General features: G+C 34.2%; 1 long non-coding RNA gene across 1 annotated transcript; it reads right to left on the reverse strand.

Moving 5' to 3' along the window:
• Positions 1–75,803: 75,803 nt before the first annotated feature.
• LINC00376 (long intergenic non-protein coding RNA 376) lies at positions 75,804–220,797 on the reverse strand. The gene is made up of 7 exons (NR_126409.1): positions 220,757–220,797; positions 219,951–220,058; positions 156,914–156,978; positions 124,716–124,834; positions 119,682–119,771; positions 87,193–87,234; positions 75,804–76,031 (listed from the first exon to the last, which is right to left on the reverse strand). It is a non-coding gene; the product is annotated as a long intergenic non-protein coding RNA 376 (long non-coding RNA).
• Between the last annotated feature and the right edge of the window lie 67,561 nt (positions 220,798–288,358).

A 288,358-nucleotide genomic window follows, 5' to 3' on the forward strand; every position in this document is an offset into this window, starting at 1 on the left:
AAGCTGTAATGCTCCCTGAAGTTGGCAAATCTGCTGGGACTTGACTTTCTGCTCAAAGTAAATTCTGAGGCTCCGGTTGTCTGTGGCGTGTTATTCATCGGCTGATGGATGACTCAATGTTTAAATGCTAAGGCCACTGTACACACACATACATGCACACATGCACATACACACTGTAGAGCCACAATTATTTTGTTTTACAGACTTGGGGTATTTTGCAGAATTTTTTTAATAATGAAGCTGTGGTATTAAAACTGAAAAGTTAAAGGTAAAATGTAACAGTTTGTCACAATTACGTGTCATATTGGCAGGTGTTCTGAACTTTCTGTTTGAAAACTAGACATATAAATTTCAGTTCTTAAAGCTTTGCAGCCAATTTAAGGGCTCATTTATTTCACTGACAGCAAGATGTATGTGCAGCCTCACATACTGGATGTCTGGGCCAAAATCGGCACTTTGTGGCTTGCTTGTCTCACAGGGAGTAAATAGTAGCAATTTTTCAGCATAGGCATGCTAGCACAAGGTGTTTAGCAAATAAATGAGCATAAGATGACCTGTGGTGTCCTGAAATTACTAAAATTCATGAATAATAAAATGATCTATAGATTGTTAGCAGAGGGCTACAGCACAGGCTAATTTGCAGCCAGTGAAGCTTTACAGGATAATTTATAACTTTTGAAAATTTAATGACTTCATCAACTTTTACCTATTTTTTACCAATATAATCTCCTGAATACCACTTTCAGCTATGATTTCCTTATAAGAAAATATCTAAGTCACCTACATGTTTAGGTTATTAAAATTAAGGTTGCTTTATTTAGATTTCTTGATTGTTTTATATAATTCAGACAATAATAGGGAAAAAAAACTTTAGTGGGTTCTGTGTGTTTTAATAACAAAATTTGTACAGAAAAAATAATGATTCTATGAAAAGAACTTTGCTATGACATACTACTTAGGTAGTTTGTTACTATTATTTTGGAGCATATTATTTCACTTTTGACAATTAAATTTTTTACGATAAATTCGAGTTCCAACACCAATTCGTTTTTTCTTTGCAAACTTCATAGAAAAAAATATTCCTTAAAAAACAGAAATATATATGCACTCTTATACTAAACACTACTTGGAAAATATTTTTAGTTCTTTTAAAACAATTAATAAATAATACTTGAGTTTTAGCTTTATGTTCACCTACTAAAGACATATGATTTCTTTAAATTCCAGAATGTGCCAGTATGTGTGTTTTGTTTCACAATATATTTACATTTTATAGCTAAGTGTCTTAGATCAGTTATTAGATTGCATTTAGATTATGGCTTTATGAGTCTATTCATTTTTTTATTTTCTGAATTTTCTGGTGGCTAAAACTTTTATATTTATATCACTGTCACATACATGAATAATACAGTTTTTATAGACAGAATTTTGTATAGACTTTTCTCAGTAATGTAGAATTTGTTGACTGAAGATAAATCTGGTTATGATGTGGAACAAAGAGTATTTTTCTACACTGTCTAAACAGGTTAGACAACACATAAGGTGATATAGGCATTGTCAAAATGGAATATGTATGTAAAGCAATGAAACTATTCTAATCTGTAATACATAAAAAAGTTGAATGTAATTCAAAATGTTTGCAGTTGTATTTAGAATAGTGATACTACATAACTGTGGTATATTGGTGTGTGGACCTACATTTTATACTGTACATATTTTTAATGACAAGCATTTGTTTTTCTGAATTGCTCCCACCTTTTCTACTAGCATTTAATATAATGGAAGGAACACAAGAAATAAAGTAGTCCAGGCCGGGCGCGGTGGCTCACGCCTGTAATCCCAGCACTTTGGAAGGCCGAGGCGGGCGGATCACGAGGTCAGGAGATCGAGACCATCCTGGCTAATACGGTGAAACCCCGTCTCTACTAAAAATACAAAAAATTAGCTGCACGTGGTGGCGGGCGCCTGTAGTCCCAGCTACTCGGGAGGCTGAGGCAGGAGAATGGCGTGAACCCGCGAGGCGGAGCTTGCAGTGAGCCGAGATCGCCCCACTGGGCGACAGAGTGATATTTTGTCAAAGGAAGGGAGGAAGGGAGGAAGGGAGGAAGGGAGGGAGGGAGGGAGGGAGTCCAAATGTCTTGTTTATTTTCTTGCCATTGAATTCCCTGGACCTCAGTTTTATTATCCATAAACATGACATACTAATAAAAGTCATCATGACAATCTTGGCTTCTGTGAGTACCATATATGCATGTGATAGCCCTAAAGTACTCCAATTATAATTCCCATAAAAGGAAGAGACTACTGGCTAAGTGAAGAATTCAAAAATAATTATGTTGCAAATATGTCAACAAATTGTGAAAAAGGAGAGGAAGAGGGAGAAATGTTTAACCTGTTTAGGGATAGAGCAATCTATTTTAAAGTGAATTATCCTAGATTATGTTTAATAACTTATTTTTTCATTTGCCAAAAATTATTCAGTATAAATATGACTTGTCAGAAAGAGAGTTTAGAGCCAAGAGGATCAGAGTGAATTATTGACAGTCAAAAACTGAGTGTGGATATTTACTTGCCTTTAGCTTATTTTTTCATAGACAAACTGAGCTATTTTAAGGTTGTGAGTTGAGATGGACAAATAAATTAGATATGTAATTGAACAAGTAATACATATTGAGAAATGTATTCTACAGGAGAAATGAACTTGCCAGTATAATAAAATAAAAAATGTTTGGTGAAAAAGAAATACTATCACCATCAATTTGACCAGTTTAACATAAATTAAACATAGTTTGGTATGTGGGAACCCTTACTTAAATCCTCACCTGTTTTTCCTATGGGCAATTTTTCATTTTCTTTCTTTTATTGTCTCATTAATTTCCATTATTATTTTAAATATTGCTGTGAATAGTGAAAAATAGATATTAAAAATGTCTCAAATTGAGAGTCAAAAAGGGAAGAGCAACTAGAAACAGAGAATTGAGTCAATCAGCTCTCATTCCATTTATTGCCTCAGTTTTTTTATCTTGTCTTTATTAATTATTTTTTATGGCTAATTGTACCTTCCCATTATCAACCCTTAGCTTCACTACCAAAAAGAGGACTGTGTTTATTTCTTTTATTTCAAATCTTAGGGGAAATTTTGGTTTGTTTGGCTTGGATGATATATTTGCCCTGTGGCTAGTGGTCAGGGTACTGTAGTTGTAGGATACTAGTCCTTAATTAGCAGCAAATGATACAGAGTCAAAGGGAAGACTGACACAGGTTTCATTGTTTACCCAATCTGTCCAACTCATCTGCTTTCTATCAGGAGGAATAATTATCTAGGATCTTTCAGGCCTTCTCCTGGAATGTAAAATGTATTTATTTTAGAAATTATCGTGTATTTCACAGTCCAAATCTCCTTGAACTAGAGGTTTTCTAGAATGTTGAAGATTAGACATCCTTTTGACATAGTTGAGGTTTTTCTGTAATCACACTACAAGAGATTTTTACCTCATGAAATTTTTTGGTAGAAGGCCTGTGCTAAATAGCCTGTTTAGTCATTATCTATAAAACTAAAATCTCTGCATGTAAAGGCTCTCACATCTGAACCACTAGGTAGAATAGATCTATTTAGCTATCCCAAGGCAGAGGCTAGTCCTGTAGACCTTGGCAATGACTTCCAAGAAGTAACTAAAGGCCAGAGTGCTGGCATGGCTCACCTGCCTGGGAAGTTGCCGTTTTCTTCCATGTTGTGTCTCATTTGAGGACAAATTCTTATTGGGCAAGTATGCAGAGTAATTGGAGATGGGAAAGCCTGTCTATAGTTCTTAAATGTTACAATATTTTCATTCTGATTTGTATAACATATTTAATTTTTAACATATACCCTGAATTTCAACTGGGGGTAATTTAGTAAAAAAAAAATTATATATTATATATATAATTATATATATATATTATATATAATTTTTTACTTAGTTCTTAGTAGGAAATATATATCATATATAAATATATATCATCTTTATATATATAATATATATTTATATATAAGTGGAAATCATATATATAAATATATATCATATATATATTTCTTACTAAGTTTAGTGTGTGTGTGTGTATATATATATATATATATATATAATATAAACATAAATGCTTGGCCATCTAGAATAGGTGAATATAGACATGTTTATAAAACTGCATGTCTTTGTTGATATTGTAAACTCTCTTGTTTTTCTTACAGTAAGTTTAAAAAGTGAGAATATTAATGTTCTCATATTTTGAATTCCCTAAATATCCAATGTTGATGGGCATGAGGTCAAAATAACAAGGGATCAAAACATGGTCAAAGTCCCAAAAGATAATACTAATATTGTAATTTTCCAAAACCTGAAGTTTGCTGATTCTTAGTGCCCTTATCTTATGCTGGCCCAAAATTCCACATTTTAGGTTTAGTAATTATTACTAAATAACATTTAGTAATTTACCATGACATTTTCAGTTATTAACTTCTGTTTTAATTATGCTTAGTTTATCTTAAAAGTGGAAATCATAATACAAAATCTATGTGCAAATCCAGTAGAAAAGGGAAAAATTGTAGTCAGGCGTTGTTGAAAACAGGGAACAGGAATTCTACATGCCCCAGAGCCTCACTATCTTTCTGTGAAAGATTTAAAGTTTACCTTCACCTTTGCCACTGGAGAAAAAAGTGCCATTATTTTCTTGGTTTCAATTTGAGGACTATCTAAAATAGGATGCTTCTTTAGTATCCATTTAACTTCTGACATAATTGTGTCCTTGTAGACTCTTGGTGTTGTTATATTTATTTTTATACAAAATTGCTTTTTAGAGTCTCAAAATGTCATGCCTCAGAAATAATGTGTTTATTAATTGCTAATTATTAATTCTAGTATTAGATTTGCACTAAATTACCACTGTAAACAGAAGATGAGGATGTGATATGTTAACATGGAAATTGGGGTAATTCATTAAGAATTTACTACTTAAAAACAAAAGAAACTTGTTGGTTATATGTTTTATGCTTTCATATACATTGCTTTTTAAGTTAAGGTATGTGTCTTTCCTCTCATGATCTCTGAGTTCCCACCGTCCTGATCTCTTTTATTTTAAAAAGTATTTTTATTAGCTAGTTGACGAACACAGAATTTTTAAAGAGTTCACATTCTAATTTATGAATATTCAATAAAATATATTATATTTCCAAATGCTACTAATCGTTTTAGCAAATTACTTTAAGCTTATTTATACATTTTTAACTGAGAGCAATTTAATAAGCTACTGTTCACATAAACATAAGTTAATGTGCATATGTAAAATTATAAAAGTTGCAACATAACTTTGTTATTTTAAAAAAATAGTTATCTATGTATTTTACAACTCATGTATTTTCATCACCTGATAAAGGCTTATATTATAACAACATCTGAAGATATATAAAAAATAGTGCTAAAATAAAGAACAATTTTGGGGTCCCATTTTGAGGCATTCAAGTTAACATCTCTTTGGAAACCATCAATTATAAGTCATGTAAAGATAGTCATGAATTACCTTGAGTTTCCCTATCTGCAGGATTAGCTATTTTTGGCCTCCCCTCAAAATAATTATTTAATTTAAAACTCCAGAGATTGCCAACTTCTGTTACTCTTTAAATAGGTTACTTATGTGCCAAGGTACTAATCTCCTTAGCTTTCCCATCTCTGCAGGCCCTGGGCTGGTTCCTTGATGTGCGTAAGAAAGTATTTCAGTTTCCCACAGCCCGGTATATAAACATTATTATTTTCTATGTATAATCTGCTTCTTACCTCACTCCCTGCTCAGAAAAAAAGATGTTGAGGATTACCTCCTTAAGCTATGTCTGAAATGAATGACACTGAAGAACAATTTTGCTAAGCTGACAAAAATGGTGTCACAGGATTGACAAGAAGGGAGAATTCATCAATCTGTCTGAAGATTATGGTGCCTTTTTCTATATCTATGTGTTTATTTCTAAGAGAAGGTATTTATAATCAGCTGCAGAGTTAAAGCAGGTTAAATTTAATGGCTTTTACATTTTGACTGACACTTATTTTGTACACAACAAATATTCTTATCCTTACCCTGCCATTTTAAGTAAAATATGTTGTACTTGCTTCGGAAGGTTTGTTGGTTTCTTTGAGGATGGGCAGTATCTTGGTGCACTTAGTGGTGGAAGAAAGGCCAGTAAAAATTACCCTACGTAAGTGCCATTTAAATTCTCTCTCCTCTGAAAGTTGAGCGGAGATAATGAATTATTTATTCACCAGGTTAAATCTAAGATTTGCAACATGGTACTTTCTCTAAATGAGGCTGAATCCCATTTTTTTGCCCTTTAAAGACATCTTGGATATATTTACAGGGCTTTTATTTCTAATCTAGGAAAATTTGAAATTTAAAACTTTCACCAATTTTCTGGCTGATTGATGAATTTTTGGGTTAATTATTTCCCTTTGACAAGCTGCATTGATTACTTCACCTGTGAAAAGAATATTCATAAATGCTGGATAACCATGATAATTGAAGTAAACTAATGAATTACACTCAGAAAATTTAGCAATGTTCTTAGAATTCTTCTTAGGAACATTCAGTTGTTTTCATGCTGGTCAGCCATACGAGCGACATGTAAATACCAAAAAGTACTTTTTAACAGTTTTTATCTTGTTTGAAAGTAAGTAAATTATAAAGATACAAAGTGAGTATGCGTGATCAATTTTTTCAGTCACAGGATTCAGTGATTTGCCCCACAAAAAATATGGTGTTTAGATTCCTTTGTCCCCCAGTTAATCCTCTTGAGTGAAATTAATTTATGCATGTCTCTAAACTGACTCCTTGCATTTGAATTATACCTGGTGTTTGGAAAACAGAAGTTTGTCCTACCTTTTTGTTTTTCTTGTTGAGACAGTCTTGCCCTGTCAACCAGGATGGAGGGCAGTGGTGCAATCTCAGCTTATTGCAACCTCCACCTTCTAGGCTCAAGGGATCCTCCCACCTCAGCCTCCCCAGCATCTAGGACTACAGGGGTGCACCACCAACCCCAGACAATTTTTGGTATTTTTTTTTTGTAGAGATGGAATTTCACCATGTTGTCCAGGCTGGTCTCAAATTTCTGGACTCATGGGATCTGCCCGCTTCAGCCTCCCAAAGTGCTGGGATTACAGGCATGAGCCACCACACTCAGCCTTGTCCTAACTTTGACAACTTGTCATTTGCTATCTATTCAACTACCTTCCTTTGCTCTGGCATAGGGCCAAAAGCTCCAAGCATAAACGTTCCTCTTTGTTCATCCTAACAGAGGAGTTATCCTTATATTTGTAAATCCTGATATTCTCATACCTGAAGTCTCCATGTGTTTTTTCTCACCAGGCTGGGAATGAAGCAGTGGCATCATCTCACACTTCTCTTGAAGGGGAGTGAACACTATAGTCATGACTCTTTAACTTAAGTGCACTTTTTTCAAATCATCAACCACCATCTTTCTATAGCCAAGAGAAAGATGATGACGTAGGTGAACATGTCAGTTTCCTACTATACCCTGAAGCTTATAGCACCTTCCTTTTGAATTAGTTACCTTGGTACTTTGTACCTGTTTATTTTTTTCAGTGCTTTGGCCTTAGTGAAAGTTAGAATGAAATTGTTACACATGTAAAATGATAAATTTTACCACATGCCTTAATATGCTATTAATATCTTAAAGGTCATTGTAATTAATTACATGTAGTTTTATAAAACTCACAGTTCCCTCCTTTCTTAAATTTCTCATTTCTCAAGCATCAAATAAAAGATTTTGACCTTGAGATTACTGCATTATATGTTAAAGAAATAAAAGGAGCTTTTACAGCGTAGCTGTAGCTTGTTCCTGGAGAAACCTATGTCCAATGACTCCTTAACACAGGGGTAAAAGAGCCTGGCCTCCATGTTTCAATTCAAAATAGCTGTAAAAAACCATTCCAGCTGCAGAACATAGAGGCAAGTTGAGGGATTTTCTGAGACCTTTTCACAGTTCACATCCAATCTCTGGCCAATCCTGATTCTTTCTTTTGCTGTCCTCAGAGAGAGAAATCCTAAGTTGACTCTCTAATAAACCTCCTGTATGTTACCCCTCTCACTTGCTTCTTGGAGAGCCCAAACAGTGACATACAGTCAGTGATCACAAAATACAAACCTTACAATACTAGCAGGTGAGGTCAAAGAAAATCTTTAAATGATTTGAGAAGGACTCTTTGAGAGTATTAATCAGAATGGGTACTAAGGGAAAGCAAATCACTGTACCATCTATGTTAAAAGTTTAAAATGTATCATTTTCTTTAAAAAGTATACTGAAAACAAGCATGAACACTTAATATGTGAAATGTTACAATAGACTATACGGTCCTAAATTTCACCAGTTATTTAAATGCAATATAAGTGAGAATATATTCTCTGTCATGAAGATATTTAAAGTAGTAACACTTACAGCTTTGGAAGTCAAAATTGACTGTATTTACATAAAAAGTACTCAAAAACTTAACATGTTACAAGTGAATACATGATGGTTTTAATGTATAAAAACACAAAATAACATCCCTAACTTGGATCATCCAAAGTGAAAGGATTTCAGAAAAAAAAACACTGTTGTCTATAAATTTTTTCCTTGCTTCTTTTCTTGAAATATGTTTACAGTTTTAGGTTTATATATTTCATGAATAGATCAATAGAGGTACATCCTTTAAAAAAAATAGCTCTTGGGCCAGGTGCGGTGGCTCATGCCCATAATCCTAGCAGTTCAGGAGGCCGAGACGTGTGGACAACTTGAGGTCAGGAGTTTGAGACCAGTCTTGCCAACATGGTCTACTAAAAATAGAAAAATTAGCAGGTCGTGGTGGCACAGGCCTGTAATCCCAGCTACTCAGGAGGCTGAGGCAGGAGAATAACTTGAATCTGGGAGGCAGAGGTCTCAGTGAACTGAGTGCACCACTGCACTCCAGCCTAGGTGAAGAGCAAGACTCTATCTCAAAAAAATAAAAATAAAAATAAAACAGCTTCTACTTTTGCTCATTAATGTTATGAGCCCAATTTTTAAGAGATAAATATATAAAAATTAAAATTAATACAATTGTTTAAACTTCACCTGTTTACCAAGCTTAAGTTACCTGTGGTGCCCTTTTTAGAACTGACAAAATGTGCTGACAATAGAGGAGGCAAATTTTTGCCTATTTCACTCCCCGCCCCTAGTCCTTCTCATTGATACCTTCAACAAAGCAACTCCAATGAAAGCCAATCTACCAAGAGAGCTTGCAAAAATGATATAAATGAAACAGACTGTACATACATATACACATTTAAATGCATCTAATTTATAAAATAGAATGAACAAACTTAGCTAATAGAAGTTTCTCAGAATAAATAAAATAACATGTAAATGGTATAGCATAAAGTAACTTATTTAAATTGGTGCCTTCTATTACTGTATTACTCTACGGTAGTACAGTAATACTCCACCCCTCCTGGTAGATAGCTTAAGCACTACTACCCACCAGGTGACCAACACGAACAAATATCTGCTTCACTCTCATCTTGCTTTTTCTGTACTTTTCGTATTTCAGTTAATTTCCAAAAGACTTAGTCCTTATTATCTTAGAAAAATTGATAATTATTTCAGCTGGCCTTGAATATTCCAGCCTCTATGTTTAAAGTCCTTGACTCATCCAAATTGTGAGCTAACACTTTTCAGTTAGTTCCTACTCTGTGGACCTAAATGAAATGTTAAGGTGTTGAAATACAAACCCACATGATAGGAATTATTATAAGTTTACTTTAGACACAATGCAATGAAAAGATCATTAGAAATAAATGGGATTTCCTGGGAGGCAACTTCATTTTTAAAGTGACCGTAGAAAAACTTTTCCACCTTTCTGACTTAAAAAATCCTTTTTGCATGAGATAATACACTAACAGTTATCTGTACTTCATAGGAATACTGTAATAATTGAATGAAACATTGGAAGCTCCATTAGTCAAGTTTCTCTAGAGAGACAGAACCAACAAGATAAATAAATAGATTAAGGATAGAAAGATAGATAGATGTAGATATAGATGATATAGATATAGATATATGAGAGATAATTAATTATGAAAATTTTCTCATGCAATTATGGAAGCTGAGAAGTCTCATGGCAGGCTGTCTGCAAGCTTGAAACCCTGAAATGCCAGTAGTGTGGTACAGTCCAAATCCAAAAGCCTTAGGACCAGGGAAGCCCACGGTGTAACTCTCAATACATTGCTCAAGGTCTGAGAACCAACCAAGAGTTGGAGGAGGAGGCACTGGTGTGAGTTCCAGGGTCCAAAGGCCAGAAAGCCTGGAGTTCTGATGTTCAAGGGTAAGAGAAGAAGGGTTTCCCAGCTCCAAAAGAGACAGAGATAAAAATTCCCCTTTCCTCTTCTTTTTTGTTCTATCTGGGCCCCTAGGAATTAGCTGGTGCCTACCCGCATTCAGGGTGAATCTCCCCAACTCAGTCCACCAATTCACATATGAATTTCCTCTGTGAACACCCTCACAGCTGTGTGGCCACGGGACTCAGCACACCCCGCTCGTACCGTAACGGCCGCTCGCGCTCCCAGACCCCAACCCCCGCGTTCGGGGCGCCCACTGGCTCGCAGACACCTGGAAATAATGCTCTACTAGTTTTCTAGGTATTCCTTAATCCAGTCAAGTTGACACTTAAAATTAACCATCAGAGAGACCAAGGGGCTTAAGTACTATACATTATTTGCCAATTCAGTATATGGTCATGACTACCGATGCTCAGAATTATTTAAATATATCTGACAGGAAACTCTGGGAAACTTTTTATTAACATTAGCAAGGCTTGATTAATTCTATAGGAGTCAAGAGGCTTTACAACCTTCCTTTCAACCTGCTCTCCTCCCACCAAAGATAAATAAATACACAGGATAGCATAGCTCTAGCAATATGGGTTTCTGTTTGCTATGTTTGAAATTTTTAATTAATTTAAGCTTGCTGAAATTTAATTTACAGAAATAATACATCTCTTTTCCATTACATGTTCTCCTCTTAAAAATGTTTGTTGGCCATGTGTGGTGGCTCAAGCTTGCAATCCCAGCACTTTAGGAGGTCGAGGTGAGAGGACTGCTTGAGTCCAGGAGTTTGAGATCAGCCTGGGCAACATAGTGAGACCCCGTCTCAAAAAAAAAAAAAAAATTAGCTGGGCATGGTGCACAGGTGCATATTCTGGTCCCAGCTACTTGGGAAGCTACAGTGCCAGGATTGCTTGAGCCTGGGAGGTTGAGGCTGCCATGAGCCATGATTGCACCACTGCACTCCAGCCTGGGTAACAGAATGAAATGAGACTCTGTCTCAAACAATAGCAACAGCAATAGCATAACCAACAATATTTGTCAAAAAAGAGAAAAATTACTTGTAGAATCAATGATTTAACATCATAGAAATTTGTATCTAAGAGAATGATGCATTTTATGAGCTCAGTTGATCAATTTATTTTTTTCTTTCAATTTTTAAATCAATAAAATTAGAGTGTATTATAAATAGAAGTAAAATTTGATAGTATTCTTGTATTTTGTGATATGTAAGAATTCACAAATGTAAATTACAAATAATTTTGGAAATAAAGTTAAATAGCAAACACCTGCACACTAAATTTTGCTTTGAGGTAACATACACAATATAAAAAGAAAAAAGAAATATACAGATAAGAAAAAATATGAAGAAAAAGCATTATTTCTAACAACTACTGTAATACATTGAGATCTGAAAAGTGCATGAGAAACATTTTAAAAAGAAAGAGTTTATGGTAAAACAGAAAACAGAGAGGCAAAACTTGTTCTGGTCCTGCCAAGTATATACATGTTCATACTATTCTTAATTTATTATTTTTCAGTAGGAACTTTGACTTTGCCTGATATTTCCTCATACTCAGATTCAGGTTTTTCATTTTAGGTAAGTATATTAGGTTGTGGTGGTGTCTTCAGGTTTCTTTCTCCATTGTAAAGTTAGTTTTTCCTTTGTAATTAGTAAGTAGTAGAAAATACTAGAGAATATGTAACTATCTTGGTATTCTTTTTTTATTTAATCAATGGTTTTAGTATCCATTGATGGGAATCAATCAATAAGTCATTTTATGAAAGTTGCAAAATAGTGATTTTCTAACACCAGTATTGCCTTAAGTTTTGTTGGCATGTTACTCTAAAGAAGTACTAATGTCATTATTTTAATTAAAGAGTCTTTGTATTATGTGTTAAGATTTCAGAGGCTAGTCAGCCCTCGTAGCTTTTCTGTTTAGTGTATGCCAGTTTAAGTTCATCTGGAGCTCAAAAGAGTTCTGCTGGAATTTTATCGCAATTTTCTACTTACAAGTGATTTGAGGTCTGTGATATTTATGTTCTTTTATTTATGAATGATCATGTAGCTTTTATATGGATTTAATAGTTCTTTTTTTTAATGTAGCTATTTTGGAAAATGCATGGAATGATTTTGGTTTGTGACCACTACTTTCCACAGGTTATAAAAAATTAAAATATTTTAAAATACTATTAAAATCATGGTTTGCAAATGACTCTATCTTATTTCTGATAAATTTATATGAATATATGGAGTAAACGTTGAAAGCAACCTACAAAATAAATTACATAGACAGTGTTGTTTAAAATTTAAAAAAGCAGGAAGTGAAATTGAATTTTATCAAATATTCTGAGCAATCATCAAAATAATTATATATTTAATATGCTAATGTAATGGATTATATTGCAATGTTTTTTAAAATTGAATCTTACTTGGATTACTCAGCAAAATTTTATTTGAGATTTTTATTGTTTTTCTCTAAGTGCCTGGAATTTCTCCTTATTCACATTGTATTTGCCAGAATTTAGTATGGCAGTTTACTTTTATATTTTAAAACTAATTGCAATTTTAAGTCTTTTCCTTGCCCTTGAAAAAAACAGATAATATCTATATGGTTCTTCCTAATTGTTGGAAAAAAAAGCAGCAGTTCACTTCTGAAACTGCACTCACCCATTTAGCTTTGTGTTTATTTGTTTCCTTTGCTTAATTGTCTAACTTTCTTTCATCAATATTTCATGTGCAAATTACCATTTCTTATTGATTAAAATTTGGCTGTTTTTACTTTTTTAACATATGTTCAATTTCATTAAAGTTATCAAATGTATTAGCTGAGGATATTCACAGAATTTGACTTTTTGTCAATCTTCATTTTATTTTATTCTATTTCTAATTAATTATGCTATAAAGTGGTTGTTTTCCCCTTTCTTTTGTCAGCATCCTTGTTAATATCAAATGCGGGAGAAAGAAAGAAAAAAAATCTTAAAGGTATTCATGTTTTGTACTTTTAAAATATTTTTTTTTCATAATTTCATTTTTATGTTATACTTTTTTCTAGTTTATTAAGGGATATCCTAAATCAATATATTAATGGTAAATTATCAAATAATATAATTTTTTGTGTTCAAGCTTGCTGCATCAGAAACCCTTCCACAACTTTTCTCTCAAATTTTGAATTATTATATTTACATTTTTATTTCTTTATTAGAGAGTAAGTTCAAGTTTTTCCCAACACTTTATAGGAATCAAATACTCTTTGATTTTCAACATAAAATTTTTAGTCAATGAATACATAGAAAAGTCAAATGGCTTTTTTATTCTCTAAGATCCCAGAGCCAATAGCATGAATGATAGTGAAGACAGAGGCAGCCTCAATAAAGATATATCTCTATGTGAGTGTTTTCTTTTGAGGCGATTGCCTATAACTTTTATGGCTGTAAGCTGCTTTTTAAAATAATATAGCTAGATTTACAAGCAAGATATTGTAGTGCCAATAGCCTTTTTGACAAATGACACTGGTACAACTGGATATCCCTATGCAAAAGAATAAATTTGAAACCTACCTCATGCCATCGGTGACTTAAATATACAAGCTGAAACTATGAAACTTTTAGAATACAAAATAATTATAAATCTTTGTGATCTTTGATTAAGAAATAGTTTTTCAGATATGGCTCCAAAGCACAAGTAACAAAAGAAAAAAGATAAATTGGATTCAAAATTAAAACCCTTCTGTGTTTCAAAGGACACTATCAAAAAAGTGTGAAGATGATCCACATAATGGGTCAAATCATATCTGACAAGCTTCTAGTATCCAGAATATATAATATTATCTTACAACTCAATCATAAAAACAAATTGCAGAATTTTTTAGGTTAGGCAAAATATTTGAATAGACATATTGGCACGGATGATATACCCAATAACATTGAAAGCATCTGAAAATATAGTTCATATTAACATTTGTATATGGCTCTTCATAGCAGCATTATTCCTAATAGCTAATATTAGCCAAGGGCTGAGAGAAGGGAGAATGGAGAACAAATGCTAATAGGTAAAACACTTCTTTTCGGTGTGAAAATATTCTAAAATAGACAATGGTGATGGTTGCACAATCTGTGAATAAACCAAAAGTTCTAAAAATGCTGAAATTCACTAAAATGTGTACTTTAAAGGGTAAATTTCTTTTCTTTTCTTTTTTTCTTTTTTTTTTTTTTTTTTTTTTTTTTTTTTTTTTTTTTTTTTTTGAGATGGAGTCTCGCTTTGTCACCCAGGCTGGATTGTAGTGGCGCGATCATGGCTCACTACAACCTCCACCTCCCAAGTTCAAGTGATTCTCCTGCCTCAGCCTCCCGAGTAGCTGGGACTACAGGAGTGTGCCACCACGCCCGGCTAATTTTTTGTACTTTTTAGTAGAGACAGGGTTTCACCGTGTTAGCCAGGATGGTCTTGACCTCCTGACTTCTTGATCCGCCCATCTCGGCCCCCCAAAGTCCTGGGATTACAGGCGTGATTATATATGAATTTAAAATGTGGGAAAATATATAATAGTGTGTGTGTGTGCACGCGTGCGCGCGCACACGCATGCACATGTATGTGTATGACTGTTAAAACATCTGCAGCCTAGAAATCTGATAACTAACATTTGGAATCACTTTACCTGCAGATGTTTGTTGAAGTTGTGGAAACTGAGATTTCAAAGTGACGTATAAAGAAAATATGTAGAGATTCTAGGTACAGACTTTGGAAAACATCCACACTTAATAGGGAAAAGAAGGAAAAAAGAAGCAAGAAAACTTTCTGTGAGAAACCCTACATGACGTTTCACCATAGACACATATGTGTGTAACCCTCACTGAGCACTAGTCAGTATGAAAGGTGCCCTTCTTTGTAATCCAAATGGTCATCTCTAGCTCCTCAATGTGACCTTCTAAACAGTACATATTTGGGTTAATCATTTATTCATCTTATGATTCTCTTAATTTGTCAAAATAAATCTGCAGTCCATTTTCTATGTGTGTTCTAAGTAGTGTTCTATGCACTAAAAATCCAGGATACGAAGAAAAAAAATCTCTCCCTTTCATGGAGGTTACATAGCAGTGAGGGTGGCAAGCCATATATTAAGTGTATATAAAAACATCTACAGTGTTTCAGATGGTCATAAATGTTATGAAGAAAAATAAAGAAGCGAAATGGATAAGGATACTGGGGTCATGATGGGAGACTAAGGTTTTCATTCACTTTTGAATTTACCTTCAAAAAAAGAGTGTAATTTTAAATACAGAAGTCAAAGGAGGTCTAACTGGAGTGATACATTTGAGTAAAGACCTGAAGGTCATCATGGTGCAAGACCAATGAGTTTCTTGGGGAAAGACTTTTTTTTTCAGGCACAGGAACAGAGAGGTATAAATGCCTTGAGGCAGAAACATGCATCTAACAAATTACAACTTGGAATAAAAACACATTCTACTTTGTGTAATCTAATGTCAATATGCTCAATTAATTAATCTTCAAAGTACTATGTTATCATACTTTATTTGTACTTGGGTGAATCTATGGTTTGTGGTTCATGTATCATCAGATAATAGCTTTTTCAGGGGCAGTTTTCAGATTACCAAATGAAAGTATACATGGATTCTGTGTGTTGTATACTGCTGTATACTCACATATTCAATTTCTCTAAGACTTAATGATTATTGAAAGTCTAGGTACTTTTCGTAGGTTCTCTCACAAGTTTAATTTTTTTCTCCCTCCGGAGGAGTAATAGGTATTTGTGATATGAGCCTTGCTGCATAATCCTTACTTACAACAATGGTTTTAAGATTTTGGGGCATTCTTTGTCATCAATAAGATTACACAATATGATTTAAAAATGAATTTCATTTATACATTTAGATTGAAATATAAGCAATTGATAATATATGAATTAAGCATATTGGATTAGTATTTTTATTAGTCTGAACAACATATTACCTGTCTTTGTTTGCATTCTTCATGACTTAATGTAATTCAATATAACATTATCAAGAATGTAAGGATAATGCTCTTTTCACAAATTATTTCTCCTCTAGTGTTCAGTAATAGCCACACTAACTTTTCACAGTGGTGACAGCTATGTAAGGAAGTGGGAAACTTATCCATAGCAAACTGCAAAGGTAAAAATAGTAATTTGCTGCCACTGAATGGTTTTTAAGTCATTTTCTTTTGTATGTAAAATTAATTAAACAAGCAAGATTGAAAGTTGACACACTGTGGATTTTATTTCTTTTGCCTAATATAGCATATTATTTCCATCTAAAAATAATACTCTGTTGTAATTTCCTTTTATTTTCTCCTTTTAAAATATCTGAAAGTTTAGTTAACTATATCTGGCATTAAGTGATTTTCCCCCAGCAATACGTTTTGTATACAGATCAGATACTTTCATATATTATATAAAACTCAATTTGTCATAACTAAACCAGAAATATTTTTCTATAATAAAAATGCTATGTACAGTTTGAATTTTTGCAGACATTAAAAAGAATAAAAATGAAGCTACTTGTAAGACATAAATGGCTTGCATAAGAAACTTGAAGGTGCTATTGATGCAGAGAAAGAAAAATAATTTTCTATGGCAGGTGTTCCACCGATATTTGCATTGGTTAAACATAATTTATTCATATATCATTCTTTCATCATACTTCATGATAATAAACACAATTAGGATAGAATGCCATAAACAATTATACATTTTAAAGGAAACTGAATTTAGTGCTTTGTATTATGGCAGCAACATTTCATCTGCTTAAATATTGTTTTGTAAAAAGTACAAGGCTTTTGCTAATAAAAGCCCTAATGATTAGTTGTTGAAATCACTGAAGATTGTCGAGGTTGTGGTAGATATCCTAAAAATGTTTTGTTAGCTCATATGAAAGATGAATGCGTCTATAAGAACTATCGTGTTACCTTCTAAATTTATATGGTTTTGTTTCTGATGCTTTATAAATATCCTTAGGACTATTAAAGTTCCAGCCACTGAATAAATGGTATTTAATAGCGGTGTGGAGAAAAACATATGCTTAATTAGTAGAAAAATAAGCAAAAAAGTTTACTATTAGGAGATAATAACTCAGTTAGTTCTGTATTGCTTGGACAGCTCTTCAAAAATAAGAAAATAACTTATTTTACCAGAAAACAAAATGCTGTAGAAATCCAAAATTTATTTTTTTGAGTTATTAACATAGTGGGTTATTCCCATAGTGAGTAAGTACATTTAGTTGGATAGCATTGAATATCTACTTTTACTCAAAGGTTTTCCAAGTAAACTTTTAAAAAGCCTTTATGTAAATCATTTAATATCATTTTAGTAATGCTAATAATTTTACTTTTAAACTTGCTTTACATTGCCACTAGGTGGAACCAGTAAGCCTTATTATTTCTACTAATACATTTTTGTCCTATATGTATATACTGATAAACTCTTCAACTAAAAATTCTAGAAATCTTTCAATACTCAAATCCCTGAACTCTGTGATAGGCGTCAAAGATTAATTATTAATCTAACAATACTGAGAGCAAATACTAGAGCAAAAACAAACAACAAATATCACCAACACAAAAAAATTGAGTAATTTAAAGATATCAAGAAAGAATATGCAGTTTTTGAACAATGAAGAGAAAAAATAAATCAAAATTAGAAACTGTACTGACATATTTATTTATCAATATTAAATTATGTCTGGGTAGAAATATGTTAAATGTACCAAAATAGGTATATACCAATTTTTGAGTTACTAATATTTATTGGGAATCATTAAATCTTAGATCAAACATATTTTGAATGTTTCCATATAAACATTATTGCTGGTGACCAACATAATCAGCTAGTTTATAATTTCCATTTGTGTTGGCACTTTATTTCTCATATTAATCTTTTTATCTGGACCTTTATAAAAGACTAAATGAAGAAGGGATCAGCAAATAGAGAATGCATGGTGGTCACATAAAAAACTTTCTCTGCCTTCATTTAGAGACTTAATTTTTTTCAATACATCTAACCCCCAGAATTAGAAAACACTAGTTGATAGTATGTTCTATAAAAGAAAGAAACAAGTAAGAGAAGTGACAGCATAGTTAGAAAGTAGCATTCTTGAATGTTTCTATAACTTCAGCTTGGAAGGTCTGGAAATTGAGGCTTAAAAAGTTTGGTAGTTTTCACCAAAACAACTACCTTTTAGAGCTGGTTTCTTACATAAGATACCATGGTCTTAATCCCTATGCAAAAGAAAAGCATGACTGGAATGTAGCATATAAGGGACAAGTGAAAAGCAATGAACCATAAAATAAAAACTTAGATCATTAAAGGCCTTGAATGGCATGTAAAATTTTTTCCGGTATTGATGATAATTGTAACCACTGTAATTGATAAGGTAATGTGGGGAATATGAAGACTAAGAATAGAAGAAAGAAAAGGGCAAATAACAAAAAAGCAGCATCTATATTAATTTGCTAAAGCTGCCTTAACAGAGGACCACAAACTGGGTATCTTAAAACAACAGAAAATTGCGTCTTACATGCCTGGAAACTGTAAGTTTCAAATCAGGGTTGGCAGGACCATAGTCCTATCGAGACTTTGAATAGATCCTTCCTTATGTTTTCCTACCTTTTGGTGGTGGCCAGAAATCCTTGCCATTTTCCTTTCCTTGCAATATTGATAGTGGCAGGAGGCAGACGAATGCCTAGGCAGATAGGGGTGGGTCCTTGGTGAAACCCACCTCCAAGCCGAAGACAGTTTAAAGCCTGAAAGCCAAGCTACAGATCTGTGGACTGGATTGAAAACCTGTCTTTTCATTTGGTGTGCTTTCCTCTGATTGATCTCCACCCTTCACTTATTTTACATATACCTACCCTTTCCTATTTGGTTTTCTACACTGCCATGCCCACTTTTGAGTGGTGCCTTTGCTTTAGCCTTTCTTTGCATATTCACAAACCAATCAGCACACATTCCCCAATTCTGAGCCCATAAAAGCACTACCCCCACATCCTCTCTCCAGTGAGAGCTGTTCCATTGCTCAGTAAAATTATTCTCTGCTTTCCTCACTCTTAGATTTTCAGCATATTCTCATTCTTCTTGGAGGTGGGGAGGGCAGCTGCCTCATGTGACAGAAAGGGCGGTGTGATCCGAGCCAGTCCCAGGGCCACAGGCCGAGGCAGGGCAAGGGCATTGCCAGCCAGGTGTCTCCAGCTGGCAAAAGTAACAGAGAAATATCCTGCATCAACATAACCTTCTTCCCATTGTCTTACCTCTGTGTTTGTCTGTGTCTGTGTCTAAATCACCCCCCTTTTATTAGGGCGCTTGTCTTATTTGATTGGGACCCATTCTAACAACCTCAAGTTGATTAATTGCAAAGATCTTATTTTAAAATAAATTATGTTCACAGTTTCTAGGTGTTAAGAATTCTACATATTTTGGGGGAGATATAATTCAAATTATAAAACCATTGTCATTGTGCTTCTACAACAAAATACCTGAGACTGGGTAATTTATAAGGAGTAGAAATTTATTTTCTCACAGTTCTGTACATTGGGAAGACCAAGATCAAGGCACCAGGCTGTTCAGTGTCTGGTAAAAGCCTGTTCCTTATAGACGACAATGTCTAGATGTCCTCACATGGTGGAAATGATAAAAGTACAAAAAGGAGAAAGATGTTATGTCCTCTCATGGTGAAAGAGTGAGCAGAAGGGACAAAGAAAGAGAGAGACAGCTCCCAGGAATTTCCATTATAAATGCTAATCCCATTCATGAAGTCTCTGTACTCATGACTTAATCACCTTCTAAAGGTTCCCACCTGTTTCACATTGATGATTAAGTTTAAACGTATGAGTTTTGGAGAACATATTCAGATCACAGAAACCATCTTTAAACAAAGTACTCAGGAAATATTACGTATATATCTAATGGAAGAGTCTACTAAAAATGCAGATTTGATCAAGTTGGTTAATGGTTAATGCCAGATTTTTAAGTAAGAGTAGGACTGAAGAAATTCTGTTAAACCTAGCAGCAAATAACGTTGGTAATGTTAGCAAAAGTTGTTTTAAGAAACATAGTAGATCTAGTAGAACAAATTTTAGTGAGATGATTATGAATTATTAAAATATGGATATTTTATCAGGAATCTTAATTTTGAAAGGAAGATAATATTGTTTTTGCTTAAGATGGGAAAGTCATGTGCAAATTTAAACTGTTACAGGAAAACAAAACAAGTAAAGATGGAATGTATATGTATATGCTATATTTAAAGGGGGAAAAACAACTTACTGAGGATGGTGAGGTGGCATTAAGAAATTTGAATGAAACAGAATTGGATTGATTGGTCTTTCATAGAGTCTTTAAAGAACATGAGAATAATGTTGGCTCATTCCAGTGTTTTGAAGCTATGGTGAACTTCAGTAAAATATCTAATAATTTTTTAGAAATAAATGGTGAAATCAACTTTGAATATAATTTGATTTTGGTAAGAACATGATTGACGAAAATTTTGAAGGTTTGAATTATCACTATGCAGAATGAATGAGATAGCTGAGTAAAAATATAAACATCCAGCAGTAGGTGCCCATTTATTTACAAAGATTGCAGTTGTACACAGTAACCCAAGTACGGAAAGGGAAAGTCACAAAATTAGAATGATGGAGCTTTGGGCTGAAGTGTAGTTATGTAGCTGGTAAGCTTAATGTAGGATGGAAACTCTGTGGTGACAGGTATAAATAAGAAGTGAAAATAGAAGGAAAAAACACGTACTCTCTAATTTAATAATATTAGCCCATTTTACCCTCCGAACATTTCAAAAATTACCTTGAACATATATATGATTTTAATATTTTTTATATAAAAAATGTAGATCTATCCATGTGAACTTTTGATTTTGTCTTAAAGTACCCAAATAATTGAATCAATTATTGACTTACAGATTTAGGTCCGCAAAAATTTATTTAATTTTGAGTTAAATAAAGAAAATAAACAAATTGAGGTTCAGGACTTGTACCTATATTAAACATATTGATAAATATAGAAAATGTGTCTTTCTTTATAAAATGTTAACATATCAGGAAAATATCCAAAAAATTATTGAATAACTCTGTTTCAATCAGTATTTACAGTCACATGGCCACATACAGATATGTATCATTTTTCTAGGACTCTCAGAGTATGTAAAATATACATCATAGTCATAATAGCAAATGGGTCCCGTGGGCAAAAACCAAAAATGTTAATGGGCTCTTGATGTAGAATATTGTTGATGAGTCACTGTGTCTCCATTTAAGCTGAGAGGGTTTCTTTGTTGTTGTTCATTTCTTTTTAATGAAAATGTCAGCAAGCTAGAAGTTCTTAGCTCACAAAAGCTTTTCGCTGAAGGTGAAACTACAAATATCCCAGTTAAATTTGTAATTATGTTTAAGTGTCCAGAGACAAGAACACATGTAGAATAAGGGGCAAACTCATCATTATTGCTTGTGACCTACCCTCACAATAAATACTTGTAGAATTAATTGTGAAATCAAGATATCATTCTCACACCAGGTTGTTCACAGGTCAAGGAAAAAATACAGAGCAGTTGGCTGTAAATGATGAAAAAAATAAAAATTAAATAAATGGAAATGTAAGAAAGAGATAGCTAAATAGGTTTCATTAACTTCAAATAGCAGGAAAGCTGAAGGTGGCTGGGTGTGGTGGCTTATGCCTGCAGTCCCATCACTTTGGGAGGCTGAGGCAGGAGGATCACTTGAGGCCAGGAGTTCGAGAACAGCCTGGCCAACACTGCGAAAACCTGTTTCTACTAAAAATACAAAAATAAGCTGGGCGTGATGGTGGGCACCTGTAATCCCTGATACTCAGGGGGCTGAGGCAGGAGAATCGCTTGAACCCAGGAGGCAGAGGTTGCAGTGAGACAAGATTGTACCACTGCACTCCAGCCTGGGCTGCAGAGCAAGACTCTGTCTCAAAAACATAAATTAATTAATTAAAATAAAAAAGAAAAGAAAAGAAAGAAAGAAAAGCTAAAGCTAATGTTTTTTGGTATGGTGTTTTTCAGAACCAGACACAAAATTTAAAACACATGACCTTTCCACAAGGTAGTATTTCAGTAAGGTGTGCAGAACTCAAAGGAAAATAAAATTTATCTTTTAAAAATACTCAGTTCATGAAATATAAATCCTCCTAGGTTAAATCAATTCATTTTAAAGTATATTCTATAAAACTGTTGGAAATATACAGTTAAGGCAGAGTTACTTCTCTTTGTAGCAGTTATGACTCCTAGTTTAGTAAATTACAAGAAATATAACATAACCCAGATGAAATAAAAAGAGTTATTACAACCTACTTTGAAGCTGTAGAAGTATGGCTGGCTATAATCACAAATGGGACTAGGGTCTGAGTCAATGTTTCTTTGGTTCTCTTGATGAATGGTAACAAAAGGCTGAGGAGTTCTGGGTCTCATTTCTGTAGGCCACTCTACCCTAAACAGATAGAGGCTACTCTTTACAACACAAATCTTATTCTTTGTTCTGATTGAATCATTCTGGGCCTGTCACTATGGTAATGGCTGCTGCAATCACTCCAGTTTTCCTAAACAAGAATAGTTCTCACTCCTAGAGGTAGGGGTAAATTTCATTTCACTTTGGCTCTATTGTGTCCCAAAATAGTAACAAGAGGCAAATTGTTGTGGGGCTATGAGACCAGAGATGAGAAATATTGTGAAGTTTTTATTGACTATTCAAAGAAGTGGGGAGTTGGCAGTGGTGTATCCAGAAGTGTGGAGAGGGGAAGATCTACCTGAGGAGCAGGTTTAAAAAAAGTACATTGACTAGAATTTTGAAACAAAACAAAACAAAAAATAAAGTCAAGTAAAAGTTGCTCTACTCCTTATTATAACCATGTGCTCACAATTCTAAACAATGTCTCTGATAAATTACCCACCCCTAAAACTTCTTCTTTGGTTTATCTAAATTTTATTTTAATATATGTATAATTTCTTTGCAATAAAATGCATATATTCAGGTGTACCGCATGATTAATTTCGACATATACTTTGACATATACACCTACATAATCACTAACTCTCTCATCAACCTATGGACTATTTCCATCAACTCTGAGAGTACTCTTGGACTTCTTTTCTGCTAATTCCCTACCAAACTCCCAGAAACAAATACAGATAGGAGTCAGTTAGCACAGAGAAGTGTTGCCTGTTATTCAAATTCATGTTAATGGGATCACACAGTGTGTCTTCTTTTGTGTCTGGTTTCTTGTGCTGCATATAATAATGTTCAGTATTAGTATTTATTCTCTTGATTGCTGAGTAATACCCCACTGCATGAATACAGCATAATATGTTCACCCGTCTTCTCTTCATGGAAATTTGCTTTCAACCCCAGTTTTTTTTTCTATTATGAATAAAGCTGTTATGAGCCTTTTTGTAGATATTCTTTCAGTTTTTTTGAGCAAGAAAAAATAGATAGTATAATTGCTTGGCCATAAGGTAGGTTTATTTTCAATGTATAAAAAAATTGTCCAGAGTTTTTCAAAGTAATTTTATAGTCAACTTCCTTGAACATTATATGAGAGTTCCAGTTGATCCACATCTTTGTTGGTACTTGTTATTCTCAATCTGTTAAATGGAGTCATTCTCCTGGTGTGTATAGCTATTTTATTTTAGTATAAATGTGCATTTTTTAAATGATAAATGATGCTGAGGACAATTTGGATCAATCATTTGGATATCCTCACTTATGTAGAGAGCCTGTTCTCATGTAATAATTCCTCAATTCTATAACTAAGATTTGCATACATTTATCATATTTAAAAAATAATATGATATGTTTACTTGTTAATCTTAGTTTGTCAGGGATGGTAGTAAGGCTGGCGAGAATTTTTCTGCTGTGTTCTTCCTTTCCTGAGGTGTTTTCTCATTCTCATTCACTAATGGTTATATCTAAAAGTATTTTTAACTACAGAATTTTGTGTTTGTTACTTGGATCTCCTTTATTTGAACCATCTTTATATGTGTGTGTCCCTTCCACCAGTTCTATTTGACTACATATGCTCACTCTCTATTTACTTCTGTTCCAATATCACTTTATTAGATAGGATTTCTTAAGTATTCTGTTAAAAATAGCAAAATAGTATAATTTTAGACCCCATATACTATAGTTTTTTAAATCTGAACACTTCTTATTCCCAGATAGAATATGTTTATATTTCTCTTTTTTTCTGTCATTCTTGATCCTCTGCTCTTCCCTCCGCTAAATTGCAAGGCTCCTGAAATCTGAGATTCCATCCTATTTCTTCTATGCTGTGTCCCATCCCAGCCCATAGTATAGAAGCTCAATACATATTTTTGGAATGTAAAAAATGAATTCATAATGTAATACATTCTTGTTCAGTCAGTTTTTCTTTCCAAAATGACAGTAGCCTCTACACTTCATGGCGCTGCACTGTGATATCTTGGAGGCCTTCAGTCCTTTGCCATGAGATTATCTAAGAGGCAAGAAGATCCAGATATTCCTTACAGCTTTGTATACATATCAGGTAGGGATGGTGATAAAGGCCTGGCACATTTGCATTTGGGTCAGTGAAGATATCCTAATGAGCAAGACCTTCCCAGGTTCTGTGGCTTTCCAGTTGTATAGACTGAATTTGTCTCCCCGAAATTCATATGTTGAAGCCCTAAACCCCAAGGTGACTCTATTTGTAGACAGAGCCTTTAAGGAGGTAATTAAAAGTAAATGAGATCATAAACACAGGGCCCTAATCTGATAGCACCGTTATCCTTGTAAGAAGAGGAAGAGACACAGCGACCTTTCTCTCTTCAGGAGCACATAGAGGAAAGACATGTGAGGACACAGCAAGAAGGGAGCCATAGAAGACAGGAAGAGAAGCCTCACCGGAAAATGTGATTGCACATTGATCTTGGACTTCCAGCCTCCAGAACCATAAGAAAATAAATTTCTGTTGTTAAATCCACCTAATATATAATATCTTGTTCTGGCATCCCTGGTAGATGAATACACCAGTCCTTTCTTGCTATCTCTGGGGCAGTTTTCTAGAGAGATCTCTCTAACTCAATCATTAGAGACTCTCACACCATTCTTCCATTCATTGAATAAATCCCCACACAGTCCCAGGCCTCACACTTAGGTTCCATAAGCCTAAGCATTCTTTCCGCTCAGAAAAGGCCAAATACTTGGTATTTTAAGTAAAGGAGAAGTGAACCATGCTCATTTGGATTGTTTCCAGAATCTGCTGTTAGCTTTCAATTTTTTATTAAAATCTCCATGCTTACCTAAAATAGCATATTCTGTGACAAAGTCTGATGTCCTTATCTGCAACTATCGCATAGATAGGACAATCCTACCAAGTGATATTTATGATATTTTAATCAGAACATTTCAAACACTGTAAATCCTAACAAAGACAATTCTATACATAGAACAATACTTTTTGTTGTTGTTGAGACAGGGTCTTGCTCTGTCGCCCAGGCTGTAGAGCAGTGGTGCGCCATTTTAACTCACTGCAATCTCCATCTCCTGGACTCAAGCAATCCTCCCACCGCAGCCTTCCAAGTAGCTGAGACCACTGGCATGCACCACTACACACAGCTAATTTTTTGTATTTTTTGGTAGAGATGGGGTTTTGCCATGTTGTCCAGGCTGGTCTCAAACTCCTGAGCTCAAGCAATCCACCCACCTCTGCCTCCTAATGTGCTTGGATTACAGGCATGAGCCACCATGGCCTGCCTCTTTACTTAAAGCAATACTTGATGTTCTGAGACTGAGCTGCTTATCCACTACCATATATTCCTATCTGAATTATAAAAATTCTAATTTTATACGCTTTGCACTTATCTATCTAGAGAATACATTTATTGCATTTAGTGACTATATATGATTCATCTTTAAATTTACTAGATAATGTTTATTAAATTGGCATTCAATAAATAATTAAATGTAATACAGGAGAAAAGGCTCACAGTGTTCCTGTTATCAAATTATTATCAAATACCCCTAATTTCAAAGTCCTGGTTAGCAAGACAAGAACAACCAAAGTCTAGCTTGTTGGATATAATTTAATTACAAAAATTTAATTAGCAAGCTTGTCATTTATTTCCATTTTATATGCCCAGCATTCAGCACAGTGGTTAATAATATATTATTTTGATAAAAGAGTGAATTATCATATAGAGGGTAACTTCAACAATGTGTAGGACTCAAGACCCCAATTACTAATGCCTTTTAGGTATCCAGTTAGGGATTTCAAAATTTTAAAAATTGAGTCTCTTTCTATATAGCTTAACAAAGTTATCACTATAAAGACCTACAAATATGAGACATCAGGTATACATTTGCTAGTGATATTTTAACAACCTTTCAAACTGTCATTATGTGGAAGATGCATTAATTAAAAAAATAAAAGGAAAAAAACAGAATCTCTGGAACCCACACCTAATAAAGCAAGCTAATTCTGATCCTATTACAAATTATTTCATCTTTATTGCAGTTTACCATGAAAAGATCTGAACAGATTTATTAGCACATTAAAAAAACAATATAAGAGAGAAGACACAAAATATTTTCTTTAACAAAGTCAGAAGACTTTTAAATTTTACAGTAAATGTGTTACATAAATTTAAATTATTGTTATATTTTATTGTTCTACTTCAACTCCATCCTACTTCCAGAGTAAAGTAATAAAAGTTAAAAAGAATAATATAGATTTTAATAAATTGTTATTTTAATTAGTTGAACAGTCATTTTCATTATTTTGTAATTTAAGTTTTTATAGTCCATTTGCTTGATATCATAGTGCTACATATGTTTGCTTGTTTATTTGATGTTTTAACTTGGGATTAATTTTAAAATTATATTGTCCAAAAAAAGTAATAATATTGATATCAACTAATTATCATCAGTAATTGATGAATTCATTTAATACTACTTTTAACTCTTAGGTGTTCATAAAACTCATATTTCTACTAATAAAACAAGGAGTTGTTTTGAAATTCTGATGACTTGGAAAGCAATATGTGGATAATTATATAAAGACTAAATCATCATTTATAACAATTTTATGATAATGAGATATAAGAATATATTTCCCAAATAAGATCATTTCAATTTGAACCATATTATACGTTCTTATTTTCAATATCAATGCACCCAAAATCTATCATTTTATCTATATAAAGAACTAAACAGGAACAATCTCATATACATCTCATTAGTATTTCTTTATAGTGCTCTTATAAGATCATATTTAATGCTGAAAACACAGAATAAGTATCATTTGCATTTTCAAGCTGATTTCTATCATTTTGTATTGAAATATATATTGCTGATACCTTTGAAATCTAGAAAATATTTTCCTCAAAAGCAAATTTATTGCTCTGTAATTGCACTTACAATATAATTTTCTAAAATGTTTTGAATATTATATTTTTAAAAAATTATAAATTGATCACCATTATGAATGCATTACCTTAGAAATAATTTTGACTTTGTTGTTGAACTTAATGATATACCCTGAACAAAGATGTATCTTTAAAAATTTTTAGTTATAATTTCACATTTAAATGTAATAAAACACAACTGTGAATCTATAATTAACCATTATCACAAACAATTTCACTAGAAAAAAAATACAAGCAAGTACACACTGCAGTCAAAATTGAAATGAAGGATTCAAGAAAGGTGAGATCTAAGTTTAACTACATATTTTTATTTATCTAAACTTAGGTTTGGGCTTCCTTAAAAATCAATGATGTTAACATGTCTGAATTAAGCCAATGCATATAGTAAAACACAAGATGTGTAAAACAATGGCTGAAGACCTTAGCTAATCAAGTGTGTCTCCATATCGTTGGAAATGTTTATTATTACTCTAAGCCCAAGTTATTTTAAAAGCCATACCTTTATCACAGAAGTGAACTATAGTTAATTTTACCCTTTTCAAACCTGTGACACAACTCTTTATAATACAAACAGCACTATTAAACTTCATTTATTTACCAAAAATCATGATATAGAATATCATTTTCAAAATGTATAATTCTGATTACAATTGAGCATTCAAAAACATTTTAACAAAGCATGAGTTAAGATCCATTATAAAATTTTTCCCAGGAAAAATTTAAGTGTATTATATACATAAAGCTTTTATATCTATTATAAATGTTAAACCGTTAAGAAAAAATAGTGAATTTTACAAAAACAGAACATGTTATTTCAAAAGTACTTTATGCCACATTCCAGAAATAAGTTCTATTTATGTACGTAGTCTATTTTTAAAATATATGATAGGGTAAAATTATTCATGAAATTAAGTTGAAAATGTAGAAGAAAAAGAAATATAACAGCAAGTGAGTCAAAATTTTAAAAACATAACCATCTTTAAAATTTTATCATTTCATATTAGACAAATATTTATAAATAACCTTGAATTGAATCATTATTTGCTGTCATTTATGTAAGTATCTCTGCATAGCAATTTGCTGATATTTATTAGGCAACATCCTTATCCATACTAATTAACTATAAAAGTGAAACTATTTGAATTATTTTAGAATTTAATTATAATTAAAATGCTCTATATTGGATGTTTTCCAATTCTCCTTTTATCATAATAATATTGAGAGACAGGTATTGCTAGTCTACTCTGTAAAATCACGCTTAGCATTTATAAAAATATTACCTAAATGATAAAATAAGAGCTAAGATTTAAATCCATGGCTTTGAATAACAAAATGTATGCTCCTCCCAATAGATTATGTTGGTTTTCACTAAAATTATATTCAAGAAAATCTTCTTTGAAAATAAAACATAAAATGAACCAGACATACACATAAAAATTTTTTAAATATAACAATTCAGAATATATTAGAAACTCCTATAAATCAATGTTTAAAAAAACATGAAACCCAATTTAAAGTTAGGTGAATGACTTGAGCAGTCATCTTGTTGGAGAAAACTATGCCTGGCAAATCTATATATTTTGTATCAGCTTTTGTTCTGGATTATCATTTCTAGTGTATTTGGTTAGTAAATGTTTGGGATTTTTGCCTATTTTAATTTAAATTAGTATAATAGAATAGGTAATAAACCAATAATCCCTTGTGACATGCTCCTTTACTCAACATAATATATGTGAGTCATTATATTTTGCTCATAGCTATAGTTTACTCATTTGCATACATGTATAACATTCTGTATATATTCTATCCTAGTTTATGCATTATACTTTTGAAGGACAATTGAAATACTGTCTCTGTATAGGTAAAGAAGGCAGGTTTGTTTTGTGGACAAAATAGTAAAGACAATGCTCTTTTTTTCTTTCAAATAAAATTATGGCAGCTGGCTGGCAGCACCCTATAAAAGTTTTGAGTTCCTCTGCTGTGATATAAAACCACTTTGTACTTGGCATCTATCTAGGTCCTGCTCTACATACCTTGGAAGGGACTTGAGGGGCAAAAGCAACCAAAGCAAACATGGAGCTCATGCTGTCAAATGTGTTGTGAATAATAAAGTCATTTTTACCTTACCCAGGAGTTCTGTGTCTTCTTCCAGCATCTACAAAACTGTATGAGGCTAACTTGTTAACTTATATATAGAGGAAAATTTCAAATGCTTCACAGTCCTAGGAACACTTCACTTAAAAAATAAATAAATAAAAAATAAAATAGTCTACATACCTATGGAATGGTGGACAAAATTACCATTCAGTGTCAGTAAAATTTATTTTAAAATCATAATGCAATCCCAGTACACATATATCAAATTAGCACGTTTAAAAGTTTGATAACATCAATTTTGCACAAGTTTGTGGAACAATAGGAATTCAAATACATCACTGACGATTGTGCAATTTAGTACAATCATCTTGAATAAAAATTTGGGCATTACCTAGCCAAGTTGGAGATATATAAAAATAATTCTACTCCTAATTACATAACGTAGAAAATTCCTACAGGTATACCCTAGGAAAAATGCACTATGCTTTTTATAAGAGCACCGTTTTGAGTATAGAAAATCTGTAAAAATTAATTGTTCTTCAAAAATAAAATGCATTAAAGGGTAGCATGATCGTTCAATAGCATATTATACATGTATTCAAATGAAAAAAAACTACAGCTATACATACAATGTGATGAACCACACAGAATTTTGAGTAAAGAATGCAAGAATATTCGTTGATTATTCTACTAATTTTAAGTTAAAACACACAAAAAACTAAAACATCCCATGATACATGCGTATGTTTTAACCAATTAAGAAAAAAAAAAGACTTATCTGAAGAATGTAATTACCATCATGTGACATTTGAAAAAATGCAGGTAGAATAGTTTGTGAAGACCAGTGGTCAGTTTTATAATATTAAGTTGTACATATCTTATATATCCAAGTAGTGATGTTTACTATTCACTCAAATATGGTTTTGTTCTTTAGTGTGAAGGAAAAATCAAGGTTTGATGTATAATTTTGTCATCAGTACATAATTTTGTACTGACATCAGAGGTTGTCAGTACAGATGTAGCATTTAAAGCCATGAGTCAGAATGGACATTTCAAAGAAAGAATATACATACTGATGACCGAAGATTGAGATTGCAGGTTTTTCAACAATAATTATCAGAGGTAAAAAGGAGAACCATCAAATAATACTGATAAGCAGTGACCAGTGAGGTATAACAAAAACAACAAAAAAAATGTAGTGTTCTAGAGGACAAGTAAAACATTTTATCAAGAGTGACAGTCTGCATCAAATATTGCTGAGTAGTCAAGTAAGATAGGAACTAAGTATATAATATGCCTGTGTATCTAAAATATGTAAACTATAAATATTGTAAATAGTAATATTGTATTGAAATGACCAGAAAAATGCTTTTTTGGTGGTGTATTGAGAGTCAATGTCTGATTTAGAGAAGATAAGAGGTGAATGATTGACAAGATCAAGGAAGGAAAGTAATTTTGAGAAGCTTTAACAAAGACTTTGGAGAATAGGATTCAAGAAAATCACTTGAAAGGAATTTATCTCATAGAATGGGAGAATATCTGCATGTATTTACACTGAAGAAAGTGATGGAGTAGAGAGCAAAGAAACGAAATGTAGTGATCGTAGTAAAATCATAAAACATTTGGAATAAGAACCTTTAAAAAACTTTCCCATAAAAGAAAAATATAGACTTATGAAAATCATTAGAATCAAATTTTTCAGGACACTAAAAACTGACCCATAGCATGTAACCATCCAGGAATCATTTACTTAAGAAAACTGGCTGAATTGTAATAAAAATACTGAGGATTATAGCCTTTTGATTTGTCTTCTCTCATTTCCCCTTTCTATTTCTATGGTAGCCAGGAAAGAAACAGCACTTACTGTTTTTTTCCAGAACTAGTACTGGAGGTTAAAGAATGAGGTTGAAATTCTTTTAAAGTCATTTATAGAGAATTATTATTTTACCTATCTGATAATTCCTCATTTACAAAGTTGTCTGTATTTGATATGACTTGAAGTTTGCTGAGTACAAAAAGCTCATGCCTCAGGGAATTTGTCAAAAACAACTACAGGTGCTTATCTAACATTGCAGCTGCCTAGATGGTGGATAACAGTTGGAGCAAACAATAGATGAACCAAAAAGATTATAAAAGGAAATACTGGAAATCACATGTCTATAGGGAATTTGAAAAGCTACAACATTGAAGGCCATGTGCATGTAGGCCATATGTGTGTGTGTATAGCCAAGGATGTGCTCTCACTTCTGGTTGGCCTTGAAGTTTTGAGAAAGCAAAACCTGTAGGATAAGGCAAGGGTGTTAGCTGTCTGGCTGAGTGTCAAAATTTATGTTCCAACATTGATACAGGGCACCTTGGCAAAATGTAAGAGACTTATTGGCTCTATTTAGTAAAAGAGCTTTCCTTACACCATTAGCTGAACACCAAATTAATTGAGTGCAGAAGACACTTCAGTGGTCATGTAAGATTAAAAAAAAAAAAAAGCAGATCAAACACATTTTACTAAAGCAGCCCAAAAATATAACAGGACAAAGAAACAAAACAAATAAGGCAAACAGCAACCAATAACCCTGGAAAGAAAAACAGGTATGATTTCTAAAGATACCACATCATACTATGTAAATTGTCTAGGTTTTCACCAAAAATAAAAGGCATTCAAAGAAATAAGAAGGCATCATTCATACACAGAAAACAAAGCAATCAAGAAAACTAGCTCTGAGAAACCCCAAATTTGGACTTACTAGAGAAAAACTTTAAATCAGCAACTTTAAATATTTTCAATCAACTAAAATAAGTCACACATAAAAAATAAGAAGTACGAGAATGACACCTTATGATATATAGAATATCAATTCAAATAAAGAATAAAATATTTTAAGGATAAATTTTGAAGATCATGAGTACAACGATTGAAATGAAAAATTCAAGAGGGGCTTCATAGTATATTTAAACAGGTGGAAGAAAAAATTATCAAACTCAAATATAGGCAAATTTTGATTATTGATATGGTTAGACTTTGTGTCCCCACCCAAATCTTGTCTTGAATTGTAATCCCCAGGTGTTGAGGGAGAGACTTGGTGTGAGGTGATTGGATCATGGAGGAGGTTTCCCCTATGCTGTTCTCACGATAGTGAGTGAGTACTCGTGAGATCTAATGGTTTTATAAGTGTTTGGCAACTTTCTCCTTCACTCACCCTTCTCTTGCGTGCCACCATGTAAAATATGCCTTCTTCCACTTCCACCATGATTGTAAGTTTCCTGAGGTCTCCCCAGTCATGCAGAACTGTGAGTCAATTAAACTCATTCCTTTATAAATTAGCCAGTCTCAATTATGTCTTTATAACAGTGTGAAAATGGACTAATACAATTATCTAGTCTGAAGAACAGAAAGCAAAAGAATAAATGGAGATGAAGAAAGCCTCAAAGACCTGGATGACATCATCAAGCCTACCAAAAAACACATGATGAGAGAGCAAGGTGGAGAAGAGAGATAGAAAGGAGTAAGCACAATTTGAAGAAATAAAGGCCAAAAATTTAACAAATTTGATTTACAAGGTTAATCTATACAAAAAAAAAAAAAAAAGAAGCTTGGCAAATTCCAAACATGATAAACTTAGAATTTAGTGCCTAGACTAATAGCCAAAAGTCAAAGAAAAAGAGAAAATCTTATAAGCAGCAAGAGAGAAGTGACTCATTATATATAAATAATCTCCAATAAGATTAAGAGATAATTTCTCACCAGAAACCATACTGCCAGAAGGCAGTAGGATGACCTACTCAAAGCTCTGGGGGAAGAGAAAAATAACAGAACAAACAACCCATGTTAACCAATAATTCTATATCCAGCAAAATGGTACTTTGTAAACAAAGAAGAAATTAAGACATTCCAAGACAAACACATCCAGAGACAATATTTTACTAGGAGACCTACCCTTTAAAAATTAACATAATAATACTTGAAACTAAAATTAAAGGACACTAAAGTGGCCTAAACCCACATAAAGAAATAAAAAGGAACCAGTATAGACAACTCCACAGGTAAATATAAAAGACAATATAAATGTATTTTCATTTAAAATTATTTTTTCTCCTATATGACAAAAATAGCCACAACTTAAACGAAAATATGAAGTAAATGTTATAAATGTATTGATGGGTACACTTCATCAATATTTAATCTTTATGATAATAACAGCAAAAACGAGGGAGGAAGAAACAGCTACATAAGTACAAAGATTACTGTCAACACTTGAAATAAGTTGTTATTAATTTGAACCAGTTATTATAAGTTACAATGTTATTTTTTATCCTCAGGAAAACCACTAAGAAAAAAATAGTAAATTAAAGAACTGGAGAATGTAAATGGTAAACTAGTACATATATGTATGTATATATATTTGTGTGTGTGTGTGTGTGTGTGTGTAATGCAAAAGAAGTCCACACAGGAATATAGAAAAAAAATAAGACATATAGAAACCAAATAGCAAAATGCCAAATATACAAATAATTGTATCAAATTTAAATTGGCTAAACACACCAATTAAATGTAGAAAATTGGAAAAATTGATAAGAAAACACACTCCATACATATGCAACAAACCTGTACATTGTGCACATGTAACCTAGAACTTAAAGTAAAATAATAATTTTTAAAAAAGAAAAAAAAAGAAAACACACTCCAACTATATGCTGTGTACAGGATACACACTTGAGATTTAAAGACAAAAATAGGTTGAAAGTAAAAGAAGAATACAGATCTATTACACAAAAATAATGAAAAAAACTACAGTGACCATATAAATATGATACCAATAGCCTTAAATATATCTGTTTTAACTAGAGACAAAAAGGACATTTTACAATGACAAAAGTACCAATCCATCAATAAGATACAATAATTATAAACATATATGAATATGTATTAGTCTGTTCTTGCACTGATATAAAGAAACACCTGAGACTGGGTAATTTATAAAGAAAAAATATTTAATTGGCTAATAGTTCTGCAGGTTGCACAGGATGCATGATGCTGGCATCTGTGCAGCTTCTGGGGAATCCTCAGGAAACTTAGAATCATGGCAGAAGGCAAAAAGGAAGCAGGCACAAATTATGTGGCCAGAGCTGGAGGAACAGAGAGCAAGGGTAGGTGTCACACACTTTTAAACAATCAGATCTCATGAGAACACTATCAAGCAGAGCACTAAGAGGATAGAGCTAAACCATTAGAAACTGCCCCCATGATCCAATCACCTCCTGCCAGGCCTCATTCCAGCACTGGGGATTACATTTTGAAGTGTGATTTGGGCATGGATGCAGATGCAAACTATATAAGTATCTAACAAGAGAACCCCAAAATATATGAAGCAAGAGCTAACAGAAATGAAAAGAATACAACTCAACAATAACAGTTGGTGAGTTCAATACCACACTTTGAATAACACGAATAACTAGGCAAAAGAACAACAAAGAACAAAAGCCACGAACAGCATTATAAAACAACTGGACTTAATAGACATCTAAATATTACTCTAGCTAATGAACGCAGAGTACCTATTCCTTCTCAAATGTGGATAAAAGATTTTAAATATTGGACTGCATTTTATAACATAAAATGACCCTCAAAAATTTAAAAATCATTAAAATAATAGATATTGTATTCCTCAACCAGAATGGAATAAAATTAAAAATCAATAACAAATGGATATTGGTGAAATATACAAATATCTAGATTTTTAAAAAAATTCACAATAACCAATGAATTAATGAAGAAATTAGAATTGAAATTATATAATACTTTAAATTGCATTAAGGAATGAAAATGAAAATATAACATGCTAAAACTTACAGAATGAAATAAAAGCAGGCTTAGAGGGAAAATCAAAGTTGTAAACAACTATACATAAAAAAGAAAGGAAGGAGTGAAGGAAGGAAGGAAGGAAGGAAGGAAGGGAGGGTGGGAGGGAGGAGGGAGGAAGGAAGGAAGATTTGTCTCAAATTAACAACCTAACGTTTCATCTTAACACATGTGAGAAAGAAAAGCAAACTAAACCTAAAGCAAAAAGAGGGAAGAGAATAATAAAGACTAGAGTAGAAATCAATAAAATACAGAATAAAAATACGACAGATAAAATTAACGAGTCCAAAAATTGTTTTTTTGAAAAAAAAATCAACAAATTTTAACAAATTTACGATACGAAGAAAAAAAAAGACTGAAATGAGTAAAATCAAGACTGGAGAGCGGAAATAATGAATTTACAGAAAAAAAAAAGGATTATAAGGAAATACTACAAAAATTGTATACCAGAAACAGATATCTTAGATAAAATGGACAAATTTCTTAAAAGAAACAAGTTATCAAAACTGACTGGAGAAGAAAATCTCAATAAACTTACAACAAGTGTAAGATTTAATTAGTAAGAAAACATTCCCATATAGAAAAGCCCAAGTCCAACTGGTTACACCGGTGAATTCTAACAAATGTTTTAAAAAGAACAAATGTTATAAATAGCAGCAACCCTTCACAAAATCTTTCAAAACACTGAAGAGTAGAGAACACTTCCTAATTCATTCTATGATGTCAGTATTCACAGATACCAAACCAGTGGAACACACCACAAGAAAAAAAAAAAAACTACAGAAAATTATCCTTTATACACATAGTTGCAAAATGGCAAAATTCTAGCAAACAGATTCTAGTAACACATGAAAAGCATTATATATCTTCACCATATGGGATGTATCTTGAGAATGTGAAGCTGGTTTAATATCTGAACATCAATAAATGTAATAGATCATATTAATAGAAATAAGTAACAAAATCTAAATAATTATTTCAATTTATGTAGAAAGGGAACTTGACAAAATCCAACAACCTTTCATGATAAATATTAAGCAAACTAAAAGTGAAATGGCACTTTTAAAAACCAATAAATGTAATATCTGAAACATCATAGCTAATATCGTATTTAATGTTGGAACATTGAAAGTACTTCCCCTAAGATCAGGAGCAAGACAAGCATGTCCACTCTAGCAATTCCATTGAACATTGTGCTAGAAGTTCTAATCAGGGCAATTAAGCAAGAAAAAAATTAAAAGAAAATATAGATAGGAAAGGAGGAAGTAAAACCATTGATATATTTAGATGACATTATCTTATATGTACAAAATCCTGAAGAATCCACAAATAATTGAATTTCATAAACAATTTCACAAAGATTGCAGTATACAAGATCAATATATGAAAATGTGTTGTATTTTTATGTACTACCAATGAACAATCTCAAAATGAAATGCAGAAAATTATTCACGTATAATACCATAAAACAGTAACAAATAATTAAGAATAATTTAACAAAGAAGTATGAGACTTACGCACCGAAAACAACAAAGTATTGCTAAAATAAATTACAATAAGATCTCAACTGAAAAACATTCTTTATTCATTGGATTTGTAATATTAATAGGATAGCTCTACATGCCAGATTGAACTACAGATTTATGTAATTCCTGCCAAAATTCCAGCCTCTTTTTGGCAAAAAATTGACAATCCCAAATTTTATCCAAATATGTATTCCAAAATTTATTCCAAAAGTTATCAAAAAATCATATGGAAATGCACGTTAAAGAGGATAGTTGAAATCTATGTAAAAAGAAAGATAAATCTGGGGGACTCCCACTTCCCAATTTCAACACTTCCTATAAAGTTATGATAAAGAAAAATATGTAATACTGGAATACAAGTAGATATATAGATCAATGAAATAGAATTGAAAGTACAGATATAAACTCAGACATCTATGGTAAATTGATTTTCAGCAGGAATGACAAGACCAGTTAATGAGGTAAGAAGAATCTTTTCACCTAATGGTGTTGGCACAACTAGATAGATTCAAGAAAATAAAAGGCTTTGGAGCTCTACTTCATGCCATTTACAAAAATTAACTCTAAATGGATCAAAAATCTAAATGTAAAAGCTACAAAAATCTAAATGTAAAAACTACAAAACTTTTAGTTGAAGTCACAGGCTTAACTCTTTCTCTCTCTCTTTCTTAATCTTGGATTGGGAATTTGTTTTGTAGATACACAGCTAAAGCACAAGCAACAGAAGAAAAATGAGAAATTAGCGTTTGTCATAATTAAAATATTTTGTGCTCCATAGGTCACTATTCAAAAGTAAAACACAATGAAAGATTTTCAAAACATGTACTTGATAAGGGTTTATAATCAAGAATATATAAAGAGTTCTTACAACTCAAAAATTTGAAAAACAACAAGCTGAATTAAAAAGTAAGCAAAATACTTGATTAGATATTTTCCCAAATAAGTATATATGAAAGCAATAAACAAATTAAAATATGCTCGATATCATTAGCCATTAGTGAAGAGCTAACTCAAACCACAATGATATACCCTTTCATATCTCTAGGATAGTTATCATCAAAATTATGGACAACTATTGAAAAGAATGTGCAGAACCCAGAAACTTTATTAATTGTTGGTGAGATTGTAAAATGTAGCTACTTTGGAAAATAGCCTGGGAGTCCAACAAAATAATTGTAGGGTTTCCATATGACCCAACAATTTATATCCTAGATATACGTCTACTCAATTAAAATTATTTTTACACAAAAATGTGTACATGACTATTAATAGAAGCATTGTTTATAATAGTCAAAGATAGAAGCCACCTGTATTAGTCAGTTCTCATAGTGCTATAAGAAATACACAACACAGGGTAATTTATAAAATAAAGAGGCTTAATTGACTCACATTTCCACATGGCTGTGGAGGCCTCAGGAAGCTTACAATCAAGGTGGAAGGTGAAGGAGAAGCAAGCACCTTCTTTACAAGACAGCTGGAGAGAGAAGTATGAAGGAGGAACTTCCAAACACTTATAAAACCATCATATCTGATGAGAACTCACTCGCTATCACGAGAACAGCATAAAGGAAACCAACCCCATGATCCAATTACCTCCCTCCCAGGACACATGGAGATTATAGGTCCCTCCCTCAACATGTAGGGATTACAATTTGACAAGTGATGTTGGGGGGGGACACACAGCCAAACTGTATGATTCTGACCCTGGCTCCTCCCAAATCTCATGTCCTCACATTTCAAAACCAATCATGCCTTCCCAGCAGTCCCTCAAAGTCTTAACTCATTTCAGCACAACTCAAAAGTCCACAGTCCAAAGTCTCATGTGAGACAAGGCAAGTCTCTTCTGCCTGTAAGCCTGTAAAATCAAAAGCAAGTAAGTTATGTCCTAGATACAATTGGGGCACAGACATTGGGTAAATGCTGACATTCCAAATGGGAGAAATTGGCCAAAACGAAAGGGCTGTGGGCCCCATGCAAGTCCAAAGTCCAGCAGGGCTGTCTTTAAATCTTAAAGCTCCAAAATAATCTCCGTTGACTTCATGTCTCACATCCAGGTCACTCTGATACAAGAGGTGGGCTCCTATGGTCTTGGGAAGCTCCACCCTAATGGCCTTGCATAGTACAGCCCCTTTCCTTGCTGTTTTTATGGGCTGGCATTGACTGTCCGCAGCTTTTCCAGGTTTATGGTACAGGCTGTCAGTGGTTCTACCATTCTGGGGTCTGGAGGATGGTGGCCCTCTTCTCACAGCTCCACTAGGCAGTGCTCCAGTGGTGACTCTATGTGGGGACTCCAACCCCACATTTCCCTTCTGTACTGGCCTAGCAGAGGCTCTCCATGAGGTCTCTGCCCCTGCAGCAGACTTCTGCCTGGACATCCGGGCATTTCCATACATCCCCTGAAATCCAGGCAGAGGTTCCCAAACTTCAAATCTTGACCTCTGTGCACCCACAGGCCCAAAATAAAATGGAAGCCACCAAGGCTTGAGGCTTGCACCCTCTGCAGCCATAGTCTGAGCTATACTTTGGCGTCTTTTAGTGCCAGCTGGAGCTGGAGCAGCTGGGACACAGGGTACCTAGTCTTGAGGCTGCACAAAGCATTGAGGCTCTGGATCCAGCCTAGACAATCATTTTTCCCTTTTAGACCTCTGGGTCTTTGATAAGAAGGGCTGCCATGAAGTTCTCTGACATGCCCTGGAGACATTTTCCCCATTGTCTTGGCAATTAACATTTGACTCCTCATTACTTATGCAAACTTCTGCAGCTGGCTTGAATTCCTCCCCAGAAAATAAATTTTTCTTTTCTACAATATCATTAGCGTGTAAATTTTCCAAACTTTTATGGTTTCCTTCCCTTTCAAACATAAATTCCAGTAACAGATCATTTCTCTCAGGTTAAAAGTTTCACAGATCTCTAGGGCAGGGGCAAAATGCTACCAGTCTCTTTGCTAAAGCATAGCAAGGGTGACCTTTGCTCTGGTTCCCAACAAGTTCCTCATCTTCACCTGAGACCACTTCAGCCTGAACTTCATTGTCCACATCATTATCAGTATTTTGGTCAAAACTACTCAACATGTCTCTAGGAAGTTCAAACTTCCCCACATTTTCCTATCTTCTTCTGAGCCCTCCAAACTGTTCCAACCTCTGCCTGTTACTCAGTTCCAAAGTCATTTCCACATTTTCAGGTTATCTTTATAGCAGTACCCTACTCTCTGTGGTATCAATTATTGCATTAGTCCATTCTCACACTGCTATAAAGAAATACCCAAAACTTAGTAATTTATAAAGCAAAGAGGTTTAATTGACTCACAGTTCCACATGGCTGGGGAGGCCTCAGGAAATTTACAATCATGGCAGAAGATAAAGGGGAAGCAGGCACCTCACAAGGTGGCAGAAGAGAGAAGTGTGATGGAGGAACGTCCAAACACATAAAACTATCAGATCTCATGAGAACTCACTCACTATCATGAGAACAGCATGGAGCAAACAGCCCTCATGATCCAATTACCTCCATCCCTGGACACTTGGGGATTGTGGGTCCCTCCCTTGACACTTAGGAATTACAATTCAAGATGAGATTTGCATGGGGACACAGAGCCAAACCATATCCCTGTCTAAATATGTATCAATCAGTGAAAGTATGAACCAAATATGGTACATCCATATAATGGAATATTATTGAGTCACGAACAGATTGAAGTACAGGTACATGATGCAACATTGATGAAACTGGAAAGCATTATGCTAGGGAAAGAAAAGGGGAAGAGAAAAGAGCAAGTGACTGCTAATGGCTGCAGGCTTTCCTTTTGGAGTAATAAAAGTATACTGTATTTAGATAGTGGTGATGGTCGCACAACTTGTGAATATACTAAGAAACATTGAATTCTACATTTAAAAAATGTGAATTTAGTGTTATGTAATTTATATTATGTTATGTAATTTACATGTGAGTTTAACAAAAACTAGTGGTGCAAGGGAGAATGGAACTAATTTTTTGTGGAGTATTCATAGTCATAAAGATACGAGGCCTGAAGATATTTGCTTTATGTAGTTTAGCCAAGTGTAAGATGCAAATGCAAAATATGTGGGTGTAGGTGCAGGCCAAGTGGTCGATGTAGTAGTATAAGTCAATAAGTATTCTTTTTTGATTGCTTCAATTTGTTCAGTCAATTAGAAATGAGGTTATTAGTTACAGTGAAGATAGGAAAGAGGGGTTGGAGTTCAGGTAAAAGGAAGGTGTAAAAGCTGGGTGTGGTGGCCCATACATGTAATCCTAGCATTTTGGGAGGCTGAAAAGGGAGGATTGCTAGAGGCTAGGATTTCGAGACCAGCCTGGGTAATATAGCAAGACCCTATCTCTAAAAATAAAATAAGGTTAAAATATTTCTCTAAGAGAGCAAGAGAATCAGTGTGATAGGAAAATAATATGATTGCCAACAAGAATTCAGGGCTCATTTGAGCATCATGGATGAAAATTAAATGCCAGAATTGTCAGCTTTTGTTGCTGTGCTTTCCCCAGAGATACTCATTAGAAACAACGTGGGTGTATAAGAGTTGTGAGATGTATTTCGATAGGGTTGCTCTGTTTCCAAGTGGATCTTGTGGAAAAAAAAAAAGTCAAGGTAAAAGAGGCTACATGAAAGGGAATAATTTTAATGATTGTTTATACAATCAAAACTGCATGAGGAAAGACATAAAAACATTAAATGTAGGTGGGTACAATACATCGAAGGTCTCCTTGGGATGCAAGCACTGTTGTAGTTTAGATACTGGAAGGAATAAGTTGAAAATGCTGGAAGTAATAATCAGGAATGAGATTCCTATTATTTCAACTATGGAATGATAGTCATTAGGGTTAATGACTGGTTATATGGTAAGATGATGAAAATGAATAGGTTAGGGTGGAGGACAAGGACATGCACAAATAAAGGAAATGAGATATCAGTAAATGAATCATCTTGTGTATGAGAGCATCGCAAATTAAGGCAGTAATAATGTTGGAGACTGGGACATTGAGTCAGTCGTTGTAATGATTGCTGCATGAAACAGAATGTCCCAGTAGAAGGAATGACCCAGGATTGTTAGATAATAAAAGCAATAAATTTTATCACACATGATTTAGAATGCTTAATCCCAACTTGTCAGTTATAAACTAATTGACCGACTTCTGGCTTTTGCTCTTCCTCTAGTGGCATTAATTGTCATTTGTAGATAGAGTGAAAGTGTCCACAACAGACCTGGAGTAACAATTCATAGGTCCTGTTTATCACCTGATGGTATATTCACTATGTCATACTTCTCTTATTGCAGAATAGTCTGTGTAAATATTTTGTGTGTAAGTTTTCTTTAATAAATACTATCTTCAATTACCACCTATAATCATATATAAAATGTCATTAAGGTAAATATTCTTAAATAGCCTTAGGTGCTAGTCTATAATCAACTTTGGAGAAAATTCTCAGGTGAGAAATATCTGCTTTAAATTTCCATCCTCTTTTTCCTGATATATCCATTTTACTTTTTCCACAAATTAGCAATATTAGAGTGTCCAATGATTTCATAAAACATTCTCTACTTACCTTTCCACTAACAACACATACACTCATAAGTTTGAATTTTAACCAAAGCTTTGTACTTAATTATATGTATACAGTTGATTATTGATAAGATAATAATGTTTTAATCATAGAAGCAAAATAATGTTGACCAAAGTGATTTTCTCTTATCCTAGATGATTTCCTGCTGCCTAGAATTGTGCCCTATATACACTATGCATTAAAAATGTTACCTTTCTAAGATTATAGTTTTTAATATAGGTAAATGCATTGTGATAGATTACAAAAATGGCCCAAATATTTTATTCCTTCTTTTTTTCATCATATAATTTTTGCGGCGTATTTTTAATCTGAATCTGGTTCAGCCATGTACCCTTTTTTAGCCAGTGAAATATTAGATGACATGACATAAACAGAGGACTAAAAGACATATACCTGATCAGGCTTACTCCCACTCCTCCTTGTCTAGCACTGTATGTGAATATCACCAGGCTAGCCTGATGGAGTAGAAAAAGTATCCAGAGAATAGCTATGTGGACCAGGGTTTTCCAACCAAAGCCACCATGATATGAGCACAGTAGTTGCTACTTTTTTGTGATACTGGACTTTGTAACTGTATTATTGAATTATTATATGTATATATGTGTGTGCATATGTGTTTTATACATAATATATACATATATGTGTGTTTTATATATAAATGTATATAATATGTATATTTATATATATATATCCTATATCACAGATAAACTAAATTAATACTTGTTGAAACACACAATGTTCTCTATGGAAAAATATTACTGTACAATGACTACTATAGAAAAGTATCTATCTATCTATCTGTCTAGTAGACACCACCCCACCCCAAAGATATTTTTTATCTAAGCCTTGGAATTCGTGAATATGTTAGGCTACATGGAAAAGGGGAATTAAGATTGGATTGAATTAAGGTTGCTAATTCATTGACCTTAAAATAGGGAGATAGACCAGGTTATCCAGGTGGGCCCAGTGAAATCACAAGAGTCTGTATAAATAGAGAGACAGTGTCAGAGTGACGTGATGTTAAGAAAAACTCGACCTTCCATTGCTGGCTGAGAAGATGTAAGGGGGCCAAAACCCAAGAAATATAGGTGGACTCTAAAAGTTAGAAAAGGTGAGAAATTGAATCACTTTCCAAAGCTTCCAGAAAGGAATACCACTCTGCCAACCCAGTGATTATAGCTCAATGAAACCTATTTTGAACTTCTAACCAAGAGAATTGTAAAATAATAAAACATGGTATTTTAAGCCACTAAGGTTGTAGTAATTTGTATAGCAGCAATAGGAAATAAATACATATATGAATATTATTTATGGAGTGTATGATGTAATAATATGTGTGTTACTATTGTAACAATTCAGTTATGGGACAATTATCCTCACTTAATTAATGAAGAGATGTAGATATAAACTTTAAAAATAATACAGCCATACTTTAAATTAAGATTGTTTGAATCCAATCCCAGGATTTCAACAACACATTAAAATTCTTATATTATTTATTCATATATTGGTTATTTTCTTTATTGTAATACTAAGCTATTTAATGTTTCATATTTTAAAATGTTATTTCAAATATGCCATTAAAATTATCTAATATCTTTCAAAAGAAATAATTTCTAAATTTAAAGATGTAGCTTTCAAGCAACTAATGGCCACCTGAAATTATATTAACTTAGTATTATTTATCCAGGAACTATTTTTTTAATAGTTCATGTGTAACATGACATGATTATCACAATTGTTTGATTTTGGCTGATATAGTGTAATTGATATGTGCTGAAACAAAATTATGTTTTCTTGATTCTATAGTAAAAATAATCTCCAGATCATATTTTCATTATCTCAATGAAATTTTCAAAAATTGATGGGATTTTGTCCATAACATTTTGAGAATGTCAAAGAAAATACATAAGAAAAATAAAAATATACAGAAGCATTTTAATAAAAGATTGTTTTAATATGATTTTATTTTACATAATAAACATGTTAAATCCAAAGTATGCTATAATTGAGAACTGACAATGTTTATTCTGCTTCATCATCAATTTAAGAACATATAGATATACCCACTTTAGGCATTATTATAAAATTATATATCATGTTCTTCATAGAAAAAGTTTCACATATATAATGCTGATTTTGTTGTCAGATGTACAAAGCACTTGGGTACAATGCAGGTGACTAATAAGCTAAAATTTTTAGAGAGTCCTACTTATTTTAACATAGATCAACATTAACATATTTGCAGATTTTTGGGGGACATTACATTTGTTTAGATAGCAGTAGACTACTCAGGGTTGAGTTCAAAATGAAAGCTTAACAAATGAGACTATTTTTGGGAAACTGAACGTTGGGTCCTAAGTTGGAAAGAAAGTGACTGATGTAACTAATTGTTTCAAGTAAGGTCCATTTCCAGTGATGGCTCTGTCTCAAGCACTTAATAATACCTATCAGTTAAACTATGCTTTATTGATTGAGTGATTGATTCATTTTTGTTATCATTCTCACCAGATTCCATGTTATATTTATAATAAAAAACTATTTTTACCTTCTGCAAAAACTATGAGTTTAAAAACAATAAATTAGAAGATAATTATTCTGGGACAAGCCAATCCTTTGAAGAAAAATAAACAAATATACTAACGTTAAGTATTAAGTTGTAAACCACTGAATTAAGACACTTCCTTGCTAATCAAATGCACTATTGAACCCCCTTGAAAGATAATCAGAAACGATTTATATACCATATCCATTTTAGCCTTTTTGTTATCTTTGCACACTTTGAATTTTAAAATTTTTGCAGAATATTTTAAGATAACAAAACATTTGTAAATAGAGTAGAACAGTGAAGAACAATATTAAAAACAAACTTTACATGTATAATCACTATGCTAGTATGATTTTCATGGATTTTATTAAAGCATTCATGGTTATAACACTCTTTGTTTAAATCCACTTTAGCCTTGTGCAATTACGTTTCAGAGTTTTGTACTGCTTAGTCTGTACTGTCTGATAAATGCCCAGATAAAATTTTTTATGTCATAAATAATAAATATTACTCAATTGATCCCATCCATGAGCTTTATAGTTTTATTATATTTTTATAACCTTATACAATTTGATCAGTTAAATACTATACCTGATGTACTTATGACAGTATGTATTCTTAGTTGTAGTCAAAACAAACAGAAAACAAAGATATATCTGTAAACACACAATCACACAAACTCACACTCACACATATTTGCATCTGAGTTTCTTAATATATAATGTATGCATTAAAATAAATTCCTTGTAAGGGTACACTAAGTATTAGGCCAGGCGCGGTGGCTCATACCTGTAATCCCAAGTCTTTTAAAGGTTGAGGCGGGCGGATCACTTGAGGTCAGGAGTTCAAGAGCATCCTGGACAACATGGTGAAACCCCATCTCTACCAAAAAATACAAAAATTAACCAGGCGTGGTAGCACACACCTGTAGTCCCAGCTACATGGAAGGCTGAGGTGGGAGAATTGCTTGAACCCAGGAGGCGGAGGTTGCAGTTACCTGAGATCGCACCACTGCACTCCAGACTGGGCAACAGAATGAGACCATGTCTCAAAAAAAAATAAAAGAAAGTATATTAAATATCAGTAGGAACACATATATTAGGCATATAGAATCATTGATTAATGCATAGGAGATAATACATTCTAAATACGTGTAACAACATTTATTAAGATTGCTGTTATTGCTGTTATTTACATATGAAAAGAAAATGATAAACTTATCCAGGTTTGCATTTATTGAGTAGTCTTGCTTAGTGTTTGATAATTTGAATTTCTTTTAATGGAACTATCTTCACCCTGTACATTGTTTTCTACTCCAACAGAAAAAGAGGTGTTCAAATTAAAAATAAGATTTGACATATCTATACTGAAGCAATTGTCACTCGTGGAAAAAAATGACTAATTATATGGACCAGCTTAGTAGATAAAACTGGGTAAGTAAAAGTAAATTAAAATATGGACTCAGTTCAGATAGAGCTGGATTCGCAATATGACACCACAGGTTACAACAATATTACTTTGTGCCTATTTGTATTTCATGATTCTAATTATTCTCTTTCATAACATAAAGATAATAAGAAAACCCACTGCACATAATTATGATAAGAATTTAATGAGAAAATACATGTGAAGTTCATATTACAAAGCTTATAATTTAATTAAGAACAAGTACATATTAGCTGTAATAAGTATTATAATCATTTCTATTTTATCCATGGCCACTATTTTAAACGCTGACCTATTATATTCTGTATATATAGTAATAATTTTTTTCTCCTATTATACAAAAGTTTTACACTCTTTTTCAATTTTAAATATTGTCATATTGCCAAGTTGACAAAACTGACAAGAACACAATAAAGAAATTCCAAATTTATGATTTATCACACTAAAAAGAAACCTCAGTTTTAGATCCTGGATAGAATCTCACCAAAATTATTGAATTTAAAAATTCACAGCTTGGAGACTAGTATACATCATAGAACAGTTCTTAAAAGTTAAATTAAGGATACATAAACATTTTGTAAATGTGTTTCTTGAATTTACAGCAATTAACAGCTTCACTGCAATCTCTGTGACTTTTAAACGATATTGCTGATGCACTAATGGTGATTTCTAACGAGAGCATTCTTGTGAGATAAAGAAAAAAAAAATTTGTTGACAATTAATTATGGTTGCCTCTAAACTACAGAACATAAACACAAAGATTGTAGTAATAGCAGTATTGATTCCTTTTCTTCAGGTCTCATTTTACCACTTGAATTTACTTTTAATCCCACTTTTATTCATATTTTTAATTTTAGTCATGAAGACATTGCAATAAAAACATAAGGATATATCAATCAATAGCTTGAGATATGAAAAGAGTTTCTATAGATGAAAATATGCACAAATATGAAAATGTGTTTGAGTCAATCAACAACAAATTGGAGAGTACCAGATTAATGAGAAAGACCAGGTGAAGCTGGTCTCTCCTAAAACACACACATACACACATAATATATTTTAAATGACAGTAAAGTTAAACACAAAGAATAAAAATAGGAGATCCTACAATTCTATAATAAGAATTCTAACAGGTGTGAAGAGAGGAAGTATTCTGTGCATCCATCATTCATTCATTCATATCCCCATTTGTTTATCAATTCATTTACCATCCAACAATATTTATGTACCTCCAGAAACTTCTTTCATATTTAGAGATAAGAGGGATAAATTTGAGAAAAATAAATAAGTCTATTCTTTAAAAGTTCATACAGTGTCTAAAATGTGGGGAGTGATTTGAAAGTAAATACACAACACAATATAAAACAAAATACATAATATGGTAGTAAGTGATAAGTAAGAGTGACCTTGTGAATATCGAATAGGGAGTGTTCCAGAAAAATAGCAAAAGTAAATGTGAAAACCCTAAGGCAAGAATGTGTTTGCAGTCTCTGTGGAACAAGTCAAAGGTGATAGAGGGTGAGACATAGGGAAGTTATTAGAAGAGGCAACCAAACATTAATAGTAGAAATAAAGGAATATGGACAATATATTTTTAAAGTCATCTATCTGAAGAAATATCTTAGTGCAGAAGTCAAATGAGTTAATGATAACAAATAACACCGATGAAAATAAATTTGTAAGTAGATACATGTTGGTCCTTTAAAAAATCAAGAATGAAGAAGAAACTCTACAGTCCAGTAGACAGAAATGAAGAAATAATGAGGTTGACGTTAAGCTGTTCTGCAATGCCAAATGTCAGAAAACAAGGGCTCATTATCTGCATTATATTAAAAAAAGGTTGTGCCCTCTGTGACAAAATCTGTCAGGCTGTCTTTCACATGGGAGGTGAGAGATGGACATTCACTGACTGCAAGGAGTCAGAAAGTGGGCAATTGTCATAATCTCTTTAGGAAAAATAGTAGAGATAACAAGGTATTAATTGACAGCAATGGAGAAAATATCTGTAAAATAAACAGAATACCAAATACTTTAGTAACAATTACAGAAACTCTAAATAAAGTAGTGCTAACATGATTATGAAACAATACAATGTTGAAAATTGTTAAAATATGAAGTATTATAAAATTGCAATAAAATCTGGGGAAAATACCCTTTTGTGAAAATTAATAAATGATAAACGTTGGATAAGCATAAATACATATGGAAGAGTTGGGGAAATGATATTAGTGCACAACAACAATAATAACAGGAATTGAATACTTAATGGCAAGGTCTGCTTTAAAAACATTTCATTTAGGGACATATTTAAACCTCTTAAGCCTGTAACATATTTTCTAGTATTACCTACAATCAAAATTATATTTTTAAGCAAAACTGACTTGTAAGGAAGGCAAATGATTTTCAAAGGAGTTAAAAAAAAAAATCCCTCAGTTTCAGAGCAGTCCATTTATTCACCTGAATAGCAATGGTTTTTCATATACAGAAGTTGTCCTGGGCATAGTTAGAGAGAAAAGATAATTTGAAGTCTGAGGGGGAGATGGAAAGATGGGAAGGAATGAAAAACAAAGGTCTAGAATTCCAGTGAGTGGGTGAAGCTCTGGAGAGGGTAACATGATCAGGGAGTAATTAGTATAATCAATATCAGGGTGTCCAAAAAGTACTTCCAGTGTTAAGGAAAACACATATGCATTTCAACTTTGACTGTGACAGGCAGTAGAATGCAACTTTTCATGTCATAATCACTCAAAAATTACAGTTCTTTTGTACATAGCAGGCCTCAATTCCTGACGTCTTTGGAATCTGTGTGTAAATATGATAGAGGAATAGTTGATAAGAGCAGTGAAGTGAATTCACAGGCAGCAGAAACTTCGGACCAGAAATGACTGACACCTTGGCTGGAGTACTGGACTTTCAGCAATATAGGAAGTGAAAGCTTAGGTCAAATATATTTGGATATTAAACTGATAGGGAAAAAAGCATCATGTTGTAGATAACTATTATTATAAGTGTAATATTTAAAATTATTTCCAACAAACAACTGCCTATGAAGATGATCACCATGGCACTATTTATAATAGGAAACTTTTCTAAATATAACTTTTATTCCTAAATAAGGGATTAGATAAGCAATATATATGTTAAAATACACACATAAAATACATATATATGTACATATCATCCATTCACTTTACATTACAAAACATTATGATAATGCTGATTTTTTCAGGACAGTTTAAAGAAAAAAAATAAAGATAAGTGCTAGAAGCTGTAGTGTGATACCGACCACCTCTTCTGAACCTATGTGGTTTAGGTGTGTTTCTTTTGTTTGTTTTTTAACTTTCACTTTAGGTTCAGGAGGTTGTGTGCAGGTTTGTTTTATAGATAAATTGCATGTCACAAGGTTTGATATACAGATTATTTCATCAGCCAGGTGATATGGTTTGGATTTGTGTCCCCACCAAATCCCATGTTCATTTTTTTTTTTTTTTTGACAGTCTCACTCTGTTGCCCTGGCTGGAGTGCAGTGGCACAATCTGGCTCACTGAAGCCTCCGCCTCCCAGGTTCAAGGAATTCTCCCGCCTCAGCTTGCCAAGTAGCTGGGGACACAGGCATGTGTCACCACGCCCAGCTGATTTTTCTATTTATAGTAGCGACGGGGTTTCACCATGTTGCCCAGGTTGGTCTCGAACTCCTGACCTCAAGTGATCCACCCGCCTCGGCCTCCCAAAGGGCTGGGATTACAGACATGAGCCAACTGCGCCTGGCCTCGTGTTCAATTTTAATCCCCAGTATTGGAAGTGGGGCCTGGTGAGACGCGTTTGGATCATGGGGTGGATCCTTTATGAATGGTTTAGCACCATCTCTTTGTTGCTGTTCTCCTGATAACGTTCTCATAAGATGTGGTTGTTTAAAAATATGTAGCACCTCCCCGACTCTTTCTTCTGCAGGCTCCAGCCACATAATTCATGTCCACTTCACCATTGCCTTCCACCATGATTGTAAATTTCCTGAAGCCTCTCCAGAAGCAGAAGTCACCGTGTTTCCTGTACAACCTGAAGAACTATGAGCCAATTAAACCTCTTTTCTTTATAAATTACCCAGTCTTGGGTATTTCTTTACAGTAGCACAGGAATGGACAATACACCAGGTAATAAGTATAGTACCCTATAGGTAGTTTTTCGATGCTCACCTTTCTCCCACCATCCACCCTCATGTAGGCTCCCATGTCTGTTGTTCCTTCTTTGTGTCTGTGTGTACTCAATGTTTAGCTCTCACTTATAAGTGAGAATGTGTGGTATTTGATTTTCGGTTCTTGCCTTAGTTCCCTTAGAATAATGGCCTCCAGCTCCATCCATGTTGGTGCAAAGGACATGATCCCTTTCTTTTTATGACTGCATAGTATTCCATGGTGTATATGGACCACATTTTCTTTATCCAGTCTACTGTTGATTGGCATTTAGATGATTCCAGGTCTTTGCTACTGTGAATAGTGCTGCAGCAAACATATGCAGGCATGTGTCCTTATGGTAGAATGATTTATATTCCTCTGGTTATATACCCAGTAATGGAATTGCTGGGGCTAATGGTCATTCTGTTTTAAGTTATTCGAGAAAACACCAAACTGCTTTTCACAATGGCTGAACTAATTTACATTCCCACAAGCAGTACAGTATAAGCATTCCCTTTTCTCTGCAACCTTGCCAGAATTTGTTATATTTTTGAGTTTTTAATAGTATCCATGTTGACTGGTGTGAAATTGTATCTCACTGTGGTTTTTACTTTCATTTAATAATTACAGGTATTGAGCAATTTTTCATATGCATCTTGGCTGCAGGTATGTCTTCTTTTGAGAAGTGTCTGTTCATGTTCTTTGCCCAATGTGGTTGTTCATTTTTGCTTATTAGTTTGTTTAAATTCCTTACAGTTTCTGGCTATTAGATCTTTGTCAGATGCAAATTTTGAAAATATTTTCTCCCATACTATAGGTTATCTGTTTATCTTGTTGATAGTTTCTTTTGTGGTGAAGAAGCTCTTTAGTTTAATTAGTTCCTATTTGTCAATTTTGCTTTTTGTTGCATTTACTTTTGGTGACTTCATCATAAAATCTTTGCTAGGGCTTATGTCCAGAGTGGTATTTCCTAGGTTATCTTCTAAGGTTGTTATAATTTTAGGTCCTACATTAAGTCTTTAATCCATCTTGAGTTGTTTTTTGTATATGGGGTATACAAAACTGGAACTGGAACTGGAAGGGGTCTAGTTTGAATCTTGGTTTAGGTGTATTTCTATCAAGTTTAATATTAGGAATTCAATTATTCACAATGTCTGGTACTCCTTGCCTTGTGGATACATAAGAAAGTGTATTTCTCAGCCCCTTTTCAGTTAGGTGGGCTGCACGAAAATTTTTGGCCAATTGGTTATGATTATAAACAACTTTCAGGCAAAACAGCTAATTTCATATGTGAGACTTTCTAGGGTTTTATTTTTCTCCTGGAATAATCATGTAAAATTCCCCTTAACAAGAGGATAGACCTATAGGCCTGTATGCTTGAAATGCATTCAAATGTTGCTTGAAGTTACGAACAACTTTGCATGGTTAAAAATAAAGCTTTCTTATAATAAGTAATTGCTATGTAGATTTTTGTTGTTTTGTTTTGGTTTGGTTTGGGTTTAAACTTAAGCATAACCTTATAGCTATTCAGAATAATAAATAGTGGGCACCAACAACAGTTTGCATGTCCTTCTTAAAATTGTAGAAATTAATTTAAAAAAAATTTATGATATTTACACCTTTAAGATCAATTTTAAAGATAAAACATATTATATTCCTCCTAGATTCACTTGTTCTTTATTTATGTTATTTATTTTTTTCTTTCCCCAACATGAACACCTATTATTCAGTGGTTGTTATGTAGGCTTAAAGAGATTATTATCACAATATTTCCTATCCAAATTGCTTTAATTTTAATACTTTGGTGATTATCTTTTTCCATTGCATTATTTCATTTAGACACAAACTTACCAAAGAGTAACAAAACTGGTTTTATTATAAAATAGAATAAAATTGATCCAAAGTAAAATAAAATTTCTACATACTTTGAAGAAATCAGTATCATTCCCTTTGGAAACATCCCCAAATTTCTATGAACACTTTCTGTATAAATTTTGTGTGTTTTGGCTTACCCAGATACAAATAGAAGTAAACAAATAAGAAAAGTATTATTTCTTAAAGTTTCAGCATTATGCATATCTATTTAGATCCAAGGACTAAATTAAAATAAAAAATTTAAAAAACTCTTGGTGATGCAAAGGTACATAGTGAATTACAATAAATCATTTTGTAATGCTTACTAATCTTTCATAAATTCTATTTATCTACATTGTTTGATACTGTCTCTGGAATGTTAAAATGCATCTCTTTTTGTAAATTCTGGAATATGTTTAACAGTCCCTACAGCATTTTTTATTGAATCTAATTATTCCAACAATTTTTTTAATAGTAAAACACTTTGTTTCTCAGTATTTAGAAAACAGGCCTTTTGACAGCAAATTATTATAATTATTATTGGAAAATATTAGACAACTTGACATGTGTAGATTTTACTTTCAAACTACTAAGTTTTTCTGTCCTTTGAAAGGCAAATGTGTTTCAGACCAAATATATATATCATATATATATATATATCATATATATATATATAAATTTTGCCATGACTATGAACCTTGTATTCTAATCAGGATTTTATTTAATAGAATTTATTATATTACATATTACAAACTATAACATAAGGCACATGACATATGAATTAATAAAAACTAATAAACAAAACCTTTTATTCTTCATTATGTTCCGTGATATCCCAGTTCAACACTAATTGCAGCTCTTAAAATCCCAAATTATTTGCAATTCTCTTCAACCTCATTATTTTTAGTTACACTCTAGTTTCCATCAAGGACAATTCTTGAAACATTCTTCAGTAATTGAGACTCTTTTTCTAGCCCTGGGGAAGGAATGGTTTATTTCTTGTTCTAATTTTCCCTAAATCATCTTTCAATGTCACTCTGACACAATGCCTTAATCTCTCATTCTCTCTACCTTACATATTCAAAATTTTCCTATTCTAGTGTAATATTCTCACAAACATATAAATATGACATAGTATAGCCTTTCTAGCTAGCACACCAAAAATTTGTTTGACTACACCCCACTATTCCCTCAGCTCACTTTACTTTTAAACTGACTCAGGCTTGGACTAGTTCCTGTCATTTGACTCATGATGTTATTATTATGCTTCCATTTAACCAAATAATTTCCTTGATACCATCTTATTTTTGTTTTATGTCTCTCTAGCTGCTATTTTCTCTTTTAGTTTTTTAGTTTCTTCTCCTCTAATTCCTTTGAAACAACTTCGGAGGTGAAACTTTTCACCTCAGTTTTCTAAGCATTTTCTAGATCATTCTCAAGCTTTTAATTTGTATTATTACTCTAGTTATTCATTGATTGAAATCCAATCTAGAAATCTTTTCTGAGCCCAGACACTCGTATAATACTGCCTATTTGAAATCTGAACTTAATCAAATTTAGGTATTGTAAATGCGACATTTTCAAAATTGTACTTTTGTCCTTCCCATTAACTTTCGTCCTCACTTCACCTCTTTCATTTAGCCCACCTACTGCTCAAGATAGAACTCTTCAAGTCATTTTAATATCATCTTGTCATACATTCCATATCCTAGGTAATAAATTGTGATAACTGTATTTCCAAACATATCTTGAGCCTAGATACATCTGTTCTATACCACCGTTATCATCACCTCAGTCCAAGTCACCATCTCCTACTAGAGAAGAGGTTAATGCAACAACTTCCTCACTTGTCTTCTTGCTTCAACCTGTGTTTTCTATTTTCTCCACATGGCAACCAAAAGTATCTCTCTAAACTTTCAAATACCAAATATGCACTTACTGATTACAGTCCTGAGTTATTTCTTCTTTATCTTTGCCCTGCTTAAATATTACATTAAAAAAAAGTTATCCTACTCCCCTCATATGAAAATGTCCTTTCCTTTTAATACCTCACCTACACTATCCTTGTTTATTACTATATGTGTATGTATTTATTGCTTTACTCAGTTTCCCTTTCATAAAGCAGAACTCATATGTATTTTATTCACTTGAAAACCTAGTTCAATGTGTGTTGTGTCCAAATTATGTATTTTGAATGAATGATAAAACATTATCTTTTCTTCTGCAGGTCACATCATGTTCTTATAGCATTCATTCATTATATACATTTTATTTGACTGAACTTCGTAATTTATTTTCAAATAATTAGTCGATTGATATCAGTACTTGACTCTTAGCTATGTGCATTCTCTATCATCTTAATTATTTTTATTCAATATGGTTTAACTTCACTTCCTACTTTATATCTTTCTGCTATTTCTCTCTTTTCTTTGTGTTTGTACCCTATGATGTACTAACTCAACATTGCTATATTTTCAAAATCATCTGAACACTGATTTTGAGCATTTATGTACTTTGAATGAGTGATAAAACATGATTTCTTCTTCTGCAGGTTGCAGCATGTTCCTGTGGCATTCATTTATCATGCACATATTCTTTGACTGAACTCCATAATTTATTTTCAAATAATTAGTTGATTGATGACAGTACTTGACTCTTATCTGTGTGCATTCTCTATCATCTTAATTCTTTATTTTTATTCAATATGCTTTAACTTCGTATCCTATTTTATATCTTTCTGACATTGCTGTCTGTGCCCTATTATGTACTAATTCAACACTGCTATTTTTTCAAAATCACCTGAACAGATTTTGAGCATTCATTAATTTTTACCATGTAATGAGCCTACTCCAGTTCCCACAATTTTCTAAAGATGCTAAATTAAGTCCTAGAAGTATACTGGTTATAATTTCAGTGAGTTCATGACATTGTAGCCTCAATTACACTCCCAATAGTGGTTTATGACCAAGACTAACTTATGTTAACTCTTCAAAATTTATTTAATTTTAAATACTTCATTATGATGTCCAGTTTAATAAGGCATCTAGAGAGTAAATTGTGACAAGACCTCCCATAAACCTTTAATTTGAGTTGTTAAGTAATCACAGTGAAAAGTTAAAGTGGTCAACATTAAACACTACACTGCAATAATTAGGTCCCAAGAATAATTTGCGATAGCTACTTTGCATTGTTTATCCCAGTATCTTAATATCTGAAAAAATAAATCAAAGCACACAAGAATGATTATTGTCACATTTTTGCAAAGTTTAAAAACAAGAAAAACAGTATTTGGGTGATAAAACTGTATGTAGATTTTGTATGTTTGTGTGTGTGCGTGTTTGTGTGTGTGCCTGTAAAGAAATAACTAATACACAATTTTCCTTTATGGCCAATTAAGATGAAGCACAAGGATGAAAACACGGCCATTCATGGAAAAATGATGATTAGATACTATAAAACAAAGATTAGGTATAGTCAACTTCTTTAATTTAGATAACTAAATAAGAGGGGGAGAAGAATGACAACTGTGATAGAGCATCATGCTACCTTTTTTTAGAAACCAGGAAGATAGGATTTTTTTCAGATGGAAAAATGTGGATTTATAAAAATTAGTTGGACTTATGTGTTGAAAATATATTCTCCCACAAGTACTATTTCATTTGCTTTTATGTGCCTTTTAATACTGAGTTCTTGATTCTAAAATATTCATATTTATCAACACACTCTTTAGTACCTTTTAAATATATAAAGATTTAGGCAGGGCACTGTGGCTCACAGTTGTAATCCCAGCACTTTGGGAGGCTGAGGTGGGCGGATCCCTTGAGCTCAGAAGTTTAAGACAAGTGGGGCAACCTGACAAAACCATGCCTCTACAAAACAATACAAACAACAAACAAACAAAAATTAGCCAGGCATGGTGGCACAGGCCTGTAGTCCCAGCTACTCAGGGCCTGAGGCAGGAGGATCCCTTGAGCCCGGGAGGCTGAGATTGCAGTGAGCTGAGATCACACCACTGCACTCTAGCCTGGGCAACAAACTGAGACCCTGTCTCATAAAACAAACAAACAAAAAATATATAATAAATATATATATATATTTATGGATTTGATATATATATTATGGATTTGATATATACATGTATGAAATTGATTTTCTAAAAGATATAAACATCTGCTTTTGTCATTTAAGATTTTAATCCATATTCATTTCAGGCACAAACTAGGCAAATATCCTTATAAGGTAGGGAACCAAAATTATCTTTTAAATTTTTTGAAGGTAGTGTATCTTATTACTTCATTGAACTGACATGCCAGCTTTTTAAAATATCAAAGTTACATATATACATGGTCATTTTTGAACTCTTGATCTTGTTCTGTTATTTAATTTTTCTTTTCCTGTTGCAATAACTTATTGTCTAACTTCTTATTGCTTTACATCTTCGTATTGGGCAAAGCAAATATTCTTCATTAGCACAATAAAGGTCTGCCAAAAAATCATAACACAGCATTAAAAAACATGTGGAATTGGAGCTGCATTGAATTGACCAATCAATATGTTGAGAAATGACGTATTTCTCAAATGTCATGTTTGTATGCCTTTAATATGTCTACATTTAGTCTTATAATTTCCTTTGTATAAGTATTCCACATCTTTTTTAAAAAAATTTACTAGGTACTATATGGCATCTTTTGTATTGTAATATGAATTTTAAATTATGTTTACTAATTTTTTTCTGTGTCCTTAGAAAAATTCTTTGCTATTTGCCTAGATTTTTGTGTAGTAATCTATTTCCAGCACTTTAACATTTTATCATTTATAATAATTTTTATAGATGATTGGCTTTTCTCTGTAATCATTTATTTTCTCCTAATAATGGCCATTTTAGTACCCCGTATCATTTCATGTAATTTAATTATTATATATGTCGGATTGTCATAGTGAGGACTTTCAGCACAATGATAATTAGGGGTGGTGATGGCAGGCATCTCTGTTTTATTATTGCTCAAAAGAGAGACAAACACAAGAGATTATTTGAAGTCATGCCCAATGGCTGCAAAGTTTATGGATATAAATTTCCCAAATATATGGTAGCTAGTTAGCCATGGTGAACAAAGGACATGAGCTTACCTCTCATATAAAGCTATAGAAGATGAAAAGATTGAACAAGTGGTCAGAATGTGCTCAGTCAACCTCTGGTGAAGGATTATGAAGGATATATCTGTTGACATTGTTTTTGGCTCAGGATTGGTAAACAGAATTTTTGTTAACATCAAACATTAGTTCCATATAATGTTCTTCCAATGAGGGATAGAGAGAAAAATTATTTTTTAAAAGCCCTAAAAAAAGTTAGGGACAATCTGGGGCTATGTTTGCGGTCCTGAAATTGTAGCTTGACTATGAGTTGAAAAATGAGACTTGAGAAAATATTCTGTGGTTGACATCCCTTACCAGATTTTTCAGTTGATGTGCATATATATAAAAAAGAAGGCTTTGCCCCTTTTGTTCTCAAATTAGGTGTTGGTCAAATATTTCCCTCACCCAGTTTTGATAAAGCATGCTAGATGGGAATCTTTGGAACTGTTCAATCCCTCTTCTGTAGTGCTATAGAGAAACGTAAATAATACAGAATTCCAGGAAAGCAACAACAGATTGCTTTCTATAACAGAAAGGGTTAACTCAGAGAAGTCCAAGCTGACACATTAGACACTTCACTTCTAAAATTATGAGAATAGTTAAAAGATGGATAATGATATTCACTAATTCAATTTTAAATATTCCCATATGGCAAATATATAAAACAGGTGGTTTAGTGGACTGACTGTAGACTGTTAGGATTTTGACAAGGTAGTTCTCCTGATATCCTCAATGGTACAAGATATAATTAAAATATTTAAAAGAAGTAGAAAATATCAAAGGTGATGGTATGTTGTAATATATTTACAAACACTTTCTTTACCTATATTGGAGAACAGTCAAGGTAAGCACACCTGGTTTAGGCGAAATGGCCTTCAGAACGTACAAAGGATATTTAAATTGACCAGAAAACTATTAAAATACAGGAGAGCAACACTAATCCATTAAGAGTGAGCATTCTCATTAGGAATAATTTGTTGCACAACATTAATGATATAATCATTGCCTGTTCAGAAGACAACTTATGTGATGGCAAAATAAACACTGGCCTGATAAACAAATAAAACCTTTGGAGTTTTAAAAACTGGACTTGAACGGCGGGCATTAAGTCCAAATGTCCTTCCTAGAGACTCCTCATCAAGATGAAAAACACTTGCTGTCTCAAGAAAAAAAAATGCTTTTCCAGAAAATTGGCAACAGTTAGCAGTAGTCCATTTAGAAAGATAATGAAGTGACTTGTTAGTAGAAGAGGCACATTTCTGATTAGATGAAACTTTTTTTATATCAAACAACAGTAGAAAGAAAATTACATTAGCTGAGAAAAAAATAACAACTATAGATATGGGATAAAATACTACGTATTGGCCACAGAATTCACCATATATAATTCATCCATGTAAGCAAGAACCGCTTGTACCCACAAAGCTATTACAATTTTTAAATATTTTATATATATATATCATGAGATATATATATGATATATATTTATATATATGATAAGGCATACTAAATGGAAATCTTTGGAATTGTTCAATCCCTATTCTGCAGAACTACAGAGAAACATAAATAATATAGAATTCCAGGAAAGCAATAGCAGATTGTTTTTTATAATAGTAAGGATTAATTTAGAGAAGTCCAAGCTGACACATTAGGACACCTCACTTCTAAAATTATGAGAATAGTTGAAGGAGTGATAATGTGTAATGTCTGTGTGTGTATACATATAAATGTGTGTGTGTATATATACACACACACATACACATATACACACATATTTATGTGTATATGTATGTATCTATATGTGTGTATATACATACATGCACACATATACATGTATATACATACACTCACACATATATATATGAACAAATGAATAATTGAACAGCAGGGAAGCCCCAGCTAGGGACAGGGTACTTATAAAATCATTATGATATTAATAAATCTAAATGATGAAAGCTCATCTATGGATAGTGTGGTCTTCATTTGGATAATTTTATAAATTGAGTATTTTAGCTTTAAAATTGTAATTTCTCAGTAAATTAATTTTTGGGAAAATAATTATAAAAGTTATGTAATCTCAATCAGAGATAGTGTTAATGGTATGTAAAGAAGCCTGTAAGCACATGTTAAGAAATTATACTATGATAATAACATATGGTGTGCCACAAACAACTTGGAATATGTAATTTATTAAGCAATGGTCTTCAGTAACTAACCCAGGATATGCAAATATAGGAAACAATTATTTCTTTTGAGAAAAAATGGAAAGTGAAACTATAATTTTTAAACAGCTAAACAAACCCAACAAGAATAGTACTGGACAAAGCTAAGAGAAAGACCTTGATTTCTGCCTGTGGAGTACGGTGATCGCCTCTGCTTTCAGTTCTACATAGATATCCCTGATATTAAAAGTGAACAGCAGCCTTATGTACTATTGAGAATGGTTTAGTTGAGATTTCATCAGTGACCAAAGCCTAGTTATTCAGAGGAATCTCAGTAAAATGAGCCAATGTATTTTCTTTGAGAGCTCGAGCAGGGGGTCACGTTTTGTCCTAAGGAAGGGCTGCCACTTTTTCACATAAAGTCAAGATACTAGTGGGACCAGATTCCCTGCATTCTTTTACATTTGGCATTTCCATTTGAAAGTGAAGCTGGCTTGGCTCTTCTCATCTTTTTCATAATGAAATCTGATTTGACACCACCTTAACTTAGGAATATGAGGCCCAAGAGTCAAAAGGCATACGTAGTTTGTATGTTTAGTTTAGACATGAATACAATATAAAGCTTGTCACTTCTTTTCCAAAACAGTGTAGCTGGCAGCAGCAGCAGCAGCAGCATCAGGGAAGCAATTAACCCTGAATTCTAAGGAGCGATCCAAGTACATAAATCCCCTTTGCCAAACTTCAGTTGGCAAAATATTCAGTCGCAGGAACTTGTAGTTTAAAGGTGTCATTTGGGTAGTTAGGCCGAAAAGGACACTTTTACAACATGGCCTGTTGGCTTAGTCCCCACTCAAAAAATACTGATTTGTGGACTAAGGGGAATGCTCAAGTGAAACATTTAACAATGCAAAGCTATGCTTTTACACCTCCAGTTGATGTCATGCAAACATATTATTCTTCAAGAACACTGAAAAAATGTTAAATGGTACGTAATCTATGTTAAATATTCCCTTGTTTAAACAAAAAGAGAAGTACTAGTATAAAATGACAATAGTAAAAATATTAAAATATCTCATTATTCTATGTCCACTTAATTGCCAACTGTTGCATTGTTAACACATAATATTCAATACATAGTTTTATGTAGTTGTCTTGGGCTATAGTAGATTCTATCATTGTTTTCCACCCATACTTGCAACTTTTCCACTTCCATACTGGAGAAAGAAGGCAAATGCCCCTTTACAATGTTTTAAACTTTTATTTTCTTGAAATGTGAATAATTTGCCATGTATTCTGTGCCTTAACTATCTCTTCTTCCCTGGCATGATATCTTAGTCAGTTCAGGCTACTATACAAAAAACCCATAAACTGAATGGCTTATAAAAACTAAAGATATATTTCTTGTAGTTTTGGAAGCTGAAAGTCTGGTATCAGGGTGCCAGCATGGTCGGGGGGTGGTGATGGCTCCCTTCTAGGTTGCAGACTGCCAACTTGTTATCGTAGCCTCTCATGGTAGAAAGAGGGTGAGAAAGCTCCTGGGGTTCCTTTAATAAAAGCTCTAATCCCTTTCAGGAGCACTATACTCTCATGACCTAATTATTCCCAAAAGTCTCGTCTTCTAATACCATCATAGTGGGTGTTAGGATTTCAACACAGAAATTTGGAAGGTTCATAAACATTCAAGTTCATTTCACATGCCCAGTATTTTTACCTTGCATATAATAGGCTCTCCAAAATGTTTACTGAATTCAATCATCACAAGAGGGATAATAGAAATTAACTTTTATTTATTCACAATATTTGTGTCCTTTTATATTTTTGACACTTTTCTTAACAAATGTCAACAGCAAAGTATCTCTTTTCATCCATCTAATAAAGACATCAGAAGTAGAAATAATTAGCAAATGGGACTCCCAGTTTTGACATGAAAACTGAGGAGCTGTGTAAAGTTTGCAAGACACTAGTTTCTTTTCGTGTTTCTTTACAGCAAAGTGAACCAGTTGAGGCAATAACACATTTAATTAATCTCCAGAATAAGGAAATTTTACACAAAGATAGATTTTACGCAAAATAGCTTAGAATCAGTAATAACTACCCAATAGTCAAAGCCTGCTCTACCATATCAGTCATGGGGCCACTAAGATTTAAAAAAGGAGCAATTTCACTGGGCTATGGAGATATGCTGCAAAATATTTTAAAACATGTATTTATTTGTGCATTTTAAATACAGAAATGATCATTTCTGAGGTTTGGATCAATAAATGTTTCCTATTCTCTAACTTGCACTACTATATTGAGTTTGCAAATGATCTTCCACCAGTAGTGTCCCACATGCATTTATGCTTTTGGCAATCTATATAAAAGGAGCCTTGATAGAGGGTATGCTTCTGCACTGCACATCCCTGAGTGACAGTATGCCTAAGTGGGTTGCCATGAATATCAAACTGAGGATTGTTGCCACTTAGAAAAGCAAGAAGGGAAGTGGCTCGTAATTAGATACAGGTGGGAAGAGAAGAGTGGGTAAGGGCCAAAGAGAAAGTTTATTCCAATTGCTCTATTTACTTTACATTTCTTTAAAGTCAAAACCTTGCATGGCATTGAAACCAACTTTATTTCTCTATCTTTCATATATTTAAATTGAAAGTGTCTAAAACAGGATGTAAATTTTAAACAAAATCTTTGACCGGGTGTGATGGCTTACACTTGTAAACCCAGAACTTTGGGAGGCTAACGCGAGAGAATTGCTTGAGGTGTGGAGCTCAAGACCAGCCTGTACAACGTAGTGAGATTGTCTGTACAGGTTTTTTTTTTTTTATACTAACCTTGCGTGGTGGCATGCCTGTAGTCCTAGCTACTCGGGAAGCTGAGGTGGGAGGATCCCTTGAGCACAGGAGTTCAAGGCTACAGTGATCTATGATCACACTACTGCCCTCCAGCCTGGGCAAGAGAGAGAGACCCTTTCTCAAAAGAAAAAAATTTTTGGAGCAACGTTAACTGCCATTTTGAGTAAATTAAAAATCATATCATCTAGATACTTTACATAACTTATTAAGGTCCTTATTTTTTTTAAGACATGTGCGTCTCACTTTGTCACCCAGGCTTGAGTGCGGTGGCAAAATCATAGCTCAGTGCTGCCTTGAACTCCAGAGCTCAAGGGATCCTCCTGTCTCAGCCCACCAAGGAGCTAGGACTACAGTCACACCAACACACTGGGCTAATGTTTTTTTAATTTTGTAGAGGTGGAGTCTCACCATTTTGCCCAGGCTGGTCTCTAACTCCTGGGCTCAAGCAATCTTCCCCACTTGGCCTTCCAAAGCACTGGCATTACAGGCATGAGCCACCTCACCTGGTCTACATATTTTATTTCTATTTATCACAGCCATCTTGTAAGGATAATGAATTGAAGGTTAAATAATTAAAATAATTTTATAGTAAACCATAGTTCTGGGTATCAAACCTAGTTCTACCTTTTATTAAAGTTTATGCTATTTCAGTTATATGACATTAATTTCCAAACAACCTACATATACTTTATCCAAAATAGGTATATTAGTATAAATATTCTGGATAATATTTTCTTTTATTATATTGCTATGGTATAACAAAATCTATCAAAAGTTATTTATAGGCATGCCCCTTAATAATACTATTAATTAATCATCTAATAACCACATCTTATTCATTCCTATTTACCTTTTCCTGCCTTGTTTCTTTTGTTTGCTTTTTATCAAATATGAAGGCCTATACTCACCCTTAATTGTCCAGCACCACTGATATCCTTTTCGTCTTAAAAATGGGAAAGCTTAGTCTAGCTTATAAAGCTGCTTAGCCCAGCCTTGTTGAGTATTACATTCAAAATGCTGCATAAACACAGTTGTGGGAAGAAAAAATACCTCATTGTCAAATAGAAAATTACCCTGATCCTTCATGATTTCTCCATGCTCAATACTTTTTGTCTATACTCACACATATAGCCTTCAGGGCTTTGTTCATTCATAAATTTAACAAGTAAACTTTGAGCAATTCTCATGCGTCAGATCTGTTCTAGACAGTGATATTTAGCACTTAAAAAAAAAGAAAAAGAAAATACCACCTCCGTGAAGCAATCATTCTAGTGGGGAAAAAAGAAGATATACAAATATAGAATATACCATATATACAGGGTGTATAGAAAAATTAAGTAACAAAGGAAGAAATGGGATAGGATAATGATCATAGCACTCACTACACTATATCAAAATTTTAAGTCAAGTATCTCTTTAGTTTTCAAACTGAAATTTCCTAAAAAGCATCTACTATGTCTTTTTTTCTCTCTGATTAGCTGTGATTGCATTTCTTCCTTATTACTGTTTTAAGAAATTACCACAAATATAGTGACTTAATGCACCGCTGTTATTGTAGTATGATTCTGAAGATCAGAGTTTCAAATTGATTGGCTGGCCATGTTCCTTCTGCAGGTTTAAGGGTAGAAACTATCTCCTTGTTTTTCCAGCTTCTAGATGCTGATAGCATTCCTTAGTTTTCAACCTCCTCATCCGTCTTCAAAGCCAAAAGTGTAGCATCTTTGACTCTTTTCCTCTCTCTCTGTCTCTCTCTCTCCTATTCCCCCTCCCTTTCGACTTTCTATCCCTCTCTGATTCTGGCCTTCTTGTCTGTGTTTTATAAAGACCCTCTGATTACATTGGAACCACCTGGGTAATCTAAGATGATAGCCAGGTTTCAAATTCCTTTCAAATTCCTTTCAAAATTAAAAGGCAGTTTTGCCATGTAAGGTTACATATTCACAGGTTCTGGGTATTAGGACATGAACATCTTTGAGGTGCAATTGTTTTGCCTATCACAGACTTACAATTTAAGTATCAATAGGACATGTGTGGTGTGTTTATGTGTAGCATATGTAAAATTTACAAATGAGTCTTTTATAAATATTTATATGACACATAGTGCAAGAACATAATGTGTGCACACATACAATATAATATGATAAAATATATAAGGTACATATGTGAATGTGTGGGTGACTCCTTTTTAAAAATAGAGAGTAAGCTTTAAGAAGATAGGGATGTTTTTTCTGAAAGAATAAAGAGATGCTACATGGGTTCAAAAGGCCTGAACCTAAACCCTTGAAGTGTGTGACTTTGTCAAACTTTTATCTTTTCTGTAAATGCCTACTTCAAAAACTTGTTATGAATCTCAACAAAATAGCATATACAAAAGGCATTTTATGTGCTTAAGTATGCTTTCCCTTCCATCCACTGACCTCTATAATTACAGCTACACTAAAAAAGTGACATAGCAAGTTAATAACAGAACATCATTCAGAGGCAAAATTGACATTAGAGTAGTTGAAAGAATATTAGCTGTGGAGACAGAAGAGGAGTTTCTCTGTGGAACCATACAGATCTGTATATGCATTACAGACCCATCAATTTTACTGTGAGAACCTGAGCAAGCTGTTTCAATATATTGTACCATAGATTTCTTACCTCTCTCTCTCTCTTTCTCCCTCTCCTCTCTTCCTTCCTTCTTTCCTTCCTCCCTCCCTCCTTCTCTTTCTTACTTCCTCTCTTTCTTCCTCTCTCTGTCACTCCCTCCCTCCTTTCCTTTTCTTTCTCTATGCTTTGCTATTTACCTATCTTTACTGGGGAGAATAATAAAGCCTAAAATTTTTGCAATAATTAATTAGCATAATTCTAGAATTTCTGATGCATTATGATGATCAATGCCAATAGCTAATGCTTACTTTATGTATAGTAATTTGAGCATTTTACATATTAGCTTATTTAGTTATCCAAACAACTCTATCAAGTAAGAAACATTTATTCAATATAAATAAGGGTAACTGAGGCACAAATAAGGGATCTTGGCTAAGATCAAACAGTTAATAAGTGACAAGATAGGGTATGAGCATATGAAATCAGACTCCCAAACCTGTGTTCTAACCACCATACTATACATCTTAGATCTCTTTTTCTTTCCCTCTCAACTAACAAGTAATTTGACATTCAACTAGTAGTTCTCATTTGTAAATCTAAAACATTTTTTCGCTTTGCTTAACAAATTTATTGTTAAAATAAATGTGGGGTAAAAGTAAAACTAATGAGCCCCACCATGTACTGGGAACCATATGTGTGTGTGTGTGTGTGTGTGTGTGTGTGTGTATGTATTTTTTTTTTACAAATTAGGAAGTAAAATTTGGAGGACTGATGAGTTATCCAAGTCACACATTTATTAAGAGACATATCTGATTTTAATGTCCAAACCATTTCCACCTAAGTACCTGTCACCCAAGGAAATAAGGCAACACATTCTATAACATGAACTATAAGCATGGCACATTTTTAAAGACATAATGAGGAAAAGTAAACCCAAAGGTCTTAGAAAGTGATAAATATCAGTTGTTAGCATTGTGTTGTGATCCCTGTAGAAATGAAACTTTGGAGCAGTTTGAACAACGAGATTGTTTGCATTTCACGTATTATACAGCAGCAAGATTCTCCTGAATGACTATTCTCTGAGATTATTTGTTTATGTCAGGGCTTAGCACACTATACTTCTAAAGGGGCAAATAGTAAATATTTTAGGCTCTGTGTGCTAAATAGTCTCTGTTGCACCTTTTTAGTTCTATTTTAGTATAAAGGCAAAGGCAGTCATAGACAATACACAAATGAATGGGTTCAGGCTGCCTTCCAATAAAACTTCACTTCCCAAGACAGGCAGTGGGCCAGATTTTGCCCACAGTTGTCTGGCTTAGTAACTAGTTAAAATTTCAAATGTGTTCAAAAAGATAATATTATATGTTTAAAAAAATCAAAGAAAAAAATGTTCTCTACCTCTAAAAGGAATACTTATTAAATATAGTTGATAGCTAAATTTTGCATTGCACATATGATGGTGCTAGGGACTCATAGAAGTCATATAAACATTTTATTTAGGTAAATTTTACAAGCAAAACGTTAAGATTTTCAGGGACACACATCTAATCAGTAATACAGCCGAGGTCTGAACCCAGTTCACCTGTCACATGATTCCTTTGTTTTCACCACCACACTTCATCCTCTCTTTATCTAGATCCACTGACTGTTTACTTCTACAGGTAAGATTGGCTAAACTTTAACCTCAGCACCACAGACATTGTTGAGGTTAAACAACTAGATTTCAATCTCGAAACCAGTTCCTCATTTTAATAAAAAAATAATTTACCATGAATATTTAAATATTGCTTTCCATATGGGAGAATCACCGTAAGTCAATAAAACATCATAGAATACTGATCACTTTATCTGGAACCATATTTGAGAATATTTAAAAAAGTAAAACCAATCTTAATTGATATTATGAAATTATAGATGTGCTAAACATTTATAACCTTAAATTATTAACTTTAAATTACTAAGTTCAAGTCTGTAAGATTTTGGATGTTGTTCAGATTTTGTAGGGCCAATACTGTACAGTGTTCATACAGTACTGTTCTGTGCAATGGTCTTATCACTGATCAAATTTACCTATAGAATAGAATTTAACTAATCATTAAAATTTTGCAAATAATTTTTTCATCTTTAAGGAAAGATTGATTTGTAGCAGTTAATATTTAAAATAAGGCATGTTAATATTACTAGTTATTAAGGTTAGTAAGAACAATAAAGTGTTATATGTTAATAAAATATTTTGTGTGAAAATAGATGCTTGAAATGTATTGAATTTAGTATGCTTTTTAATATTATAAGCTATATATCAACATATGTCATAATTTTTCTTTGCTAGAAACTAGAACATTTCAGCTTATGTAAAATTTTTAATAAGCCATATCCACATTTTTAAGCTGTCTTAAGAAAACTAAATACAAATATTTTAAAATAAAAACATTAACTAAATAAATTAAAAATTGAATTTAATTGGGAGCTCCTTTAAAAGTACAACTATATTGAGTATATATATTGTGAAACAATATTTTAAGTCTGATTACAAAATAACAGTAACTATACATAAAATGATATTGAATTATCATTTAATATCAACAAATTCTGTGATATATAATTTAAAAAACATTTGTTTTCTCACATTACCCAGTATTTTTTAAATATATGTTAATTATACTGTTATGCTAAGATGCTCAACACATTATGCTGGCATGGCTTTGGGGGAAAAAAATCCAATAAACTCACTTCAGTCTAAATCACCATCAAGGGAACTGAAGCAAGTGTGTGTCAGTATGTTCAGTATTATAGCCCAGGGGGACATAACACTTGCTAGGTTTGGGGGGAAAACAGCAGGACTTTTCAGTAGAAAGGAGACAGAAGGAAAACTTGTGATCACAAAACAGAAAAGCATATTGCTGATAAGACATAAGTGTTAGAGGTTTTCTACAACCTCAAGCTGTGCTTCTCCCAACAAAAATCTCATACTAATTTACACAAGGCAATTTTAGTTGCACAGCTAGAAAGAACTGTGAAAAATGAAATTAGTTGTTCTTTTACTAGAGATGATTCATTGCAAACTTCTGAAATGCTTTTCTTTTTTGAACTCTATTGAAATAGCAGACTTTGGAATTAAAGAAAACAGGGGAATAGTCATTTTAATACACTTGGACATAGTCTTACTCCTTTCCATAATAAATGATCTTCACAAAACTTGTATGCCTGCACAAAAGGAAGATCTAACCAGACTTCTGACTGTTGCCTAGAGCCTATAGCTTTGCCCTAAGTAAAAATGCACCGCCAACCATAGATAAAGAATTCTCCATTGTTTATTGTGTAAATGGAGTGTAAATTAAAAGTAAATATTTCCCTTCAAAATTATCTTATACCTTGGCTTCTTGTATTTGTGTTGTGTTGTTTCATGGCCCAAAATATATAGATTTGTTGCACTAACATCTAAACAGAAGGGTGTAGCTCTCCTTATCAAAGTGTATGATGATTATAATATCATGAATTTAAAATACAAGGAAAAGTAATTAAATCAATCCCATTGAGGTAACTATACAATGTAAATGATCTATATATGTACTATTTTCTATAAGTGATTTGTGTTTGGCTTATGGAGGCCTGACATGGGGTTCCTTGTGAGTCATGAATAATTCCAGCTGGGCTCATACTTTCCCAGGGCCAGAGAAACCTAACAGAACTCCAGTTTCAGGTGGAAATTAAAAAAAATAAGTTTCCCAGGAATGAGTTCACAAAAGAAATGAAGAGATTCTGACTTTCACTTACTTATTAATTTTACTCACGTAAAGTTATATTTGTTATATTTCTATAATTAAAGAGATATAATCACACAGGATTTTAGAAGTAAAGTTCTTGTTTTTGAAACGAATGTATCCTTTATTTCTGTTAACCAACCAGTCATTACCCATGTTGGGAATACTATGAATGTCTGATATTGTTTGGCTTTGTGTCTACACCCAAATCTCGAATTGTACTCCCATCATTCCTATGCGTTGTGGGGGGGATACGGTGGGAGATAATTGAATCATGGGGGCAGTTTCCCCCATACTGTTCTTGTGGTAATGAGTAAGTCTCATGAAATCTGATGTTTTTTTCAGGGGTTTCCACTTTTGCGTCTTCCTCATTCTCTCTTATCCTGCTTCATTCCATGTAAGGTGTGATTTGTTCTTCCTTGGCTTCCACCATGATTGTGAGTCTTCTGTAAGTCAAATTAAACCTCTTTCTCTTGTAAATTTCCCAGTCTCAGGTATGTCTTTATCAGCAGCATGAAAATAGACTAATACAGAAAAGTGGTACTAGTGGGGTGCTGCTGAAAAGATACCTGAAAATGTGGAAGTGACTATGGAACTGGGTAACAGGCAGAGGTTGGAACAGTTTGGAGGGTTCAGAAGAAGACGGGAAAATGTGGGAAAGTTTGGAACTTCCTAGAGACTTGTTGAATGGCTTTGCCCAAAATGCTGATAGCAATATGGACAATAAGGTCCAGGCTGAGGTGATCTCAGATGGAGATGAGGAACTTGTTGGGAACCGGAGCAAAAGTGACTCTTGTTATGTTTTAGCAAAGAGACAGGCAGCATTTTTCCCCTGCCCTAAAGATTTGTGGAACTTTGAACTTGAGAGATGACTTAGGGAATGTGGCCAAAGAAATTTCTAAGCAGCAAAGCATTCAAGAGGTGACTTGAGTGCTGTGACAAGTATTCAGTTTTAAAAGGGAAACAAAGAATAAAAGTTTGAAAAATTTGCAGTTTGACAATGCGATAGAAAAAAAAAATCCCATTTTCTGAGGAGAAATTCAAGCTGGGTGAAAAAAAATTGCATAAGGAACAAGGAGCCAAATGTTAATCCCCAAGACAATGGGGAAAATGTCTCCAGGGTATGTCAGAAGTCTTCATGGCAGCCCCTCTCATCAGAGGCCTGGAGGCCTAAGAGGAAAAAGTGGTTTTGTGGACCCAGCCCAGGGTCCCCGAGCTGTGTGCAGCCTAGGAAACTGGTGCCCTGTGTCCCAGCCGCTCCAGCAATGGCCGAAAGGGGCCAACATAAAGCTCTGGCTGTGGCTTCAGATGGTGCAAGCCCCAAGCTTTGGCACCTTTCATGTGGTGTTGAGCCTGCAGGTGCACAGAAGTCAAGAATTGAGGTTTGGGAACCTCTACTTAAATTTCAGAAGTTTGCTGCATTGGCGGTGCTCTCATAGAGAACCTCCGCTAGGGCAGTGCGGAAGGGAAATGTGGGGTTGGAGACCCCACAGAGAGTCCCTAATGGGGCACCACCTAGTGGAGCTGTGAGAAAAGGGCCACTGTCCTCCAGACCCCAGAATGGTAGATCCACCAACAGCTTTCACCGTGCACCTGGAAAAGCTGCAGACACCAAACACCAGCCCATGAAAGCAGTCAGGAGGGAGGCTGTAGTCTGCAAAGTCATAAGGGCAGAGCTGCTCAAGACCATGGGAGCCCACCTTTTGCATCAGTGCAACCTGGATATGAGACATGGAGCCAAAGGAGATCATTTTGGAACTTTAAGTTTTAACTGCCTCACTGGATTTCAGACTTGCATGGGCCCCATAACCCCTTTGTTTTGGCCAATGTATCTCATTTGGAACAGTTGTATTTACCCAGTGTCTGTAGCCCTATTGTATCTAGGAAATAAATAGCTTGCTTTTGATTTTCCAGGCTCATAGGCCAAAGGGACTTGCCTTGTCTCAGATGAGACTTTGGACTGTGGACTTCTGAGGTAATGCTGAAATGAGTTAAGACTTTGGTGGACTGTTGGGAAGGCATGATTAGTTTTGTGATGTGAGGACATGAGATTTGGCAGGGGCCAGAATTGGAATGATGCGATTTGGCTCTGTTTCCCCACCCAAATCTCATCTTGAATGGTACTCCCATCATTCTCATGTGTTGTGGTGGGGAGTTGGTGGGAGACAATTGAATCATGGGGGCGGTTCCCCCATACTGTTCTCGTGGTAGTGAATAAGTCTCAAGAGATCTGATGGTTTTCTCAGGTGTTTTCACTTTTGCGCCTTCCTCATTCTCTCTTTGCCTGCTGTCACCCATGTAAGACGTGACTTGTTCTTCCTTGGCTTCCTCCATGATTGTGAGGCTTCCCCAGCCACTTGGAACTGGAAGTCAAATTAAACCTCTTTCTTTTGTAAATTTCCCAGTCTTGGTATGTTTTTATCAGCAGTGTGAAAATGGACTAATACAAGGTCCCTTCAACTAATAATAGTCATATCTAACTTTCATTGTATATTATATGCCAGGCATTTAGCTCTGCCTCTGTACATTTTATCATATTCTATTTTATTATTTAAAACTTTTATGCCTTAGCTTCAACTGTGGCCCATTTACAGATGAAGTCATTGAGGGTTAGGCATGTTACCAAAACTGTTTGAATATCTCAGAGACAGCAGTTATTCCAGAACTCAAATCCTATTCTTATTGAACTTTAAATTCATTTCTTAAAACTGAATTTGTGCACATACTGTCTGTCATCTCCATAGCTGCTAGCTGATTTTGCTCCCATTTATGTATTTATTTCTATATATTTTTATTAACTGCTGGTCAACAGGCTAAGTGCACTGTTCACAAATGTAGCCATCAACTAAATATTCAATGCTCAAACATGCAGACATGTTAAATCATCACCTTATTTTTCTTCTGGAGACACAATAAAGTGACTCTAGTGAACCTAGCTCTCAGGAACTGCATGAAACTTATGGTCACTTACACAACATGCAAATGGGGTAATAAAAATGTTTTCTTATTTCTTTGAACATGTACTAGTAAGGCAACAATAATTTGGATATATTTATTCAAGTCTAGGATCTTTCCTTGCTGCCTGAAGTGTTTTCATTGATGACAATATATTTTGAAAGGATGAAGGAAAGATGAAAAGTAGGACAGTAGCAAGGAAAGAAGGAGAAATATTTCTAAAGATTAAAAAATTATTTGAACATTATTAGATGAGAATCAACACTTTATATTGCTCAGTAAGCAATGTAATAATGATATTATGTATAATACATACTCATAAATGTATAGTTTCTTAGGGAAAAATATTTATATTGTTAAATCTATAAAGCCTATTATTTTTAAATACTTTCTATACTGCTTGCTCAATATCTCTAAAAGGTCCTTGTTAACTCTACTACCTCTGCTAGTTTTTTGATTATTCTTATTATCTCTGTATCATAATTTGGTAGGATCTCTTTGTTACCATTGGTGATTTTGATATCTTAGCTCTTGATCTGACAGGGTGACATATCTATGTATAGGTCTGAGAGGCACCTACTAGTCAATAGTCCAAATGGAGAACAGATTTTCTCTTTCTTTTCCTTCCTCCCTCCCTTTCTTCCTTCCTTCCTTCCTTCCACCTTGCCTTTCTATTTCTTTCTCTCTTTCTCTTTCTTTCTTTCTTTCTCTCCCTCCCTCCCTCTCTTTCTTTTTCTCTTTTTTCATGTTTTTATTTCTGAAGCCCATGTCACACTTGTTTTAGTTGAAGTGATCTACTAGGATTTGTTCATTCTAAGCAGATTGTTTTAGGCTGAAGAAGTCCATAAGTAAAAAAGCTACCTGTACAACATTGTGCATATAGTTAACTGTGCTGTATTGCATATGTAAAAATGTGATAAGGGGGTGGATCTCAATTTGTGTTCTTATCACAATGAGAGAGAGAGAGAGAGAGTGAGAGAGAGAGAGAGACTGAGAAGTTAGCCACTTGCCTGTTGGAGGTAACAGGGAAGGTGAGGTGGGGAAGCTGCAGCACATGTCCAGATCAGTTCTTTTTTTTTTTTTTTTTTTTTACTATACTTTAAGTTTTAGGGTACGTGTGCACAACGTACAGGTTAGCTACATGTGTATACATGTGCCATGTTGGTGTGCTGCACCCATTAAATCGTCATTTAACATTAGGTATATCTCCAAATGCTATCCCTCCCCCCTCCCACAACCCCACAACAGGCCCCGGTGTGTGATATCCCCCTTCCTGTGTCCATGTGTTCTCATTGTTCAATTCCCACCTATGAGTGAGAACATCGGTGCTTGGTTTTCTGTCCTTGCGATAGTTTGCTGAGAATGATGGTTTCCAGCTTCATCCATGTCCCTACAAAGGACAGGAACTCATCATTTTTTATGGCTGCATAGTATTCCGTGGTGTATATGTGCCACATTTTCTTAATCCAGTCTATCCTTGCTGGATATTTGGGTTGGTTCCAAGTCTTTGCTATTCTGAATAGTGCCTCAATAAACATACGTGTGCATGTGTCTTTATAGCAGCATGATTTATAATCCTTTGGGTATATAACCAGTAATGGGATTGCTGGGTCAAATGGTATTTCTCAAACCACTGCTCAATGAAATAAAAGAGGATACAAACCAATGGAAGAACATTCCATGCTCATGGGTAGGAAGAATCAATATCATGAAAATGGCCATACTGCCCAAGGTAATTTACAGATTCAACGCCATTCCCATGAAGCTACCAATGACTTTCTTCACAGAATTGGGAAAAAACTACTTTAAAGTTCATATGGAACCAAAAAGGAGCCCGCATTGCCAAATCAATCCTAAGCCAATAGAACAAAGCTGGAGGAATCATGCTGACTTCAAACTATACTACAAGACTACACTAACCAAAACAGCACAGTACTGGTACCAAAACAGAGATATAGACCAATGGAACAGAACAGAGCCCTCAGAAATAATGCCACATATCTACAACTATCTGATCTTTGACAAACCTGACAAAAAGAAGAAATGGGGAAGGATTCCCTATTTAAAAAATGGTGCTGGGAAAACTGGCTACCCATATGTAGAAAGCTGAAACTGGATCCCTTCCTTACACCTTATACAAAAATTAATTCAAGATGGATTAAAGACTTACATGTCAGACCTAAAACCATAAAAACCCTAGAAGAAAACCTAGGCAATGCCATTCAGGACATAGGCATGAGCAAGGACTTCATGTCTAAAACACCAAAAGCAATGGCAACAAAAGCCAACATTGACAAATAAGATCTAATTAAACTAAAGAGCTTCTGCACAGCAAAAGAAACTACCATCAGAGTGAACAGGCAACCCACAAAATGGGAGAAAATTTTCGCAACCTACTCATCTGACAAAGGGCTCATATCCAGAATCTACAATGAACTCAAACAAATTTACAAGGAAAAAACCAACAACCCCATGAAAAATGGGCGAAGGATATGAACAGACACTTCTCAAAAGAAGACATTTATGCAGCCAAAAGACACATGAAAAAATGCTCATCATCACTGGCCATCAGAGAAATGCAAGTCAAAACCACAATGAGATACCATCTCAGACCAGTTAGAATGGCGATCATTAAAAAGTCAGGAAACAACAGGTGCTGGAGAGGATGTGGAGAAATAGGAACACTTTTACACTGTTGGTTGGACTGTAAACTAGTTCAACCATTGTGGAAGTCAGTGTGGCAATTCCTCAGGGATCCAGATCAGTTCTAAGCTTATGGTTTAAACTGGGAGGAAGGTAATTAAATCATGGAGGTGGTTTCACCTATGCTGTTCTCATGATAGTGAATTAATTCTCATGAGATATGATAGTTTTGTAAGTGTTTGCAAGTTCTTTCTTTGTTTTCTCTCTCCTGCCACCTTCTGAAGAAGGTGCCTGCTTCCCCTTTTGCCATGATTGTAAGTTTCCTGAGGCCTTCTAGCCATGTGGAACTGTGAGTCAATTAAACCTCTTTTCATTATAAATTACCCAGTCTCATGCAGTTGTTTATAGCATTGTGAAAATGGACTAATACAAACTCCTAACGCAGTGTCTTGCACATAGCAGACACTCAATAAATTTCTGCCAAATAAAAATATAGAATATAAGTTGTAAAGTTTTCCATTAAAATGTCTGTACTCAATCCTTACAAAGCTAAATGCAAAATTCTAGGCCCACAGCAACAATAGGGGCAAACTTTGAAAATCAATGCTAAAACTTGTAACTTACTCTTCTGCTTTAACATTTAAGTTGATTTGCTTTGCAGCCCTCTTTATGAATATCTAATGATGTTTCATATCTATGAGTTAATTGAATTGTGATCTCCAGTAGTAACTAAATGATGGTGATAAGATTAGTTATGCCTTTATTAAAATGGCCTTATACCATAGTCCTTGACCAATAAAATTGAGTTTAATTTATATCCCTAAAAAGGAAAGATATTCTTTTTATTTCCATAAATGTTTTTTAACAAGACACTTCAGTTAAATTCCAAATGTCAGCAAGGAGTAGCAAAGGCTCATAGCTATATACTTTACAAAATAAGGCACTGCCATTGTCTGTAGTTTTGTATATTTTACTGAAGAGCATTAGTACTTTCTTTGATTCTGCCTCAGTCGTCAAGTGGTATAATACTCACGAACAGCTAGAAAATAACAGGGTTTTGGTTAGTAAATAAAGAAGGTGAGTCTGCATAGAAGAAAGACCTAATACAGATTGTGTTTGAGTTGTGCTTGTGCATATTATAGACCTGTTTCAACTCATGTGCCAAAAATGCATGTTATATTTAACTTTCGACCATATAAACACATAGACACACACACTCAATCTCTCTCTCCTTTCCTCAGTGTTTAAAACAATGCCTACCACATTTAAGTACCCCAAAATATTAACTGAATGTATAAATATTTGTTTACATATACAATGATTTGTTTAGAAGCAACTTTATGAAAAATCTTTTCTCATGCATTTTTAAGTGGGACAGAAATCTATGTATTTTTAAGTTATGACACTAAAAAACTCCTGTATGGTACAGAAATCAAATTACTATTTACTTAAATATTTATTTTGATTTATTTCAATAATTAAATTATGTCACCTTCTTCATAGAGTATAATTGCCTTTGTGCCAAACTTTTACAAATTAAAAATAAAAGAAATGCATAAATAAAAATATAACATTAATTTTACTTACATCTGATAAATAATTCTGGTTGCTATTCACAAAATAAACACACGTGGTTTGTTATTAACCTATTTTTTTAACAATCAGTTTTTAAAGTCTGAATTTATTGGTATTAATTTTACTAGGTTTTTTACAAAGGTCATTATCTCTTTTCCAAGCATTATCCTCTCTCTCTCTCTCTCCATATATGTGTGTGTGTGTGTGTGTATATGTCTCTCTATATATGTATATAAATCTGTGCTAATTTTGTCTTTGCTAGCTAAGCAGCATATGTGATATTTAAAAGAAGGAAAGATAATTAAATAAAAGAAGCTCTCACTATTTAGTAATTTACATTTTAATTATTTTTAAAAAAATTAGATCTTGCTCTTTGTTTTGATTATAAATAGATTACCAGGGTGCCTACACTGTACATTTTTAGTCACAGTTCACCAAATAGAAACTCATTATCTCTGCCCATATGATGTTTATGAGGTTAGCAAAATAATACATGGTTTAACAATAGTTCATGATTCTCTTCAAAAGTTGATCTAATATTAAATGTTATCATCTTTAATAAGTATAGTATATCTACAAATCATATATGATATAAACAAATTCCAAACATTAATTTTTGGTATCACATTATGAACTTATTTTTATAGGTATGCTATATTAAAATAAATATAAACAAACCTTTGATTATATTTACTTTGATTATAAATTTACAAAAGATGATATAAGTAATGGAAGTTAGAATTGTGTGGATTAAAAAAGGTTACAAATTCTTTTTTGATTCTTCCATCGTTTGGTAGATTTACTTCCCTTGAATCTGAACTGTCCCTGTGAATAACAGTAATCAATAAAACAAAGTGAAATAATGGTGGGTGATTTCTGAGTCTCAGTGTCAAGAGAACTTTCCAGTTTTAACTCTTGTTCTTTTGGTAATCTGAGACCATTATGCTATTATGAAGCACATAATGAAGACCCACATGGAGAATAAGGCCCAGTCATCCCCGCCCCACCCCCAAGATTCCAAACACATGAGTAAAACCATCTCAGGCATCTAGCTCCAGCCAACCAGCAAGCTGGCCACAGCCATAGGAATGAGCACAGACTAGGTCACCAGAGCATCATGCAGCCAATTCACAAAATGATGGGGAATACTCAATCGTTATCATTTAAGTCACTAGATTTTGAGGCTGTTTGTAAAACAGCAGTAGGCACTATTTATATATGTATGCATGCACGTATATAAACATATATGTATGATTTATATGTATCATATATAATTTTATATTATTTTGGAAGAAACAAAAAGGAAAAAGTGATTGGTTTCATAATCACTATTTTACACACATTTCTTTATTTGGAAAAAAAAGTATTTTTTCCATAATATGGTAATTTGTCCTGTATCTGGCACATAAAGATATATTATCTCTTTTATTAAGAAGTTAAGTCTCTTTAACCATTTTAACAGAGTACAGGATGCTGTTAAAATTCACTGTATAATAAGAATATGAGTAACATAATTTATATGATTATAAATTGAGATTATAAGGTAATGAGAAAAATCTAAAAGGAAGTAATAAAGAGAAAAAAACAACATTTGATAAACTGGAAGTGGAAAATGTTTCTATTATTACTCAATTAATATATTTTAGTTAGAAAATTTAATTCTTAAATTTTTTAAAGAATGTCAAATAGGCTGGACGTGGTGGCTCATGCCTGTAATCCCAGCGATTTGAGAGGCCAATAACGAAGGATTGCATAAAGTTAGGAGTTCCAGACCAGGCTGGGCAACATAGCAAGACCCTATCTCTACAATTTTTTTAAAAAACAACTGGGCATGGTGGTGTGCACCTGTAATCCTCACTACATGAGAGGCTGTGGTGGGAGGATTCCTTGATCCCTGGAGTAGAAGGCTGCAGTGAACTATGATCAAGCCATTGCACTCCAGCCTGGGTGACAAAGCAAGACCCTGTCTCTTGAAAAAAAAAGGAAGAATGTCAAATAATAATTAGGAAAAGATAATAACAGCACAGTTTCTTAATATGAGCATAATCAGTGTACAAGAAGTTTAAAGAATTAAAGTAGAGGGTAAAGAGTCAGTAATGTGAATCAATTTATAATTAAATGTTTCATCTATTTAAAGCTTCTCTGCTTAACTATGTATTCTTTAAAAGTTCTTTTTGAAATGTTTCTTCTTCTCAATATATTTTGCTTAGTTAAGTTTTCTGCTGTCAGGTTTTTTCACTTTATCACACCACTCTATGAACATAAAGATGTCTTTGATGTCAAGAAAAGCAATACTCATGTATTCATGTATGTTGAAACTGGCAGGTGACCCAGTAGTTTTTTAGATTTCTTTGTATTTCTAGGTGTTTAGTAATTATCTTGAAATTCCTTCTAATAAGATTAAGTATTCTCCTTATTGAGTTCTTATACAGAGCATAAAACTGAATCTATTCATAAGTCTAACAAAGGGATAAACCTTTTGACAGACTATATTATTTCTGAAACACACATTCAATTATATATGTTGGAAGATATTGGTTACTTAAAAATTAAACTTTGAAACAAAAATATTTTTATTTGGAGAATGTAATAAATGTTTGCTATAATGTATTTAAATGTATTCACATACTATTTATACAGAACAATATACATTATACTAGTTATAATAACTTTAAATAATTTTTTGAAGATTTTCACATTTTTGGTCACAAGTAATAGCATCCAATAGAGTTTGATTAACTAACACAAGAGAGAAATAATGTTCTGGTTATTTTGGTATTTTTTTCCATAGAAGTCCTAAAGAAGTGTTCTAACAAAAAATGTCAAATTTGGGAGCCAAGTATAGATCTTTAGGAATTTTGTATTTCATTTACTTTCAACAATAATATCAATAGAAATTATGACAACACTATGGCAAATGGAAAAGACGGTGATGAGTCTATCTGAATTCTCTCTTTCCATATCCTTAGGAAATCATATAAATTATCTGTTACTTATATTCTTATTATACAATGAAATGTTAACAGCATCCTGTACTCTGTTAAAATGGTTAAAGAGACTTTAACTTCTTATTCTTACAAAAAATAGAAATATTATCTTTTCAAATCTAAAAAAGTAATTATAAAATATTATTTCTGTGTAAATTATTAGTTGTAGTGAAAAGAAAAAGCAGGATTTTTGAGACAAGAAAATGGACAGAACAAGAAACAAACAAAAATCTGTTACAGGTCACATGATCTGACTTGTAACATGATCATAATATTACCAGAAAGGAGTCGTGATTCAGACCCCAAGAGAGGGTTCTTGGATATCGCAAAAAAAAAAAAAAAAATTCAGGGTGAATCCATAGAGTAAATTGAAAGCAAGTTTATTAAGAAAGCAAAGGAATAAAGAATAGCTACTCCATAGTTAGAGCAGCAGCATGGGCTGCTCCACTGATTATACTTACAGTTATTTCTTGATTATACACTAAAGAAGTGGTGGATTATTCATCAGTTTCCCAGGAAGGTGGTGGGCAATTTCCGGAACTGAGAGTTCCTCCCTTTTTTTTAGACATATAAAGTAACTTCCTGAGGTTGCCATGACATTTGTAAATAGTCATGGTGCTGATGGGAGTGTCTTTTAGCATGCTAATGCATTATAGTTAGTGCATAATGAGCAATGGGGCAACTAGTAGTCACTTTCATCTCCATCTTGGTTTTGGTGAGTTTTGGCTGGCTTCTTTGCTGCAAGCTGCTTTATCAGCAAGGTCTTTGTGACCTCTTTCTTGTGCTGACCTCCTGTCTCATTCTGTTACAAAGAATGCCTCAACTATTGGGAATGCAGTCCAGCAAGTCTCAGCCTTATTTTACCCAGTCCCTATTCAAGATGGAGTTGCTCTGGTTCAAACACCTCTGACAATGATATTACATATAACATCAGGGTAAAATGAAAGACATTAAACAACTTCCAGGCATACAAATAAACGATTGAAATAAAGATCTTTTCTGACTTTTATAAGGTCAATATATTCTAGAAAACAATGCAACAATACTGCAAATTTCTACGTGAGTTAATTTTTCAACCAAGAATACTACACTTCTAAAAACAACAACAAAAAAAGTAATAAAATTATTCCCATGTATTAATTCAATATATATTTAGGTAATTTTCAGAGCATATGATTTAGTAAAACAAAAATATTAACCACAAACAAGAAGGGATTGGAAGTCATGGGATCTGGGAGTCAACAGGCCCAGTAAGAATTAAGGATGATAGCACAGGGAAGTATTTGAATGTCTCGTGTGCACTTATTTTTTTAAAAATCAGCTCAGATAGCAGCAGAAAGAAGGATAGTGTGTTTCGATCTCCGGGGGTGAAAGGCAGAAACGTGAAGCATTTCTGATCAATTTGAGCTTTGAGGAATACATTAGGAAAAATGAACATGAAAAAATTCCCCTAGAGGGTTTTTTAAGAATGTAAAATGGAATGTAGGCCCCATTCTATTTCTGACTATCTTAATCAGCTCTGGCAGCTATAACAAAGTTTCATAAATTAGGTGTCTTACACAAAATAGAAATGCATTTCTCACAGTTCTGGAGGCTAACAGTCTGAGATCACTGTGCTAGCACTGTTAGGTTCTGCCCTGTTCCAGGTTCCCTACTGTTGACTAGGGTCCCTTTTATAGAGGCACTGGTGCCATTTATGAGGGGAGGGCCTTCATTACCAAATTACCTCCTGTAGATCCTACCTTCTAATATCATTACATTTGGAGTTAATATTTCAACATATAAATTTGGGGGTAAACAAAGATTCACCCCTTATCAATGACCCAATAAATCTTAGTGAAGGCCAGATAATTTGTATATTAAACAAATTCTAAGGCTATGCTGATGCTGCTTGTTGGTCTAGAGACCCCACGTTGAAACACCATATTAGATTTTTGGAACAACTGGAAATAAAAGAACTATAACTTTTACACTTATGCAAATAAAAAATAAGCATTAACTATAAATAGTAAAATAATGCATAATAAAGTAATCATAGTAATGAATAATATTTATATAACCCATAGTGATCTTAAAATTCTATTAATTTAATTAAAATTTAGTATTTGGAGTTACGTGGTATAGAAAGTAAGGGAATTGCAATGTAACAGAACTAATTATTAGCAACTAAAAGACAAACTAGCTATATAAACTACTTAGCAAATAAAAAATAAAAATTTGCCAAAATTTTTATCCTGATAATAGGATAATGTTTGGGATTGGGAAAGTGTACAGGTCTATCTTTTGTCATAAAAAGGAAGTTAAATCTTAAATGTTTAGTTCTGTACATTTATTACTATGGTTAAGTTTTTTAAAATATAGTCACTGAAATTTAAATAATATAATAATTTAAAGAAAAACTCTCTAAGCGAGCTAAGGGAGTAGTGTAGACACAACACAAAAGATAGGAATTGGAAGGTATAACTGAAAAATATACTAAAATGTATTATAAATTATAAATAGACCAACAGTATGAAATAAAAAACATGATGGAGGAAAAATGACAATGCCAGTTGATATTTAAGACATTTCAGATGGATAAAATTGACAAAATATGGAAAAGGAAACATTGAAAGATTTCACTGGGAATCTTAAAACACAAGTTTCCTTTGAACCTTCGTCTCACAGAAGTAGCCCCAATCTTAATTTTGTGTGTGTGTGTGTGTGTGTGTGTGTGTGTGTGTGTGTGTGTGTGTGTGACATGGAGTCTCACTCTGCCTCCACGGCTGGAGTGCAGTGGCGTGATCTTGGCTCACTGCAACCTCTCCCTCCCGGGTTCAAGCGATTCTCCTGCCTCAGCCTGCCCAGTAGCTGGGACTACAGGAATGCACCACCGCACCCGGCTAATTTTTTTTGTGTATTTTTAGTAGAGACGGGTTTTTTCCATGTTGGCCAGGCTGGTCTTGAATGCCTAACCTCAGGTGATCCGCCTGCCTCGGCCTCCCAGAGTGCTGGGATAAAGGCATGAACCACCACTCCCGGCCCCAATATTACTTTTAATGGCAAAAACCGCAATTACTTTTGCACCAACCTAACAGAAGAGCGCAATCTTCCCTCACTTGAGTTCCTGCAAGGTTCTTACCAGAGGTAGGTGTCTCTCAGAATTTTACTTGTCCTTTTAAAGATGATGCCCCGCCATGACTCAAGCTTATAATTCAGGGCTGAGAAGAGACCAAGCAAGGATGTACAGTCTCTGCTCAAAGAAGAAAGTCCTAGATACTAACTGAATTGTAAATTGTGCATAACACATACCAGTAGGAATCTAGGAAGAACTTTTGAGAGTGGATCTTATAATCTTAAGGCTGTCTGACTAGACAGAAGAGTGCAGAATAGAAGGCTAGAGAAGCGAGAACTTCTTGACAGGGGAAAATGATCAATGAGTCAGCATTCAATATTCTGGCAAGAAAATCTGAGGCTGAAAGTTATTTATGCTGGAGTGGCTCTTTGATGCTTGGCCATGAGGACAGCATTTAGTAAAAGGAGAAGATGCTAGAACTTTCTTAAAATAGTATTAAGGAAGGGATCAAAGGCTCAGGGAGGTACTAATGTTAGAAAGAATTTATTTTGTACTGAAAGTTACCACTTGGCTCTGTTATCCGATCCTCATTAAGATAATAGAGAAGCCCTACAGGGGCTGTTTTGTAGGAAATGCTAAAATGGAAATTGGCTCTGAAATATCAGTGAGGATAATGGTTTTCAGAATGGCAGACCAGGTGACAGCACTTAACCATAAGAGGCTAAATGGATGTAATTACTGAAATTGTGGAAAAACTGAAGTGGCCATCAGAGTGGCTTGACCCAAAAGAATGTGTAACGATGGCCAATACTTTACAAAATTCATGGGATAAAGATTAATAACCGACAGGATATTACTGACACAATTTTTGAGGCTGGCTATCCGAAGACTGATGTCTGCTCCCGCAGTGGAAAATCACTGCCTCTCTCACGACTGTCTAACATTTATTAATTTACAGACACAGAATGCACACAGAGCATGAGCTTTATCTCACCAAAGCTGGTCTAATTTTTGCCAGTGTGGAATTTTCCAGCTTGCCTGCCGCAAATGCCATCAAAATGACTCAGTTCCCCAAGATCTACTGGATGCCAGGTTGATTACATCAAACCTATCCCTTCCTTGAGGAGCAAGGATAAATTGCTGTCAAATTTCTAATCTTTTGCTGCTCTTTTGTTATAAAGTATTGGTTTATTGGAATCTTAATTATTACTTTATAAATTACTACTAAAAAGCATCTTCCTATGTAAATAATTCCCATTTATATTACTCTTTTCTGAGATTTCTGTTCATGTCTTTTCTTCATTTCTCTACTGTGTTTTCGTGACTATCTCATTTACTTGTATGCATTATTATACATTTTGATAAAATTGTCATTTTTCAGTTATATATTTTGCAAATATCTTTTTCAGTTGATAGTTTCTCTCTTTTTTTTTTCCTTTATGGTGTCCTTTGATAAATGGCTATGTAATTTCAATGTAGACACATGTATCTCTTTTCTTTTGGAGGATAGTATATTTAGGCTTTAAAAAATAAATTATTCTCGGCCGGGAGCATTGGCTCACGCCTGTAATCCCAGCACTTTGGGAGGCCGAGGCGTGCGGATCACCTGAGGTCAGGAGTTCGAGACCAGCCTAGACAACATGGTGCAACCCCGTCTCTACTAAAAATACAAAAATTAGCCGGACATGGTGGCAGGCACCTGTAATCCAAGCTACTGGGGAGGCTGAGGAAGGAGAATCCCTTGAACCCGGGAGGCAGAGTTTGCAGTGAGCCAAAATCATGGCCATTGCACTCCAGCCTGGAGAACAAGAGCAAGACTTGGTCTTAAAAAAAAAAAAAAATTCCATTCTCATCTTTTATTTTACTAATATCATCTCCAGTACTGTTTTATAACACTTTGCAAGCTTTGTTTTCCATACTAAGTATGGACTTTCTTTTGAATGTGGTGTGGTAGAGATGTGGTTCATTTCACCCTAGTGAGCTCAACACTATTTGTTAAACAATGCACACTTCCCAATCTGATTTGTTCTTCTATGTTCAGGTAATGAATTTTTGTATGTTCATGAGACCCTTCCTGTCCTTTCTGAATGGTTTTATTGGTTAATATAATGAGTTCTCTCTCAAATGAACTGTCTTAATTACAATTTTTGTGTGTTTGTTTGTTTGTTTGTTTTTGCTATACCAATTGTACTAGCTTTATAATAGTTCTTGGTCTCAGGTAAAGCAGTTCATTCCAATATCAATATTTCTCTTCAGGAGAGACTTGGAAATCCTTGGCCCTTTGTACTTCTACAAATATGTAGAATCGTCTTATCAATTTGTACAAAAAAATGAAAAATGTGATTGGCATAGCAATAAAACTATGGATATAATTGGGTAAATTAAAATTTTTAATTATTGATTCTTTATTTTAATTTGGCATATTCTTCTATTTAATTTGTTTTGAAATGTCTTTCAATAAGTTATATTTTTGCTTCATCAAAGAACTGTGCATTTTTATGAGATTTAATTATCCAATTTTAAAAACTATAATTTTACCTTTTAAATTTAATTTTTGCAAATTTATTTTTATTCACCATTTATCCCATCACCCTTGATAATTTTTTTCTAAACTTTAATATTTTCTCAGTAGATTGCTTTGGCTTTTACTATGTAGATAGTCACACCATCTTTAAGGAATGACAGATTTGCCCCTTCATTTCCAAAATCTCACATTTAAAATCTTGTTTTATTTTATTTGCTAGGGCTTTCCATGAAAATTGAGTAAATCCATTATCAGTAGGCATTCTAACATTGTCCATAAATATAAACAGATTTTGCTTGTGACATATTATAAATGTTAAAATTTTAAAATATACTTGTTCATTAGGTTAAGGAATTTCTTTTATTTCTAGTTTGCTAAGGACCTTTAAAAAATTGAGTCAGTGGTTTTCTACATGTGTAAAGATGATTTTATATATTATTCCTTTGAACAGTTAGTATGATAAATTATATTTCTATGTTTGCAGATGTTAAAGCTGACACAATTAAAACAGTGCATGACCTGACAGTTATGCTTCTCATTTTAATTTTTAGCTTGTTTTATTGTTTTTATTTTTATTCTTGAAGTGTTCACTCATTTTCTCAACAGAAAATCAATTCTTTAAAAAGTATGTTTTTTTTCCTATGGTAATATGTTCATAATTATGTTGCAGTTGAGCAGAAAGTTTTTTAGAATATTTTGTCAACCATACTGCCAAAATTAGAAGTGTATCTGTATTAGAATTTGTTGAATTATCTTTGGAATTTTAACTTATTACTATCAATCTACTCCCCAAGCAATAACCAGACTATATTTGAAAGATAATTAAAGAAATCTGCTTATTAAAACATGTTTGCCATGTTAAAGGAAAGAAATAAGTGAGAACCTAGTTTTCATAAAAAGAAAACTGAAAGTGACTCTCCTAGAAAGTAAAAAATGCAATATCTAAAAACCCACTGGACATATTTTGAAACTCAGAAGATAGAATTAGTTTACCAGAAGATAGATCAGGAATTATCCAGAATGAAGCATATATAGATTAAGATAAAAGAAAATTTGAAAGAGAGTAATAATGTAAAAAAAATTGAAAGCATCAAAAGCATAGCTGGTCTCAGGAGAAAAACAGGAGTTGGGGCAAATCCAGTCTATCAACATTGAAGATACTTCTTTATTTTCTATAATTAGAAAAACCTAGCAATTCATAGGTTTAGGAATCCAATAAATTCAAATAGAACAAATTTTTAAAAATCTACACCAAAAAGAGAAACTTCACTGCAGAAAAGCAAGAGAAAATCCTACAGTCAAGGATGAGGTGAGGGTGGAGGCGTAGATTACATTTAAATGAACGGTAGTGAGATTGGTAAACCAGAAGGAAATGGAATGTTGCACTATCTTAACTCATATATATATATGAGTATGTATATATATGAGAGTATATATATGAATATGTATATGAGTATATATGAGTATATATATATGAGTATATATGTGATTGTGTATACCATATACAATATGAGAGTGTATGTGATATATATATATATATATATATATACACAATACAATCACATGTGGTTTATATATATGGTAACCTTAAAACTTCATTGGGTTTACAAAGTGTAAAATAGAATATATATAAACTGAATTAAATAAAAATTTATGTTTTGTGATTTAAAAAATTAAATTTCAAATAAAATAATGTATATGCAATACTTAAATTCTTCCAGAGAATACACATATAGAAAAAATTTGCAAAAAAGACATTTTACATCATGGGTTAGTAAACACAAGAATATAAATGTGCCATTTTTCCTGCAATTTATTTATAGTTTCACTTCAGTCTCAGTTAAAATCCCAAAGTTTTGAGTAGAAATTGATAAACTGATGCAAACCATGAAAATGCAGGATGTCAGAGAATACCTCCCCAAATAAACCTATGCATATATGGACACTTCATTTATGGCAGCGATGGTACAGGATATCAATAATCATTTGTTGGTCATTTCAATAAAATTTACTGGCAATATCAGATTTCTATATGGAAACAATGAAATTTGACTCCTACCTTGAACCATAAACACAAGGAAATTCCAGGTGGATTCAATACCTAAATGAAAAGTAAATTTATGAAGCATTTAGAATGTAGAAGAATATGTGTTTACTTAATATTTATGAAATTATATGTTTTTATGCACTCCTCTGTAATATAATACAATAAAAGTTTTAGTAATCTGTTTTTTGCAATGTAATTTCACTTTGTTAAGAAAAATAGATACACATACATAAAAATGACTTACAATTAAAATGTTATTTAGACATGCTTTTTTAAATCTTAATCTTGTTTCCCATGTGTATTTTGTAGATCTACTTTCAGATATTTGAATATTCCTCTCACTACAGATGATAGCAAATAGGTAAACATTTGATTATATTTTTGCTAAGCATTTTTTACACAATTAAATTACTTTTAGTTACATTCCTTATGTAAGAACTGCAATAATTAGGTATTTTCAGTCTAAAGGGTCACCTGATTCTCTGAAGAGTCAGTTCATTCTTAATCTAGATTGTAATTTTTTTCTAAGTACACTTATTTTACTGTGCTTGGAAATTACCATTAAAATTGGATAATTCAGGTCTCACAATAATATAGAAATAAAAATAAGTTCAAATACTTAATAATTTTAATATCAGATCAAAAATAAATAATTTCTGGAATATGAATTTATTTCACATATGAGAAATATTACCCACTATAATTTCTGTAGTGTTCTGCATCTGACTGTCCGGCAGCATGTGTCCACAAAAAGAAAAGGGTCTATCTTTGTTTTTTCTGCTGATGCTAGTAAGTTATATCTTTCGAATCACATGTGTTTTGATTTTGCCTTTTGTTTCCCCATCCCTCAGAATTGTGGAGAAAAGATCTTAAGTGTTGCAAAAATGGTTCCTTTTAAAATGATATAAAGAAAAGCAATCACTAGTGTCCTCTGATGACTACGTAATCCTACTGCCAGATTGCAAAGGGAAGACAAATTTTACTGCAGACAATCCAAGTTATGAAGATATATTTCCTCCAGATTACATAATTTTTAAAAATAAGAGACCTACTGGGAAAGGTAAGTAAGCATGTGGGATAAGAAGGACTTGCATTATATAAAGGCACTACTTAAATGGTAAATTATCCATCTGGGAATGTACAATAAAATACTTCCTTCCCTAGCCATAAAGACTTAAAAGATATGTAAGATTCTGAACAACTTTAAAATGAAATGGAATTCGGACAACATATCATAATGGATCTTGTAACAATAAATCTAAAAGGTTTTTATTACAATAAACCCCCTTGAAGAAAAATTTTCCCCCTGAATATGACACATAAAAAGAGTAGACTTCACACAATTGTGTGTTAGAAAATAAAAAAGTGAACTTCTCTAGACTAGAAGAGTAAAAAGCAATTGCGATATTTTAGTACTTCCAAAGAAAATTGCTGGCTGAAATAGACTTTGTACATTGACTCTGCCTGTATACACTGCAATTTCACCAGGTGTTGGATAGATAACTTTAATATGACTTGCCCCACATCCAGTCACTCACAGTCAGTTCAAGGAGAAAGTGTTTGGAATATTCCCAAGTGCTTATCTCTTATATTGTTCAATGTTTCATGGTATAGTTAATACTATAAAACAATAGACTAGATTTTGGGCTGAGACGATGGGATTTTCTAGATATATAATCATGTCATCTGCAAACAGGGACAATTTGACTTCCTCTTTTCCTAATTGTCTCCTTAAGCTGATAAGCAACTTCAGCAAAGTTTCAGGATATAAAATCAATGTGCAAAAATCACAGGCATTCTTATACACCAATAACAGACAAACAGAGAGACAAATCATGAGTGAACTCCCATTCACAATTGCTTCAAAGAGAATAAAATACCTAGGAATCCAACTTACAAGGGATGTGAAGGACCTCTTCAAGGAGAACTACAAACCACTGCTCAATGAAATAAAAGAGGATACAAACAAATGGAAGAACATTCCCTGCTCATGGGTAGGAAGAATCAATATGGTGAAAATGGCCATATTGCCCAAGGTAATTTATAGATTCAATGCCATCCCCATCAAGCTACCAATGACTTTCTTCACAGAATTGGAAAAAACTACTTTGAAGTTCATATGGAACCAAAAAAGAGCCTGCATTGCCAAGTCAATCCTAAGCCAAAAGAACAAAGCTGGAGGCATCACGCTACCTGACTTCAAACTATACTACAAGGCTACAGTAACCAAAACAGCATGGTACTGGTACCAAAACAGAGATATAGACCAATGGAACAGAACAGAGCCCTCAGAAATAATGCCACATATCTACAACTATCTGATCTTTGACAAACCTGACAAAAAGAAGAAATGGGGAAAGGATTCCCTATTTAATAAATGGTGCTGGGAAAACTGGCTACCCATATGTAGAAAGCTGAAACTGGATCCCTTCCTTACAACTTATACAAAAATTAATTCAAGATGGATTAAAGACTTACATGTCAGACCTAAAACCATAAAAACCCTAGAAGAAAACCTAGGCAATACCATTCAGGGCATAGGCATGGGCATGGACTTCATGTCTAAAACACCAAAAGCAATGGCAACAAAAGCCAAAACTGACAAATGGGATCTAATTAAACTAAAGAGCTTCTGCACAGCAAAAGAAATTACCATCAGAGTGAACAGGCAACCTGCAGAATGGGAGAAAATTTTTGCAACCTACTCATCTGACAAAGGGCTCATATCCAGAATCTACAATGAACTCAAACACATTTACAAGAAAAAGGCAAACAACCCCATCAAAAAGTGGGTGAAGGATATGAACAGACACTTCTCAAAAGAAGACATTTATGCAGCCAAAAAACACATGAAAAAATGCTCATCATCACTGGCCATCAGAGAAATGCAAATCAAAACCACAATGAGATACCATCTCACACCAGTTAGAATGGCGATCATTAAAAAGTCAGGAAACAACAGGTGCTGGAGAGGATGTGGAGAAATAGGAACACTTTTACATTGTTGGTTGGACTGTAAACTAGTTCAGTCATTGTGGAAGTCAGTGTGGCAATTCCTCAGGGATCTAGAACTAGAAATACTATTTGACCCAGCCATCCCATTACTGGGTATATACCCAAAGGATTATAAATCATGCTGCTATAAAGACACATGCACATGTATGTTTATTGCGGCACTATTCACAATAGCAAAGACTTGGAACCAACCCAAATGTCCATCAATGATAGACTGGATTAAGAAAATGTGGCACATATACACCATGGAATACTATGCAGCCATAAAAAATGACGAGTTCATGTCCTTTGTAGGCACATGGATGAAACTGGAAACCATCATTCTCAGCAAACTATCGCAAGGACAAAAAACCAAACACCGCATGTTCTCACTCATAGGTGGGAATTGAACAATGAGAACACATGGACACAGGAAGGGGAACATCACACACCGGGGCCTGTTGTGGGGTCGGGGGGAAGGGGGAGGGATAGCATTAGGAGATACACCTAATGCTAAATGACAAGTTAATGGGTGCAGCACACCAACATGGCACATGTATACATATGTAACAAACCTGCATGTTGTGCACATGTACCCTAAAACTTAAAGTATGATAATAAAAATATATATATTATGATTTTCTACAAACTTCATTGTAACTGGCAATCTTCATGATATAGCACTGCAGGATGCACTATTCCCTCCTCTTTTCACAGGAAACGCTCCAAAAGCATGATGAGGTACTACAGCAGGTGGCTCTGTGCCAACTCAGCAGAAGTGCTGCTTGAGACTCTCCAATAGTGAATTCTAATTGGGTGGATTATTTGTTCTGCATATTTGGTTTCCCTGAGACCATGATGGGAGAACTGTTGAGCAATTTTTAAAAGTGGAATTGGCTGCTGCTGCTACAGAGCCTTTTTGAGTTTCTTACATGCCAGGAAAGTCGCACAAAAAGCATGAATGTTTAATAGACTCAGTTAAAGTCTTGAAGTTAGAGGAAGAGCCCATGTTTTCTATTTGATAAGCCATTATTATCACATAAGGGGAGTAGAATCACAGTCAGCAATAATTTTAATCTCAAAAATACTTAATTCTTCTCTCAGTGCCAGGAATATAAGTATTTTCTCATAAGCTATGCACTCAAAATTTGAATTCTCAGCAGCATTCCCTTTTATTTTGGAGTGCACATACCTCTAGAATAGTTTTCACATTAGGAATGCAAATTTCTGGCAATACTCCTACTTAAATTATTTAATTTCAAAATTTAGTCTACTATGGAATTCTGCTAGTAGAAATCACAGTGCATATGACATGCAGGGTTATCTTTAATCAACAGATAGTAGAATTTCATAAGTTCTTTAGAATTTCAATATTAAACCATGTTACCTCTGTACTAACTTTTTAAAATGTTATCACTCATCTTTATATTAGAGATTGAAAAGCTATGGTGCAGAGATAATATGAAATTTTTTCAAAGTTACAAACATTAAAAAATACGTTCAGTATTGAAATATAGAGGGTCTGGTGCCAGAATCCATGCATTTAATCATTATGTTACAGTGCTTCACCACTGTGGCTCTTAGTTTTGTGTTTTTATTAATATTAATGTAGTTGATGATTAAGTTACCTATGACACAACTATTCTTATATGTTAGATGGAAGCATATTAGTAAAAGCATCGTGGAAGATAGTTGCTATTAAAATAAAATCTGATGTCAAAGAAAAAGGTCACCTGTTAAAATGATGTTTATCAGGGATGTTCCTGTTTGAGTGGGTCTCTTTTTATTTGAACATACTAAAAGAATAGATTGTATAATTAAAATAGCCTGAGCCTAAGTTAAAATCATAAACACATTGATTTTCTATTAAATCAAAGAAAATTGAAGAAAATGGTAAAGTAAAACAAAATGTAAAGATATTAAGTAAATTGAAAATAAAGATTTAAATATTTATATAAAACAAAATTATTATTTTTTTCTTCGTCAGGTGATTGCATCACAATAAAATGTAATTTTTTTAACTTTCTCATGAAGAAATGCTATTTTTTCCAGCTTTCAATTCATGAAAAACCTTATTGGGAGGAGGAAAATGTATAAAATATTTGAACAGATACCTCATCAAAGATGATATATGGATGGCAAATAAACATATGAAAAGATACTCTCTATCACATGCCATTAGGGAACTGCACATTAAAAGAACCAAAAGACAACATGACAAACCTATTAGAATTGCTAAAATGCTGGTGAGGATATGAAGCAACAGAAATTCTTATTTATTGCTGGTGGAAATGCAAATATACAGCTACTTTGCAAAGTAATTTGGCAGTTTCTTACAAAACTAAGCATACATTTACCATATTATGCAGCATTCATGCTCTTTTGTATTTGTCTAAATAAGTTGAAAATTTATGCTCACACAAAAACCTGCAGATGAAATTTTATAGCAGATTTATACAACTGTCAAAACATGGAAGCAAACAAGATATCCTTCAATAGGTAAATAGATAAACAAACGGTGGTAGATTCAGGAAACTAAATCTTAGTTCCAAAAAAAAGTCTATCGAGCCATGAAAAGATAAGGAATAAATTTAAATGCATATTGCATATATATAATATATATATTACATGCACACATATATGAGATATACATATAAATACAAATATATACATATATAAAAATATAAATATATACATATATATACATATATATATATATATATATATATATATAAAACTTTGTCTCCAGTTCCTTGTACAGAAGGCCTAAAATTCTTGCAATTACCTGTGGAAATAGGGTTGCTAAGAGAATCTTTTGTTCTAATATTTGGTCTTTGATCCTGGTTCCTGACACAGAACTTCTAATCACTTGGATTTTCTTGAGTAATAGGAATGTCTTTTGTTCTCATGAGGTGACCTTGGTAGGCCCCTGGATGGGAATTGGTAACCAAAAAGACCAAGTTATGATTAGAAGCTTAAAATGTTTAGCCTCACTTTTCATCCTCCAGGAAGGGAAAGAGTAGCTGGCTATGGAGTTAATCACCTATCATGTCTACACAATGAAGCCTCTGTAAAAATCCCTGAACTACAGGGTTTAGGGACCTCTGCATATGTGCAGAGTACATGTAAGGTGTCATGCCACAGAGGGCATGAAACTTTCATAAAATAAAATATTAAACATAAACTCAACTATATCAATAACAATATTAATATTTAATGTGAATGGATTAAATAATCCAACAAAATGCAGAAAACTTTAGCTAAAAAATTTTAAAAAGCCAAAAACCATGATTTGCCTATGTGTACATATAGAAGGCACACTTTAGTTTCAAGATAGAAACACATTCAATGCAAATAGATGGAAAAAATGTATATTATGTAAACAGCAACTACAAGAAAGCTGGAGTGGTTATATTAACATATAAATAAACTTTTTTTTTTTTTTTTGAGACAGAGTCTCGCTCTTTTGCCAGGCTGGAGTGCAGTGGCACACAATCTCAGCTCACTGCAACCTCCACGTCCCGGGTTCAAATGATTATTTTGCCTCAGTCTCCTGAGTAGCTGGGACTACAGGTGCGTGCCACCACGCCCAGCTAATTTTTGTATTTTTAGTAGAGCAGGGTTTCATCACATTGGCCAGGATGGTCTGGATCTCGTGGCCTCGTGATCTGCCCACTTTGGCCTCCCAGAGTGCTGGGATTACAGGCGTGAGCCACCACGCCCAGTCCAAATTAACTTTAAAACAGACAAAAATATTGTGAGAAATAAATATGAACATTTCCTAATGACCAAAAGGCTAATCCACAAAGAAGATATATCAATTATAGACATGTATACATCTAATAAGAGAACACCAGAATATATAACATAAACTAACACAAATGAAGAAATAGAAAATTCAAAAATAATAGTTGGAGATTTCAATAATCTACTCAATAATGGAAACAACAACAAGACAAAAGATCAACAGATAAATAGGACACTTAAAACGAAAAGCCAACTAAATCTAATAGTACAGAATACTAAGGCTAACAATGACAGAATATACATTCTTCTCAAGCATACATAGATCATTCTCCGGCCCATAAGCTAGATTATAAAACAAACTTCAATATGTTAAAAAACAGTGCTCTGACAACAATGGAATAAAATAAAATAAAATAAAATAAAATAAAATAAAACAAAATAAAATAAATTAAAATAAAATAAAATAAAATAAAACAAAATAAAATAAAACAAAATAAAAACAGTAACAGAAGTAAGTTTTTGGAAACTTACCAATATGTGAAAATTAAGTGAAACACTTTTAAACAATTGGTCAAATAAAAAATCAAAAATAATTTAAAAATATTTTCAGAAGAATGAAAAGGAAGACACACATATCAATACATTTGGGAATCAGCTAAGGTAGCACTTAAAAGGAAATTTGCTCTTATCATAACTACATTATGAAAGAGGAAAAATCTCAAACTATTAATCTAGTCATCTACCTTAAGACACTAGAAAAGAAAAGCAAACTAAACCTAAATTAATGAAATTAAAAATAGAAAAGTTGTAGCAAAAAAATCAATAAAATGAAAGGCTGGTTCATTTAAAAGATCAGCAAAATTGATAAACCGTAACTAGAATAACCAAGAAAAAATTGTAAAGTTAGAAATGAAAGAGGGGATATTACTATTGCCCTTACAGAAATAAAAGGATTATAAAGGAATGATAGAAATAATTTTACTACAACAAATTGGAAAGGTTAAATAGACAGGTTCTGAAAAAAAAAATGCAAGCTACAAGAGACTGAAGAAGAAACAGCTATCTGAATATACCTGTAAAAAATGAAGAGTTAGAATGAATAATCAAAACCTATCCAAATAGGAGCCCTGGCCCAGTGGTTTCACACTAAATTCTACTACACATTTAACAAATAATTAATTCAAATTCCTCACAACGTCTTTCGAAGATACAGAGAAAATGCATGCCAACTTATTTTATTAGCTTAGTATTACCCTGATAAAAAAGATCCCCAAGGAAGAAAATTATAAACCAAATCTCTTATGTATATAGATGCATTCATCCTCAACAAAATCATCAAACCAAATCTGACAACATAAAAAGAAAATGATGCTCCCTGATGAAGTGGAATGTACCTCAGGACTACAAAGATGGATCAAGATGAGGAAATCAATCAGTATGATGCATCATATTAATAGAATAAAATACAAGAATTACATCATCATATCAACAAGTGCAGAAAAACAATTTGACAGCATCTAAATCCCTTTGATGATTAAAAAACACTCACAGAGTAGAATATTAATGAATACACTCAATGTGATGAAGGTCATCTATGAAAAACACACAGCTGATATTGTAACATTGCATTTAGTGGTGAAAGACTGACACTTTTCCTTTTAAGGTCAGACAAAGTGGTCTGCTCTCACTACTGATATTCAACATTGTATTAGGGGTTGTAGCCAGAGTAAAGAGTCAGTAAATATTTATCTAGATTGAAAAAGAGGAAGTAAAACAATTCGTATTTGGAGATAATATGATCTTATGCAGTTGACCCTTCAAAACAACCTAAGTTTGAACTGTGGGGTCCACTTATATCACTTGTATATGAATTTTTTTGCAATAAAAATACACAAAATGTGTCTGCCACTCCTGCCTCCCCTTCCACATCCTCTTCAAACTCTCTTCAACCTCTATCACCCCAAGACAGCAAGAACAACTGCTCCTCTTCATCCTCCTCCTCAGCCTACTCAGCGTAACACAATGATGAGTTACATCCACGTAATGAATAATAATTATATTTTCTCTGTTATGATTTTCTTGATGACATTTCCTTTTTTATAGGTTACTTTATTGCAAAAATACAGTATATAGTATATAAAACATACAGAATATGTGTTAATTGTTTATGTTATCAGAAAGGCTTCCAGTTAACAGTAGGCTATTAGTAGTTTAGTTTTGGGGGAGCTAAAAATTATACATGAATTTTCAACTGCATAGAGCTCAGCACCCCTAACATTGTTCAAGAGTAAACTGTATATAGAAAATCATAAGAAATCCACTAAAGTAAATTAAAATTAATAAATTAAGAAAGTTTTCAGGACACACAATCAATATATGAAATCACATATATGTTTATATATTAGCAATGAACATTCTGGAAATAAAATTAATAAAATAAAATAGCATAAAAAAGAATCTAATACTTGGGAATAAATTTAACTAAGATAATATAAAACATATACCCTGAAAATTAGAAAACATTATGGAAAAGTAAGTAACACCTAAATAAATGGAAATATATCCCATGTTTATGGGTCAGAAGACTTAAAGTTGTTAATCTGACTGCATGATGATCCTTGAGTAGGTTTGGCTGACCCAGTTTCTCTCCTCTCTTCTTAATTGTGGTTCTCAGAATAACCATAGAGTACACAGGGAATGCATCCTGAGATGGGGAGAAACTGCCTGAAATAGCCCGGACTTTGTTCCTGTCACTCCTCAGGAACCTCACATCATGAGTTAGGGAAGACTGCTGGGGACAACCTGGCCTCTGTTTCTGTTTCCCTAGAAACAGGATGTCATTCAGTACTTTAGCCAAACATGTTTCCTGCAGGGTATAAAACCAAGGGCAGGCTACTTTTTGAGGTAACTCAGCTGTGCGGCAAGTGGGGCATATGCAGATGAAACTCTATCTACCCTTGGCAATTTTCCTGAGCATTGGGGTACTGGATCATCACGAATTTTAGGTTTCCATTGTCCTCGGCTACCTTTCTATCTGTAAACAATAAATCTGCTTCATATAACTTGGTTTGTGTGTGATCTGTGTCATCAGATTTGAGCAAGTAAGAAAAGTGTAACTCAAGAGTTAGTGGACTGAAATTTAGACTACTGTTCCTGAAGGTTGGCATGGTGGTGATTTTTGCTAGCTTGCATGCAATGGGAGTCTTCCTTTAGGATTCATAATCAGTGAACCTACTTCACAGCGGCAATACTCCCCAAATTTGATGTACAGATTGAATGCGATCTCTACTAGAACCCCTGCTGACTTCTTTCTTAAAAAATGACAAGTTGATTTTTCAAATTAACGTACAATTGAAAGGGATTCAGAAACTCAAAATAATCTTGAAAAAGAACAAAGTAGGAGACCACTCACATTCCAATTTCAAAACTTACTTAAAGTAACAGTAATCAAGACATTGTGTTAGTCACACAAAGAAAATTTTATAGATCAATGGAATAGAATTGAAAATGCAAAAATTAACTGTTACATCTATGGTTAACTGATTTTTCTATAGGTGTAACAAGACCATGTAAAAAGGAAAGAATAGCCTTTTCAACAAATGCTGTGAGACAGGATAGCCAAAGGATGAAATTGGGTCCTTACCTCACATCATATACAAAAATTAATTCAAAATGAATCAAAGACCTAAATGTAAGAGCTAAAACTATAAAATTCTTATGAGAAAACACGGAGTGAATCTTAATGACCATTAATTTGGCAAATGATTCTTAGATTTGACACTAAATGCATGAGTCACACAACTTTAAAATACAGATACATAGGACTTCAAAATTTTAAAACTTCTGTATATCAAAGGACTGTCACTAAACTTAGAAAACCCACTGGATGGAAGTAAAGATTTCAAAGTCATTTATAAGATAAGCAACTTATATTTAGAATATACAAGGAACCTTTATAATACAATTATAAAAAGACTAATAATCTATTTTTTAAAATAGGCAAAGGACTTGAATAAACATTTTTTTTCCAGAGCAGATATACAAATGACCTATAAGAACATAAAAAGATGTTCAACATCTTTAGTTTTCAGAAAATTATAGATCAAAATCACAATGAGTATATAGTAGTTATTAAATAAATAAATGTTGAATTAATGAAAGGTTAACGATAAATGGCTATAGTGGATAAGAAGAAGATATAAGAATCAGAATAAGATACTAATGAAGTTGAAAACTGTGTGAGCAAACAAGTTGGAAGTATTGAAGGAAGTTACCAGAGTGGAATTTTGAATTTGAGTTTTTTTTTAAATTTATGGCAAATAGCAAAAATTAATCTACACATCCTTATAAGGAAAGCCATGGTCTTGGAGTAAAGTATCGACAGACAGTAAGATTTCCATTGAGATAAAGAAGTCAATATTATCAAAACAGTTGATACTAGAGAATAATTTTCTCAATGTGAGATGACACTTTGGTGAGTCCAGGGAAATATTATATTAAAGAGAAGTGCAAATTCAAATAGAAAATTTACAAAAGATTATGAGAGTAGCAGTTGAACAATTAAAAAAAAAGAGTATGCAGGTACTGGAGGCAAGAGAATATTTTTGTGAGGCATCATGAATTTAGTCCCAATTGTCTATTGAAGAAACTGGAGGAATGGAGGCCATCAAGAAAAGCAGGATTCAGCTGCTCTTTGGTGATCATGCCTAACTTATACTTTAAACATATTTAGCCTGAAGTTTGTAGTTTCGAGAAGCATGTTAATTGTCATCACATGATATAAGTAGTCTTTTCAGCTTCCATTAGTGAACTTGCTAATTACCAACTCTATAAAAAGTCAACATTGGAGGGGGATCATCAATAAAGTTAAGTAAAGAAGAAGAAATAATAACTTTATGGTGTGAAAATTTATTGTATTAGTCAAGGTTCTCCAGAGAAATTGAATCAGTAGGAGATTAACTGTAGTACAATTAACGGTGGTGGAATTCTAGGAATCTGTTAGGGTGTTTCCCTGGCTCATTTTCCCATAAACTACATAGGATATGACAAGACCAATACTAAATAAAGTCAATGTAGAAGAATATGGATTGAATATCCAAACTCATAAACAGTCTCATCATTTTGATTGAATTAATTCATCTATATTACATGAGATATCAATGTAATCAAATGTGAAATTTGCTTTAAAATGTATTGTTACATTATGTTAAACATAATGCTGTGTGAAAACACATAATTGAAAAATGAGAAGATTTTAATAATGGCATCAAGCATGTGATTATTTTCTGTAGTTATTAATTTTAAAACTGGCTGCAACATTGTGTTGAAGATACAGTAACAGATGGGGATTTCCCTACAGAGAAATTTTAGCTTCACTATGCAACAAGATTTATTGGCCTCATCAAGAAAATGTATGGTAGGTCAGAAAATACAGTCCTTTGGGGCTTCTTAGTCATTAAAAAAACAGATGAAGTTTTCTGATGGTTAAAATTCCAAATAATTTTTCTTTCTAAATTTTCTCGGAAAGAGTGAAGTCTGAGGCTTGGAGGGTAGAAAACAAGAAAATTCCTTAGAACATTAAGGAAGTATCTATGGCATTTCTATGGTTTTTTAAAAAATGAAATAGAATTAAGTATCACCAGGAGTGGTGTCTAGTTACTTCATTTTTTCTCTTAAAGAGTATAAGAACACTATTAAAAACTCTAAGTAGAAAATATTGCTCTTACAGGCTTTATTTCTATGAGTGTACTTATAACAAATCATATCACAAATGCTCTAGGATATGAATCTAGTTTGCATTCCAGTTTCATTTATCATAAAAAAAAATCAAAACTGCCCATTTCAGTTAAAACCTTACTTTTGAAATAGCATGAAGAATACAATTTTATTTTTTTATTTTAAAATTTACATGGAGAAAATGCCAAATGCACATAATAAGTTGGTTTGATACTAAAGGTCAAATTTGCAATGCATATAATGACAGAATGAGCTTAATTAAAATATCATAAAAAATCTCATTTATTGATGATTTTAGTTCACGTTAGTGGCTTTGACCTTAGGCTAGCCTCAGGCGTCTTTCAAGCTGCTTGCCTTAACAGATTGTGAATACCCAAACCAGTTCAGCATTGCATATGATTTATTTCAGAAATGTGGTGTTGAAAGACAGAAGTCACCAAACTGCCTAAATGTTGATCATATTTTCCTCCCCTCTAATCATATACTGATCACAGCATTGATGTTTCATTTTAAAGTTTGTAGAGTTCAATTATCTGAAGAGAGATGAGTTCATGAATTTAGCTAAGAATATAGGGCTGTTGTTTGGTCACCTGGTTTTATAACCTAAAAATGATTAGGAGAACAACAGAGAATTATATAGATGTTTAAAAAATCTCTCATTCTCCATTACGTACATGTAAACATACATCAGCAGTCAACAAATATTCACTTAAAAAGCCAAATAGGGCCAAGAATAGTGGCTCACTCCTGTAATCTCAGCACATTGGGAGGCCGAGGTGGGCAGATCACTCGAGGCCAGAGTTTGAGACCAGCCTGGCCAACATAGTGAAACCCCGTCTCTTCTGAAAATACAAAAAATTAGCTGGCTGTTGCGGCACATGCCTGCAAACACAGCTACTCAGGAGGCTGAGGCAAGAGAATAGCTTGAGCCTGGAAGGCAGAGGTTGCACTGAGCCAAGATTGTGCCAGCCCGAGCAACAGAGCAAGACTCTGTCTCAAAAAAAGAAAAAAGAAACAAAAAGCCAAATAGCATACAGTTTAAATCTGTAGGCTTCACTATCACTGTTACAACATCACTATTTTTTCCTCTCAAGAAAAATAAAGCAAACAAAAATCAGCCATAGATAATAAGTACATGAATGTGCATGGCCACATTCTGTGAAATCTGTGTTTATGGAAACAGGCAACTGATTTGGGGGCCAAGTTCACTGACTTCTGATATACATTATTCATCTTTACCATTTCAATGGCCCTGGACTCTCTAGTTCTTCTGTTAAATCTGAAGGTGAATGAGGTGAATGCTTTTATGCTTCTGTGTGTTAAAATAATGACCCAAGACTTCTACTCAATTTATGAGTATTTAATGTTATTTTTCTTTTTCTAGATTTAATTGGCCAACGCAGACCAATTAGATTCCTTTTGTCATCATGTCATAGATTTCTTTAGCATATCTCTTTTTTGAGATGGGAAAACTGCTAGAAACCTTGCATGCCCTTGCACCTTCTTGCTGTGACAGCCAAATGTGCAAGGTCCTGTGTACTTTTCACTCAGACCATTTGTCCTGTGTTTACAGCAAGCCATCTTGAGGGTTGAGGTTATGTCTATGCCCAGGTGAAGATCAGACTAACTTCAGCCTTCTATAAATGTGATGATTCCAGAAGCTCAGTGCTTCTCTCCTACGAAAAATTCTACCATGTGCGCAGGCATCACAACAGGCATTCTGCATCCATGAAACATCAATAAGAGAGCTTCTTAGCTTTTTAAAAAGATAAAATCTCAGACCCTGCACTGTTCTGGACAATTTTGGTGACAAGCATGTGATACCTCACAGAGACATGGCTTCTTAGAAGAGAAGAGATGGAGAGAATGGGAATAAAAAGACTCTCCAGGACGAGTGAATGTTCACGAGTATGGGAAGGCTGGCTCTCAGAATGAGTGTTTTCCACTGTCTTATCTGTTAATGAATGTTTAAAGGCTAAAGAGGGAGAGTTAGAACTGAAACCAGCCTCCTGATCGACTGTTATTCACTCTGCTTGGTTGTTCACCACCCTTAGTTGTTACTCACCCTCCTTTGGAAAAGAGGAGGAAAGAATGTGAACACCACAAAGGTCTGAGGCCTCAAAGTAAAGGCAATATGGTTGTGGCTGCTGAGTCAAAGATCCCCAAAGTTAAAATCAATGGTGTCAGTAATAATGATAGAGAGCTTTGAATGAACCAAACCCAGATGTTCATTTGTTGAAAATGTATAGCCACTTGAACCTGTAAGTGAATGAGAAGTTTTACTTAATAGAGCTAAGCCTCTATCTCCCTCTACGCCATCTGATGATGCCCTCCTTGTCTCCCACTATTTTGGGTACTTTAAAGAAAACACTGAGAATCCTGGAAAATTTGGGAGGAGGGGAAGGACTCAAACTGTTATAGCTCTATTGCATATAGGCACCAAAGTCATCAGTATACCCCCTCCCATGGGGGAAAGAGATGCTGGACTCAGGAGGCTGAAAGTGCTAAGAACTATGAGGAAGAGCTTTGGTGAATGACAGGACGAATATGTTTCTTGACTCCGGAGCTGTTGCCAATGACTTAGGCCTCTGGAATTCACTTGAAAAACTATAGTATGGCAGATTAGAAGCATCCCTTTCTGGGGCCGCAAACTCAAAATAAATTGCTGCTGCTAATTGAATCATCTGAGTCAATTCTGTAGATACTAACATCAAGGTCCTGCTCTTTAAATGAGATAAACTGGAACCAAGTTTCTGATCAATCCTATTCTGTAAAGAATGACACCCAACGAAGCATATCTATCATCAGATATATCTTTGTTTGTAGACCGGGTACAATTGCGTCAGACCTGTGTAAATCAGAATTTGTGTAAATCAGACTTGTGGTTGTGCTCATTAAGATAAAACATAACCCTGGTTAATCCAACTCTCTGCCCATCTCATGCCTGGGCTGACAAAGTTATTCATGACTGGCAAACACACACACACACACACACACACACACAAACACACTTCTCATTTCAAATTGATGTTCAATAATCTTAAGTGAACCTTTACTCCTGCCTGACACTATTTTCTTAGCCCATTAACTTTCTCATTTTTTTCATATTTTCTCCTCTTTCATCAAACTTTGAATCCTCCTCCTCTTATTTTAAATTGCAGCTGACAATCTTGCTAATAGACAGAAAAATTAATTTCATCGAGCCATCTACCTGCACCTGTGGTTATATATCTGTCCTTCCTTTCTTCTTGCCACCATGAATTGTAGCACTAAGAGCCTAGATAATATCAGCCTCTGCAAAAGTATCCTAGATTCCATCCCCTCTTGCTTTCTTACCCCAGAATTTTCCCATTTATCCTCTGTTATTTATTTCTTTCTAGACTGAATTATTCCCATTAGTGCATTAAGATGAAAATTTGTTTTGTATCTGCCTCTTCTTCTAACTACCCCCTCATTTCTGTCATTTTTACTTGAAAGGATTGTCTAAACTTGTCTTCATTAAAATTACATTTCATCCTCAACATCCTACCCAAACTGCTGTGATCAAGGTCATCAATTACCTCCACTTTACTAAATGCAATTGTAATTGCTCTGTTGTTATCCTTCTTGAACTATCTGTAAGCACTCAGATTTGCTAATTGCTTTTCCTTTGTGAATAATGCATTTCCTTGACTTCATGGAGAGCTCATCTTCTAACTATGATTTCTTTTTTTGGTGACTTTTCTGTTTCCTCTTTGTTTCTCCCAACTGTGAATGTTTACGTTGGCCCAGGGATCAACTATATGATTATTTTTCTATCTATACTCCCATTTTAGTTTATCTTATATAGTCTCCTGGCTTTATACACCATCCGTATGCTGAAGAATTCAATCCAGTGTTCTCTAAATTTCTGATATGTATGTCTAACTACCTATATGACATTTCTCTTTGGATTCATCATAGGAATCTCAAGCATAGCATGCCCAAATCTGAGCTTCTTTTATTTCTCTCCAACCCTGCTCCTCTTCCTGTAGTCTTCATCATCACAGCTAGTGATAACATTATTCTTCTAATTGCACACACCTACACCTGGTACACCTGAGTTTTACCCTTGACTTTCCTTCCTCCTTTTTGTTTTATCTTCATGCATCTGGTCCAGCAGGAAATCTCAATATTTATTTTTAAAATATATTCAAGATGAGACTACTTCTCACCAAACCCACTGGTACTATCCTGACTAAAACCACTGCATTTTTCTATAAAGACTTTTAAAATCACCTAATTACTGTTCTTCCTGTTTCTACCCTTACTGCCTTAAATTTATTCTCAATATAACCACCAGATTGATCTTCTCAAAACATATATATTGTTATTCCTCTGCTCAAAGCACTCATCCCGTTTTATTCATATTGAAAATACATATGGAAAATGGCATCCCGTTTTATTCATATTGAAAATACTACACGATCACCATCCCCATTAGTTCTTAGAACACATTATACTTCTGCTCACTCTATTCTAGCCACATGGATTTTCTCGATGTTCCTCAAACCTTCCAGTAATGGTGTAGCCCTATACTTGCTCTTTTTTTCTGCTTAGAATAGTGTCCCTTTGATACCCAGATGGCTACCTCTCACGTTTAATCAGTTTGTTTCTCTAAACTTCTTCTCAGTCAAGCATTTCCAGGCCATCCTAGGCAAAACTGCAACCCTCAAACATGTTTATCAGGACCAAATGTTGCTTGAGTGAAGAATTTATATCTGCTTTGTTTCTTGGCTTATCCCTAGTGCCCAGAATGATGCCAGAAACATAAATAAATATCTATTGACTAAATAAATAAATATCTATTGACTAAATAAATGAATTACCTAATACAAAACATAGCAGAAAATATACAGTGAACAATGCCATTTAATACAAACAATATGAATAAGTGCCCAAAAGAAATATTGATGTGTATGAAAAATCTCGGCCAGGCACCGTGGCTCATGCCTGTAATCCCAGCACTTTGGGAGGCCGAGGCAGGCGGATCACGAGGTCAGGAGATTGAGACCATCCTGGCTAACATGGTGAAACCCCGTCTCTACTAAAAAAACAAAAACAACAACAACAACAACAACAAAATTAGCCAGGTGTGGTGGCAGGCGCCTGTAGTCCCAGCTACTAGGTAGGCTGAGGCAGGAGAATGGCGTGAACCTGGGATGCGGAGCTTGCAGTGAGCCGAGATTGCACCACTGCACTCCAGCCTGGGCAACAGAGTGAGACTCAGTCTCAAAAAAAAAAAAAAAAAAAAAAAAGAGAAAAGAAAAATCTCTATAAATCTCATGGAAAAACGTTTAATGAAATTTAAAAACATACTATGTTCTGATATTTCAATATCAAAAAATGTACATTTTTTCTAATATGTTACAAAAAGTCTCATATGATCTCAATAAAAAATATAAGGAGATCTTATATTTGGAACTACAGAGAATCATTCTAAGATGAATTAGAAAAAATATAAAGGAATGGCCAGTGAATATTTTAAAAAATGTAATCAAGGTGTACAAACCCTGATTGAATTTAAAACTTGTTTTAATATTTGGCATAGTCTGGTAATGGAACATGAAGAAAAAGACAAATCAGTAGAACAAGGTAAAGTTTGAAGTGGGATCATACATATGATTATACACATGCACATATATCCACAAAAACAAATACATTTTTAGTGTATGATAAAGATGGCATCTTAATTCTATGGAAAGTTTATTTAGTCTGTGAACTGTGTGCAGTAGGTCTGCAGCAAGATAAGTAGCATGTGACTAAGCTGACTGTTTAGTTCTGTTTATATATTTTTCTCACAGAAAGACTTTCTCAATGAAAGGTACAAGGCAATGCGCTACATTCTGGTATAAGCTTCTTAATCTGTTGCAGACCTATAAGAAAAATTATATGGTTTAATGCTTTGAATAACAAGGCCCTGGAGAACTTATTTTATTCTCCTTTGTGCCAGAATATGTTTTTATATATTTTAACAGCCTTTTTAAGGAATAATTGACATAAAAACTGCATGCATTTAAAGCATACAATTTGATAAGATTTGACACACGTGTAAAGTCATCATCACAATCAAGCTTTTGAACATAATCACCCCCAAATTTTCCTCATGCCCCTTTGTTTTATTATACCCAACTCCTGCATTCCCAGCCAACTATTAATCTGCTTTCTGATTAGTTTACATTTCATAGAAATGTATATCAGTGGAATTATAGAGTATGCATGTCAGGCCTCTGAGCCCAAACTAAGCCATCATATCTCCTGTGACCTGCATGTACATATCCAGATGGCCGGTTCCTGCCTTAACTGATGACATTGTCTTGTGAAACTCCTTCTCCTGGCTCATCCTGGCTCAAAAGTTCCCCTACTGAGCACCTTGTGACCCCCACTCTGCCCACCAGAGAACAACCCCCCTTTGACTGTAATTTTCCTTCACCTACCCAAATCCTATTGGCCCCACCCCTATCTCCCTTTGCTGACTCTCTTTTCGGACTCAGCCCACCTGCACCCAGGTGAAATAAACAGCTTCGTTGCTCACACAAAGCCTGTTTGGTGGTCTCTTCCCACGGACGTGCATGAAATTTGGTGCTGTAACTCGGATTGGGGGACCTCCCTTGGGAGATCAATCCCCTGTCCTCCTGCTCTTTGCTCCCTGAGAAAGATCCACCTAGGACCTCAGGTCCTCAGACCAACCAGGCCAAGAAACATCTCACCAATTTCAAAACCGGTAAGCGGCCTCTTTTTACTCTCTTCTCCAGCCTCCCTCACTATCCCTCAACCTCTTTCTCCTTTCAATCTTGGCACCACACTTCAATCTCTCCCTTCTCTTAATTTCAATTCCTTTCATTTTCTGGTAGAGACAAAGGAGACACGTTTTATCCGTGGACCCAAAACTCCGGCGCCGGTGTTTAATCATTGCAGGGACGCCTCTCTGATTATTTACCCAGGTTTCAGAGGTGTCAGACCATGCAAGGACGCCTGCCTTGGTCCTTCACCCTTAGCAGCAAGTCCCACTTTTCTGGGGAAGGGGCAAGTACCCCAATCCCTTCTCTCCATGTCTCTACCCCTTCTCCACCTTCTAGGGGGCAAGAAACCCCCAACCCCTTCTCCTTCACCCTTAGCGGCAAGTCCCGCTTTTCTGGGGGAGGGGAAAGTACCCCAAACCCTTATATCTCTGTGCCCCGATCCCTTATTTCCGCTCCCCAACCTCTTATATCTCTGCACCCCGATCCCTTATTTCTGTGCCCCAGCCTCTTATATCTCTGCACTCCAATCCCTTATTTCTGCACCCCGACCTCGTATCTCTGTGCCCCGACCCCCTTCCCGCTTTTCTGGAGGGTAAGAACCCCCGAACCCCTTCCCTCCGTGTCTCTACTCTCTCTTTTCTCTGGGCTTGCCTCCTTCACTATGGGCAACCGTACACCCTCCATTCCTCCTTCTTCTCCCTTAGCCTGTGTTCTTAAGAACTTAAAACCTCTTCAACTCTCACCTGACCTAAAATCTAAGCATCTTATTTTCTTCTGCAATGTTGCTTGACCCCAATACAAACTCAACAGTAGTTCCAAATAGCCAGAAAATGGCATTTCAATTTTTCCATCCTGCAAGATCTAAATAATTCTTGTCGTAAAATTGGCAAACGGTCTGAGGTGCCTGATGTCCAGGCATTCTTTTACACATTGGTCCCTCCCTAGTCTCTGTGCCCAGTGCAACTCGTCCCAAATATTCCTTCTTTCCCTCCCACCTGTCCCCTCGGTCCCAACCCCAAGCGTTGCTGAGTCTTTCTACTCTTCCTTTTCTACAGACCCATCTGACCTCTCCCCTCCTCCCCAGGCTGCTCCTCGCCAGGCCGACCTAGGTCCCAATTCTTCCTCAGCCTCAGCTCCTCCACCCTATAATCCTTTTATCACCTCCCCTCCTCACACCTGGTCTGGCTTACAGTTTCATTCCATGACTAGCCCTCCCCCACCTGCCCAGCAATTTACTCTTAAAAAGGTGGCTGGAGCTAAAGCCACAGTCAAAGTTAACGCTCCTTTTTCTTTATCCCAAATCAGATAGTGTTTAGGCTCTTTTTCATCAAATATAAAAATCCAGCCCAGTTCATGGCTCGTTTGGCAGCAACCCTGAGACACTTTACAGCCCTAGACCCTAAAAGATCAAAAGGCTGTCTTATTCTCAAAATACATTTTATTACCCAATCTGCTCCCGACATTAAATAAAACTCCAAAAATTAAATTCCGGCCCTCAAACCCCACAAAAGGATTTAATTAACCTCGCCTTCAAGGTATACAATAATATAAAAAAGTTGCAATTACTTGCCTCCACTGTGAGACAAACTCCAGCCACATCTCCAGCACACAAGAACTTCCAAACGCCTGAACCGCAGCAGCCAGGCGTTCCTCCAGAACCTCCTCCCCTAGGAGCTTGCTATAAGTGCCAGAAATCTGACCACCAGGCCAAGGAATGCCTGCAGCCCAGGTTTCCTCCTAAGCCGTGTCCCATCTGTGCAGGACCCCACTGGAAATCGGACTGTTCAACTCACCTGGCAGCCACTCCCAGAGCCCCTGGAACTCTGGCCCGAGGCTCTCTGACTGACTCCTTCTCAGCTTAGCAGCTGAAGACTGATGCTGCCCCATTGCCTCAGAAGCCCCGTAGACCATCATGGATGCCGAGCTTCAGGTAACTCTCACAGTGGAAGATAAGTCTGTCCCGTTAGTCAATACGGAGGCTACCCACTCCACGTTACCTTATTTTCAAGGGCCTGTTTCCCTTGCCTCCATAACTGTTGTGGGTATTGACAGCCAGGCTTCTAAACCCCTGAAAACTCCCCCACTCTGGTGCCAACTTGGACAACACTCTTTTATGCACTCTTTTTTAATTATCCCCACCTGCCCAGTTCCCTTATTAGGCCGAGATATTTTAACCAAATTAACTGCTTCCCTGACTATTCCTGGACTACAGCCGCATCTCATTGCTGCCCTTCTCCCCAACCCAAAGCCTCCTTCGTGTCTTCCTCTCGTATCCCCCTACCTTAACCCACAAGTATGGGACATCTCTACTCCTTCCCTGGCAACCGATCACATGCCCATTACCATCCCATTAAAACCTAATCACCCTTACCCCGCTCAATGCCAATATCCCATCCCACAGCACGCTTTAAAAGGATTAAAGCCTGTTATCACTCGCCTGCTACAGCATGGGCTTCTAAAACCTATAAACTCTCCTTACAATTCCCCCATTTTACCTGTCCTAAAACCAGACAAGCCTTACAAGTTAGTTCAGGATCTGCGCCTTATCAACCAAATTGTTTTGGCTATCCACCCTGTGGTGCCCAACCCGTACACTCTTTTGTCCTCAATACCTTCCTCCACAACTCACTATTCCATTCTGGATCTTAAAGATGCTTTTTTCACTATTCCCCTGCACCCCTCATCCCAGCCTCTCTTTGCTTTCACTTAGACTGACCCTGACACCCGTTAGGCTCGCAAATTACCTGGGCTATATTGCCGCAAGGCTTCACAGACAGCCCCCATTACTTCAGTCAAGCCCAAATTTCATCCTCATCTGTTACCTATCAGCATAATGCTCAAAAACACACGTGCTTTCCCTGCTGATTGTGTCTGATTAATCTCCCAAACCTCAATCCCTTACAAAACAACAACTCCCTTCCTTCCTAGGCATGGTTAGTGTGGTCAGAATTCTTACACAAGAGCCAGGACTGCACCCTGTAGCCTTTCTGTCCAAACAACTTGACCTTACTGTTTTAGCCTAGCCATCATGTCTCCGTGCAGTGGCTGCTGCCGCCCTAATACTTTTAGAGGCCCTCAAAATCACAAACTATGCTCAACTTACTCTCTACATTTCTCATAACTTCCAAAATCTATTTTCTTCCTCATACCTGACACATATACTTTCTGCTCCCCAGCCACTTCAGCTGTACTCACTCTTTGTTAAGTCCCACAATTACCATTGTTACTGGCCGGGACCTCAATCTGGCCTCCCACATTATTCTGGATACCACACCTGACCCTCATGACTGTATCTCTCTGATCCACCTGACATTCACCCCATTTCCCCATATTTCCTTCTTTCCTGTTCCTCACCCTGATCACACTTGATTTATTAATGGTGGTTCCACCAGGCCTAATCGCCACACACCAGCAAAGGCAGGCTATGCTATAGTACAAGTCACTAGCCCACCTCTTAAAACCTCTCATTTCCTTTCCATCGTGGAAATCTATCCTCAAGGAAATAACTTCTCAGTGTTCCATCTGCTATGCTACTACTCCTCAAGGATTATTCAGGCCCCCCCTCCCTTCCCTACACATCAAGCTCGAGGATTTGCCCCCACCCAGGACTGGAAAATTAGCTTTACTCAACATGCCCCAAGTCAGATAACTAAAATACCTCTTAGTCTAGGTAGACACTTTCACTGGATAGGTAGAGTCCTTTCCTACAGGGTCTGAGAAGGCCACCTCAGTCATTTCTTCCCTTCTGTCAGACATAATTCCTCAGTTTAGCCTTCCCACCTCTATACAGTCTGATAATGGACCAGCCTTTATTAGTCAAATCAGCCAAGCAGTTTTCCAGGCACTTAGTATTGAGTGAAACCTTTATATCCCTTACAGTCCTCAGTCTTCAGGAAAAGTAGAACAGACTAACGGTCTTTTAAAAACATACCTCACTACCGGGCGTGGTGGCTCATGCCTGTAATCCCAGCACTTTGGGAGGCTGAGGCGGGTGGATCACGAGGTCAGGAAATCGAGACCATTCTGGCTAACATGGTGAAACCCCGTCTCTACTAAAAATACGAAAAAATTAGCCGGGTGTGATGGCGGGCGCCTGTAGTCCCAGCTACTTGGGAGGCTGAGGCAGGAGAATGGCATGAACCCGGGAGGCGGAGCTTGCAGTGAGCCAAGATCGCGCCACTGCACTCCAGCCTGGGTGAAAGAGCAAGACTCCGTCTCAAAAAAAAAAAAAAAAAAAAAAAAACACCTCACGAAGCTCCAGCTTAAAAAGGACTAGACAATACTTTTACTACTTTCCGTTCTCAGAAGTCAGACCTGTCCTCAGAATGCTACAGGGTACAGCCCATTTGAGCTCCTGTATAGATGCTCCTATTTATTAGGCCCCAGTCTCATTACAGACACCAGACTAACTTAGACTGTGCCCCAAAAGAACTTGTCATCCCTACTATCTTCTGTCTAGTCATACTCCTATTCACCGGTCTCAACTACTCATACATGCCCTGCTCTTGTTTACACTGCCGGTTTACACTGTTTCTCCAAGCCATCACAGCTGATATCTCCTGGTTCTATCCCCAAACTGCCACTCTTAACTCTTGAAGTAAATAAATAATCTTTGCTGACAGGACTATGCTGAATTTCCTTAGGCACTCTCTAATTAAATGTCCTAGGTCCTCCCAATTCTTAGACCATTAATACCTGTTTTTCTCCTTCTCTTAATCCGTTTAGTTTTTCAATTCATACAAAACCTTATCCAGGCCATCACCAATAATTCTAAATGACAAATGTTTCTTCTAACAGTCCCACAATATCACCCCTTACCACAAAATCTTCCTTCAGCTTAATCTCTCCCACTCTAGGTTCCCACGCCGCCCCTAATCCTGCTCAAAGCAGCCCTGAGAAACATCACCCATTATCTCTCCATACCACCCCCAAAAATTCTCACCGTCCCAACACTTTACCACTATTTCATTTTATTTTTCTTATTAATATAAGAGGATAGGAATGACAGGCCTCTGAGCCCAAGCTAAGCCATCCCTGTGACCTGCACGTACACATCCAGATCACATCCAGATGGCCGGTTCCTGCCTTAACTGATGATATTCCACCACAAAAGAAGTGAAAATGTCCTGTTCATGCCTTAACTGATGACATTGTCTTGTGAAATTCCTTCTCCTGGCTCATCCTGGCTCAAAAGTTCCCCTACTGAGCACCTTGTGACCTCCACTCTGCCTGCCAGAGAACAACCCCCCTTTGACTGTAATTTTCCTTTACCTACCCAAATCCTATAAAACGGCCCCACCCCATCTCCCTTCACTGACTCTCTTTTCAGACTCAGCCCACCTGCACCCAGGTGAAATAAACAGCTTTATTGCTCACACAAAGCCTGTTTGGTGGTGTCTTCACACGGACACACATGAAAATGCACACTTTTTTCTTTTTTTGTGTGGTTTCCTTCACTTAGCATAATTACTTTCAGATATATCAATGCTGTTCGTATGTATCTAATAGTTTGTTCTCTTTTATTGCTGAATAGCATTCCATTTTATGGGTATATAGAGGTTCTTTATCCACTCATCTGTTGGAGAACATCTGGGCAGTTTCCAGTTTTCAGTTATTATAAATAAGGCTGCTATGAATGCTCATGTTTACATCTTTATATGCACTTCTAGTGTCAATGTAACATAATACAACATTATGACATAGTTCTGGCCATTTATTTAAAAAGTTAAATATATGCTTAAATATTATCCAATTATTTCACTCTTAGGTAATTATATCCATAAAAACTAAATCCTTTTGATGTAGCTATATTAATTCCAGTTACTTTATCCCTGTAAATGTACTCACAAATGTAATAATGATATAGGTACAACTATATACATTGCAGCACCATAATTAATGATAGATTATAAACTACATACGTGCCTGTTGGTAGGGAATACACTAATTTGAGGTACACTCATATACGGAAACATGATCTATCTAAATTGATAATTTAGAAACAGTTTTAGAGACTGACATGAGAGAATCTCCAAAATATGTGAAAGGTACAGTGCAAGGTGTTAAAGAAGAGTGAATAATGTAATGAAATAATTTGGGTGGGACAAAAAGTTTTCTAAAAATAGTAAAATTATTTTTATTACTTTGATAAACCATATTTACCTAGAATGTTAACTTTTATGGCTTTACTGTGTAACTTCTTAACTCATAAGTTTCATTATAAAGGAATCATTTTGGCACTTCAACAGCAAAACTGTAAGAAAGAAGACAACAGACTGTATATATGTATCATTATTATGTATATATATGTATATGCACATGACGTTAGATGGACCAATAGTAAAATGTCTACTCATTTATTCGTGTTACAATACCACAATACCATTCCAGTAGAAAATCAATGATGGATGTTCACTAGCATTGCTATTTGTTTTGTGGTTAAAAGGAACATTAACCAAGAATCATGATCTTAATCATTTTAGAAAGGATCTGAGAAAAAATATTTATCATTCTAATGATTTCAAGAAAAAAGTTTTTACAGTATAGAATTTTAAAAATTGAAAGTAAAACTGCTTATGGTATTGTTGAAGATTGATGCATTTTTAATTTCAAAATACTATATCACACATCTGTGACATTTTCTAAATAGTTCATATTTTAAGGCAATTTTAGAAAAAAAATCACTGAATGCAATATACTAACAGCTATAAGATTTTGGAGTATAATCTTCAATTCTACTTTATTTGTGTTAGAAATAATTGACAGAAGAAATCCATCAATTTTGCCATTTTTAAGAAACACTTTTTTGAATGCTATATTCTTATTAAAAAGGAAAGCAATGTGCCTTATTATTTGCTTAAGAAATTGAAAATAGCATGTCTCTAAATAGAGTTTGTAGAAGACATGTGGTAGCCTCACACTACCAAGATTTCATGTGAAATTATAGCTTCATGAAGACCTCTAAAAATCAGCAATTCAATGTTATGCTGATATAGTGAGATGGAATTAACAGGAATCTGCTAAATTACAGCACCATTAACCATAGCACCTGTTTTATTTCTTGCAGGATTCCTTTTTAACAAATGACCCTCCACATTTTTCTAACATTTAGAAAAATGAAATAAATAACTGAGTTTTATAACTCTGGGGCAACTTGGGGGTTACTTTTTAGTACTTTATACTTCCAAAAAACATCTATTGATTAGCTATTTCTTGCTAGGCCATTACACAGCAGGTCAGTGTCATTAGTTCCAATTTATTAATAATGTCCTTTGGGTCTAAAATGGCAAAATGTGTTGGCTGAATCTATCAGGGAATTAGCCAAGCTCTCAGGTTTAGGACTCAGATAACCAAGTCACATCCTTAGCTTGGCTAAGTCCATTAAACACTCACACTTGCTAGGTCAAGCAAATAATACTTTCACATCAGCAGAAATTAGTTCTAATAGTAGGAAAAATAATCTCTGAAAATAGATTTGCTGGACTCATCCATTTTTACACATTTTAGACTTGCCAACTCAGACAAAAGCTAACGTTTGAAAATGCGTGTACATGAGAATATAAACTACAATCCATCCTCAATATTTATCAGACTCTTTCATTGAGTATGGTTTACTAATATTTTAATATGCCAAATGTGGACTTTTAAATCATGTTTAACATCGAGTGTAACCTACCTTCAATAGTCGATAGAGATTTTAAAAATGAACGTGCTGAAATAGCATTTGGCTGATCTCTTATAGTCCTTTGAAGAAAGACTGTTTATAGGCTGGGGGTAGGGGGGTGGCAGACTTAACTGAAGAAAAAAAAAACACTGCATAAAAAGGAAAATCTTATTTCACAGAGGTATCATATCTCCAGCAGCACACAATCTGAGAAATGTCCCTTTTAAATCTCTTTATCTATTGGGAACACTTACTGACCGTCAATAAGCAACATTTAACTTGAAATGCAAAGGAAATGCAGAAATCAACATAACAAGAGAGTTATGATAGAAAAACTTTAAGCAGAGTAGAATGCAAACAAGCAGTGCATGGAGAATGCACTGTGTTCTTGTAAAGAAGAGGAAGTATCAAATAAATTATGTGTAAAGGAGTAAGAATGCATAAGAAAGACATAAAGAAGAAGAAAAATGTAACCCAAAAAGTACTGCAGATAATGTAACACAAGCCTAGAGATGATAATTACAGAAAACAGAGCAACTTTCTAACATATCTGCAATAGTCTTGTAAAATGCATTAATAAATGTTACAAGAAGATAGCAAAGATAAGGAACTTTGATATGTCTTTGGTAGCCATTATGTTTGCAAACTATGAAAAGTAACAACATGAAGGGCTTAGTGTTTAAAACTAATAAGCTTTTTAAAATTTTGTTTTTAATTCGCAAGTAATAATTACATATTTATAGGGTTCACTGAGATGTTTCAATACATATACATATGGTGTAACGATCAAATCAGAGTATTTATTCAGTCACCTCATACATTTATTATTTATTTGTGGTGAGAACATCCAAAATCTTTTCTTCGAGGTACATGATAAAGAATGAAATCCTGTAATTTGCAGCAACACAGATGTACCTGGAAGACATTATGTTAAGTGACATACGCAAGGTACAGAAAGACAAATGTGTGATCTCATTTACATATATAGAGTCTAAAGAAGCTGATCTGAAAGCAGTAGAGAGTAGAACAGTGGTTACCATAGCCTGGGGAAGGTAGGAAGGAGAGGGGAACCGGGAGAGATTTATCAAGAGGTATAAAATTATATTTACATGGGAGGAACAAGTTCTGGTGTTCTATTGCACAGTAGGGTGACTGTGGTTAACACTGTACATTTAAAAGGAATTACCTTTAATATGTTATTTCTTATATAGACTATAATTAATCAAGTAATATCTATTTTAAGTGTTTAAAAATCTGGTTATAATCCTATGCACCTATTTATATTAATATATTAAAAAGGCAATACTAATTCTGAAAACACAAAGATGAATTGATTATATCACCAATAACTGAAATTAAGTGAACTGGTATCTTCTTGGTTACCCTACTTAGGTTTAGATAAAATAGCATAATATAAACTTTCTGGGCAGAGAATGAGTTTTTTTTTTTTTAATAGAATGAGTATCTAAATTTCAACATATAGATAGACACATAAGTGTGAGAAAACCTTAAAAGTTCAACATCTATATATTTTGTTATTGTATTATGAAAGTCAATAAGAGACATTCTGAGATGATTTCAGTGTCATCCACCCAAATTTTTGTATTTAATGGACATTCAAATGTATGATCATGTTTTGCATTCAATCAAATACTTGTATCTGATACAATGTTATTCAGACTATACCTTTAGTCATATAAGTGACTTACCCATGGTTATATGTAATATTTTATAAATTCTGAGATAAAAATTTCTCAACCTTTAAATGTGTGAAGTAATGAAGTTCAAAGTTAGTGGCATTTTAGTATTGTATCATGCATAGCCTACATTTTAGCTTTAAATTTAAAGTAAATTTCTTTTGGCATATAAAATAAAGATGTGTTTTAAAATGCTGTACTTGTATTTAAAGAAATGTTTTATCTCAAAAATGTTTTGTAGAGCAATTATCAATAAAATAAAACAATTTTAATTTTAGATAAATTTGAATAAAATGAAATAAAATACAGATGAATTTAGCTGAATTTAATTTAAATATAAATAAGCTTAAATTTAGATGAATTTAACTTAAATATATATATAAACATCTATTACTTATTCATAATAGCAAAGCAAAACACAAAACATAAATGATGGAATTTTGTTTCTGTTCTTGTTTATCATTACTTCTGAGGTTTCATGTTATTTTTTTAAACTTCATCTTTTATTTTAGACACAGGGGGTGCATGTGCAGGTTTGTTTCATGGGTATATTGCACTCAGGTAGTCAGCATAGTGCCCAACAGGTAGTTTTTCAACCCATGTCTTCCCCCTTCCCTTCCCCCTCTAGTAGTCCACAGTGTTTGTTGTTCTTGTGTTTATGTCTATGTGTGTTTAATGTTTAGCTCCCACTTATAAGTGAAAACATGCAGTATTTGGTTTTCTGTTCTTGCATTAATTATCTTAAGATTATGGCCTCTAGTCCAACTATGTTGCTTCAAAGAACATAATTTTATTCTTTTTAATGGCTCCATAGTATTCCATAGTGAACTTTTTCTTTATTCAGTCCACCATTGATAGACACCTAGGTTGATTATGTGTCTTTGCTATTCTGAATAGCTTTTTGACGAACATACAAGTACATGTGTCTTTTTGGTTGACTGATCTATTTTCCTTTGTGTATATATCCAGTAATGAGATTTCTGGGTCAAATGGTAGCTCTGTTTTAAGTAATTTGGGAAATTTCCAAACTGCTTTCCACAGTGGTTGAACTAATTTACATTCCCATCAACAATGCATAATAGTTCCCTTTTCTCTGCAGCCTTGCCAGTATCTGTTGTTTTTGACTTTTTAATAATAGCCATTCTGACTGATGTGAGCTGCTATCTCACTGTGGTTTTGATTTGTTTTTTACTATGATGAGCATTTGTTCATATGTTTGTTGGCCTTGTGTATGTCTTCTTTTTAGAAGTGTCTGTTCATGTCCTCTGTCCTTTTTAAATATGGTTGTTTTTTGCTTGGTGATTTATGTTCCTGATATGTTCTGGACATTAGACCTTTGTCGGATGCATAGTTTCTGAATATTTTATCATATTCTGTAGGTTTGCAACTCTATGGATGATTGATTTTACTGTACAGAAGTTCTTTAGTTTAATTGGGTCCCACTTGCTAATTTTTGTTTTTGTTGCAATTGCTTTGAGAAGTTAGCCAAAAATTACTTGCTAAGGCTGATGTCAAGAAGGATGTTTCCTAGGTTTTCTTCTAGGATTTCTATAGTTGAGATCTTACATTTAAATCTTTAATCCATTTGGAGTTAATTTTTGCATACAGTGAAAGGCAAGGGTCTAGTTTCATTCTTCTGCCTTTGACTAGCCAGTTATTCCAGTACCATTTATTGAATAACGGGTCCTTACCCCATTACTGAAACAGATCTATTGATGCTTCAAAATGCAATGGAATTATAGGATGGAAAGATAAATGGAATTGAGTATAAGAAATGGCTTATGTTCTAAATATCAGATTCCTGAAAAAAATCATTTTATTTAAAAAAATCATTCGTTTTAAAAATAACATTGTTTATACAGTATTTTTATTTTTAATTGAAAAATAACAGGCTTAGATTAACACACATATAGCTAACATATATAAATTATATCTACAAAGCATTAATTGAAAATATACTTTAAATATAATTTTAAAACCAGAAATAATGTTAGTATTGTATCACATGTGTAGCCTGATTTTTAGCTTTAAAGTAATTTCTTTTGGCATGTAAAATAAAGATGTGTCTCAAAAAGATGTACTTTTATTTAAAGAAATATGTTATCCCAGAAAAGTTTGGTGGAGCAATTTCAAAAATGTGTATAGGGGGTGAGTATATAAAGATTTTCTCTTATTTTTTACAATAAAACATTTCTTAAATGGAATTTGATTCCCACTAGTGTTTATACCATGGTAGTATTATATGTATCATAACTTTTAGTTTCCTCTTAATTTAGACCATATATCAGTTCATATTCATAAATAATAATGCTATTTCTAAACTTGTTTGGGAAAGTTTTATGTAAAGATGTAAACCATGTCAAGCAACATATTTGAGAATTTCACACATATTTCTTATCAATTCTCCTTCAGTGATTCTTTGGGAGAATTGAACTCTTTTCTATATAGGAAAATTAATATTAACATTTATTTATTATAATTTATCATTTATAAGTTAATGTGTTTCCAAATTGAATATTGTATTTCATTAAAAGTTCTTTATCCATTAATCCGTGGAGATTCTTTAAATCAATTTTGTCTAAGAATATATGCAAATGACTACTTGCCAAACAATCTATACTTTTTCATTTGTTCTGTTTCTATTCATTCCATCTTTTGGGGATTTGTTAATATCAGGGCTTTGAATAAAGAATAACCATCAATTTTCACAACCCACGTGTAATAGAAACGATTTATCTTGTATTATAAAGCTTAAAAGACATAACACCCTTCATTTTTTTCCCTCTGAAATATTTTTTATCTACTACCTTGGAGTACTAATTCTGTGCAATTGCAGAACAGCATAGAATTGTGCTTATAATATGGCTGCAATGAAAAGCACATTAGGGATAAATCATAACACTATGACAGCATATAGTAAAATTTTTATAGATGTAAGAACTTAGAGTCAAGTTATATTTCTGCAAGACAAATTAAAAATTAATTATTACCAAGCAAAATAATATGTGTAAAATACTGTTTTATTTAATATAGAAAACACTGGTAATCACCTGTCCAACAAACATTTTTTTTTCCTTTCCTGTCTTGCTAGTGGGACCTTGCTTTCTCTCAGGTCTCCTGCCCCACTCAATGTGATTCTCAGGAAGGTCACTCCATCCTCTGCTTCAGGGTTAAATCTGTTGCTCAAGATTGTCTTTTGATCTCCATGAACCCAGACTCTGTTCACTGAAAGGATTTCTTTATCTAAAGTCCCCCATGGTCATATATGATTAGTTCACTCCCCCTTGAAATATATGTCAAAATTTTATTATGCCTTTGCAATTTTAGGTATCATTATTCGAAATTCCAAACATGCTTACGCTTTGAGAATACACGTTATTGGGTTGATGTATTTCTAAAATTAAAGCAGCCTATGTAATATTAGCCTTTTAAACTTTTGAACACTTATAGACATTCTTTTCTGATTTATATATCACATAAGGGGCTACTATAATGCAGTAAGGAAAATTGGAGAAATATAAAACTTGGATTTGGGAATTTGAATAAATCTGGGCCAAACTGAGTAATATAAAAGAAATCTAGTCAGAAAGTAGAGGACAGAACCCAACTTGAAACAATATAATAAAACAATATATACAACTTATAGCATGAACAATCAAAAGTCAATAAGTTGAATATAACAATGGGATAATTGTCTAATGTTATAAAGGAAATAGAAGTCAGAATCAGGATTTCAGTCATAGTAATACAGTCTTAATGTTGGACTTCCATTCTGGAAGAAGTGTCTGCAAGTGTAATAACGAATTACATGTGGAAGGAGTATTGGACATTACATCAAGGAAAAGGATCTGACATGGCAAAGAATGGCAGAAGTAAAGTTTTTTTCACAAATAATGTACAAACCTTTTCAAGAGCAGCCATTAACTCAGAGCAGTGTTAAAATGAAGATTATCAATTTCTAGCTGAATCACTTCAATACGGATCCGAAGAATTCTAAAAAAAAAAAAAAAAAAAAAAAAAAAAATCAGGTTTGGAATCAAAGACATGGATGGGACTGGAACTACCCAGTTGATGGTAATGAGAGTTTTTTAACACAAAATGTTCATTTGGCATTAGATTTTATCTAGCAATTAGTTTTGTATTACAGTTTCCTGCCCATTACATTGCATAGGGTGGGCCCCACAGAAGAAAAAAGATTTCCCTAATAAGGGCCACAAAGATTGGAACATTTGAAACACAGAATGGACTTAGAACGTTTAGACATGTCCAGTACTTGAGGTTTTTGTATTGCAAAACCGTATCATTTTCCATGATAGTGGTAGTAGCATGTATGTCACCAAAAAAGCCCTTTCATTTTCAAAATGTATTTATAAACAATGCACCATTTTCTGGTCCAATGATTTCCTGAAAATAAATATTATTTTGCACATCTGTCTTTCTTATCCTTAGCCAATATAACTTCTTGCAGTGGACTCTGCTTTTATTATCTACTGTTTTCCAAAGCCTCAAGCCCATGATTCTTTAAGAAACAGAATATTTTGATTTTGTACTTTGTTCTAAGCTCTTTTCTAAGCTAGTCTAAGACTTTTTAATAATGCCCAAACATATGCACACTATTTCTAAATTGTTACAATCCTATTGTAATTTATTTTTTTCTAGGTTCTCTGTTTCAGATACGAGTTCAATTAAAACAAAACAAAACAACAAAAACAAGGAGCTCTTTGTTTTTGCTACTGGCCATAGCCATAAAATTGTTTAAAGTATTCCTAAAATATATTCTTAGAGTCTCAAATTTTTGTTGAAAATTTTAAATGGTTGCTGTTTCTGCCACTAAGAGAAGGGCTTCTAAAAAGGAACTCAATGCCATTTTTCACTTATGCACATTTTGGGTTATTGACATTTTTCCCAATTTTTTCCATCTTACTACTTTTAACTATATTTTCCTTTCAAGAAGTTAACCTAACCACTTTATTAAACTAGTCAGTGTGAGTATAGGACCACAGTTAGTCATAAGTCTGCGTTTATGAACAGAGACTAGGAAAAGCTCTAAGCATTGTCCTCAGAATTTGGACTAAACCAAGTGACTTCCTTTCAGAGTTTGATGAGACATGCATCTCGGCACAATTTGTTCTCCTGTCTAATGGATTTAAAACCATTGGTCCTCCAAGCTAGTCTGCATCAGAGGTGTCTCGGGCCTATTCTTCTTAACTTCTTTATGGGGTACTCTATTATAATATCCAATGTACAGAAAAAAAGTAAACTGCTCTTACTGTGAGAAGTGTTCATTTATAGGTATCAATTAGACTAACTGGTTGATAGAGTTTTTCTGGTCTTTTAATCTTTGATGATTTTCTGCCTACTCCTTCTATTGGTTACTAAGAGAAGATTATCTTATAAATAGGTCCATTTCTCCTTTCAAAGTTTTATCAGGTTTTATTACATATACATTGAGACTCTGTTGTTAGGTGCATATATATTTAAAATTGTTATGTCTTCTTAGTAAATTAACCCTTCTAATTATTTTTAGATGTTCTTGTTATTCATTGCAATTTCCTTGTTTAATGACTACATTGTTGACATTGATAGAGCCACTCTAGCTTTCTTTGGATTATATATGCATGATATATTATTTTTGCAATAGAAGTTTCACTCTTAAAATATTTTTCTTATTCACAACCCATTGCTGGGCCATATTTTCTTAATCCAACTCAAAAATCTCAGTCTTTTAACTTGTGTTTTTAGGTTATTTTTATTAATATATTTATTGGTGTGGTTGGACTTATGTATACTATTTTGTTTGGGTTTCGTGTTTGTCTTTTTGTTTTTGATTTTCTGTTTCCTCTCTTCTGCTTTTTTGGGGGGATTATGTAAATATTTTAAATGTTCCACTTCAATTTTAATATTGGTTTATTTGGCTATGTCTTTTTGAATTATTTCTATAGTAGTTTCCTAGGGATATGTACACATATATGAAATCTAGAGATATAGATTATATATGCATTTATACATATATAGCATACATAAACATAAGTATATATAATTACTTAAATTTTTAAAATTACATACAAAAAAGTGCTCAGTGTATAGTTCTATGAGTATTGGCAAATGTAACAACTATCACTATCAAGATAGAAAACAGTTCAATAATCACAACAATGACACCCCTTTGCTACTGCCTTTTGAGTTCAAGCCTCTTCCACCCCTTTGCTGTCAGTAGCCACTGATCTTTTATCAATCATTATACTTTTATGTCTTCCAGTATGTCATATAATTGAAATCATAGCTTATGCAGCCTTTAGTTCTTCTGGTATTCAGCAAAACTTATCTGAACTCATTGACCTTATTGTGTTTATCAATAGTTTATGCCTGTTTATTGCTAAGGAGAATTTAATTGGTATACTATTGTTAACATCTATTTACCAATTGATGTACTTTTCAATTGTTTACAGTGTTTGGTAATTTTGAATGAAGTAACTCTGAACACTCAATACTTGAGTGTGTGTGTGTGTGTGTGTGTGTGTGTGTGTGTATTCATAGGCTTTTATTTCACTTGGGTAAAAACCTAGAAGTGTAATTGTGGGCATACATGGTAATATAGTAATGCATGTTTATAAGAAACTTCTCAACTGTGTTCTAGATTTGCTGTACCATTTCCCATTTTCACTAACAATGTATAAGATTCCCTGTTACCCTGTATCCTCACCAGTAATTGGCATTACCTGTTTTTCTTCTCCTTTCTAATAGCTGTGTAGTGATATTGCATTGTGGTGTTACTTTGTTTTTTCTGAATAACTAATGATGTGAAGAATATTTTAATGGATATATTTGTTATCACTATGTCTCCTTTGGAGTAGTGTCTAATATTTTCCCCATTTGTATATGTCTAGTTGTTTACTTACTATTGCATTTTAAGTTTCCTTCTTATAGTCTAGATATAAATCCTTTGTCAGTAGGATATTTAAAATCTTTTTTTTTTATTTTTTACCTTGTCGCTTCATTCTCTTAGCATTATACTTTTCAGAGCAAGAACTTTAAATGTTGATGAAGTGTAGTTTATCTTTTTTTTTTTATATAAGATGATTTCGGTAACACATATAAAATTCTTTGCTAAATCCAAGCCCTGGCTGGGCACAGTGGCTCATATCTGTAGTTCCAACACTTTGGAAGGCTAAGGTGGGAGGATTGCTTTAGGGAGGAGTTTGAGGCCAGTATGGTCAACATAGAGAGAACCTGTCTCTGCAAAAGAGTCAACTGGGCCTAGTGGTATGAACCTGTGGTCTCAGCTACTAGGGAGGCTGAAGCAAAAGAATTGCTTGCACCCAGAGTTTGAGGCTGCAGTGAACTACGATGGTTCCACTGTACTCCAGCCTAGGTGATCAAGGGAGACCCTGTCTCAAAAACAAATAACAAATCTATGTCCTGAAGTACATTTTCCTAAGTTTTCTTCTAAAACTTCCATATTTTCATTTATTACATTTAGTGTTATGATCCAATATCTGTACAAGACTGAGGTATAAATTTAGATATATATTTCATGTATGGATATCTAATTGAAAATACTATCTTTGCTGTTGTACCTTTTTAAAATATAATGTGCTCAGATTTGTGCAGTGTCATGCTTTATACCTGGTGGTTTTCCTGCTTCTGAAGTCTATTTTGTATGATGATATATTCATTCCAGCTTTCTGGAATAGTATTTGCATGGTATATCTTTGATAGTATTTGCATGGAACATCTCTGTATATTATTTGCATGGTACATCTTTTGTCAGCTTTGCATGTATTTGCATGGTACATCTTTTGATAATGTTTGCATGGTACATCTTTTGCCAGCTTTTACTTTTAATCTAAGATACTTTCATAATTAAATTTAGTTTCCTGTAGGCAACATATAATTGGGTATTATATTTTTATTCCATTTGGTAACTTGTGTTTTGTGATTGATATGTTTTGGCAATTCACAGTATTTTTAAAATTTTAACTTACTACATTTGGATTGGTTTTGGTATTTTAAAAAAAAACAATTAAATTTTATTTTTTAATTTCAATATATTTATTTATTTTGCGACCATGTTTTGAGACTGGCTAATTTTTGTATTTTCTGTGGAGATAAGGTTTCACTATGCTACCAAGGCTGGTCTCAAACTCCTGTCCTCAAGTGATCTGCTGCCTCAGCCTCCCAAAGTTTTGGGATTACAGGCACGAGCTACTGCTGTATTTTTTATTTATTATAATTTTTGCTTAGAGATTACAACCTCAAAATCTATTTTTCTCAGACTATTTAGAGGTAATATATTTTACCAGTTCAACTAAAACTTAGAGTTTTTAAAATCATATAAATCCTTTTATTCTACTGTATATTGCTGTCCCATATACTATATCTGCATGCATTACAGTTTTAAGAAAATGATATAATGTTTGCTTCCTAATGTAGTATCCTCCATTTATCCAGCTATTTATAAATTTGATTGCTCTCCCTTTATTCAGAAATTCCAGGTTTCCATCTTACATAATTTGTCTTCAACCTGAAAACCTTCCTATTGCATTTCTTATAGAGTAAATCTGCTGGTCCCAAACTTTCATAGTTTTCCTTAAACTGCAAAGTATTTATTTATTTAACCTTTATTCCTCATAAATATGATCACTATTCATAAAATTCTGAGTTATTAGTTATTTGTTTTAGCAGTTGGATTATGATGCTATTGACATTGTTTTCCTTGTGTTTATCTCTCTACTGCAGATATTCCTTCACACTCTCCAGTCTGATAGGCCCTCTGCTTGGTCCACAAAGCAGGAAGCTGGAGTTCTGTCAGAATTGTATCCACTCAAGCCCTCTCCCCCTGTTGTGCAGTTATATGCAACCAGGAGAGAGCTGTGGTAAGGTAGTCAGAGAAAAGAGAGGAGAAAAATAATAATAACAACAGGAATCTCCACCTACCCCCAACTCTTTGGATCACAGGGTCCTTCTTTTCAGCCCCTTTGCCCAGAAGGATAGGCTGTCTCTGAGTCTTAAATGATACTGCAGCTGTGAGATTTTGCCCCTGGTTCTGGTCCTTTCTGGTTAGGGAGAAAGAGAGGAAAAAGAGTTCTCTCCCACACTCTCCTCTACACATAGGCCCTTTTTCCTATTTCTTTGGCTAGAAAGTGTGGTTTCCCCTCTGACTTTTTTTTGCTGTCCACAGTCACTGGCCATTTTCACGATTTGGCCAATTCATAAGTGAAACCAGTAAATAAAGAAGGAAATAAAAAAATGTAAATTTACTTTTATGTAGATTCTTCAATTTTGATTTCTCTATCTACCTGATATTCTTTATAGGCAAAACCAGTAAATAAAGAAGGAAAGAAAAAAATGTAAACCTACTTTTATGTAGATTCTTCAATTTTGATTTCTCTATCTACCTGATATTCTTTATACATGAAACCAGTAAATAAAGGAAAGAAAATAATGTAAATTTACTTTTATGTAGATTCTTCAATTTTGATTTCTCTCTCAATCTACCTGATATTCTTTAGTTTTAAAGAGTCCTCAGAGAGTTGTTTTTGCTCTTTCCAGACTTTTAGACGTAATGAGTGGGAGAGATGAGCTGATGTGGACACATTCAATCTAGATTAGCCCAGAAGTCAAATCAGTGTTTTCTACTATTAAATTTGTTGAAAAGGAAAAAAAAAGGCTGAAAATAGTGTTGAGTTAACTAAGATTTGAAAATGTCAAGTGAGTATATGTATTTCTATTACCTTTCTTAATATGAAATGAATAACAAATGTTTCTGTTACCAGCTGGCCATTCTCGCAACCTCATAATGAATTTACATATAAAATACATTTTACCAGTTTTAGTGCTCTAAATGTGAGACTTTTACTGGGAAAAAAGGCATACCTAGAAATAGTTATCAGAGGGGACAACATAAGGAGCTACATTCTTAGGAACAAAAGCAAAACAATCTATAGGTAATATTTTCAAAATCTACAACAATAAATAATTTTTAGGAACTCCAATTTTAAAAATGAAGGCATGTTTTACTAAAATTATTTTAAAAGGTTTAGTATAAAAATTAGCAATAGTTTGATGATAAAATGCAGTTCTCTGGAGCACAGAATAACTAAGTCATTTTATAGAAAGAAACAAACCTTTCATTTGTCTCATTTTGTATACAATTAATCTAAATATATGCAGGTTTTTCTTGTTTTTTTAACTAAATATATTTCTAAATGTATCTTGTTAGACATATGCAAATGCATAATTATAGAAACATAATTTTAATTTAGTTTCATCATAATGTCAATAATATACGTATTATATTTTATCTCAATCAATTGAAATAATTTTATTATGAAACAGAAAAAATATATCATTTTTATCTTCTATGTATCTGCACATCAAATAACTATTTTATATCTAGTAGAATCTCAACTTTTATCTTAAATACCACCTTAACCATAGTGACTAACTTTTGTTTTTAACAAACTTAGGTTCATGAAATGGAGATGGAAAACTTGAAACTCTCATGAAGTGTTTCCCCCATAGAGAGGTGAAGCTGGCTGGGCTTCTGGGTCGGGTGGGGAACTGGAGAACTTTTCTGTCTAGCTAAAGAATTTTAAATGCACCAATCAGTGCTCCGTGTCTAGCTAAAGGATTGTAATGCATCAATCAGCACTCTGTAAAAATGCACCAATCAGCACTCTGTGTCTAGCTAAAGGATTGTAAACACACCAATCAGCACTCTGTAAAATGGACCAATCAGCACTCTATAAAATGGACCAATTAGCGCTCTGTAAAATGGATCAATCAGCAGGATGTGGGCAGGGCCAAATAAGGGAATAAAAGCTGGCCATCTGAGCCAGCAGCAGCAACCCGCTCAGGTCCCCTTCCACACTGTGGAAGCTTTATTCTTTTGCTCTTCACAATAAATCTTGCTTCTGCTCACTCTTTGGGTCCGGACTACCTTTATGGACTGTAACACTCACTGCGAACGTGCAGCTTCACTCCTGAAGTCAGTGAGACCACGAACCCACTGGGAGGAACAAACAACTCTGGATGTGCCAGCTTTAAGAGCTGTAACACTCACTGTGAAGGTCTGCGGCTTCATTCCTGAAGTCAAGCGAGACCATGAATCCACCAGAAGGAAGAAACTCTGGACACATGTGAACATCTGAAGGAACAAACTCTGGACACACCATTTTTAAGAACTGTAACACTCACCGCGAGGATCTGAGGCTTCATTCTTGAAGTCAGTGAGACCAAGAACCCACCAGAAGGAACCAATTCCGGACACATTTTGGCAACCACGAAGGGACTATCACCAAGCGGTGAGTACCATCAGACCCGTTTCGCTTGCTATTCTGTCCTATTTTTCCTGAGAATTCGGGGGCTAAATACCAGGCACTTGTCGGCCAGTTAAAAGTGACTAGTGTGGCTGCCAGACTAAAGACACGGGTGTCAGGCTTTCTGGGAAAGTGCTCTCTAACAACCCCTGACTCTTCAGAGTTGGGAGGGTTGGTTTTGCCTGGAACCAGCTTCTGCTTCTCCTGTACTTCTGGGCTGAGCCGAGGGTCAACAGAGAGGAAAGCCATTCAGCTCCGGGGTCCCGCCAAAAAGTTGGTTGACCCTGTGGCCATGAACGCAACTCTCAAAGTCATCTTGCCCAAGTGACACTCGCCCATCTATCCTATCTGTCCTGACCCTTGCCTCCTGCATCCTAATGCCTATCAGACAAACTTCCTCTTGCCTCTCTTCTTCGAGGCTAGTCCCACTTCTAAATACCACTCCCTGTCTCTGGTGTTTTTCTAGTTTCTCCTAGAAGAATGATTTCTAGTATAAACTCCAGGACTCTGTTACCTTCTTTAGGCACCCGGGCTCACCAATCAGAAAGACATAATTTTTGCCCAAAGCCCCATCGTAGGGGGGACTATCTGGAATTTTAGGATCCCTCCTCAGACTAGCAGGGGGCTAACAAAAGCTATTCCTGAAGCTAGGATATGGGGATCCTCAGAAACTGTATCCTTTCTATTCATATAAGTGAGGACAAAAGGCATCACTCTTCCAACTCTGGAGATCCCTCCCCTCACTGAGGGTATGGCCCTCCCCTTCATTTTTGTGGCATAACATCTTTAAAGGACAGGGGTAAAGTCACAATACTAACAGGAGAATGCTTAGGACTCTAACGGGTTTTTGAGAATGCATTGGTAAGGACCACTAAATCTGATTTTTCTCAGTCCTCCTTGTGGTCTAGGAGGACAGGCAATGGTGCAGGTTTTCAAGAATGCATTGGTAAGGGCCACTAAATCCGACATTCTACCATCCTCCTTGTGGTCTAGGGGAAAAGTAGTGTTTCTGTTGCTGTGTTGGTGAGCACAACTATTCTGATCAGCAGAGTCGAGGAACCACTGAGGCTTCTTGGTTAAGAGGTGTTTCTGCTGCTGCATCAGTGAGCGCAACTATTCCAATCAGCAGGGTCCAGGGACTGTTGCAGGTTCTTGGGCAAGGGGAGAAACAAACAAACAAACCAAAACCATGGGCAGTTTTGTCTTTCAGATGGGAAACACTCAGGCATCAACAGGCTCACCTTTGAAATGCATCCTAATCCATTTGGACAATTTTGACCTACAAACCCTGAAAAAGAGGCAGCTCATTTTTTTCTGCACTATGGATGGGCCCCAATATTCTCTCTCTCTGATGGGGAAAAATGGCCACCTGAGGGAAGTATAAATTACAATACTATCCTGCTGCTTGACCTTTTCTGTAAGAGGGAAGGCAAATGGAGTGAAATACCTTATGTCCAAGCTTTCTTTTCATTGAAGGAGAATCCACAACTATGAAAACTTGCAATTTACATTCCACAGGAGGACCTCTCAGTTTACCCCCATGTCCTAGCCTCCCTATAGCTCCCCTTCCTATTAATGATAAGCCTCCTCTAATCTCCCCACCCAGAAGGAAACAAACAAAGAAATCCTCAAAGGACCACAAAAACGCTCGAGCTATCCTTTATGTCCCCTTCAAGCTGTAGGGGGAGGAGAATTTGGCCCAACCTGGGTACATGTCCCTTTCTCCCTCTCTGATTTAAAGCAGATCAATGCAGACCTGGTGAAGTTTTCAGATGATCCTGTTAGGTACATAGATGTCCTACAGGGTCTAGGGCAAACCTCCAATCTCACTTGGAGAGAAGTCATGCTATTGTTAGATCAAACCCTGGCCTTTAATGAAAAGAATACAGCTTTAGCTGCAGCCTGAGACTTTGGAGATACCTGGTACCTTAGTCAAGTAAATGATGGAATGACAGCTGAAGAAAGGGACAAATTCCCTACCAACCAGCAAACCATCAGCAGTATGGATCCCCACTGGGACCTCAACTCAGATCATAGGGACTGGAGTCGTAAACATCTGCTGACCTGTGTTCTAGAAGGACTAAGGAGAAGTAGGAAAAAGCCCATGAATTATTCAATGATGTCCACCATAACTCAGGGAAAGGAAGAAAATCCTTCTGCCTTCCTCAAGTGGCCACAGGGAGCCTGAAGAAAATACACTCCCCTGCCACCAGAGTCACTTGAGGGTCAATTGATTCTAAAGATAAGTTTATTACCCAGTCAGCCACAGATATCAGGAGAAAGCTCCAAAAGCAAGCTCTGGGCCCTGAACAAAATCTGGAGGCATTATTAAACCTGGCAACCTCAGTATTCTATAATAGGGACCAAGAAGAGCAGGCCCAAAAGGGAAAGTGAGATCAGAGAAAGACCGCAGCCTTAGTCATGGCCCTCAGGCAAACAAACCTGGGTGGTTCAGAGAGGACAGAAAATGGAGCAGGCCAATCACCCGGTAGGGCTTGCTATCAGTGTGGTTTACAAAGACACTTTAAAAAAGATTGGCCACCCCAGCCAGCAGTGGCAACCTATTCCAGTCCCCTTCCATGCTGTGGAAGCTTTGTTCTTTTGCTCTTCACAATAAATCTTGCTGCTGCTCACTCTTTGGGTCCACACTACCTTTATGAGCTGTAACACTCACTGGAAACATCTGCGGCTTCACTCCTGAAGTCAGCGAGACCACGAACCGACCGGGAGGAACAAACAATTCTGGACGCACCACCTTTAAGAGCTGTAACACTCACTGCGAAGGTCTATGGCTTCACTGCTGAAGTCAAGCGAGACCACAAACCTACCAGAAGGAACAAACTTTGGACACATCTGAACATCTGAAGAAACAAACTCCGGAAACACCATTTTTAAGAACTGTAACACTCACCGCGAGGGTCTGTGGCTTCATTCTTGAAGTCAGCGAGACCAAGAACCCAACGGAAAGAACCAATTCTGGACACATCATGAGAACACATTTTATATTGGCTTTACAAAATGTAAAGAGTCAAAAATAAACAAAAATATTAACATCATGTAAAGACATTTTCATTTTCTGTTACTCTACAGAAGTTCTAAAATGTATAAGAATAAGAAGTGAAGGTAAATTTTTAAATTGTAAAATAAAGAGCATTTTGTGTTTTTTCTTTCTCAGATCTTTAAATGAGGATCTTTTAATGAGCCTTTAAATGAGGATCTTGTAATGAGGCCAGGTGTAATCAGTGTTTCTTGTGAGTGGGAGACAGAAGAGTCAAAGCCTGACAAGGAGACGTGATGGCTGACGCAAAGTTTGGAGAGATGCTATTGCTGAGTTTGAAGATAGAGGGATCACAACTCAGGGAATGAAGTTGGCCACTAGAAGCTAAGAAAGACAAGAGCCTCCTAATGTAGTACAGCCCTACCAACACCATGATTTTATCCCCATGAGGCATATTTCAGACGTCTAACCTCCAGAACTATATATTTTTTAAGTGTTGTTTTAAGCCCTGAAGTTGGTGGTAATTTGTTAGAACAGCAATAGAAAATGAGTACAACTCTAAACTAAACAGTCATTTATTTCTAAAGTTCTGTCCTAAGTTAGAAGCCATGAGAAATTCACTTGATAATAGTTCAGCAGAGAAAGTGTAATGCACGTATCTGAAGTCATCAACCCTAAAACAAAGAAACTTTTGAGTGTAGACTTTAGAAAACATGATTCTCGTGGCAGATGGAATGCGAGAATAGAAATTGTCTTTGTACTCATCTTACAGTTTGAGAAATATGTTTCGTAGTATGGTTATTTTTCAGAGATCTTGAGAAAGATACTATCTTTATATCTGTCAGAATGGAAGATACTGGAGAGGCAAGTGTCTACATTCTGTATGTCTGCGAAGCATGATGAGACTTCGCTGTGACAGCTCCCTGAGTAGAGCTCAAATCACGCTGTTGCCACCTGAGCAGTAGGGCAGAGCCTACTCTGCTCTTCTGAATATGAAACAGGTCCAGTTGTTCCACACAACCGATGTTCGTGGTTTCTTTGAATAAACATAGAAATTGATCCTCCCAGTCTTAAAACTTGAAAAAGTTATATTCGTTTCATGTAAGTTTCTTTGTCAGGAAACCAACTATAAGTCCTCCCAGATAGCATCAAGCAGCTGAAACTTACTGGATCACTACATTTAGACAATGAGATGCCAGACCGCTCACTTGTCATAACTGCCTATCTAACTCCTGCTTCCTGTTGACCAATTCCTTTTCCTTTCTTTTCCCTAATTCCTGTTTTCCCACACATGATTACATTTCTTCTCTGCTATATAAACCCCTAATTTTAGTTAGACAAGGAGACAGGTTTGAGGCTGATCTCCCAGCTCCTTGGCTGTAGCACTCAAATAAAGCCTTCTTCCCTGGCAAAACTCATTGTCTTAGTCATTGCTTTTTGTACATCAAGCAGCAGGTCCTAGATCAAACCCTTGGAGTTTTGGTAACAAATACGATAAAAGCAAATGTGAACAGCAGAAATTTAGAGAAAGAAGAACTCGGATGGCATGAAGAGAGTGGTGCTATTTTGGTGGCATTTTGCTTGTAATGGTCCTTGTTTCTTCCAAAGGGCCACTGTAAGAAGCCTTCTGACATTCCCAGATGCAAATTATTAGAAATAATATATAGCCAACTGACAGCCACTTGTGGAACCACATGCTTCATATTTCAGGGAGTTTATTGCTTACTCAAACTACACACCTGCATGGGCATCTGATGGCAACAACATATGTAGAAAATTGGACATCCCTAGTCTTTACTGACACACAAATAATGAGAACCTTATGGATTGGACTTGGAGTACATAGTCCAGGCATTTTCTAATGGAAATAGGGGTATTATAAGGGGAGCTCTTCAAGGAGGCTTGCCAAGGCTGGCAGTTTGATAAGAAAATAAAAGAATTCATGTGTGGACTGAATGCACTACTTCACTGAAGAAACATCTCTGTCAACAACACAACTTTTCAACAAACCAAAGAAAGGGTTTGTACCCTCAAATTCTATTAGAGATATCTATATCACTATAGAATCTGAAGTTTTAAAGGTCAGTGACTAGACATTATAGCAACTGAGCCAGAGTGTAGTGAAATAAGAATAATTTGTAGAAATATTACTGGTAAAATTACACTATGGTAGTGTGGCTTTTATTATTGTTTTCAATGGCTGGAACATAATGGTTTAAAAGATAATTTTAACCAGTTAATTTCAACCAGTTAAAAGTGGGCCAACAGAGTTGTATTCCCAGGTGAGATGGATGGGCAGTATTTCAAAATAATATCTGAAAGTTTGTATTGGTGAGAATCTGGATTATAATATCTAGAATATAGTTATATCCATCACCCAGATTCAAACTACAATGTACTAAACAATACCTTTCTGTTACTATCCCAGACACTGTAAATGTGTAGTTAATGGTTAAAAGTATTTCTATTAGATATGAATAAAAATTGTACTCTAATTTTAACCATTTGGTATGTTAGATATTAATCTATTTATCTAAACTTCCTTCTATAGCTATGCAGTATAAAAAGTTTTATAGTATTATTAGCAAAATTAAATGGAGATGATAAACCACAGGATACGAAAGTATTTGGAAAAACTGAATTGAAGCCTCTAATTGATACCATACCTGGGTAACTGGATTAGTCAGAAAAAGAGGTCAGTGTGACCTGACCTTAGTAAAATTAGGATGCAATACAATGCCTCCATCAATACACGTAAAAATGTACTTGTTAACACACGAGGAAAAATAATATTCCAAATGGTAAAATATGATCAATGGACTTGTAAAGTGAGAAGTTCATAGTTCATTTATTTTTGTTTTTTAGAATAAGTTTTTGCTTTTCCTCACGTGATACAAATCCTCGTGATCATCAACATGGTAAAAAGTGTCCTGCATTCTATAAAATAAAGCAGTAATTGTCTTAATACAGGAATGGTAAACAGTGTCCTGCATAGTATGAAATGATGCAGTTATTGTCTTAAGATGATTAAGGTACATGAGGCAAAGTGATACTGCTCCGGGTCAGAGTGTACACTGGGATGGGATGGAGAAGTGGTAGGCAGGTAAGGTATTTGATGACTTGGCTACAGCTGAGGTGGTTTTTATCTTAACTAGAATTCCTTGTAAATATTGACCAATGAAACTTAGTAATTGAAAGATAATTGAGTGCCTCATGGGCACTTTACTGATTACTGATCTAGGAATGATTTTAAATGATATGCCTGGTCCCTTGAAGTTGTTTATTGTAAATAAACTTGTAACTTATGCACTACATACACCTGACTAGTGAAGTGTATAAGCTGAGAGACACTAAAACCTAGTAGCATCCCTGGGTTAACTCATCCTGCAGAAGTCCTTGTCTTTCAGCATCTGAAAATACTTCCAGGGGTGAGAAAGGGATAACAGAAATATGCATCTGCTGCCACTGGGGTCATCCCCATATTGATGTGAGAGGTTTGCCCATTTTGATTCTCTATTGTTTCCTTTATTATTTTCTATTCCAGTTGGGTGTTGAATGAGACTAAAAGAACAAAGCTACTCATAATTAACCTGATCCTTTCTCACTACTGAATTTTTAAGTCTCTGATATCTGTACCTACATGCTATGTCTTCTGCTTCCTTACTTCATTCATTGTTTCTTTTTTCCTCTCACCTGCCCAAGAGCTTTACTTCTTCCTATTATCAGTATTTCATTTTAATTCCATAATAATCAGTTTAATAATACATTTCAATATCCTCAAGCTAAAATAAATAAAATTTTAACAGTTGTAATTAAAACAACCTACCACCTTCTCTCAACAGGGAAATTTTGGTAGGCTTATGATAACTCAACAATGGGAAAATAAACAACCTTATTAAAAAATGGGCCAAAGACCTCAATAGACACTTTACAAAGAAGATATAAAGATGACAAATAAGCCTGTAAAAGATGCTCATTATCATATGCCATCAGGGAAATGCAAATTAAAACAAGATACTACTACATCCCTATTGGAATAGTTAAAATCCAGAACAATGACAACATAAAATAGTGGCAAGGATGTGGAGCAAGAGAGTCTCTCTCTTAGACAACTATGGAGACAGTAAAAACATCAGAGGTTACAGGGGGTTATGGGGGAGAAAGAGATGAGTATGCGGAGCACAGAAGATTTCTTTTATAGATTTACAGAATACAAGTGCGTTATGGTTACATGCATATTTTGTGTAGTGGTGAAGTCTGAGCTTTTAGTGTAACCATCACCTGAATAGTGTTTAGTATACCAAACAGGCAATTTCTCATTCTTCACCCCACTCATCACTCCACCCTTTGGAGTGTCCCATGTCTATTATTCCACACAGAGAGGAGATTTTAGGGCAGTGAAACTATTTCATACTATAATGGTAGATGCATGTCATTATACATTCATTAAAACACACAATGTACAACACCAAGAGTGAACCTTAATATAAACTACAGACTCTGGGTTATAATGATGTGTCAATGCAGGCTTATCCATTATAACAAATATACTACTCTGGTGGGGGATGTTGATAATGGGGAGGCTGTGCATTTGAGGATACAGGGAGTGTATGAAAATTCTCTGCACTTTCTGTTCAATTTAGCTGTTAACCTAAAACTACTTTAAAAAAATAAAGTTTACCTAAAAGAAAACATCATGGGATATAATTAAACACCCAAATAGGGTGGCTATTATCTATTTTTTAAAAAGCATTTGTATTGCTAGTAGCAATGTAAAATGATGCAGCCTCTATGGAAAATACTATGGTGGTTTTTCAAAAAAATTAAATATAGAATTACCATATTACCCAGTAATTTTACCTCTGGGTGTAAAAAACAAGGATTAAAAAAATAAATAAAATGTAAAATAAATAAAAAGAATGTAGTTTTCTCCATTATTCATATCTATTTCATTTGATGCCATGATACTTTTGAAATAAAATGTCATTCCTTAAAAAAAGATATGCATATGAATGAATATGAATTTGTATAATGGTTTATTGTCTCCATGACAGCACAAGATTTGTCTGTTTTGTTTATAGCTCAAGTTTCAGAATCCAGAAGAGACAGTTTTATATAATCAGGTTTTAATACTTATTCCTCACACACAAAAAATTCTATTTATAAAGACTGGAATAAAAGCACACCCTTTTTCAATTTCTAAATTTGTTGCTTTTTACAAATATTATTATAATATCTATACATAATTTGAAAAAACCAACAAATTTAGAATTCATAACATAAAATATATTATATCTAAAACTAAATGTATGCCATATTGATAGATGTAAATGTGCCAAAATAATTTATATTTAAAGGCTCTTTTAAAAATAAAACGTATGTACTTTTAAAAAGTTAAGTTAAAACAAACCAGTCAAAAGGCTAAAAACAATCACAAAACATCATAGGCATTGTGAACTTATTTTCAAACAAGTATTAACGCAGGTCAATTAATTAAAATTAATTAAAACAAATATAGCCACAATATAAAAAAAGATATAATCTATAATTAAGAACTACAAGCTGAGTCTTGTTAAACTTTATATATTTGTTAGAACTTAAATATATTTCTAAGTTATAATTTGTGATTGCCAATATAGAAAATATTAACACAGCTTTAAAATATAACCCATGTCAAAATGAGGTGCCTAATAAATTCTTATACTGTGGTTCAATGCAGAATCCATTCATTTTTAATATCTTACGGGTAATACGCCATAAAATTACACATGTAAAGTGATAATCCTAAAATACTAAACTTCGGGTTACTAAATGCAACCATTGCTGTGTTGATTAATTATTAAGAGATACACCTTTTATTAATATTGTGGGCATAGATAAAGACAGAAATCATAGAATATTCTTCAATTCTGTTACCTCCATAAAAATTTTATGGCACCTTGCTGTTTTTGTTTGTTTTTTGAGACCGAGTCTCGCTCTGTCGCCCAGGCTGGAGTGCAGTGGCTTGATCCTGGCCCACTGCAACCTCCGCCTCACATGTTCAAGCGATTCTCCTGCCTCAACCTCCTGAGTAGCTGGGATTATAGGCATGTGTCACCACACCCAGCTAATTTTTTATATTTAGTAGAGAAGGGGTTTCACCATGTTAGCCAGGCTGATCTCGAACTTCCGACCTCTGGTGATCCACCCGCCTCAACCTCCCAAAGTGTTGGGATTACAGGCATGAGCCACCATGCCCGGCCGGTACCTTGCTGTTAAAACACTTCTATAAATAATCTTTTACACGTTGAAAATAATATAGCAGGGAACCAATTTTTTTTAAATTAAAGTGATTATATTGAATCTTGTGTAGATGAATATTTAACACATAATTCAGTTGAAAACAATATCTGCCAATTTTGTGTTAAATGGAATACATTACATTTGAAAAAACAGTCTCATTTAGATTTTACTTGTAACAAATATGTGTAATGAATTTGGGACTTCTCAAATACTTGCAAACAAATTTATATTTATAGGAAATAAATGTATACTTCAGAAAATAAAATATAAAATTTGAACGGAGCAATAATTTTTATAACTAATGTTTAGCAAATCAAATATAATACGCAATGTGAGCTCATGAAAGTGTTATGCCAGGAGATACCACAGACATTGTCATCTGTAAGAGTGTCTGTTTATTCCACAATTCCAGCAGAAACATTGTTGGTCCACTATATAAATGGCATCCACTGTATTGTTCAACAAGGTGTTCTTATTTCACAATTCTACCACAATTACATTTCTAATTTTAACATTTTGTTATGTAGGCATGCCCATTTTTGTAACATAATTGATCTTCCTAATTCCAATCATATTTTTTAAAAATTGGATTTTATTGAGGCAAAAATTATTTGGATTTAATTTCATGTCAAGAATAAGCATAATGAGAAAGTAATTAAATTATTCAATCTCATTTAAAGTAGTTACCTCAAATGGACAAAGCCTTCTGGGCAAAAAATTTATCATCAGTGTAAGGGAAATTAATGAGAAAAAAAGACAAAAAATAATAGAAAAATGGTAAAATATATAATTGTTCTATTCCTAGAAAATAAAAAAAAAAACATGTAACCAACAAACTTTGAATGGTGATTAAAGAAATTAGCAAGGAGAAAAATAAAAAATAAAGTAATTACAACTTTTCCAAACAAAGATATGGCAATATTTTAAAATTTTGAGATTATCATTTATTGTTAAGCCTTACAAATACCATTCTACATTGTGATTTATGTTTTGCTCTTATTTCAATGAACTTTTTGATCATTACATTGATGATTGGTTATTACTGTCCTGGAAATATTTTGATATTTTTATGTTGACCTTGTTTAAAGCAAACCAACTAATTTACTAACTTACTCTATCAATACAATAATATATTATCTTGCTTTTCCCAAATTATTTATGCAATTGGTATCTTTATTTTTTTTTAACAACTCTTATACTTCTTTTTTGGTTTGACTTTAATGAAAATGCCTTGGTGTTTCACTAATAATTTAGGTGCTTTTCATGATTTTCTGATAAAAGTAGTTTGATTTTTATTGCGATAACCCTTAAAGAAGATCTTCTGTTTTCTTTTTAATATTATCATTGCCAACTGCATTTGGGGTTTAGACCATCATAGCCTGTTTTGTTATTTTCAGAACATGTTATGTTTTGTTTTACCTGGTGTATGGAAATATTAAGAGAGAAAAGGAACCTCTCTATTCAATCTGTATTCTTAGTTATTCTTCCTTTGGCCTTCAGCTCTGCTTTCTTTCCATTGACAATTTTCTTTGTGTGGTTTGGATTCTTTCTTTACTTAGAAAATGTTAAATATACTCACATTGCATTACGGTCTGCATCAGACCTTCCTGAAGCAATGGGAAGATTTCCAGTTTACTCTGTTTGAAATAATTGTTTTATAGGATTTAAAAATAAATTTGTATATATCATAAAGCATATTGTTTTAGATTCTTTCCTATTTGTCTAGGATTTATTAAATTATATAAACAGATTTGTAGCCAAATGACACTTATATGAAAGAAACAATATATTGTATCTACCTTCAGTATAACAGACACTTGACTAGTCACTTGATATTTAAAGCTTATACCTCATTTCTACATTTTGAGATAATATTATTTTATTAATTAGGCAATAAGTTTGTACAGCTAAGGGCCAGGCTAGGTTTCAGAACTATATCTAACTAGCATCGACAATTTAGCTATATAACACAAGATTTTGTTGAAGAAGGATGTCATAGACTGAAGATCTCTCTTTATCCTGCATACATGCACTTGAACCTGTGTGTGTGCATGTTAACAGAGACTTTTATGAGAACAAATTGTTGGATTGAGAGGGAAATAATTTGCATTTTAGCAAACAATATTAAATCTGTGTTATTTATGGTAACTGAAAATCAGCAAACTTCAATATAATGTTATCAGCACAAATACAAGAATGGGGCAAATTGTAGAAATCATAACTAGTAAGAGCTAATGCATAGAGGGGTCTATTGTATTGTTAAAATGTGTGGCATAGTGAATAACTGACAGATGAACTTTTGGAGACATGATATGGTTTATCATAATATTATTTATTTTATTGTTTTATTTTAAATTATATAACTTTGTACTAATTCCCAGTTGAAATTTTTTTGAAAAACTACATTGAAAAGAAATACAAAATTAATAATTCTGAAGTCTGTTTATTTACACCTTCTTTCTCCTATTCTAGAATATTATCCACTTACAGAGTCAGAAGTTTATTTACTTATTTTTTTGTCCATTGTACCTGACAGGATATCTGTCATAAAATTGGCTGCTTAAACATTTAACAAAATGTAATATTAATTCAATAGAAAGAACAGCCACATAAACAGTTTAGCTTAATTTAATTATGTTTCCATATAGTTGTTAAAATTACATTTTTAATGTGGGCTCCATGTGTCCCCCTACCCTAGGGTTTCATCAATAAAATAACAAAGTAGTGACATAAGACAAAAGCAGGGGTGTGCTCTTACCTAACATTTAAAGTAGTAACTTTTTTAAAAAGTAAAATTTGTTATCAAGACAATTTTCCCTTCTCTTTTGAACCTTTAACATTATACGAATAAAAAGCCTGGTATAGTGTTGAGCTGAACCTCACGAAGTGATAACATCTATCCACTAAATGTGCTACACTGTTCTAATTGAAAACAATATTCAGCAATACCATTAAGGTAATTAGAATCTGTATTGTAAATTAACAACTTTAAGAAAACTAATTTTCCAGATAAGATTGCATGGATAATGCAAGCAAATATGTAGCTAATAATTGGCATTTCAAAAGTATGCTCACCCTCTAAAGGAACATTTTAAGACAACATTTTCTAATTGTTACTAACTTTCATTTAACTTTTCAATAGTTGGATTTTTTTTCTCTTAAAATATCATTGACTTTGGACCACCTGGTTTATACCTAGCTGCCTTTTTTCTTCTTGATTAAAACAACTTTGGAGTACTTTCCTGTTATGTATGCTTTTCTCTGCACTAGAGACATTTTAAAAACAGGCAAGAAAAAAGTAATATACCTACAAAGTTAAAGTAACTATGAAAGAAAACCATCCATATAAAAACAAAGTCTAGAAGCAGTGTTTAATATACCTTATCAGTCATAAGTCAGAAAAAATAATATAGACAAACTGACAATGCTTTATTTATAATATTAGGTATACAGATTTTTTGGTAAATTTGATTAATAATCAAGAACATTTCTTTTTGATTATTTACCACTATTGTAAAATTCAGAGATTAGCAAAGCTACTACCATGGAGAAGCCTAGTAACATTCCTCTATTGTGCCTTCTTATAAAGTCACCTGTAAAATCAATGCTGTGTAACAGTTTTCTATAAGAATGACAATTTCCAGCACCTGCCTGTTGAAGTAGAAGCCCCACTGAAGTAATTGGTAGAGAATGAGTAACATGATAAACACCTGGAGTTGTTCCAGTCTTTCATCTGGGAGATCTTTCATGAATTCCCAAACTAAAGTAGGCATCCTTACTATCGTTGTCATTGCATCAAGTAACTCCCTAAATCTAGCTCTCAGTAGACATCATTATAATAAAGTTACCACTTTCTGTTCTAGTCTGTATGCTCTTTATTTACACAAATAATTTCTGCCTTATCCACCACTGTATCTGCAGCACCTAACATAGTACCTGGCATAAAGTATATACAAGATAAATACACAAAGAAAATAATGGATAACCAATTATTCTTTCAGAAATTTATCTAATTTCTTCAAGCCTTAAATATTGTATACAGATATTTAAAATGTGCTTATCAAAAACCTTCAAAATACAACATTCTTATAATTTAGTCCAAGTGCATGCTTATGTATATTTCTTCTGGCCTATGAACTCTTCCAAGGAAAGGAAATCTTATCTACCTTTATATCTCTAAGGCCTACTTCAGTAGCTATCTAATAGTAAGTCTAGATAAACTTTTAATGAACTATGTGTGAACAAAAACACGAAGTAGGTCAGGAAGAATTCGTCAGAACATTTTTCAATTCACCTTATTTAAATAAGACCTTATAAGTCTTTGAAAAGCTGAGAAACTTAAGTACATATTCAATCTGTCTCTTTATGAATTATATATACACACGCACACTAAAACACACATGCACATAAATTCTGCTAAATCCTGAAATACGTGAAGGGGAAGGTTTGTCTAGTTGTATAAAACTGTGCATTGCATAAACCAAAGTTAGAGAACATTACCTCTTTTAACCCACTAATTGGATGCTAGCATAGTTCTGCATGTTTGTGAACTATTATGGAGAATGAAAATTCTTTTACTTTGGCTACAACTGGGAGACGGCCTTAATTTAAATTGTGAGCCAACATAGGAAGCTATTTTATCCACTTAAATAGCAGAATTGATATGCTATCAGGTCACCAAGGAAATTTTCAAAAATTTCTCTGAGTGGCAAAAGAAAGACCCAATGATATTTTCAGAAAAATATAAATGAGATACTTCAATCAAAATATCTTTTAGTGGTAATTTAAAACTCATTTGTGTTTTCTACTATCTTTGGCAAAGAAAGGCTTTTAATTGTGTTTCTTCAAGAATGTAGGTAAAGTAAAAATACAAATAATTGTATATACTGCACCATGGGTAATATACAGTATTTAAAAAATCACAATTCCTTGTAAAGTCTTCTAAGCTTAATTTACACTTAAAAATTATCAAAAAATCATCATTGGTTTTCTTAAAAATAGATTTGAATAACAGAAATAATCAATGCCTATAGCTTTATTCCCAACTGTCCTATTGACTCAAGTATACTTATCAACCTTAGTGTGACCTTGGAAGATTACAGATCAAGCCCATTTTTTCAGTGGTTTATAAATGTCGACTGATGTCAGGACCCAGCTATGCCCTCTGTTGGTCTACTTATATTTTTTAACGTCTTTTCATTGGTCACACTAGATTAATTGGTACCAGGAACCAAGTTTTACAAAAAACACATGTTAGAAACAAAAAATATTTCAAAAAAATAATTTGAAGAGAAAACATGTTTTTTGCCAGCTAGAAGTCATACACGCAACTCTGATCTATTCTTAAAAGTAAAACACAAACAGCACACACGCGCGCGTGTGGACACACACACACATCTTAAACCTAGAGGAGTTCCTTAAACTGGTTTAAGGCCATATATTTCTATAATAAACAATGTCCCAAAGGCTTTGCCCATCACTTTTCAGTCCAGGTCCCCTGAAAAGCAAATGCCAAGATGTGGTGAGATGCACACACACACACACACACACACACACACACAATGTATGAGGTGAACTGCCTTTAAGAAAAAGTAAAGAGAGACGCAGGAGTGGCTAGGAGAGCTGAAAGCCATGAAGATGGGAGCTTGAGTGAAGGTGAAAGGAATGGAAGGAGGATTTAATGGAAGCATAGTAGACTGTGGTGTACTTCTGAGGAAAGTTCCAGCACAGCCAATGAAAAGTCGTTGAACCAATGTCTCATTAGAAGAGTCCAGCATCTTCTCGGAAAGAGACTACTTCACTATCCCTGCCACATCATTCGTGGTTGGGAGAAACCTGTGAGAAATGAAGCCTCAGCAGAAACATAGAGATGGACCCAAGAGACAGCTGATATTGTATGTCAGTTTCACTCTCTCTACTCAGAGATCTCAGAGGCTCCTGCTTATGGCTGCCTCCCTCACCCTCTGTCAAGATTTGCTCTAGACTCATTTCAGGACTCATACATTCATCTTTGTCTTTTCTGAAACAGGACCTGCAAAAATCTGTCTTCAACTGGTACATCACAGTAGGATGTGAAATGCATTTTTTGACTCAAATATAAACACACAAGTTTATATTTATCTTATTGATAAATGCAGGAGGCAGACAAATGCCTAGGCAGATAAGGAAGGGTCCCTGGAGAATCTCCACCTTACCCCACAAGTGTTTATGCCAGATGATTTTGTGCAGATAAGGGAAACTGCCGAGGGTCTTGCCTGGGCATGGTCAGAACGGGCTGAAGGCCCACAGGCACTGGGGAAATGGGATAGAGCCACAAGGAGTTCACGCGTTATGCTGGGAAGGATCCTGGCCTCTTCAACTGGCCTGTGGTGGCCTGGTATTCAATTCATGAGGTGGAAACCTCCGTGCAGGACGCCTGCATTCCTAATTTTTCCTGATTGTGAGATAAGAAGCCTGATTTAGCTGAATTCTGCATCATTATTAAATGTAAGCCTTTAGGGCCAAGTGTCAGGCCCCTCTCAGCTACATAATTATGCACATCCAAGAATATGTTCACTTTTCTGCAACAGATTAAAAATCCATGGTCTGTCACAGATTTATAAAACTTCATGTCCTCAATTTTCTCCAAATTACCAATGACCCTGAACATTTTCAGGAGGAGTTACAAACCATTGTGTACTGTTATGTTCTTCACTGACTAGATTATAATTAATTACTAAAAGTTTTCTCCCAGCAGACAAATTCTTCAAAGTATATACAAAAGTGGACTGACCAATAAACTAATCCTGTGGAATTATGGGGATTTCTAGAAGGAGAGAAAGATAAATGGGTGAATATATTATTTACATTCTATTCTTAAAATATTAACAAGTTTTTTTAAATGGACAAAATTAATAGGTGGATGAAAGTCCTAAAACACTTTTTTTTAAGCCTCTTTGGGTTTTAGATATTTTATCTAAAATTTTATCTAAAATTTAAATCCACAGTCGTTCATTTAAATTTCAAGAGCAATTTAAGATCACTGCAACCGTCTGAAAAGCTGATCATCACAACTCATGGACAAATAGGCAAAACTAGCAGAACACTGTGAAGGATGTAACTAAATCAGAAGAGATATCGGGGCTAAGTTAATCGCATGTGAAATTTCACATTTCAATCTAAATAACTGATGAAGGTGATACAGGGCTTTCAAGAACAAGGGAAGTTCGATGAAAAGAGAGGAAAATCGAAGAGTTAATAGGTTTTTAATTGCACCTGGAGTGTATCATTCCATTGAGCAAGAAGGACAACAAAGTCAAGTGTGCCAATAATTCTATTAAAAAAAACTTCTCCAAAATATGCTGAAAAAACTGACAATCACCCTGTTGGGCAGCCTATTGAAATCACTTCGATTTAACTATTCTTGTATTTCTAAAGAAGGAAGGTTTTTTTCCATTATGAAATTGCAGCTCATCAAATCTATTTTCTCAGACAATGACAATAACAATATTATATGGCATAAAGAAAAAATTTTGAATTACTTTCCCCTCTAAATTGTCCATACTCATAGATTTTCTAACCACATAGTAAATTTTTTCATGAGAAAATTTTCTATGCCTTTTGATCTCTTTTATCATGAATTTTTTCTTACTCACAGGTTAATCACATTAGCGAGACCATTTAAACCATTTGAGACATGTGATTTTAGATTGACAGATGATATCAATCTAAATGTTTTCCTTTTCTCTGAAGAGGTAGCTCGGGTTCTACTCACATACATTCTCATCAGAATGCCAGATGTATTCTCTCTTTTAGAATCAGAAAAATAACCAGTCTAGTTTCTTGTAAATTTAATCATTCTAATTTATGTGACATGTTACTCATAGAATGAGTTCAATAACATCTCTCTTTGTCTTCCTCAATACCCTGCCTGACAGAAGATAGTATTCAACCCATCAATGGCTCTCATCTGTGGAAAGATATTGTAGTCTTTAAAACAGTCCTTACAAAACCATAATTTTCCTAATTTAAAAAAAACCTGAGAGACAGGTGTACCTATTTTTCTGGGATCTTTTAGGTATAATTAAAACAGTGTTCCTCTCTTTTCTTGAAGTCACTAACTGAACCCCCATCCTTACTGATACTTTATGTGTAGGGTTTTGTTTGCTTGGTTTTTAGTGCTCACCTGTATGTTGTGTGTGCATGACTATTCACATTGACAACTAGTACCTCTTTGCTTTTAGCTAAGAGATACATTGTTTAAACTGTATAACAGTAGGGATTTTGTGAATCCCTATCCTTTTTCTTTCCTCTCTCCCTCTTTGGAAATAATTTCAACTTGATGTTTTTATCCCTGAGTTTATATGAGTTCTGTATATTGATAATCTCATATTTTGTTATATTTCTATTATGTATACCAGAGATTATTATCTATTTATGGCTACTTTATTATAGCAAGTCCACAAACCAGCTATGCAAATTCAACTGTTTCCAACCTAGGCACAAGATCTGGGATATGATCTCTTTGTTAGCACCTTCTGTGGGGCTGATATTATCCAGTCATGACTGGACCCAGACTTAATACCTTATCATACTGGATTCCTGGGTGTATTTTGACCATGCCTCACTTGTTAAGCCCTTACAAACTTCAGCCATATTAGCTTTTCTTGAATCTCCCCACAGAGGATAGGAAGAGGGAAATGTCACTTATTTTATTGTAAAGTTAATTTGAGAGTTCTTAAAATTCTTCCAAACATAAATTGGGTGTCACTGTCATCCTTATTGACAAGAGCAGTAGAAAAAAAGTGAAATTCTTAGAAAAAAGTAAGCTATAATCTTTGGAGCAAGGTGAAACCTTAACACATAGGAGAACCAAAATCTGCTTTTGACCTCCAGTGAAATATTTAAGGAGAAACCCACATGTCATCTCAAAAGCAGCAACAGCATTCTACTAATAATATTCCTCCAAATTATTGCAAGACACTAATTAATTGGGAAAGATCCTACTTTTTATAGATCTGGAGATCACTGTGAGTCTCCTCTAAAAACTCTGGACATCAGTTACTTTTTAATGATTCAAACCATGTAGTAAACTTTACCAAGTTGTTCTAATCAAGCCCACTATTAAAAGGGACTTGGATTAAGGTCCAGGATGTGCCTCTTACTTCAAGAAGGTATATGTAACAGTCAGTGGATGGCCTGATATTTCCTCTTCATAATGGTATCTGTGCATTTATTCTGTTTTCTTGAATACATGTTTCTATGATTATTTTTGGTTATTTTGCTTCTTGTAGAAGATACAATGCTACTATACCAAGAACCTTAGTTGAACAAGTTCCCAGCCAGCTGGATTTTTCCATACTAATTGGCTTCCAAGGATGTGAATAGGCCACTGACTGATCCAGATTTGCTGTAGACACATCATGTGTTACATACATCACATTTCCAGAGTTGATTACCACTCAAAATCCTGACCTGCTCACTTTATCATTAACAGCTATATTCTGTTTTAGGAGACACTAGCTGACTAGGCATCCCAAAACCAAATTCAGGGGCTCTTTAGAAAATCAAGCTACCAATAATCTCAGTCATCTTTCCTTGGGGATAGAACTAATTTAAATAATTTAAGTTTAGTGCCAGACCACAGACCACAAATTAAATACAGTAAAACAAATAATTCATCCACAATTTTCACACTATAAAATCGTGTTCATTACTGAATGGATTTAGAAAGTAACAACTGACTCTGTAAGAAATTAATCTATTTGCTAAATATGTGTACATGAACTAATCAATGTGCATCAAGGTCTGAGCTCCATCAATATTTCCACCAGACAGACTACTGTATAGCAAGCATGAAACTTATAGTAAAACAAAAAATATTATCTTGGGGAGTAGATTTTGCTAATAAGCAGTAAAATATAAATGTTGACAAGTAGACAATGAGTTTTATAGTTGTGGAAACCACTGTGTGTATGCAATAATTTCACCCATAAGACAAGTTTCTGTGAAGGCAATCCCACCTACATAACTGCTTTTAGATTACTCAAATAACAAACCACCAACACATTTTTACAGGGATATTTTTTCCTTAACTTCTAATCAATCTTTGAAACATAAGAATAGATAGTTTTAAATCTGGAAATGGCTTTTTACTACTATATTCCTTGTATACAGCTACTATGCTAAATAGCATCTTTTCATTGTCAATAAAATTTCATTCAAAATAGTTTTCCCTTAAAATTGTAAAAATACTGTAATCCCTGCTTTTGCTTATTCAGTCCCATATAATCAGGCTTTGTTATTAGCTGGAAAATAGGCTTATAACATTCTACCTTTTAATTGAAAACTAAAACTGTAATGAGATTTTGTATTATATGAGAAGTCATTGAACACAATCACATATACAATAATAATTCCAGACAAAGATCTAGAAGAAATAACAAAAACTTAAAGTTTCATTAGGCTATGTGATTACTTATATTATGATTAGAGATAAACAAATTGGAAAAAATAAAGCTTCCCAGGGCTTTTTGAACAATTAGCATTTTACCCAAAAATTGTATTAGAAAATTTTAAAATGAAACTTTGACATGACTGGTATAACCAAACAAAATTGAATGTCATGCATTCTCCACTGAAGCCAATATAGAAACATTTCAGCTTGCTAACAAATTTGTCCAGCTTTGGACATTTTTCTGAAGACAGTTACCCTAGTCAGTACTACACTTGTAATTCACAAAGTATCTTATGAAAAGCCATCTTAAAAGATTTACAATGGTTGTCCTTTTGATTTTACATTCACTATTTCCTCTTTTTTGATAATAAATATTGCCTTAAAGCTCCTATAGAAAGGATTTGAGAATATCTTCAAATGCCTTCACAAATAAGGAAAAGTAAATAGAATAGGAATACTTTTATGCAAATCTAGTTTTAACATAGAAATCAGGTTGGAATGAAGAAATCCTTTTTAGCAGAAAATCACAATTTGTACATTTGTATTACTCTATTCTTGTATTATTATAAAGTATACTTCAGACTGGGTAATTTATAAAGAAAAGAGGTTTAATTGGCTTATGGCTCCACAGGCTGTACAGAAAGCATCTGTTTGGCTTCTCGGGAGGCTTCAGGAAGCTTCCAATCATGGCAGAAGGGGAAGGGGAAGTAGGCACATCACATGGCCAGAGAAGTAGCAAGAGACAGGGCGGAGGGGATGAACATTTTTAAGCAATGAAGTCTCACAAGAACTCACACATTATCATGAGGACAGTAGCAAGTGGGATGGGGCTAAACCATTCATGAGAAACCCACCCTTATGGTCCAAACACCTCCCACCAAGCCCCACTTCCAACAACGGGGATTATAATTTGACATGATATTTGATGGGGACATAGATCAAACCATATCATTCTACCTGTGGCCCCTCCCATATCTCATGTCCTTCTCACATTGCAAAATACAATCATCTCCTCTCAATAGTCCCCCAAAATCTTAACTCATTTCAGCATTAACTCAAAATTCCAAGGTCCCACATCTCATCTGCAGATAAGTTCCTTCTGCCTATGAGCCTATAAAAATCAAAACAAGTTACTTACTTCCAAGATTCAATGGGGGTACAAGCATCAGGTAAAGACTCTCATTACACAATGGACTAATTTGCCACAAGAAAGGGGCTACAGGCCCTATGCAGAACCCCCAAAGTCCAGAATGGCAATTATTAAATCTGAAAGCTCCAAAATAATCTTTCTTGACTCCATGTCCAACATTCAGGGTACACTGGTCTGAGGGGTGGGCTTCCAAAGCCATGAGTAGCTCCACTCCTGTGGCTTTGCAGGCTTCAGCCTCTGAGGCTGTTCTCACAGGCTGGCATTGAGTGACTGTGACTTTTCGAGGCACATGGTATAATCTGTTGGTGGATCTACCATTCTGGAATCTGGAGAATGGTGGTCCTCTTCTAACAGCTCCACTAGGCAGCGACCCAGTGGGGACTCTGTGTGGAGGATCCAATCCCACATTTCCTCTCCACTGTGCCCTAGTGGTGGTTCTCCATGAGGGCTCTACCCCGTAGCAGGCTTCTGTCTGGACACCCAGGCTTTCCATACATCTTGTAAAATCTAGTTGAAGGCTCCCTAGCCTCGACTCATGAATTCTGCACACCTGCAGGCTTAATACCACATGGAAGACCCCAAGCCTTAAGGCTTTCTCCTTCTGAAGCAGCAGCTTGAGATATATGTGGGCCCCTTTGAGCCACTTCTGGAGCTAGAGTGTCTGGGAAGCAGGAAATCATGTTCCAAGTCTGCACAGAGCAAAGGGGCCCTGGGTCTGGCCCATAAAACCATTCAGTCCTCCTAAGCCTCAGGATCTGTAATAGGGGGAGGTGTGAGGGTCTCTACCTTTAAATCCTTTTCCTCATTGTCTTGGCTATTAGCACTTGGCTCCACTTTACTTAAATTAATTTCTACAGTATGCTTGAATTCCTGTCCTGAAAATGAGCTTTTCTTTTCTACAACATGAGCAGGCTACCAATTTTTCAAACTTTTAGGCTCTGCTTCCCTTTTAAATATAATTTTCAAATTCAGGTCATTTCTTTGCTCATGCATATGAGCATACACTCTTATAAGCAGTCAGGCTACTTCTTGAACATTTTTGCTGCTCAGAAATTTCTTGAAGCAGATACCCTAAATTATCATTCTCAAGTTCAAAGTTCCACATATCCCTAGACCATGGGCACAATGCAGCCAAGTCCTTTGCTAAGGCATAATAAAAGTTACCTTTGTTCCAGTTGCCAAAGAATTCCTCATTCCCATCTAAGAACTCATCAGTCTGGACTTCACTGTCCACAGCACTATCACAATTTTGGTCACAATCATTTGACCAACCTCGAAAGTTTCAAACTTTCCTTAATCTTCTTGTCTTCTGAAACTTCCAAACTCTTCAAACCTCTGCCTGTTATCCCATTCCAAAGCTACTTCTACATTTCCAGCATTATAGCAATGCTCCACTCTTTGGTATCAATTTTCTGTATTAGTCTATGTTGCATTGCTATAAAGAAATGCCTGAGACTAGGTAATTTATAAGAGAAGAGATTTAATTGGCTCATTGTTCTGCACACTGTACAGGAAGCATAATGCTGGCACCTGCTCAGCTTCTGGAGAGGCCTCAGGAAGCTTCTAATTATGGCAGAAGACAAAGGCCAGGCTACTCACTTGGCTCAGGAAGATCCACGAAAGAGAAAGGGGTAGGTGATACACACTTTTACAACAACCAGATCTCATAAGAACTCACTCACCATTGCAAGGACAATACCAAGTAGGATAGTGCCAAACCATTCAGGAGAAACCTGGCCCCATGATCCATTCACCTCCCACCAGGCCCTATCTCCAACATTTGGGATTAAAACATGACATGATATTTGGTGGAGACACAGATCCAAACCATATCAACATTCAATGCATTTATTTACCTTAAAATAATTGTCCTAATCAGCTTGAGCTGCTATAACAATTCGCCATAGACTGGGTGGCTGAAACAACAGACAGTTTTTGGTGAAGGCCTCTTGCTGGCTGGCAAATTGGTTCTTTTTCACTGTGTCCCCACATGTTGGAAAAAGAACTCTGATCTCCTCCTGTTCTTAAAAGGATACTAATTCCCTCATGGGAGACATGTCCTCATGACCTCATATTAACTTAATTACATCCCAACAGCCCCATCTTCAAATACCATCACATTATTTCTTAAGGCTTTAACATACAAATTTGAGGAGACAAAAAGGTTAGTCTATAACAATAATATATATCACAAATATACCACCCAAGTTAATAGCAAAAGCTAACTCTCTCATTGTGATTTATGCTTTTACACAGCTAGGAAAAGAAGCAAGTGTTTTATTCTTAATTTAACTAAAATACTGGTAATATGACTAAAATTCATTTGATAACTGATATTTTGAAATCTGAAAAGTGTTCTTCATTCCTCTGATAGTATAAGGCTATGTAATACATATGCCTAAGGCAGAGCCTGAACTCAGCTTTCACTAGATAATTGTGGCTTCTGCCACATGGCTGCAATAAAAACCATGTATTCCAACTGCTTCATACACTGAACAATGATTTATTTTATTTATACCCTAGCTCATAGTATCAAATGATTCTGATGATTGGGACAGCTGACTTTGTACATTTGAGTTTATTTCCTCATGTATTTTGTATTTAGGAGTGAACTCATCTTCAGGAGAAGTATATTGTAACACATGCTTTGTTTGTGTCCCTTTGGGGAAGTATTTTTTTTTAATTTGCTTCTGCCAGTTTTCTACATACACCATCAATCTAAGACACCATCATCCAATCAAGTTTCACATGAACATCTCAGTTAGGGGGCTCAACCTACTGAGATAGTGGAATTTAAACTCTATTCTCCCATGTACACTATTCAGATTTAGTCTTCAAGTGAGTGACTCCTTTATTCACTCAGAAATAAGCAAGACCAAGTCTTATGCTGAGCTTCTATGCAGTTGTGCAAGGTATGCCTAATCCTAATTTGATAAATGAGGCAGGGCTTCCTCTTAGCTTTACATAAAAAGCTCATTTCTATAAGCACCTTGAGTTTCTGTAGGTTTATAGATGATCCCAAATCTCCAAGAGCCATACTTTTGCTCCTGATTACTCTTCTGGCTTTGAGGTTCTTATTTATTTCTGCATGTCTTTTCTAAAACTATGTCTGTTATAAATGTCAAGAATGTGTAATCACAAATAACTGTAGCAAATTTGTATATAATGGGCAGCATGGATAACTTTCAACCTGCATGTGATTCCATCTGGAATAAGTTTTTGCTTGTTTGTTTTTAACATCTTGGGTTTCCTTTTTACAGTAGAATACCATTTTAACACTACTTTCTGTGTGTGTTGTAGGATTGAGAAAATAAGCAAATATATTGATGATTAGAGCCACAATTCTCAATATAAAAGAACAGAGAGATACAAAGGCAAGGATTGGCATAAGACTGGAATTTGATTATAAGTATGTGATTATAGTTATATAATTCATAACAGGCAAACTGATGTCATGCTGTCTCTTGACATGAAGACACAGTATCTATAAATACAGTATTATTGCCAAAAATGAGAAATATTAACATAATCACAAGAAGACGCTAGATAAATATAAACTAAACAGCAATTTACAAAACAAGTGGTTTGTACTCTGGAGAAATTAAATTTGAAAATAAATGTCATGAATGATATAGAGAAATTAAAAACAATTCCAGATTAAAGAAAATTTAAAAGTTAAAAAAAAGAATGTGAAGGCAATGCGTGTTTCTAGATCAAAACTTCGTTAGGGGAATTAAATAAACATATGCATAACTAATTACAGTACCCTGAAACTACTGAACTTCAAATATAAATGGAAGCAAAGCAGGCAAAAAAGAATAGCTGAATAAATGACCAACAGACAAAAATTTTCATTAGAAAAAATAACACAAAATAAAATTTCTAAGTGAAAGGTTTGAAAAAAATCCTAATATCTTGCCTTACCATGAATTCTGTATCCAGATACTCTGTCATTTAATAAAGTGGTGAGTTTTCAAACATCATATAAGAGGAAAATAATTCACCAATGCTGTCTGAAAGAACACTGTATTAGTCTGTTTTACTCTGCTATAAAGAACTGCCCTGGACTGGGTAATTTATAAAGGAAAGAGGTTTAATTGATTCACAGTTCAGCATGGCTGGGGAGGCCTCAGGAAAGTCACAATCATGGTGGAAGTTGAAGGGAGAGCAACACACCTTATTCACAAGGTGGCAGGTAGGAGAATGAACATAGGAGGGACAAACAAACACTTATAAAACCATCAGATCTCTTGAAAACTCACTCACTATCATGAGAACGGCATGGGAGAAACCTCCCCCATGATCCAATACCTCCACCTGGTCTCTCCCTTGACACATGGTGATTATGGGGTTTTTGGGGATTATAATTTAAGATGAGATTTGGGTGGGGACACAAAGCCTAACCATATGAAATATGTAAACTGTGTAATTTAACAAAAAGGCAATTTATTTTTATGTAAAGGAAAGTAAAATTAGCAATAATGATGAAGATATCAATACAAGTATTGTACTTAATACTCCATATAAAATAAATGATAACTTCTGGGAGAGTCAAACATAAGTTGGAAACAAAAGACAACCTAACAAGTAGGAAATAAATTATATGAAATGGCAAAATTTGAAAATAAGTGTGATCAAATAAGAAGATGCATATTAGTAAAGGCAATGAAATTACCACAAAACAAATGTTAAAAATAATAATCTGACAAACATTAAAGATGACTAAACATTTTAAAAGGTGGTTGTTGAAAAGCCGATTAAGATGCAAAAATTTGCTCTAATACTGGGTTAATTTTTTTTTTTTTTTTTTTTTTTGAAATGGAGTCTTGCTCTGTCGCCCAGGCTGGAGGGCAGTGGCAGGATCTCGGCTCACTGCAAGCTCCGCCTCCTGGGTTCACGCCATTCTTTTGCCTCAGCCTCCCGAGTAGCTGGGACTACAGGCACCTGCTACCACGCCCAGCTAATTTTTTTTGTATTTTTAGTACAGACGGGGTTTCATCGTGTTAGCCAGGATGGTCTCGATCTCCTGACCTCGTGATCCACCCGCCTCAGCCTCCCAAAGTGCTGGGATTACAGGCGCGAGCCACCGCACCCAGGCTCTGGGTTAATTTTTAAAGTAAAAAAATTTAGTGACTTAAAATAATCACTTATTATAATCTCGTATTTCTGGATATTCATGAACTCAGTTGGGCTGGTCTTGCTTTTTTCTGATATGACTGCTGCATATGGTAGTTGAGACTCGAATCTCCCAAAGGCTTCTGTATATATGTGTATCTCTCAGTGTGACCTTTCATGTAGCTAGCTTGGATTCCTCACAGTATGGTGGCCACAGGATAAATATACATTCTTTTTCTGTTGATTGGTTTTCCCAAGAAAAGTATTCTATGAGATAGAAAGAGGAAACTTCCAGGCTCCTAACACTCAGGCCCAGACACTGGAAGGGTGTCAATTTTGCCATATCATACTTGTCAAGTGCTCACATAGCACATTTTGTTTCAAGAGGAAGGACATCAACCCACTTCACAAGGGAACAAGAATCTAACAGCCTAGGACTGTCATTAATTCAGCAAAGACACTTTCTAATAATATATTACTTAATTTTTCAAAGTTTTGACAGTTTTTTTGGATTCTTTGACACCATATCTCTCTAATTTTCCTCATATTCTGATTTTTTTTTCTGAATGCTTCTTTTCAGTGTCCAATTGTTGACTGCTCTACCTTACTAAATATTTAGATTTTAGAATGTTCCAGAGTTTATCTTGAATCTCCTTTATTTTTCTTTCTACGTGCTGTAATGTGATCTTAAACAGGCTCATATTTTAAAATACATATGTAAATAAATATATTTATTTATCTCAAATAACTATCCTCAGTCTGAATCCTTCCATTCAACTTGAGCTTTAATAGGGGATTTTCATGTCTCACTGTGCACTTGTATCCTCCACTGGTATCTCAAATTTAGCATGTCCAAAATGAAACTGTTGAAATGTTCTTCCCCTCTTTCAAATACCACTCCTCACTTACCCTCTGGGGGAAGAAATAATAAAATGAAATAAAAATTTTCATTTATTGTTTTTCAATAAATGAAAAACAAACAAAACAAACCAACATCAATACTTTCATCACCTCTCACTTTTCCCTCTGAATAAATTACCTCAACATTTACTGGTTTTCAAGTCTAGTCTTAAATTCATTCTTCATCTCACGCTTTCCCTTGGACCCAAAAATAATTCAACTGTAAACTCTGTCACTTCCACCTCTGAGAAGAGGTGGCCGCTTTACTCTTTTCTAACTCATAATGTTGCTAGCCTGGACTACTGAAATGATTTTCTAATGCATTGCCATGAATATATTTTTATCCCTACATACACCTTTACTATGTAGGAAGCAAAGTGACATTTCAAAAGTAAATAAAACAATATATACTTTGACCATTTCTAAATTTGCGATTTTGGGTTTATTTGAGAAAAACCTATATTTGATTCTGGTACAGGTATTGATCATGTTGACAGAAATCTGCTATATCACCACCAGTGTTCTTAATAGTTTTTTTTCTATTAATGCACCAATAGTTTTGGTGCATTATTACCTTGTAATTTTATGGCAAAATATTTTACTAAGATTAGCAGAGATAATTTTAGTAATGAATATTTTATTATAATACATAGTTTAATTTAAATTGCATGTTGTCATAGTTTCTGTCAATTCCTCACCCCACTTCATACTCCTGAAAGTACTCTGGAAACCTCTGATTTGTAGTCTGTCTTTATATAATTTTTTTTTCCAGACTTCTTTCCCTCACCATAATTAATGTGAAATTCTTTTATGTTGTTACAGGCAACATTAATCCATTCCATTTTATTGCTAAATAAAATTAACTATATTGAAAAATCATAGACTAGTTATTCTTTCGTCAGTTGATAGATATTTCCAATTTTTGGCAATGATGAGTAAAAGTGATGTAAACATGTATGTGCAGATCTTTGATTATTTGTTTTCATTAATCTTGAGTAAATATCTAGTAGCAAAAATTATCATTTGTGCATTGTGTATTTTTAGATATTTTTAAAAAGACTCAAATATTTTGCAAAGTTGCTCTAATATTTTGCACTCCAACCAAGAAGGTTTCAGAGTTCCAGAAGCCCTGTATCTTTGCCAAAAATAGATATTGCCACTTATTTAAATAACGTGTTGACTGAGGTGGATGTTTACTGGTATTCTCTATAGTTTCAATCTATATTTTTCTCGTGGTTAATAATGTTGCACAATTTTTCATGTTTTTATTTGCAACACATAAAATTCTTTTAGCATCGAAATCATTTTCCCCTTTAAAAATTGGATTGTTTTGCTCTTACATTTTTTGTTATGAAAGTTATTTATAAATTTTAGATACTAGTCCTATGTCAAATATGTATTTTGCAGATATTTTTCCCAAACTGTGGCTTATCCTTTCATTTTTTAGAGACTTTTGAAAAGCAGTAGTGTTAATTTTAATGAAGTCCAATTTCTGAATATTTTCTTTATGCTTCATGCTTTTCTTGTCCTACATAAAATATAATGGACAAATTAAGAATAGCAATAATTTTTTCTTTGTATGAAGCTGTATGCATTTAGGATTTACATTTTTGTGTGATTTATTTCTACCTAATTTTTTATATGTGGTTCAAGATATGGTTTGGGTTTCTTTTTCTTTCTTATTTTTTGTGCATGTTGATTATTCCACTACCATTTGTTTGAAAGACTACCCTTTCTCCACCAAGCTGTCTCTACCACTTTTTGGAAAAACAGTTAACTATGTATTATATAAGTGGATCCATTTCTGGGTTATATGTTATTTTATTGATCTTTATGTTTACTCTGTCATCTGTACCACACTATACTGTAATAGCTTTATAATATTATGTAAAATAAGGTAGAATGAGCCTTCTAAGGTTGGTCTACGTTTTTTAAAATTAATTTAAGTAGTTTTCTTTTCCATTTAAATTTTACCATCAGCTTGTTATTTGGAAGAATTTGTATTAATAGTATTGAGATTTCCAATCCAAGAACGTATTATTTTGATTTTCCATTTATTTAGATCTTCTTTAATTTCTGTCATGATTGGTTTTTGGTTTTCTATATACAAAGATTGCATGTATTTTATTTGATTTATACGTACATATATATTAAGGTTTTGTATCAATATATGATACTTTTTTCTAATTTCAGTTTTCAATTGCTCATTGCTAATATATTTAAATGTAACTGGTTTCTTATATACAACTTTGTGCTTTGAAATGTTACTAAATTAACTTTTTAGTTATGGTGGGTTTTTGCAGGTGGTATAGCATTTTCTATGAAGAAAATCTTGTACTTAGCAAATCATTGATTTTTTTTTTCTTTCTGATGTATGTTATTATTTCTTTTTGTTGCATTATTGCACTAGCTAGGGTCTCTGCATGATATTAGTTGAAATTGAGAGGTGAAGCCAGCTGGACTTCTGGGTCAGGTGGGGACTTGAAGAACTTTTCTGCCTTACGAGAGGTTTGTAAAATGCACCAATCAGTGCTCTGTGGCTAGCTACAGGTTTGTAAAATGTGCCAATCAGCACTCTGTAAAAATGCACCAATCAGCACTCTGTGACTAGCTAGAGGTTTGTAAAATGGACCAATCAGCACCCTGTAAAATGGATCATTCAGCACACTGTAAAATGGACCACTCAGCACACTGTAAAATGGACCACTCAGTGCTCTGTAAAAGGGACCAATCAGCACTCTGTAAAATGGACCAATCAGCAGGACATGGGTGGGGACAAATAAGGGAATAAAAGCTGGCCACCCCAGCCAGCAGCGGCTTCCTGCTCCAGTCCCCTTTCATGCTGTGGAAACTTTGTTCTTTCATTCTTCACAATAAATCTGGCTGCTGCTTACTCTTTGGGTCTGCACCATCTTTAAGAGCTGTAACACTCACCGCGAGGGTCCGTGGCTTCATTCTTGAAGTCAGTGAGACCACGAACCCACTGGAAGGAACAAACTCTGGACACAGAAATGATAAAATCAAAAATATTTTCTTAATGCCAATGTTGGGAGGAAATCATTCATATTCATTGAATATGATATTATCTACAGTTTTTTTATAAATTTCCTTTATCATATTTAGGAAAGCCACATTGATTTCTAGATTTCTAAGAAATTTTATTATAAATGTATGTGTAATTATGTAAAATACCATTTTTCTGCATCAAGTAGGATTTTTATATGTGTTTCTCTTCTCAGACTCTACCCTTATAAGGAATATTTATGTGGGATAATTCTTTAACAATGAGGAAAAAGCCTCTCGTCTGCAGTCAATATAATATTTCTTTGTTGCAAATAGTAAGATCCATTGAATTTCGAATACATATTATTTCTATACCACAATTGAAATATAAGCACTTTAAAAGAAAGTCAACTTCAACTATACTTAGTATATATCTTTACTATCCTTACTATGGTATCGACATCAGGTACAATGTTTTATTCCAAAATTATTTTACATATCTGGTCATGAGGATGTTTACATAAGTTCTTAATACTCTGAGATACTACATTATAGACAAGTATTCATCTTTCCTTCAATATTCCAAAAGTATGCTTTTTTCCTCCTTAGAAACATCTGAGAGCATACCCTCAATAAATTTAATTTTTCCAAGTGTTAGAGTTTAAGACTTTTGCAGGTCCATGCAACTTTTCATTGTGCAAGAATACTTCAGCCAAACATGTACTAATAATTCATGGAAAATATTCTCAGCAGACTAGGAATAAAAGAAAACGTCCTCAACTTTATTAAGGACAAACCCAGGTGGTATAGTATGTTCTTGTAAAAAAATAAAATTGTCTTTTCTCACCAATATATACTTAATTTTCCAAATACTTTAGTCTATGAAAGGAAACAAGAAAAAGATAAACTAAATGTTGAGTATAAAAAAGAAAATATAATAATTAAAGATTATTGTCTATGTAAAAAATGTTAATGAAAGTACAGAGAAGCTCTGAGACATAATAAATAACATTTGGAATACTCCAAAATAAAAAGGCAACTTATAAAATTATATTTTTACATACTAGCAAGAAACAATTGGAAAAGTAAATAAAATATATTTTCACATTCTCAGTAAATAAGAAATCTTGAGAAATAAACGTATTAAAACTTACACAAACCTAATATACTGAAGACATTGTTGAATAAATTAAGGAAGGCATGAATTAATGAAGAGACAAACCATGTTTTTGAATGAGAAGACTTAACATTGTTGTTAAAAGAAAAACTTTAGACAAATTTTATTTAGCAGTGTTCATTTGAGCAAAGAATGATTTATGAATGGGGCAGTACTCAAAACTAGGAAAAGTTCAGAAAGCTCCAGACAGTTTCACAGGCAGCATTCATAGACAGAAAAAGCAAGTGAGATATAGGAACAGCTGGATTGGTTACAGCTGAATTTTTTACCTTTATGGGTATCATGTAATGAGGTATTTGTGTTATATAGACATAGTCTGATCAGTTGGGAGCCTGAGTTTGGCTGAAGCTCAACTGCTGTGATTGACTGAGACTCAGTTATTTGTTATAAGAGTATACACTCAAGTTAGGTTGCAGTTTGTTTGCACAATAGTTAGGTTTCATTTCACTATGAAGAAATGCAAAATGCAGAGGCAGCTTTAGGCCTAATTCAATTTAATTTAGTATTGTTACGTGCCAACTTTTTTGAAAGTCATCCATAAATCAACCACAGTTCCAATCCAAATCCCAGCATACTTTTTTCATATAGGAATTGTTAAGCTGATTATAAAATTACATAAAAATGCAAAGAACTTAGAATAGTCAACATTATTTGGAAAATAAAATTGAGGAATTTTGTTGCTTGATATTAGAACTTACTTAAAAACTAATGCAATATATACAAGGTAGAATTTACATAAGGATATATATTAGTCCATTCTTGTGTTGCTATAAAGAAAGGCCTGATACTGAATAAGTTATAAAGAAAATAGTTTTAATTGGCTCAGAGTTCTTCAGACTATACAGGAAGCACAGCAGAATCTGCTTCTGGGGAGGTCTCAGGAAGCTTACAATCATGGCAGAAGGTGAAGCAAGAGCTGGCATATCACATGGTGAAAGCAGGAGCAAGAGATTAAGGGGAGAGGTGCTACACACTATTAAATAATCAGATCTCATGAGAAATAACTCACTCTCATGAGGACAATAAAGAGGGAAATGGTGCTAACCCATTTATAAGAAGTCTCTGCCAGGCACAGTGTCTCACACTTGTAATCTCAGCACTTTGAGAGGCCAAGACGGGCAGATCACTTGAGGTCAAGAGTTTCAGACCAGGCTGGGCAACATGGCGAAACTCCGACTCCACTAAAAATACAAAAATTAGCCAGGCATGGTGGCACACACCTGTAGCCCCAGCTACTCAGGAGACTGAGGCACGAGAATCTCTGGAACCCCATAGGTGGAGGTTGCAGTGAGTCAAGATAAGAAGTCTTCCCCCATGGTCCAAATACTTCCCAGCAAGCCCCACCTCCAACATTGGGGATTACACTTCAATATGAGATTTGGGTAGGGGCACACATCCAAACTATATCATTCCAGTCCTGGCCCCTCATAAATCTTATGTTCTCACATTTCAAAACACAATCATGCCTTCCAAATAATCCCCTAAAGTCTTAACTCATTCAAACATTTACTCAAAAGTCCAAAGTCAGAAGTATCACCTGAGACAAAGCAAGTCACTTCCACATATGAGCCCATAAAATAAAAAAACAAGTTAGTTACTTCCAAGATACAATGAGGCACCAGCATTGGGTAAACCTTCCCATTCCAAAAGGGAGAAATTAGGCAAAAGGAATTGGCTAAAAGTCCTGGAAAGTCCAAAACCCAGTAGGGCAGTCATTAAATCTTAAAGCTCTATAATAATCTCCTTTGACTCTATGTTCAACACCCAGGGCACACTGATGCAATGGGTGGGCTCCCAAGGCCCACCTTACATTAAGGACATACCTTAATGTAATAAAAGTCATGTATGACAAACCCACAGCCAACATAATACTGAATGGGGAAAAGTTGAAAGCATTCCCTGAGAGTACTGGACCAAGACAAGGATGCCCACTCTCACCACTCCTCTTCAACATAGTGCTGGAAGTCCTAGCCACAGCTATCAGATGAGAAAGAAATAAAGGGAATCCAAAGAGTACCTCTGCCCCTGTGGCTTTGCAGTGTTCATCCCCGGAGGCTGCTCTCACAGGTTGTTGAGCACATGCAGCTTTTCCAAACTCAGGGTACCAGCTGCTGGTAGATTTACTATGTGGGGGTCTGGAGGATGGTGGCCCTTTTATTGAAGCTTAACTAGGAGGTGCCCCAGTGGAGACTTGGGGGAGCTCTTAACCCACATTTTCCTTCCACACTGCTCTAGTAGAGGTTCTCTGTGAGAGCTCCAACCCTGAAGCAGACTTCTGCCTGGACACCGAAGATATTCCATATATCCTCTGAAATCCAGGCAGAGGCTCTTAAGCTTCATTCTTTATTTTCCATACTTTATTGGGGTACAAGTGGTGTTTGGTTACATGAGTAAGTTGTTCTTTAGTGGTGATTTGTGAAGTTTTGCTGCACCCATCACCAGAGCAGTATACACTGCAACCTATTTGTAGTCTTTTATTTCTTGCCCCACTTCTACCCTTCCCCCCAAGTCCCCAAAGTCCATTGTTTTATCCTTATACTTTTGCATCCTCATAGCTTAGCTTGCACACATCAGCTAGAACATACGATGTTTGGCTTTTCATTTCTGAGTTACTTCACTTAAAATGATAGTCTCCAATCTCATCCATGTCACAGCAATGCCACTGACTCATTTATTTTTATGACTGAGTAGTATTCCATTATATATATATATGTATATATACACATCATAATTTCTTTTTTCCACTCCATTGATGGGCATTTGGGTTGGTTCCATGATTTTGCAATTGTGCAAGTATCTTTTCCTTATAATGACTTATTTTCCTCTGGGTAGATATCCAGTAGTGGGATTGCTGGATCAAATGATAGTTCTAATTTTAGTTCTTTAAGGAATCTCCACACTGTATTTCATAGTGGTTGTGTGAGTTTACATTCCCACCAGCAGTGTAGAAGTTTCCATGTTAACTGCATCCACGCCAACATCTACTGTTTTTTTAAATTTTTTTGACTGAATCAAACAACCTATCAGAAATATAATCCACCATGATCAAGTGGATTTCATACCAGGGATGCAGGGATGGTTTAACATACACAAGTCAATAAATGTGATACACCACATAAACAGACTTAAAAACAAAAATCACATGATCATCTCAATAGATGCAGAAAAATCATTAGACAAAATCCAGCATCCCTTTATGATTAAAATGCTCAGCAAAATTGGCATACAAGGGACATACCTTAATGTAATAAAAGTCATGTATGACAAACCCACAGCCAACATAATACTGAATGGGGAAAAGTTGAAAGCATTCCCTGTGAGTACCGGAACAAGACAAGGATGCCCACTCTAACCACTCCTCTTCAACATAGTACTGGAAGTCCTAGCCACAGCTATCAGACAAAAGAAAGAAATAAAGGAATCCAAATTGTTAAAGAGAAAGTCAGGCTGTCACTGTTTTGCTGATGATATGATCATTTACCCAAAAAACCCTAAAGACTCCTCCATAAAGCTCCTAGAACTGATTTAAAAAATTCGGCAGTTTTCAGATACAAGATTAATATACAGAAATCAGTAGCTCTTCTATACACCAACAGCAACCAAGCAGAGAATCAATTCAAGAATTCAACCCCTTTTACAATAGCTGCAAAAAATTAAATCCTTAGCCTCTACGAGGAGAACTATGTATTACTGCTGAAAGAAATCACAGGAAACACAAACAAATGGAAACATCCTATGCTCATGGATGAGTGGAATCAATATTGTGAAAATGACCATACTGCCCAAAGCAATCTACAAAGTCAATGCAGTCTCCATCAAAATATCACCATCAATTTTCACAGAATTAGAAAAAAAATTCTAAAATTCATATGAAACCAAGAAAGAACCCACATAGCAAAGGCAAGACTAAACAAAAGAGCAAATGTGGAGACATCATACTACCTGATTTCAAACTATACTGTAAGGCCATAGTCACCAAAACAGCATGGTACTTGTATAAAAATAAGCACATAGACCAATTAAACAGAATAGAGAACCCAGAAATAAACCCAAACACTTACAGGCCAACTGATCTGCGACAAAGGAAACAAAAACATAAAGTGGGGAAAGGACACCCTTTTCAACAAATGGTGAGGGAATAATTGACTAGTCACATGTAGGAGAATAAAACTGGATCCTCATCTCTCACTTTATACAAAAATTAGCTCAAGATGGAATAAGGACTTAAATATAAGACCTGAAACTCTAAAAATTCTAGAAGATAACATTGGAAAAACCCTTCTAGACATTAGCTTAGGCTAGGATTTCATGACCAAGAACCCAAAAGCAAATGCAATAAAAACAAAGATAAATAGCTGGGACTTAATTAAGCTAGAGCACTTTTGCACAGCAAAAAGAACAGTCAGCAGAGTAAACAGACAACCCCCAAAGTGGGTCTTCACACCCTTTACATCTGACAAAGGACTAATATCCAGAATCTACAACAAACTCAAACAAATCAGTAAGAAAAACACAAACAATCCCATGAAAAAGTGGGCTAAGGACATGAATAGAAAATTCTCAAGATAATATACACAAATGGCCAACAAACATATGAAAAAATGCTCAACATCACTAATGATCATGGAAATGCAAATCAAAACCACAGTGCAATACCACCTTACTCCTTCAAGAAGAGCCATAATCAAAAAGCTTCATTCATTCTTTCACTGTGCACACACTTGAAAGCTTAACATTAGGTGGAAGCCATTGAGGCTTACGTCTTGCACCCTCTGGAACTGTGGCCCAAGCTGTACCTGGGCCTCTTTAAACCACAGTTGGAGCTAGATCAGCCAGGATGCTGGAAGCCATGTCTCAAGGCTGTGCAGGACAGCAGAACCCTGTGCCTGGCCCATAAAACCATTCTGTTCTCCTAAGCCTCAGAGCCTGTGATAGGAAGGACTGCTTCTTAGATCTCTGAAAAGATTTTGAGGCTTTTTTCTCATTGTCTTTGTTCTCACCACTTGCCTCCATTTTAATTATACAAATTTCTCTATCAAGTGATTGCTCAGAAGCCCATTTGAATTCTTCTCCTGAAAATGGGCTAATCTTTTCTATCACATGGCCAAGCTGCAAATTTACCAAACTTGTATTCCCTGCTTCCCTTTTAAATATAAGTTCCAGTTTTAAGTCATTCCTTTGCTTCTGCATATGAGCTTGGGTATTAGGAGCAGCAGGCTATATCTTGAATGCTTTGCTGCTTAGAAATATCTTTTTCCAGATACCATAACTCATCACTCCCAAGTTCAAAGTTCCACAGATCCCTAGGGTAGGGGCACAGTGCAGTCAAGTTCTTTGCTAAGGCATAACAAAAGTGACCTTTGCTCCACTTGCTGGTAAGTTTCTTATTTCAACTTGAGAACTCATCAGCCTGGACTTCATTGTTCATATCGCTAACAGCATTTTGGTCACAACCACTTAACTAGTCTCTAGGAAGTTCCAAACTTCCCCTCATCTTCCTGTCTTATTCTGAGCCCTCCAAGCTCTTCTTACCTGTGTCTGTTACCCAGTTACAAAGTTACTTCCACATTGTCAGGTATCTTTATAGTAATGCCCCGCTCCTTGGTACCAATTTCCTATGTTAATCCATTCTTGAATTACTATAAAGAAATTCCTGAGCCTGGGTAAATTATAAGAAAATAGATTTAATTGGCTCATGTTTCTGCAGGCTGTACAGGAAGAATAGCAGCATCTGCTACTGGGAAGGCCTCAGGAAGCTTACCATCATGGTGAAGGCAAAGCATGAACAGGCACATCACATGGTGAAAGCAGGAGCTAAATGATCAGAACTCATGATAACTCACTATTGCAAGGACAGTACCAAGTGTGATAGTGCTAAATCATTCATAAGAAATCTGTATCTATAATCTAATTACCTCCCACCAGGCTGCATCTCCAAAATGAGGAATTAAATTTCAACATGAGATTTGGGCAGGGACACACATCCAAACCATATCACAATAACTTAAAGATTAATGGAACAGAGAAGAGAATTCATAGCTATGGATATACACACATATGTTCAATGCTCAAGTGATTTTAAACAAATATACCAATGCAATTCATGGAGAAATAGATTTTCAAGCAAACTATACTGAAACAATTGGTTATCTACATGGAAAATAATGAACCTCAAATCTGTCTTCAAATATGTCATTAACATTATCTCAAAATGGCTATGGGCTTTATTGTTAAAGCTAAATCTAAGATATGTTTACCAGAAAAACAGAAGTTAGGCAATATGAATTAGATCTCAAGTTAGGCAATATGAATTAGAAAAGTCACAAAAAGCATAATAATGTAAGAAAAAATAATAAATTGCATTTTATCAAAATTAAAAACTTCACAGACTTCACTAAATAAAGACATAATCTTGGTGTGGAAAAATATATACACACTACATATATCAAATAACTTTATCAAGAATATATGAAGAACTATATTTCTATAAGAGAAACAACATATACTGCTCTCAGAAGTAAGAAGGTCAGTAAAGTTAGTCTTAGCAAAGTGTCATTATTTTAATGACTTTATTATGTACTCTCATTTCTCATTATTGTCAAAATATTTGCTAGTTCATAAATAATATAATGATGTTTCAAAGTAATTTTCATATACATTTTTCTGATTAGAAATCAAGGGGACATTTTTCCCTTTTGTTATTACTACTTATAATACCTTTTAGATAAATTCATTTTTAATAAGTATACTTAGGTTTTAATCTTCTGGAGTATGTACTTTAATATATCTAATACAATTTCATAAATATGTCTTTCTGAAAAGTAAATTATTGAAGCAAGTAATAAAATCAATGTGATTTTTAATCACTTGAAAGGGAAATGTATGACAGTTGTATACAGCATATTTTTCAGTCAATGTTTAATTTAATGAGAGAGATAAAAAGATCCAGACTATTATTTTGTTTACCTTATCATATGAACATAGTGAAAAGATTAATAAATTTTTAGAATGCCTCGCCAAGTAATTGTTTTAACCTGAATCACAACTACACCAGTAAGTATGATGTGTGAAGTGTCCATGTGTTAAGAAAGGTTATGTGTTAGTAAAGTTCAGATCTTTTCTGGATCCGAATGGCTGATCCTTCATACCTGAAAAGCTGAATTCAGCTGGGTAGGGCCAAGAAATACAGTGACATTTGTTTGGGATTATATATGACATTTTATTTATTTGCTACTAGGTCATAGGCATCTCTAGAAATACATTACCTAAATATTTTCACGAGGTCATAATGAAAGCATTATTTTTAGTGATGTTTTCCTTTCTTGTCTCAAGCCTTTGAGATAGATTTCTTTATTTTTATTGTTTTTTTGAGCTGGAGTCTCGCTCTGTCGCCCAGGCTGGAGCGCAGTGGCGCAATCTCGGCTCACTGAAAGCTCCGTCTCCCGGGTTCACGCCATTCTCCTGCCTCAGCCTCCGGAGTAGCTGGGACTACAGGCGCCCGCCACCGCGCCCGGCTAATTTTTTGTATTTTTAGTAGAGACGCAGTTTCACCATGGTCTCAATCTCTGGACCTCGTGATCCGCCTGCCTCGGCCTCCCAAAGTGCTGGGATTACAGGCGTGAGCCACCGCGCCCGGCTGAGATAGATTTCTTATAGTTAAAATAGTTAATTATATGCTTTAGGTTTAATGGGGGTAGAGGACAGGTTTGTAATCATATTACCTGTCCTAACATGGACTTCCATGTGAGTATTTATCTCCCTACGTAATATGACATGTTTGTCAATGTAAACATGATTATACTCTTCCTTTGTTATTCTTTCAACTCTTTTTACATAATTTAGCCTAATTCAGATGCAATAGTATCACCCAGGGCTACATTTCTTCCATCATCTTCAACCCAAAACTTGCTTCATTGAATATAACAAAAAAGTCTATATAAAAAAATCAATGTCTATGTTAGGGTTCCTATAGATAATAGAAAGAAATCTTGGATAATTATCCAGCAATTTTCCTTGTGGTTTCATAATAGTCAGAAAAGTACACAGTTATGTGTCACTTAACAATGTAGATACATTCTGAAAAATGTGTTGTTTATGATTTTATTATTGTGTGAATGTCATAAAGCGTACTTACACAAACCTAGATGGGATAGCCTACTATACACCTAGGATTATGATATAACCAATTGCTCCTAGGTTACAAACCCATACAGCATGTTACTGTACCAAATACTATAGGCATTTGTAACACAGTGATAATTATTTGTGTATTTGCTCATTCCATGGACCCAAGTGACCATGTCAAAAGAATACACAGGGATATATGTTTGTAAAAATTCCAGTCACTTTTTGGTCCTACAGGGGAACTCTTTCCATGGGCATTGACTTGTGCTATGCTAAGAGACCCCCCAAATTTCCACAGGACCATGCTCTATATGGCCATCTTTTTAATTCTCCAGTTCCCTCTATAATCCACCATTCCACTGGAAAACCATGCAGCCCAAGCCATGGAAGAATACCTTGCAATTTCCAAGCCCTAGAGTTATCCTGGGGAGAGTGTGGGAGACTGTGTGAAGGAAAGGCCCTGAGAACAGCTTCAGACACTTTACCAGACCCAGGAATAACAGGAGGACACAATTTTTAATCTTTGCTCATAGCAAGCTAGTAGTATTTGTGATCTAGAAGTGGCAGCTTCTGCAGGCATTAGACTATTACAGGAAGAAGATTGGAGTACTAAGTGGAGCATGAGAAGGGCCTGAGCAGCCAGAACTGAGTGATGAGTGTGAAGTGCATTTTAGTTGTAAGTTCTGGATTTGGGCTCTTCTACTTCATGGAACCAGAGCAATAAAAGATTCACTGCAGCTTCAGTTTTGCCTGGGAGGCAAGATTTGGAGAAAGAGATCACTTTGCAATTTAAGGCAAGTCTGCATGTGCTCCAGCTTGCTTTCTTGTCAGATTGAGAAGGAAATTCCATAAATTATGAGGAGTAACAGGGAGGCAGGTCCTATATCTACTTGCCTGAACTAGGAGCCTAGGCCACTTCTCCTTTTCCATACAAGAAACTTGGTGCAGCAGCAGTTTCTTCAGTCTTCACCAGGCTTTTGGCAACTGCCCTCCAGATTCCGGCAGAGGTGGTGCTTGCATTCACTACTGGGGGGCCCAATTGTGGAATTGCCCAGCCCAGCTGAACCCAGCTTTGCCTCCACTTTGAGACTGAGTGTGAAACTCAAGTGTATTCCACAGCCTAGCTCACTGTCTGTGACACAGAAGAACTCCTCTTCTACCCTTACCTGTGTCACCTACTTGCCTGGTGGTTGATCTGCACACCCTATAAAAATTACATTGACACAAGTGCATAGCACTTGGGAATAATATGTCTCTTGTGACCACTGCCACACTGGCTTCACAGGAGACTGGCCTGCTGACACTCCAAGTACATTTCAACTAAAACTGGCATTTGAGAAAGTCAGCACACTCAAGCTTTCTATAACCAAATAATTGAACACGTGCAGAAACCATTGAACACATGCAGAAACAAACCCAAATGTCCCTGCTCAAGACACATTATAGTCACATCCTCAAGAAAAAAGTCCCATCCTAATGAATGTAAATTAAAAAACAAGAAATGACAGTTTCTCCAGATGAGAAAAAATTCAGCATAATAATTATTTATGAAAAAGCAGGGGGTAGCAAAATTCACAATGGATTCTAAGAAAAATGAAAAATTTTAATGCCAGATAAATTCAAAATCATGTTTTAAAGAAGATCAATTAGATCCAAGAGAAATCAGAAAACCAATTCAAAGACATTAGAAAATTAAACTCAGAATATGAATAAGAAATTAACCAAGGACACAGATATAAAAAAATAGCACTTCTGGAAATAAAAAATATTGAAGAAAATATACAATACAGTAGAAATCTCCAACAAAGACTGACCAAGCAGAACAATCTCGGAACTTGAAGAAAGGTCTTTTGAATTAATCCAGTAAGACGAAAATTTTAAGAAGAATAAGAAGGAATGAACAAAGTGTTCAATAAAAATGAGACCTACTAAAGTCTTAAAATTTATGAATGATTGGTTTTATTGAGGAGAAATAAACAAAATGTTTGAAAAATCTATTTAAGGAAATAATTGGTAAAACCTCCCAAGTCTTGCAAGACATATAGACATCCATATACAAGAGACCCAACAAACACCAGTAACGTTGGTATCACCATAATACATAGTCATCAGACTGTCTAAAATAATGTGAAGAAAGAAAATACTACAATCAGCAAGAGAAAATTGTCTATCCACCTAAAAGGAAACTCCATCAGACTCATAATGGATTTCTCAGAAGAAACCTTCCAAATGATTGTGAACCTATTTTTAGGGTGCTTAAATTAAAAAATGTCAACCATAAAATATATATCCTGCTAAAATAATTTTTACAAATGAAGGCACAACAAAGTGTTTCCTAGACAAACTCTGAAGGAATTTGTCATCACTAGATCAGCTGTACCAGAAATGCTTCAATTTTGGAATTCTAAACATAGAAACAAAAGATAAATACTCACTATTATAAAAATACGTGAAAGTGCAAAACTCACAGATCTTATAAAATAATAACATAAGGAGAAAGAGAGAAAGAAATTAAATGGCAACACAACAGTACTCCACCAAACCACAAAGACAGACAGACAGGAGATATAAAAGAAAAAAGATAACCCACAAAATGACAGATAAAAATGAACATTATGAAAAGAACAACTCTTACATGTTGATATTAACTTTTACTATAAATAGATTAAATGCTACACATAAAAACATGTAGTGTGCAAACTGGGTTTAAAAAAATAATAACAATCCAACCATTTGCTGCTTACAAGAAATTCACCTTACTGGTAAACACACTTATAGACGGAAGGTAAAGAGGTGAGAAAATATTCTACACAAACGCAAACCAAAAGCAAGCAGGAGTAGCTCAACGTACATCAGATAAAACAAACTTTAAACCAAAAACAGTGAAAGAAATACAAAGAAAGTCCTTATAGACTGAAAGAAGGATCAACTTAGGAAGAGGATATAATAATTTTAAATATATATTCACCAAACACCAGAGCACTCAGATTAATCAAACAAATATTACTAGACCTAAAGGAAGATATATACAACAATTAAATAATAGTGAGGTTTTGACATCCCACTCACAGCACTAGAGAGATTATTGAGACAGAAAAAGTTCAAGGAAACATGGGAATTAAATTGGATTTTAGAACAAATAGACCTAATAGATATTTACAAACTGCTCTAAACAACTTCAGAATATATATTCTTCTCATTAGCACAAGAAACATTCTCTAAGATGGATCATATGTTAGGCCATAAAACTAACATGTCAATACATTTTTTAATTCAAAATTATATCTTCACAGACCACAGTGGAAGAAAAGTATAAATTAATACCAAGAGAAATACTCAAAGCCATGCAAAAACATAAAAATTAAACATCACACTCCTAACTCTTTGAAATGAATAAAAATGGGAATACAACATACAGAAACCTCCAGGTTACAAAAAAAAGCAACCCCAAGTAAAAAGTATATAGCATTAAATGAACTTTAAGAAGATTGAAAGGTCTTAAATTAACTGAACATCACACATCAAATTATAAAACAAACTCAAAGCTGGAAAAATTAAAGAACAACAAGCATCAGAGAAAAACTAAATAAAATTGCAACAAAAAATGCAAATAATTTAAAAATTAATTTTTAAATTGGTAGCTAGACTAACCAAGAAAGGAAAAGCTCAAAATAAACATAGTAAAAAATAAAAGGGAAACCGTTATAATTAATATCACAAAAATGCAAAAGATCACTAGAGAATGCTATGAACAACTCTGCATTCACAAACTTGAAAACCCAGAGAAAAGTAGTAAGTTCCTGGAAACATACACCTTCCCATAATTGAAACAGGAAGAAATCAAAAGGGACCAATAATGAGTAGTGGGATTGAATCAGCAATAAGAAAACTTCCAAATTAAAATAAGCCTACAGCCAAACAGATTCAGAGCCAAATTCTACCAAATGTACAAAGGATAACTTGCATGAATCCTATAGAAAGCATTCCAAAAAATTACAGAGGAAGGAATCCTCCATAATACATTCTACAAAGCCAGTATCATTTTGATACCAAAGCCATACAAGGACACAACAAAAGAGAAAATTACAGACCAACATATTTAATAAACAGATGTAAAAATTCTCAACTAGAAAACTGGATCCAACAGCACATCAAAACAATAATACACCACAATCAAGTGGGCTTTTTTCCAGGTATGCAAGGATGGTTCAACATATGCAAATCAATATCATTCATCACCTAAACAGAATTAAAGACAAAAACCATAATTATCTCAACAGTTAGAGATAAGCATTCAACAAAAGTCAGCATCCCTTAATAATAAAAATCCTCAATAACCTAGGTATAGAGAGAAGAAAACTGAAAACAATAAGGCTCATATACAACAAACTCATCGCCAACACCATACTGAAGAGGAAAGTGTTGAAAGCAATCACCGTAAGAACTGGAATAGAACAAGGATACCCACTTTCACCACTAGTATTGGAAGTCCTAGCCAGAGAAATCAGGCAAGAAATTAAAGGCATCTGAATGAAAAAGGGAAGGTCAAATTATTTCTGTTCACTGACTGTATGATCTTATACCTAGAAATCCCTAAAGACTCTTTCAAAAAAACTCTTAGAATTGATAAAAAAAAAAAAAAAATTCGGGAAAGTTTCAGCATACAAAATCAACATACAAAACTTAGTGGCATTTCTACACACCATAGCAATCAAGCTTAGAAAAAAATCAGGAATACATTCCCACTTACAATAGTTACAAAAAAAGCCTAAGAGAATATTTAACCAAGGAGGTAAAAGACCTCTAAAAAGAAAAGTATAAAACACTAATAAAAAAATTGTGGATGACACAAAGAAATGGAAAAGCATCCTGTGATCAGGGATTGGAAGAACCAATATCATTAAGATAACCTAAGTATCCATCAACAGATCAATGGATGAAGTAAATGTATTATGTGTAAATACACAATATACACACATATATAGACACAATCTACACACACACATATATATCCAATGGATTATACACTATATATATCTATATTAACCTACATATATACACACACACAATGGGAATATTATTCAGCCATATAAAGGAATGAAATCATATCTTTTGCATCAACATGGAAACCGTTATATTGAGTGAAACAACTCAGAATCAGAAAATCAAATATCACATGTTCTCAGTTATAAATGAGAGCAAAATAAATTATATACATGGACATAGGGTGTGGGATAATAATCACTGGATATTCTAAAGTGTGGGAGGGTCAGAGTGGGAGTGAGCTATGAGAAATTACTTAATAAATACGAAGTACACCATTCAGGTGATGGTTACATTAAAACCCAGACTTTATCACCATGTAATATATCCATACACAAAATTGCACTTGTGCCTCCTTAATTTATACAAATGAAAAATGCAAAAAGACTATATTGCTTAATCAGAGTGGATGAACTAGATAGATTTTCCCCTAAGTATAAAATAAATTCACCATTAGCATTAAACTTTTTTGTCATTCATAGATAATATATTGTTGTCTTCTAACAATAAAGAGTTTATGGGCAATATCATGATCATTATTATTTAGAAGATTCCAAAGTAAAATAAAAATAACTTATTTCATAACTAAATGTGTGTGTGTGTGTGTGTGTGTGTGTATAGAAGTCCCCTTAATTTGCAGTTTCACTTTCGACAGGCTAAGTAACACATGATCAACTTCAGTCTTAAAATATTAAATAGATAGTTTTCAGAAATGTTGTAAGTTCTTAACTGCCCTTTGTTCTGTGTAGCATGATCCTACGTCATAGGAACTGGATGTGAATAATCCCTTTGTCCAGCATATCCACACTATATATGCTACCTGCCCCTTAGTCACTGAGTAGCCATGTCAGTTAATAGATTGAAAAATCATGGTCTACCTAGGATGCAGTACTATTCACAGTTTTAGGCACCCACTGTGGGTCTTCGAGTGTATCCTTCACAGACAAGGGGGTTGACTGTAGTCTCTTTTTGTGTGTAACTGAGCTGTAAAGGAGTAATTAAAATAACCTCAATATTTCCTTGGAAAATTATTTGAGTTGGTGTCCAGCTTCCCTCATTTTAAGAAAAGAGGTTCAGCCCAGGATCAGGGCATTAACAATAATGATGAGATACTGGGGTCACAGAAGTGCATTACACCTTCTTTGGAATAATTTTTTCACTACAGGCCTATACTTAAAATATATAAAACTGAACCCCTCATGAAATATTCAGCAGACTGGATCTACATGTTTCCTTAAAAGTTATATATGATTTATATAATAAAATAATAAAGACTAATACTCAGTATTGTATTAGTCTGTTTTCACATTGCTATAAAGAGTATCCAAGACTGGGTAATTGATAAAGGAAACAGGTTTAATTGACTCACAGTTCCTCATCATTTGGGAGGCCTCAGGAAACTTACAATTATGGCTGAAGGCGAAGAGGAAGCAAACACCTTCTTCAAAAGGCAAGAGGAGAGAGAAAAGTGAGGGAGGAACTTCCAAACACTTATAAAACCAGCCAATCTCATGAGAACTCACTCACTATCATGAGAACAGCATGGGGGAAACCACCCCCCATTATCCAATGACCTCCCTCCCTGGAAATGTGGAGATTACAGGTCCCTCCCTCAACACATGGGAATTACAATTTGAGATGGGATTTGGGTGGGGAAACAGAGCCAAACCACATCAGTAAAACCATATTAGTAAATGTGCTGAAAAATTTCAAATGCAAACATTATATATATTCTTACATAAATACTCTGATTTCTGTTTGGCAGTTAGTCCTGAATGACAGGATTTAACTTCACAAATTATTTGAATAATATGACATTAATAGAATCAATTCCTTACACGTGTTTTATAATATATGTTTGTGTCTTGAGGCAATTGACTGAATTTACAAAATCTCAAATGTATCTGTGTCTGTAATTATTCATAAATTACTAACCCTGAACCACTGTATGATTTATGTTTTCAAGGCATAATTATATACTTATTATTTAATATATTAATTAACTAACATCTATTGAATAGCCCTATGAGATATGACCCACATATTCAGGATTTCTTAGAGAATCTCATTGAAGACTTAGGGTGCAAGAGAATCTTAAGTCATCAAAGAAATTTCAAGTTAATATAAAATAAAATGAAAAAAGAAGGGGAAGTTAAATAAATCAATACTTATTGAATGCATGCTGTATGTAAGTTATTTGCATATATAATCTGATATATCCTTTACAAGCTACAAATTTGATATTTTATAAGTAAGGAGATTGATTTTGATGAGATTATGTGATTTTCGGAAAATAAAGCAACTAGTAAGTGTAGAAGTAGGAATCTGAGCTCCGATCTATTTGATTCTAATACACTTGTGCTTGCCACTGAATTGTGCTACCCATCAGTTAGATACTCTGAAGTTTTTGAGTTTCAAGAATTCCACAACTAATGATGAATGGTAGCAATATTTCAACCAACTAGTACTACTATGATTTCAGTTTATTTCTTTCTTATTCTTTTACTTTGGAAAAAATGTTTAAAGACAAATTATGATACCAATAATAGAACTTTCATTTAAATAGAAAATTTTCGAGTAAACCAACTTTATGTTCATACATGGGACTTTATTAAAATTTTCCCCATGTATTTTCTGATTACACAGAGCAATAGAGTGAAACAACTTCCGTAAAATTGTACTATATGAAATTATTATTTTGAAGATCAAAACTAAAATACAGACAATTTTATATTGTTCAAAGTAACATAATTTTCTTTATATAAAAAGCAAAGGAGACTCATAATCATCAGTGAGTTTATCAAGTTCACACATGTAGGGAACAGTAGATCTGGAATCCAAGACTTTTGAATGTCAAGTTGAATGCAATTTTCAGTGAATTAAGGATGTCTTTAGTGATGATAGGTGTTTCTGAAGATGAAACAGGAAAGGCAACCAAACAATATTTTCAGTGCAATTCATGCCTACTGTTTCATCTTTGATCGACTATAAAATTGTTCTTCTCATGGATCTGCTAGACACTTGGTTTGAGTTGTTGGAAACAGTTAAGAATGTAGAAATAACAGTAAAAATTGAAGCAGACAGGTTACTGGCTGAAATAGAATTTGTGGTATTGTTCAGTTTTATTTTAATATATCAGCAGTATATTTACCACATAAAGTCTATGCCTTGAAAATATAGTTTTTAAACTTGCCATACACAGGTATGATATTAGAAGCCATTTAATGTTGTCTTTGAATTCTCCCATATTTCACCAAAAATATTTGGCACATGAAATCTATGCTTTAAAAATAATTTTTAAACTTGACATACAAAGGAATGATATTAAAAGCCATTCAATGTTGTATTTGAATTCTTTCAAACATTACAACTAAAGCACCCTCTTTCAAGTTACAACTTTTGTAGTGGTATACTCCATATATTCCCTTGAAATGAATGTCTAATTATAATTAAGAAGTAATAAACATTTATCCACAGTGTATTTTCACATGCTCTAAATTATGAACAGAATTATTTGTCCTTGCATGTATTCTGTATATGTATTCTGTTAATATTGAGTTGAATGACTGAATTAAATATAACCTCTATATACTTATGTTAGAATTACATATAAGGCAATAATTATTTTTATTTCAATAGGTTTTGGGGTGCAGTTGCTTTTGGTTACATGGATAAATTCTTTAGTGGTGATTTCTAAGGTTTTAGTGTACCTGTCACCCAAGAAGTGTACACTGTACCTAATATGTAGTCTTTTATCCCTCACCTCCCTCTCAACATCCCCCAGCAGGTCTCCAAAGTCCATTATATCATTCTTATGCTTTTGCATCCTCAGAACTTAACTCCCACTTATAAGTGAGAACATATGACACTTTGTTTTCCATTCCTGAGTTACTTCACTTAGAATGATAGCCTCCAGCTCCATCCAAATTGCTGCAAAAGACATTATTCTGTTCCTTTTATGACTGAGTAGTATTCCATGGTATATATAAATACCAAATTTTCCTTATCCACTCTTTGGTTGATGGGCACTTAAATTGGTTCAATATCTTTGCAATTCCTAATTTTGCTGCTGTAAACATGCCTGTGTAAGTGTCTTTTCTCATATAATGATTTCATTTCTTTTAGGTAGATACCCAGTAGAGGGATTGCTAGATTGAATGGTATTTCCAGTTTTAGTTACTTAAGGGATCTCCATAATGTTTTCCATAGTGGTTGTGCTAATTTACATTTTCATCAGCCGTGTAAAAGTGTTCCCTTTTCACCACATCTATGCCAATATCTATTGTTTTTTGACTTTTTAATTATGGCTGTTCTTGCAGGAGTAAGGTGGAATCTCATTTTGGTTTTGATTTTCATTTCCCTGATCAGTGATGTTAAGCAGTTTTTACATGTTTGTTAGCTGTTTGTATATATTCTTTGCAAAAATGTCTGTTCATGTCCCTTACCCATTTTTTGATGGAATTGTTTTTCTTGCTGATTTGTTTCAGTTCCTTGTCAATTCTGGATATTAGACCTTCGTTGGATGCATAGTTTGCAAATATTATCTCCCACTCTGTGAGTTGTCTCTCTACCCTGCTGATTATTTATTTTGCTGTGCAGAATATTTTAGTTTAATTAGGTCCCAGTTATTTATTTTTGTTTTGTTGCATTTGCATTCGGGGTCTTAGTCATGAATGCGTTGCCTAAGCCAATGTCCAGAAGAGTTTTTCCAATGTTATCTTCTACAATTTTTATGGTGTTAGGTTTTAGATTTAAGCCTTTGATCCATCTTTAGTTGACTTTTGTGTAAGGTGAAACATGGGGATTCAATTACATTCTTCTACATGTGGCTTGCCGGTTTTCCCAATACCATTTAATAAATAGGGTATCCTTTCCCCAATTTATGTTTTTGTATGCTTCATCAAAGATCAGTTGGCTGTTAAGTGTTTGGCTTTATTTCTGGTTTGTCTATGCTGTTCCATTGGTCTATGTGCTTATTTTTATATAAAAACCATGCTGTTTTGGTAACTATAGCCTTGTAGTATAACTTGAAATCAGATAATGTGATGTCTCCAGATTTGTTCTCTTTGCTTAGTATTGCTTTGGCTATGCAGGCTCTTTTTTGGTTCTATGAATTTTAGGATTTTTTTTCTAGCTCTGTGAAGAGCGATGATGGTATTTTAATGCAAATTGCATTAAATCTGTAGATTGCTTTTGGCAGTATGGTCGTTTTCACAATATTGATTCTTCCCATCCCTGAGCATGGGATCTTTTCATTTGTTGTGTTATCTATAATTTCTTTCAGCAGTGTTGTGTAGTTTTTCTTGTAGAGATCTTTTACCTCCTTAGTTAAGGTTAAGTATATTTCTAACTATGTTATTTTATTGCAGCTGTTGTAAAAGGAATTGAGTTCTTAATTTGATTCTCATCTTGGTTGTCATTGATGTACAGCAGAGCTACTGATTTGTGTCCATTGATTTTTTTATCGTTAGACTTTACTAAATTCATGTATCAGATCTAGAAATGTTTTGGCTGAGTTTTCAGGGTTTCTAGGTGTATGATCACGTCCTTGATGAACAGCAAGAATTTGACTTCCTATTTTCCAATTTGGATGTCCTTTATCTATTTTCCTTGTCTGATTGCTCTGGCTAGGACTTCCAGTATTATATTGAATGGAAGTGGTGAAAGTAGGTATCCCAATCTTGTTCCAGTTCTCAGAGGAAATGCTTTCAACTTTTCCCCATTTAGTATGATGTTGGCTGTGGGTTTGTCATATACGGGTTTTATTACAAAAAGTTTTATTACAAAATAAGTCCCTCGTATGCCTACTTTGTTGAGGGTTGTTATCATGAAGGACTACTGAATTTTACCAAATGCTTTTTCTACATCTATTGACATAATCATATGGTTTTTGTTTTTAATTCTGTTTATTGACTTGTGTATGTTACACCATCCCTGCATCCTTGGGATGAAATCCAGTTGTTCATCATGTATTATCTTTTTGATATGCTGTTGAATTTCATTACCTAGTATTTCGTTGAGGACTTTTGCATTGAAGTTCATCAGGAATATTGGTCTGTAGTTTCCTTTTTTTATTATGTCCTTTCCTGGTTTTGGTGTTAGGGTGATACTGGCTTCATAGAATGAGGTAGGGAGAATTCTCTTTCTCTGTCTTTTTAAATAGTTTCAGTAAGATTGGTACCAATTTTTCTTTGAATGTCTTACAGAATTCAGCTGTGAATCCATCTGGTCCAAGAATTTTTTTGTTGACAATTTTTATTTTATTTTATTTCATTTTGAGATAGAATCTCACTCTCTCACCTAGACTGGAGTGCAATAGCACAATCTCAGCTCACTGCAACCTCTACCTCCCAGGTTCAAGCCATTCTCCTGCCTAAGCCTCCTGAGTAGCTGGGATTACAGGAGCACACCACCACAATCAGCTAATTTTTGTATTTTTAGTAGACAGGGGGTTTCACCATGTTGGTCAGGCTGGTCTGGAGCTCCTGACCTTGTGATCTGCCTGCCTCAGCCTCCCAAAGTGCTGGGATTACAGGCGTAAGCCACCGCACCCGGCCAATAATTTTTCTATAGCTAATTCAATCCCACTGTTATTGGTCTGTTCAGGGTATCTATTTCTTCCCTATTTAATGTAGGAGGATTATATATTGCCAGGAATTTATCTGTTTACTCTAGATTTTCTAGTTTGTGAATGTAAAGGTATTCATAGTTGCCTTGAACAATCCTTTGTATTTCTGTGACTTGTAATATCCCCAGTTTCAAGTCTAATTAGCTTATTTGGAACCTCTCTCTCACTCTCTTGGTTAATCTCACTAATGGCCTGTCAATTTTGTTTATCTTTTCAAAGAATCACCTTTCTGTTTTATCTTTTGTAATTTTTTTTGTTTCAATTTCATTTAGCTCTGCACTGATCTTTGTTATTTCTTTTCTTCTGCTCAGTTTGGGTTTAGTTTATTCTTGTTTCCCTAGTTCCTTCCAGCTTGTATGGTTTTGCCTGAGAAATCTGCTGTTAGTCTTATAGGTTTTCCTTTAAAGGTTACCTAATGCTTTTGTCTCACAGCTTTAAAATTATTTCCTTTGTTTAGCCTTTAGATAGCCTGATGACTATGAACCTTGGTGATGATCTTTTTGCAATGAATTTTCCAGTTCTTCGAGCTTCTTGTATTTGAATATCTAGATCTTTAGCAAGACCAGGGAGATTTTCTTCAATTATTTCATCATATAAGTTTTCCAAACTTTTAGACTTCTCTTCTCCCCCAGAAACACCAATTATTCTTATGTATGGCCATTTTACATAATTCCATAATTTTTGGAGACTTTGTTCATTTCTTTTGGTTCTTTTTCTTTATCTCTTTCTGATTGTGTTAGTTCAAAAGTCTTGTTTTGAGCTCTGAAATTGTTTCCTCTACTCGTTATAGTCTATTTTAACTTTCCACTGCATTTTCTATTTCCCTATGTGTGTATTTAATTTCCAGATGTTCTGATTGGTTTTTCTTTATAATATCTATCTCCCAGGAAAAATTTTCATTCATATCCTAGATTTTTTTCTCTGGTATCTCCTTGAGTAACTTAATAATCAACCTTCTGAGCCCAGCCATGGTGGCTAGCACCTGTAATCCCAGCACTTTGGAAGGCTGAGGTGGGTGAATTGCATGAGGTCAGGAGTTTGAGACCAGCCTGGCCAATATGGCAAAACCCCATCTCTACTAAAAATACAAAAATTAGCCAGGCGTGCTGGCAGGTGCCTGTAATCCCAGCTACTCACGAGGCTGAGGCAGGAGAATCACTTGAACCTGGGAGGCAGAGGACACAGTGAGCCAAGGTTGCATCACTGCACTCCGGCGTGGGCACCAGAGTAAGACATTGTCTCCAAAAAAGAAGAAAATCAACCTTCTGAATTATTTGTTTTTCATTTTAAAGATTTCATCTTGGCTTGGATCCATTGCTGGGTAGCTAGTGTGATCTTTTTTTGGTGTTATGGAACCTTGTTTTTCATATTACTAGAATTACTTTTCTGATTTCTTGTCATTTGGGTAGACTATCTCTTCAAATTGTTCTGGAAGTTATTTTTGATTGAACTGTGTTTCTTTTTAATTTCTTTTCTTTTCCCCTCTTAAGGACCAGACTTTAATGTTTATAGTTTATTATAGTTTAACTTGATTCTTGATGATTTTAGAGGTATAGATTCTGTATGAGTTTCTTAGTTATAGTAAGTCTTTGTGCACCGGTTTCCCAAATGCTGGTTGTAGTAGTCATGTACTTGGAGTATGGGCAAGTTCACTGTCCCCTATGGGGTTGGAATGGCAGTGATCTCTTAAATCTTATTGCATTTTTTCATAGTGTATACTATTTATTTATTTGTTTGTTTGTTTATTTATTTTTCCCCAGTTATTTCATTTACTGAGTTGGTGATTCAGGCTTCAGGCCAATAGAGGAGGCACCCCTATGTAAAAACTGGTTGTAGCTAAAGCAGGTGGATAGGTATAATATCCAATTGTGGGCAGCGGTCTCAGCCTTGATCAAGGTGGATGGGGGAGCTCTCAATTATAGGTGCTGAGGTTTTATAAGAGTGAAGAGAGGGAGCCACATCAGCTTCCTTTCCAGGCTAGCAGGAAAGCTATCTACCTCACAGCCTCACTCCTGTCCCAGTGTTCAGGCTATTACGGTCAGACAGGCACTTTTTTTTTTTTTTTTTTAAACTGTAAGAATGTTGACATTCCAAGTAAGGAGGAATTGTGACTCTGCCTCTCGTGTGAGCCTGAATCTGGAGAGCACCCCTCCTGTGGGTCTGCAATCACCCTGAATTGTTCCAGGAAGGCTGTCTATATGTGTATCCATGCTGTGTTCCTGTGGGAGAAGCCCCAGCTGTGCTGCAGTGGTTTGCAAGGGGAAAACTAGGGCCCCTTATCTAAGACCCTTTATGATTACAGAGACTGCCTGCCTGTTGGGGTAGGTGTGCAGATTGTCCCTACTGTGCCTAGCACTGCAATTATGTGTCTGTGGTGAGAAAATTCCCACAAGTGGAAAGATCTTGGACTCACAGCCTGCTGTTCAGATTCTTTTGTCCTTTAAGGGGTTCCCTTAATGTGGCATTCTCTTCTACCCTAGAAATGGGACATCTTCAGAACTGGACTACAGTGATTATTATTGCTCTTCTAGGTATAGCCACCCAGTGGGGCTACCAGACTCTGGGTTGATGCTAGGTAATGTCTGCAAGCAATAACTATGATTAACATAATTAAACTTATTAACTAAATTAAAACATGTCTGATTTATTTAGAAAAATAAAAGTTGGCTGGGTGTGGAGGCTCATGCCTGTAATCCCAGTATTTTGTGAAGCTGAAGTGGGAAGATAACAGCTTGAGGCCAAGAGTTCAATACTAGTCTAGGCAACATAGCAAGACCTTGTATCTATCTTTGAAAAAGAAAATTTGCTGGGCAAGGTGGTGCCTGAAGTCCTGACTACTTAGAGGCTGAGTTGGGAGGGTCAGTGGAGCCCAGGATTTTGCGGCTACAGTGAGTCATGATTGTGCCACTGCATTTCATCCTGGGGGATGGAGACCTTGGCTCAAACAGAGAGAGAGAGAGAGAGAGAGAGAGAGAGAAAGAAAGAAAGAGAAAGAAAGAAGAAAAAGAAAGAAAGAAGAAAGAAAAGAAAAGAAAGAAAAAAGAAAGAAGAAAGGATAGAAAGAAGGAAAAGAAGAAAGGAAGAGGGAGGAAAGGAAGGAAGGATGGGAGGAAGGGAGGAAGGAAGGGAGGGAAAGAAATAAGAAAGAAAGAAAGAAAGAAAGAAAGAAAGAAAGAAAGAAAGAAAGAAAGAAAGAAAGAAAGAAAGAGAAGAAAGAAAGAGAAAGAAAAAGAAGAAAGAAAGAAAGAGAAATTAAATGACAGGGTACAGTACACTACCTGCTATCCACCACAACATCACTTTTTTTTTTTTTTACATATTTTATAAATGCTTGAACATCTCAATCTTCCTTCTTTCCACAAACAACAACTACAAAACGACAGAACATGCAAATGTACACACAGAACATAGAAGTCTTCCTTCAGCTCACAAGACCCCTGTCTTGTGATTCCTCTATTTCTGTCTAGTTTTACAGCCAGAGTCTTAAGTTTCCTGCTAACATTCATCAGTTATACTCAGATATTTAGACACATTTTTCCATTTTTCTTATTCTGCAATGACTCACGCCATTCCTTCTCAATGTTTCTTCATATAATCTCTCATCAACATCTCTTTTTTTGGTGTGTCTCCCATTTCCTCTCTAAAAGTTTTAAAGATAGTTTATTTATTTTATAGTCTCTAAAAGCACACAGTAATGTGTCTCAGTCTGGATGTTGCCACATTAGCAGGTCTGCACACTCAGAGGACATTTATCTGCAGATTCACATCCATCAGCACCTATGATTTTAATCATTTATTACTTATGATTTTCTCTGTTCTCTCATTTTGGGAAACGATCAGTGAAATGTAGAACCCCTGAATTGATAGGTATTTCAAATAATTATTCTTTTTAAATTTTTCTTATATTTTTTGAGATTTTCTAAAAAACATTATCTACTCTCATTGATTTCCATTGGTACAAAGACTTGCTTAGTATTTCCTATAATTCTGATTTGTTCTTTTAACTGATTTTTATATAGTATTCTATTCTTACATGACAGATTCTGTGTCTTTTCTTATATATCTGATTAAATTTCCCATTTTATAAAGATAATCTATTTTATGAAGTTGTTTTTCTCTTACTTCCTGTTTTCTTAGCATGCTCTCTGTTTTATTTCATTTATGTTTTCTTTTTTTCTGTTGTTCTATTAATTTTGTTTCTCATATGATAAAAACCCTTGAAAACATAATTTACTTGCACTTCTGTGTGCATTGGTTTAAACTCTCTATCAAGAGCTCTTTATAGACAAACTGGATAGTCAGCCACTTTTTGAAAAATAGACCAAAAATATTATTTTCAATAAGTCATCTACCTAGGTTGCTTTATTTTCCAAAGAGAAATATCTTGCAATCTCTTATCACAGTGTTTTAGGCAGTTACTTGCATTATGAGGCAAGGAGGGGAAATGGCTTTAATTCTCTTCATCATTAAACCACAGAGACAGGAATCAGAATAGATATTTCTGTGAGATGGGGATACAGTGGAAGCATTGATTGGAATAGGGAATATAGGAACTATCTGAGGTTATGAAAATGTTCTATATCTTGAACTGAGTGGATTTTTGAGATCTATAAATATATGTAAAAAAGAACTAAGTTGTATACTTAAAATGTGTGCACATCACTCTATATAAATTAAACTTGTATAAAAGTAAAATAAATAATATTAAAAATTAAGAATTATTTTAAGGATACTCAAAATAATTTAGGTGATGGAATTTTTATCCTCAGTTTAGAAATTCATCACAGTAGAGTGTCCAGGCAGGTTGTAAGAGAGAGACACTTGGGGACACACATGGAGTCTGCATACATGGCCTCCCGCCCTCAATTCCACAGGTAGGTAACAAAAGATTGAGGCATTAAAGGAGATAGAAGAGGCTAAAGAAACTCTGCAAGGAAAAGCAGAAAAAGTAAGGACTTTAAGGTGTTCTGCTAGAATTCCACATTCTATTACTCAATCCTCTCTTTTCCCAACTCCCTGAACCTAGTTATCTTACAGGTACAATAAATACTATTAACTAATGTCATGCTGAGGGAGAAATAAAGGAAAACGGCCTGAAACTAGAATCTTAATCCTCAGTTTGAGCAAAAGGAGAAGAATACCCTCCAAATATCCCCAATTATTTAAGATTTTGGAAGAGAAAACTAGAAAAGGAAGTGTTTGATAAGCAAATCATATCCAACAATGGCCTGCCTTGTCTCTTTCCTAGAGCTATAAGAATAAAACCCTCTGGAAAAATACAGCATACAGACAGGAAAGAAAAAAAAAGATGCACATCATAAAATGCTACCTTAGTTACAAATGTATATCTTATGCCTAAGGAATTCCAAAGCAGAAGCTGATCTGTGCTATTTTAGTCATATCTCCAGGCAAATATAGACAGCTTCATCTTCAAATAAAAGAAATAAACATATTACAAAATAATATTAATTAAAACATTTGTTTTCAAGTTAATTAAGCTATATAAACCAGATGCACAGCTTGATGCATATTATATATGTAATTTTTTTATTATTTTGAGGTTCAAAACCTCAATAATATTCTTTATATCTTTCTAAACTTTCCCTTTGGTCTCTGCAGGGTATGAGAAGTTAAGAATAAAAATGAAAATAATTTAAACTTATAACTAATTGAATGTCTTTTGTAAAGTTTAAAATGCTATGTTAAATTTTTATGATTGCTATTAAAAAATAACTTACACAAATGCATTTTGAAAATGTTATTGCAATTCCATATTTGTTTCAATAACAATTATTATCCATATATTTTACACTGTTGCTAAACATTTCTGTAGACTTACTAAAAATAAAATAACCTAGTCATACATAGATATTTACTCATAGAATAAGCACAAATCATATTCATAAAACTTTGTTTTTAGTATCTATATTTATTAACATTATTCTCAATATACACAATGTTTATGGAGCAGAACAGTTTATTTTTCCTTCCTTAGAGGAAATAATATCTTCATAACCCGTGTCCCAGTTCTTACCTCTGGAGTGACATGATGAAATCCAGATAACACCCTATACTTTTAGGTTCTATATCATAGTCAAGAGACATCCACAAAATAATTTTTCTATGTATACATAGTAGAAAGAGACAGCTGTACCTTCTTATCTGAGAAAATTTCTTTGAAACATAATGGGAAAAATCCTTGGTTTCCTATTCTGTTTAGTACATAAATAAATCTCCCCAGGGAAAAGATAAAACCAGAGTTGCCAACTTTGTCACCCAAGAACGTATCCACAGGATCTCATCACTCCTTGCAATAGAAATGCAAAACTCAGGAGAGTTAAATATCTCTGGGGTTCTCTCTTTATATACTCAGTCTTAAATGAACTTTCAAGGCTTGTTTTTCTGTGCAGTTTTCAAGTTTCAGTAAGAATTACTCAGAAACCCCTAACTGCAGAAATATATAAATATTTTCTCATTTCCAAAGTTAAAGTATTGCAAAAACAAACAAACAAAAATACTCAAACTATATAGCTAAGCAGCTATAGCCCATTTCGTACACGTCCTTAAGATAAACAATAATTACTCCTCAAGTAAGAGGACTTGACAGCACCATTTGTCAATCGTAGTTTATTCTAACATTACCTGGTAATTGAGGTGACCTCCTGTGTTAGCTAATTGGCTTTACCTAGATGAAAAACAAACTTCTCGTATCTTTATGAGAGAAGACAGTTTTCAAACTTAGAGTAAAAGGCTACAAAAGTTAGACTCCAATCATACCGGAGAAAGTGAAATGTAGTGGAGTTATCTCCCTTCATGATTACAATTCAAAGATCTCTCCTAGGTCCCTAGAAAAGATATTCCTGAGTTATACAATTTACAAACGGCCAATCTAGTTTTTAGAAACATTTACATGTATTTCAAAGAGGGGAAGAAGTACTTAGAATTTTAAGTTTTCTACCGTAAATGTTCTACAGAATAGGTGGGGGAGAGAGATTTTATTTTCAACAAGGATAATTTAGCCTCTTAATTTAATATTAGTCCCTACAATAAATAGTAAGGTCTTAAATTTAAATCAACTGCAACAATTAAATATTCTGTACTCATTCAATTTAAAAAATTGTTGTTGCATCAGTAGAAATGATGAGGTTCTACAATATCTGTATAAATATTCCAAACTGATTAAATTTTTGATTGTTCCAAAATATCTAGGCATTATCTCTAGTAAATGAGGAAAGACATAGCTGATGAATTTTGGAAACTATTTCTTCCAGTAACTTTCTTAATATACATATTGAAAAATCTCTGAAAATTAGTCTTGATAATTAATGAAATGAAAAGTATTATTTGTCCTGTTTCATAGTTAATATTATTGAACATTAGACAAATAGAAGCACTCAGACATTGCATAAATAATCTCACTTTACTCATACCCAGAACTCTTTATCACTATCATTTAATACTTGTTCATGTATATATATATTTGTTTTGTTTTGTTTTGTTTTGTTTGAGATGGAGTTTCGCTGCCCAGGCTGGAGTGCAATGGTGCAATCTCGGCTCACTGCAACCTCTGCCTCCCAGGTTCCAGCTATTCTCCTTCCTCAGCCTCCTGGGTAGCTGGGACTACAGGCGCACACCAACACACCCAGCTAGTTTTTATATTTTTAGTAGAGATGGGGTTTCACCATGTTGGCCAGGCTGGTCTCAACTCCTGACCTCAGGTGATCCACCCATCTTGGCCTTCCAAAGTTCTGAGATTACAGACATGAGCCATCGTGCCCGACCACTTGTTCATATTTTCATATGCAATACTATATTACAATGCTGCTTACTCCTTTGGATATTTGATATTGATGTCCCCTAAGCATTTTCAGTGAAGTGATAAGCAAAATATTATCTCATGGGTGTTTCACAAAAAGTCCTGAAAATATTACAAATTGTAGTTAAAAAAAGTCAAACATTTTTTAAACTAATAGATAAAATGTGTTATCAATAGGAAATGTTTCTGAAGCTAGTTTCTATTTTGTGAATATAGATACTGTTTTTAAAAAGTACAAATTAAATATCAAAAAATTATCCCAATTAAAAATAAGGAAAGATACTTCTTTATCCATGTTTTTAGAGAATTTACAGTTATGTGTTTCGTAAAGACAGAAATGTATCATTCCTGTCTGAGAAATGCATCATTAAATGATTTTTATGATTGTACAAACATCATAGAATGTACTTACACAAACTTAGGTGGTATAGTCTACTACACATGTAGGCTGTATGGTATAACCTATTGCTCCTAGGCTACAAACCTGTACAGCATGTTACTGTACTAAATACTGTAGGCAACTGTAACATAATGATAATTATTTATATATCTAAACATAGGAAAGGTTTAGTAAAAATTAGGTATAAAAGATAAAAAATGGTACCTGTATAGGACATGTACCGTAAGTGGAGCTTGCAGGTCTGGAAGTTGCTGTGGGTGAGTCAGTGAGTTAAGTGATAAGTAAATGTGAATGCCTAAGTCATTACTGTATGCTATTACTGCAGATTTTATAAATGCTGTAAACTTAGGCTAAACTAAATTTATAAAATAATATTTTTTGACTGGGTGTGGTGGCTCACGCCTGTAAACCCAGCACTTTGGGAGGCCGAGGGGGGCCGATCACAAGGTCAGGATTTCGAAACCATCCTGGCTAACATGGTGAAAGCCCGTCTCTACTAAAAACACAAAAAATTAGCCAGGCATGGTGGCACGTGCCTGTAGTCTCAGCTACTCGGGAGGCTGAGGATGGAAATCGCTTGAACCCAGGAGGCGGAGGTTGCAGTGAGCTGAGATTGTGCCACTGCACTCCAGCCTGGGCAACAGAGTGAGACTCCATCTCAAAAAAAAAAATAAATGAATAAGATTTTTTTTTCTATCATGATAAGTTATCATTAGCATACTGTAACTTTTTTCACTTTATAAACTATTTTTTAACATTTTAACTCTTTGGTAATAACACTACGTTTAAAAAAACAATACAATGTACAGCTGTGTAAAAATATATTCCCCTATTTATATCTTTATTCTGTAAGCTTTCTATTTTTATGTTTTTAAATTTTCTTTTTCTGCTTTATAAATGTTTTGTTAAAGACTAATACACAAACACACATTTTGGCCTAGGCATATACCGGGTCAGTATTAACAATATCACTGTCTTCCACCTCCATATCTTGTCCCACTGGTAGGTCTTCAGGGGCAGTAACATTCATAGAGCTGTCATCTCCTATGATAAAAATGACTTCCTCTGGAATATCTCCTGAGTACCTGGAATACCTGCCTGAGGCTGTTTTACAGTTAACTTTTAAAAATAAGTACAAGACATACATACTAAAATAATGATAAAATGTATAGTATAGTAAATATATGTACTAGCAACATAGTTATTTATTATAATTATCAAGTATTATGTAATGTACATAATTCTACCTGCCACACTTTTTTAAAAGTGGCATCACAATAGGCTTGTTTACACCAACATCACCACATACATGTGAGTAATGCACTGTGTTATGACTTTATGATGCCTATGACATTAGGTAATAGACATTTTTTCAGCTCTATTATAATCTTATGAGATTTCATTGTATATATGGGCCATCATTGACCAGAATGTTGTTATGCAGTGCATGACTGTAATTTAACCTAATCTAAAACAATCTGAAAAGTTTAAGTAACCAAAAACGCTACTTCAAATAGTATCTGACAGTTGTATTAAAGGTATTTTCAAAAGTAAATATTAAGATTGTCACTACGTCTTTTCAGTGCAATTTTTTGTGTTTATTTATGAAAGACCACACAATCTTCTCTTTTTTATCTTCTTTCTGTCTTCTTCTCCTTGTTCATAATGTGACAAGCTAGTTACAAATGTATTAACTCCATAAGTATTTTATCCTGGGTTTTTAGTAAATGTCACATCCTGGGGCTCAGCTAAATTAGCTAAAAAATGTTTACAAGCACATCTCTGTAAAAAGAGGAGCATAATGGACTAAACATCTTTTACATATATGTTGTTTTTTATAAATATAATCATATCAAACAATAATCAGCAGGCGCAAACCCTGATGTAGCTCGGTTGGAAAGTGCACTTCGTTGATTTTTTTTGTCACTATGACCAAAAAAGAAATGCAAATGAATAAGTAAGTAAATCTTAACAAATTCAGGTAAGATTTTAACAACTTACCCTTCATAATCAGCCCAAATTTTTCATCACCCTGAATGCAGGTAATTTTATATACTTTACATACGACTTTTGTAGAATATAAGATAGTAGAAGACACAGAAAAGCAAAAATTAATATTTTCATGTAGATAGATTTGTTTCAGTATTCATCACAGAATTTTAAATAAATCAAAGCAACCACATTTACCTAGTGAAGAATAAATCTTTCTAAATACTTCCCTCTAACCTTCTCACTATAACACTACATAATATATGCCTATTGCTACCATTTACTATTACTTTCAGTATGTTTATTTGCAAATTTTGTGATTTCACAATATTCTATATTTTGCAAGTAATGTAAGGTACTTGAAAATGTAATCTACACATACTATAAAACATAATTTGGCATTAAATTATTTATACACATAAATTACATTAATAATGTAAGCCATCACTTTCATAAAAGCAAATTAGTTATTTGAAAATTAATTATTTGGTACTATATCTGTTAAACAAGCTTTATATTTGAATAGAATGCTTAGAAGTAGTTGACTTTAAAAGTTATTAATTTCAATAAAGATAAAAGTCAATAACACTCCTATTTGATAGGCTACAATGTTTTTATTAAAATGTAAACATGAGGAAATAAAGCATAGGAAAGAAAGAAAACTGCTCATACTATAGTTTTCTCTAATTTTTACATTTTACATTAAACAAGACACAGTTTGATATCCTTTAAATGTGTCTCAATCTGGAGGTAGTCAGTTGTGAGTTGAATGCTTGCTCTCAAGACTTACTTGCTATTTTAACATATGAATGAGATCGTGTATACATAATTATGAATTGCCTTATAAATTTATGAAATTTATAAAATTAATAAATTTTATAAATACACTTATTAATAAAATACTTCATATATTAACAAATGTAACATTATATATTTGCTTATATAAGTTATATGTCATAAAAGTATATAAACAAATTTAAATGCTTTATTAAACTTAGAAATAATCAATTTTCTCATTTTTAAGAACAATTAAAGCTCAGATGGCCTAAACAATTACTTTGTAACCTCCTATCATGTAAGTATCAAATCTGGAATTCAAACTTTGTCTTTTTAGTAGAATTACATTTGTCATTCCATTACTCTGGGCTGAGTTTATCCTAAATCTATATATCCTTCATTCTACAGCTGTAAATGCCAGGCTTTGATTCATTCCTGCAAGAGATAATCACATTCTTATAATATTCATATACTTTTCATCTTCTTGACTCCCAAGCATCTAGACAAGAATATGCTGCGAATTTTGTCTAAAGATTCTCAGAAACTACATTGATAAATGGAAAAAGATAATTTTTGTTGTCCATAAGAAACAGTTTAAGTGTTGCTTATTAGCTTGCCTTTATAAATTAAGCAGTAGTAAATAATGTTAATTCATTTTTAATGCTTCCTCATGTTAAGAAAAATATAAATGCATATTTGCTTAGCAAATCAGAAAATTATTTTTTTTTAATCTTCCCCTCTCCTCTTCCTTTATTCCCTTCCAATCCAAGCAAGGACATGAAAGAAATATCATAAAGGCATATACTGAAATAGAGAAAACAGTGTGTAGTTTAATGTTATTGAGATGCATAATATATATCAGGGAGGGAGAACAGAAGTCCCCAATATAATCCTTGGAAATAAATTTGATATTTTATCCACAAAATAGTTGCATTTTTATATCTCTATGAAACATAGTAATAAGTTGAAAAGAGTGACACTCAAAGATATATGGTCTAATTTATACACAATAAAGTATAAGAGTTAAAATGGAATTAATTTCAGGCATTCTCATTATTGGAGCTATTACTTTGAAGACAATTTATTTTACTACTCTTCACAATCTGTGCTTATAAACTGACAGGCTATGTAGTGACATAATGCCTCCTGTGTCATAAATATTTCATGTGTAACTTTGAAGAGGAATTGAAAATACCATTCAAGAGGCTTGCAGGGAGCAGATATTTCTTCAAGATTAAACAAGATTGTCTCTCTGCCTAGCCTGTTCTTTAATTTTAACTTTCACATCACGAGAAGGAGTCTATTGACGGACAATGTAGCACAAGAGTTTTTAAAGATGTGATCATTTTTTCTAAGTAAATTTGGTCTTACAGCTAGTTCTTTCTAGAAGCTCTTATGGAAGCAATAAATATGTGCATGAATACTCGTAATGATTTAATCTCATTTTATGTTTTTCTGAAGTTTGTTAATGATGGACCTAGAGTCCCAGGGTAAAAGCAAACACATTTGATCAAGGAGAATTGGAAGAAGATGAGGGAAAGAAACTTCTAAAAATCTAGTCGAAAATGACTAGAAATGAACCAAAAGATTATTTGGTAACAAAAGTAAGAACATGTGCATGTTTGTGGTCAGTTAAAAATAAAATGGTGGTTTGAACAATCTGGGTATTTTTAAAGATGAGTGAGTAGTATACATTTAGGGGCTCTACTCTCTAGAAATGTTTTAAATTTGTTTTTGTGGCATCCATGTAAAAGCATATTGTAGAAATGAATAAAGAATGCATATCTAAGATTTGTAAAATGGTAGAATAATTATGCAGAAAAATGGAATTAGACCTATTTTGAGGAACGCCCTCTAAATACATGTATGGAATTAGATGCTAAAGTAGAAAAAGTATAGAAAGATAACTCAGTGAAAAATCTTGGCTGCTTCTTTGCAGTATTAGAAAAGCAAACAAGAAACAAAGGATCTCATAGGAAGTTATAAAAACTTCACAGAAAATTTCTTATACAAAAGGATTTCATAGGAAGATGATCTATGAAGACAGTTTCTTCTTTTTTCATTTCAAAATAAAATTGTTTTCAATAATAGTATTTATTGCAAAGCTCAAGGGTCATTCTGCGGGCTATAACTTAATTTTTTAAAACATTTTATTTTATTTTATTATAATGTTTTTTATTTATTTATTTTTGGAGACAGAGTCTCTCTCTGTCTCCCAAGCTGGAGTACAGTGATACGATCTCAGCTCACTGCAATCTCCACCTCTCACGTTCAAGAAATTCTTGTACCTCAGCCTCCTGAGCAGCTGGGATTACAGGTGTGCACCACCACACCCAGCTAATTTTTGTATTTTTAGTAGAGACAGGGTTTTGCTACGTTGGCCAGGCTCGTCTCAAACTCCTGGCCTCATGTGATCCACCTGTCTCAGGCTCCCAAAGTGCTGAAATTACAGGCGTGAGCCACCATGCCCAGACTTATTTTATTTTTAATCGACAAATATTTGTATATATGTATGTGGGTACACTGTTAGGATGTATGCATACATTCTGGAATTGTTACATCAGGCTAATTAGCATATCTGTCACCTCACATACTTAGCATTTCTTTGTGATGAGAACATTATGATTAACTTTTTTAGTGATTTTGAAATATAAAAAAAGTTTGAATCATTGGTCTTGGAGAAGCCAGGAAAATCTCTTAGTAAATTATAAAATTATTTGTTAAAATGCTACCTATATTAAATCTGGAACATGCATGAAGAGCCCTGGAAAAGAAGCACAATAATAGACTCAGCCAACTATTGTAGAGAGGTACTGAAACCTCAGCATTTGATTGGCAGTAATTTATGGTCATAACAGGACAATATTTTAACTATGAATTTAATAAACTATAGAAATAGTCTATGAATGGAATATACTAGAGACAAACTTTATGTTTATATTACAAATTTAAGGATGTGGTCTTCAAGGTGGTGAAAAAAGTAGAAACTGTTGATTCTAATAGACTTTACCACTGTAAACAATGCATTGGAATCATAAACTAAATCTTTGACCATCCAAAAGAAAAGAAAATGGAAAGGATAAATCCTTTCTTTCAGAAAAAAGAACAAAAAATTAGTTACTCCAGGCAGTGGAAAAGGTTTTAGGTAATCTTTCTCATCGAGAATAAAAAAATAAAATGACTAGAATACTGCAATGTCAGAATTAAAGACACTTACATCTCTCCTTTATGGAAGAAATGAATGGGACCCCAAACAAACTCAAACTTCTGTCCCTTAAAGAAAGATAGAAGAACAGGGGTACTGAAGGTATGTGTATCTCAAACATTTTTATGTTGAAGCCTAAAACCTCAACGTAATGACATTTTAAAGATTGTGCCTTGGGAGGTAAGTAGGTGATGAGGGTGGAAGAGTCATGAGTGGAATCATGCTCTTATGAGAAAATACAGGAGAGAGATGATCTTTCTCTCTGCTCTACACCATGTGAGAATACAATGAGAAGATGGTCATTTCAACAAAAGAGAGTCTTCAACAAGGAGGAAAGCCCTTCAGCAAGAACCTGACCATGCTGGCACTCTAAACTTGGACTTCCAGCCTGCAGAACTATAAAAAATGTTTTGTGTTTTAAGCTACCTAGTAAATAATAATTTTTTGTAGCAGCCCAGGCAAACTAAGACAAGGGTTTACAAATTTATCTATAACGCTAGAAACCTGGAATCATGCCAAAGATGGTTAAGAAAAGGCTTTCAACAGCAGCCTGTAGTGCTATAAGGAAATTTGGGAAAAGCAGTCAGCCTGTGGACCAATTGACTGAGACTAATTAGTGCACCCTTCATTGAATTTGGAATGCCTTAGCCTCAATTGCAGACAGCAGGTGTTTCCCAGCAGAACCGAAGAAGTGTGTGCTATTTAATTGTTTACTGGTAAAGATAGGGAGAACATTCCTATAGCGCTCTGCTACAAAGTGGGTGATGATTAAGAGATTGCCTCATAGCTTTTCTGAAACCCTAGTCTCTTTAAATAGCCAAAACAGTTAATTATTTGAAGTATTTCTATCTCTATACAATATAACTATGTCTTTGAGGACTTTGAAAAAAATAAAAAGTGACCATTAAAATTGCAAAAGCACCTTGAGGTACACTGGTTAAAATCAACACTTAATAAGTGTTAAACCTGCCATAATTTATTAAGTGTAAGAAATGTTTCCATTTTCAAAAAAAATGTATAAATATAAATCCAAGAATTATTTCTGCCCCCATTAAACTGACCCCGGCATGGAAACTTAGAAAACTCTACCTAATTTAGCTTGAGATCCTCTGGCAGGCGCCAAGACTCTCTTGAGCAGTGAAGCAGAAGACATTGGTCCAAGGGGAGAAAAGCAACTTGTGTCCTATTAAACTGAGCAATATGGGAAGAAAGGAGTGGAAGCAATATTAGCAGGCTTCAGAAATGCTAGCCCATACTATTTTGGAAACTTGTGGAAAGAAGCAGATGTAAAAGCTAATACAGTGTCTCACCTAGTATGTAACTAAATTGGTGATTAATCTCTAAGTATCGCATCTACTGGTGAATATGGCTGCTAATTATAATAGCAAATGACAAAAAGACACTCTGCCCTACAGAAAGGCTAACAAGAATAAAGCTCATGTGGCATTTTGTTACAACATTTGTGATTTCAAAATGAGCATTGGTAGTGGTCTACTGAGAGCAAACTCTTATCTCTGATGTACACTGGTGAGGATCCATGTTTACTTCTAAGGATAATAATGGTTGCAATGACAGCCTGAGTTATTAAGATAATGTAGGGCAACAACATGTTAGCCTTTGGAGATCAGTGGTATAGAGAGATATCCTCGGTACAAGGGTAAAACTGTGTCATATAGGCTACAAATGCTTCAAGCTGGTTAAGAAAGCAGACACAAATTCTCCATCTACAATCGCATATTGTGCAAAAGGTGGCGGAGAGGGCCCAGGACTCCTTGAGGGAAACAGAAGTAAAATATTCCTGGAGCAATGGAGATGGAATGTCAAACCCTCCAGATGAATGTGCAATGACTCTCCTAGTGCATAATGAAATAGGAAATTTGTATTCTTTGCTTAGAGACCAGAGAGGGATAATAATAGAAGAGACATTGAAAGGAGAACAAATGGAAACTAAAGCCAGAAAATGGACTCTCATTAGTTAACTAATTCTACACTGTGCCTGTTGGAACTCAATGGAATTTGGTAGTAACAAACAAGATTGCATGTGTCTTTATATTAATCTATTACTAATATTGTATCCTCATTAGTAATAGACTGTACCTATAAGCTCTGCCACACATTGCAAGGTAGAGCAAAGGCATTACAGATAATGCTAACTTAGTTATACACTACTCACTTTTCTGAATGATTATGTACATACTCATTATATTCTTCTAAGTTTTATGAGATAAATGTTATTTTCAATCTTCCTTCTTACAAATAAAGGAATTGAGGCACATATTTTTAAGTAACCTCCCCAAAATTACACAGGTAGTTAATGGCAGAACTTATAATGAACTCTTGGGCTTTTCTCATTAGCAACCTCAACCTCAGTGCAAGAATACTTAACATCAATACACGGAGTTAAACTCTTCTTCCTATTCTGTCCTAAGGGGAACAGAAGCTAAACTTACTAGGTGTGTGGAATCCTCATGTGTATTTAAAAATCAAGTGTTATGGGACATACATTTCTAATGGGTTTTATTTGACCTTTAGCTTCACAGCCAGCTGCTGAAGTTAGTGCTGAAAATAGTCCTACCAATATCGTACTCCAAACATGGAAGAGTGAATTAGGATATTTTTCAAGTGATGATTTCATTCTGTTCTTCAAGTTAAAAATAAAATCTTTTAAGTAGAACCAGCCAGTCTTTGAGGTGTTCACTAGTAATTTTGCCATTCAAAATTAATTGATGAGAAATGTCCTTTCCATTACTGTTCTTTTATCTTGATGAATTTAATATTTAGGTCTTCTCTTTTACAGAAATGGGGTTAGTATTAATAGTCATAGAAAAAGATTTTATAATTTCAGTAACATGACACCAATTACTAGCATGTTACTGCATTAAGATAAAATTATGACGATGCAGTATTATCCACTTAAATTCTAATTTGAAATGAAAGCCAGGACTTAAGCTGAAAGTAAAGATTGGCTATTTTGAAATAAAATTGAACTTATTATACGAGAAACATCAATATATTTGGCAAAATTTTTATGATGTTAAAAGGCAAATTATGCCCTAGATAGCTGTAAATATTTCAAACACTCCAACATCTTTCAAAGGTGTTACAGGCTGAATTAATTTCACATGCATTTATACTCATGTACTCTATCACAGTTGAGGAAAATAGAATAAATATAGAAATTTGTTTTCTATAATGGATTTCCAAATTGTACAATGGTGTCCTATTTAAAATGAGATAGAGTTGTTCCTAATTCATGAAAGTGAAGCTCAAGGAGCAGTTTTTCAGAATTATCACATTTTGTAAGGCAATGTGTTTAATTTTTCTATATGAAATGTAGCAGTGAACTGATAACTCCTTAAAAAAAGAAGAGCTGTCTGTAAAATGATCGCTATTTCATCATATTTAATGGTAGCATATATTATCAATTTATTTAATTTTAGGTAATTTTTGTTAATAAAACATCATACAATGTTCTCTTCAATTTTACAAATTTCAGAAATACCTTTTATTATGTTAGAATGATGAGAAGATGGCAGACATTTAAAATTTTCCATCCTCTCATACTTTTGAGTATATCTCTGTAGATTTTAGTTCAACAATATTTTGTATCCACATTGTGCAATGAATTCTTACCATGAAAACTGAAAATATCACCAAGATCTTTGGGAAAATTGAGTCATTAGGGAACACAAAACTTGCCTAATTGTGAAAACCACATAAACCTAAATTTATAACTAGACAAAGGGAAGGTAGTATATACAAATTACACAGACACACACACACACACACACACACACGAGTTATATGCAGCATAACAATGTCCAGTGAACAGCAGACCACATATACAATGGTGGTTCCACAAGGTTATAATGGAGCAAAAAAATTCCTATTGCCTAAGGAAGGTGCAGCTGTCACAGCACAACACATTACTCACTTTTTTTGGGTGATGTTGGTGTAAAGAAACCTATTGCACTACCTATTGTATAAAAGTACAGCACATACAATCACATACAGTACATAATACTTGATAACAATTATAAACAACTACATTACAGGTTTTGATATACACAATACTATATTTTATTATTATTTTGGAGTGTACTGACTCCTTCTACTTATAAAAAAAAGTAATTGTGAAACAGCCTCATGCAGGTCTTTCAGGAGCTATTCCAGCAGAAGGCATTGTTATCATAGGGGATGACAGCTCCATGCGTGTTCTTGCTCCTGAAGACCTTCCAGTGGGACAAGATGTGGAGATGGAAGACAGTGACATTAATAATCCTGGACCTGCGTAAGCTTAGGCTAGGGCGTGTGTTTGTTAGTTTTCAACACAACAGTTCAAAAAGAAAAAACAGAAAAAAATTTTAATTTAAAAATAACCACTTATAGAATAAGAATTTAAAGAGGGCTATATATTTTTGTACAACTTTATGTTATTACATAACAAAAAAGTTAAAAAATTAAAAGTTAACAAAGTAAAAATGTTACAAGTAAGCTAAGATTGTTTGTTTATTTATTTATTTATTTTGAGACAGAGTCTTGCTCTGTCGCCCAGGCTGGAGTGCAGTGGCACAATCTCAGCTCACCGCAACCTCCGCCTCCCGAGTTCAAGAGATTCTCCTGTCTCAGCCTCCCTAGTAGCTAGTATTACAAGCACCCGCCACCAAACCTGGCTAATTTTTGTATTTTTAGTGGAGAGACGGTTTCACCATGTTGGCCAGGCTGGCTTCAAACTCCTGATCTCAGGTGATCCACCCCGCCTCTGCCTCCCAGAGTGCTGGGACTACAGGCTTGAGCCACCGCACCTGGCCAGATTAATTTATCATTGAAAAAAATAAATTTTAAAAATAAATTTATGTACCCTAAGATTAAAGCATTTATAAAGTCTACAGCAGTGTAAAACAATATCCTGGGCCTTCACGTTCATTCACTCACCACTCACTCACAGACTAACCCAGAACAACTTCCAGTCCTACAAGATTCATTCATGGTACATGTCCTATACAGGTTTAAATTTTTTATCTTTTATAGTGTATTTTTCCTGTACCTTTTCTATGCGTAGGTATATCTAGATATACAAATACTTACCATGTGTTATAATTGCCTACAGTGTTCAGTAAAACAAAATGCTGTACAGGTTTATAGCCTAGGAACAATAGGCTGTGCCATGCAACCTAGACATGTAGTAGGCTACATTGTGTTAGTCTGTGTACGTACACTCTATGATGTTTGCGCAATGAAGAAATTGCCTAATGACGCATTTCTCAGAACAGATCTCGTCATTGACACTTGTGTGACACACACTGTGTGTGTGTGATTTAAGCAAAAATTATTTATCCATGTCTCATCTTATATAATTCATGCCCAAGAGTCATCTTTTAAATCTATTTTTCATTCTTTTGTCTGTCTCTTTAGTACTCAGAGATGTCAGACTGTTATAATGTCAAATTGAAAAGTATGTGATTTGTTAAAATGCATGTAATTTGTCTTTTTCTCTATTGCTATGTCTTGATAACAGAATATTTTTATGAATTACTTTCTGATTAGGAGTCTTCTTCTGTGCAGTACTTTTTAAAACTCTGATGCAGATTTGCATTCTTCTGTCCGCGATCTAAAACCTTTAACTTGTTTTCCATTTTCTTAATTTATAATTGCCCTAACCAAATAGGCATTTGAAAAACTCCATAGAGGAGACAGCCTTTGAGTGGAAAAAGTAAGAATTTGGCTTCACTCACTTTCCCCCAGATCAATGAAAATACAATATACATCAGCAATTTAGAACTCTGGGCAACAAAGTGAGACTCTGTCAAAAAAAAAAAAAATTTAAAAACAGTCCTTTCACACAGAGTATGAAAACCTGTAGTAAGAAAAGCTATAGTACTTCCGCACAAGGGGATATTACACAGCAATAAATCGTAGCTATGGTTTTCACAAATTGAAAAGTATCTCTTCAAGAAAGTAAAAAAAAAGTCTACTGACCAGCAGAGACAGTGGTTTTTAACATGGGTTATTCCCATTTCTCCTCCCTCCCACCTCATTGATATGGTAGTCATCAAAACTTAACAACCTTACATCCAACAATGAGTATTTACCTATTTTGAGTCTCCATTATAAGTACCATTGAGAGGTGACAGCGTGCTGTGCTGGCAGCCGTTGCAGCCCTCACTCGCTCTCTGCGTCTCTTCCGCCTCAGCGCCCATTCTGGCCGCGCCTGAGGAGCCCTTCAGCCCGCCGCTGCACCATGGGAGCCCTTCTCTAGACTGGCCGAGGCCGGAGCCAGCTCCCTCAGCTTGCTGGGAGGTATGGAGGGAGAGGCACGGGCGGGAACCGGGGCTGCGCGCAGCGCTTGCGGGCCAGCTGGAGTTCTGGGTGGGCGTGGGCTTGGCGGCCCGGCACTCGGAGCGGCGGGCCCCGGGGAAGTGAGGGGCTTAGCACCCGGGCCAGCAGCTGCGGAGGGTGCGCCGGTTTCCCCAGCAGTGTTGGCCCACCGGCGCTGCGTTTGATTTCTCGCTGGACCTTAGCTGCCTCCCTGCAGGGCAGAGCTCGGGACCTGCAGCCCGCCATGCCTGAGTCTCCCTGCACTGCCCTGGGCTCCTGCGCCTGAGCCTCCCCAGCGAGTGCCGCCCCCTGCTCCACCGCGCCCGGTCCCATCGACCGCCCAAGGGCTGAGGAGTGCGGGCGCACTGGGTGGGACTCGCAGGCAGCTCCACCTGCGGCCCCTGTGCCAGATCCACAAGGTGAAGCCAGCTGGGCCCCTGAGTCTAGCGGGGACTTGGAGAACGTTTATGTCTCGCTAAGGGATTGTAAATACACCAATCAGCACTCTGTATCTAGCTCAAGGTTTGTAAACACACCAATCAGCACCCTGTGTCTAGCTCAGTGTTTGTGGATGCACCAATCTGCACTCTGTATCTAGTTAATCTGGTGGGGACTTGGAGAATCTTTATGTCTAGCTAAGGGACTGTGAATGCACCAGTTGGCACTGTGTATCTAACTCAAGTTTTGTAAATGCACCAATCAGCGCTCTGTGTCTAGCTCAGGGTTTGTAAGTACACCAATGGACACTCTGTATCTAGCTAATCTAGTGAGGAGGTGGAGAACTTTTTTGTCTAGCTCAGGGATTGTAAAGGCACCAATCAGCACCCTGTCAAAATCAGCTCTCTGTAAAACAGACCAATTGGCTCTGTGTAAAATGGACCAATCAGCAGGATGTGGGAGGGGCCAGATAAGGGAATAAAAGCAGGCTGCCCTAGCCAGCAGTGGCAACCTAGTCAGGTCCCCTTCTATGCTGTGGAAGGTTTGTTTTTTCGCTCTTTGCAATAAATCTTGCTGCTGCTCACTCTTTGGGTCCACACTGCCTTTATGAGCTGTAACACTCACCGGGAAGGTCTGAGCTTCACTCCTGAAGCCAGCCAGACCACGAACCCACCGAGAGGAAAGAACAACTTCAGATGCGCCACCTTAAGAGCTGTAACACTCACAGCGAAGGTCTGCAGCTTCACTCCTGAAGCCAGCGAGACCAGGAACCCACCAGAAGGAAGAAACTCTGAACACATCTCAACAACAGAAGGAATAAACTCCAGACATGCCGTCTTTAAGAACTGTAACACTCACTGCGAGGGTCTGTGGGTTCATTCTTGAAGTCAGTGAGACCAGCAACCCACCAGTTCTGGACACACCATCACAAGAGTGCATTTAGAAATTTGATCAAGCTAGAAAATCTCCATTCAAAGGTGTTCTTACTGTTTAATAATTTGGAGTTTAGTTCTGGGATGGGGGATGAGAATGCTATCCTCACGTTTTACTAAAAGCATTAATAGTCTGCTGGTTCAGTTAGGGCAAATAAGAGTCTGACCAAACAGTTAAAAGGAATATCTGGAGAACCACGTTACCATGGGGAACTTTGAAAAGCTCTGACAAATTCACGGGGATCTGGAAGTTGACTTGTATGTACACAGCTGTGTGTGCACACAGGAAAGACCTAAGAAAAAGGAAGGCCCCAGTTACTCACCTCCAGGTGAACTGGAGGCCTTGAACAAGCAGGAAGTGAAAGTTGAGGCTGATTTAACTGCCTGTTTTTCAAAAGTGTACATATTCCAATAGAATTGATCCCTTGGCTAAAGGTGGAGGACTTTTACATTCTGAAAGATTTTAAGAAAAATGTCTTACCAAAAGACATTTGGCTGAACATTAAATTATACTGATCTAATAAACACCATTAGGAAGCCAGTTTTAAAAGAAAAGATACACTTAAGAGAAAATTGGTAGCACAGAACTCAGTGGCTGCAGATTGCAGACAATATGGACTGTACAGAATTAGTTTAGAAAGTGACCAAAAAAAAAGAAAAAAGAAAAACAACAACAATTACAATCACAGCTAAAACAACAAACTGTTATGGGGAAAGAGATCTGATACCATAATTATTCTATTATTTATCCAAAAGTCCACTTTTTAAGAAAAGATAACATAATATGCAAATATTGAAAATTATTCTTCACACACAGAAAAAAAAAGTCGCTGAAGGAGATCAGATGATAGATTTAGAGATAAATATTTTAATCACCTCTGATTAACGTGTTCATAAAACTAAAGAAAACTATGTAAAAATAATTAAAACAAAGTATGAAACTCTGTTTTACCAAATAGAGCCTATCAACCAATGGATAGAAAATATTTTTAAAAACCAAATAGAAATTCTGAAGGGCAAAATTAAAATAACTGTAAATAATATTAACTCCAGGAGATTACCAATGTATTTTAACTGGCAGAAGTAAGAACCAGTAAATACAGATTATCCACTTTGGGGAGCCACAGAAAAGGAAGAAAAATAAGCAAAATCTCAGAGACCTGTGGGAAATCATGAAACATACCTAAGTATGGATAGTTGAAGTCCCAGAATAAGAGGCAATAGTAAAACAATGTTATCATTTATAAGTGATCCTTAATAAGATAAATGGCTGACTTCTTATCAGAAATCATTGGAGTCAGAAGACAGTGAGATGACATATTAAAATGTGTGGAAGAAAAAGGCTAAGAAATCAAGAATTCCATGTCTAGCAAAACTACCCTTCAAAAATGAAAGGGAACAATATCAACTGCTGGCAAGAACGTAGAACTGGAGCTGTCATTCATTGCTGGTATGAATGCAAAATGATACAGCCACTCTGGAATATAGTTTGACAATTTCTTAAAAAGCTAAACATAGCTTTATCCTATGATCCGGCAATCATGCTCCTAGGTATTTACTCAAATGAGATTAACACTGATGTCAAAACAAAACCTGCACACGAATGTTTATAGCAGCTATTTATAGTTTCCGTAACTGGAGGCAACCAATATGTAAATGGATTTAAGAATCCCTGTAGTACTTCCGCACAAGGGGATATTACATAGCAATAAATCGTAGCTATGAAGCCACAAAAAGGCATAGAGGAAACTTAAATGAATGTTGCTAAATGAAAGAAGCCAGTTTGAAAGGCTACATTTTACTTCAATCATATAAAGCTCTGGAAAAGACACTGTAGGGACAGTAAAATGATCAGTCATTGTCAGAGGTTTGGTGGCAAAGGGAGAGGTGCACAGAGGATAAAGAAGCACAGAGGGGAGTTCTAGGGTGATGAAACTATTCTGTATATTTTGATGGTGCATATTTAACATTATCCATTTTTCAAAACAGAAGAGTATACTTCAGCAAATAAAATTGTATCAATATAGGCTCATCAATTGTTAAAAATTTACAACCCTACAGTAAAATGTTAATAGTATGAAGAACTCTGTGTGAAAGGACTATTTTTAATTTTTTTTTTTTTTTTTTTTTTTAGACAGAGTCTCACTTTGCTGCCCAGGCTGGAGCGCAGTGGTGTGATCTCTGCTGGCTGGAATCTCCACCTCCCAGGTTCAGGTGATTGTCCTGCCTTAGCCTCCCGAGTAGCTGGGACTACAGGCACCCACCACCATGCCCAGTTAATTTTGTATTTTTAGTAGAGACGTGGTTACACCATGTTGACCAGACTGGTCTCAAACTCCTGACCTCCAGTTATCCTCCAATCTCAGCCTCCCAAAGTGCTGGAACTACAGGCATAAGCCACCGTGTCTGGCCTATTTTTAATTTTTTTAATGAAGGAGAAATAAAGACATTCTCACATAAACTAAAATAAAGAAAATCTGTCACCAGAAGTGGTCTTTAAGAAATTCTAAAGGGAGTCCTTCAGGCTGAAAGAGCCGAATAAATAGCACTGGCAAGGTTAATTACATAGGTAGATATAACTGTAACTGATGTTTTACACAATTAGTTACAAAACAGTCTAATGGACTTACAAGGTATAAATCTGCATGTCTAAAGTAGCACAAAGGAGGGGGAAAAACATATATCAGAAAAACATTTATATGTACTATTGTAATTGTTATTATTAATCTGAATTAGACTTTTTAAAAAGTTAAGATGTGCTTAATATCCTGAGAAATGGCCAAGCACGGTGTCTCATGCCTGTAATCTCAGCACTTTGGGAGGCCAAGGTGGGTGGATCACCTGAGTGAGGTCAGGAGTTTGAGACCAGCCTGGCCAACATGGTGAAGCCCTGTCTCTACTAAAAATACAAAAAAAAAAAGCTGGGTGTGTTGGTGGGCACCCTGTAATCTCTGCTACTTGGGAGTCTGAGGCAGGAGAATCGCTTGAACTCAGTAGGTGCAGGTTGCAGTGAGCCAAGATCGCACCATTGCACTCCAGCCTGGGCAACGAGAGCAAAACTCCGTCTCAAAAAAAAAAAAAAATTCCTGAGAAATGACTTAGAATATGATTAAAACATATAGTTAATAAAAGCAACTTAAAATATACACCAAAAAAAAAAAAAACACATAACACAAAATAAGGCAGCAATGGAGGAAGGAAAGGAAAAAAGCATGCCATAGTGAAAAACATAGCATGTAAATAACAAGTAGTTGTAATCAATAACCTATCAATAATTATATTTAATGTAAACTTTTTTGAGTAAATGCTAAGATTATCAATCTAGATTAAAAGAAAAAAGACAGGCTCCAATTATATGTTGTCTACAAGAGATGCACTTTAGGTTCAGAGACCAATAAGTTGAAAAGTCTGAATCAACTTAAAAGAATTGAGATATTCAAAGTATTTTCTCTGATTACAATGAAATAAAATTGGAAACTGATAGAAAGAAATTTGGGATCTCTGAAAATATTTGGAAAATAACACAGTTCTAAATAACCCTTTTGTTAAAGAAATTACAAGACAAATGAGAACACACCACAGCCAAATTTATGCTATATAAATAAGCTGTGTTTGGAGCAAAATTTTTAGCTTTAAATGCTATAAAAAATCTCAATTTAACACACAAATCTGAATTTTCAAATTTAGGTGGGCTGGAGCAAGATGGCAGAATTAAGAGGCTCTATCAATTGTCCTCCCTGCAGGAAGACCAAACTTGACATCTATCTACACAAAAAAAGGAAACTTCATAAGTACCAAAAATTAGGTGAGTAGTCACTCACAGTACCTGATTATAACTTCATGTTACTGAAAGATACACTGAAGAGAGCAAGAGAGACAGTCTTGAATTGTTGACACCATCTCTTCCTCATCCCCTGGCAGTGGCCGCGTGGAAAGAGAGTCTGTATGCTTCAGGAGGCAGAATACAGTGATGGTGAGACTTTGCAGTAAATTCAGTGCCGCCTTGTTATAGCAAAACCAGGCTATATTTAGCTGATGCCCACCCACAGAAGGAGCATTTAAAACAGCCCTAGCCACACAGAGGGGAGTTGTCCACCTTAGTTGTTGGAACTTGAGTTCCAGCAAGCCTCACCACATGAGTCCCTGTGCAAACTTGAAAGACAGTCTAGGCCACAAGGACTGCAACTCCTAGGTAAGTCATAGTGCTGAGCTGGGTTTAGAGCCAATGGACTGTGGTAGGGGGCAGACAACATGCTGAGATACCAGCAACAGCGGCTAAGGGAGTGTTAGTGCCACATTTTTCCCAACCCCAACCTGTACAGCTCACAGTTCCAAAAGAGACCCCTTCCTTCTGCTTGAGGAGAGGACAGGGAAGAGCAAAGATGACTTTTTTCTTGCATCTTGGATACCAGCTAAGCCATAATAGAATAGGATACCAAGCAAAGTCATGAGGCCCCCATTCCAGGCCCTAGCTCACAGACAACATTTCTGTACACACCCTGGGCCAGAAGTGAGCCTGTTACCTAGAAGGGAAGAACCCATTCCTGGCAGGGCCCATCACCTGCTTACTAAAGAGTCCTTGGGCCCTGAATAACCAGCAGAGATAACCAGGTACTAGGTCATGGGCCTTGGGTGAAACTCTGAAACCTGCTAGCTTCAGGTGGGACACAGCACATACAAAGCTGTGGTGGCTGTGGTGAGAGACTCTATCTGCTTGAGAAAAGCAAAAGGAAAAGTAAAGCAGTCTTTTTCTTGTACCTTAGGAACTAGCTCAGCAAAAAAACTTGTACCTTAGGAACTAGCTCCAGGCCTCGGCAATTGGATAACATTTACAGACCTAGATGTGGGCCAGAAGGGAGCATGCTTCCCTGAACACTGAATCTCAGGCCTGGCAACATTACCACAAGCTAACTGAAGAGCTCTTGGGGCTTAAGTGAACACTGACGAAAGCCCGTCAATACTTTCCATGGGCCTGTGCGGTGGTAGACATGCGGTGAGCCTCCTCTGCCTGTGGAAAGGAGAGAGAAGAGTGGCAATAACTGCATCTTGTAGTGTGAGTGCCAGCTCAGCAGCAGCACAATAGGATACCAAGTAATTTTTAAGGTTTTTGGCTCTAGTCCTTGGCTCCTGGATGGCATCACTGGATTCACCTGGGCCTAGGGCAATGCAGAGTACTTTGGGAAGACAAAAATACAAGTCTATGTGGCTTCTCCACGTTCTGATTGTACAGCCCTAGGACGTTGAGCAAACATAGATGGTAGCCAGTTAGTAGTTACAGTGGGCTTTTGGCAAGATCCAGTGCTGCACTGGCTTCAGGTCTTAGCCAGTACAGTCCCAGTGGTGGTGGCCACAGGTGTTCTTGTGTCACCCCACCCCTAGCTTCAGTCTACTCAGAACAAAGGAGACAGAGAGAGAGAGAGAGAGAGAGAGAGAGAGAGAGAGAGAGAGAGTCAATTTGTTTGGGAAAAAGTAAGGGAAGAGAACAAGAGTCTCTGTCTTGTGATCCTGAGGTTCTTCTGGACCTTATCCATGACCACCAAGGTGGTACCTCTACAAGACTACAAGAACATGACATTATTGGTCTTGAGGTGCCCCCTAAGCAGATATGGCTCAGATCACAATGCCCAAGTCCTTTTAAAAACATGGAAAGCCTTCCTATGAAAAACGCGTAAAAATAAGCCCAGACTACAATGACTGCAATAAAGACATAACTCTTCAATGCCTGGACACAGATGAACATCTACAAACTTCAATACCATCTGGGAAAACCTGACCTCACCCAAAGGAAATAAAAAAGGTGTCAGGGACCGATCCTACAGAAACAGAGATATTTTACCCTTAAGACAGAGAACTCAAAATTTTTTTTGCGAAACACAAAGAAATTCAAGATAGCATAAGGAAGAAATTCAGAATTCTTTCAGATAAATTTAACAAAGAGATTGAAATAATTAAAAAGAATCAAACAGAAACTCTGGAGCTGAAAAATGCAATTGACATACTGAGGTGATCAGAGTGTTTTAGTAGCAGTATTGATTTAGTGAGCTGGAAGACAGGCTATTTGAAAATATGCAATCATAGGAGATAAAAGAAAAAATAATAAAAAAAATGAAGCATGCCTACAGGATCTAGAAAATATCCTCAAAAGGACAAATGTAAGAGTAATTGGCCTTAAAAAGGAGGTAGAAAGAGAGATAGTGGTAGGAAGTTTATTCAATAACAGAGTACTTTCCAAACCTAGAGAAAGATATCAATATCCAAGCACAAGAATCTTATGGAACACCAAGCGCATGTAACCTAAGAAAGAGTACCTCAAGGCATTTAATAATCAAATTCCAAAAGGTCAAGGATAAAGAAAGGATCGTAAATGCAGCAAGAGAAAAGGAACAAATAACTTACTATGGAGTTCCAATATGTCTGGCAGCAGACTTTCCAGTGGAAACCTTATAGGCCACTGAAATGTTGATTATGTATTCTGCAACTTTACTAAATTTATCAGTTCTAATTTTTTTTCTTTTTCTGATGGACTCTTTAGTTTTTTTTCAAATATAAGATCCAATCATCTGCAAACAAGGATAATTTGACTGCTTCCTTTGCAATTTGGATGCCTGTATTTCTTTCTCTTGTATGATTGCTCTAGCTAGGGATTCCAGCATTATCTTGAATAACAGTGATGACAGTGGGCATACTTGTTGTATATATATTTCTTATACAGGCATTGTAGACATTCTCTCTAGGTTATCAAAAATCCATTTATGACCTTCCTCCTCTGTATGTCCATGTGTACCCATTGTTTAGCTACCACTTATAAGTGAGAGCATGTAGTTTTTGATTTTTTTGTTTCTGAGTTACTGGGGACTCCAAAAAGGGGGAAGTTTTGATGGGGGTGAGGACTGAAAAATTATCTATTGAGTATGATGTTAACTATTTGGATAATGGATATACTAAAAGCTCAGACGTCACCATTATGCAACATATTCATGTAACAAACCTTCGTGTATACACCCTGAATCTGTAAAAAGAAACTAAATTGTTTAAAAAGACCTTTCTTCTTACTAGTAGAGACTCGATTTTGCTTACATATAATTATCAAGGAAGTTGTATTGAACTAAGAGTAAAATTTGAATTGTGAAAACTGGAATCACAAGAACTTGTTTTGTGGTTACAGTACAAGCATACGTACATATTGGTAATAAAATTGGGGGAAAACTGACATTTTGAGAATGCTAAACAGAATAGAAAAGTATAACTCATGAGGTTATGACGCTCAAAAGACTGTCAGGATAATAACAACAATAGAGATGAAGTTCAAAATCTATGGGCTAACAACCGCAGTTAAAGATTGCAGAATAAGGGCATGTTTTACGCTTCTTGATTCTATAACATACAGAAAACAACAAAAGTAGTGTGAAGGAGATGAAATAATGATACGATCCATGAAAGGTTAAAATCACCACAAAAAATGGTGACAATAATGAAGAATATCTATTATTTGTTTTTAAATCAGGGAGAATGAACAACAGTGACTTATAAAAGACTGACAATGTCTTGAAATGTAAATGAACATTTCTAAAAGTCTCAATAAATTATTTAATTCTATATAAAATGATATGTTTTAGAAGGAACTGAAAGGGCCACAGGAAGTGGAATACTGTAGTACTATCCCTGTAGTACTATTTCCACATTACCACACTAAAATATGAATGTAACAGGCTAAGATTAAAATTAAACTACTTAGATATTATATATTTAAATTCTATAATTCATACTTTAAACTTTAAAAAGTCCTTGGAGATGTAAGAGGAAGTTCAGAATAATCACAGCCATCACCTGCAGCTGCTGATCAAAGTCAGCCATGGTAAGCACAAAATATTTTAAGACCAAAAAAAAGAAAACTATTATTGTGTTTTCTCCAATTATTTTCAATAACTTAGAATACTTTTTCATAAAACCTTCTGAATTCTGAGCTTCTGAATTATTTCCTTTCTTTTAAATGGTAATAAAATTAAAGCTAAGAGGTGTAGAAATAACGTTTCACAAATACTTCTCCATAAATGGAAACACAGATCCTAGAAAAGAAGAGTAGATTTCAAGAAGACACAACATCCGAAAAGTAAACTGGTAGAGCTCTAAAATACATAAATAAATGAGCAGATAAATTAACAAACTCCAATTATGGGAAATATATCCACAGAACAGACAAAAGTAGAATCTAGTAAAAAACAGTCCTGAAGAAAATATTAGATATGAACCATAGACAATTCCATAAATGTAGAATTGGTGTTTCTAAAAAGAAAAAGAGTAAATTATATTAAATAGTTTTCCACACATTTTAATATATGCATATATACATATATAATAAACAGGTAAATGTGTTTTTTAAAAAGTTTCTGAGTATAGAAAATCTGCAAAATTATTACATATTCATTTCATGAGGCTAATATAACCATGACACTAAGTACTAACAAATACGTAATAAAAACAGAAATTAGGGGCCAAAAATTATTTTTCAGAAGTCCAAATAACAAAATAATTCTAATAAGATGTTAAAATAAGTAGATAACATGTGGCTTTAGCAAAAATTAAACAGACTGAAATTAACTACTGTTAGAGCACATACACATAAATGGTCACTTTCATACAATGCTGATAATACTAAAAAATATGCAATGTCACTTAGTAAGGCATTTTAATGTTTTTAAGCAAAAATTCAAATTAACATTTTTTGCTCTAATTGTGAATATATGGGCACAAAGATTTATATACACAAGGCTTTAAAAGTATCAAATTATTGCTCAGAATCACCTTGGTGCAAAGCAATAAAAACAATCTGAATATCTATTAATTGGAAAATAGATAAATTACACTACCTACAATCTTAGAATTGTTATTTTAAAACTGTAGGCTCTGTATTATATTTGATATATCCAACAAATATTTATGACATGCCAGGCAAGCAAAATAAAAAAAGAACACAGATGAATCTAATGACCAACATGAGATAATATTCCCAACTCCACTCTGTGAACTTCCTGAGTATTGCTTCATCCTATTCCTCAGGGAAGCCCTCCCCTAAATTCTGTGTTCCTTTTCTATGGCTTACCCATATTCACCAAAAATACATTAATACTTTTTTTAACTAAATATAATTTAGTTAAGATTTGGATAGATTAAATTGTTTCACCTTGTGTGGACATATCAAATTTTATCATTTTATTCTCTTTAATTATTCCCAGGTTTTTAATGTTATAAATAAATTTATGAAAATTATCATGTATGTTTTCTTGTAAATAAATATGAGGGAATTTCAGGGATACACCTTTAAGAATAGACTTGCTGGAAGTGGAACGATAGAGTACTTCTGAGCGTGAAATGTAATAACCCTATATGTCAGGATTTAAAAATACTTTTAAGAATGAAGAAGTTACAGCAACATATTGTTTAATTCCCATCATATATATTTCATATCATAGAAGAAATCTTATCATAAGTTAAATCATCTTTGAACCACTGAAAAATTACCACAAATCTCCAAATTTGCCAGTTGTAAAGAGGCTCACGAGAACATCTTGCAACTTTCGGGGAATACATATCATGTGCCTTTTTATTTTATTTTATTCATTTATTTATTTATTTTGTCAACTTTTTCTTATTATTATTATACTTTAAGTTCTAGGGTACATGTGCACAACATGCAGGTTTGTTACATATGTATACATGTGCCACGTTGGTGTGCTGCACCCATTAATTCGTCATTTATGTTAGGTCTATCTCCTACAGAGTAAAATGTGTCATGTTCTAACTACTTTAATGACACCAAGTTTTTATACCAAAACTTTAAAAAATTGTACAAAGAAAAGTAAATAAATGAAATTGTTTAAATAGACCCAAAGCACTTAATTTTTAGTAATTCCTCACGGTACAATCTTGCAGATTTTTCACCTGTGCAAAAATAAATTCCCATCGAATTTCATAGTTGAACATTAATAATAAAACAATAAAGCTTTGAAGAATAACACAGGAGAACATATTACTAACACTGGATTAGGCAAAGATTCTGTAAACAAAACAGGTGAAAATGAGAAGCATAAGCTGTGCAACAATTGATTGTTTATCAAACGAAAGCATTAAAACAGTAAAAATACAATTCAAAATTAAAAAGATATACTCACAATACATATGACAAGGTACTTTTATACAAATTATAGCTTAGAATCTTCAAACAATTAATAAGAACAAGACTTAGATACTTGCAAAGAGGAAGTATAATTGACCAAGTATATATATGCTCTAAGAGTAGTTAATTTCAATCTTTTTAGTTTTTGCTTAAGCCACATGTTATCTACCTATTCTAACATCTTATTAGAATTATTTTGTCATTTGGACTTCTGAAAAATAATTTTTGGCCCCTAATTTCTGTTTTATTACATATTTGTTAGTACTTAGTGTCATGGTTATATTAGCCTCATGAAATGAATATGACTTAGATTATCACACAAATCTGTATTATTATCAATATTAGTACTCATCATTCAGCAATTGAGAGAACATTGTTTACAAATTTAACAAAACTGTATATCTGAGAATTATTCATCTTCTAAATCTAATTTGTATTTATAGAATACTACACACACTGCACAAAATGCACTATTTTCAAACATACATGGTATATTCACCAAGATAGATCATGCAATAATCCATAAAATAATTCTTAGTTAAGTAAGAAAATTGAAAACATGATAACTGAATCCCAACAGACAAAGACAACTGTAGCATGGGCTCACAGTCCAAAGAGAGCTATATAAGGAGGGTATAAACTTTGCCTTAGACATTTTTGAGACCTCTTTTTTTACCATAAATTGTACGTTACCTATGTTTCATTCAGAATAAAATTCTAATTACAAAATATTTTCTTTGCAGCTTTACATTAATTTTCCCAGCATATATTTCTATCTTTATAAACAGTGCACTAATACTAAAATATCTTTAGTCAGATTCTCATATTTTCTAGTATTGATCATGGGAAGCTCTCTGTTTCTCTTTTCTATTCTATTCAGCCATTAAGACACAGCACAAATTAGATGTTCTTTTAATAAAATTGTATTGTCTTTCTTGAGCCTACAATGGAAGGTGTCTCCTTTCTCTGCTTGAACGTATATATACCATAAAAATAATATTGTGACTGTATTTTTGTAACTGGTATTTTCATTGTTTATCTCTACTTCTGTTAACCTATTGATTGTTTTGATTATTGCTGCCTCCCACTATTTACCCAGGCCCTGGACTGTGGCAAATACTCACTAGACACCTATTGAATTGAATTGTAACTTAACAATGTTTATTATTTTAAAATGAAATACTTAATGATCAAGGAACATAGCATATGCAGGGACTTTTTATTTTATTTTCTTCCCAGCAAATATACCTAATACTATGATGACATTTCTTAGTAAATATTGAATTTCAGTAAGTTAAATTAGATTATATTCAATTTTAATATTACCATCAAAAATGTTAGTCAGCTAAACTACTTATTATTTGAAAGCCTACTACATACCAGACACAGGATCTAGGAAATTAATTAAATATTCTTTTCAAGCGTCAGAAAAAAAACTTGTAAGATGGCTCAAATTTCCTCAATATTCAATATTCTTTCTAAGCTGGAAAATTTTTAAAAGCAAGATGTACAATATATGAGTTACAAATTCTTACTGTCTTTTTTCTAGAAATGATTACCATGACCTTTTTTGGAACTTTTTTATATCTCTCTTGATTTCAACATGATGTTATAAAAATGTTAAAATGCTGACAAAATTTATTGGTACTACATTCAGGTAATGTCTAGTAAGCTCCGTAAACTCATGAATAATGTGATGTAACTGCTCATGAATACTGAGTACAGTATACTATCTGATGCGCTCCTTATGAAAAAATATAGAACACTATAAATAGTGCCTGAATTTGTATTAGTTCAATTAAATAAATTTATTCTCTAATCTAAAAGTAATTATTTTCATTAGTATTTTGTTGAAATATTTTTCTCCTGAATTTTGGAGACTAACTTACTATGGTGTATTAGCTTCCTATTGCTACTGTAACAAATTACCACAAAATTTGTGGCTTAAAACAACACAAATGTATCATCTTACAGTTCTGAAGGTCAAAAGTATGAAGTATAAATTACAGGTTAAAATCAAGGCGTCAAGAGAGTTGTGTTCCTCCTAGAGATATTATGGGCGAATCCATCATGGATATTTTCGGCTTTTACAGAACACCTGCATCCCATTGCCCATGGGCCTTTCCTGCATTTTAAATGCATTACTTTGTGCATCAAATCTCTGTTTCCTTTATCTTTCTGATTCTCACCCTCCTCCCTGAATCTCCTCCTTTCCTCTTAAAAGAACTCCCATGATTCCATTAGGCCCACTCAGACAGTCCAGCATAATCTTCCTGTATCAGCATCTTTAATTTAATCTAACTACAAAGTTCCCATATCAGTTTGCTAGGGCTGCCATAACAAACTACCACAGAATACGTGGCTTAAACAACAAAAATTTATTTTCTTACAGTTCTGGATGCAAAAAGACAAAGAGCAAGGTGTTGGCAAATTTGAATTTTCCTGAGGCCTCTCTTCTTGGCTTGCAGGTGGCATCTTCTTTTTCCAGCCTCGCATGGTCATTCCTACATGCATGCATCTCTGCTGTCCCCTCGCCTGTCAAATTTCCTCTTTTTATAAGGAAAACAGATTGGATTCGGCCCAATTCTGACAGCCACATTCTAACTTAATAACATCTCTAAAGGCCCAATTTCTAAATACAATCACATTCTGAAGTACTGGGTGTAGGGAGGCAACATATAAATTTAGGAGGAATATAATTCTGCCTAATATAATTCAGCCTATACTTCAACCAGTTATTTTTAACATATGAGGTAATACACTCACAGGCTCCAGGGATTAGGACATGGATATATTTGGGAAACCATTATTCCATTTACCACATATGATTTCTATAACTACTTACCATCTAAAAGTTAAACTTATTTAATTACTCAAGCCCAGAAAGGTGGATAACTTTTAGAAGAAGACATAAGTCTCTTCTAGGTTTTGTGTTCCTATTCTGACATCTGTTTTTAAACAAGTATTATTGCTAGTATTACTTAATTGCAACATATTAGATAAAAGGTAGAAAGTTTTTTTTCAACAGTGAAAAATGTATTTTTCTTAATGTTGATTTCAGAATTCAAAGCCTAACTACACGTAGGTTTTTTATTACACTTCATTTTGTAGTGTAAATGTTTTACTTTTTTGATTGTAAATAGACTAGAGGTATATGTCTTAGATATTTGAGAAATCCAATGTAATTTTGTGTATTTTTCACCTTTTATTAATACATTGAGCATATTAGCAACTTATTCTAATGAGCACTTTCTTCATTAAATTTTTTATCTCTAGAGGATGTTGTCTTGATATTCCAATTCACTATATTCTTAATAATTACTACAAATGAAGGTAGGCAATTTATCTTTGACTGTTTGCTAACAAAAAATACATTTCAAAAATGAGCAGCATTTGGCCAGTTCTCATTGGGTCCTTCTATGGCTATTCTTAATCATATTTCAATTTATGTTGTTAAATTATTTTCTGGTATTTTGTAATGCCATACTAACACACATGGTTATCTCAGTAAAACAAGCAAATGAATAAAACCCTCTGCTTTTTGACAATGTCATCCCATTCAAACTGGCATAATGTATTTGTTAGGATTTATTTTCTCTCCCCTCGAAATGTTACACTTTATATCCAAGGGATCATTTAAACATCTTCGGTAATGATAGAATACAGTAAACTCAACTTTAGTGTCATAGACACAGTTCAGCATCACTAGGGGCCTTATTAGTAAGGCATGATATATTTAATGTTCTACATTTAGTGCTTAGTACTGTTAAATTTCATAGTATTTCTAGGCTGAGTGAATTCCCAAAACATTCGATAGAGTGAATTCCCAAAACATTAAAAAAAATAATTTAAGAAGCTCTTATTTGTATACGTATTTTAAAAATAGAAATACCTACTTATATATGTTAATTCCAAAAATTAGTATCTAAATATTTATTATTACTGTGTATTTACTGGTTGTGCAAAATGCATTTGGTTTCCTTTAATTGAATGACCTTGTCAAGAGTTTAAAATTCCATTTTGAAGTATGTTTCAACAATGGCACAAAGGCTTTTGTTTTAACTTACTTTAAACTTTGAAAGGATTTCAGGGTATATTTTATAGACAGTTACATTATAAACTCAAACTGGATTTATATATTACTGTGGAAGTACTGTATATACTGTCTTCAATAGGTATTTCCACATGCCTTTGTTGTACTGACATTATTATTATAATGTATTTAACTGAAGAACAGAGTATTTTAGCAAACCTAACAACAAAAGCTGCTGACACAGGGCATCTTAGCATTTTCATTAGTTTCTTGATTAGGTGCCACATCTGAATCAATTAAAATTTCATGTGGCAATCTAACTTAATTGTTAGGGACACTAACATGAGCCAGTTAGCTTTTTTAATGTGATTGCTTGCAGGAAAGTGGAACTAGTAGTATCCTAGCAGCTAGAAGGTCAAGGTAATTTGGATGTTGACATCATGCCTTTATCAGAGCTGAAGATTGAACTTGTAAGCTAATGCAGTCAAAACCCATCCATGGCTGCACATTCTCAACAAAAGTATATTTACTATTTAGATTTTGAGTCTGGAACTGATAAAAATTTTAGAATCAATATTCCACAAACTTAATGTTTACTTATTAAAAACAACAGATAACCAAAAGTATAATTGTCTTAGGAAAGACAGGAAAGTGTATATATTTTCAAAATATTTTTAAAAAGACTATTAAAATAAAATTAAGATCAGTAACAATTAATTGACCTTAACTTATAAATATTAACAATGGCAATAAATATAAACCTCGTGTGGACAGGACACATAAGATATGGATCGTGTTTTATTCAGAAGTTTGGTTTTAACCAAATAGAATCATTCATGTCAAATGTATGATTAAATCATATTTTCACTAATGGTGAGATTAAAGCATAATTTTTATTTGAACACTTCATTTCCTGATGTTTGTTTTCATTTTTAGTTACTGTGAAATTTAAAACAGAATTTTACAAACCATAGGTATAAAAATAATAAAAATCCTAAAGACGATAAAAATCCATGTTTTCTTATTTTATCTTTTTTATGAATGCAAAGTACATATGAATGGGGACTTTTGTTCTCTCTAGTGGAAAATGATACAACATTCTCCAGCTTATAGTTTACTTAGATTTTTCATTATTTTCTCAGTAATAAAACTGATTGAATAAAATACAGTATCTTGGAATAAAATATACCCTGAAATCATACTGAAAAGTAGGTGTAATAATCTCATATGAACAACAAGGCACGTACTATTCAAATCGGAAAGTTATTTTTCTTTCCTTTACTGACTAAACAGCATATCATCTAGTAACACACTTACTTCTTGCTAAAATCTTTATCGAGTAAACTGTACACATAACTCATAATTCATTGAAAGGGAAGTTTTATGAAACAGATAATGTCCATTTGCCTGCACAATTGAGTCCCAAAGTATAATGAATCTAGGCCTGTCTTGAGCAATTAGAAACAAATTTGCAACTGTTTCGAAACATTAGTTTTTAGCTGACAGTGAAAGAGAGAGAAAGAGACTGTTAGAGAAAGAAGATAAAATTTTAATAAATAATCTTATACTACTTATATTTTATTTTAATTCTCAGGAACACAGATTAATGAACATAACTTATTTATGTTTCAGAAATTTATTTTAAAAATTCTGTTTAGAATTTTGCTAATTAATGTCTAATTATTTGAGGCTATATATGTATCCAAATATGGCAGTGCCTACTGACCATATTAACAGTTTATAATTACAGTATGTTAACTAATACAGGATTTCAGAAACCAAAGTAGTCTTAAGCCCATTTATTTATATGAAATGACCATACTGTCAATACTGTTAATGAATTGAGGAAATTATTTATATGAAAATATAAATATGAAGATTTAAAATACAAGTTATACAACATTGATTACAATATTTAGTGCAAGTAAAATATGCTCATTTGATTGACTATAGAAAATATTCACCTAAACATTAGATGTAATTATTCACAATAGCCAAGATATGGAAACAACCTAAATGCCCATCACAAAGGAATAGTTAAAGGAAATGTGGTATACATACACAATAGTGTATTATTCAGTATTTAAAAAGAAGAAAATCCTGACGTTTGTAACAATATGAATGGGCTTGGAGAATATTTTGCTAAATGGAATAAGTTAGACACAGAAAGACAAATATTGTGTGGAATTTAAAACAGTCAAACTCATAAAACAGAAAGTAGAACTTTGTTGCCAGGTCCTGGGAGGAGGATGTAATGAGGAGGTGTTGGTAAAAGGGTGTAAACATTCAGGCATGCAAGATAAATAAGTTCTGGAAAGCTACTGTACAACATAGGGCCTACGACCAAAAATATTGCATTGTATAAACAAAAATTTGCTAAGAGCATAGATCTTATGTTAAGAGATCTTACATAAAAGAAAGAAACAAAACAAGAACATAAAACCAAAGCGGGCAGAAGGAAACTTTTGAGGTGATGGATAAATTTCTGGCATTGCTTATGATGATGATTTCATGGGTGTAGACATATCTCCAAACACATCAAACGGTATACAATAAGTCTTTACAGATTTTTGTATGTCAATACAATCTCAATATAGATGCTAAAAAATCAGCTGTAGCTAATTTTGGTTGACAAAATTTTAGAATTTTAGTTGTGCTTCATATTTCTGGAGGATAATGTGTAAGATTCTTTATCTTTCAGGATTATTGTAAAACATGAAATAAACAGATTTGAGAGCAGAAGAGTCCAAAATTACACTTCAGTAGTTAAAATGTATAAACTCAAATCCTGTTCAAGTTTTTCTTCTTTTCCTTTTCTTTTTCCTTCTTCCTGCACTAAATTATCTAAGTATTTTTTCCCCAGAAAAAAATCAATAATGATATAAAATTGAGCCAAAATTGATTGTAGATGTTATCATAGACTGCCTTGAAGATAGACATAAGCATACTAATATAAAATAGCCTAGCCCAAAAGCAAGTTATTGATCAATAAATTTTTATATTATAATCCTAATACTTGTCAAACACACAATTTTATACTTTCGGCCCAGATAGCCCAATGGCGTTTTAAATAATATGGAATTATGTGGTGGCATTAGCCAACTGGGGTCAATTGCTACATAAAGATTTTTGTTACAGAGAAATCAAAGATAAATCTGAACAGAGTAGCACAAAGTTTAGTCTAAGTAGTATAAGTTTTTATTTTAAGGTACCTAAAATTGAGGCAGTTTGTATATGTAAACCATTTGTTTTACAGCTGTATTCAAAGATCTATGTTTTGTGAAAGCTTGGAAGCAAAGACTTCCAGAGTTTTGTTACTATGGAGAGAACTTCCCTTTCTCTCAGGTATAATGACTGTATATTTTTGGCTGTCAGGTCCATCGCTTTGTTTGCCACCTAACAGCACAAATTATTAATCAATAGCAATTTCCCAGGACACTAACTGATTCTCTATAAGAAACATTTTCAAAAGAAGGTGGGTACTAAGAAGGAATAAGATTAAGTATTAGTTAGAAGAAACTCTGAATTTCCACATTTATTAACCTAATTCAAAATGGGAGTATATTTGGATAAGATGAAACTTTGTCACTTCAAAATTAGAATCCTTGCATTATGTAATGATGAATATAGCCAGTTACAAAATCATAAACCTAAGTAAAATGGCAGATAACATTAATAAAGAAAATTTATAAAATTTAAATGCAAAGACTACAGAATTACCCCCTAATCTGCAATTTGGCTTCCCATGATTTCAGTTAATTGCAGTACAGTACAATAAGATATTTTGAGAGCAGAGAGAAAGAGACTACATTCACATAACTTTTGTTACAGTATATTTTTATAATTTTATTTTATTATTTAATATTATTGTTTTTAATTTCTTACTGCACCTAATTATAAGTTAAACTTTATCATAGATATGTTTGTATAGGAAAACACATAGCATACATAGGGTTTGCTGCTATCTGTGGTTTCCGGCATCCATTGGGGGTATTGGAAAGTATCCCCTGAGGATTACGATGAAGTACTAACCCTTAAAAAAAAACTGAGAGAGTGACCCCACCTGAAATAACACATAGGACATAAATTTAAAGGGTGAATAAGAGGAAATTTTTAATAAATTTTTAAAATTTAATAACATTTATCTTTTTCCAAGTCTCAGTTACGGTCACACTAGTTTTTTCTGAGTTACTACATTTGAAAAGTCACTATCATGCATCCAGGTCCACAAGTTAAAAATGGAGAAACACCTCTACTTCTCACATTTATTTTACAATAGAACAGCATAACATGGTAATCTGCTTTGTAAGCATCCCTAAAATCCATTTAATTATCTTTATTACCACCTCCATAAGCTAGTTTAAGCTACCAACTTCTATCTCCCAGACTACTGCAATAGATGATTAACTGTGCATACACAAGACCAACTCCTCTAATCTATTATTTAGAGAGTAACCCAGAAAAATCTTTGCAAAATGCAAATCTGATTATTTTTCTTCTATGCTTAATTTCTTTCAATAGCCTCACTTTTATCTTGTGGCAAATAAGGGCACCACTTTAAATGACCTCTGTCTTTCAGCTTAATGTCTCTCTCTCTCTCTCTCTCTCTCTCTCTCTCTCTATTTGTTCCTGTCACACTGGCCTTCTTCCTTTTTTTAAGATAAAATTCATCCTCAAATATTCTAGTACATATATTAATATCAATAGCTATTAAAATGTAATTGAAAATAAATCTAAATAAAAATGGTTAAAAAGTTAAAACCTTCAATCAAAGTTTCAAATAATCAATATATTTGTGAATAAATTCTCAAGCCAACTAGGTTAAAATTTAAAAATAAACATAATTTAAAATAAGATAGAAATCTGAAAAGTTGCAATATTTAAGTTGGCTGTGCTATAAAAAGAGGTTAATTTTCCTACATTGCTAGAAAAACTGCTATTGATAGTTACTTTATTTTTTTTGGAGGAAAATTGCTCAGTATCCAAAATCTACAGTGACATACAACTTGGTTCAGCCAGCATTTCATAGAAATCATAGTCTATATCCATAAAAATATACTTATGTATTAATATGTTGATTATAATATCTCAACGTAGAAATGAATTAAATGTCCATTTAAAGGTAAATGAAGATAATGAAGTATAATGGTAATCAAATGCACCAAAACCCAGCATATTTATAGTTTATTATGGCATAAATAGTGGATGGAACAGAAAAGAAATTTGTCATATTATCTTCTCTAACTACATTTCTTACATTGCATCCTCTGACTCCTCTTGACGGTGATAATGAACTGTTAAACAAACAGCTATATAACTACAAGCCACCTAACCAAACAAATCTACAGCCACCTGGAAATGCTTCTCTTTTATGAATGCCTCTTCCAACTTTTTAATTTTTCTTTAGGAATATATTAGTGTTTTCAGAGTGTATACACAGCTGACATGTTAAGCACCTTACATTTCATTCTAATTGTTGGCCAAATTTACTGGCAATTAAGTAGTATGTATGTTTTGATTCCTCTGAGTTTTTAAAATAATTGAACTTATGTGTAATAAAGAAGGAGTGGGTTAGTGAAGTCATTGTTAATTGCATCAAAAAAAATCTGTCGGGAAAGTTAATCAGAACTTAAAACTCATTTCCTATGGGACTGCACTTTCAATGTAATCATATCCTCGAAGAGGTTATATAGTGTGAAATTGTAGGAAAATGTGAGAAACTAATGCAGAGATTTTCATCACTTTTGAAAAACAGCCAATTCCACAATATTTTTAGTTAGATAAGAAATTTTGGTAAAATTAGACATAGTATCACATATATAATATTGTATCACCATTAATATAAAGTTAAAAATGATACTAAGCAGACAGATTTAGGTATCACCTCTATCTCTAGAGATTTATATCTACTTACTCTGTGTCTTTCAGTGCTTCTCACTTCTATGACCTCTTCATCTCAATCAAAACTCCTTTACCTACTCGCAGAATAATTATGCTGCCCTAGAAAATCCTGATGGCCATTCTGTCAAAATACGTTCATAATATTACTACCTCTCATCGCTTCTCTTTATAGCACCTTCGTACATGCCACTCTTATCTACTGTTTTATTCCAATCGCTTCTTAACTGGTTTTCCTAGTTATATCCTGTCCACTTTTGATCATTGATCATTGTCAAGAGCAGCTATATTCCAATTTAAACATAAGGCAAGTTAGAATATGATGTCGGTTGTGTTCAAAACACAGTTAACTCAAAGAAAAAAAAAGCTAAAGTCATGTAATGCCTAAAGGACTCTAACTGAATAGAACATCAGTTACGACTCTGACATCATTGTGTTATTTTACTCTTTTCACTTACTTCACTATAGCCACATTGATTTCAAGATACTAATGTGTGGTGTTTTAGTGATGAACTAATATCTATATACAGCTGCCAAAGATTGAAAGTGAAAATGTGACTTCAATTTATTTTGTGGCAAGGTGTTGAGGCAATGTTGAAGGACATGCAAATTATGTGCTGAGCAGTACTTTACTACAAGATTGTCACTAATATTTTGCATTTTCAATGAGCTCTACCCTGACCTCCCTATTTAAAATTACATCTCCTGAGATTCTTTCTTTTCATCATTCCTAATTTATCCTCCCACCACCCATTTATGCTTATCAACTTCTAATATACAATCTGTGACCAATCGTATTTTCCAAAGATGGCACAATCTCACTTTTACATTTTAGCAGTCTGACATTGGTGGAGTCTAATTGTTCTCCTCTTGAATCTAAACTGGCATTCAAGTGACTGCTTGAACTATAGAATGCAGGAGAAGCCATATTCTGAGAATTCTATGACTATGTCATAAGATGTCTTGTAGCCTCCACACAATTCTCTTAGAATTCTTGTTCTTGGAACTCTCCCTTTTAAAATGCAAGCACCATGCTATGTGATGCTCAAGTCACATGGAATGGTTAAATATATTAGGTTAGTGCAAAAGTAACTGTCGTTCTTGCCATTGCTTTTAATATTTGCACCAATCCAAGGTTCAGCTGAGCTCTCAAATGACATCCAACATTTACTGCCAGACACTGATAGGTTTTGAATCTGTGACTCCACCCAAATTTTATGTTGAATTGTAGTCCTCAGTGTTGGAGGTGGGGCCTGGTGGGAGGTGATTGAATCATGGGGGCCGAGTTCTCAAGAATGGTTTAGTGACATACCCTCAGTGCTATACTCATGATAGTGAGTGAGTTATCATGATACCTGGTTGTTTTTAAGTGTGTAGCACTTCTCTCCTCTCTCTCTTTCTCCTGCTCCCACCATGTAAGACATTCCTGCTTCCCCTATCCCTTCTGCCACAATTGAAAATTTCCTGAGGCCTTCCCGGAAATCAAGCAGATGCCAGCATTATGTTTCCTATACAGCCTGCAGAATTGTGAGCCAATTAATCCTCCTTTCTTTATAAATTACCCAGTCTCAGGCATTTCTTTATAGCAATGCAAGAATGGACTAATACACACATAAATGAACTCTCTTGGATATCCAGCCTAATTAAGCTTTCAAATGTCTACTTCAGACTCAGCAAACAACAAAATGCAGCAGTGAGAGAAATTCCAAGTAAGAACTGCTCTTCAGAGCCTAGACATTCCACAGATACCTAAAAGAGAAAAATATATTCTGGCTTCTTGTTTGTTTTAAGACATAAATGGTCTTTTTATTTTTAACATAGCAAAAGATAATTATTATTTGTCATGTTTATTGTATTTTCTAGCCAAATAATATATAACCTTCATTAGGCCAGGACACTTACCCTTCTGCTTGTTCAAAACTGTATTTCCAAATATGATATAGTGTTTGACACCTGTTACATACTCAAGAATTATTTATTGGTTGATGATTGTAATAGTTAATTTTATGTGTCAAACTGATGGGCTCACAAGATGCACAGACATTTAGTTAAATGTTATTTCTGGGTGTGTCTGTGAGGGTGTTTCCAGAGGAGGTAGTATTTGAATTAGACTGAGTACAGTACATCGTACTCACTTATGTGGGTAGACACCATCCAATACATTGAATTCCTGAATAGAGCAAAAAGATAGGGGAAGGGGGAATTCTCCCTTTCTCTGCTTGACAACATGAACTGGAACATTGATCTTTTCCTGTGCTAGGCATACTTAGTTCTCAGGTCTTCAGACCTGGACTGGAATTTACATCATTAGCCCTTTACACTACACCTCCAGCTTTCCTGGATCTTCATCTTGCAGAAGGTACATCATGGGACTTTTCAGCTTTCATAATTACATAAGCAAATACCTTAAAATAAATACCTTATAATAAATAAATAAATATATGCTCAAGTGATTGTGGAAGGTTAGATATCCCATTCTCTACCATCTACAAGCTGGTATATAGTATATAGTGACATAAGTAAATAAATACATACATATTTTATACATCTATGTATACATACATATATATATATGTTCAGACACACCTCTATGTTATATGTTTGTGTGTGTGTATGCTATAGGTTCTATTTCTCTAGAGAACACTGACTAGCACAATGGATGAACTTAATATATGACACTGTATTTTAGAACTATAGCCTATATCTCTAGTTAATTTTTTATATATCCTGTACCTGTAGTTAATCAATTTTGTTCGACTTCCCCAATTTTCTTTCAAACTCACTCAATCCTTTGTCGAAGTTCTCATGTCCTAAATTATTTTTATTTTTATTTTTTTCAATAAGAACACTTAACATAAGATCTACCATCTTAAAAACATACACACAATACAGTATTGTTAATTTCCTTTTCAATTGAAATTAGATATATTATAACACATTGCTCTAAGTAAGACTCTTTTACGCATACCTAGTTTTCTTCCTCTTTGCCTCATCCTACTTACTAGAAAATCCTAACTCTGATGAAAACTGGCTTTTTGAGATCTTTATGTCTATACTGAAGCAGCGACACAGAGCTGAAGAGAAGTGCATAACTTTGTTTACTGATCTTACTTTAAATTTATGACTGAAGGATTCAAGTGAAATCTCAGCATTCACCAGCATCCTATTACTGCTTTTAGTCAATTGTCCTCCTACTCTAGCAATACATTAATTTACAAATTCTCTTATTGCCAATCTATAACACTGACTCTTCTTTTCTCAACTGTTGACTTTGTTTTTATTTCTCTAAGAAAATGGAAGCACCGTAAAGACAATTCACTCATCCTCTGCCACCAAATTTACAAAACTACTTTCTTTTGAACACATATAAGATCAACCTTTGTTATTATGATGAACAATGTTTATATTTCAATTTAAGCCAAACCACTCTCATTAGCATGCTGGATTCCTTTCATTTTTATTTATTTATTTATTTAGAATTTATCTAACTATTGTCTCAAAATATAATATCTTTTCTTTTTTTTTTTTTTTTTTTTTAGAGAAGGGTCTCTCAGTCATTTAGGCAGGAGTGCAGTGGTGTGATTATAGCTCAATACAGCCTCAAACTCTTGGGCTCAAATAATTCACCTACCTCATTTTTTTTCTTATCAGTTATTGGGGTACAGGTGGTATTTGGTTACATGAGTAAGTTCTTTAGTGGTGATTTGTGAGATTTTGGTGCACCCATCACCTGAGCAGTGTACACTGCACCCTGTTTGTAGTATTTTATCCCTGGCCCCCTTCTCACCCTTCCCACCCTTCCCCTCAAGTCCCCAGAGTCCATTGTATCATTCTTATGCCTTTTTGTCCTCAGAGCTTAGCTCCCACATATCAGTGAGAACATACAGTGTTTGGTTTTCCATTCCTGAGTTACTTCACTTAGAATAATAGTTTCCAATTTCATCCAGGTTGTTGCAAATGCCGTTAATTCATTCCTTTTTATGGCTGAGCAGTATTGAATATATATATATATATATATATATATGTATGTATCTCACAGATTCTCTATCCACTCATTGATCAGTCATTGATTGATGGGCATTTGGGTTGGTTACACAATTTTTCAACTGCAAATTGTGCTGCTATAAACAAGCATGTGCAAATTTCTTTAATAACTTATTTTCCTTTGTATAGATACACAGTAGTGAGATTGCTGAATCAAATGGTAGTTCTACTTTTAGTTCTTTAAGGAATCCCCACACTGTTTTCCATAGTGGCTGTACTAGTTTACATTCCCACCAGCAGTGTAGAAGTGTTCCCTGATCACTGCATCCAAGCCAGCATCTACTGTTTTTGATTTTTTGATTGTGGCTGTTCTTCCAGGAGTAAGGTGGTATCATATTGTGGTTTTGATTTGCATTTCCCTGATCATTAGTGATGTTGAGCACTTTTCATATGTTTGTTGGCCATTTGTATATCTTCTTTTCAGAATTGTCCAGTCATGTCCTTAGCCTACTTTTTAATGGGATTGTTTGCTTTTTTCTTACTGATTTGTTTGAGTTCATTGTAGATTTTTGATATTAGTCCTTTTTCAGATGTACAGATTATGAAGACCCACTCTGTGTGTTGTCTGTTTACTCTACTGACTGTTTCTTTTGCTATGCAAAAGCTCTTTAGTTTAATTAAGTCCTAACTATGTATATTTGTTTTTATTTCATTTGCTTTTGGGTTCTTGTTCATGAAATCCTTGCCTAAGCCAATGTCTAGAAGGATTTTTCTGATATTATCTTCTATAATTTTTACAGTTTCAGGTCTTAGATTTAAGTCCTTAATCAATCTTGAGCTAATTTTTGTTTAAGGTGAGAGATGAGGATACAGTTTCATTCTCCTACCTGTGGCTAGCCAATTATCCCAGCACCATTTGCTGAAAAAAGTTGTCCTTTTCCCATTTTATGTTTTAGTTTGCTTTGTCCAAGGTCAGTTGGTCATAAGTATTTGGGTTTATTTCTGGGTTCTTTATTCTGTCCCATTGGTCTGTGTGCCCATTTTTATACCAGTACCATGTTGTTTTGGTGACTATGGCCTTATAGTATAGTTTGAAATCAGGTAGTGTTATGCCTCCAGATTTGTTCTTTTTGCTTAGTCTTGCTTTGGCTATGCAGGCTTTATTTTGGTTCCATATGAATTTTAGGGTTTTTTTTTTCTAATTCTGTGAAGAATGATGGTGGTATTTTGATGGGTATCGCATTAAATTTCTAGAACGCTTTTGGCAGTATGGTCATTTTCCCAATGTTGATTCTACCCATCCGTGACCATGGGATGTGTTTCCATTTGTTTGTGTCATCTATGATTTCTTTCAGCAGCATTTTGTAGTTTTCCTTGTAGTGGTCTTTAGCCTCCTTGGTTAGGTATATTCCTAAGCATTTTATTTATTTATTTATTTTTGCAGCTATTGTAAACAGGGTTGAGTTCTTGATTTGATTCTCTGCTTGGTTGCTGTTTGTATATAGAAGAGCTACTGAATTGGGTACATTTATCTTGTATCCAGAAACTTTGCTGAATTCTTTCATCAGTTCTAGGAACTTTCTGGAGGAGCCTTTGGATTTTTTGAGGTAAGCAATCATATTATCAGCAAACAGTGACAGTTTGACTTTCTCTTTACTGATTTGAATGTCCTTTATTTCTTTCTCTTGTCTGCTTGCTCTGGCTAGGACATCCAGTAGTATGTTGAAGAGGAGCAGTGAGAGTGGGCCTCCTTCTCTTGTTCCAGTTCTCAGAGGAAAAGCCTTCAACTTTTCTCCATTCAGTATTATGTTGACTGTGGGTTTGTCATAGGTGACTTTTATTACATTGAGGTGTGTCCCTAGTATGTCAATTTTGCTGAGAGTTTTAATCATAAAGGGATGCTGGATTTTGTTGTATGTCTTTTCTGCACCTATTGAGGTGATCATGTGATTTTTGTTTTTATTCTGTTTATGTGGTATATCACATTTATTAACTTACATATGTTAAACCATCCCTGCATCCCTGGTATGAAATCCACTTGATCTTGGTGGATTATCTTTTTGATATGTTGTTGGATTTGGTTAGCTAGTATTTTGTTAAGGATTTCAGTGTCCATGTTCATCAGGGATATCAGTCTGTAGTTTTATTTTTTGGTTATGTCCTTTCCTGATTTCAGTATTAGAGTGATGCTGGCTTCACAGAATGAATTAGGGAGGGTTCCCTCTTTATCTTGTGGAATAGTGTCAAAAGGATTGGTACCAATTCTTCTTTGAATGTCTGGTAGAATTCTGCTGTGAATCCATCTGGTCCTGGACCTTTTTTTGTTGCTAATTTTTAAGTTACCATTTAAATCTCCCTGCTTGTTATTGGTCTGTTCAGGGTATCCAGTTTTTCCTGATTTACACTAGGAGGATTGTATTTTCCAGGAATTTATCCATCTCTTCTGGGTTTTCTAGTTTATGTGCATAAAGATGTTCATAGTAAGCTTGAATAATCTTTTGTGTTTCAGAGGTGTCAGTTGTAGTATCTCCTGTTTCATTTCTCACAGAGGTTATTTGGATTTTCTCTCTTTTCTTGGTTAATCCTGCTAATTGTCTATCAATTTTATTTATCTTTTCAAAGAACCAGCTTTTTATTTATCTTTTGTATTTTTTTTCATTTAAATTTCTTTTAATTCTGCTCTGATCTTGGTTATTTCCTTTTGTCTGCTTGGTGTGGGTGTGGTTTGTCCTTGTTTGTTTCTCTAGTTCCTTGAGGTATGACTTAAAATGTCAGTTTGTGCTTTTTCAGTCTTTTTGATGTAGGTGTTTAAGGTTATGAATTTTCCTCTTAGCACCAACTTTCCTGTATCCCAGAGGTTTTGATAGGTTGTGTCATTATTGCCATTTAGTTTGAAGAATTTTTTGATTTCCATGTTGATTTTGTTTTCGACCCAATGCTCATTCAAGAGCAGGTGATTTAATTTCCATGTACTTGCATGGTTTTGAAAGTTCCTTTTGGAGTTGATTTCCAGTTTTATTCCACTGTGGTCTTAGAGAGTGTTTGATATAATTTTAATTTTCTTAAAATTTATCAAGGCTCATTTTATGGCCTATCATATGGTCTATCTTGGAGAAAGTTCTATGTGCTGTTGAATAGAACGTGTTTTCTGTGTTTGTTAGATGAAATGTTTTGCATATATCTGTTAAGTCCATTTGTTCCAAGGTGTAGTTTAAATCTATTGTTTCTTGTTTGACTTTCTGTCTTGACGACCTGTCTGGTGCTGTCAGTGGAGTATTGAAGTCCCTCACTATTATTGTGTTGCTGATGATCTCATTTCTTAGGTTTGTTAGTAATTGTTTGATAAATTTGGAAACTCCAGTGTTAGGTGCATATATATTTAGGATTGTGATATTTTCCTGTCGGACAAGGTCTTTTACCATTATATAATATCCCTCTTTGTCTCTTTTAACTACTATTTCTTTAAAGTTTGTTATGTCTGATGTAACAATAACCACCCCTACACTTTTGGTATCCATTTGCATGAAATGCCTTTTTCCACCCCTTTACTTTAAATTTATGTGAGTTCTTATGTGTTAGGTGAGTCTCCTGAAGGCAGCATGTAGTTGGTTAGTGAGTTCTTATCCATTCTGCAGTTCTGTATCTTTTAAGTGGAGCACTGAGGACATTTACATTGAATTTTAGTGTTGAGATGTGTGGTACCATTCCATTCATCATGGTATTTGTTGCCTGTGTACCTTGTTTTTTTGTTTGTTTTTTCTTTTCCTTTTTAAATTGTATTTTTGTTTGATAGGTCTTGTGTGATTTATGCTTTAAAGAGGTTCTGGTTTGTGCAGGCACAGTAGTTCACACCTGTAGTCCAAGCACCATGGGAGGCTGAGGAGGGTGAATCACCTTAGGTCACAAGTTCAAGACCAGCCTAGCCAACATGGTGAAATCCCATCTCCACTAAAAATACAAAAAATAGCCAGCCATGGTGGCAGTTGCCTGTAGCCTCAGCTACTCAGGAGGTTGAGGCAGGAGAATCGCTTGAATCCGGGAGGCAGAGTTTGCAGTGAGCTGGTATTGCACCACTGCATTCCAACCTAGGCAACAGAGTTGGATTCTATCTAAACAACAAACAAACAAACCAAAAAAGTTTCTGTTTTGATGTGCTTCTAGGATCTGTTTCAAGATTTAGAGCTTTTAGCAGCTCTTGTAGTGGTAGCTTGGTAGTGGTGAATTATCTCAACATTTGTTTGTCTGAAAAAGACTATCTTTCCTTCATATGTGATGCTTAGTTTCACTGGAAACAAAATTCATGGCTGATAATTGTTTTGTTTTAGGAATTGTTTTGTTTTTTGTTTTTGATTTTGTTTTGTTTTGTTTTGTTTTGAAGATAGGGCTCCAATCTCTTTTAGCTTGTAGGGTTTCTGCTGATAAATCTGCTGTTAATCTGATAGGTTTTCCTTTTTAGGTTACATGGTGCTTTTGTCTCACAGCTCTTAAGATTCTTTCCTTCATCTTAACTTTAGATAACCTGATGACAATGTGCCTAGGCAATGATCGTTTTGAGATGAATTTCCCAGATGTTCTTTGTGCTTCTTGTATTTGGATGTCTAAGTCTCTAGCAAGGCTGGGGAAGTTTTCACATTATTCCCCCAAATATGTTTTCCAAATTTTTAGATTGCTCTTCTTCCCCAATTATTCTTAGGTTTGGTTGTTTAACATAATCCCAGACTTCTTGGAGGCTTTGTTCATGTTTTCTTATTTTTTTTATTTGTCTTTGTTTGATTGAGTTAATTCAAAGACCTTGTGTTTGAGCTCTGAATTTCTTTCTTCCACTTGTTCAATTCTATTGCCGAGATTTTTCAGAGCATTTTGCATTTCTACAAGTGTGTCCAATGTTTACTAAAGTTTTGATTGTTTTTTCTTTATGCCATCTATTTCCTTGAATATTTCTCCCTTCACTTCTTGTATTATTTTTTGGATTTCCTTGCATTGGGCTTTGCCTTTTTCTGGTGCCTCCTTGATTAGCTTGGTAACCATCCTCCTGAATTCTTTTTCAAGTAAATTAGGGATTTCTTCTTGGTTTGGATCCACTGCTGGTGAGCCACTGTGATATTTTAGGGGTACTAAAAAGCCTTGTTTTGTCATATTACCAGAGTTGGTTTTCTGGTTCCTTCTTATTTGCAGAGGCTCTGTCAGAGGGAAGGTCTAGGGCTGAAGGCTGCTGTTCAGATTCTTTTGTCCCATGGGGTGCTCCCTTGATGTAGCAACTCTCTCCCTTTTCCTATGGATGTGGTTTACTGAGAGCCAAGCTGTAGAGATTATCTCTCTTCTGGGTCTAGCAACCCAACAAGTCTACCAGACTCTGGGCTGGTACTGGGGGCTGTCTACACAGAGTCCTGTGATATAAACCATCTATGGGTCTCTCAGCTGTGGATACCAGCACCTGTTCTGGTGAAGGTGGCAGGGGGGTGAAATGGACTCCGTGAGCATTTTTAGCTTTGATGGTTTTTGTGCTGGTTGGCCTCCTGCCAGGATGTGGCATTTTCCAGAGAGTATCAGCTGTGGTATTATGGAGAGGAACTGGTGGTGGGCAGGGCCTCAGAATTACCAAGAGTATATACCCTTTTTCTTCAGCTACTAGGGTAGGTAGAGAAGGACCATTGGGTAGGGGCAGGGCTAGGTGTGTCTGAGCTCAGATTCTCCTTGGGCAGGTCTTGCTGTGGCTGCTGTAGGGGATGGGGGCGAATTTCCCAGGTCAATGGAGTTGTGTACCTAGGAGGATGATGGCTGCCTCTGCTTAGTCATGCAGGTTGTCAGGCAAGTGAGCAAAAACCGGTAGTCACAAGCTTCACCTGGCTCCCATACTATCCAAAGGGCCGATTTCACTCCCACCATGCTCCCCTTAACAGCCAGAAGTCTCTTTCCAGGCAGTGGCTGTGGAGTCCGCACACTGGATTCACTCCCTCCCCTGTGTTCTGGCCAGGAGGCTTCCCTCCCAGTTCAAATTGTTACAAAGTTCAGCTGGGGAATTCCTTCTCCCTGTGGCATTCCCCCCCACGCCTCTGGCTGCCCTCCCAATGGATCCCTTTGTTGCCAGGCAGTAATGGCCTGCTTGGGGACTCAATGAGCTCCCAAGGCTTTTCCCACTACTTCCTTTACCCTTGTATTTCGCTCAACTATCTACATTGACTCAACTCCTGGTAAGGTTGGAAACTTCTCCTGCAAACCAGGCCTTCAGTTTCCCCATTGGGGCATATATTCAGGAGCTGAGAGTCTCCCTTTCCCACTTCCACAGTTTGGGCACTCACAGTGTTTGGGGTGTCTCCTGGGTCCTACAGTGGCAGTCCACTTCCTTCGCAGGGTCTATGGGTCCTCTTGGAATTCCTGGTTCGTTCTTGCAGTCATTATGGAGCTAAAGTTCATGATGCAAGCCTCTGCATGCTGTTCTGTCCATTCGAATTGGAGCTGCAATCTAGTCCTGCCTCCTGTCTGTCATGATGATCCCAAACATAAATCTTGTATTTTTGAGCAGTTAGGACAATAGGCATTTACCCCCATACCCAACTGTGTGCTTGGCTACTGTCTCCTATTGAGAGGTGAAGCCAGCTGGGCTTCTGGGTCCAGTGGGGACTTGGAGAACTTTTCTGTCTAGCTAGAGGATTGTAAATGCACCAATTAGCATTGTGTAAAAAGGGACTAATCAGCACTCTGTAAAATGGACCAATCAGTAGGACATAGGCAGGGCCAAATAAGGGAATAAAAGCTGGCCACTCGAGCCAGCAGCAGTAACCTGCTCGGTACCCTTCCAGCTTTGTTCCTTCACTCTTCATAATAAATCTTGCTGCTGCTCACTGTTTAGGTCTGTGCCACCTTTAAGAGCTGTGACACTCACTGTGAGGGTGGGTCTGTGGCTTCTTTCCTGAAGTCAGCAAGACCACGAACCCACTGGAAGGAACAAACAACTCCGGATGTGCCACCTTTAAGAGCTGTAACACTCACCACAAGGTCCACAGCTTCATTCTTGAAGTCAGCGAGACCAAGAACCCACCAGAAGTAATAAATTCCAGACACATTATCTCTTTAAATTCCAGGGCTCTTTTCTTTGCTGCAGACAGATGAATAAGTCTGGCTTAGAGGTAGCAAGACCATTTATCAGCCTCCAGATGTTCCAGCATCCTCCCTATGGATCTCCCATTACCTGCAAGTCACAGGATGGCAGGTGCTATGGTAGAGTCACCCAGGAGCTCCTGGAATGGAGGAGATGAAACGGTGGAGATGGGAACTCAGATTCCTTTTATTTTTATACTTTTGGGAGTTTATTTCTATAAACATTCTTTGTCTTCTACATTCTTTTTTTAGATAGATAGCCCAGGCAAGGTGGCTCATGCCTGTAATCTCAGCACTTTGGGAGGTTGAAGTGGGAGGATCACTTGAGCCCAGGAGTTTGAGACTAGCCTGGTCAACATAGTGAGACTCCGCCTCTACAAATAATAAAAAAATAAAAGATTAGCAGTGTGTGATGGTGTCCACTTGTGGTCCTAGCTACTCAGAAAGCTGAGGTGGGAGGATTGCTTGAGCCTGAGATGTTGAGGCTGCAGTGAGCCATGTTTGCACCACTGCATTCCAGCCTCAGTGACAGAGTAAGACCGTGTCTCAAAAAACAAAAAGATAGATGATAGATAGATAGATAGACATATTAGATAGATATAGATGTAGATACAGATGTTATGATCAGCCTTAAACTTAATCCTCTCCTTTTTCCATGTTCCCCTTAATTTTCTGTCAGTCTTCAGTAAAACTTGTAGTTTTCTTAAGACTAGTTCACTTTTCTTATCATTCAGTCACACCTGAATTAACTGCAATCAGAATCAGATTCATTATAACTAGTTAATTATACTTGAACTTCTTTTTTTACTTCACTCATATACCAAAATTTTTCAGTACAACATTTGCCATTCCTTCTTAGATTCCAGTGCTGTGGTCTCTTTGTCTCTTTTAGATGCTAGGATATCTTATTTCATTTGTACCCTTTAAATATATACAAATAATAAATAAGTTAATTAAAAGTCTGTCCTGACATTTCCAAAATTATTCTTTCATTTCCCTCCACCTATCAGTTCCTTTTCCACAGTTCACAATTTCTGAAAATGACCCTACCTGGTTGTTTAAGCCCCATCCTTTCCAAATGTAGTTATCATCATTTTTTTTTCCTCTCTTCTACTACACCATAGCTCATCCATTAGCAGTTCTGGTTAACCAGAACTGGGATATCTCAAAGATCTTTATATAGTCATTCCCTATGTATTAGTCCATTGTCATGCTGATAATATATTAAGACATATCTGAGATTGGGTAATTTATATATAAAAAAAGGTTTAATGGACTCAGTTTCACATGGCTGGGGAGGTCTCACAATCATGGTGGAAGACAAGGAGGAGCAAGTCACATCTCATACGGTGTCAGGGAAGAGAGAAAAGAGAGCCAGGAGTTCAAATTATATTTTTGAATGATACATCTTGTCAGATAATTGTTTCAAAAATTTCAAAATTATTTGCAAGTTCAAGCCACTACTATTACTTACATTCAATTAGTCTGTCATTCTTCATTCTTGAGTCCAGCCTCCTATTACACATTCTCCAATAAGGAATAAAAATAAACCTCCAATGAGATGCTTCTCCACTTAAATCTCTTCAGAGACTTCTCCAGATATTTAGATATAAATGCAAAGCCTTGCCTGAATTTACAAGGTTATTCAAGGAGAATAGTGACTTTTTAAATGTGTTTTTGGCCAATGCTTTCCTTTATTCTACTCCAACTAAACAGTATCTATGCTTTTTCGAGAACACATTAAGCATACCCCGTCCAAGGTTATGAATTTCTTCTAAAATCTGCTTCTAGATATTCATTTCATAGATATTCATTTTGTTGCATTTTATTTCTCTTTATTTCATGCAAGTCATGAATATTCTTGGAAAACATTTTAGTAAAATTTATAATAAATTTAAGTATGAGGATGCCATGATATATTAAGACAATTTAATCAGCAAATAAAATGATAAAACATAATTTTTAAAAACGTTAATATGTCTAAAATGTCTATATAATAAGTAATGATTAATAATTTACAAAGTGAATTTAGGGAGTAAATTCATAATCGTGAACTGAAATTTAAGATAAAAAATAAAGTAATGTAATATGTGTGTGTGTATATATATTTAGGTGTGTGTATATAGTATATATTTATATATATGACATTCAGATGTGGAAAATAAATTATAAAGTTATTTTTTAATGGTTGAATATAGCATTTAATCTTAACCTTTTATTTAAAAATGGTTAAATATAACATTTTGTGATTATGAAACAGAGTTTAAGGACTCTGGCTCTGCAGCAAACCACCCTTACAACACCACCTTGAACAAACCAACCAGCTGTCTCTTCTTTAGTTATCAAGTTTTTATAAATGCTGTACAATATCATGGGGGTTTTATGAGGTTTAAGATATTAATACATTCAAAAATATTTAGGACACTGCCTGATGCATAATTATCAATTCAAAATATTAGCTGGTATGCTTCTAATAAGTACAATAAAAAGAATGATTCATAGTCAATGTTTTCCTTTCAGGATGTTAAATATAAAATGTACATTCTTGTAATGATCATGTGTCATCTTATCTCACAAAAGGTGTAGTGGTGGCTATGGTGTGTGCTGCTTAGCAGCCTTGATTTTATGCTATCATCACCAATTCAAACAATGGATATTGTTGAAGATTAATTTAATAAAAATATAGAAAATACAGGCATACCTTAGGTATATTGTGGGTAGGTTCCAGACCACCACAGTGAAGTAAATATCACATTAAAGTGAGTTGGTTTCCCATTGCATATGAGAGTTATGTTTACACTATACCATTATCTATTAAGTGTACTATAGCATTATATCTAAACATCAATGTGCATGCATTAATTAAATCTATTTTATTTCTTAAAAAATTGCTGTTATCTGAGTCTTCGATGAGTTGTCATCTTTTTGCTGGTGGAAGGTCTTATCTCAGTGTTGACCAATCTGATTGATTAGAGAGGTGTTTGTTGAAGGTTGAAGTAGGTGAGAAATTTCTTAAAAAAGGGCAACAATCACATTTGCTATATCAAGTAACTTGTCTTGGTGGGTATATGGTAGATGTATATATGTATGGAGTACATAAGATATTTTGAAACAGGCATGCAATGTCTGAAAGCATATTAGAGTAAATGGAGTGTCCATCACCTGAAGCATTTATCCTTTATTTTGTTAGCATGTGATGCTGTTTGATAGAATTTTACCCAGAGTAGAACTTCTTTCAAAATTAGAACAAATCCTTTCAAACCCTGCCACTGCTTTGTTAACAAAGTTTATGGAATATTCTAAATCTTTTTCTGTCTTTTCAACAATGTTCACAGCATGCTCACCAGGAGTTGTTCCCATCTCAAGAAACAACTCTCTTTGTTCTTCCATAAGAAGCAACTCCTCATTTGTTTTAATTGTGAGATTGCAGCAACTCAGTCACATCTTTAAATTCCACTTCTAATTCTAGTTCTCTTGCTATTTTTACCACATCTGCAGGTCACTTCCTTCACTGAAGTCTTGAGCTGCTTGAAGTCATTCCTGTAGGTTGTAATCTACTTCATCCAAACTCCTGTTAATTTTGATATTTTGACAACTGCCTATGAATTATGAATTTTTTTTTTTTTTTTGAGATGGAGTCTTGCTCTGTCGCCCAGGCTGGAGTGCAGTGGCACGATCTCGGCTACATTGCAAGCGCCGCCTCCTGGCTTCACGCCATTCTCCTGCCTCAGCCTCCCGAGTAGCTGGGACTACAAAGTGCCTGCCACGACTCCTGGCTAATTTTGTTTTTGAATGTTCTTAATGGCAGTTAAAATGCTGCAGCACTTCCAGTAGGTTTCCAGTTTACTTTGTCCAGAAACATCAGTGTAATTACTATCTATGGCTGCTATAGACTTAAAAGATATATTTATTAAACTCTATGACTTAAAAGTCAAAATTACTCTTTGATCCATGTGCTTCAGAAAGAATGTTGTGTTTGGAGGTATAAAAAAACCATTAATTTTATACATCTGCATCAAAGCTCTTGGGTGACCAAATACATTGTCGAAGAGCAGTAACATTTTGAAAAAAAAAAATTCTGAGCAGTAGATCTTAACAGTGGGGTTAAAATATTCAGTAAAATATGCTGTAAAAAAGATGTGCTCTCATCCAGGAGTCGTTCCATTTCTAGACCATAGGCAGGATAGATTTTAGCATCATTATTAAGGGCCCTAGGATTTTAAAAATGGTAAATAAGCATTTGCTTCATCCAAAGCCATCATCTGCATTATCCTCTAATGAGAGTCAAACTGTCCTTAGAAGCTTTGAAGTCGGGCATTGATTTCTTTCTAGCTGTGAAAGTCCCAGCTGGCATCTTCTTCCAAGAGGAGGCTGTTCGATCTATATTGAATATATGTTGTTTAAAGTAGCCACCTTCATCAATTATCTTAGCTAAATCTTCTGGGTAACTTGCTGTAGCATATACATTAACACTTGCTGCTTAACTTTGATGACATAGAGATGGCTTCTTTTTTAAGCCTCATAAACCAATAGCTGCTAGCTTCAAGGTTTTTTTCTGCAGCTTCCTCACCTCTCACAGCCTTTGTAGAATTGAAAAGAGTTAGGGCCTTGCTCCGTTTTGGTCTTTGGCTAAAGGGATTCTTGTGACTGGTTTGAGCTTCTATTGAGACCATTAGAACTTTCTCCACATCGGCAATTACATAGTTTTGCTTTCTTATCACTTGTGTGCAATGGAGTAATATGTTTAAGTGTCTTCAATAACTTTTCATTTGCATTCACAACTTGGCTAATTGTAGTGCAAGAGGCCTGGCTTTCAACATATCTTGGCTTTCAAGATGCTTTCTTCACATCAGCTTAATCATTTCAAGCTTCTGCTTAAAAGTGGGAGACATGCAGCTCTTTCTTGAACGCTTAGAAATGTTTGTAGGTTTATTAATTGGCCTAATTTCAGTATTATTGTTTCTCAGCAAATAGGGAGGGTGGAAGAAAGGATTACAGAGAGGACAATGGCCAGCCTGTGGAGGAGTCAGAACACACACATTTGTTGATTAAGTTTTCCATCTTATGGACTGCCATCAAAACAACTACAATAATAATATCAGAGATCGCTGATCATAGGTCATTAAAACAGATATAACAACAACAAAAAAGTTTGAAATATTGAAGACTTACCGAAATGTGACATAGCAACACAAAGTGAGCACACGCTGTTGGAAAACTGGTGCTGATAGATGCATGTTCCACACCTGGTAGCCAGAAAGCTTCAATTTCTAAAAACTGTAACATCTACAAAATGTAATAAGCAAAGTGCAATAACACAAGGCATGCCTGTATGTACATATGAGCTTGCAATTTTCAGAAGAAAAAATAATGGAAATATTATTTTTGCTGAAAAAGTGAAACATTGTAATTTCTATAATTAATGACAGAACAATGTTGCTCAGTGGTTTTGCAACATTATATTTTTGGTGTTTTCAAATTAGTTTGAGATGTACACACTGATAATACAAAAATAAATTCTACATATTATGAACATTTAATATTTAGCACATGATTACAGAATGAAAGATGTATATTCACAATGTTGTAGCTATTACAATATAAGATGAAGAAATTTAGAACTTCCAATGTGTTTCTAATTGCAATTGATTTATTCTTCACTGAGAACTCTGAACAAGTGACGGGCTAGGTATTAGGAGTGTGGAGTCGGGGATCAATGAACAAGATAAATTTGGTTCCTGTCTTCACAGAGGCTATTAACTAATGGGAAAACCAGAAATCAGATAGTCATTTAGAAAGGGAATGAAGGTTATGAAAACCTGCACAGTGCTTTGGGTCACATGACAGTGAAATCTTAGCCATCTGTGAGGAAACAATGTTTAAACTGAAATTTAGAGATTGAGCATATTTAGGTAACCAAAAGGTATGGGCAAAGAGCTTTTAATTTGGGCAAAAGGAACTATGTGAATAGCTTGAAAGAGCAACAAAAGGAAGAAAGTCCTACTTTGAGTGAGAAATGAAAGCTGATTGACCCAAGACAAAGTTGTCAACAGTTATCGCAAAGCTCAAAATTATGTCCACCATGAGTTTTTGTTTAAGCTTTTTTCCTAAAGAAAGAAAGTAGCCATTTGATGTGTTTTGGAACAGGGATAACATGATTATATTTTAAATTTACAAATATCTGTCTGAGTTCAGTGGGAGGGACGTGCTTGAGGGGAACAAGAGCGGATGTAGAAAGCCAAGTTAGTAAATTGTTGTAATATACAAATGAGATATAATGCTAATTGAGACTATAAAAGGGCAATTAAAATAGATCTAAGTAGAATCTAGAAACACTATGTAGCAATACCACAGAATGATCAGCCATGTGGACTTTGGTGGCAGAAAAATTAGAGTTTAAACTTTGATTTTGTAATGTATTAGGTATCTATGCTTTAATATGTATTCTGAACTACAATCGAAATCACTCTTATCTATTAAATAATAATAATATATCAAACACAGGGTGGTCATGTGGATTAAATTAGTTAATGCTTACAAAGTACTTTGTCACCAATTATATTGTGTCATGTGGATTAAATTAGTTAATGCTTACAAAGCACTTTGTCACCAATTATATTGTACAACTACAGGCTGTAAATATAGTTACTATAATAATGCAAATCATGGGTTGTGAATAAATTAATGAAGAGAAAGGAATCAACTGTGACCACAAACTTTCAAGACTGAGAAACTAAGTGAAACATTGGAGCCATTTAATTAAGATAAGAACCCAGAGAAGAAAAAAAATAGTCCAGGGATATTGAGGAGGAGGATGATTTTCATTTGAGATAATAATGTCTAGTTTGCAGGCATTATAGTAGCATTAAATAAAAGCAAAATGATACACATATCATATCACAGAGCCATCCAAGCAATAAACAATGTTTCCATGTTTGTTTTGTTCTGTATTTCTCTCTTTCCAGATACTTTTTAATCCCTCTGTTTATCAGAATGCTATTCTAGTTCTTTTCAGTCTTCAATACAACTTTAGTATTTTTCTCTAGATACTCCCTCATTTTTGCCCACAAATTAAAAGTAAAAAGTCCCCTACAAAGTCCATGAACATTTTCCTCTTAATTATGCTTTTCATAATTTTTAAAGCCCCGTCTGCACATATTGGCTCAAATTCCTCAACTATGAAACCATTCTATGACATATTTATGTCATTTTTTCTCTTTTCATTTAATCTATCCATTTTGCTAACAAAGCTAACATTTATTGTAGTGTTTACAAATTCAACTAATATTCCATATTTATTGAATATAATGGTTTTTAAATTTCAATTAATATTTTTTCAATTAATATTAATTAACATTTACTACTAATAAAATTTTCTAAATATTCTAAGCCACCTTTCATTATATGTCACCAAGTCTCTTTTGTTGAAACTCTCATTCATTTATGAATACGTGTATGCATATATACCCTAATATTAATTTAGTGTCTGTTTTATACCAGTTGTTTTTGTTAGGCATTCAAAACACAAGATTAATAAGCTCATTACACAAATATATACTGGACATCTACTTTGGGATAAATAGTTTTAGGTCACTGGAATGGTTCAGTAACACAAAACCTTTTATAGTTGAGCTTACATTTTATTGTAGGGAGGGTGAGCCAAATTACACAAACAGATTTGTTTATCTTCAGTTTATGGTTTTGTTTGTTTGTGTTTTAAACCACAGAATTGAACATGATCACCTAGCCAGTAAAAGTACATAGAGAGAACAAAGTGGAACAGAGAATAGTTTGTGACATTTCAAAATAAAGAGAAAAAGAGAAGACAGGAACAAACACAGGAGACTTAGAAGGAGAGGCCAATTATATAAGAAGACAACCAAGAGGTAGCATATTAAAAAATGTCAGGTAAAGAAAGTGAGTAGAAGGCTCAAATGCTGATGGTATGCCAAATAAGGTAAAAACACCACTAGGCTGAAACATGCAGAGATCATTCATGACCTTGTTTAAAAAAAAAAAAAATTCACTAGAGTGATGGCTGTAAATTCCTTTTTAAAGTAAATTTAAGGAAAAAAGGGGCTGGGTACGGTGGCTCATGCCTGAAATCCCAGCACTTTGGGAGGCCAAGGCTGCCGGATTACCTGAAGTCAGGGGTTCAAGACCAGCCTGGCAAACATGGTGAAACCTCGTCTCTACTAAAAATACAAAAAATTAGCTGGGCACAGTGGCTGTAATCCCAGCTATTCGGGAGGCTGAGGCAGGAGAATCGCTTGAACCCAGGTGGCAGAGGTTGCAGTGAGCCGAGATCATTTCACTGCCCTCCAGTGTGGTCAACAGAGCAAGAAAAAAGGGATAAGTAAAATTACAAACAGAGTACAGAAAACCTTTTCCAGGACTTTTGTAAACTCCTGGCAAATAAGAGATATCGATTGGAACTGTAACTAACAGGGGAAAAGAGAATATTGCTTTTTTAAAAAATGGGAGAGATAAAAACAAATTTCTGTCAATGGAAATAGTCAAGTAAAGAGAGAAAATATTCTGAGAGGAAGAAGGGAGAATTGCTGGAACCAGGTCTTTCAGAAGGCGTAGGGGAAGATAAAGATGCAATGCACAAATGGAGGCATTGGCTTTAAATAAGAACAAGGACTCTTCATTTATAGAAACAGGCAGGGAAGAATAACTGGTGATATATAGGAGAAGGAAAAGTTACATAAGAAATGAGGCTTGAAGCCGAAAGAGCAAATAAGTTTTTCATAACTTAGTGTTTCTGAAAAGCACAATGAACTCAAGTTGATACTCTCCTATTTCCACCATGAACAAAACAATGTGTCACAAATGGGTTTAGGAAGAATGTAGAACAGATGTCAAGAAATCTTTCATCATACAGAGACCCATAAACATATGGAATGACCCACGAAGCAAACTGTGAATTTGGAATCATTGTAACCCTCTAGGAAGTAATTAAAACACATATTTAGTGATCAAAAGTTTTATGAAGAAAAGAGCTTGATGAATTGTACGATATTTAGATTTTTTAACCAACATTTTCTCTGCTTTATGCTTTTTTCCCCCATGGTTTTGTAGGAAGATGCATTTCTTCCATCTGTTATTTACCATTTTGAGTACTGTATAGTAAACCGAATAATTCAACCAAAAAATTCAAAGAACACCTTCAGTGACTAACACTGGAGAAATTTTAAATATAATTATTTGGAAGCATATGAATCTGCAGTTTACAAATGCTTAATTTTAAAATAATAAGGCATAATTTTTTTTCTTAGTTTAACTGAAAAAAATGGCTCATTTACTCTAAACAACTTTTGAGTTTTAGTAGATCATATGAAAATATTTTTAATTAAGTCTGCTTTAGAAACCCTGTGAATCTGAATATCTCACTTTTTTGTTTATTTCTGTCTGTGTATAGCAGTGGATATACAGAAAACATAATAAGGCAATTGATATGGAGACTAATAAATTACTGTTATTAGTAATTAACTTTTTGATTAGGTATCACTTCTTTTATGTCTTTTTTTTGTCAGATGCTATTTTTATTGTGCTAAATACCATTCATGTAAGTCACCACAAATAACCAAGTTTATAAAATTTTAAAAGCGGTCAGGTAATTTAAGATGTATCAAACAAAAGAGTAGAGTTTTACATCATATTTAATCAAAAAACATGTTCATGTATTTCTTCTGTATCAACAATTAAATTGCCTTTTTTCTGCTATTGAAATCAAAGAAAGAAAGTGCATTTGAGGTGATTATTATTAATGTATAGAAAGGATATATTGAATTCCTGATTATTACTCATAACTCTATTGGTTATTAAATGGAGATAGAAAGTTTACATTGACTTTATAATTATCAATTATGTTTAGTTGCTCAGTTTGAATACAATATTATTCTTTATATTATAAGCCCACAATTTGGCAGGCTTAGTCAAGCTGTACTTACCTGATTACCTAATTAAACAATCGAATTGATCAACAGAGTGTATTAATTATGTGCTCCAGGTAATTACAGTACCTTTTTAGTTTCCACATCTGATTCAGTGGACTAAAATATGCATACTTTTAAAAATACAATTTTAAAACATTTCTCAATACTTTGAATTTGCTGTTTTAAATATTGTGTATATATTTTAGCATCCTTGAATAATAAAATGATATTTAGCATGTCTCTCTTTTCTCACAGTGCCTTTTATATGAGACATTCATAATTTTAAAATAATTTAGCTTCACAATCCACAGTGTATTTACCTTTATTGCCCTTATATTTTATGTTTGTAGAGAAGTGAATTTATAGAATTTGTGTAACTTACACAAATTGTTGGGTCACACAAAAATCACTTTTAATGGGAATATTTCATTAAAGCAGATTCTGAAAATATTTCTTATAATAGCTATATAAATATTTAGTATGATCTTTATTTTAGAAAAGTATTTTTTAAATTTACTTAAAATTATTTTCTATAGTCTCTATGCCAAAGATTACTTGATGTATCATATACTACTTGGTGTACCATAAAGAAGTTTGCTTATTTTTGTCAATCTTTTATTGACTGATTTTCTGTTCCTTTTCATCTTTCCAGTTACAATGGAAGATGTGTTCTTTCCCCTATCCAAATTAAATCGCTTCATCCTGAAAGTCATATATCCTCAACATCTTCTCAATGACTGGTTAAAGCAAAATAAATACGGCCTGTGAAGGACTCCATACTTCTATATTTGAGTCTTTGTGGATGAACTATAACTTAGCTTTAGGTAGACAAGACAGAAAACCTAACCTAGGAGTAGGCGTCTGTAACAGTTGCTGAGTTTGGGCCAATCCCAGCAGCCATACTTCCCCCATTCATAGACTGAGTTTAAATAAGGCAAACGTCAACCTGTGACCAATCCAGCTGTTTCTGTACTTCATTGCCGATTTCTGTATATCACTTCCCTTTTTGTGCCTATAAATTTGTTCTGACCATGAGACATCCCTGGAATCTCTCTGAATCTGCAGGGATTCTGGCATCTGCTCAATTCGCGATTTTTTCATTGTGCAATTAAACTCCAATAAAATTCACTTTCTTTTAAATTTTTCTTCGCAGGATTTCTAAGTCTCTCTTTCTACTATTTTATTTTAATTTTTTTACATTTTATTTTTAATTGACATATAATAGCGTACATATTTATTAGGTACGTAGTGTAGTTTAAAAGTCTGCTATTTAATTCTAAAATACACTAAAAAATTATAACCTCAAAATAAGCAAACAAACATGGGAGCAATATTTCCTTATCTTCTTCTGTTACTCTCAGATTCAACATATGCAGAAAAGTCCTTTTTGAAGTTTATATTTCCATAAAGATCAACTTACATTGTTCTTTATTTAATATTGTAATTATTCATTTTAAGAGATTTGTTGAGCTATAATTTGCATGTCCTACAACTTATCCATTTAAAATGAATAGTCCAATCATTTTTAGTATGTCACAGAGCTGCATAATCTTTACCACAATCAATTTTAGAATATTTTCATCATCCAATGAAGAAACTCCATAACAATTTGTAGACATTCTCCATTCCCTGACACCCTCCTATGGTTTCCTACCATCACATGTCCTGAGACAATAATTGTCTAGTTTCTAACATTATTCTTACACACCCTTCATTCCTCTCTCATCTAGCTTCCCATCCCACCCACCACTATCAGTCATTCATGCTACATGTATGATAACTAACCTGTTACCTAATTAAATGAATACTCTTTATTTTTCAATTTTTTATCACAACCACTCTAAACCCAGCTTATCACTGCCATCTTTTTAAAACAACTTTATTGAGGTGCATTTGACACGCAGTAAAATATACATTCTTGAAGTATAGAATTTGAAAAGTGTTGACATATGTGATGTGTACACAAGCAAAACATCACAACAATCAAGATAATTTGTAGATACATCACACCTGGATGTTTCCATAACTTTATACTTTTTTCTTCCGTTGTTTTCTTGCACCAACACTCACACTTGCCCTCCACCCCAGGCAAACAGTGATAGGCTTTGTGTTACTATAGATTAGCTTGCATTTTCTAGATTATGAGAAAATAAAATTATACAATGGTTACTTGTTTGTATGGCTTCTTTAATTCAGCATTATTTTGAGATTTTTTTTCATGCTGTAATGTATATAAATATATGAACTTAGTTTTTATTTTTTTCCTCCAACATGTCGGCTTAGAAGCTTTGTTAGATGTCTCATTCACTAGGAAATAGAAAAATAGTGTATAGAAATTCACAGTGTGAACTTATATACAATAAGGAAGATGGGAGCTCAACATAAAAGCTAAAGAAACTTCAGATACTTTGAAATATAAGTCAGGAAGCAGCCTGCACTGTGGGTCTGGTGGAAAAAATATGAGTGAATCCACAGTGTGTGATGGGAACAGAATGTCTCTGTGATACAAATTTCCACTTAGGAGCTAGGCAATCCAGGCCACAGGGGAGATTCTTGCTCCTACCAAGCACTGGATCTGACCTGGGGAGCAGTGGGGAGAATGTAAGAAGGAGCAGCAGCAGGAGGTCCTACACATGTACTCCCAAGACCCCAGTCCCAATAGAAGGAAGCCATTCCTGATCCTCACTTGTAGGTGGCTGAGCAGAAACCTGCCAGCCAGCATAAGCAGCAGTCACAGGTTTGAGGAGTCTCCAGACTAGAATTTGTGATCTAGTATCAAGTGGAGAAGAAGCTCTCATGGCCAGAATTGAGAGTGGGTATGGCATGTGCTCTAGTCAGAAGCATGAGAATTGGGTGACTCCTTTTGTGATACCCAGTGAGAAGGTGTGTGGCCTGGAAGCCATGGATTTGCTGGGCAGGAAGGTTTCACAATCTGAGTACAGAAGTCTTGTGACTTGGCTGGCTGTTTTAGCTTGCTCCCAGCAGCAAATAGTGGGAGGGAGTCCTGCCAATTGACAGTCTTGGAATAAGGTTCTACTATGGCCTGTTAGGCTGTAGAACCAGAGCCAACTAGTCTTCCCTATGCTAGTTCTTCGGTGCAGCAGCAGTTACTCAGCTCTTTCCTGGAGCATTGCCCCTGGGGCCTAAAAACTGCCTTCTGAACCCCATTAGGGCCAGTGTTTGCATCTGTCATTGGAGGATTCAAAGCCAGACTCGTCCAGCCCAACCCAGCCCAGCCTTGCATGGCTTTGCTCCTCTATCACCTGCTTCAAAGTCAGAGCATGGGTCCAGGACCCCTGGGATTCCATAGCACAGCCCACTGCCTGAAACACAGAGTATTTCTGATTAACACAGGTCAAGTATAAACCCAGTGCAACCACTACAGTGACCTACTAGTGAAGAGGTCAATTATAACACGTGCTGAAACACTGACACAATGCTTAGGAAACAGACAAGCTTTGTGTGACCTCTGTTAACATCATCACTCACACCACCCCAGCTACTAAAGAGGACTTGAGTTGACTACTACTTCTGGCATTTGAGAAAGCTACTACACTAAAGTGATGTATTACAAAGGGATTTATACAGACATTGTACCACTGAACGCTCCCAGAAACAAAGCAAAATAGCTCTATTCAACATACTTTATAATCACATCCTTAAGAAAGAAAGAACAAAAAGAAAAAAGCAGCTCTACTCAGATGAAAGTAAACTAAAAAACAGGAAATATCTTTTAATTCAGATGTGAAGGAATAAGCATAATAATATTGGAAATATGTAAAAGCAAGGTGTTATGATGATACCCCCAAAGGATCACACTAACTCTCTAGCAATGGATTCTAACAGAAATGAAATCTGTGAAATGCCAGATAAAGAATTAAAAATAGCTGGGTGGGGTGGCTCATGCCTGTAATTCCAGCACTTTGGGAGGCCGAGGTGGATGGATCACTGGAGGTCAGGATTCTGAGACCAGCCTGAACAATATGGTGAAACCTCGTCTCTACTAAAAATACAAAAAGTTAACCAGGTGTGGTTGCATGAGCCTGTAGTCCAAGCTACTTGGGAGGCTGAGACAGGAGAATTGCTTGAACTCGGGAGGCAGAGGTTGTAGTGAACCGAGATTGTGCCACTGCACTCCAGCCTGGGTGACAGAGTGAGACTCCATCTCAAAAAAAAAAAAAAAAAAAATTCAAAATAGTAATTTTAAAAAGTTCAATGAGACCCAAGAGAAATCTGAAAACCATACAAAGAAAGCAAAAAATCAATTCAGAATGTGAATAAAAAATGTACTAAGGAGATTCATATCTTAAAGAAGAACCAAACAGAATTTATAGAATTAAGTTTCCAAATTCTGAAGAAGTCAGGCAGAGAAAGAAACAAATATGTTCTGATCTGGTTTGGCTGTATCCCCACTCAAATCTCATCTTGAATTGTAACTCCCACAGTTTCTACATGTTGTGGGAGGAACCCAGTGGGAGGTAATTGAATTATAGGGGCAGATATTTCGCTGTTCTTCTGATAGTGATTAAGTCTCATGAGATCTGATGGTTTTAAAAACTGGAGTTTCCATGCACTAGCTCTCCTTCTCTTTGCCTGCCTCCATCCATTTCAGATGTGACTTGCTCCTCCTTGCCTTCTATCATGATTGTGAGGCCTCCTCAGCCATGTGGAACTTTAAGTCCGTTAAATATATTTTTCATCTTGGTCTCAGGTATGTCTTTATCAGCAGTGTGAAAACGGACTAATACATGCTCCAAATTCTGTTTACAGGATTATAACATACTCAATTATTAAAGGCCATAAATAGCTCAAAATAAGTTTCCTTGACTCTGAAAATCAAAATAAGGATCAGCAATGTTCCAAGAAGAAGTCAAAAAGATTACTTCAGTTTTCTATTCGTTCAGTTCATTCTGTTAACTCTTGTTTTGCTAGATATTCGTGAGCATTTCAGCTCTTCACACGTCCTGTACATTTTTCTTTTATTCCAATGTCACAATCTCCAAAGTTACCAGAAATCTGCATTTGAGAGCACCTGTCAAAGTTCTATAAATGATTATAAACCACCCTTTGAAGGGAATCAAAACAAGACAATTGTCAGTGAATAACAAAATGTCCAGGGTAGCAACAGTCAGAAACATGATTGACAAAGAAATTTGGCTATCTTTGTGGTTCACAGTGATTTAACATAACAACCTTAATTATGATTGATAGCATTAGTCATTAGAATTTTTAAAACTCCATACAATTTTGGAACATATATTAATAATATTCCCTAAAATATAACATGAGGGAGACTAAACAACATTTTAGCAATCCCATGTATCTAAACATGTCAGGTAATCCTGTTTACCTCTCTATGGGTGCTCCAGGCGCCCTCTATAGCATCCAAAAACCATGCATCAGGGAAGACAATTTTTTTTAATAAAATCGACAATCTTTTTTTTAAAATATATATATTTTTAATTATACTTTAGGTTCTAGGGTACATGTGCACAACGTGCAGGTTTGTTACATATGTATACATGTGCCGTGTTGGTGTGCTGCACCCATTAACTTGTCATTTACATTAGGTATAGATATACCTAATGCTATCCCTCCCCCCTCCCTCTACCCCACAACAGGCCCCGGTGTGTGATGTTCCCCTTCCTGTGTCCATGTGTTCTCATTGTTCAATTCCCACCTATGAGTGAGAACATGTGGTGTTTGGTTTTTTGTCCTTGTGATAGTTTGCTGAGAATGATGGTTTCCAGCTTCATCCATGTCCCTACAAAGGACATGAACTCATCCTTTTTTATGGCTGCATAGTATTCCGTGGTGTATATGTGCCACATTTTCTTAATCCAATCTATCATTGTTGGATATTTGGGTTGGTTCCAAGTCTTTGCTATTGTGAATAGTGATGCAGTAAGCATATGGGTGCATGTGTCTTTATAGCAGCATGATTTATAATCTTTTGGGTATATACCCAGTAATGGGATGGCTGGGTCAAATGGTCTTTCTAGTTCTAGATCCCTGAGGAAATGCCACACTGAAGGAAGACAATTTTGAAACTGAAGTTTAATTTGGGGACGCTACCTACTTTTAGTTTATGAATATGGTTATCCTTCAAGACAAATCCAATTTTCACTTTCTTATTACAGAGTCACTGTTATTACTTAAAACCCAAAGCAGATTATAGGATACTTTTTTAAAGTACTATTACTGATATTGGGAAGATAGCCACCCTAGTTATGATTTATACCTTGATGCCCTTACAATGCCATTCCATTACCACATACTTGACATTATTAAACACTTGCAGTCCTTAAAATACTTTGTTTGATGTCTCTTTGCTATTGTGGAGATAATATGTAAATTGCGTGATTTTCGAAACGCTACGTTTTGATAAAGTTTGCATTGAATAAATATAAATTTTATATCTTAGTCACTTGCTTGTGAACAACAATATAGATTCACTTTTTCTAGGTTAGTATCAATAGTAAGAAGGGAAATAAAGATTTTTCTGGCTATTTTTCAACTTTCAACAAATTGTTGCCTCAACTTGGTAAACTTTTGAAAACATTTCTTAAAATTTTTCTTTCTTTTCCTTCAATTACTTGAGAACTTCAGCACAAATTAAATTTGATGGTGTGATTTTGTATTTATGTCTTCCAATTTTAAGATAAATAATAAAATAGGCCACATTGTTATGACTTTTAGTAATATCATGACAATAATTATTAAATAATAAATATTTAATATTTGAGGAATATTTGTTATATGATTTTGACATAGGCGTATATTTCATTTGGGCTTGATATTCTGACATGGACATATAATAAATAAAGTTTATGAAATATTTAATTATGGAAAGCAATTTTGCAAATCCAAATTACATTGTTGCTAAAAAATAATAAATATAAGTTTATCTTGTCTTTTAAGTATCTTAAATATTATTTGCTGGAGTACTTGAATAAAAAGACAAGTAAATTTAATAATATGAAGGGGAAACAACCTTTACATATACACTTAGTATGTATTTAAATATTTAGAAAAAAACATAAGATGATAAGACAACCAAAGTACAACCAAAACTAAAAAAAAGACCTAAATATTTCTTCATATTATTGTTTATTTAAAAAATTCAATTGTTATGATTCCAGCTTTAAATCATTGCATATGTTAAAGCTGAAAAAATATTTTCATAGTGCAGTTTAAGAATAAAGCCTCTATGACTTTAGCCATAAATGTAAATGTACACACTTTATGAAGTCACTTGGGCGATAGGATTTTGAACATGGCACGGTGCTAATTGGTCCTAACCTACGTAGCCATGAGATTATTAAAAATTTTGTTCCCAACTAGTATGTTTCATATTTATAATCAAAAAGTATTTTCCCATTTGTTCTAAAGAACACATGTTAAGAAATAATCTGAACAGTAAAAGTAGCCCATATTCCAGAACTTTTGTAAAATTTTAGGTTAAGAAGTATATTTAAAAGTTTTTCTCTTGTAGGTGTTCTCAGATTCTTTAAGTTTTAAAAGGGTTTTTCTTTTGTGGTTTTTATCTAAATTTATTTGACAAAGTGACTTTTTCCCCCTTAAAGCATTTTGAGAAATGTAAACATAATGAATACTTCAAAAGGAGACACTATGTTCATTACCAATATGAAATAATAAAGGAAAAAGGTAAGATAATGTTAAATAGTATTCTTGTAGTGTTAAATTGTATCCCATGGTGAAATCACCTGCTAAAATCTTTCAGATACTTGAAAATGATGCAAAGCAGTCAAGGCTTGGTTATAAAGCATGCACTTGGTCAACACCAAATTACATAATATATAAAATTTGGTTCTTCCCAACTTAAAATAAAAAATGTATGTGTAGAATACATAAGTGCAAAACATAAAAGCTATGTTTCATATTTTTATATTTGAAAAGAAGTGATGAAATTACAGTGGATTTTGTGAATTTCTGGAGAGTTCCATAGTCACATCTGCAATACTGCAATGTTTAAGTTGTCTATTGCAACACTATGCTCAAGTACCTGCACCCTCTCTCTGTGACAGATGCCAAAAAATGGGGAACTATTGTTGTAACTATAAAAGATTTTCATATCATTTATTCGATTCATCATTGTATATAATTGACATGTCACAAGCACATATGATAAACAGCTATGGTTTTAAGAAGTTAATAGATGCCTTTTTTTTATTTAATTACATTAGCTCCAAACATAGCTAACTCTCAGAAATCCAGTTCAGTGTCTTCCTTGAGTCTTCTCACCCTAAAAATCTGTTTTCAATATGCTTTTCTTCTTTTTTCTCTTTCTAATCCTGGGAAGATGGTGGTACTAGTAATAGTAATAATACTGATGATATTAATATTGATCAACAGTAATTGAGCAGGATGAGATAGCATTATTACACTTGCTGATATATCTAATAAGATAGAAATATTGAAATACCTTGGTACTCAGTTGTTTTTTAATTAAATCATATGAAATGGTATCAGCAGTTTACAAAAGTATACAATGTTGAAATTGCGATAGGGAAACCGGATGCTTGCCTGGTTTACATTTCAACCACTGCAGCAGTGTTGGAGGCACATCTGCTGAATGATAAGCCACAGACTTTGCATTTCTTTCTGGCTACTTATAGAAAAATATAATTGCGGAGTAGTTGTGAAGGCATACAAGTATATATTTAAAAATTAAAAAATTAATTTTCAAACATAAGTGTAACTTTGTTTAGTAAATTTAAATGTAATTGTATTTTATCATTTAAAAAATATCCAACTTTACTTTATCCAACTCCAATAAAATAAGATTTACTATCCTGTATTACTATTGATAGGAATATTTATTTTGACTATGATAATGAATGCTACTATCAATATTACTTCAATTACTACCTCTATATTACTACGGTTACTATAAGGTTAATAGTACTTAAATCAGACCACTGGTTTATTTATTTTTTGTCTGATTCCAGCAGTTTTTAATTTGTATTCAACTGTTTGATATGATGACAGTTTTTCAAACAATCTTTATTTCTCCCTTTCCAACCAAAAAAATACAAGTGTAAACATAATTCTGTTGCTAAAAAATGTTTTACCTTTAACAATAATTAAATCATTCTGCAGTCTTTAAAAATTATAAATATAGAAATTTAATGGCTTTCCATAGACTTCAGCAGCCCCATTCTTCAGTCTACAAATGAATAGGAGAGAACTCTCAGAGGTGTTGAATATATCTATCACTGTGATTGTGGTGATGGTTTCATGAAAGTATGCATCTGTCTAAACTTATAAAGTTAAATATATTAAACACATACTTTTTTTTGTATAGAAATCATCCCTCAATAAAACTCATAAATAAAAAAAATAGTGGTCCCTAAAAGTAAAAGAGTAGGACTTTTATCTACTGATTTTACTTAAGATTACTTAATTTCAATATTAGAAGTTTTGATTGAGAATATCACCAAAATTAGCACATGATAATGCCATTGCTGAAGTATTTGATCAAGTGAATTAACCTCACTACTTAGGAACATATGGATCTGGTGTAATTGTTCTAATTTAAGCTCTACTTTTTTTCTTCCTCTTGTTTAACATGGACATTGGCCATTCAGGTCCTTGTCGTCTTAACATTAGCACTGGGTAATAAATATACATGTGACTTTTTTCCATGTTTTATTTTAATTTCAGAACTTGTGTTTTCATCACTTCTTATTTTGTTGCCAAGTATAAGTGAATTTGTTTAATTTTAGTATTAAATTTATTCTGAGATGTATTCTATTAGATTATTTTACACTGAATATCATGATTATGCCAGAAATCAATGTATAATCTTCAATTTTATCTTTATTTCTCTAGAAGTTAAAATTGCAATGTAGAATTCTGTTTTATATTATGCAGGAAGACACATGAATTTCTTGCCATTAAGGTCTGTCATCAAAGCATCTTAAAAGGGGCCTCTTTATTGACTATACCATCTAAATTAGCTTTCCCATCAATTCAGAAGCTGTCTGTAGTCAAAAGTAACGAGTGTCTTAGATGCCATTTCTTAAGGTTCAAAGTAATATATTAGAAAATCAAAGTAAAACTGTGATAAGTAAAAACTCCATTGAACTTCAGATAGCAATATTGCCAAGGCAGTTACATCAAATAACAACTACACGTTTGATGTTATTAACAATTGTCAATTTAGTTATGTTAAAGGTTGTCCCATGTTGTTCACTAATGGGTATTAATGTATAGGTCAAAGATAAATATTTATCATAGAATGCAGACTTAGTTGCCAGAAGATGTGAAATAGCGAAGATTTTAAAACTTGCTTTTCTATAGAGGAATGCAATATTTATGCCACAAGTCTGTTAAAGGAAGCAGGGCACAACTTATTCTAGTCTTTTTATTTTTAGCTTTATAGAAAAAAAAAGTGAGGTAACTATCATTAGGGAATAAGGGAACTGTTTACTGGCATTCAATATGAGTAACAGGTTTCCCAGTTAAAGGCATGCTTCCTACTAAAAATAAGAAGATAGATACAAGGGTATCACAGAGATAGAAATGTTCCCTCCATTTAAGAAATGATATAGGCTGGGTGCGGTGGCTCACTCCTATAATCCCAGCAGTTTGGGAGGCTGAGGCAGGCAGATCACGAGGTCAGGGGTTTGAGACTAGCCTGGCCAACGTGGTGAAACACCGTCTCTACCTAAAATACAAAAAATAAGTTGAGTGCGGTGGCATGCACCTGTAGTCCCAACTACTCAGGAGGCTGAGGCAGGAGAATCACTTGAACCCGGGAGGCGAAGGTTGCAGTAAGCCTATACTGTGCCATTGCACTCCAGCCTGAGCGACAGAGCAAGACTCCATCTCAAAAAAAAAAAAAAAAAAAGAAACAAAAGAAATGATATAAAAAACTATAATATTTCAGAAAAATTCACTACAAATTTGGATATATTTATGAAGTGATTTTACATTCCTTTATCACTAACTTTATCTCCAAACTAGTCAATAACACCAAAGGATGTGAAACAAAGCTGATATTGACATAGAATATGTTATATTAGCAACTTGTTTACTCCCAATGAAAATAAAGCATCTCAAGTTTTGTTGTAATTACTAAGTTGTGTTTTCAGCAAATTTTAAAGTCCAGAATTTTGTTAAAGGAAACATCAAATCGTTCAAACAGCAAAGATTAATAAATCAAAGACAAAGATTTCCTTATTTTAATAATTACTCTAGACTAGTGGAAAATATATTGCCTTCACTTGCTTGTAATTGAATTTCACATATGCTATTTTTGGTAGCTATAGTTGTAATAGAGACTACTCAAAAAACTATGCTAAAAGTTTGAATGAGGGTAATGAACAAGCTTAATTAAAACAAAAAAAATGCTTACAGAAGATAATTTATAATCTCATAACTCTTTAAAATATTTTTGAAATATCTAAAAAGGCACATCTCAATGAATCAATAATGAAGTTTTGAATTAATAAGTTACTATAGTAAGTTTACAGGATACAATATCAAAAGACAATCATTTTTCTATATACCAGCAATGAACAATTGGAATTTGAAATTAAAATTATAAAACCATATAAATTTGCACCAAAATAAAATAAATGCTTAGGAATAAATCTAACAAAATATGTACAGAATTTGTATGAAGAAAACTTACAAAACTATAATGAAGGAGAGCCATTTTCATGGTTAGGATGACTCAATATTATTAGGCAGTTTAATTCTTTCCACTTTGATCTACAGATTCAGTAAAATCTTAATCAAAACCCCAGGAAGTTATTTTGTGGTTATTGACAAACTAATTTTAAAGTTTATATGAAAAGGTAAAAGACCCATAAAAGCCAATGTATTACAGAAGAACAAAGTCAGAGGACTGTCACTTACTACAAAGCTACCACAATCAAGTCAACATGGAATTGGTGAAAGAATATTTCAGCTGATCAATGGAAAAGATACAGACCCACAAAATTATAATTAGCTAAAGCAGTCTTTTTGACAAATGGTGCTGGAATAATTGGACATTTTCATGTTAAAAAAAAAACTTTTAGTCGATCATTACACCTTTCACGAAGATTAAATCAAGGCAGAATCTTAGAATTAAATGTAAAGTATAAAATAATAAAATTCCTAGAACATAACATAGGAGAAAAACTACGTGACCTAGAATTTGCCAGTGAATTTTTAGGTACAACATCAAAAGCACAATCCATAAAAGAAAAATTTGATAGGTTGAATTTTATTAAAATTAAAGACTACCCCATCTATATTAATTAGAATTGAAAAGAATAAAAAAGTACAAAAACTTATGTGTCACTCTTTTATTTAGAGTGATAAATAGAAAGTGAGAGGGAAAGGTGTGTGGACTCAAGATTGATTGTCAATTAAACAATTTAAAAATATAGTAATATAATCTTTAAAATCATACTAAAATTGAACCAAATGTGTAGGATCTGGGGAAACCTGAGATCTTAATTGTAAAGTTACCATCAATAAATTCATTGTCATTACCTACATGCTAAAATATGATTTTAACTGAAATTCTCACTAATGTAAAAAAAAAAGTTCTTATGAAGATAATGTGTATTTTGGGGCTGTACTAAAGTCTATCTTGGCAGAAACCAATTGTATAAAGTTAATTGTTCCATAAAATAGCCAAAAGATATCTCCAAAAGGAATTTATTTTTATTAATCAGAAATACAGACACACTATTTTGAATTATATATTTTATATTTAGATTATAGATTTTTTTCAATTATGAATTAAGGTAAACATTTATGATTTCAAGTTTTTAGAAGGAGGCTTGTCAGGCAGAGAACAAAATCTGTAAGGCATCAATGCAACCTGAAGCAGTTCCTAGTTATATTCTACCCAGATATAGTAGGCATTCAAAGAGTATAGTGGTTGGCAGTTAAATAATGGGCACATATAAAATAGTTGTTTTTAAAAACTCAAATGTGGTACTGAGGCAGGAAAATAGGGTTTGGAGGCAGAGAACATAAGGCCAGTTCACTCTTGAGCTATGACAGGAAATATCCACTCCATGGAGTGTAGGCCAAGTAAATGACTTACTAACTTTACTTCATCCTCTCCTTTTACACAGGGCATACCCCAAGTAGAGGGTATTTAAACTCACAAAAACTCTGTAACAGGACCTTTTGAGCCCCTATGCTCAGGCCCGCTCCCACACTGTAGAGTGTACTTTCATTTTTAATAAATTCCTTCATTCCTTCCTTGCTTTGTTTGTGCGTTTTGTCCAATTCTTTGTTCAAGATGCCAAGAACCTGGATACCCTCCACTGTTAACAGTATTCTTTTTTATTTTATTTTAAATTGACATAGTAATTGTATATATTTATTGGGTACAGTGTAGTCCTTTCATACATGTTTACAATATGTAATGATTAAGTTAGAATAATTAACATATTTATCACTTCAAATATTCATTATTTCTTTTTGGTGAGAACATTCGTAATTCTCTCTTCTACCTATTTTGCAATACCCAACATACTGTAACTTATTTTTCTAATTATAATAAATACATGATTAAATTAAAATTTCCAAAATAAACTAGGTACATGCATATTTAATTCTCACTGGAGTAGAGAATAGAAACATTGTTAGTAGCTAGTAAAAAATTTTCGTAGAAAAGTCTGTGAATTTTGTTAGATAGAAGTTAAAATGTAAGCATCTGTATTAAATACCAATACTTGGCATTCAGAAAGATGAAAGATTTCTCCTTATGGCAGACATGCTTAGCAAATATTTCTGAGGAATAAACACCGAATTAACTCTTGGATAGTTGGCTTGATTGATAAATTAATGCTTATGAGCCTGAATACTCTAGTTAAGGAGAATCTTTTTAAAGACGAGGATGCCTAAATATTAAAAAATCATTTTGACAATAATTCAGTTTAATAATTTTTCAACATAGCCTTCTTTATTGGCCTCATACTTTTTTTTTCTTTTTTTTTTTTAAGACAGAGTTTCCCTCTGTCACCCAGGTTGGAGTGCAGTGGTGCAATCTTGGCTCACTGGAACCTCCACCTCCTGGGTTCTAGCGATTCTCCTGCCTCAGCCTCCCAAGTAGCTGGGATTGCAGGCATGTGCCATGACGCCTGGTGAATTTTTGTATTTTTAGTAGAGATGGGGTTTCACCACATTGGCTAGGTTGGTCTTGAACTCCTGACCTCAAGTAATAGACCCAGCTCAGCCTCCCAAAGTGTTTGGATTACAGGTATGAGCCACCATGCCCAGCCTGGCCCCAGACTTTATATGTTCTGTAATGGCAGAGATCCTGGCTATCTTATTTGTTATCATATAGCATATAACACACTGCTTGATCCAGAATTGGAATTAAATAAATAAAATGGTTATAAAAAGAAGAGTCCTGTGATTATATCAAGCAAAGCTTTACAGAAAAGAAAAAAAGGAAAAAAAATAATTTAGTAATGTTTTCTATCAAGTAGTTTAAATTAAGAAAAGGGATTTTGTTTGTTTGGTGTTTTCCTGTTAACTGGGTAAAAATTGATCTCTGTGTCTGTAGGACCTAGCACCTAGCACCTGGCTTAGATCATAGGAGACACTCAGAACATGTCTACTGAATAAATGACCTTACTTTTCCTATTAGATTCTTAAGGATCCTTGGAATACCCTAAATTCTAAGGATCCCCAGGAGTCAATGAATCTGAAAAATAATTTCAAATTGCTATACCTAAAACATTCAAATGATTTTTATTTGCTTCATTTTGCTATGTATATAATATAAAATACAAATTGAGAGAATTTGTTTTAGAAAACATATAGCAGAAGGATCTAACAGAATATCATGAGGTATTTCTTAAAATAAGAATGAAGTGCCAGACGCCGCGGCTCATGCCTGTAATCCCAGCACTTTGAGAGGCCAAGGAGGGTGGATCATGAGGTCAGGAGATCGAGACCATCCTGGCTAACACGGTGAAACCCCACCTCTACTAAAAATACAAAAAAAAAAAAATAGCCGGGCGTAGTGGCATGTGTCTGTAGTCCCAGCTACTCAGAAGGCTGAGGCAGGGGAATCGCTTGAACCCAGGAGGTGGAGGTTGCAGTGAGCCGAGATCTCACTGCTGCACTCCAGCCTGGGCAACAGAGTGAGACTCTATTTAAAAAAAAAAAAAAAAAGAAGAAGAGTGGTAAAAAAAGAAGCAAATTATTTTCAAGAAGTTCTTTCTAGATTCAGCAATCTGCTTAGTTTTCTAATTCTTATTAACTGAATGAAAGACTGCAAAACACACTTAGTTTAATTCAACATTAATTTTTTAGCACAATTATAATCTGGAACCTATAATATTATTTTTATAGAGTAAAATTAACCCAATTTCTTACTACCTAATCTTCAGTAGATGGTTGAGACAAAAAAATAGGTGTCCCTTAATACTTGACATGATCTATTCTCCCTTTTATACATTCCTTGGTACTATGCATTAACACTTCATGCTTATAGCCTTTACGCTAATTGTAATTTTATATTTATTTATGTGATTTGTAAGGAAAACTGGCTAGTTTCCATTGACTACATTCCTATTACCTACTAGCACCTAACACACATAAGCATTCAAGTTTAACCACTTGGTGGAACTGAAGAATAAACAGTGAAAGAGGCTGCAGCAAGAGAGGACATGGTGAGCTGGTCTTTTTCCTGGTACATACACACCAAGAAATTTCTCATAGAAGGGTCCTACAAATCAGTTCATGTACTTTTATATTTATATATATACAAGCTGCGAATAAAGTGCTAATAACTGTAACTGTGTTAAACCCCCAAATTTTGTCTTTTATAAGACAACTTGAAAAGCAATCCATATACTTCACAATTTGTCTGTAGCTTATTCATCATGATAATTCAGGACAAATGAGGCCTATTTTCCATTGTGCTTTATATAATTATCACATGTGTAGGCCAAGTTTTATTTTCCTTTTGACATGTGTGTGTATTCATATGTGTGTGTGTGTTATATGTTGAGTTTATTTTTATGACCCACCATAATGAACAAAAGCAGACTATGAAAAGTGTATGTAAGTTGAATTAAATACCTGAGTAGCAAATAATTATCTATTAATGCTGACATGTAGTAATCACTATTTGTTGACAGTACTGATACATTAATGTATGAAAAAGTCATGCATTGCTACATTTAAATATAAAATCAAATGGTTGGAAAGCAGATAATAGATTAGTAGCAAAAAGGGAACAAATAAATTCCAATGGAAGTATTGTTTTCTTTTATTGCATGTGCTTTTTGTGTCATTTTCTGAAACCTTTTATAAATGAAGGATACTATCTAAAGAATGAAAACGCAACCTGTAAAAAGTGAAAAATATTTACAAATCAAATTCTGGAGAATAAATTAAATTCCAGAACATGCAAAGAACTTCCACAACTCAACAAGGACAACAACAGAAATTCACTTTAAAAATGGGCAAATGCTGGCTTCAGCCAGCTGTGGTGGCTCACGCATGTAATCTCATCATTTTGAGAAGTCCAGATGGGAGGATCACTTGAGCCCAAGAGAGGGAGACAAGCTTGGGCAACATGGTGAAACTCTGTCTCTACAAAAAATATATATAAATTAGCTGGGCACGGTGGCACATGCCTATAGTCCCCGCTACTCAGGGGGCTGAGATGGGAGAATCATCTGAGCCTAGGAAGCTGAGTCTGAAGTGAGCCAAGATTAAGCCACTGCACTCCAGCCTGGGTGACAGAATGAGACCATCTTAGAAAAAAAAAAAAATGGACAAAACCTTTGAATAGACATTTATCCAAAGAAGATATAAAAATGGCCAGTAAGTACATTAAAAAATGCCCAACATCATTAGCCATTAGAGCCATGGAAGTCAAAAGCACAATGAGATACCAAGTTATATGTGTTAGGGTGGCTATTATTTAAAATAAAAAGAAAGAAAAATAACTAGTGAAGGGTATGGAAAACTGGAACCCTCCTGCACTGTTAGTAGGAATCTAAAATAGTGCGGCCTCTATGAAACACATTATGGTAGTTCTTCAAAAAATTAAGAATAGAATTATAATTCCCTTGCAATTTGCCAATTTCACTTCTATGTATATACCCAAAAGAACAGAAAAAAGAGACTCACACAGATATTTTTACAGCTGTATTCTTAGCAACATGATTCACAATAGCCAAAAGGTGAAAGTAACCCAAAAATTCATTGGTGAGTGAACGGATAATGAAAATGTGGTATACACACATAATGAAATATTATTCAGTCTTAAAAATAAAAGGAATTCTGAGACATGCTACCTAGAGGATGGATAAACCTTAAGGACATTACGCTAAGTGAAATATCAGTCACAAACAGACAAATAGCATATGATTCCACTTGTATAAGGTATCTAGACTAGTAAAATTCATCAACACAGAAAGTAGAATACAGAGTTTGCTAGGTATGAGGGGAGAGAAGAATGTGGAGTTATTGCTTACAGGGTATAGAGTTTTTATTTGGGGTAATTTTTTAAATCTTGAAGAATAATAGTGGCAATGGTTACACTGAATCATGAATGCACTTATGGCTACTGAATACTACATTTATAAGTGATTCAAATGGTGAATTTTATGTTATCTTAATTTTACCACTAATAAGAAATAAAAATGAATGAGTTTATAATAGACAATATTTATAACAAAACAGACTAAAGAAGGTACTTATAATTAAGTTAGACATTGAAAGATGTACATTCTAGAAGGGGGAAAGTAAATGAAGGAAGGAGGCAAAGTGTAATGAAACTGATCACTGTGATTCAAAATGTGTGAGGAAAGTCAGTATAATTCTACAGTTAATGAGAGGAAGCTGAGACATATAAATTCCATCATTAGATACAAAGTATGTTTGTTTGATATTATCAATATCAAATAAAATATTATATTGTTTACAAATTATTGTAAATGAAATGTCTACCAAACCATGTTTTTAACATACTTGATAGTGAGTTATACTTTCAGTCAGTAATGACACCAATTTTTTGCATATTCACAACATTCTTAGAATATGACTGAAAGATCATGGAGTATAAAAGATGCCTGCTTTACTGCTTCTTATGGCAACAGAACATGTATCCAACTTTGCCAAATTATCAGAATTTAAATGATAAAAAGGGGCAATGGCACAACCTCAGTTTATAATATTTATGACTAATCCATTTTCAAGAATGCTTTCTAATAACACTTAATCTAGGAGTTAGGAGATTTAATAGGAGATTATATCAAGTACAAGTTATTTTTCCACAATTACAGGGTATTATTCATAAAATTCATATTATATTTAATCTGTTTTGTCCAAAAGGTCAACTCAATAGTTTGATAGGTTAAATGATACTTATTTCTACATTAGTTCTGCTACAAATATTCTTGATCCTTATGCAAAATATTTGATTTAGAAATTCAGGTCTGCAATTTAATAAACAATGCTGATTTTATGTATTTAAAGCAAACCTGGAAAATAGATCTTTAGGTTTTATAAATTATTATCATCTCTATAGATTATAATTTATATCTGCAAACTATAAACTATAGCTTTGAATGTATAGTCTATGAGTGACTTTCTGAAGAAACCATTATAGTTTATAAAAGTTGATATGTTTCATATTGGAAGGAGGGGTGCATTTTGTTTTCTGCCTTATAGATAAGTGTGAATTATTATTGTTTCAATCAAATTTGTCAATAGTTTTGGAATGCAAATGAGTGCCTATGATCACTGATCACGTTGTTGATAATAAATACTTTTAAACAGTCAAAGATAGTGTATCCTGTCATTTGTAACAAGGATGAACCTGGAGAATATTATGTTAGATGAAGAAAGCCAGGCATAGAAAGACAAATATCACAGGATGGTATTCATATGTGGAATCTAAAAAAAGTTTATCTTGAAGCAGAATTTTTTTCAGTGACACTTTGCCGGTCTGAGACCTTTGCAGCTGGTGAAGCCCCTGCCTGGGCCTCACTCGGGCCTGGGCTTGTCACAGAAGGCACTGGTCCACTCAGCCTGCCAGGCTGTGCCTGGCTTGTGCCCTGGTGTGGATCCCCGTGACCACTGTGACTATGCACTCAGTCCCTAGTGGGAAGGGGTGTGTGAGCAAGTGAGTGCAGGGTCAGGCTGGCTGCTCTAAGTTCTGGAACAAGAGTGGGCTCTGTGAGGAGCTTGTGGCTAGACAGCATGTCCAGCATGTCACAATTGAACCCTGTGGTGGACTTCGGTGTCCAGATAAGGGGAACATGGTGTTTCCCAAACAGGAATACCCATGAGCCCAAAGCCGCAGAAAGGGTGTTACAGCATGCTAACAGCTCTTTTAGCTCCTCCATCTGCAGCTCAATGAATGGGGGCATGTTAACAACTTTGTCAGTCCTGTTGCCACCCTCTGGCCCGTGGCTCTGGGGCTGGTCTGACCTCACTGCTGCTTCCCATCACATGGGGCAACTGCTAAGTGCTGACAGGGGTTGGTGGGGTGGAGACCTACAGTGTTACTGTCTTATTCATACCCACATTTGGCAGAGTCCTGAGTTCTTGTTCTGCATCCAAGAAGAATGACATTACACTGACAACCAGAGGGTGAGGAGGGAGAAGAGTTTTATTGAGTGAGAAAACAGCTCTCAACAGAGAAGGGACTCGAGGGTGGTCCCCCACCTAAGTCAGGTGGTCTTTTTCTCAGTGTGTCTGGGTCTGGGGCTTTTATGGGCTCAGAATGAGGAAGTGCATGCTGACTGGTTTGTGAGTGTGCAAAAGAGGCTAAAGCAAAAGCACCACTGAAAGGTGGGCACAATAGTGTAAAAAAACCAATTAGGAATGGTAGGTATATGTAAAATAGGTGAAGAGTGGGGATCAAACAGAGAAAAGCACACCAAACAGTAAGAGAGGTTCTCAATCTGGTCCATGGATTTATCCAGAACTTGTAGCTGTGCTTTAAACTGTCTTCGGCTTAAAGGCTGGGTTTCACTGGCGACCTGCCCTGTCTTCCTAGGATTTGTCTGCCTCCTGCCACTATCAAGCTCAAAGAAGTAGGAAGTAGAAGAGTGGTTATTAGAGGTGACACAGGTGAGAGAGTGGATAGCCAGAGAGTAACATATACAAAATTACAGCTATATAGGAGGAATACATTCTCATGTTCTATAGCACCATAATTAAAAACAATATGTTGAATATTTTCAAATAGCTAGAAGAGGGGATTCTCAAATTTCTCAATACAAAAAAAAGATAAATGTCTGAAGTGATAGATATGTCAATTACCCTGATTTGATAATTGTATATTGTATACATGTATCAAAATATTAAACTGTACCCCATAAATATGTACAATTTTTATGTGTCAATTAAAAATGATAAAAGCATGTCACCAGGGCTGGGGGGCAGGGTTGGGGAGATGCTGATTAAAAAATACAAAATTTTGATTTGATAGGAGGAGTAAGGTTAAGATATCTATTGTAAAATGTGGTGATTATTGTTAATAATATATTGCATTCTTAAAAATGCTGAGTGAATGAAAGTGTTCTCACCACTAAACTAACTGTGTGAATTAATGTGTATATTAATTAGCAAGCTTTAGCCATTCCACAATGCATATGTACTTCAAAGCATCATTTTATACACGGTAGATACACACAATTTTGTCTGTCATTTCAAAAACAATTTAATAAAAGATAATTTAGGTAGTCGGGGGAAAATCTGGATGAATATAATGTAGATGGTTCCTGCAAATCCCTGAAATATAAGACAACCAGGGGGTATGTTCTGGGGAGTGGGTGGCAGGGGAGGTAGTGATTGGGAAGATGTTGGTGAAAAGATACAAAAGTTCAGTTAAGTTCAAGAGATCTCTTGTACAATATGGTGACCATAGTTAATAATAATATATTGTATACGTGAAAATGAAGAGAGTAGATTTTAAGTATTTTCTTCACATTAAATGATAACTACGTGTGGTAGTACATATGTTAATTAGCTTGAGTTAATCATTGAATAATAAGTATATTTTCAAACATGTTGTACACCATAAATATATACAATTCTAATTTGTCAATTTAAAAAAATAAAAGACATTACATACATGAAAGCATGTTTTCTAAAAAGCAAAAAAAATTAAATAATTTGGCAGTATATTGATGAATTTAGGTCATGAAAATTCAGGATTATTATTTGTTAAACATTTGAGTATATGTCTATAGTTTTTGTAGCCTCTGAAGTGTATTGTTATAAACAAGTTGATCAAAGAGGATGCAACTCACTACACATGAACATCATTATATGACGTATTGATTTTAGTCTTTAGGGAGTAAATTGAGGTAACATTCTACATGTTAAATTTCCCCATTTCATGCAAATTTTTTTATTATTGCTGACTGACTTTTGCTTGTTGCTTTTCCCCACTTTTAGTGATTTTATTTTATGCTACCATTTTTGCTGCCTACTACTGAATAACTATCGAATCATAGGTTGGTTGAAAGTGTCCATAGAGCACAGAATATTCTGCTAGAAAATACTTTGGAGAAATGCCTACTCCCTATTTACATTGGCACTTACAGTCTGCAGTATAATCAAAATGAGTTAATGGAATATTGTACTAAATAAGCAGGTGGCTTAATTTTGTAGGAATTAAGCAGTCAGTAAAATAGGGAATTTGAATTTGGTCCATTAGTGCAGGAGTTGCTTTAGTTTACTGATGTTGTTGAACTTGGAAAGGGCAGCAGAAATTTTCTTTTTTGTCTTTGGACAAATTAAAGATAATAAATATAGTGAACTGAACTTGTAAAAAAAGTCTCCCAATCTTGGAAAACCTCATACTTGGTGATTGAAAGAGATGCTAAAACTATGGAAATTATTTTCTTCAAACAAGTGAAACAAATTGAAAATATGGGTTCAAAAAAGTTTTAAACTATATTCATACATTATATATATAATTTTATATCTACTAGATTATATAGTGATGTCTCAAAAGGTTGACTTTGCCATAAAATTCTTTAAAAAATAATTAATTGATATAATTTGCTGATAATGCACAATGTAATGTGCATTTGATGGGATTCACCATATTTATTTTTTGCAACGTCTTTATGAAGTACAAACTCTTCATTTAGAATGAGAAAAGTAAAATTTATCTAGTTGAAGTAACTTGTCCAAAATCAAACATCTAAAAAGTTGTTAAGTCAGGATTTTAAGTCAGGATTTTAAGCTAAGGTTCTGGGCTTGAACATTTCACAACACTGGCAAGCATGAAACCCACTTAAGCAAAGACCATGATGGGGGGTATAGATTTAGAAGGGCCATGGTTACTTCTGCCTTGAACTAGAACAATTTGCAGAAATAATATTTGTGCTTAGAAATGAACGTTATATTTCTAAGTTGAGATGGGGAGGGAACAGCAGAGAAATTATTACTAACAGATATGTGCAAGTTCATAGTATTTTGGATAACTATACATAGCCAGACATGTTTAGAAAAGCAGTTTGGAACCAGGCTATTAAAAACTTTTAGTGATTTTATACAGTGAAACTTAGATTTTATCATATAGGACATAACAAGTGATTTAGTAAATAGAAATAGACTTCCAATCCTAATTGAAAACTTAGTGATCTTTCCATTTGGAATATATTAAAATGTTATAATAACAGACAACTTTAATATATCCATATCTATATCTCTGCCCATAATCTATATGGTGATTTGTTTACTCCATACAATTCCAGTTACATTAGGTTTAAGCAGTTGCCCTCATTTGGATGCTGAGTTATTAGCGGCAGCATTAAGAGACTACTACTCTTAACACTGTTGTTTGTATTAAGAATACAAGTATTTGTATCACTAAAGTCAATTCTCATATATACATTTATATATATATATATACACATATATATATATATATATGTATTTCCCTATTCATGTTTCACCATACAGGACACCCACTATCCTATGGTTTTATACCACTATGAGGTGAAAACCATCTTCTAATTACTACATCTCGACCATTTGACAATATATTATTTCACCTAAGAAACTCAAAAATTGAAAAGATCAAAGGCTGTAGAGCTTGACAAAACATTTTGATTTCTCCTTAACCCGACACTTCCCATGGTGATTCTACTGGGCAGCCAATTTTGAGAATCACAAACTTTGGGAACTGTTATCTTCCAAGTGTGGATTTGAACTAAGATTTTGATATATAGATCTGAAAAATAAACAAATTAAATGTAGTGAGTCAAAGTATAAAATAAGTAAAATAATGTAAAGTCATTTACTTTTAATTTTCAGCTGTTGATAAAGATTATTAGTTGTCTTCAAATGTCTGCTAGTGTTGTTATTTATTTGTCATAAAATGTACACAATGACACGATAAAGCTTACAATATTGCATTTCCATTATTACAAACAAAATCAGTAGCTTTCAATGTTTGCATGCAAATGGAGAAGTGATATAAATAGCAGATGATGTGTCGGGCAAGGGATCTAAAAGCAGGTACCTAACGATTGTCTTACTGTCTATTTACTCATTGAAAATACAATGTTTCAAGCTATTATTTTTCTCCCTTGTATCGAATACAAAGCATGATGATATAGAATTATTATCTTTCAGCTTAAATGGCTATTAACTGCATTCAGCAGGACATTCTATTAGAAGTTGTGTAATAAAATCCATTATCAAGTAGATATTGCCAGAAACTGTTACCACTAACACAAGTTGTATTCTTCTCTGAATTCTTTCAGTGCGCCTCATTTTATGATAGTTGATTCCACTTAATTTTGTTATTCTCTAGAAATATTGCTTCTCTAGCACTACTGTCACTTTCTTGTCAGCTGTAATGGCCTCATTCACTACCCAGACTATTGCAATTTGTCATTATTTAGGCAGAATTCACTACTGTTGAAGAATTGTAAGTTTTACCCTTATTGCTAAGTTTGATAAATATATATAGAAAAATGTTCTATTGTTACATCACATAGTTTCTCTTCACTCAGTGGACTGTTGACGTGATTTGGACTCTGCATCAGGAAATAGATCTCTCATACAAAATAACCCAATTGACTGCTAAATGGTAAACAAGCTGAAAAGAAAATACTGAAAGCATCGATCATGTAATCATGTCCAATCACAATCATTACGTAGGATGATTTTTTATAAGAGTGCCAGGTGGGATTTTTCTCTTATTCTCTCTCTTTTCACAGTATGATGTCAGTATACATTTCATGTTAGAGAGAGAAATAATTACCATATATATTACTCTAGCAATATGCTTCTATTAATTATTTCTAATAAGGGTCCAAGAATCATAGCATACTTCTACAATAACACAAAGATATTTTATATTTTATTTTATATAACCTATATTATAAAAGAATCTAAGGCTAGTCACAAAATTGCCTTTAAAATCTATGGGCAAAATATAAGCAGGATAATATCACTTGGTTACATAATTAAAATTTACTAGCAGATAGATTTTAAAATGCACTTGCACAGTCAGATTCTGCTGGTTTTATGAACTGTTTATGCAGCAATGGGGAACTATGTACCTTCTGAATAAAAACCATTAAGTATTTGTGAGGTTATTGTGTGGCATAGCTGGAAATACAGTGCACATACATTTATATGAATATGTAAATTAGGGTCAGTATATTAAATATAAAATGAATATTGTTTACTATTTACAAATGAAGAATTGATGGTTAGATTTATTTTGCATTTATTGAAAAATTTAAATTTTTAAAAGTAAAAAGATGTTAAAAATAGTGATGACACATGCTACACAATAATTTTAGGGAATTACTAACTTCCCAATATTTTTGTAAGAAAAAAATTAAATTTAATTTTTTCCTGTTGTTCATTAGTGCTGTGTGTAACATGGTAACTGTTGGAAACATATATAGGCATATACTTGTTAACTTATTTTTGAGCATAGCCAAAATGTATATTCACACAAAACAAATTCTTACATTTTAAAATTATGCTTTAGACATTATTCATAAACCAAAACTTTAAGAATATTCGGACTTCTCATTTTCTGTGAAAAGATACTCCAAACCTTATTCTATGTCAGACTTAATTTATTTTATATTTACTTTCTGTGTAGCAGGACTAAGTTTCTGAGGATTCTCCAAATATTTTCTCTTCCATAGTTACATCTTCCTAACTGGAAAACAAATTTCAGAAATTCACATAATTATGTTTTAAACTACTTTTTGGCCCCATATAATTTTTCACTTTGCATAATGCCTGATGGGATATAGTTTGGTGTTGTTTTCTAAACTAATAACCATCTAGCTGCATCAATCCATAGCCTCCCTTGTGGTCTCCATGCATTTTTAACTTAATACTAGTATCATCACCACTACTACCACCACCACCACTGCTGCTACTACTACTACTATTAGGTTCATATTTGTATTCACACATTACAATTTCATAATAATTTTATGCCAATATTCCCTGATGTATGCTCCAAAATTTAGTGAGTTTTCTTTCTAGTATTATCACTTGGAGTATTAAAGTGATTCATTTAGCGTGTAGAGAAATTGATTGCATCACCTTGGTTTCATTAGCATTAATTATAATCAATTCAGATAACAAGGCAAAGATAAAAAGAATGAATTGCAGAGAACATATATTAATGGTCAATACAGGTCATTTGTTAGCAGTTTGTTTTCAAGCATTATTCAGAGTATTTACTTCAGTTATTAATTGTCTATTTCATTGGAATACTTAATCTGTAGATGTGGTACTCTTTATCCTTATGCTATTAGAGACAAAGTGACATATCTTAGAAAAACAACTACTAGATTCAGCAATTGGCAATATGACTTTAATCTCACTGGATGGTTAAGTAAATAGTTTTCTAAACTTAACTAAATGATTTTTAGTTTTCTAAACTAAGACGGTTTGGAAAACTAAAAGAAAAGGATTTATGGTTCAATTAAAATTTTTAAAGAAGAGAGTAATAGTAGCAACCATTTGCAGTTATATTTTTGCTTATTTTTCTTGTTTGTTTTTGTTAAAAAAATAAGAAAAAAGGACTTTCACAGGAAAATACAATACTCATTTACTGCCCATCCTCTTTCTTCAGCTAATCTTCCTGATGCATTGAAACTCTTCTCTAGTACTTGTAATTAAAGACTCAGATTGATACATTTTTTAAAAATCACAAATGAAAATTCTAGTAAACTTTGTAGTCAGAGAAAAAATTCCAATTGAGAATAACTGTACATTTTTTAAAAATTCAAACACAAACAAGTGTAAGAAAAATTAATATGTTGGTAATAAGTTATCCTTATCCCTACACCCTCCTACAGAAGAGGGAAAAATAGTAAGTATTTAAATCAAGGGCCATTACCAGCTTGTATGTTTCTTTTCACCTTTGTTTTTATATTTAATTTTATGATGAGTACTGTCTTCTAAGTGTTGTATGCTAAGAACATATCTATTTTTGGATGTGCCTGTTTTGTTCTGAAACTAAAACAGTCTATAAAAATGTCAGATTGACTTTATGTAGGGATACACTTTTATTTTATCCAAGATTGCAATTTTATCATCACTTTTTATTGTGCTAGGCAATTCCTGGTACCAGGATAATTCTTCCCTTAGCATCCTGAGCAACATAATGAAAAAAGACAACAATCTAATTCTTATAATCTTAGTTGCTCATTTGTAGACTGAATATCCTGAAGTAACACATACCACTAAAAAGGATTATAGAAAAGGACTATAAAAATTGCATATCGACAAATTAACAATCTAGAAGAAATGACATTACTAGAAACAGACAATCTACCAAGACTGCATCATGAAGAAATAGAGACTCTGAAGAAGCATATAACTAGTAAGAATATTGAATTCATAATTAAAAACCTACAAGTGAAGAAAAGCCTGCAGCCAGATGGCTTCATTGTTGAATTTTACCAAACATCAAAAGAGTAAATGCCAATATTTCTCAAAGTTTTCCAAAAGAAAAAAAAAAAAAATGAAGAGCAGGAAAAGACCTCTCTCTAATTCATTGTATGAGACCAGCATTGCCCTGAAATCCAAGCTAGAAAAAGACACTACAACAAACTTATAGACCAATATCTCCTATAAACATTAATGCAAAAATCCTCAAAAAATATACTAGGAAACGAAATTTACGGAATCTTAAAAGGATTATACATTATGACCAAGTGGGATTTATTTTTTAAATGCAAGTATTTTTTAAAATGTGGAAATCAATTGATGGAATACTTCGTAATAATAAAATTAAGTGAAAAACATAATCATGTATATTTATGCAGAATATGCATTTGACAAATTCAATATATTTTAATTTAAAAACTAGGAATTTTTGTTGGAAAGTTGTCTTCAACAAAATAGGAAGAAAAGTAAACTATGCTACAAAACAAATACCAAATATAAAATCCACAGCCAACATAATACTTAATGCTCAAAGACTGAAAACTTTTCCCCCAAGATCAAGAGCAAGGCAAGAATGTCCACTCTCTCCACTTCTATTCAACCTCCTGGGCTCAAGCGATCCTCCCACCTCAGCCACCTCAGTAGCTGGGATTACAGGCACATGCCACCACATCTGGCTAATTTTTTTTTTTTTTTTTTTGTAGAGACAGAGTTTCACTACATTGCCCAAGCTGGTCTCAAACACCTGGACTTAAGCAATCTGCCCACTTTGGCCTTCCAAAATTCTGTGATTACAGATGTAGCCACCATGCCTAGCTATGTTACTTATTTAAAAGAATAACATTTAAGTACTGTTTTTAAAGGGCATCCTTTAAATCGTAAAAAAATAGAAAACATAGGAAAGGCAGTATTTTTAAGTATGCTACAAAGCATGTTTGCTTCTCAAATTAAAATCCTATTCAAAAATATGTCTTGCCAAATATGGTAGATAGAAAAATACCTCTGCCCCCTCCAAAAATGACCACATCTTAATTCTTGGTGTCTGCAAATATGTTATCTTAGATGGCAAAATCTCTTTAGTTGATGTAATTAAGATAAGGAACTCAATGTTCTTGATTATCTCATTGGGCCCAATGTAATCACAAGGGTCCTAATAAGAGAGAGATAAGAGAGTCTGTAAAACAGTAGTAGATCTGCTGATGGAAGCAGAGGTGAAAGAAATCGGAAGATGCTACATTGCTGACCTTGGAAATGAAGGAAGGGGCCACTTGCCTAGAAATGTAAGTTGTCCCTTAGTAGGGAAGAAAGAAAGGAAGAAAGAAAGTGAAAAAAGAAAGAAGGGAAGAAAACAAAAGGGACCACTTGCCAAGAAATGCAAGTGGTCCATCAAAGTTGGAAAGGACAGGAAAACAAATTATCCCTTAGAACCTCTAGAAGGAATACAACCAACACCTTGATTTTAGGTCTTCTGACCTTCTTAACTAGAAGGTACTACAGTTTTATTTTAAGCCACTACATTTATGATAATTTGTTATAACAACCACAGAAAATTAATACACTGAAAAACCAAACTTTGCAATTACTTATATAAAGCAAGGGTTAAATTGATTCAATGGTTTTGTTTATAATTCTAGCTTTCATTTAATAAGCACTTGTGAAGCACCTTTTTGCTAATCACTTATCTCAATTAATATTCCAAAGACTAAAGAGATTTTTAAAATATATCCAGATTTTTTTGGTAGCAATTTGCTCTTATAGCAATTAAAAGAATTGAAATGTATATGTATATATGTGTGTATATATTTGTGTGTGTATATATATGTACATATGTGTGTGTATATGTATGCATATGTGATGTGTGTATATATACATATATTTTGTTGTTGTTGTTGTTGAGACAGTCTCCCTCCTTCACACAGATTGGAGTGCAGTGGAGTGATAGATTCTTGTGCCTCAGCCTCCCAAGTAGCTGGGACCACAGGTATGAGCCAACATACCCAGCTAATTTTTGTATTTTTAATAGCGACAGGGTTTCACCATGTTGGCCATGCTCATGCCGAACTCCTGACTTGAAGTGATTGCCCACCTTGGCCTCCCAAAGTGCCAGGATTACAGGCATGAGCCACTGTGCCCAGCCCACTTAGATATATTTAGATGTATGTTTAGTTGTTACTACCTAGATACAATAAAAAGGGGTCTTCATTACAAGGATGTTTACTTGTTTTAATTACTCTTACACCCTATTTAGAGAACTTAACCCTTACTGTAACCCTAAATGTTCTTGGTGGTATGGTGAGCTTTAAACATAAAATGATGTATTATTATTACATTTTTCAGGCTCAAACATCTGGAAATTGGTTTGTTTGTTTTTTATTTTGGTACGAACAAATAACATAAGGTCTACCGTTTTAATAAATTTTTAAATGTGTATGACAATATTGTCAACTATAAGCACAGTGTACAGAGATTTTTTTGAATTTATCTTGCATAACAGAAACTTCACACCTGTTGGACAGCATCTCTCCATTTATTTCCCCTCTCAGCTCTTGGCAACCTCTTTTTATTTGCTGCTTCTATGAATTTGACTATTTAATATAACTTGATATCAATCCTTATAAGAAATGTTTATGTGTACACTACAGTATTGTTAACTATAAGCACAATGTACAGCAAATTCCTAGAACTTGTTTCCCATAACTAAAACTTTATACCTGTATATGTGTTGATAGCAGCTCTCCATTTCCTCTCCCCCTCTCAGTTCCTAGCAACCACTTTTTATTTTTTTTTAATGAACTTGACTATTTCAAATAACTTATATAAGTGAAAATATGGTGAATTTACCGTTTTGTGGTTTATTTCCCTTAACATGTTCTCCAAGTTTGTCTACACTGCCACATACGGAATTTTCTTCCTTCCTTTCTTTTTTCCTTTCTTTCTTTCTCTTTCTTTCTTTTTTTCTCTCTTTCTCTCTTTCCTTTTTCTTTCTCTTTCTTTTTCTTTCTCTTTCTCTTTCTCTTTCCTTTTTTCTCTTTCTTGCTCTCTTCTTTCTCTCTCTTTTCTTGCTCTTTCTTTCTTTTTCCTTTCTCTCTTTCTTTTTCTCTTTCCTTTTTATCTGCTTTCTTTCTTTCTCTTTCTTTCTCTTTTTCTTTCTTTTTCCTTCTTTCTCTCTTTCTTTCTTTTCTTTCTTTCTTTTTTCTTTTTCTTTTTCTTTTTTAGAAACAGGATCTCCTCTGTTACCCAGGCTTCAGTGCAATGGCATGATCATAGCTCACTGCAGACTCTAATTCTTGGGCTCCAGTGATCCTCCTGCCTCAGTCTCCAGAGTAACTAGAACTACAGGCACATGCCACCACACCCAGGTATACACATATTTTTTAATAGAGACAGGGTCTTGCTATGTTGCCTAGGCCTGTCTCAAACACCTGGTTTCAAGCTATCCTCCTGCCCTTGTATCCCAAATTACTAAGATTACAGTCATGAGTCACCACCTCTGGCCAACGTTTTTTTGTTGTTGTTGTTTTGTTTTGTTTTTTACCAAAGCCTGTGCTTTTGGTCCCACATCCAAGGAATCATTTTCAAGACCGATGTCAAAAAGCTTTTCTCATTTTCTTCTAGGAGTTTACAGTTTTAGGACATATGTTTATGTCTTTAAGCCATTCTTGGTTTACTTTTCTGCATGGTATAAGATAACAGTCCTGGGCTGGGCACGGTGGCTCACGCCTGTAATCCCAGCACTTTGGGAGGCCGAGACGGGCAGATCACGAGGTCAGCAGATCGAGACCATCTTGGCTAACACGGTGAAACCTCGTCTCTACTAAAAATACTAAAAAATTAGCCGGGGGTGGTGGCAGGCGCCTGTAGTCCCAGCTACTCGGGAGGCTGAGGCAGGAGAATAGCGTGAACCCGGGAGGCGGAGCTTGCCGTGAGCCGAGATCGTACAACTGCACTCCAACCTGGGCGACTGAGCGAGACTCTGTCTCAAAAAAAAAAAAAAAGTACATATTATTAATACAATGTTTAAAGGAGAGGCAAAAAAAAAAATTGCCTGAATACCTGTAGTCCCAGCTACTCTGGAGGCTGAGGCAGGAGAATAACGTGAACCCGGGAGGCGGAGCTTGCAGTGAGCCAAGATCGGGCCAGTGCACTCCAGCCTGGGTGACTGAGCGAGACTCTGTCTCAAAAAAAAAAAAAAAAAAAAAGAGATTACAGTCCTATTTCCTTCTTTTGCATGTAGATATCCAGTGTTCTCAACATCATTTGTTGAACAGACAATCCTTTCCCTGTTGGATACTGTTGGTGCACTTGTCAAATATCAGTTGATAATATGTGTGTGGGTTTATTTCTAGACTCTTTATTCTTTTCTGTTGGTCTGTATGTCTGTCTTTGTGTCAGTACCATACTTCTTTAATTACTATAGGTTTGTGATATATTTTGAAATCAGAAAGGATGTCACCTCCAGTTTTGTTTTTCTTCCTCAAATTGTTTTGGTGATTTTGTGTCTTTCAAGGTTCCATAAGAATTTTAACATTCATTTTTCTCAATTTTGTTAAAAGATGCTATTGGAATTTGATGGAAATAGCATTGACCCTGTAGATAACTTTGGGTGATATGGATATTTTAACAATAATAAGTCTTCCAATTTATGAATGTGGGATGTCTTTTCATATATTTGTGTCTTCCTTAATTTCTTTCATCAATGTTTTGTAATTTTTACTGCGTAGGTCTTAAACTTCCTTGATTAATTTTATTCCTATTTCATTCATTTGGGAATTTTTTAAAATTTCGTTTTGGAATGATTCATTACTATTATATAGCATTATAACTGATATTTGTATGTTTATGTATTCTGTAATTTTACTTAATTCATTTATTAGTTCTTACAGTTTTTGTAGACTCTAGGATTTTCCACATGTGAGTCATGTCATCAGCAAAAAAAATATATAATTATACTTCTTTCATTCTGATTTGGATGCTTCTTATTTATTCTTCTTGCCTAATTGCTGTGGCTAGTACTTTCAATATTATAATATGTTGAATAGAAGTGGTAAGAGTAGGTACCCTTGCCTTGTTCCTCATCTCTCAAATTGTCTTATAAAAAGAAAGACAGAAAGTTTATCTCCAGCCTGAATTATTAGATGAAGATTGGACCTCAGAAATTATCAAGGTGATCTTAACCTTATTTTCCCCGCTTTACACAAAATTTTACTTTCCCAACACTCTTGAAAATAAGCATGGCCTTGTGACTTCCACTGTCTGAGAACAAAAACTAGTTTTCAGTGTCCTGTGGAAACTTTCAGTGTCAGACATTTCCCTGACCAGCCTTATGTGGATTATTGTATTGTTACAGGGCCTCCGTCAAGTTTGATTCCATTGTGACTATTCCCTCTTAGTCATGTGGTATAAATACGAAATAAGCTTTGTTGTTGTTTAGCCATAATATGTAGGGCTCTATTTTCTAAAAAACCACATTATAATCTATCCTTACTGATACATTAACAGCCAAACTAAATTAATTTCAACAACAAAAATCTATAACATATTTAGTCTTCTATTTCCACTCTCATTGTTTTGGTTCATTCTCATTATAAAATCTTATCTTTAATTTCGAGGATGGGGTGATTCTTATCTATATCCTGCTTGTATATAAATACATATTTTTAGAGAGGAATATATTTTAATTAATCAATAAAATAAACTGAATTTCTGTACATAAAATAAATTTCTTACCTAAAGATTATATCCGCAGGACATAACAACTTAATAAATTTGGTTTCACCAGCGTACCAACAGGTTTGTTATCAGATTTAATACAAAACGCTTGCAGGAGAGGACAGGTGCTTGAAATTCAAATATAAAAGAATAGATTTAAAAAGTTACTTAAAAAGTTAAATTTGAATTAAAAATTTTACTGGAAAGTGAACTTGATCTTTCTCCTTATTTACAACCTTACTGTATTCTTACATTTTTGTCTAGCTACAGAATTCTCAAAATATTTGTCTTTCTCTGTCATATTCAGTGATTTAATATTTTACTCTGAATGTTTCATTTCTATAGATGAGTAATGTGTGAGCCCAAGGAAAAGCCCCAGCTTCCTTCCTCCTAACCTACCATTCAATTTCTCACTCTCCAAAATATGCTAAAACATACATACACTCTCTGTCTTACACACACACACACACACACACACACACACCTGAAAATTCATGACTCTTTCATTGAGAATCTCAAGTATCACAAAAAAATTCTGCAGTTGAATACCATATTGACAATAATTCTTAATTGAACAGGTTTATTTTACTGTATTCTCTTATATTTTAACCTACATAGAATTTGCAATATTGTCCTAAGATTACCTGAGACAACAACATGCATTTTTAAACCATTCTTTGGGCCTTATGTTACATCATACACTCATCCTACCTCCATGGAAAAAAATATCATGACTAATTGGTTTCAGATTACAACATAACTTTCTTCCTGATTTATTCTTACCAAATTGCACAGTTCCGAAATTTCACTTCCCTACAGTACACATTTCCTGCTATATTTAGGTTATATTTTTCATGTCCATTTATCATTTGTCACCTACTCTTCCTCACCAACTGATAGAGATGTTCCAATGCCTATTCATTTTATTAGTTTTATTGTGACATCATTATGTACCACAATATAGACCTTTTTCTAACGCATGCAGCCTGATGATTTTGGTATAGACACAGATTGTGTGATCATGATCGCATCATCGCTGATTTCATAACATTTCATCCCTCCCCAAAAATCCTCATGCACATTAATATTCGCTTCCCACTCCTCTCTCACAAGTTGATATCTGACAACCATTAACCTACTTTTTGTCTCTAAGGATTTGTCTACTTTGGACATTTCACATAAAGGGAATCATAGACAACTGTGAAATCAGAAACAACCAGGCAAATACACAAAATATCTTTTAAAAAGTTCATACCACACTAACAAAAAAATACTATGTTCGGTGTTCCTCTACTAATGGTAGAACTTATATACAGAAAGAGTTGATTTCATTTGTGTTCTGTATTATTCAATCTGTAATCTTCAAACAACGAGTAATTCTAGGCCCTAGAATCACTGACAAAAGACTACATAGTGTATAATCAGAGAAGGAAACAGATTTTACTAAAACCTTAAGTCTATCACAGCAATTAGCTTAACAGTCATTGTGATAAGACTGTAAGAAACCAATTTTAAAGTTAAGTGCTTTCAAGAGACAAATAGTCAATGAAAAAGATTTCTTTTGGCATTTTTTATAACAATTTTAATACCATATTCATATTTTATCATGCAGTTGTTTCTATGGATAACTATTGCTATTTAAGCTTAACAAAATCTCTTCTTGTCTATTTTAATTCATTTATAGATATGCAATAAATAGGATATAACTTTCTACAAATGTTTAAAAGGCAGAATATTGATATTTTAACTTAAATATCAATTTATATTAAAAAGTGATTATAAGGAGATTTTTGGCAATTTAACCAAATGAAATCATTCTTCATATTATATTCTATAATACTACAATACACATTAAAAATAAGATAAAGTAAAATACTGGATTATTTGGTTAACAATTCCAAGCTATCTGTCATTAAACTTGAATATTTTATGAGAAGCAAAAAAGGAAAAAAGAACTTACATAAAATATTTTAGTTTCACAAAAAATTAAGAGAAAAATGTATGATTTTTCTGATTGACTTGAGTAATATGAATAAGTAATTTGCTCTTAAAGTAGCAAAATGAATTAATTTTGAGCACAATGAAATTAAAAGGTTTTAGCTTCCCTGATCTGAGCAAAGCAAGATGAATTTTTAATACAGTGAATTAATTAGGCACATAATGAGGAATAGAATACATAATATTCCAAATTCAGATAAATAGCAAAATAGCCCAGATTCTAAAAGAAATAAATATCATCCATCATAGACACACCTTAAATCAAGTTTATTGGAAAATATTAATGGCAACAGATCTAACAGAACAACATAAAATGAATTATATTGCTGATTCTGTTTCACAAAATTACATTTTATTTTTACCCTCATCTGTAACTTTCTCTGGAGTTAATCTTAGGACATTACTCATTTTTTGAAGGTGTTAATGTACCATAAAGGATTTGCATTATCGTTAGACATACCATCTATGCCAGGTGTTACATGTTCTCTGCATCTGCCCTGAAATTCATTTAAAAGCTTATAAATCTTTATGACCATATGATGTATTTCTATGATCGGTGGGATCCTTAAAAAGCTTCTGAAATATATATTATAAAATTAAGTTGTTTTTTATTTAACTTTTTTATACAACGCAGTACCTATGGGATTAATTTTAATTCTTTTACTTTTCATTATGTTCAATTTTATTTTGAAGTACTACTGCTATATATATATATATATATAAACTAATACATATATGGAGATTATAATATTTTAATATGCAATATGATGTAGAGATTTGCAATCCAATCCCTGGAAAGGAAATCACTTCATATTTTCTAGACCTGTTTCCTAATCTACAAACCATTGTGTTGGAACTTGATATATAAGCAGTAGTACATTTTTATGATCATTGCTAAATTATAAACTATTGTGGAACATTAAATGATGAATAAAATATTAACTCATATGTTAAATAGATTCCTTAGACAATCACAGGCAGGTTATATAAAATATATTTAATTTTATTAATTCTACTTTTCATATTTTAACAAATAAATATACATCTTTGTCAAACAAATAGAATTGGTATTAAATAGCTAAAGAGATAGTTTCAGAATAAATTTTATATCATTTGATAACTCAAATGGGGAAATATTTTATTAAACTATTTTCTTTCTAACAAAAAATTTTTAAGATGTGCTAAAGTCTACATCTTAAAAGGTAAAGGATTTGACAAATTCTATTTTAAAACAAAAGACAGGTAATGAATTTTAGTCCTTATAATTTATTAACTTGTAATGATCCTTTAAAATATGTCTTATAAATTACTATAAGAGTTAAAGCAAGTTTCCTTACCATATAGTAACTTCTGTAGATGTCTGACATGCTTACAGAAAACACACATTTTTGGGTACCACTGCATATCTATTGTATCTGAATTACCAAAAACACTTAATCTTCTTCCTTCCCTCCTCCTTTGCTTCCCTCTCCACAATGATTTTTAAGAAAAATCCCCATGATTCTTATTAATGGCAACATTTAGAAAAATTTCATATTCATCATTAAAATGTTTAGCATTTAGAGAATATTATTGGCTTTATCAATATATCTAATTTAGAAAAAAAACTGCATGCTTCATGAATCTATAAACTCATGAACTTTAAATTTATTTTATTTATTTATTTATTTATTTTTAGAGACAGGATGTCACTTTGTTACCCAAGGTGAGTGGAGTGGTACAAACATAGTTCACTGCAGCCTCTAACTCCAGGATTTAGGGGATCCTCCTGCCTCAGCCTCCCAAGTAGCTATGACTACAGGAATTGTGCCACCATGGTTGACTCATTTTTTTAACTACTATTTTTTTGTGGAGATGAGGTCTCACTACACTGCCCAGGCTAGTCTTGAACTCCTGGCATCAAACAATCTTCCTGCCTTCGCCTCTCAAACCCTGCGATTACAGGAATGAGCAAGGCCCAAGCTCATATTTAAAAAATAATAAATAAATCAGAATTTATACATTGGGCCGTTTGTTAGGTCATTCAAGAGCATTTTGTCCTCATCTTAAAGTGATCGTTAAGTGAACTTGTTTTAAGAATAAAATACAGATCTGTTTTTCTACAAGTATAGCTGATGTTCAGATATACTTTAAAAGTTACATTATTCAGTGTCTATTTTGCATTGATTTTTTATTATATAAGAATCAGAGACAATATGGTAATATACTGTTTTAGTAGAAATCTAGGTAAAGTTGATATGTAGTTTCTGTGCTTATTTCAATGGACATTTATTTTTTACAGAATTGTAAAAAGAAAATCAAGCATAATATCTCATGAAACATTTAAGAAAAGCTATTTTTCTGTATGGGTTTAAACCAGTATGAGTGAGTAGTGAGAATTCCTAGTGCTATATATACCTCTTTTTACTCATGTAGTTCCTGCAGTAACACTATGAAATAGACAGAAACTTATCCCTACTTTATACCTCCTTGGATATAAGATTTCTTCATATTATGTACTGAGTACTCTTGATATGACAGAATATATATTTACTCATGTCATTGGCAGGTGGATTTATTATTATATTTATTAGCTAGTACAAAAACTATATGTCTATTTACAGAGAGTCAGATATACAAAATCTCTTAAAAACAGAACTTATGGATTCCTAAACATATAAACATTTATTACTGGACTCTGGATATTGTCCTCAATGAAAGGTCATCAAATTTCTATATAATGAAAGAATCTACAATTTAATTTAAAAAAAATTAAATGTTATCCAATATCATAATAGAATATAATAGAATAATTAAACTTAAGCCAAAAAGAGTAATAGTTTTGTTCATCATATTATTGCTTATTCTATAATAATTGAGTATAGAATATGAATTATATTCAATCTAATAATCATCTTTCTTCCTTCATTCAAAATGTATTGGAGTTTTGTTTGTTTGTTTGTTTGTTTTGTTTTGTTTCCCAAAGTAAGGCATTAGGGACGTAGTACTAAACAACACAATCAAGAACTTGGCCCCAAGTAGATCATTATTCAAGCTTTAAAAACTAACAATGAATAAATAAATTAGCTGATTCAAGTTTTAATTAATGCTGAAGGAAATTAATAGAACGATGAAATTCCAAAGGGATAATGTTGCTATCTTATATGAAGCAATCTGGGAAGCCTCTTTGAGGAGGTGTCATATGACCTGAAACTTGATGAATGAGATTGGATTGCTATAAAATATGAATACTAAGGCAAGGAATATGAATGGTATGTTATGATGAAGGAAAATAGGGAGAGTAACTGGTTTAGCTGGACTAAAGGAAATAAAAGCAAGGGATTGAATAAATTGGAAATTTAAACACTGAGGCTATACACTGAGATTAGGTTTATAAAAGGTCAAGAAAGTGAAGGTACCAAGTTTATTTCAAGTTCTATGGGTGGAGTAACATGAGTTTATATGTGGAAAAATGATATGACCTCTCTATACTGTGGGAATAAGAAGAATCTATGATTATAGTCCCAGAAGAGGTTTTATTTTTCCTTTTTTTTTTCCATTTTGTTTTGAGAATATGGGTTTGTTGTGGCACTGTTTCCTGAGATGGGAAACCCAGAGTACAGGTCCTTAGGGACCTACAGGACATCTCTGAAGTAGTAAAATGTGGAGTGAGAAAAAACAAGAGCTCTGTTTTAGACGTCTTAAATTTGAGAGCATTATATAACAAAGTGGATAGGTCACATAGACATTTGAATATTTGTTGTGGAGCTTATGAGTTTGTACATTTTAATATTGTTAAAAAATAGTCAAAATCTATTTGTAGTTAAAAATATAAGATTATGTAACCTTGTTTACAAAGGAAATGTAGAGAGTATTTTGGGTGCGTAATCAAGCTGGGAGGCAGGCAGAAGCCAGTAGGAAAATGAGAAGAGTTGCCCAAGGGGAAGAGGAACACCAGGAGCCAACAGCAGCAATCCAGTTTCAGGGGTCAAAGGTGATTTTAAGTCACACCAAAGACTTTTCTTTCCCAACTTGTAGTTTATTTGGAAATATAATAGCCAAATTCAATGGTCTGTTAGAGATGCAATGATTAATTTTGCTTTATTTCTTGGATTTCTCGGTTCATGTCTCTCCCAAACTAATGTTGCCTACAATGAGAATATCAGGATGTAAATTCTTCATCCTTAATTGATTTTATTCTTGAGTTATTTTAATCATTTTATTCAAAGATTGTGTCAATCTATTTTCAACCAATTTGGGATCGAGGAACAGTAATTTTGTGTAGCCCTGCAAACTCCTGCCTGCCTTTTCATTTATGTTATTGAATCTGTTGTTTTTTTCCCCAAACCAATCTCTTTTAGACGGTATCTTGTTCTATATAGTCAATAGCAACCAACTTATATTTTTCCCACTCTGTTTTCTAATTTGTTCTTTTAAAACTCCCAGCTGAGTGAGAAAACAATATTCTTTCCTAATTAGAACAAATGGCATATTACTAAATATTTTTGTCATTGCCTAATTCAATCATTATTCTAGCCTTCTATTAATATTGTTTTTGAGAGCTGTACCACCTTTTGGTACCAATTACTGTATCACTTGTACTCAAATTTTCCATCACAGAGCTTGTCATATAGCTATAACTATTCTCACCAGAGGCTGGGAAATTTAGGGAATTAGAATTATCTGATGTCTAATAGTACCCTCCATACTACATTGCAAACTTTTTGCTTCTTTCCTCTTTTTCCCCCCCGGATACAGCAGAGGAGAGGAAAGAGCAGCACAGACAAAAGAATCAGTGCTGCACAAGAAGAAAATACTAAATACCCTGAGAAAATATATTTTGGTTGAAGTTCTTACAGAAAGTTAGGCAGAAATGATAGAATGTAAACTCAGACTTAAAAGACAAACAAATATTTTCTACAATAGAAAGCCTAAGTATTGTATTGATTTCCAAAAGTAGCTCATCGACATCTTGAGTTTCTTTTTTGTAACTATAAACACCAGGTTGTACACTACATCCACAAAAGGAAACTTGTCAAATATAGTACCCTGGAATCTGCATTTTATACAGGTCTCTGTATCATGAAAAGAATGTTCTACTTTATCTGGTTCACAAACCATTCATTTAATAGTATAAGGAGCTGCATAAAATGCATTTTCAAATCAAGTCAATATGAAAAATCATCATTTTAATCACACACAGTAGAATCCTAAACCTCACAAGTATAAATCATGAACTTTAATTATTTTGTTGAACATTGTTACATATTAGATTTCAGAACACATTTTCAGTAACAGGAAAGTCCTGCAAGACTCAACAGAAATAAAGCTCATACTTTTTGATTACTGAGGTTAGTAATGCTAAGCTGGCACATACATAATTTGGAGAAAATCAGGTTAAATAAATGTTTAGATTATCCTTTAATTTGACTGCATAAGTATCACATTATTAACACAACTTAAATAAATTTCCTCAAAATCTAAAATATCTGTTTTGGAAGTTACTTCTCTGTTCAGACTGGGTACCAACATGAAACAGAAGGCAGAGTCAAATTAGAATATTTCAGGGAGTATTTAATAAATATAATATTTATAAACATGTGAGCAGAGTATAAGCAAATCTGAAAGAATGATATAGTTCTGAGGAGCTTATAGCCGCAAAGCTATTACTACTTCTAGCACTAAAAGAAGAAAGGGAAGGAATCATTACCAAGACTTGGGAAAAAAAAGACACAGAGAAGGCTGTCTTGTGAAGAGCAATGACTTTCAATCATGGAACCCAACCAAACTAGAGTATTCTGCAAGAAAGAGCCAGAAGAATAAATGTTCTTACTTCACTCTCCTACTCCTAGTTCATCTCTTGCCAGGGATATCATTGACTGAACTAAACTGTCAGCTAGAAAATAAGGAAGCCAACCTTCCAGAGCAAAGTTGGGTGGAGAATGGTGACGAATAGATCTGGATGAGTAAATGGAAGACAACCAGCATAATTTGAGATTTGGCGAGAGAGAAAATAACATTGTCTATAAAGAAAATAAAAGGCCGGTAGCAATGGCTCACACCTGTAATCCTAGCACTTTGGGAGACTGAGGCGGGCAGATAATGAGGTGAGGAGTTCGAGACCAGCCTGGCCAACATGGTGAAACCCCGTCTCTACTAAAAATACAAAAAAAAAATTAGCCGAGTGTCATGGCGGGTGCCTGTAATCCCAGCTACTCGAGAGTCTGAGGCAGGAGAATCACTGGAATCTGGGAGGCGGAGGCTGCAGTGAGCCGAGATGGCGCCACTACACTCCAGCCCAGGCGACAGTGAGAGACTCTGTCTCAAAAAAAAAGATGAAAAGTAAGAAGAATGGAATAACTACACTTGTTGACCGTTTAGTTTATAAATTTTTTTCGTGACAATTAGTTTGTGATATCATTTGATGACTATTGTTGATTGACAAATATGGTAAAGCTTTCTTTATAGTGGTCTAATCAAAGTTGATAAAAACTATAATTGGTTTGCTATTTGGTTGCTATTTCTGGAACCACATTTCAATTAAACTAACAATACTTTGTGAAGTTTATTTGATATATAGCTCTAATAAAATAAATTTCTTATTTCATTGATAGGAGCAAATAATGCTGTTGAGAAAACAATAGACATTATTAAAACTAGTAAATTTGCTAAAATAAATTAGTGTCTTAAGTGCAGCATTGAAAACCTCTCCTAAAATTCTCATACATTTTCCAGCAAGAGTTGGCTTCAATACATATAAATAAACGTGACTCCTCTGAAAATGTTTTTCCCCAAATTTTATATCGAATAAAATCTGATCTTGTTCTCTGCCTACGAATGAGATATAATTGATGTATAAGTCAGCTTAGGATGCCACAACAAAATCCTACAGAATAGGTGATTATAACAACAGAAATTTGTTTTCCCATAGTTGGGAAGTCCAAATTCCAAAATCCAAAACAAAACAGATAACTAGAAGTCCAAGATCAAGGTGCCAGCAGGATTGGTTTCTGCTGAGGGCACTCTGCCTTGCTTGCAGATGGCTGCCTTTTCACTGTCTCCTCACATGGCCTTCTGTGCATGCTCATGGAGAGAAAGAGCTCTTTTGTGTCTCTTCCTCTTCTTATAAGAAGCATACCCTGCTGGTTTAGGGCCATACCCTAATGACCTCATTTAAACTTAATTTTTTTTTTTTTTTTGAAACAGTGTCTCCTCTGTCGCCCAGGCTGGAGTGCAGTGGTACAATCTTGGCTCACTGCAACCTCCACCTTCTGAATTCAAGTGATTCCTATGTCTCAGCCACTCGAGTAGCTGGGACTACAAGCATACCACCATGCCTGGCTAATTTTTGTATTTTTAGTAGAGACAGGGTTTCGTCGTGTTGGCCAAGCCGGTCTCAAACTCCTGGCTTTAAGTGATCCATCCACCTTGGCCTCCCAAAGTGCTGGGATTACAGATGTGAGCCACTGCACCTAGCTTCCTTAATTTTATATATATAAATATATATAAACATATATAAATATATATAAACATATATAAAAATATATATAAACATATATAAATATATAAACATATATAAATATATAAACATACATATAAAATATATATAAACATATATAAATATATAAACATATATAAAAATATATAAACATACATATAAAATATATATAAACATATAAATATATATTTTGAGACTGAGTCTCACTCTGTCGCCCAGGCTGGAGTGCAGTGGCACGATCTCGGCTCACTGCAAGCTCCACCTCCCAGGTTCATGCCATTCTCCTGCCTCAGCTTCCCAAGTAGCTACAGGCGCCTGACACCACGCCTGGCTAATTTCGTTTTTGTATTTTTTTTTTTTTTTTTAGGAGAGACAGGGTTTCACCGTGTTAGCCAGCATGCTCTTGATCTCCTGACCTCATGGTTCACCCGCTTCGGCCTCCCAAAGTGCTGGGATTACAGGCATGAGCCACGGCATCCGGCCCTTAATTATATTTTTAAAAGCACTTGTCTTTTAAAATTCTAGTTGAATTCCCTCAACTAGAGGGAATTCAATTCAATATACAACAAATAACATACAAAATTTGCATTTTATTAAGATAAATGTAGTTTACGAGTAAGGTAAAAATCATGAGTACCTTTCTCCGGAAAGCATATTAATAATTGTAGACTATTTTTGTAAACAACAAACTTTGAAATATCTGATAGAGGAACTTACATCTTCTACTACATTTCTCTATTCTATTCTCCTTATATAGTATTCATATTAGTAAAATACATTTTAAAATAAAAAAGAAAGTATAAATAAAAAGATTCATCTTAGAGAATACCTTTCAGTTTTAGGATGAAATTCCAAAAGAAAGTCTTAGAATAATTTTTACTATTTTGTAAGAGTAACAGTCTAATCACTCCTCAGATTTTATAACCAGCTAATGATTTATTTTGAGACAATCATGAGAAATTTTCTTTAAAACTTTATTTGACAAAATTATTTTAATTGATCTCATAGCATTATGAGTTTTACATTCTTTATTAATTTTAGCTATTGCTATGACAGTCTCTGGGGGTATTTATACAAAATGTAAAGTACTCAATAGATAAATTTCTTTGGTTTTGCATTGTGAGTTCAAACTTTTAAGTTGACTTTTTGGCCGTGATAATGTTGTGATTCTAAATTGTGCAACAGATGTAATTGTACCTGTTAAAATTACCACCATGATATTAGAGGTATTTAATAATGCAAAAATTATATTTTCTCCTATTATATGTGTATATCAGTTCATTTTGTTTCTTAGATGTGGGAACAAAATCACAAGTGACAAAGAAAAATACATGAATTGAACTTCATCAATGTTAAAAATGTTTATGATTCAAAGCACACCATCAGGAAAGCAAAAAAGACAACTCAGGATGAAAAAAATTGCAAATTATATATCCAACAAAGGACTTGTATCCAGAATATATACAAAATTCTTACAATGATACCTTAAAAAAAAGCCTAATTAAAAATGCAAAAATGATATAAATAGATGTTTCTCCAAAAGTAAATACAAAATGCCATGAAAGGATGCTTAAAATCATTAGCTGTCTCAGAAATGCAGACTAATTAATTTTATATTCATTAGTCATGACTAAAAAGACAGATAATTATAAGTGCTGGCCAGGATATACAGAAATTGAATAGCTCAGATATTGCTGATGAAAATATGAAATTTTATACATAAGGTCTCCATATGACCAGTTTCACTCTTTAGCACATAGTCAATAGAAATGAAAATATATTTCCAAGCTTGTAAATGAAGTTTATAGCAGCATTAGTCATACTAGCAAAAATTTATAAAAAGCCCAAATATCTATCAACTGATTTTGCATAAACAAATATGGTATATTCATACAATAGGCTATTATTCAGCAATAAAATGCAATGAAGCACTTATACATGCTACGACATGGATGTACCTTGAAAACATTACACTCTGTAAAATAAGCCAGCTAAAAAAAGACTACATATCATATAATTCAATGTATATAAAATGTTCAGAATATACACAAATCCATAGTAACAGAAAGTTGAGTAGTGGTTGGTAGGAGAAGTGAGCAAAAAGAAAAGAAAATGACTGTTAACAGATATGGAGACTCCTCTTGGGTGATGTATATTTTCAAAAATTAGGTAGTTATAATGCCTGCATAACTGTGAATGCAATAAAAACAACTGAATTTTATACTTTAAGTGAGTGAGTTTGTGGTATGTCCATTTTATCTCAATAAAATTATTATAAAATAATGATAGCTTAATAAACATTGCTCCTGTTTTTTTGCTGATCTTAATAATTTATTGATAAATTCTGTTTTAGAGGGGGAAATAACAATATCATGTACATTTGTAGAATAGCAGCTTATTCAATAATAATACAGTTCAAATAAACATACTTTTAACATCTAGTTAGCTATTTGTTATTAGACTTTGTCTTAGTTTTAGACTCAGTATTAATAGCAGTATTAATAAATACAAGTAGTATTTTTAGTATTCCTGCTACTAGGTAAATATTATTATCTTGTATTATTCAACAAATTAAACAGGGTTGCAATTAAATGAAAATATAATAGGTATTAAATATAACCAATTCACCCCAAACGAGTTGATCTCTAAATTTAAGACTAAAGTAACCCAAAACACACAAGTAAAATGAATGGGATAGGGAAAAAACAACATTTAAAATCATATACTTTGGCAAGTTTGTGGAAAACTGTTTTAATATAAGTGATATAGTTAGGTTTTGTGTCTCTACCCAAATCTCATTTTAAATTGTAGTCCCTAGGTGTTTAGGGAGAGACCTGTTGAGAAATGATTGAATTTTGGGGGCAGTTTTCCCCATGCTGTTCTCGTGACAGTGAGTGAATTCTCACAAGATTTGATGGTTTTATAAATGGTAGTTTTTCCTGCACTCAGATATGCTTGTCTCCCTCCTGCGGTCTTGTGAAGGAGATGCCTGCTTCGCCTTCTGCCCTGATTGTAAGTTTCCTGAAGCACCCTCAGCCCTGTGGAACTGTGAGTCAATTAAACCACTTTTCTTTATAAATTTCCCATTTTGGGGTATTTCTTGATAGCAAGTGTGAGAAAAGTCCAATGCCATAAGTCAGATAATTTATTCTACTATACTATTCATCATTCTATAACTATTGCTGAATTAGCTACCAAAAGAAGAAATTATCACAAACTTTCCAACAAATTAAAATTTTCAGACATCAACTATTAACATGTCAAATTATAATAATTTTAGTGTTACACAAGGATTAAAAGATTATAAATGCTTTCAAATTAACCTTGTAGGAAATACAGTATAACCTTAAAATAACCTAAGCTTAGTATTATAGTAGAATGGACAAGAATAAAGTTTCTTCCATTTGCTTGCTGAAGAAATCTGTAATAAGAATGTATCATATCTAAATTAGAAAAAAATGCCTAAGGTGTATATTAATATGTTGTCATGAGCAATCTTTGCATGTAACTATCATTTAAAAATTGCGATTAATCAATTAGTGCTTTCTTGGGGCATAACATAATTCATTTAAGATTTGGGATTATTGAAAACAAATCAAATTTTAATTGCTCAATTTTTCATGGGATCAAAAATTGGGACTGTTTTATGAATTATAAACATATTTTCTTAAGGCTAATTATTTAAGGAAAAAGCATACATATCTTTCACTTCAAATGCCAATTTATGTTTAAGGCTGTCACTGAATAGTAAAATGTCATATTCCCACATCCCCTTCAGTACTCTCTATGCCCCTTCTCTATTAATTTATTTATAGAGCTTATGATATCTGAAATGCTATCTATTTTGTTTACATACTTATTTTTTTACCACCACAGTATATGAAATACTTGAGGGAAGGGATTTTACTCACTGCTAAATTCTTTGCATTTGTAACAGTGACTGTCAATACTCTACGCGTAGTAAAGTTTTCTGACAGAAAAAAGGAAGAAGGGGATGGAGGAAGGGAGGAAGCAAGGAAGGAAGTAAAAACTTTCCTTCTCTTAATACATATAAACATACATAGGGCATAATTTTGATATTGACATATTTATGTATGTATTTTAACTCAGGTGTAATGTACCCTTTGTATCTATTAATTCCCATTCCTCTTTTATATTCTTAAATGAGCAATAAGAATTTTGTGTATCTCTTTTCAGTCCACATTTATAGACATATTTTTAAAGATGTATGCAATAACGTATATATGTTAAATTATACATGTCTGACATCTCTATGAGATTTACATATTTTCCACTACCTTTTGTATTATCTATGCATTTTTATACTCATAGATCTGTTTCATATAGTTCTCAATTTAACTACTATTACATGAGTATATCATATTGATTTATTCATTTCTTCATGATAATTACTTACTTTAGTTCCAAGTTTGGCTATTAGAGAAAGTAACACTGCAATGCCCTTCTTTGAACACTTTGCTAGTGCATATGAACAAGAATTACACACACACAAAGAGATATACACACATATATAAATGAGAAAGGGAATATATGAATGTATATGTAATATATATGCATTGATTCACACTGCACATATAGCAGTTTACAAGATACAGTAGTGCCAATTTTATCTCCTAAATGTTTATACAAATTCTAATTTTCAAATCAGATTATGAGAGCTTTTATTGTACTACATCATCATTACCAAAACTGAGTATTATCATGCTCTTTTTTTTTTAATCTGACAACAGTGACCTGATTTAATTTTGATTTCTCTGATTAGTTGGATATCATTTTAATGTGCTTTTCTCATTTGTATCTATTTCTGGGTAAATTTTTTATTTATTAACTTTGTCAAAATTTATTGGATCATTTTTCTCTTTTCTTATTGATTCATGAGTTTTTTAAATATTGTGGATACACAATTTTTTATCTGTTTCTAGTCTTGGAATATTATGCCTTTTAATGAAGTTTTTTTACATGTAAAACTTTTTAATCTATTACTTTATGATTTATGCTGCTCATGATTTCTAAACATGTCTTTTTCTACAATTCATAGAAATATTTCTTTACATTTTCTTATGAATATTTTCAATTTTTAGCAAATTTAGCTCTTGTGGAATTTGTTTGAGGACATGCTATGAGATAGTGTTTTAGTAACATTTTATCCCATATGCATAATGTATTGTCCCCAGCTACATATTGAATTGGATTTTCTATACAGGTTTTCAATGCTAGCACTCTACCAATATCAATGTATTTGTGGACCTAGTCCTGTGCTTTCTGTTTTGTTTTATTGATATCATT

Source organism: Homo sapiens, chromosome 13 (genome assembly GCF_000001405.40).
Source record: "Homo sapiens chromosome 13, GRCh38.p14 Primary Assembly".
In the NCBI taxonomy this organism is placed as follows: domain Eukaryota; kingdom Metazoa; phylum Chordata; class Mammalia; order Primates; family Hominidae; genus Homo; species Homo sapiens.